Source organism: Chiloscyllium punctatum, chromosome 19 (assembly GCF_047496795.1).
Source record: "Chiloscyllium punctatum isolate Juve2018m chromosome 19, sChiPun1.3, whole genome shotgun sequence".
NCBI lineage: Eukaryota > Metazoa > Chordata > Chondrichthyes > Orectolobiformes > Hemiscylliidae > Chiloscyllium > Chiloscyllium punctatum.
Window position 1 is genome coordinate 42,250,749 of NC_092757.1, and position 251,647 is coordinate 42,502,395.

Consider the following 251,647-nt stretch of genomic DNA (forward strand, 5'->3'; position numbering starts at 1 on the left):
AAGAAATCTTGTTTGAACTGGTGCATGAAAATGTTGGCACATTGGGGTACACATTTGTTCCACATAGCTGTTCCATCTGCCTAGATGAAGAACTGGTTGTCGAAGGTGAATTCCTTGTGGTCAATGATGAAATGGATGAGTTGTAGGATGGTGCCTAGAGATTGGCATTTGTTGGTATTGAGTACTGAGGCTGTTGCAGCAATGCTGTTATCATGGAGGATACTGGTGTAGAGTGCTGAAACGTGCATTGTGATGAGAAATATTACTGGTTCAACTGGTCCTTGGGTGCTAAGATTCTGTAAGAAATCTGTAGTGTCAGGACAGAAGCTGAGGGTTCTCTGTGCAGTGGGTTTCAAGATGCCTTTGACATAGATAGAGAGGTTCTCACACAGAGCCCCTTTGCCTGATGTGATGGGACGTCCAGGTGTGTTGGCTTGTGTATCTTCAGAAGGCAGGAGAAGACCCCAATGTGAGAAGTACGTGGGGTGAGAGTGCGTAGGGAACTCTGAAGGACTGTATCATAGAGTCATAGAGATGTACAGCATGGAAACAGACCTTCGGTCCAATCCGTCCATGCTGACCAGATATCCAAACCCAATCTAGTCCCACCTGCCAGCACCCGGCCCATATCCCTCCAAACCCTTCCTATTCATATACCCATCCAAATGACTCTTAAATGTTGCAATTGTACCAGCCTCCACCACATCGTCTGGCAGCTCATTCCATACACGTACCACTCTCTGAGTGAAAAGGTTGCCCCTTAGGTCTCTTTTATATCTTTCCCCTCTCACCCTAAACCTATGCCCTCTAGTTCTGGACTCCCCAACCCCAGGGAAAAGACATTGCCTATTTATCCTATCCATGCCCCTCATAATTTTGTAAACCTCTATAAGGTCATCCCTCAGCCTCTGACACTCCAGGAAAAACAGCCCCAGCCTGTTTAGCCTCTCCCTATAGCTCAGATCCTCCAACCCTGGCAACATCCCTGTAAATCTTTTCTGAACCCATTCAAGTTTCACATCATCTTTCCGATAGGAAGGAGACCAGAATTGCATGCAATATTCCTACAGTGGCCGAACCAATGTCCTGTACAGCCGCAACATGACCTCCCAACTCCTGTACTCATTACTCTGACCAATAAAGGAAAGCATCCCAAATGCCTTCTTCACTATCCTATCCACCTGCGACTCCACTTTCAAGGAGCTATGAACCTGCACTCCAAGGTCTCTTTGTTCAGCAACACTCCCTAGGACCTTACCATTAAGTGTATAAGTCCTGCTAAGATTTGCTTTCCCAAAATGCAGCACCTCGCATTTATCTCAATTAAACTACATCTGCTACTTCTCAGCCCATTGGCCCATCTGGTCAAGATCCTGTTGTAATCTGAGGTAACTATCTTAGCTGTCCACTACACCTCCAATTTTGGTGTCAACTGCAAACTTACTAACTGTACCTCTTATGCTCGCATCCAAATCATTTATGTAAATGACAAAACGTAGAGGGCCCAGCACCGATCCTTGTGGCACACCACTGGTCACAGGCCTCCAGTCTGAAAAACAACCCTCCACCACCACCTTCTACCTTTGAGCCAGTTCAGTATCCAAATGGCTAGTTCTCCCTGTATTCCATGAGATCTAACCTTGCTAATCAGTCTCCCATGGGGAACCTTGTTGAACGCCTTACTAAAGTCCATATAGATCACATCTACTGCTCTGCCCTCATCAATCTTCTTTGTTATTTCATCAAAAAACCCAATCAAGTCTGTGTGAGACATGATTTCCCACGCACAAAGCCATGTTGACTATCCCGAATCAGTCCTTGCCTTTCCAAATACATGTACATCCTGTCCCTCAGGATTCCCTCCAACAACTTGCCCACCCCCGAGATCAGGCTCACTGGTCTATAGTTCCCTGGCTTGTCCTTACCACCCTTCTTAAACAGTCTGTTGAGATCACAGGTGTGTTCTTTGGTCAGATCAGCAGGTAGTAGTATTCCTGTAGTATTCCTGGTTGTTCATTTGTTGGTACACTTCTTTGCAGTAGTCTGTTCTATTCTGTATGACAATCGCTCCTCCTTTGACTGCTGGTTTGATACAATGTTGATTTTGGTATGGAGAGCATGGACGGCATTGCGTTGTGCTCGGGTGATGTTTTGCACTACTTTTAGAATGCGGCTGATGAATCTAGTATTTCCTGATAGTTTGAGCACAAAGTCATGCCCAGGGCCACAGTCCTTCGCAGGGATCCAACTTGACTCCTTCTTTGGCTGTTGCACCACGGATCTCTCTGTCCACTGTTCCAGTTCATTGGTTGTCTTACTGGGCTTGCTGCTGACATCTCTCACTAGCTCCTGAAGAAGGAGTGAGGCTCCAAAAGCTTGTGTTTTCAAATAAACCTGTTGGACTATAACCCGGTGTTGTGTGACTTTTGACCATCTCTGTCTGGTCCTTATGCTGCACCTTCAATTAATGTAACTGGTGAGATAGTGAAAGATAATGAATTTAAGGTGATGTTAGTGATATTGTCACAAGTGCCTGGAAAACAAAGCGTAATTGGCAATCTACCTATTGGAAAACATTATGAGTTCAATGGAGGAAAGAGTATTGGCTCTTTATTTCATCTCATTTACAACAGTGCTAATTCAGCACAACACTTTCCCTTTCAAAACAGATCACATTGCCGACGTGGCTCAAACAAGTCACATGTTTTTGTTTAAAATCATTACCCAACCATTAATTCACACACAATCTTTGATCTCAGTAATGAGTGGAAACCAGTTATTTAAACCTTGGCCAAGTGAACCACCCTCTGTGTGTGGACCATGGAAGAGAATGGCGAGACTGGTTCGTGGAAAGATCCCACTTTTTTGAATTGGATACTCATTGAATGTCTGGTGTCATTTTCCTTCAGTGCAAAGGAAAACAAAAACTGCTAACTCAGCTGTCTGACAGAAACTCAGAAAGTGCTGGAAATATTCAGCAGCTCAGCCAGGGTCTGAGGAGGAAAAATAAAGGAGTTCAGACACGGCTCTAGAAGCAAGGTCACTGGATATTTTCAAAGCAGAGGTAGTTAGATTTTTATTAGGGAGACAAATCAAAGATTAATGGAGGAAGGTAAATGTGAAAATGAATTTGAAACAAAGACAGATCACTTTGAACATCTTCAATGGTGGGACAGGCTTGAAGGGCCAAAGGGTCTCCATCCACTCCTATTTTGTATGTAATTAATGTTACAAATATTTACTTATATCAGACAAGATAAACCAAATTTATAAATTAAAGCAAAACATTACAGATGCTGGAAATCTGAAATAAAGCAACAAATGCAAGAGAAACTCAATAGGTCTGGCAGCATCTGTGGAGAGAGAACCAGAGTTAATATTTTAAGCATGGTATGACCTCTTCAGAATGTTTATAAATGACCAGGGATGAAGATGGAATAAATGTGCATGAAAGAATAGAACAGATTATAAAATATATAAATACTATACAGGACTTGGGGTGGCACGGTGGCTCAGTGGTTAGCACTGCTGCCTCACAGAACCAGGGTACCAGGTTCAATTCCAGCCTTGGGCGACTGTCTGTGTGGAGTTTGCACATTCTCCCCGTGTCTGCGTGGGTTTCCTTGGGGTGCTCCGGTTTCCTCCCACAGTCCAAAGATGTGCAGGTCCGGTGAATTGGCCATGCTAAATTACCCATAGTGTTAGGGTGCATTAGTCAGGGGGAAATGGGTCTGGGTGGGTTACTCTTCAGAGGGTCGATGTGGACTTGTTGGGCTGAAGGGCCTGTTTCCACACTGTTGGGAATCAATTAAAATAAGACTTGCATGCCAATGGGAGCTAGTTAAATGATATTAACAATGGTTGGTCATATAACAGAAGTGTAATCTTTCACCAAGGCACAGATTGTTCAGTGTGACAGCAATATTCAAACCACGTATGATTTGATTTCTAGATGTTCTATCAATTTCAAAACCTTCCAAATACTAACGTTTTCATAAATAGGAATTTGTACAACACAATTTAAATGTACAAAATGAAATAATTCTTTGTAATTTGAGAATAAATAAATAACTATTGATGTAAAATAAATGATTCAAATTGCAGTAATTTTACCAAGCTCAGCCACAGAATATGAATTCCCTGACTAAAGCTGTTAATCTGGTCTCATTAGGGAGCTCTGGCTGTTAGATAAAAAAAAGGAGTGTCAGGACATTCTGACACTTTCAGAGCTGGCTCTGAGGGAACGGATCCAATGTCAAGGACTTTCCATGTGTAAATAAAGGGCAACTTGGTGATGGAATACTGACCTCTATGGAATTATTTCAATGGCAACAAGACTAAAGCAGGCTCCTGAAGAAATTCACTCGTAACAGTTGACTTTGAATTGGGATAAACAATTCTAGCATTAGCTGTTATTTGGAAAGCTTGACTTGTTTGACCCTGCTGTCAAAGCCTGGACCCTGATGTGGAAAAATACATTATTTTTTTCTAGACAAATGACACTGAAGCAGTTGAAAGGCAACAAATAATTCTCGAGATAGCTTCTGGACCTGCAGGTTTCTTTTATTATTAGGAACCTAACTTTCCCTGATGTACCAGATACTAACCCTTTTAAGAGCTGGCAAATTAAAGTTAAGTGTTCTCTAATTCTGAGACACTATCATTTTTACTTGTCAGGTCAAGAACCAGGGAAGTCTGTATTGGGATTTTTGACAAGATTACAATGACTGGCAGAGACATGTGTCTTTGGTCTAACCCTTAATCAGACACTGAGAAACCATTTGGTATGTGGGATTAATGATGTAACCATGCAAAAGGACATACCAGCTGAAGCCCACCCAGACTTCAAAGACCCAAAATCTGGCTTTATCACTGGAAAATGTGACAAGAGGATCATATGAGTTGCAGGGTATTCTATGGAAGTGGACGTCCTCACCAGTCTGACTGAGCTTGGGGATCAGTACTTGAGTGCAAGCAAAAACAGAAGAACGTGAAGTCAGCTCACAGCAAAACTCCCAAACAAAGTTTTCTGAACACACTTGCAGTTAAGGATGGCAATACCAAACTTTGGACATGGAAAGATCCAGTCCTGGCAAAACTGAACCAGCTGGTGGTGATGAGGAAAATCAAAGGGCTGTCACAACCAGAACTGAAACCCTTTTGGACCTAGAGAGACCAGATCACAGTAAAGAATGGCATATTATTATGGGGAACAACAGTGATTGTCCTGAGCAAAGGACAGTGATTGTCCTGAACTCTGCCAGGAGTATCTACAATGAAAATGTTGGCAATGAAGATATTATGTCTGGTGGCCAGTCTTGAATGCAGACATAGCTGTTTGGTGGGGCACAAGGACAAAAGTAACCACTAGCAGCTTCCCCACATTTATGGGAATGGCTGGGTAAACTCTGGACTTGGCTACATGTTGACTTTGCAAGACCTGATGCCCACTCAAAATGGTTGAGCATGCATAGTGTTCATTCGTTAAACATGGGAATGATGATAGAAAGACAGCGTGCTTATTTTCCAATACACGAACTCCCCAAAGTGTTGGTTACAAATTACAGGCCATTGTTTACGAGCAGGGAATTTGAGTATTTCCTAAAGTTGAATGGGTTTTAACATATAATTACAGCTCCATACCATCCATCAGCCAATGGCCTGGCAAAAAGAACAGTCCAAGCTTTGAAGGCAGGCTTGAAGAAACAGACTACAGTTTCACAATATACCAAACTGTTCCAGCTCCTATTTGACCATCATACAACTACAGGCATAGCTCCAACAGAGTTGCTAATGGAGAGAAGACACCGCACCAGATTAACTCTAATCTTTCCAGACCTGGGGTGAGGGTGAAATAGCCTCAGGAACATCTGTGCTGGATGCCAGACTCTGCCAAGGGAGAGAGAGGGTTTCATACAGGGGAGGAAATTTGGCATAGGAACCACTTAAATGGTTCTGCATGTGTCAGAGGCATGGTTGATATGAGGTCAGGAGCAATGATGTATAATATTTGGATAGAAACGACAGTCCTGAACAAGCACGTGGACCATATGAAAGGCCTAAACTTGCAAACGGTGTAGGAGCAAAATATGCCTAGTTCCTCAGAATAGTCACAAGGGTGTTGGAACCCAAGGATCCTCCCTCTTTGTCAAGCATTAAAGAGATCTCTGAATCTGAGATGGACACAGTGGATCTTGCTGCATCGCCACCTTTGTCACTGGAAGAAGAGTGCAAAGTTCTCCCGAGACATTCCAGCACAAGAAGTGAGCTCCCGTGCATTACTTGTTGCTTCTATCCAACGCAGTGTTAGAGGAACCTGACCTGGTGCGAAAATGCACCAGGAAGAACTTCAAGAAAAAGGATAGGCCTACATCCTGACACTCAGAGGGAGAGGGATGTAGTGATCACAATAACGCCTGTCAGGTGACATCATATAATATAAATTCACTGATTGGAGCTGTTAATCTCACTCAATCAAGGAGCCCTGGCTGACAGACACAAACTGGCAGAGCTTGTTAATGTTTCAATAGCCACATGGGTACTTTCCTGGTAGTGGAAAATACAAAATGAAGTTTTAGCACAATGACATCTTTTTACTGCATGACTACATATTTCAAGAAGATATACTCCAGTCCCATTTAGGTGAAAAAGAAAAACAACCATACACAGGAGCATCTGAGGTTCTGTTCACTCTGTGAGCAGGTTTGGAGCAAGCTGGACTCGTGTTGAGTACTATGTATGTGTAAATAAAGGGTGACTTGGTAACTGAATTCTGGCCCCTGCGGAGTTATTTCACAAGTACATGTCTCTATAATGACATTATTCACTGAGTTTTCTTGATAATGTATTGCTGAGGTTATCATGTTTTTTCTTCATGGATATTTATTGTTGCTCTTGAGCAGGGGGGTGGTGAGCTGCCTTCTTGATCTGCCCCAGTCCACTTGCTGTAGGTTGACCCACAATGCCTTGAGGAAGGGAATTCCAGGATTTTGACCCAGCAACACTGAAGGAATGGCAATATATTTGCAAGTTGGGATGGTGAGTGGTTTGGAGGTTGTGATGTTTCCAGAATGAGCCTGGAAAGGTGAGCTTAATTGATGACTGTGTTTCAGATCTTTGAGACAAAGTCATAATTCATAATTGGCTGTATTCCTATATAACAGGCAACCTGGCGGTTAAGGGGTCTCCAATTGAGCAGAACACAGTAGGTGCATAGTCAGTGTTTCCAAGCTCACAGCTGGTTGTACAAGAGCCCAGTAGATTTGTTTTAAAAGGGTTTGGAACCAGCTATAACTGAGCTCTGTGCATTAGCAGCACATTCCACAGAACAAGAAATGAACCTGTTGATCCTGATTTCACCTGTGCTGTATGAGGAGTCATTTTAGCTACAGCCAGATTCAGCTGGGAATACCAGCAAGAAGAGAACAGGAATGGGAACTTCTTAGCAGCTGGAAACAGCTGTCAGGAACCAAATTTTGTTCATTGGCTGGTCAGGAGGCAATTGAGCTGGGAAGAAGGCTAATTATCACACTGAGAGATAAGTGACTTATCAGGCTCATAGGTGCAGATAATCAAGGAGATGGGAGGAGTGGGTAATGATTGAGAATGGGAGAGGGGATAATTATGTGGATGGGATAAGGGCTAATTATTAGACTGGGATGTGGAGTAATGATTTGAATGTGGTGAGATTAATTGTTGCATTGGGAGGGGTAAATACTGGGTTGGACAAGGAAGATTTTGGGGTGATGGAGGGGGTAAATAGTGGAGAGAGAGGTGGGGCAAAGAAGGGAGCAGTAAGGCCAATGTAGGAAAACAGGAGGTTCAGGAAACACAACACAACACAACATCCTATAGTGGCAGACCAGAGATGGACCAGAGACTGAGGGAAGACTAAGGAGTGATGGACTAGAGACTAATGGGAGACAGAGGAGTGATGGAAAAGAGACTGAGAAGAGATTGAGAGGAGACAGACCAGAAACTGAGGGGAGTCTAAGGAGGGATGGCCAGAGACTGAGGAGAGACTGAGGGAGGTGGACCAGATACTGAGGGGAGACAGAGAGGAGACTGGGAGATGATGGACCAGAAACTAAGGGGAGATGGACCGGAGACTGAGCAAGATTGTCCAGATACTGACAGGAGACAGAAAGATGACTGAAAGGAGACTGAGGGGAGACTGACGAGTGACAGATCAGAGCCTGAGGGCAGATGGATCAGAAACTGAAGGGAGACTGAGGAGAGACAGTCCAAACTTCATCCTGTGGATCTGTACCATCAAGGAAGTTAAGTTCTTACTGTGTGCCTATCACATTCCCAAGCGGAAGTGCATTCTGCATTGCCCTATTTCTGTGAATCTACAGATTGCTATGGCCCGTGTTTTGCTTGCTGTACTGCATCAGCTCTGAAGCTGAATAGTGTCTGCTCTCTGTTCCTGACAATAGAATTCTTTAGATCCTTGAATACTCTCCTTCATAATTTTGCTTTGGGTGTATCTTCTGATGGCCTGATCACAGCTACAACCATGTAGTAATATGAGATGGACACTGTTATGAGTGAGCAGTAAGAGACTTTATAAAACGTTATACATAGAGCTCACAGAGAAAGGACATTAGTCTTGGAGCCTTGGGCCTCACTTCCTTGTGCTCTGACATCATAAGGCATAGCTCCTTTTCCACATGTTCAGGAATTTTATCTGGTGTAAAGGTATAATACCCTTTACCTGACGTAATCCCTCCATCAATTACTGTCAATCTACGCCAGAGAGTGGAGAGTTCTTAGAAACAGACTGGCTGGGGGTGGAGCTGTGTCAAAATGGTCCATGTGTGATGTCATAGGTAATTGCTTGGTGTTTCTCTCTTGGCTCTTGTGACTGGATATTGATTTCTATTAACACAAGTGGTTAATAATTTAGAATTTCAAAACTAAATTTCTTCACTTGCTTGATAATGTTAGGGGGTTCTGGTGGTTGTCTGGCACAAATAGAAATAGGAGAAAGTGAGGACTACAGATGCTGGAGATCAGAGTCAAAAAATATGCTGTTGGAAAAGCACAGCAGGTCAGGCAGCATCCAAGGAGCAGGAGAGTCATAGAGTCACAGAGTCATAGACCCTTCAGTCCAACTTGTCTAAGCCAACCAGATATCCTAACTTAATCTAGTCCCATTTGCCAGCACTTGGCCCATATCCCTCAAAAGGAGAAAGTGAGGACTGCAGATGCTGAAGATCAGATTCAAGAGTATGGTGCTGGAAAAGCACAGCAATTCAGGCAGCATCTGAGGAGCAGGAATGAGACTTGTGGCCTGAGGGGCTGAGAGATAAATGGGAGAGGATGGGGCTGGGTGGGGAAAGTAACTGGGAATGTGACAGGTAGATGAAGTTGGGGGGAAAGGTGATAGGTCGGAGAAGAGGGTAGAATGGATAAATGGGAAGGAAGATGGACAGGTTAAGAGGGCGGTGCCAAGTTGGAGGCTTGGGACTGGGATAAGGTGGGGGGAGGGAAAATGAGGAAACTGGTGAAATCCACATTGATCCTGTGTGGTTGCAGGGTCCTGAGGTGGAAAATGGGGCATTTTTCCTCCAGGTGCGAGTGGTTAGGGTTTGGAAATGAAGGAGGTCCAGGACCTGCATGTCCTTAGTGGAGCGGGAGGGGGAGTTAAAATGTTCAGCCATCAGGCTTTGGGGTTTGTTGGTGCTGGTGTCCCAGAGATGCTCTCTGAAACAATCCGCAAATTGGCATCCTGTCTCCCCAGTGCAGAGGAGACCACATCGAGAGCATTGGACACAGTAGGTGACATGTGTAAAATCTCTGTCAGATGTGGAAGGCTCTTTTGGGGCCTTGAACAGCGGTAAGCAGGGAGATGTGGGTGCAGGTTTTGCACTTCTTGCAGCAGCAGGGAAATGAGCTAGGAGTGGAGAGAGTGTTATTGGGGGTGTGGACCTAACAAGGGAGTTGCGGAGAGAATTGTCTCTCCAGAACGGAGATAGGAGTGGGGAGAGTAATATATCCCCAGTAGTGGGGTCTGTTTCTAGGTGGCATAAGTGGCAGAGGATGATGCGATGTATCCAGAGGTTGGTGAGGTAGAAGGTGAGGGCCAGGGGAGTTCAATTGGATGCAATTGGATGGTTGGGGTTCAAGGACAAAGGTGCGGGAAGTGGAGGAGATGTGCTGGAGGGCATCATCAACCACGTGGGGAGGTAAATTGCGGTCTTTGAAGAAGGAGGCCATCTGGGATATTCTATGGTTAAATTGGTCCTCCTGGGAACAGACGTGGCTGAGGCAGAGGAATTGGGAATAAGGGATGGCGTTTTTACAGGAGGCAGGATGGGAGGAGGTGTAGGAGAAAGTGAGGACTGCAGATGCTGGAGAGCAGAGCTTAAAAATGTGTTGCTGGAAAAGCGCAGCAGGTCAGACAGCATCAAAGGAAAAGATGTTTTGAGCATAAGCCCTTCTTCAGGAAGGAGGAGGGCGTGCCATGCAGGCTAAGATAAAAGGTAGGGAGGAGGGACTAGGGGAAAGGGCGTTGGGAATGCGATAGGTGGAAGGAGGTAAAGGTGAGGGTGATAGGCCGGAGAGGGGGTGGGGCAGAGAGGTCGGGAAGAAGACTGCAGGTCAAGAAGGCGGTGCTGAGTCTGAGGGTTGGGACTGAGATAAGGTGGGGGGAGGGGAAATGAGGAAGCTGGAGATATCTGCATTCATCCCTTGTGGTTGGAGGGTTCCTAGGCGGAAGATGAGGCGCTCTTCCTCCAGGCGTCGTGTTGCCATGGTCTGGCGATGGAGGAGGCCAATGATCTGCATGTCCTTGGTGGAGTGGGAAGGGAAGTTAAAGTGTTCAGCCACGGGGTGGTTGGGTCGGTTGGTGTGGGTGTCCCAGAGATGTTCTCTGAAACGTTCTGCAAGTAGGCGGCCTGTCTCCCCAATGTATAGGAGGCCACATCGGGTACAGAGGATGCAGTAAATGATGTGTGTGGAGGTGCAGGTGAATTTCTGACGGATATTGAAGGATCCCTTGGTGCCTTGGAGGAAAATGAGGGGGGAGGTGTGGGCGCAAGTTTTGCATTTTTTATGGTTGCAAGGGAAGGTGCCAGGAGTGGAGGTTAGGTTGGTGGGGGGTGTGGATCTGACGAGGGAGTCGCGGAGGGAGTGGTCTTTCTGGAACGCTGATAGGGGTGGGGAGGGAAATATATCCTTGGTGGTGGGGTCTGTTTGGAGGTGGCGGAAATGACAAAGGATGATCTGATGTATCTGGAGGTTGGTGGGGTGGTAGGTGAGGATGTATCTGGAGGTTGGTGGGGTGGTAGGGTTCTGTCCTAGTGGCGATTGGAGGGGCAGGGTTCAAGGGTGGAGGAGCGGGAAGTGGACGAGATGTGGTGGAGAGCATCGTCAACCACGTCTGACGGGAAATTGTGGTCTTTGAAGAAGGAGGTCATCTGGGTTGTTCGATATTGGAATTGGTCCTCCTGGGAGCAGATGCGGCAAAGGCGAAGGAATTGGGAATATGGGATGGCGTTTTTATTGGGGGCGGGGTGGGAAGAGGTGTAATCTAGGTAGCTGTGGGAGTCAGTTGGTTTATATTATACATCTGTGTTGAGTCGGTCGTCCGAAATAGAGATGGAGAGGTCTAGGAAGGGGAGGGAGGAGTCTGAGACGGTCCAGGTAAATTTGAGGTCGGGGTGGAAGGTGTTAATAAAGTGGATGAACTGTTCAACCTCCTCGTGGGAGCACAAGGTAACGCTGACACAGTCATTGATGTAGCAGAGGAAAAGGTGGGGAATGGTGCCAGTGTCGCTGTGGAAGATGGACTGTTCCACATACCCACGAAGAGGCAGGCATAGCTGGAGCCCATGCGGGTGCCCATGGCTACCCCTTTGGTCTGGAGGAAGTGGGAGGATTCGAAGGAGAAATTGTTAAGGGTGAGGATCAATTCAGCCCAACCCAGATGAGGGTGTCAGTGGAAGGGTACTGGTTGAGTCGGTGTGAGAGGAAGAAATGGAGGACTCGGGGGCCTTCGTCATGGCAGAAAGATGTGGACAGGAGCTGGATGTCCATGGTGAAGATAAGGTGTTAGGGGCCGAAGAAAGAAAGGTCTTGGAGGAAGTGAAGGGTGTGGGTAAGGCCATGACTCCCTTGTCAAATCCACGCCCACCACCAGCCTGCCCTCTCCTCCCAACACCTTCCCCTACCACCGCAAGAAGTGAAAAACCTGTGCACACACCTCCCCCCCTCCCCTCTGTCCAAGGCCCCAAAGGATCCTTCCACATCCATCAGAAATTTTCCTGTACTTCCACACATGTCACCTACTGTGTCCGATGCTCTCGATGTGGTCTCCTCTGCATTGGGGAGACAGGACTCCAATTTGTGGATTGTTTCAGGGAGCATCTCTGGGTTACCCACACCAACTAACCCCACCATCCTATGACCGAACATTTAAACTCCCCTTCCCACTCCACCACAGACCTGCAGGTCATGGGCCTCTTCCATTACCCTGAGCACTCGACACCTGGAGGAAGAATGCCCCATCTTCCGGCTTGAGACCCTGCAACCACACGGGATCAATGTGGATTTCACCGGTTTCCCCATTTCCTCTCCCTCCCCCCCCACCTATTCCAGTCCCAAGCCTCCAAATCGGCACTGCCCTCTTGACCTGTCCATCTTCCTTCCCACCTGTCGCTCCACCCTCCTCTCCGACCTATCACCTTCCCCCCCCCACCTTCATCTACCTATCACATTCCCAGCTACCTTGCTCCCAGCCCCATCCCCTCCCATTTATCTCTCAGCGCCCCCTCCCCCAGCCCACAAGCCTCATTCCTGATGAAGGGCTTATGCCCGAAATGTTGAATTTCCTGCTCCTCGGTTGCTGCCTGACCTGCTGTGCTTTTCCAGCACCACACTCACGACCCCTACATCCCTCCAAACCCTTCCTACTCATATACCCATCCAGATGCCTTTTAAACGCTGTAGTTGTACCAGCCTCCACAACTTCTTCTGGCAGCTCGTTCCATACACACCCCACCCTCGCGTGAAAAAGTTGCCCATTAGGTCCCCTTTATATCTTTCCCCTCTCACTTTCAACTTCTGCCCTCTGATTCTGGACTCCGCCACCTCAGGGAAAAGGCCTTCTATACTTATCCTATCCATGTCCCTCATGATTTTATAAACCTCTACCAGGTCACCCCTCAGCTTCCGACGGTCCAGGGAAACCAGCCCCAGCCTATTCAGTCTCTCCCTATAGCGCAAATACTCCAACCCTGGCAACATCCTTGTAAATTCTTTTCTGAATAATTTCAGGTTTCACAACATCATTCTGATAGGAAGGAGACCAGAATTGCACGCCGTATTCCAAAAGTGGCCGACCCAATGTCCTGTATAGCTGCAACAGGACCTTCCAACAGCTATAGTCAATGTTCTGACCAATAAAGGAAAGAACAAATATATCCAGGGAAGTTATTTGGGTGAAACTGAGAAAGAAGAAAGGCATGTATTATACATCCCCCAATAGTCAGAGGGAAATTGAGAAACAAATTTGTAAGGAGATCTCAGTTATCTGTAAGAATAATAGGGTGGTTATGGTAGGGGATTTTAACTTTCCAAACATCGACTGGGACTGCCACAGTGTTAAGGGTTTAGATGGAGAGGAATTTATTATGTGTGTACAAGACAATTTTCTGATTCAGTATGTGGATGTACTTACTAGTGAAGACGCAAAACCTGACCTACTCTTGGGAAAAAAGGCAGGGCAGGTGACTGAGGTATCAGTGGGGGAGCACTTTGGGGCCGGCGACATAATTCTATCAGTTTAAAAATAGTGAGGGAAAAGGATAGACCAGGTCTAAATGTTGAAGTTCTAAATTGGAGAAAGGCTAACTTTGACAGTATTAGGCAAGAAACTTTGAAAGCTGATTGGATGCAGATGTTCGCAGGTAAAAGGACGGCAGGCAAGGACTGATTAGGGATAGTCAACATGGCTTTATGCGTGGGAATTTATGTCTCACAGACTTGATTGAATGTTTAAATGAAGCAACAAAGAGGATTGATGAGGGCAGAGCTGAAGATGTGATCTATATGGACTTCAGTAAGGTGTTTGACAAGGTTTCCCATGGGAGACTGATTAGCAAGGTTAGATCTCATGGAATACAGGGGGAACTAGCCATTTGGTTACAGAACTGGCTCAAAGGTAGAAGACAGAGGGTGGTGGTGGAGTGTTGTTTTTCAGACTGGAGGCATGTGAGCAGTAGAGTGCCACAAGGATCGCTGCTGGGTCCAGTACTTTTCGTCATTTATATAAATGATTTGGATGGGAGCATAAGAGGTATAGTTATCAAGTTGCAGATGATGCCAAAATTGGAGGTGTACTGCACAGCAAAGAAGGTTACCTCAGATTACAATGAGATTTTGATCAGATGGGCCAATGGGCTGAGAAGTGGCAGATGGAGTTTAACTTAGATGAATGCAAGTTGCTACATTTGGGAACGCAAATCTTAGCAGGACTTATACACTTAATGGTAAGGTCCTAGGGTGTGTTGCTGAACAAAGAGACCTTGGAGTGCAGGTTCATAGCACCTTAAAAGTGGAGTTGCATGTAGATAGGATAGTGAAGAAGGCGTTTGGTATGCTTTCCTTTATTGGTCAGAGTATTGAGTACAGGAGTTGGGAGGTCATGTTGCAGCTGTACAATACATTGGTTAGGTCACTTTTAGAATATTGCATGCAAATCTGGTCTTCTTCCTATGTTGTGAAACTTGAAAAGGTTCAGAAAAGATTTACAAGGATGTTGCTGGGGTTGGAGGATTTGAGCTACGGTGAGAGGTTGAACAGGCTGGGGCTGTTTTTCCTGGAGTGTCGGAGGTTGAGGGGTGACCTTATAGAAGTTTATAAAATCATGAGGGGCATGGATAGGGTAAATTGACAAAGTCTCTTTCCTGGGGTTGGGGGAGTCCAGAATCAGAGGGCATTTGTTTAGGGTGAGAGGGAAAAGATATAAAAGAGACTTAAGAAGTAACTTTTTCACACAGAGGGTGGTATGTCTATGGAATGAGCTGCCAGAGGAAATGATGGAGGCTAGTGTGATTGCAACAGTTAAAGGGCATCTGGATGGGTATATGAATAGGAAGGGATTGGACGGATGTGGGCTGGGTGCTGGCAGGTGGGACTAGATTAGTTTGGGATATCTGGTCAGCATGGATGATTCGAACTGAAGGGTCTGTTTCTGTGCTGTACATCTCTTTGACTCTATAACTCTATCCAAACCCTTAACTCTGTGGCAGTCCCAGTCTATGTTTGGAAAGTTAAAATCCCCTACGAAAACCACCCTATTATTCCTTCAGATGACTGAAATCTCCTTACACATTAGTTTCTCAATATCCTATAATACAAGGGGGTCTATAATACAAGCCCAATAAGGTGATCATCCCTTTCTTATTTCTCAGTTCCACCCCAATAACTTCCTTGGATGTATTCTCTGGAATATCCTCCCTAAGAACAGCTGTAATGCTATCCCTTATCAAAAATGCCACTCCCCCTCCTCTCTTGCCTCCCTTTCTATCCTTCCTATAGCATTTTTATCCTGGAACATTAAGCTGCCAGTCCTGTCTATCCTTAAGCCACATTTCTGTAATCACTATGATATCCCAGTCCCATGTTCCTAATAATGCCATGAGTTCATCTGCCTTCCCTGTTAGGCCTCTTGCATTGAAGTTAATGCAGTTTAATTTATCAGTCCTACCTTGTTCTCTGCTTTGTCCCTGTCTGCCCTGACTGTTTGACTCGCTCCTTTTCCCAACTATACTAGTCTCAGATTGATCTTTTTCCTCAGTAGATCTCTGGGTTCACCACCACCATCACCCCCCCCCCCCCACACACCTTCCAATCTTAATAGTTTAAATCCTCCTGAGCAGCTCGAGCAAATCTCCCTGTCCTCTTCCAATTCAGATCACTTCTACCCCAGAAAAGATTCCAATGATTCAAAAATATGAACCCCTCTCCCCTGCATCAGCTCCTCATCACGTATTCATCTGCTCCAGCCTCCTATTCCTCCCCTCACTAGCTCGTAACACCAGGAGTAATCCAGATATTACTGCCCTTGAGGACCTCCTTTTCAAATTCCTGCCTAACTTTCTGTATTCATCCTTCAGGTTCTCATCCTTCTCCCTTCTTTTGCTATTGGTTCCAATGTGTACAATGACCTTCTGCTGGTCCCTTTCCCCTTTGAGAACATTCTGCACCCTCTCTGAGACATCCTTGATCCTGGCACCAGGGAGGTATCACACCATTCTCATTTCTTGCTGCCTGATGTTTTGAGCATGAGCCCTTCATCAAATAGGACTGTTCAAGTCTATACCTGAGTAGGAGAAAGGATAAGATCAAAGCAACGGTCCATGTTTGATTTAGTTAGGATACATCTGGGGAGCTATGATTTGACATCTTGCAATATGTAATGGATACTTGACGCCCTGGTGGTCTGAATGTTCATGAGCAGCAAGTACCTCCAGCTGGAGCAATTCTGGAGTTAGAGTGAGGCTGGGGACACCATGGTGCATTCATGAGGCTGTGAGGTTTATGATTGTAAGTTTCAGGATGTGGTCACCATGTAGCTTAAGGAAGTGGAGGGAAAGCAGGAATGGGGGACTGCCATACTATAGAAGGGTTCCAGACAGGTAGTGAGGGGATCCCCCAAATATGTCTCACTCACAAATTTGTTTTTTGGCTTAGAAAATAACAGAGAATGACAGTCTCTCAGAGAAACCACCCAGAGCTAAAGGTGGGTGATGATGGTTCAGCTGCTCTCAGGGAACGGGTGAAGAAGTGTGGATAGCCCGTGCTGTACATTCTACGTTCTATGTTCAATGTACCTATTCAGCGGGGCTGGCAGCATCCATAGAGAGAAAGCAGAGGTTGTGGGTGAGTACTCTGCATCGGTATTCACCGAGAGGAAGGATATGGAGGATGGTGAGACTTGTGTGGAGCATGCTAATATGCGAGGGCATTTTGAGGTCAAGAAAAAACTGGTGTTGGGTCTCTTGAAGAGCATTAAGGTGGATAAGTCTCCAGGTCCTGATAATATCTACCCCAGGTTATGAGAGAGGCAAGAAAGGAGTTGCTGAGGACTTGACTTAGAACTTTGTATTCTCGCTAGCCACTGGAGAGGTCCCAGAAGACTGGCAAGTACGTACTGTTGTTCCTCTGTTCAAGAATGGAATATGTTCTTCCGCTATGCAAGAAGAAAAATAGGGATAATCCATGAAACTATAGATCAGTGAGTCTCTCATCAGTGAATTCTTAGTGTTGGGATTAATACGCATTTGGAAAAGCATGTTCTAATTATGGCAGTCAACATGGCTTTGTATGTGGTAGGTCATGTCTTACTAACTTGATTGAATTTTTTGAGGAGGTGACAAAGATGATCAATGAGGGTAGAACTGTGGATGTTGTCTACTTGGATTTCAGAAAGGCTTTCGATAAGCTCCCTCATGGCAGGCTCATCCAGAAGATTAAGATACATGGAATCCATGGTGACCTGGCAGTGTATATTCAGGATTGACTTGCCCATAAAAAACAGAGGTGAGAGGTGAAAGGGTGCTTTTCTGGCTGGGGTCTGTGAGTAATGGTGTTCTGCAGGGATCCATACTGGACTTGTGCTGTTTGTGATAAATATAAATGCCTTGGATGGAAATAGAGTTAGGTGAATTAGTAAGTTTGCAGATGATGGATTGGTGGAATTGTGGATAGTGTAGAAAGTTATCAAAGAATATGGGGGAATCTAGATCAGTTGCAGATATGGACAGAGAAATGGCAGATGGAGTTTAATCCGGGTAAGCATGAAGTACTGCGCTTTAGGTGATCAGATATTAAGGAAAAGTGTACAGTTAACAGCAGGGCCCTGAACAGCACTGATGTACAGAGGGACCTTGGGGTTCAAGTCCATAGCTCCCTGAAACTGGCCATGCAAGGAGATAGAGGTGGTAAAGAAGGCATATAGTGTGCTTGGTTTTATTAAATACAAGAGTCAGGATGTCATGCTGCAGCTTTATAAGACTTTGATTAGGCCACCCTTAGAGTATTGCATTCAATTCTGGTAGCCATATCACAGGGAAGATGTGAAGGTTTTGGAAAGGATGCAGAAGAGGTTTACCAGGATGCTGCCTGGATTAGAGGGTATGAGCTATAAGGAGGGACTAGAAAAACTCAGATTGTTTTCTCTGGAGCAGTGGAAGCTGAGGGGAGACTTGACAGAAGTCTATAAAATTATGAAATGCATAGATGGTCAGAATTTTTTCCCAGAGTTGAAATGTCTAAACTAGGGGGCATGCATTTCAGGTGAGAGGGGGAAAGTTCAAAGGAAATATGAAGGGCAAGTTTTTTACCCAGAGGGTAGTGGGAGTCTGGAATGTGCTACCTGGGGTGGTGGTGGAGGCAGACACAATCGGGACACTTAAGAGACGTTCAGATAAGCACATGAATATGCAAGGATAGGAGGGATATGGACCAAGGGCAGGCAGGAGGAATTAGTTTAGTGGCGTCATATTCAGCACAACATTGTGGGCTGAAAGGGCCTGTCCTGTGCTGTGTAGTTCTGTCTTCTATGTTCAATGTAACGTTTCGGGTGCAGTGACCCTTCTTCAGAACCTTGCTGAGTTTTTCCAGCAATTTCTGTTTTTGTTAACTCCTACTTTATTATTTTATTTCAAAAGTGCATATTATTCATAAAATCATCTATAAGTGCATGCAAATGTTCTAAATCAGTTCTGTACAGTCTTTACAGAGAAAGAAAACATACAAAATATTGAAATTTTGACATCTCTCAGTGCTTCTCTACAGTTGCACAAAACAAAGTTATTTTCTCTTCATGCAGGCTAATTTTTATGTTCATTTTGAGTCACCAAGCAGGTCTGACAACTGACTGGATTTCTGTTAAACTTCAGTGTGAAGACCTCAGACAGTGATCTTTCACCACTGTGCCGTGGTGGCAGTTGCTGTCAGTTTTTGTGCATCCCTCAGCACTAGTCCTGGACCTTCGATGGTCCTTCAGGTGCAGTCAATGTTTGTCTCTGTACGTGGAATATCAATCAGAAAGACCAACCAGGAGGAGATAATGAGAATCTGACTAACCACCAACTTCTCAGAAAGCCATCTCTGAGGTCATGCTTGTGTTTAACCTTTCCAGTTATTATGATGCGGCGGTGAACACCTCTGTTAATTAAACCAAACACCCAGAAAAGCTCACCTTGCCTCATAGTCTGTTAAACTATGAGTGACAGAGAACTCTGAAATTCCACTATTTAAAGAAAATAACATCAATTTATTTTTTAACTCTAAAAGTGAACATTAAACAATTATTCACAATTCTAAACCCTTCTTTCTCTTAACTGCTTATTACCTGCCTCCAACTCTATAACAATATGCTGTTCCAATAAGACACTTACTAAAATTACATCAACTTAATTTCAAAACCACACAGCTGCTGTCATTTTCTGTAACTTCACTCTTCCAGCTGCTGAATTCCCTGGGTCATCATCTTTCTGTGAGTATTTTTCATATGAAAAGGTAATTCTGATAGAGTGTTTTCTAATTTCTCAGACAGCAGGATATTAGATCTCCAGGCTGATCTGTCTCATTGGCAGTTGCTCTCTCCAAATTTCAAAATGTCTGCATGTTTATACCATCAACATTGGATCATCTGATTGTATTCATTGTTTTGCCAACATTGAACCAAACTTGATTGGGTTTTAGTATTCGGGGTATAATTTAAACTAATTGGTTAAATTTGAATTGTTGTCAAAACAGCAACCAAAGCTCAGGTATATATTTTACAGCCAAATGTTACTTATTTTCAATTTTCCAGTACACTCTGACTGCCATCTAGTCATATTGCACAGGTGCTTGTAAGGTCTCAGTCCAGAACAGCATTCACTCTCTCTTAAAGGTACAGTATATGTCTTCAACTTCATAACACAGTGTTAGCCAGAAAAAAAGACAACCATCTAAATTCTTTCTGCTAAAGTACGATAGGGGTCTGTTCTCTCCCGGTACCTCAAATACATGTAAATACGACTTTGCATAATTAAGAAATGACTTCGGCTTTCTTGTAACTATAGAGAAAGTCAAACAGTCTATATTGTCTCTCCTTATGCCTTTAACAAAATAATTATCTCTCACTTCTCTTTGTTAAATTCCATTTGCCACTTGTCTGCCCATCCTGTCTGCCTACATGCCCTGCTGCAGGTGACTGGCATAATGCCAGCCACTTGTCACATCTCTAAATTTGCTATCATCAGCAAACTTTGAAATGTTGGATAAATTCCAATATACATATCATTTCTGTATATCAGATCCATGATATTCACACTGATCTTTGGGGAACAATACTGTCTAGTAACTTCCAAAGAAAAATAAACATTTACCGTAACTAGCTTGTTTCTGCCCTTAAATGTTTCATTTCATCCAACTGCATACAGACTCAGTTTTCTGTGAGACTTTGTCAAACATTTTCTTAAAATCCCTTTTGACAACATCCCTTCCATCAACCTTCGCTGTTAGCCCATCAAAAAAGTCAATTTATTTAGTCAAAGATGATCTGTCTTTTCCAAATCCAAGCTTCTCTCTTTCATTACCTCAAATTCTCCCATTATTTTCCTGATTATTGATCTTGGTGTTCTAGTTCCTGGATTTTCGGAGACCAGAACTAAAGTACAAGGTATGCATCAGATGCCCATGGATTGCATTGACCCTGTGGGATTTGCCAAGAAAGTTTGGACTTCCAATTGACAGTTCTCTGGATCCCTGAACTCTGAAAAAGTCTCCACTTCTTGAGTTAGATTTGGGGGTTCAGACAGTACCAAGGTACTTACCTGGAAACGTACCCAGGAAATGTCAGATAGAAGAATCCTGGTCTAACTCCTCTGTAGCCGTACAACTGAGTTAACAAAAGTGAGATTATCAATTACCAACTCCGAGAATAAATAATAACACAGCACACCTACACATAGACTAGAAATGAGAAGTAAGTCCAAACACAAATAAAATGTTTGAAAAGAAATAGTTCCTGAGTTATCAGTGACGAGGAGATGGTGGCTGTGCTGTTAATCATGATGATATCGGGTAGTGTTGATGCTGTTGGTTGAACATTGGATTTTGAGATTCTTGACTTATTCGCAGGTTGATTAAGATTCTGTTATCTTAGTTGTTTTCGATGGTAACTGGTTGGCAGCAATCAAGACAAGAGCATATCTACTTCCTTTCTTTACTTGAAACACAAGTGTATTTAGTGGCTGCCCTGAAGTTATGACCTCCATCGCACAATAAACTACTTATTAGTGGCCACAGACACACAATCAGACGAGAAGTGAAGCTTGTTATTTTACACCTTGTTTTTTTTTTGCAAAAAAAATCTTACTTGATAAGATAAATCTTTATATATGTACACATTTACTGAAGCAGTTCAGTTCGCTACATTCTCTGCATATTGAGAACAAACAAACATTTTGGTTTGACTTTCTCTATAGTTACAACGAACCCAAAGGCATTTCTTAATTATCGAAGATACTATTTACATGTACTTGAGGCACTGAGAATGTCCCTTTGTAGTTTGGTAGAAAGACATTAGAGGGTGTTTGTTTTTCTGTTTATGTCTAGAAAGGTTAAATATAAGCATGACCTCAGGAGATGGAGTCAGCCTCTCACTACCTCCTCCTTATTGGTCTTTCTGTTTGACATTCCATGGTGCAGGCATTGAATTTACATTTCCAGGTGTTTTTGGCTATTGCAGTACTCTTTCAAAAGGATAGTGTTGGAATTAATGGACACATTGACATGTGTTGGAATTGATGGGCATGTGCTGAAATTAATGGACACATTTGAAATGATTGGACATGTGTTAGAATGAATGGACACGTATTGGAATGAATGGACACGTGTTGGAATTAATGGACACATGTTGGAATTAATGGACACATGTTGGAATTAATGGACACATTGACATGTGTTGGAATTGATGGATGTGTGTTGAAATTAATGGACACATTTGGAATGAATGGACACGTGTTGGAATTAATAGACATGTGTTGGAATTTATAGACACATGTTGGAATTAATAGATACATGTTGGAATTAATGGACACACATTGGGATTAATGGACACATGTTGGAATTAATGGACATACTTCGGAATTAATAAACAATTGTTGGAATTAACAGACATTAATGGTTCAATTCTGGGGTTCTGATCCCCCCAGGATGTTGCTGGGTATGGAAGGTCTGAGAATATTTAAAAAATGGCTGGAAGGCTGGGACCTTTTTCACTGGAACACAAGAAGTTAAGAGACGACTTTATAGAAGTTTGTAAAATAATGAGAGGTATAGACAGAGTTAATGGTAATTGTCTTTTCCTGAGGATGAGGGATTTCAAGAGTAGTGGACACATTTTAAGGTGAGAAGATAAAAACTTAAAAAGACATGACTGACAATTATTTTTTACATAGAGGGTGGTTCACCTGTGGAATGAACTTCACGAAGTAGTGATGAGTGTGGGTATAATTACAACGTTTAAAAGACATCTGGATAAATACCTGATTGGGAAAGGTTTGGAGGGATATGGACCAGGAGCAGGCAGGTGGGACTAGTGTAGTTTGGGATTATGTTCAGCATGGACTGGTTGGACTGAAGAGTATGTTTCACTGCTATATCACTCTATGGTCATGACAACAAAGCAGCCGCTCAGAGGAAGGCTGATAAATGTGTACTGTGAAGTACGTGTAGAGGTGGGCTTACCAGGAAGCAGATCGTGTCCCTGAGCGTGGGGGAAGCTGGTCCGAGGGTTGTGAGTGTGCTTGTGTGTATCCAGCTCTGATGGAGTTAATAAGTGTGTGTGTGAGAATAACTGGGACTGTGTGTATGAATGAATGCTCAATGGTGCCATCTTCTGTTGTAGACTGAGGAAAGATGTTAAACTCAGCAATGCTTGTGGAGTATGTTGCCAGTATTGAGAGTTTGAGCTATAGGATGGGGCTGAATTGGCTGGGGCCAAGGTAACTCCCCGGAATGGGCCGGCCGATTCACCAGGAGCACTGTGCTATTGGGACTCGTGGAGTCGCCACAATAATTTGGAGAAAGGCCAGTGTTGGCTGCACATTCTCACAATTTGGTGCTGATGGTCACTGAGTGAGCAGAGAGACCGAGCCACGGGAGTGTCTGGGAGAGGGACTGAGCCTCAAGAGTACCTGGGGTTTCACCTTTCCTTCGGTCCCGGGATGACCCCGCTTCTCCTGCTCTGGTGCCTACTGCAGGTGCTGGTCGTGCCCAGGTCTGCCGCCTTCCACTATCCGTTCGCAGGCTCCCCGCTCCAGCTCGGCTCCCCGGAGCAGGCGGCGGGACAACCGGCCAGCGCCGCCAACAGCCGCCGGTAAGTTAGGGGAGGGAGAGAGAGAGAGGCTCATGGTTAGTGGCATTGGTTAGAATGGTTAAACCAGTTAGCGAAACTGGTTAAAATAGTGAAACTGGTCAATGTGGAAATAGTAGATCCGGTTCGAATGGTGAAATTGGTTAGAAGAGGGAAACTGGTCGGTGTGTAAATGGTGAAACTGGTTAGTGAAGCCGGTCCATGTTTAAAGAGTTAAAATAGTGAAACTGGTCAGTGTGTGCATGGTGAATGTGTCGGTGGGTGGAATATGTCCGTGTGGAACCAGTATTTTTTCTCATGAGTAAAATAGGTTAGTGTGGGCTGATGAAACATTTAGCCCAAGAGGACCGGTGCTATAAAACTATTGGTACTGGTTCGTCGAAAGGACTGACTTGCCTGGGACTAGTATATCTGGTTAGTGTGAGGTGAATGGGGCCAAAGCGGAGGAAATAGATTGGGTTGGGATATCTGGTCGGCGTGGACAGGCTGGACCGAAGGGTCTCTTTCTATGCCGTACATCTCTATGACTCTAAATCTCACCTTGAATCTATGGTTTTGGACTCCCCTATCCTGGGAAATAAAACCTTGGCTATTCATTCTTCGTGATCTTATAAACCTCTATAATGTCATTCCTCAGCCTCCTACACTCCAGAGATAGTGGCCCTAGCCTATTCAGCCCCATCCTATAGCTCAAACTCTCAATATTGGCAACATACTCCACAAGCATTGCTGAGTTTAACATCTATCCTCAGTCTACAACAGAAGATGGCGCCATTGAGCAGGGAGATAACGGACTGGATATAAACTGTTTAACATGACTGAAACTTGTCAAGTTATCTGTCCCAGTTATGATATATCCTCTGTTGCTAAGTGACGGAAGGGTGGAAGTAGCAGAAGCTTTGATCATGCTTATGTGAGTGGTACGTGAGGACTGGATGATTGCAATTGTTCCAATCTGTAACTGGTTCAGGAATGAGGAGGGTGAAGAAGGGCTTATGCCCGAAACGTCGATTCTCCTGCTCCTTGGATGCTGCCTGACCTGCTGCGCTTTTCCAGCGACACATTTTCCAGCTCTGATCTCCAGCGTCTGCAGTCCTCACTTTCTCCTTGAGTACAGGGTGCACAGTTTCAAAGCTTGCAAGGAGACACAAAACGATTGGCTAACCAGAGTGTTGCATAAGGACTTCAGGACCCTGGAGCAACTTTGTGATGATGTCATGGAGCTATGCTTCATTGAGTAAAAAAATTTGCATGGGTAGAGTTAGAACACTCTAGCTGGGGAAATCTTGAGCGCGCACAGGCACGCACATGGAGAAGACAGCATTGTGTTCAATGCAAGAATAATGCAACAATAAATCAGAACCTGGTAGATCTTTGGTTACTGGCAGTGTTTGGTTATTAGCAGGTGTTTGTTTTAATGTATTATAAGTATTGTGACTTTGAAATCTCAGCTTGAAACCTTGAAACCCATCACACACATTTGAAATGGTGGGCAGTCAGGAGTCATTGTAGAACTCCCAACCTTGGATCTGATCCAGTAGCTACTGTATTTGTATGGCTAAAGTGAGTACTGCAGATGCTGGAGATTAGAGTCAAGAGTTTGGTGCTGGAAAAGCACAGCAGGTCAGGCAGCAGAGGCTGGGAGCCTTGGGGATGGAGAGCACCTGCTGTGCCTTTCCAGCACCATACTCTTGACTATATTTGTATAGCTGGTCCAGTTGAAATTCTGGTTAACAATAAACCCTAGAAATTGTTGGTGTGTGCTTCAATAATGGAGCATCTGTAAACTGTTGGGTACAGAAATCCAAAGATTCCCAACCCTTTGGTGAAAATTCTCACCTCAGTCCGAAATGTTTGGCTCCCTCTACTGTTGAAGGCATGTAGTAATATAGTTTTCATCTGTGAGTTACCTTTTGTTTCTCAGTTATATCTTTCAAAGATTAATGGATAGATTTCATCAAAGTGTGAAATATAGATAGTGTTTGGACAAAGGAAGAATTGATTAGGCTTTAATGAAACTATGGTTCCGGATGCTGGAACATTTTGAAAGATCCTTTGACGTTAAGGTGAATTGGTATTTTTAAAAAATAATTTTGTGACTTATATAATTTGGAATGCTTTTATTGTCTCAGGCACGGTCATGGAATTTGTCACTATTGTTAAAATATGAGCTAGGTTTCAGAGCAAGTTGTTGAATTATCTTCACATTGGTGTTTATTTTACAAGCAAAAACAGCTTCACTCAATCTACTCTGCAATGCCTTCTAGATGTCAATGATTGTTATAAATAAAATCTGACTTGACCCTCCTGTACATTTTCCTTACTACTTCCACACACAGCCAGTCTTTGTGCTATCCACAAATGTCATTATCATGCCCCCGCCCCGATATTCTTATCTACATCACTCCTATCACAAACCATAATAGATCCAGCACTGATTCCTGTGGTACACAACTACATGTTGGATTCCAGTCACACAACTCCCTGTCTCTCCCTGACATTAAGGCAATTTTGGATCAACATTGCCAAGTTATCCTGGATCCCTGTCTCTAACTGCTCAAAAACCTTTCTGACCAACATCTTTTCAAATTCTGTACCTACATCCTTGTCCTGAGTAAAGTCAGATGTGAAGAATGCCTTTAACACTCTACCAATTTCATCTGGCTTTGCACTAAGATTTCCCCTCCGTCCCTCATGGACCTTGCTCTTCACTGGGAGCTATCCCATCGTTATTAACACTGTTGTAATAATAAGATAATTATATTGAGGGATTTCCCATTAATATACTCATCGGATATCTTGGGATTCTCTCTAATCTTGCCTGCCAGTGTTTTCTCATGCCTCCTCTTTTCTCTCCCAATTGCTTTCTTAAGTACCCCCTTGCACTTCCTGTCCCCCTCCAGGGCTTCCTTTGATTTGTTTACCTTTATTTGCTGAAAGTGGTCAATTTGGGCGTGTACTTACCCCCAGTACCTTTTTGAATGCCTCCCACTGTTCTACTGTAGATTTACCTTCAGGTAGCTCTTCCAAGTCTAATTTGGCTAGATCCTGCCTTATTTTAATAAAATCTGCCTTCTCTCAATTCAATACTCCTTTTATCCTGCAGATCATCTTTCTCCTTTTCCAAAATAAACTTAAAATGTACGGTGTTGTGATCACTAACACTGAAATGCTCCTCATACAACTATCTGGCTTTGATCTGCACAATTAGGTCCAGCACTGCACAGTCCCTTGTTGGACCATCAACATGTTGATATAAAAAAACTCTCCTGAACACATTTCAAGAAATCAGATCCTTCTAACCTTTTACACATTTACTATTCCAGTTAATAATGAAATCCCTCAATATCATTCTTTTATTGCAACAGTGTCAATAACAATGTGATAGCTCATTCATTCTGTCTCCTCAGTTCCTCTGTCTGATTGACTGGGAAAATCTTTTATGGAACCCCCTGAATTTCTCTGCCTGACAACAGCGATAAGCTTTGTTTACTTTCAAAATGTTAGGCGTACCCTTTGTTCGGAATTAAACTGTAGAGCAGATTGCTTGCTTCTACTCAAACCATGTGGGCGGCACGGTGGCACAGTGGTTAGCACTGCTGCCTCACAGCGCCAGAGACCCGGGTTCAATTCCCGCCTCAGGCGACTGACTGTGTGGAGTTTGCACGTTCTCCCTGTGTCTGCGTGGGTTTCCTCCGGGTGCTCCGGTTTCCTCCCACAGTCCAAAAGATGTGCAGGTCAGGTGAATTGGCCATGCTAAATTGCCCGTAGTGTTAGGTAAGGGGTAGATGTAGATGTAGATGTAGGGGAAGGGGTATAGGTGGGTTACGCTTCGGCGGGGCGGTGTGGACTTGTTGGGCCGAAGGGCCTGTTTCCACACTGTAAGTAATCTAATCTAATGTGGATTTATGCCTCCCAACTGAATGAAAAGGGAGAGTGCCAACGTTAACTGAGTGGGAGTGAGGGGGGAGAAACAGCACCAGCTAGTGAGGGCAGGAATAGAAGGATAGAGTAGATGAATACATGGCTGAGGAGCTGGTGTATGGGAGAAGGATTCACATTTTTGGATCATTGGAATCTCTTTTGGGGTAGAAGTGACCTGTACAAGAAGGATGGATTGCACCTAAATTGGAAGGGGACTAATATACTGGCAGGGAAATTTGCTAGATTTAAACTAATAAGGTGGGGAGTGGGACCCAGGGAGATAGTGAGGAAAGAGATCGATCTGAGACTGGTACAGCTGAGAACAGGTGTAAGACAAACAGTCAAGGCAGGCAGGACAAGGTAGGACTAATAAATTAAACTGCATTTATTTCAATGCAAGGGGCCTAACAGGGAAGGCAGATGAACTCAGGGCATGGTTAGGAACATGGGACTGCGATATCATAGCAATCACAGGAACATGGCTCAGGGATGGGCAGGACTGGCAGCTGAATATTCCAGGATACAAATGCTTCAGGAAGGATCGAAAGGGAGGCAAAAGAGGAGGGGGAGTGGCATTTTTGATAAGGGATAGCATTACAGCTGTGCTAAGGGAGGATATTCCTGGAAATACATTGAGGGAAGTTATTTGGGTGGAACTGAGAAATAAGAAAGGGATGATCACCTAATTGGGATTGTGTTATAGACTCCCCAATAGTCAGAGGGAAATTGAGAAACAAACTTGTAAGGAGATCTCAGCTATCTGTAAGAATAATATGGTGGTTATGGTAGGGGATTTTAACTTTCCAAACATAGACTGGGACTGCCATAGTGTTAAGGGTTTAGATGGAGAGAAATTTGTTAAGTGTGTACAAGACAATTTTCTGATTCAGTATGTGGATGTACCTACTAGAGAAGGTGCAAACCTTGACCTACTCTTGGGAAATAAGGCAGGGCAGGTGACTGAGGTGTCAGTGGGGGAGCACTTTGGGGCCAGCGACCATAATTCTATTCATTTTAAAATAGTGAGGGAAAAGGATAGACCAGATCTAAAAGTTGAAGTTCTAAATTGGAGAAAGGCCAATTTTGATGGTATTAGGCAAGAACTTTCGAAAGCTGATTGGGGGCAGATGTTCGCAGGTAAAGGGGCGGCTGGAAAATGGGAAACCTTCAGAAATGAGATAACAAGAATCCAGAGAAAGTATATTCCTGTCAGGGTGAAAGGGGAAGGCTGGTAGGTATAGGGAATGCTGGATGACTAAAGAAATTGAGGGATTGGTTAAGAAAAAGAAGGAAGCATATGACAGGATAGATCGAGTGAATCCTTAGAAGAGTATAAAGGAAGTAGGAGTATACTCAAGAGGGAAATCAGGAGGGCAAAACATGGACATGAAATAGCTTTGGCAAATAGAATTAAGGAGAATCCAAAGGGGTTTTACAAATATATTAAGGACAAAAGGGTAACTAGGGAGAGAATAGGGCCCCTCAAAGATCAGCAAGGCGGCCTTCGTGTGGAGCCACAGAAAATGGGGGAGATACTAAATGAATATTTTGCATCAGCATTTCCGGTGGAAAAGGATATGGAAGATATAGACTGTAGGGAAATAGATGGTGACATCTTGCAAAATGTCCAGATTACAGAGGAGGAAATGCTGGATGTCTTGAAACAGTTAAAGGTGGATAAATCCCCAGGACCTGATCAGGTGTACCTGAGAACTCTGTGGGAAGCTAGAGAAGTGATTGCTGGGCCTCTTGCTGAGATATTTGTATCATCGATAGTCACAGGTGAGATGCCGGAAGACTGGAGGTTGGTTTGCGTGGTGCCACTGTTTAAGAAGGGTGGTAAAGACAAGCCAGGGAACTATAGACCAGTGAGCCTGACCTCAGTGGTGGGCAAGTTGTTGGAGGGAATCCTGAGGGACAGGATGTTCATGTATTTGGAAAGGCAAGGACTGATTTGGAATAGTCAACATGGCTTTGTGCGTGGGAAATCATGTCTCACAAACTTGATTGAGTTTTTTGAAGTAACAAAGAGGATTGATGAGGGCAGAGCAGTAGGTGTGATCTATATGGACTTTAGTAAGGCATTCGACAAGGTTCCCCATGGGAGACTGATTAGCAAGGTTAGATCTCACGGAATACTTGGAGAACTAGAGATTTGGATACAGAACTGGCTCAAAGGTAGAAGACAGAGAGTGGTGGTGGAGGGTTGTTTTTCAGACTGGAGGCCAGTGACCAGTGGAGTGCCATAAGGATCGGTGCTGGGCCCTCTAGTTTTTGTCATTTACATAAATGATTTGGATGTGAGCATAGGAGGTACAGTTAGTAAGTTTGCAGATGACTCCAAAATTGGAGGTGTAGTGGACAGCGAAGAGGGTTACCTCAGATTACAACAGGATCTGGACCAGATGGGCCAATGGGTTGAGAAGTAGCAGATGGAGTTTAATTCAGATAAATGCAAGGTGCTGCATTTTGGGAAAGCAAATCTTAGCAGGACTTATACACTTAATGGTGAGGTCCTAGGGAGTGTTGCTGAACAAAGAGACCTTGGAGTGCAGGTTCATAGCTCCTCGAAAGTGGGGTCGCTGGTAGATAGGATAGTGAAGAAGGTGTTTGGTATGCTTTCCTTTATTGGTCAGAGTATTGAATACAGGAGTTGGTAGGTCATGTTGCGGCTGTACAGGACATTGGTTCGGCAATATTGGAATATTGTGTGCAATTCTTGTCTCCTTCCTATCGGAAAGATGTTGTGAAACTTGAAAGGGTTCAGAAAAGATTTGCCAGGGTTGGATGATCTGAGCTACAGGGAGAGGCTGAACAGGCTGGGGCTGTTTTCCCTGGAGTGCCAGAGGCTGAGGGGTGACCTTATAGAGGTTTTCAAAATTATGAGGGGCATGGATAGGATAAATAGGCAAAGTCCCTGAGGTCGGGGAGTCCAGAACTAGAGGGCATAGGTTTAGGGTGAGAGGGGAAAGATATAAAAGAGACCTAAGGGGCAACTTTTTCACACAGAGGATGGTACATGTATGAAATGAGCTGCCAGAGGATGTGGTGGAGGCTGGTACAATTGCAACATTTAAGAGGCATTTGGATGGGTATATGAATAGGAAGGGTTTGGAGGGATATGGGCCGGGTGCTGGCAGGTGGGACTAGATTGGGTTGGGATATCTGGTCGGCATGAACGGGTTGGACTGAAGGATCTGTTTCCATGCTGTATATCTCTATGACTCTCTCTAAAGCGAGGAAGCATTGATTAATTGAACGATAAGGACAATCAAGTCAATGAAGGTAAGGACAGTAAATGCGTGGAATCGCCATCATATCTCTGGGAGAAGTGGCTATGAGTATGTGTGGAGGAATGGGAGAGTGCGTTGGGTGTGGGTGTGTGGAATTGGGAGAGCTGGTTAGTGTGTAGGTATGGGTTTGTGGGAGCTCATTTAGTGTGTGGGTTTGTGGGAGCTGGCTTGGGGGTGTGTGTGTGGGGGATTGTGGGACCTGGCTTGGGGGTGGGGCTGTGTGTGTGAGGGATTGTGGGAGCTGGCTTGGGGGGGTGGGTGTGTGTGTGGGAGATTGTGGGAACTGGCTTGGGGTGGGTGTGTGTGGGAGATTGTGGGAGCTGGCTTGGGGGAAGTGTGTGTGGGATTGTGGGATCTGTCTTGGGGTGTGTGTGTGTTGGGTGGGGGGGATAGTGGGAGCTGGCTTGGGTGTGTGTGTGGGATTGTGGGAGCTGGCTTGGATGTGTGTGCGCGTGTGGGATTGTGGGAGCTGGCTTGGGGAGTGTGTGTGGGATTGTGGGAGCTGGCTTGGGGGGTGTGTGTGGGATTGTGGGAGCTGGCTTGGGGGGTGTGTGTGGGGGATTGTGGGAGCTGGCTTGGGGGGTGTGTGTGGGATTGTGGGAGCTGGCTTGGGGGTGTGTGTGTGTGGGATTGTGGGAGCTGGCTTGCGGGGTGGGGCTGTGTGTGTGTGGGACTGTGGGAGCTGGCTTGGGGGGTGTGTGTGGGATTGTGGGAACTGGCTTGGGGGGTGTGTGTGGGGGATTGTGGGGGCTGGCTTGGGGGGTGTGTGTGGGATTGTGGGAACTGGCTTGGGGGGTGTGTGTGGGGGATTGTGGGAGCTGGCTTTGGGGGTGTGTGTGTGGGACTGTGGGAGCTGGCTTGCGGGGTGGGGCTGTGTGTGTGGGACTGTGGGAGCTGGCTTGGGGTGGGGGTGTGTGTGTGGGACTGTGGGAGCTAGTTTGGGGGTGGGGGTGTGTGTATGTGGGATTGTGGGAGCTGGCTTGGGGGTGGGTGTGTGGGATTGTGGGGGCTGACTTGGGGTGTGTGTGGGGTGGGGGGGATTGTGGGAGCTGGCTTGGATGTGTGTGTGGGATTGTGGGAGCTGGCTTGGGGGTGGGGGTGTGTGTGTGAGGGATTGTGGGAGCTGGTTTGGGGGTGGGGGTGTGTGCGTGTGGGACTGTGGGAGCTGGCTTGCGGGGTGTGTGTGTGGGATTGTGGGAGCTGGCTTGGGGGTGGGAATGTGTGTATGTGGGATTGTGGGAGCTGGCTTGGGGTGTGTGTGTGTGTGGGGGGGGATTGTGGGAGCTGGCTTGGGGTGTGTGTGTGTGGGGGGGGGATTGTGGGAGCTGGCTTGGGGTGTGTGTGTGTGGGGGGGGGATTGTGGGAGCTGGCTTGGGGTGTGTGTGTGTGTGGGGGGGGGATTGTGGGAGCTGGCTTGGGGTGTGTGTGTGTGTGGGGGGGGGATTGTGGGAGCTGGCTTGGGGTGTGTGTGTGTGTGGGGGGGGATTGTGGGAGCTGGCTTGGGGTGTGTGTGTGTGTGGGGGGGGATTGTGGGAGCTGGCTTGAGTGTGTGTGTGTGTGTGTATGTGGAATTGTGGGAGCTGGCTTGGGGGTGTGTACAAAATACAAAGAAAGAACGAAGAAAATTTGCAGCCCAGGAACATGCCCTTCTGCCCTCCAAGTCTGAGCCGATCTGCTGTCTAAACCTGTCGCCTCTTCTTAAGATCCCTCTGCTCCCCACCCACTCATGCATCTGTCCGGACGCATCTTAAATGAATCTACCGAGCCTGCCTCTACCACCGCTACTGGCAAAGTGTTCCAGGTGCCCACCATCCTCTTTGTAAAGTACTTGCTGCATGTATCCCCCTTAAACTTTTCACCTCTCACTTTGAAAGCGTGACCTCTCGTTATTGACTCCTTCAACCTGGGAAAAAGCTTGTCTCTGTCCACCCTGTCTATACCCTTCATGATTTTGTAAACCTCAATCAGGTTCCCCCTCAATCTCTGTTTTTCTAATGAAAATAAACCTAACCTACTCAACCTCTCTTCATAGCTAGCACCTTCCATACCAGGCAACATCCTCATAAACCTTCTCTGCACCCTCTCCAAAACGTCCAAATTGTTTTGGTAATGTGCGCCCAGAACTGTACACAGTATTCCCAATGTGGCCGAACCAATGTCTTGTACAATTTTAACATGACTTGCCAGCTCTTATCCTCAATACCCTATCCAATGAAGGCAAGCATACAATATGCCTCCTTGACCACTCTATCCACCTGTGCAGCAACCTACAGGGTACAATGGACCTGCACTCCTAGATCTCTCTGCCCATCAACTTTTCCCAAGGCTCTTCCATTCATTGTATAATTCGCTCTAGAATTAGTCTTGCCTAAATGCATCACCCCACATTTGTCTGGATTGAAATCCATCTGCCACTTTTCTGCCCAACTCTCCAGTCTATCTATATCCTCCTGTATCCTTTGACAATCCCCTATGCTTTCTGCTACTCCACCGATCTTCGTGTCATCTGCAAATTTGCTGATCATACCAACAGTGCCCTCTTCTAGACCTGTGGAACACCACTGGTCACCTTTCTCCATTTCGAGATTCTCCCTTTAACTACTACTCTCTGTCTCCTGTTGCTCTTTATGCTAGGTGTTCTTTATGTACCTATCTAGAAGACCCTGCAAACTATGTGACTTCACTTTCTCCATTAGTCTATCATGGGGAACCTTATCAAGCGCCTTACTAAAGTCCATGTATGTGACATCAACAGCCCTTCCTTCATCAACTTGGTCACTTCCTCGAAGAACTCTGTTAAGTTGATAAGGCACGATCTCCCCCACATAAAACCATGTTGCCTATCAGTGATCAGCCCATTCTTTTCTAAACATAAATAGATCCTATCCATCAGTACCCTCTCCAGCAACTTCTCCACCACCAACATCAGGCCCACTGGTCTATAGTTATCCGGAATATCCCTACTACCCTTCTTGTACAGGGGGACAACATGAGCAACCCTCCAGTCCTCTGGCACCTCACCTGTGTTTAAGGATGCCACAAGATATCTGTCAGGGCCTCAGCTATTTCCTCTGTCGCCTCCCTTAGCAACCTGGGATAGATCCCATCTGGTCCTGGGGATTTGTCCGCCTTAATAATCTCTAGCTTACCCAACACATCTTCTCTACTTATGTCAACGTGATCCAGACTAATCAAACTTCTACCTCTAATCTCAAGATTCATCATGTCCCTCTCCTCAGTGAACACTGATGCAAAGTAATCATTCAGAATCTCACCCATTCTCTCAGGTTTGGCACACAGCCTTCCTTCATTATCCTTTAGTGGACCAATCCTTTCTCTAGTTAGCTGCTTGCTTCTTGTATAAGAATAAAATGCTTTGAGATTCTCCTTAATTCTGCTTGCTAAAGCTATTTCATGACCCCTTTTCACCCGCTTTATTCCTCGTTTAAGACTTGTCCGACTCTTCTGATATTCCTCCAGGGCCCGTTCTGTTCTTAGCTGCCTGGACCTTATGGATGCTTCCCTTTTCCTCTTGGTTGGTCGTACAATTTCTCTTGTCATCTATGGTTCACAAATCTTGCCCTTCCTATCCTTTGCCTTCAATGGGACGTGCCTATCCTGCACTATCTTTAACCTATCTTTGAAAGCCTCCACATCTCAAATGTGGACTTCCCTTCAAATAACTGTGTCCAATCCACATTTCCCAGCTCCTGCCTAATTTTGATATAATTGGCCTTGGCCCAGTTTAGCACTCTTCCCTTAGGACCACTTCATTTCTATTCTAAAACTTGCAGAATTGTGGTCGCTGTTCCCAAAGAAATACCCCACCGCAACTTTTACCACCTAGCCCGATTCATTCCCCAGTATGGAGTCCAATATGGTCCCTTCCCAGTTGGACTATTTACATACTGCTCTAGAAAACTCTCCTGGATGCTTCTTACAAATTCTGCCCCATCCAGGCCTCTGACACTAAGTGTATCCCAGTCAATGTTGGGAAAATTAAAATCTCCCATCACCACTACCCTATTGCCTCTACATCTTTCCATGATTTGTTTACCTATTTGTTCTTCTACCTCACGCTCACTCTTGGGAGGCCTGTAATACAGCCCCAACAATGTAACTGCACCCTTCTTATTTCTCAGCTCCACCCATAATGCCTCAATCCCCAAGACCTCCTTAGTGTACTCTTTTAGCACAGCCGTGATATCGTCCCTGACCAGCAATGCAACTCCACCCCCACCCCACCCCCCCACTGCCCTTTACTTCCCTCCTTGTCGTGTTTGAAGCATCTATATCCTGGAACATTTAGTTGCCAGTCATGCCCTTCCTTCAACCAAGTCTCTGTGATTGCAATAACGTCATACTCCTGGGCACCAATCCAAGCCCTAAGTTCATATGCCTTACACACTATGTTCCTTGCATTAAAGTAAATGCATTTCGGGCCACCAGTTCTTTTGCATTCATCTGCTCTCTGCCTACTCTTCCCTTTATTAATGCTATCTTCATGATTCTTACAGTCTCTAGTCTCCATCTTGCTGCCTACTTGTTTTTTCTTCTGGTTCCCAGCCCCCTGTGTGGGATTGAAGGTGCAGGTTTGGTGTGTGTATGTGTGTGGGATTTAAGAGCTGGTGGGGTGTATGTGTGGGATTGGGAGTAGGGGTGGGATTGGGAGAATTGGTGGCTGTGTGTGTGCAGGATAAGGAGAGCTGTGTGGCTGTCTGAGTGTCAGGGGCGTGGGATTGGGAGAGTTTGGTGGGTGTGGGAGTGTGTCGGGCGGGGTTGGAAGAGCTGGATGGGTGTGTCTGTGTATGATGGGGAGAGGTGGTTGGGGTGAGTGCGTGTGTGTGCGTTTGTGAGAGCTGGCTGGGGTGTGTGTCTGTGTGGGGAGAGGGTGATTGCAAGAGCTAGCTGGGTGAGTGTATGTGTGTGAGAGAGAGTGAGGGGGTGGGATTGGGAGTGATGGTTGGGTGTATGTGTGTGTGTGTGGGGGTGTGGAGATTGGGCAAGCTCTGTGTGTGTGTGTCTGTGTGGCATTGGGACAGCTCGTTGGTTTTGTGCTTTTGCATGGGATTGGGAGATCTGGTTGGATGTGTGTGAGTTTGGGATTAAGAGAGCTGCTTGGATGTGCACGTATTTTGTTTGGGATGGGCAGAGCTTGCTGGGTGTGGTGCGTGTGTGTGTGTCTTTCTGTGGGATTGAGTTAGCTGGTGAAGTGTTGGAGAGTGAGATTATTGTCTGAGGGTCTGGGGACAGAAAACAACAACATGGAGGGTGAGTAATTGAGTAGGGAGAGTGACGACAGTAACCGGGGGGAGTAAGCAACTGCCCGTTTTCTACACGGTGCAGTATGCTGTTTCCTTACCATGTTCTATGTGGTGCATTCTGCTCACCCATCTATGTGAAAGGGCTTTAGAGGCCAATGAAGTAGGGAGTCAGGTTTGGTGAAAATATCTTAACTAGGATTGGTTAGACTTTTTGTTATTGGGAGTGGGTTTTGGAACCAAGCTGGAGTTGAGGTACAGGATCAGCTGTAACTGAGGGGCTGAATGGCTGCCTCCTGTTGCCGTGTTTCTCTGTTCCTCCACACCTGGTCTTTCCAAGTGACGTGAAGATGACCACCTTGCTGGCATTTGCTTGACTACTCCATAAAGCATCAACTCAACCCTCGACAGCTTCATTTGTACCAAAGTGAAAAAATGGGGAGATTTCCGAGTGCTATTTGTTGAAATAATGTGCAATGGAGACACCATCCAGGAGAACATTCCTGTGTAAGTGACAGTTTCAGAGCCAAAACTTTCACATGAGATAATGGGGAGAGAGGTCTATAGAGAGAAGGAAAATGTGGGTCACATGTTGAGTTGGGAGTCAGAATATCTTTTATTATATTTCAGGAAATGATATGTGCTGACTGCCTGTTGGAGAGCTTCAACCATGACAATGGCTGGCAATTTAGTAATTTGACTCTTTTAACAATTACATTTATTATTCTGCTAAAAGGAAGCTTGCCAATCTCCACTCAGGAGCACACTTTACCCATGTGTCGATCTTAATCATCATTTCAACGGCATGAACTTTCACAAAAATTCAAGCTGCATTGCTTCTTTATTGCCTGGTCCTCGTTCGATTTCTGCTCTCCCATTTCTGGGGGAACTGTTTCACAGCTCAAAGAGCAGCCTGGCACACTGCCACTGGTCTCCTGCCTGTGTTGTTTTTCAACCTGGTGCCAGGGTGGCTCAGTTTGTGCAGCCAAATATCTTCAGTCTCCCTTGCTTCAGAAGGCACCTGGACAGTCATTAAATTGCCAGCACAATCTGAGGCCATTCTGCCCTGTGCCAGCTACTAGACTGGAGGAGTTATCCAGTCTAGGCTGAAAGACAAGGTGGGAGACGACACAAAACAAATGATGCATTCCAAGAACAGAAAAGATTATGTAATTGACATAATGTAACATTTGAAAAATAAATCCAGAGTGATGGAAACTAAACTAAACTAAATTATCTATATAATATCTAGGAACATAAACAATCCTTTGAAAGAATCCGAGGTAATGATTCCAGGTGACCATAAGATGTCGGAATAGAAGTAGGCCATTCACCTCTTCAAGTTTGCTCACTTTCCTGCCTTACCCTTTAACCCTTGATTCTCTTACTGATGAAATCTCTATCTCAGCCTTGAATGTGCCTAAAAACTCAATCTCGACAGCCCTGTGTGGTAAAGAATTCCACAGATTCACTCCTCTCTGAGGGAAGAAATTCCTCCTCATCTCTGTCTTAAAAAGGTAACCCTTTACTCTGAGAAGATGCTGTCTGGTCCTAGACTCTCCCACAAGGGGAAACAACATCCCAGCATCCACCTTGTCAAGACCCCTAAGAATCCTTTAAGTTTCAGTAAGGTCACCTCTCATTCTTCTAAACGCCCAACCTACTCAACCTATCCTTGAAGCACAGGCAGCATAGTGATCCAGTGGTTAGTACTGCTGCCTCACAGCACCAGGGACCCAGATTCAATTCCGGCCTTGGTTGACTGTGTGGGGTGTGCACGCTCTTCCTGTGTCTGCGTGGGTTTCCTCCAAGTGCTGTGGATTCCTCCCATAGTTCAAAGACCATGGAAAATTGCCCTGTTGTGTCTAGAGCTATGTCACCATAGTAAATCCAGAGTTATGCAAATAGGGTGATGGGATACTCTTCAGAGGGTCAGTGCAGATTCAATGAATCAAATAGCCTCTATCTGTAGGGTTCTGTGATTCTATCAAAAGACAATCCCTCTATTCTTGGCATCAGCCGAGTGACCTTTCCCTGATGTACCTCCAATGCTGATATGTCTTTCCTGAGATAAGTGGCCCAAAACAGTTCAGAATATTCAGGGTGTGGTCTAATTAGTACCTTGTATATTTTTTGCAAGACTTCCTTATTTTTATCCTTCATTCTCTTTGTAGCTTTCTGTAGTCCACCATTTAAATAATGTACAACTCCTCTATTTTTCCTGCCACGATGCATAATCTTACATTTTTCCACATTATATTCCACCTGCCAAGTTTCTGCCTACTCACTTAACCTGTCTCTGTCCCTCTGTAGGCTCTTTATGTCACCTCATTAATTTTTCCACCCATTTTTGTGTCATCTGCAACTATGACAATAGTACATTCACATCCCTCATTAGTCATTAATACATATTGTAAATAATTGTGGCCCCGGCACTAATTCCTGTGGCACTCCACTAGTTACAGGTTACCATCCTGAAAATGCTCCTTTATCACAATATTCTATGTTCTATTTGTTAGCTAATCCTCAAGCTATGCTAACTACCAGACCCAAAACTCTTATTAAGTAGCCTCATGCAGTACCTTGGTAAAAACAATGACTGCAGATGCTGGAAACCAGATTCCGGATTAGTGGTGCTGGAAGAGCACAGCAGTTCAGGCAGCATCCAAGTAGCTTCGAAGCTGAAAACCTTACTGAAAAGTATTTTAGAAATCTGAGTCTATTACACTGACTATCTCCCTTGTATCTATTCTATTTGTTACCTCCTCAGAGAATTCCAAACAATTGGTCAGCCATGAATTTCTCTTCACGAAGCCATGCTGACTCTGCTGGATCATATTATCTATTTCTAAATGCTCTGCTAATACATCCTTTATAATAGACTCTAACATTTTCCCAGTGACAGACGTTAAGCTAACTGGCCTATACTTACTGTTGTCAATTCCCCTCTCTTTGAAAATAGGTGTTACGTTGGCAGTTTCCTATTCCTTTCAGGCTTTTTTCAGAAGCAAAACTTCTTGGAAGATTGCTGCTAGTGCATTTATTATCTCTATTGCTACTTTGTTTATTATGTTAGGATGCAACCTATGACTAATTGACTTTTTGCCCTATTAATTTGCTTGCGTGACAGATATTGGGTTATTTTCCTTTCCTACATCTACTCATTGTTTAGTTCGCATTTTTGAAAATGCTACTTGAGCCTTTACCATGAAACCTGATACAAAGTATTTGTTCAACCACCCTTTGCCATTTTCTGGTTCCCGGTTATTATTTCTTCAGCCTTGTTTTCTAAGGGGCCTATATTCATTCTAGCCTCTCTCTTTTCATATATTTAAATACAGTCTTGCTGTCTGTTTTTATATTAATTTCTAATTTACCTCCAAATTTTATTTTTTCCCCTTTCTTTTTAAATCCTTTTTCTTGGGTTTTTTAAAAAAAACTTTCCCAAACCTTTGACGTTCCACTACAATATGTATTTCTTTCTTTCAATATAATGCAATCTTTAACTTCCCTCATTAACTAAGATTGGCTTTCCCTCATCCTAGAATCCTTATCTTCATTGGGATAAATCTTTGTTGTGAGCAATGAACTATTTTCTAAAATATCTGCTCTTTCCTCATTCCTTTATATTTACCCTTTATTTCAGCACAGTTATAGGTATGTCAGGAATAAAAGGATGACTAGGGTAGGTATCGGTCCAGTCAAGGATAGTAGTGGGAAGTTGTGTGTGGAGGCGGAGGAGATTGGTGAGACACTAAATCAATACTTTTCGTCAGTATTCACTCAGGAACAGGACACTGTTGCTGATGTGAATATTGAGTCACAAGTGATTAGAATGGATGGCCTTGAGGTACGTAGGGAAGAGGTCTGGGGAATACTGGAAAGGATGAAAATAGATAAGTCCCCTGGGCCTGATGACATTTATCCTAGGATCCTCTGGGAAGCTAGGGAGGAGATAGCGGAGCCATTGGCCTTGATTTTTATGTCGTCGTTGTCTACGGGAATAGTGCCAGAAGACTGGAGGATAGCGAATGTGGTCCCCTTGTTCAAGAAGGGGAGCAGGGATAGCCCGAGTAACTATAGGCCAGTGAGTCTCACTTCTGTTTTGGGCAAAGTCTTAGAGAGAATTGTAAGGGATAGGATTTATGAACATCTGGATAGGAATAATGTGATCAAGGATAGTCAGCACGGTTTTGTGAAGGGCAGGTCATGCCTCACAAACCTTATTGAGTTCTTTGAGAAGGTGACCAAGGAAGTGGACGAGGGTAAAGCAATAGATGTGATGTATTTGGATTTTAGCAAGGCGTTCGACAAGGTACCCCATGGCAGGCTAATGCAAAAACTACGGAGGTATGGCATTGAGGGTGCATTAGAGGTTTGGATTAGGAATTGGCTGGCTGGAAGGAGACAGAGGGTTGTAGTTGATGGTATAGGTTCATCTTGGAGTGCAGTTACTAGCGGTATTCCACAAGGATCTGTTTTGGGACCATTGCTGTTTGTCATTTTTATAAATGACCTGGAGGAGGGTCTTGAAGGCTGGGTGAGCAAGTTTGCGGATGACACGAAAGTCGGTGGAGTTGTGGACAGCGAAGAAGGATGTGGCAGGTTAAAGCAGGATATAGATAAGTTGCAGAGCTGGGCAGTAAGGTGGCAAATGGAATTCAATGTAGCTAAGTGTGAAGTCATTCACTTTGGTAGGAGAAACAAGAAGATGGATTACTGGACTAATGGTAGACTACTTGGTAGTGTGGATGAGCAGAGGGATCTTGGTGTCCATGTACACAGATCTTTGAAAGTTGCCACCCAGGTAAATAGTGCTGTGAAGAAGGCATATGGTGTACTGGGCTTTATTGGTAGAGGAATTGAGTTCCGGAGTCCTGAGGTCATGTTGCAGTTGTATAAGACTCTGGTGCAGCCTCATCTGGAGTATTGTGTGCAGTTTTGGTCGCCATACTATAGGAAGGATGTGGAGGCACTGGAACGAGTGCAGAGGAGGTTTACCAGGATGTTGCCTGGTATGGTAGGAAGATCGTATGAGGAAAGGCTGAGGCACTTGGGGCTTTTCTCATTGGAGAAAAGAAGGTTTAGGGGAGATTTGATAGAGGTGTACAAGATGATTAGGGGTTTAGATAGGGTTGACAGTGAGAACCTTTTTCCGCTAATGAAGTCAGCTGTTACTAGGGGACACAGCTTTAAATTAAGGGGTGGTAGGTATAGGACAGATGTTAGGGGTAGATTTTTTACTCAGCGGGTTGTGAGTTCATGGAATGCCCTGCCAGTAGCAGTGGTGGACTCTCCCTCTTTATGGTCATTTAAGCGGGCATTGGACAAGCATATGGAGGTTATTGGGCTAGTGTAGGTTAGGTGGGCTTGGATCGGCGCAACATCGAGGGCCGAAGGGCCTGTACTGCGCTGTATTTTTCTATGTTCTATGTTCTATGTTAAGTTGTGTCTGACCCAGGTTTCTCTATTGCAAGATGAATCCTAAATTCTGCTATGTAATGGTCGCAATTTCCAAGGGGATTTAAAAAAAAATTCTGAAATCATTTATTAAAACTCTCCATTTAATATATGACCAGATCCAAAATAGCTTGTTTTCCAGGTGGATCCACAACATATTATTCGAGAAAACAGTCCCAAACACATACTATGAATTCTTTCTCATTACTGTCTCTGCCAATTTGATTTTCACCATTGATATAAACATTGAAGTCACCCATGGTTAATGGAGTGCCTTTTTGACATGTCCTCATCATCTCCTCATTTATTCCCTGTGCTACAGTGTTTGGTGACCTCTCAACTATTCCCACCAGTTTCTTATTCCATTCGTTATTTCTTACCTCCACCCAGAATCTTTCTTTTGAAAATAATTTCTTGCTATTGAGTATCACGGGTGAGTGTGGCACCAATCAAACAAGCTGTTTTGTCTTGGATGGTGTCAAGCTTTGTGAGTGTTGTTGAAGGTGCCAGACAAATGGGAATATTCCATCATCCTCTTGACTCCTGCCTAGTAGAGGGTTGGTAGTCTTTGAGAAGTCAGGAAGTGAATGACTCTCTGCTGGATTCCTAAACTCTGGCCTGCTCTTTCATTTCAGTTTCTGGTCAATGGTAACTTCCAGCATATTGATAGTGGGAGATTCAGTGACAGTGATGCTGTGGAATGTCAAAGGGTGATGATTAGATTCCATCTTGTTGGAGATGGTCATTGCCTGGCATTTGTGTGGCACCAATGTTACTTGTTACTTGTCAGTGTTGTGTGGCACCATCACCGTGCTAAATAGCACAGAATTTGAACAGACCTAGAAACTCAAGTCTAGCATCCATGAAGTACTGTTGGCCATCAATAGCAGCAGAATTGTACTCCAACACAATCTGCAACCTCATGCCGCAGCATATTCCTCCACTCAAACATTACCATTCAAGCCCAAGGGATCAACCCTAGGTTAGAAGTTCGGCACAACATCGTGGGCCGAAGGGCCTGTTCTGTGCTGTATTGTTCTATGTTCTATGTTCAATGGACAGTTCAGGAGGGCTCCACTACTGCTCCCTCACCACCCGACGCCTGGAGGAAGTCCGCCTCGGAACACTTCAACCCCAGGGCATCAATGTGGACTTCACCAGTTTCCTCATTTCCCCTTCCCCCACCTCACCCCAGCTCCAGCCTTCCAGCTCAGCACCGTCCCCATGACCTGTCCTACCTGCCTATCTTCCTTTCCACCTATCCACTCCACCCTCCCCTCTGACCTATCACCTTCATCCCCACCCCCATTCACCCATTGTACTCTTTGCTACTCCCCCCACCCTCCTCCCTGACCTATCACCTCCATCCCCACCCCCATTCACCCATTGTACTCTTTGCTACTCCCCCCACCCTTACCCTCCTCTCATTTATTTCTCCACCCTGCAGGCACCCTGCCTGTATTCCTGATGAAGGGGTTTTGCCCAAAACGTCAATTTTCCTGTTCCTCAGATGCTGCCTGACCTGCTGCGCTTTTCCAGCACCACTCTAATCTAGATTCTGGTTTCCAGCATCTGCAGTCCTTGTTTTTATCTAGTTCAGGAGGGCGTGCCAGGAACAGCATTAGGCATACCTAAAAATAAGGTGTCAATTTGGTGAAGCTACTAAATAGTCCAACTTGCATTCCCCACAGCATAAGTAGCATGTGATAGACACAGCTAAGCAATCCCACAACCAACAGATCAGATCTAAGCACTGAAGTCTTGTCATATCCAGTTGTGAATGGTGGTGGATAATTAAACAACTACTGGGGGAAGAGGCCCCACAATTATTCCCATCCTCAATGATGGATGGGCCCGACACATTAATGTAAAAGATAGAGCTAATGCACTTGCAGTAATCTTCAGCCAGAGTTGCAGAGTGTATGATCCATCTTGGCCTCTTCCAGTGGACCCCAGCATCACAGATGATTCTCTCCATGTGGTTAAATACTGACAAGTTCCGGCAATGGTACTGAAGACTTGTGCTCCGAAACCTGCCGCTCCCCAGCCAAGCTCTTCACTAGTACCTATCTGACAGTGTGGAAAATTGCCCTATACACTAAAAGCAGAACAAATCCAACCCAACCAATTGCCACCCAAATCAGTCTACTCATCAGTGAAATCCTATCAAGCAGTACCTGCTCAGCAATCATTCTGCTCAATGTAGTTTTTCCAGGGCCACTCAGCTCCTGACTCATTACAGCCCTGTTCAAATATGGACAAGAGTTAAATTCCAGAAGTGAGGTGAGAGTGACAGACTTAAACATCAAGGTCACATTTGACCGAGTGTAGCATCATGGAGCCCTAGTAAAGTTGGAATCAATGGACATTGGGGATAACTCTCAGCCGGTTGGGGTCATACATGGCATGTACTAAGACAGTTGTGATTGTTGGATGTCAGTTATCTCAGCTCCAGAACTTCTCTGCAGGAGTTCCTCAGGGTCATGTCCTAGGCCCAACCATTGCTGCAAATATGTTAGCCTTGTCTTGATGACCCTTTCCATATTTTGCTGATGATTTAAAGTAATTGGCTCAGTTGGATTTCTTCTGTTTGTATACAAAGAACATAGAACATAGAACAATACAGCACAGAACAGGCCCTTCGGACCACGATGTTGTGCCGAACATTTATCCTCGCTTAAGCACCCATCCATGTACCTATCCGATTGCCGCTTAAAGGTCGCCAATGATTCTGACTCTGCCACTCCCACATGCCCCCACCACTCTCTGGGTAAAGAACCTACCCCTGACATCCCCCCCCTATACCTTCCACCCTTCACCTTAAATTTATGTCCCCTTCTAACACTCTGTTGTACCCTGGGAAAAAGTTTCTGACTGTCTACTCTATCTATTCCTCTGATCATCTTATAAACCTCTATCAAGTCACCCCTCATCCTTCGCCGTTCCAATGAGAAAAGGCATAGCACTCTCAACCTATCCTCGTATGACCTATTCTCCATTCCAGGCAACGTCCTGGTAAATCTTCTCTGCATCCTCTCCAAAGCTTCCACATCTTTCCTAAAGTGAGGTGACCAGAACTGCACACAGTACTCCAACTGTGGCCTAACCAAAGTCCTGTACAGCTGCAACATCACTTCACGACTCTTGAATTCAATCCCTCTGCTAATGAATGCTAATACACCATAGGCCTTCTTACAAGCTCTATCCACCTGAGTGGCAACTTTCAAAGATCTATGAACATAGACCCCAAGATCCCTCTGCTCCTCCACCTTACTAAGAACCCTACCGTTAACCCTGTATTCCGCATTCTTATTTGTCCTTCCAAAATGGACAACGTCACACTTGACAGGGTTGAACTCCATCTGCCACTCCTCAGCCCAGCTCTGCATCATATCTAAGTCCCTTTGCAGCCGACAACAGCCCTCCTCACTACCCACAACTCCACCAATCTTCGTATCATCTGCAAATTTACTGACCCACCCTTCGACTCCCTCTTCCAAGTTCTTAATAAAAATTACAAACAGCAGAGGACCCAGAACTGATCCCTGCGGAACTCCACTTGTAACTGGGCACCAGGCTGAATATTTACCATCTACCACCACTCTCTGACTTCGACCGGTTAGCCAGTTTTCTATCCAACTGGCCAAATTTCCCTCTATCCCATGCCTCCTGACTTGCCGCATAAGCCTACCATGGGGAACCTTATCAAATGCCTTACTAAAATCCATTTACACTACATCCACTGCTCTACCCTCATCCACATGCTTGGTCACCTCCTCAAAGAATTCAATAAGACTTGTAAGGCAAGACCTATCCCTCTCAAATCCGTGCTGGCTGTCCCTAATGAAGCAGTGTCTTTCCAGATACTCATAAATCCTATCCTTCAGTACCCTTTCCATTACTTTGCCTACCACTGAAGTAAGACTAACTGGCTTGTAATTCCTGGGGTTATCCCTATTCCCTTTTTTGAACAGGGGCACAACATTCGCCACTCTCCAGTCCCCTGGTACCACTCCCATTGACAGTGAAGACGAAAAGATCATTGCCAACGGTTCTGCAATTTCCTCTCTTGCTTCCCCCATAATCCTAGGATATATCCCGTCAGGCCCGGTGGACTTGTCTATCCTCAAGTTGTTCAAAATGTCTAACACATCTTCCTTCCTAACAAGTATCTCTTCTAGCTTACCTGTCCGTTTCACACTCTCCTCTTCAACAATTCTCCATAACGTTGGCTACATGCCAAGCTTATGCCAAGAGGGGAGGCCATATTGGATTTGATGCTTGGCAACGAACCAGGTCAGGTGTCCGATCTCTCAGTACGAGAGCATTTCGGTGATAGTGATCACAAATCCGTCACCTTTACTGTAGTCATGGAGAGGAGTAGGAGCAGATGGTATTGGAAAGTATTTAATTGGGGAGGGGGAATTACAATGCTATTAGGCAGGAACTGTGGAGCATAAATTGGGAACAGGGACATGCATGACAGAAATGTGGGAGTAGTTTAGGGAAAACTTGCTGTGAGTGCTGAATGGGTTTGTCCCAGTGAGGTAAGGAAGGGATGGTAGGATGAAGAAACCTTGGATTACAAGAGATGTGGAACATCTAGTCAAGAGGAAGAAGCAAGGTTGGGGAAGCAACGATCAGACAGGGCTCTGGAGGGTTACAAGGTAGCCAGGAAGGAACTCGAGAATGGGTTGAAGAGAGCTACAGGGGGCATGAAAAATCTTGGCGGGTAAGATTAAGGAAAGCCCCAAGGCGTTCTACAGTTATGTGAGGAACAAAAGGATAGTCAGTGTGAGGGTAGGGCTGATCAGGGATGGTGGAACGAATTGTGCCTAGAGGCAGAGGAAAAGGGGAGGTCCTTAATGAATACGTTGCTTCAGTATTCACTAGTGAGACGGACCTTGACATTTGTGAGGACAGCGTGAAACAGGCTGATATACTCAAATAGGTTGATGTTAAGAAGGAGGATATGCTGGAAATATTGAAAAACATGAGGCTCAATAAGTCCCCTGGGCCAGACAGGATATACCCAAGGTTTCTACAGGAAGTGAGGGAAGTGATGCCCCTTTGGCAATGATCTTTGTGTCCTCATTGTCCACTGGAGTAGTTCCAGATGATTGGAGGATGGAAAAGGGAATAGGGATAACCCTGGGAATTACAGATCAGTCAGTCTTATGGAGAGGTTTCTGAGAGACAGGATTTATGATTACTTGGAAAAGGATAGCTTGATTCAAGACAGTCATCATGACTTTGTGAGGGGCGGGCCATGCCTCCCAAGCCTTATTGAATTCTTTGAGGATGTGACTTAAACACATTGATGAAGGTAGAGCTGTGCGTGTGGTGCTTGTGGATTTTAGCAAGGCATTTGATAATGTTCCCGATGGTAGGCCCATTCAGAAAGTAAGGAGGCGTGGGATACAGAGAAACCTGGCTGTCTGGATACAGAGTTGGCTGGCCTATAGAACACAGAGGGTGGTGGTAGTCGATGAAAAGTAATCAGCCTGGAGCTTGGTGACCAGTAGTGTTCCGCAGGGATCTGTTCTGGGACCTTTACTCTTTGTGATTTGGCTTTTACCAGCAGGGGGATTGAGTTTTAGAGCCGCAAGATTATGCTGCAGCTCTTATAGAGCCCTGATTAGAACACACTTGGAATATTGTATTCAGTTCTGGTTACATAATTATAAGAAGGTTGTGGAAGCTTTAGAGAGAATGCAGAGGAGATTTACCAGGATGCTGCCTGAACTGGAGGGCATGTCTTATGAAGAAAGATTGAGGGAGCTAGGGCTTTTCTCATTGGAGCGAAGAAGGATGAGGGGGGGACTTGATAGAGGGGCGACGATGAAGAGAGGCATAAATAGAGTGAATGGTCAGAGACTTTTTCCCATGGCAGAAATGTCTATCATGAGGGGGCAATAATTTTAAGGTGATTGGAGGAAGGTTTAGGAGAGACGTTAGAGGTTGGTACTTTACACAAGTGGTGGGTGTGTGGAATGTACTGGTAGTCGTTGGGTAGTAGAGTCAGATACATTAGGGACAGTTAAGCAACTCTTGGATAGGCACACAGATGTGGGTTAGTTTGACCTTACAGTAGGATAAAAGGTTGACACAACATCAAGGACCGAAGGGCCTGTACTGTTCTGTACTGTTCTATGTTCCATGTTCTTATTACAACATTTTCAACATGTCCCTTAAGACAGTTTAGAGGTCACTAAAGAAACTTGATACACAGTTTAGATGGACAGAAGCAGGGGCATACTCCATGTCTGGAGGCCTGATTTTTAGTTGACCTATTGGGAAGAGGTTAGGAACAGTTGACTGAATCTGAGTAGCTAGGAATCAAAAGTGGTGTGTATCATCTAGAAGATACATTGCAGAAATCCACCAGAGTTCTGAGGCAGCTCATTACAAACCCACGACCACTTCCATCGAGAAGGACAAGGACAGCAGATACATGGGAATCACCTGCAAGTTCCCCTCCAAGCCACCTACCGTCCTGACTTGGAAATATATCACCCGTTTCTTCATTGGCTCGGGGTGAAAATCTTGGAACTCTCTCCTTAACAGCATTATGGGTCTACCCACATGGACTGCAGTGGTTTAAGAAGGCAGCTCACTCTTTCAAGGGCAATTAGGGATGGTCAATAAGCATTGATTTAACTAGTCACCCCTAAATCCCATTAATGAAGTTTTTATAAAAATGTTTTGGAGAGCTGAGAGTGTTGGGGAGCATTACTTGTTAAATGAGCAAAAAGCAAAGAATTGTGAATACTTTTTGAAGCTTAATGAGATTTAATGACCCAGTCCCTCATTAATGTTGGGATAGGGGAGATGCTGATCATATTTGCCATTTGGAGTCTTTGATCACATTCTTTTCCCCATCTTTATCACCCTATTAGAACCCTTGCTGATTTTTCATTACTTTAATTTTATTCTTTTACCAGTTTTGGTTTGGATCGGGGAAGTGGCCAGCAACAACAGTGCCCTTCTCATCAATGGGCAATGCTGTGTGATCAAACAGTGAAGGGGAGGGCAGGGATTAGATCAAAATAGAGTTGGGGGTGAAATAATGCACCCTACACACTGCGGTGCCCACCTTTCCCTGCAAATCCCGAGGGTGTTGGTGGACTTTTCCAGGGACATCCAGGTTCTAGTCAGTCACCTGAACTGGTCAGCAAGGGCTTTCCTGATTAGCCCAGGTTAACAAGCCCAAGGTCAACTTGGTTCGAAATTGTATTTTCTGGGACAAGGAATCTGGCTGTTGGTACTACAGCACGATGATTTGAAAGCTCCCTGCCGAACATCCCATGATTTGGAAGCATTGGAAAAGGTACAGAGGAGATTTACCAGGATGTTGCCTGGTCTGGAGTGAAGGTCTAATGAGGAAAGGCTGAGGGACTTGGGTCTGTTCTCATTGGAGAGAAGAAGGCTAAGCAGGGATTTAATAGAAACATACAAGATGATCAGAGGATTAGGTATGTTGGACAGTGAAAGTCGTTTTCCTAGGATGATGATGTTGGAGGTAGGTTCTTTACTCAGAGAGTGGTAAGGGTGTGGAATGTCCTGCCTGCCAATGTAGTTAACTCAGCCACATTAGGGGCATGTAAACAGTCCTTGGATAGACATATGGATGATAATGGGATAGTGTAGGGGGATGGGCTTAGTTTAGTTCAGGTCAGAATAACATCGAGGGCCGAAGGGCCTCTCCTGTGCTATATTGTTCTATGTTCTATGATCAGCTCTTAGAAGTTCAACGAATAGAAAATTAAGTTATTATTTATATATATTTATATATTAAGTTATATCTGAGGGAAATATAAAGGTGATCCTAATCAATAGCTTCAGAACATCAACCGAGAAACTGTCATTTATGCCTGTGGAATGACACATCATGAAAACCACTTCCGTAATCTGGCCAGTTTTGTTATCTTATTTATCCTTTAATTATGTTTGTCTGTCTGCCTTTTGTGTGAATGGCCCTCAAAATAGATTTGAAACATAGACCAATTAGATTAATGTTGCTCTGCTAAAGTTATTGTATTGATAATATCCTGTTACCTTTTTTGTTTCAGATACAAACTGGTGTCTGGAATTGATTCTTTGTAGAGTCTGGGATTGTTTATTCAAAAGTCTGGTTTGGAACCAATGGGGTCAATTTTGAGGATCGTTGAAGGTTTTACGTTTACCGTGTTAAGAATACATAAGTAGAAAGGCTGATTTGGTTCAGCTATGTGTCTCCATATCATAGCACACCCATTAATTCTAGGTGTTAGAACATAAGTTGTCCATGTATCATATGTTGTATTATTGTTCCAATGTTGTAAAGTTTACTGTTTGATCAAAAGCATGGAATCTTGTGGTTTCATTTTACCTTTTTGGTTTACTTTAAAATTCAAGGTTCCTATGTCCGAACCAGATTGTAACATAAATTTGGTGATCTCATCTGGGATTGTACAGCTGATATCATGTCAATTGGCCTGTTGTTTGTTCTTTCCCCTCTCCCTCCAACCTTCTAGAAACATTTGCGGATTTTGAAAAATGGCACCCAATGAATCCACTTTCTCTGTAGCTATCTCTTTTAGAACTCTGGATGTAAATCATCAGGTCTTGGGGCTTTGACTTAAATTTTCCAACTAAGACATTTAATTATGTTAATTTCCTCACACTTATTAGCCACTTGAATTACCCTTGATTTCTGGAATGTAATTTCTGTCTTCTACTGAAATAGCAGGAAGAACATGCTTCAATATTTTCCCTGGCTCTGCATGTCAATGACCAATATTTACTTCAGATACGGTTCTCCTGAACCCTTACTTTTAAAAGCTCAAAAGATTTATTTTATATTTCTGGCTAGTTTACTCTCATTGTATTTATTTCTTGTTTCATCAACTTTTAGATTGTCCTTTGCTGGTTTCTAATCCTCAGGCTTACTTTTGCTGAACTTTGCAACATTATACATCATTCCTTTTAACCTAATACTATCCTTAATTTCTCTCAAAAAACACAGATGGATTTTTCTTGCTGAATTTTATTTTTTTTTATTTAATGTATTTTCGGTGTACATGTTGAATTGTTTCTGTAAATATTTCCCATTGTTATTTTATAGCTATACTGTTTAATCTACTTACCCAGTCAATCTTGTACATCCCTTCACAAATTGATGTAACTGGATCTGTTTTAGTTTAAGATTTTTGTTTGGTCCGGAGAAACTCAGTTTTAAATTTAATATAGAATTCAATGTTATGATGAACATGTTTTACACCCAGAAGTTCTTGGGTTGAGATTATTTAATTCGACCTGCCCCATTGCACAATGTAGATCAGCAATTGATTTATTCCTTATTGACTTCAAAATGTTCTGTCCCAGAAAACTTTCGTAAAAGCATTCCAGAAACTTATCTTCCAGAGGAGCTTTGTCAATTTGATTGGTTATGTCCATGTGAGATTAAATTTCCTCTTAATTTATTGCATTACCTTGGTTACAAACTCTAATCATTTCTTGTGTAATATTCTATCCAGTAGTAAAGATGGGAACCAAAATTACACTCAATAGGGTTTTCTGACCTTTGTTATTCATAATCTTCATCGATTCTGATTCCACTTCCTTATTTACGAAACCAAGGTCCTTTCTCATCATTATCCTCATGTCAACCTTTATTATCAGCGTTACTTCTCCGTTATTATCAGGGTTACTTCTCCTTTTCTGTCTTTTGGATTTGTTGCATATAGTGGAAAATGTATTTCCCAATCTTGGTCCCCTTGTAACCATTATCACAAAATTAAATTAAACCCCGTTAGCTCGATGCAGTGAATTTAGTTATCTGATTATGAACGCTTTGTGGGTGCAGATAAAATTTAATTTTAATTTTTCTTTTAACTATACTTTGCATGGACCTTATTCACTGAGTTAAAAATCACACAACACCAGGTTATAGGAGAAAGTGAGGACTGCAGATGCTGGAGATCAGAGCTGAAAATGTGTTGCTGGAAAAGCGCAGCAGGTCAGGCAGCATCCAAGGAGCAGGAGAATCGACGTTTCGGGCATCAGCCCTTCTTCAGGAATGAGGCTCAAGTAGAAATTTATAAAATGTCACATGGATTAACTGCCTTCAAATTGTGAGCTTTTTGAACAAAATAGAATGATTCTGCAAATACAATTCTGCAAATACAAATTTACTCCATAAACTTATACATGTGTGTACATGTTTGTTTGTGCGTGAGTGTGATGGATTATATGCCTGTGAGAGGATGTGTGCATGTCTAAGAGACAGTGTGTGTATGAGAGAGGGTCTGTGTGAGTGTGTGAGTATGTGTATATGTGTGTGAGAGTGTATTAGATTAGATTACTTACAGTGTGGAAACAGGCCCTTCGGTCCAACAAGTCCACACTGCCCCGCCGAAGCGTAACCCACCCATACCCCTACATCTACATCTACATCTACCCCTTACCTAACACTACAGGCAATTTAGCATGGCCAATTCACCTGACCTGCACATCTTTGGAGTGTGGGAGGAAACCGGAGCACCCGGAGGAAACCCACGCAGACACGGGGAGAACGTGCAAACTCCACACAGTCAGTCGCCTGAGGCGGGAATTGAACCCGGGTCTCAGGCGCTGTGAGGCAGCAGTGCTAACCACTGTGCCACCGTGCCACCCACATAGTGTAGTAGAATCACCTGAAGTGTGACATGAACCCAAGGTCCTGGTTGAGACCATCCTCATGGGTACAGAATGTTGCTATCAGCCTCTACATTGTTGTGAATCCTGGAGCCCGCCTTGGAGGACAGTCACCTGGGTGTCCCTGATCGTTGTGTTCCCCAACTGGGAGGGAACATCCCTGTCTAGCAATTGTCGCGCAGTGTCCATTCACCCTTTGTTGTAGAATCTGCTTGGTCTCGCCAACGTACCAAGCCTAGGGGCATCCTTGCCTCGAGCGTATGAGATAGACAATGTTGACCGAGTCACATGACCGTGTACATGGTGCGTGGTGTCCGCAAGAGTAATGTTAGTATCCATGTTGACATTCTGATGTGTCTTGCAATGGTTGCCATGACAAGGTTGTATGGTGTTGTAGTCGATGTTGTCCTGAAGGCTGGGCAGTTTGCTGTGAAGGATCATCTGTTTAAGGATTGGTAGTTGTTTAAAGGTTAGAAGTGGAGGCGTAGGGAAGGACTTTTGCTATAAATTCTGTGTCCTATGCCCTGCCCCATCAACTACCTGTTGAAGGAGCAGCACTCTGACAGCTTGTACTTACAAATAAACCTGTTGGACTATTACCTGATGTTGTGTGATTTTATACTTTGTCCACCCCAGTCCAAAACGGGAACCTCCATGGCTTATACACTGAAGCAATAGAACAGTTAGATCTCTGTCCCTTCCACTCCCATTGTTACTTATTTTTACAAATGAGAAGAACACCAGAGATAGGCACAGGATAGGCAATTTTGCCTGTCAAAATTATTCCGCCATTTGGTACGATCTCAAACTTCGGCCCATGTTCCCACTTCTCCTCATATCCCTTGTACCCAGATTGGTACATTTCTGTTTTAGCTTGACTTTTCTCTTTAGATTACTATACCCAACTTTACTATAAGAACTTAAGACTATAAGAAATAGGAACAGAAGGAGGCCATTTGGCCCTTGAGCCTGCTCCACCATTGAATAAGGTCATGACAGATCTGACATTAGTCATGTCCACTTTCCTGCCCTTTCCCATACCACGTGATTCCCTGATTGATCAAGAATCTATCTCAGCCTTAAATATATGCAAGGACTCTTTTCCTACAGCTCTCTGCAGCAAGGATTTCTAAAGACTATCTGAGAGGAGAAGCTTCGCCCTATCTCAGTCTTAAATTGGCATCCCTTTATTCTCAGATTATGCCCTCTGGTCCTAAACACCTGTGAAGGGAAACATTCTCTCGGCATTGACCCTTTCAGCAGAGGTATTATTGCTGGACTGCTAATCCAGGGACCCAAGTAATGTTTTGGGGATGGAGGTTCAAACCCCGCCATGGCAGATGGTGGAATTTGCTTTCAATGAATTTCTGGAATTAAGAGTGTAATGATGACCATGAATCCATTTTTGATCCATCTGGTTCACTAACGTTCTTTAGGAACTGCTATCCTTACCTGGTCTGGCCTACATGTGACTCCAGACCCACAGCAATGTGGTTGACTCTTAACTACCATCTGGGCAATGAGGGATGAGCAATAAATGCTAACCTTGCCAGCGTGGCTCCTCATCCCACGAGTGAATAAAAAAAAGCATTCTTTAAGAGTCCAATATGTTTTAGTGGAGATCACCTCTCATTCTTCTATATTGTAATGAATGGAGTCCTCTTTTAGTTTAAAACCTTTTCCACAGTGCCATTTATATGATTTTCCAGGACACTTATCCCAGCCAAGTCTATCCCAGTGAAACAGCTCCTTCTTTCCTGAGAATTGGAGTTGGTGTCCCTTGAATGAAACTACTTCTTTTCACAAGAGTCTTTAAGCCACATGTTTGATTCTTCAGTTTGCTGTATCCTATGCCAATTGGCACACAAATCTGGGAAGAATCCAGGGAATCTTTGAGGTTAAGTTGGGTGCTAATTCCTCAAACTTTCTCAGTAAAACCATGTTTCTAGTTTGATGTATGCCTGTATTTCCTAGGGAGACAGAGACACCTGGACCTCTCCTTCCCAATTCAAGTTTGTCTCCAGCCAGCGGCACGGTGGCACAATGGTTAGCACTGCTGCCTCACGGTGCCAGAGACCCAGGTTCAATTCCAGCCTCAGGCAACTTGTCTGTGTGGAGTTTGCACATTCTCCCTGTGTCTGCGTGGATTTCCTCCGGGTGCTCCAGTTTCCTCCCACAGTCCAAAAATGTGCAGGTTAGGTGAAATGGCTGAGCTAAATTGCCCATAGTGTTAGGTGAAGAATGGGTCTGGGTGGGTTGTTCTTTGGAGGGTGGGTGTGGACTTGTTGGGCAGAAGGGCCTGTTTCCGCACTGTAAATAATCTAAGTCTAAAGGATGGTTATTCAATCCATGCTGGTCTTCTGAAGAGCAATCCAGTCAGTCCCACGTCCTTGCACTCTCCACACAACTCTCCAGGTTTATTTCCCTCAGGTGACCATCCAATTTCCTTTTGAAATCATTAATTGTTTTGCCTTCCAACCACCCCTCCCTGCCCCAATCTCCTCTTCCCTCATACCTCCTACCCCACCTGGATCCTCTCACCTCCCCTGGGTCAGTGTTCCCTGGATCAGCAGTTCCTGGTTTCTGTCTTTTCTGCTGACTCCATAGAATCGTTACAGAAAAGCTGAATAGTTTTCTGGTGAGCTCACTGTTCTGTTTTTCACTAATCCAGAGCGAGAATTTTCAATCTGCTTCATGTTTTTCATACCTTTCAGTCAGACTGGTTCACACCTGATGCTATTCTGAATGCTGAAGTTAACCCTCAGTGAAATAGGGAATTGAATGGACTTGCTGAAGCTTGTGGGAATACAGGGAAAGAAAATACATGTTCCAGACATCCTGTTCCTTTTCAACTCTGGGGAAGACAAGTAACAGATGGAAATCTGCTTACTAGGAGCACAGAATTTTTCTTTGTAAAAAGGGAATCCTGATCAAACTGTGGGATAATCCCAAAAGATAAGAGGTAGCTCGATAGAGAGAGTGTGCTGGTAATTTAGTGCTTCTCTAAGCTGCTGTGAATTTGTCAGAGTGACTGACTGACTGTCTTTCTGGCATTTAGTTTTGTAAACTGAACAGTGGTCACATTTTAAAAATGGGAATCTGACTCCAAAATAATTTCTGGGCTGTTACCCCATACCCCACAACATTCTTTTAAAATGCTAATGTGGCAGTTGCACCAGAGGTGAGCTCAGTGACTGATTCCGTGGCACTGAACCTGTCCAAAGGTAGGGACCGCCTGCCTGATGCCATCACTGGTCTCTATCATGGAAAATAAAGTATTTAACAAACTGAAGGGACTAAAGGCAGACAACTTGCAACAGAGATAGTGGAGGCATTCATTGAAATATTCCAGAATCTACCAGTTTTCCAGCAGATTGCAAAATCCAAGAAACCTCAGTGCTGGGGAAATAGTCAGCAATTCTGAAGGACAGAATTAATCTGCATTCGGGAGAGACAGAGATTAATCAAGCACTGTCAGCATCGTTTTGTTAAGAGAAGGTCACGTCTGACCAATTTGACTGGATTTTTCAAAGATGTGACCAGGTGTAATCAATTTGGACTTCAGCAAGACTTTTGACAAGATTCTACATGGGAGACTGATAGCAAAGTTAGGAGCCCCAAAGAAACTTGACAATGACTGAGTGTCAGAGCAGAGGATGATGTTTGAAGGATGTTTTTATGACTGGAAGCCTGTGTCCAGTGGGATTCCACAGGCGACAGTTTTGGGGCCTTTGCTGTTTGACTTGATCAGTAGTAGGTTGATCAGTAAGTTCATAGATGATACAAAAATTGAAGGGGTGGAAAATAGTGAGGAGGATAGTCTTAGATTACAGGAGTATATGGATGGGCTGGTTAGATGGACTGGTCAGTGGCAAATGGAATTCAATCTGGATAAATGTGAGATGATGTACTTGGGCAGGACAAATAAGGATTGGGAATACATGATGAACAGTGGGATACTGGGGAGCACTGAAGATCAAAGGGACCTTGGTGTACATGTACATTGGTCCCTTGAGCTATCAGGACAGGTGGATAAAGTAGTTAAGGCTTTATTAGTTGTGGCATAGAATTTAAGAGCAGGGAGGTTTAGCATTGATTAGGCCAGAGCGAGAGTATTGTGTACAGTTCTGGAATCGTCATTATCACATTGGAGAAGGTATACAGAGATTAACCAGGATGTTGCTTGGGCTGGAGAGTTTCAGTAATGGAGAGAGATTGGAGCAACTGGGGTTATTTTCCTGAAAGCAGAGGAGCTAGTGGGGGACATGATTGTGCTGCACTTTGGGAGATCAAATGTTAAGGAAATGTATAATGGCAGAACGCTGAAAGCATTAATGTACAGAAGGAGCTTGACGTTCAAGTCCATAGCTCCCTGAAAGTGGTCGCACAAGTGGATAGGATAGTAAAGAAGGCATATGGCGTGCTTACCTTTATTGGCTGGGGAATTGAGTTCAAGTGTCAGGATGTCTTAGAGGAGTCTGAAATGTGCTGCCATAGGGATACTTAAGGCACTTTTAGATAAATACATGATTATGCAAGAAATGGAGGGATATGGACCAAGGGCAGGCAGAAGGGATTCATTTAATTTGGTGTCATGTTTGTCAGCATCATTGGCCAAACAGCCCACTTCCATTCTGTACTCTTCTATGTTCTATAAAATAATGCAGGAGTGTAGATAGGAAGAAACATTCCCTTTGATCGAGGGATCAATAACTAGGGACCATAGATATATGGTAAGGGGCAGGAGGTTTGGAGAAGATGTGAGGAAAAACTATTTCAGTCAAAGGGTGGGGAGAATCTGGAACTCTCTGCCTGTAAGAGTGGTAGAAGCAGAAAGCTTCATAACATTGAAATAGTCTTTAGATATATACTAGTGATGTCAAGGCATACAAATCTATAGGCCAAGTACTGGAAAATGAGATGAGAATGGTTGTTAAACATGAAGGGGATGGACTGAAGGGCCTTTTTCTGTGCTGTAGATCTCTGACTCTGAATTGAAAATCATTACTGTGCTGCCCCTGTTTATAAAGGGAGGGAGACAGAAAGCAGGAAACTGTAGACCAGTTAGTGGGCAGCACGGTGGCACAGTGGTTAGCACTGCTGCCTCACAGCGCCAGAGACCTGGGTTCAATTCCCGCCTCAGGTGACTCTCTGTGTGGAGTTTGCACATTCTCCCCGTGTCTGTGTGGGTTTCCTCCGGGTGCTCTGGTTTCCTCCCACACTCCAAAGATGTGCAGGTCAGGTGAATTGGCCATGCTAAATTGCCTGTAGTGTTAGGTAAGGGATAGATGTAGGGGTATGGGTGGGTTGCGCTTCGGCGGGGCGGTGTGGACTTGTTGGGCCGAAGGGCCTGTTTCCACACTGTAAGTAATCTAATCTAATCTTAATCTGACATCTGTTATTGCAAAAATTGCTAGAATGCAGTTGTTAAGGAAGAAATAACAGGAAATGTAGATATTTCAACAAATCAAATAGGGTCAACATTGTTTTGTGAAAGAGAAATCATGTTTGACAAATTTGTCTGACTTTCTTAATATATCAAATAGAATTGATAAAGGGCAACTGGTCAGAAGTGGTGTATTGGAATTCCAGAAGTCATTCAAGAAGGTGCCTATGAAAGGTTATTGCACAAGATGGAGGACCATGGTACGGGAATAATGTATTAGCATAGATTAAGAATTGGTTAACACATTCACATCCTATGTCTTCTGCTCTTATGTAAATGCCAATCATTACTTGGAAACTATTTTCATAGTGGTCAATGGAGAGTAGAGCTCCTATATCGTCTAGTATACCCACAGGCCATTGGCAGCAGGTAGCCATTGACTCTGTCAAGCTCCTTCAGAATCTGACCTGTTTCAAAAAACTCACCTCTCATTCTTCCAAACTCCAACGAGGAGAGGCCCACTTACTCAGCTTTTCTGCCGAAAACCACCCTCTCACCCTCTCATAGGCTTATACCCCATCATACACATACTTTACCAAGCTTCCACACACATACACACTCTCTCACCTGCACTCACACCCACACGCACACACTCACTCTGTCTCTCCTGTATGCACACACATATAAGTTTATGGGTGAATCTGTATTTGCAGAATTATGTTATTTTGCTCAAAAAATTCATAACCTACAGTCAAGCCATATAAGATTCTGTCGTCCATGTAAAATTCTGTAAATCCCACTTTAGAAATAAAACCAGTCTGATTCAAGATTGGGACACAGACAAACTTTAACCTCACAACTTTGTGCATTGTCTGAACTGAGATGACACATTTTGTTGGAAAACCTGAAGTTATCTCGAGAATGTGACTTAAAAGGAGTTCTAAGATTTACAAATTAATGAATCAAAGCTAGCAAAATCATTCTACAAGATGAAAGACTTAAGCTAATTTTAATACATTTCAGTTGCATGACACCATAACCCTTTTGCTGTAAATTCTGTGCGTTATAGTCCTGTTCCACAACCACCTGATGAAGGAACAGCACTCTGAAAGCTAGTGCTTCCAATTAAACCTGTTGGATTATAATGTGGTGTTGTGTGATTTTTTTAACTTCGTCCACCCCAGTCCAACACCAGCATCTCCACATCATGGGTCTCATGATCCTACACACTCTCCTACACTCTAAAGAAAATGTCCAAGTTTGTCCAACCTCTCTCTATAACCCAGACCATTGAGTCCAGGCAACATCTTCATAAATTTCTTCTGTACTCTTTCCAGTTAATAACATTTTTCCTGTAACAAGGTGACAAAAACTGAACATAATACTCCAAGTGTGGCCTCACCAATGTCCTGTACAACTGCAACATACGTTCCTAACTCAATATACTTAATACTTTATACTCAATACCCTGACTGATGAAGGTCACTGTGCCAAAAACCTTCTTCACTGCCCTGTCTACCTGGGACTCCACTTTCAGAGAACCGTGCACCTGAACTCCAAGATCCCTCTGTTTCTCTACACTCCTTAAGGTCCTACTGTTCACAATGAAACTCCTGCCTTGATTTGACATTCCAAAATGCAAGACCTTTTCAACATTAAACTCCATTTGCCACTTCTGAGCCCACTTCCCCAGTCCTGCTGCAATTTCTGATAACCTTCCTCACCGTCCATGATACCACCTATTTTAGTGTCATCAGCAAACAAATCATTGATACAGATAACAAACAGCAATGGGCCCAGCACTGACTCCTGAGGTACTCCACTAGTTAAAGGCATCCAATCCGACAAGCATCCTTCCCTACCCTCTACTTTCTGCCATCAAGCCAATTGTGTATCCAATTTGCCAGCTTACCCGCTCTAACCTTCCAGAGCAGCCTACCATGTAGAACCTTATCCAAGGCCTTACGGAAATCCATATAGACTACGTCTACCGCCCTGCCCTCGTTAACCTTCCTGGTCACTTCTTCAAAGAACCCAAACAAATTTATGAGGCATGATCTCCCACTCACAAAGCCATGCTGACTACGTCTAATCAAACCCTCTCTTTCCAAATGTATGTATATCTTATCTCGCAGAATCTTCTCATATAATTTACTCACCACAGATGTTAGGCTTCCTGGTCTACAGTTCCCAGGTTTTTCTTTGTAGCCCCTCTTGAATAAGGGCACAACATTCGCTACCCTCCAGTCTTCTGTGACCTCACCTGTGGCTAATGATGATTCAAAAATATTAACCAGGGTCCCCCAAATTTCTTCTCTCGCCTCTTTCAGTGTTCTTGGATAGAAATGGTTAGGACCAGGAGAATTGTCCATCTTCATATATTCTAATACATCCAACACGACCTCTACTATGAGACTGTGCCCAAGATATCACCACCGACTTAACAAGTTCCCAAGTCTTCATATCTTTCTCCATGGTGAACACAGAGGAGAAATATTCATTGAGGCCCTCACCCATCTCCTGTGGCTCCACACCACCACATTCACTTTGGTCCTCGAGGGGCCCTATTCTCTCTCTAGTTATTCTTTTTCTTTTAATATCATTAAAAGTGGATATTTGGATTCACCCTAACCATCTCACCCAAGGCTATCTGATGCCCCCTCCTGATTTCCTTCTTCAGTAAACTCCTATATCTCCCATATACCTCCAGGGATTTCCTTGATCCAGCTGCCTATAGCTGAGCTATGCCTCCTTTTTTCTGGTCAAAGCCTCAATCTCTCTTGTCGTTCAGGGTTCCCTATTTCTGCCAACCTTGTCCTTCACCCTCATAGGAACATACAGAACTTGAACTCTAGCTATCTCAGTTTTAAAGGCCTCCCACTTGCTAGACGTCCCTTTGCCTGCAAACAAACTACTCCAATCAACCCTTGCAAGCTCCTGTCTAATTCCACCAAAATTTGCCTTGTCCCAGTTTAGAACTTGAACCTGTGGACCAGTGTTGTCCCTTTCCATAACTATTTTAAAATTAATAGAACTGTGGTTGCTGGTCCCAAACTGCTCCCCCATTGTCACCTTCATCACCTGTCCTGCCCTATTTCCAACAGTAGGTAGAGTTTTGCCCCTTCCTGAGTAGGACTGTGTATATACTGCTTAAGGAAACTTTCCTGAACGCACTTAACAAATTCCTCCCCAGCTAAACCCTTAATGCTCTGGCAGTCCCAGTGTATGTTAGGAAAATTAATCCCCTACAATGACAACCCTATTACTCCTGCAAGTCTCCCCAATCTCCCTGCATGTTTGTTCCTCTAATTCTCATTAACTATTTGGGGGTCTGTAGTACAATCCCAATAAACATCACCATCCCCTTCTTGTTTCTTAGCTCCACCCAGAAAGCCTCACGGGATGATTCTTCAATTATTTTATCTATGGTTACTGCTGGGATACTCGCCTTAATCAAAAATACCACGCCCCCTCCCTTCTTTTCACCACCTCTGTCCTGACTAAAGCATGTGTACCCTGGCACATTAAACTACCAGTCCTGTCTTTCCCTAAGCCATGTATCTTTAATGGCTATAATATCCCAGTCCCATGTACCTATCCATACTCTGAGTTCATCGGCCTTATCTGTCAGCCCTCTTGCATTGAAATAGATGCAATTTAATCCAACGGGCACTCTTTGCTCTCTGTCATGTTCCAGTCTGACCTGTCTCATCCCTGCAGTTGAGGATTCCACCCCCCTACCAATCTAGTTTAAATCCTATCTTGCAGCCCTAGCAAACCTGGTCCCCCTTCAGTTCAGGTGCAACCTGTCCCTCTTGGACAGGTCACCTCTGCCCCAAAAATGATCCCAATGGTCTAAAAATCTGAATCCCTGCTCCCTGCCCAATTCTTTAACCATGCAATCATCTGCCACATTGTCCTCTACTTACTCTCACTAACACAGAGTAAAACCAGAAAGAGCCAGAGAGACTCGGCAGATCGGGCAGCCTCTGTGGAGAGATGATGTGGAGATGCCGGTGTTGGACTGGGGTGCACAAAGTTAACAATCACACAATACCAGGTTATAGTCCAACAGGTTTGTTTGGATGCACTAGCTTTCGGAGCGCTGCTTCTTCATCAGGTTGCTGTGGAGTGGGATGATAAGACACAGAATTTATAGCAAAAGATCACAACTGAAATTATATATAGAATAAATCTAGATTGCTGGAGAGAGAGAGAGAATGTGTGCATGAGTGCGACGGAGTATAAGCCTGTGAGAGGGTGTGTGCACGGTGTGAGTGTGAGGGGTGTATGTGAATGTGTCTGAAGGAGAACATGTTTACTAGAGAAGGTTTGCACGAATGTGAGAGTATGTAAGATTGGGTGTGTGTAAGAAAGAGAGACTTTATAGTGTAGTGGGATCACCTGTAGGTTTAACCTAAGGTTCCGGTTGAGGCCATTCTCATGGGGACTTTAACTCAGAAAAGATTTACAAGGATGTTGCCAGAATCGGGGGTTTGAGTTATATGGAGTCAGAAGATTACCTCTCAGCATCCGACACTCCAGGGGAAAACAGCCCCAGCCAATTCAGCCTCTCCGTAAAGCTCAAACCCTCCAACCCTGGCAACATCCTTGTAAATCTTTCCTGAGTTCAAGTTTCACAACATCCTTCCTAGAGGAGGGAGATCAGAATTGCACATAATATTCCATAAGTCACAACATGACCTCCCAACTCCTATACTTAATACTCTGAACGATAAAGGAGAGCATACCAAACGCCTTCCTCACTATCCTATCTACCTGCAACTCCACTTTCAAGGAGCTATGAACCTGCACTCCACGGTCTCTTTTTTTCAGCAACACTGCCTAGGACCTTACCATTAAGTGTATAAGTCCTTTCCTTATCTGCCTTTTCAAACTGCAGCACCTTACATTAAACTCCATCCGCCACTTCTCAGCCCATTGGCCCATCTGATCAAGATTCTGTTGTAATCCAAGGTAACCTTCTTCGCTGTCCACTACACCTCCAATTTTGGTGTCATCTGCAAACTTACTAATTATACCTCCAATGTTCACATCCAAATCATTTAAATAAATGATGAGAAGTAGTAGACCTAGCACCGATCCTTGTGATGAGACAGGAGGATGAGCAGAGATTGTAATTTAATAAGAACATGGACTATGGATCAGGATGGGAAAAATCACGAGAAGTAGCACCCCTTATTGTTGAGATGTTTTAGTGACAACAGACAAATTTAAGGATACAGGTGATGGTTGCATTCTTGTGCAAACCCGCATTATAGAAAAATTGCACCTTAGAAACAGTGCTTAAAGGGTTCACAATGTAATCACATTAGAGCCAATATTTTAAAAGTTTGCGCTTTAGAATTGTCCCCAATTTGCCAATTGCACTACAGCAAACTCATATTAACAAAACATAGAACATAGAACAGTACAGCACAGTACAGGCCCTTCGATCCTCTATGTTGTGCTGACCATTTATCCTACTCTAAGATCAAACCAGCCTACGTACCATTAATTTTACTATCATCCATTTGCCTATCCAAGAGTTGCTTAAATGTCCCTAATATCTCTGACTCTACGCCCACTGCTGGCAGTGCATTCCACACACCCAACTCTCTCTGTGTAAAGAACCTTCCTCCAAATACCTTCAAGTTTTGGCCACTCGTGATAGCCATTCCTGCCCTGGGAAAAAGTCTCTGGCTAGCCACTCTATCTATGTCTCTCATCAGCTTGTACACCTCTATACAATCACCTCTCTTTCTTCCTTTAATTCAATGAGAAAACCCTTAGCTCCCTCAATCTTTCTCAATAAGACATGCTCTCCAGTCCATGCAGCTTCCTGGTAAAGCTCCTCTGCAGTATCTGTAGAGCTTCCACAACCTTCCTATAATGAGGCAACCAGAACTGAACACAATATTTCAAGTGCGATTTAACCAGGGCTTTATAGTGCTGCAGCCTAACCTCACAGCTCTTAAAACTCAATCCTCCTGCTAATGAAAACCAACACACCATATGCTTTCTTAACAACCCTATCAACTTGGGTAGCAACTTCGAGGGATCTATGGACAATGGACCCCAAGAACTCTCTGTTCCTCCACACTGCCAAGAATCCTGCCTTTAACCATGTATTCTGCATTCAAATTTGACCTTCCAAAATGAATCACTTCACACTTGTCTAGGTTTAACTCCATCTGCCACTTCTCAGCACTCCTCTGCATTCTGTCAAAGTCTTGTTGCAACCTACTACAGCCCTCCACACTATCCACAACTCCTCCAAACCTATTCACCCATCCTTTGGACTTCCTCATCCAAGTCATTTATAAAAGTCACAAAGAGCAGAGGTTCCAGAACAGATCCCTGTGGAACACACCGGTCACCAAGCTCCAGGCTGAATACTTTCCATCTACTACCACCTTCTGTCTTCTATGGACCAGCCAATTCTGTGCCCAGACAGGCAGGTTTCCCTGTATCCCATGCCTCCTTACTTTCTGAATGAGCCTATCATGGGAACCTTATTAAACGCCTTGCAGAAATTCATGTACACCATGTACACTCTATCTTCATCAAAGTGTTTTGTCACATCCTCAAAGAATTCAATAAGGTTTGTGAGGCATGACCTGCCCCTCTCAAAGCCATGCTCACTATCTCTAATTAAGCTATGTGTTTCCAAATAATCATGAATCAAGTGTCTCAGAATCCTCTCCAGTAATTTGCCCACCACCGATGTAAGATTGACTGATCTGTAATTCCCAGGATTATCACTACTCCCTTTCTTGAACAAGGGAATAACATTTGCCACTCTCCAGTCATCTGGTACTATTCTAGTGGACAGTGAGGATACAAAGATCATTGCTAAAGGCACAGTAATCTCTTCCCTCGCTTCCTGTAGTAACCTTGGTTACATCCCTTCTGGCCTAGGGGACTTATCAATCCTTGTGTTTTACAAAATTTTCAGCACACCCCCCTTCTTAACATCAACTGTTCAAGTAGATCAGCCTGTTTCACACTGTCCTCACAAACAACAAGGTCCCTCTCACTAGTGAATACTGAAGCAACGTATTCATTAAGGACCTCCCCTGTCTCCTCTGACTCCAGGCAGAAGTTCCCTCCATTATCCATGGCACTGGCCATCCTGTTGTTCCTCACTTAAGTGTAGAATGCCTCGGGGTTTTCCTTAATCTTACCCACCAAGACTTTTTCATACTCCCTTCTTGCTCTTCTAAGTCCATACTTGAGATCCCACTTGGCTACCTTATAACCCTCTACAGCCCTGTCTGACCTTGCTTCTTCAACCTTCAGTAAGCTTCCTTCTTCCTCTTAACTGGATGTTCCACATCTCTTATCACCTAAGGTTCCTTCACCTTACCATCCCTTCCTTGCCTCAGAAGGACAAACCCAATCAGCATTTGCAGCAAGTTTTCCCTAAATAATGTCCATATTTCTGTAAAACATTTCCCTGAGAATATCTGTTCCCAATTATGCTCCACAGTTCCTGTCTAATAGCATTGTAATTCTCCCTCCCCCAATTACATACTTTCCCACACAGTCGGTCCTATCCTTCTCCGTGACTATCATAAAGGTCTGGGAGTTGTGATCACTGTCACTGAAATGCTCTCCTACCAAAAGATCTGACACCTGATCTGATTCATTGCCAAGCACCAAATCCAATATGGCTTCCCCTCTATTTGGCCTAGCGGCATATTGAGTCAGGAATCCTTTCTGGACACACCTGACAAAAACTGCTCCATCCAAACTATTTGAACTAAGGAGATTAAGTTGAAGTCACCCATGACACCAACCCTGTTACTTTTGCACCTTTCCAAAATCTGCCTCCTAATCTGCTCCTCTGTGTCTCTGTCGCTATTGGGGAGTCTGTAGAAAACTCCCAACACAGTGACTGCTCCTTTTCTGTTTCTGACTTTCACCCACACTGACTCTGTAGACAAACCCTCTGTGATGACCTCCCTCTTTGCAGCTATGATACTATCCCTGATTAGCAATGCCACTCCCCCAATTCTTTTACCTCCCTTCCTATTCCTTTTGAAACATTTGAATCCTGGAATACCCAACAACCATTCCTGCTCCTGTAATGGCCATAACATCACAGTTCCAAGTACTGATCCATGCTCTTAGTTCATCACCCTTATTATGTTGCGTTAACATAGACATACAGCAACTCATCACACTGACTGCAACTTTGCCCAATCAACTCTCTATCTATCTTCACAGACTCTCTGCACACTGTATCTGCCTGTTTACCAGCTACCCTATCTTCTGATCCATAGCTCTGGGCCTTTTATATATAGGATCTGACACTAAAGAAAGTAAATCAGGAGTGACTTTGGAAAGTGTTAATCACATCCTAGTAAAACAGGTCAGATCAAGAACAGTTGAGAAGCTTGATTGTATAGTTGGAGCTCGTTGTGCACTGAGACGAGACCTGGTAGCAGGTATGAAGCAGTGGATATGAGTACTTTGATATACCTTACCTTACCGAGGAAATTTTGAAAGCAAATGAAATATCTCAGAAAAGAAATTCAGAAAAATGCCTGTTTCCATCCTTGGGTGACCCAGAAAATATGAAGTTCATCATTTTGATGGTGCTGAATGTGTCAATCTTTGGGATGGTTCATTTGGTGCAATAGGGTTTATCATATTCTTGGAGGAAAATAATAGATGTTGGCCTGTAAAGCTAAGAAAGTAAACAGAGTAGTTAAAAGTACTTTAGCCACTGAAACATTGGTTCTAGAAGAAGCTGTAGATACAATGGTGTACTGTATTTATCCATACTCTGAAGGAGATCCTATGCAAAGCACAATCTAAAGAAGGTTTGATATTAAAATTTTATGTGGCTGTCCATTCCACTGGCACAATGTACCTTTGACATCTAGTGATGCTGAGAAAAAGATTAACCTCACTCCCACAAAGGGAACATTAGGAAGTAAAGAGTCTGCTTGCTCCAATAAATTCTCTAAAATGGGTATTAGGTGTCATGAAGATTATAAGAACGTTTAAAAATCCATTTTTGTTCAGGTCACTTTCTGATTAAACATATTGGATTTTATGTTTGAAAGAAAGGGGTATGGGGAAGGTTGATTGTATTACATGGAATGTGAAGGAAAACATTCTGCTCATCTTTCATTGGTGTTGTAGGAGGATTTTTTGTGTCTTCAAAAGTCTTTCTCAGAAGAAGGAAATCTGTTAATAAGACAAGTAATTAAAGAGGTGTTTGGGGTTAATTGACTGAGCAAATATAAAGGAGGTAGCGGTATCTTGGTCATATTACTGGACTGATAATCCAAAGTCTCAGACTAAGGGGAGTGGTAGTGTCTCTACCCCTGGATAAAGAGACCTGAGTTCAAGTCTCCATTTGCTCCAGAGATGTGTAATAACATCTCTGAACAGTAAATTAAAAAAATAGGGTAATAAAAAAAAGGAGCAGCTCACTGTCTTGCCTTTAACAGGCTCTACATTGTCAATTGGCTCAGAATTGGAAACATGACTGATTTAAGGGTGGGGGATAACAGGTGAAAGGCCAGATGTGGGACTTTGGTGGTGGAGAAAGAAAATATTCAGTTGTGTGTGAAAATTCAAAACTAAAGGGATTGCTAGGTGGAAGGAGCTGTAAGAGTGAGTGGTTAATAAACTCTACTGACTCAGAAATGTGACTTGATTCCTGCCTGACTGGCTTGAATTTGTTTTGACCAATCTGAACTATATTCCTTAATGGCCAAATCTCCCTGTGTAAAACTTACAAGTGAATGTTATTCAGTTGCAGAATGTCAGTAACAAAAACAGAAATTGCTGGAAAAGCTCAGCAGGTCTGGCAGCATCTGTGGAGAGAAATCAGATTTAATATTTCCGGTCTGGTGACCCTTCCGCAAAACTGTAGAATGTTAGTTTCTAGTTCAGGCGCAGTAAGCTGGATTGATTATTGATAATCTACCTCGACCAGAAGGCAGGTCTGATCATTACACCCAGGTCAGTTTCTGTCTGCTGGAGTGAGAGAGTTTTAGCCTACAACATCAGGATGTTTTCAGCTCAATGGATTCACAGATCTGGAATGATACAATCTGATATTGTGATCTTTCTTTTTTAGGATAAATGTAAGACAGGATCTGAGGGAGAGACAGCCCATGAGTTACTCTGTAACATTTCTACAAAAATGTTGAATAGAATTTTAATCATTCAATCAGGAAGTGGTATAATGAGTTTGAGAGAATAAACAAATGGAGGAGAGTGTTTATTTGCTGCTGATGACCATCATTAACTGGTGAATATTTATTTTCCTTCAGGAATTGGTGCCTGTACACTGTCTCCAAGATTGTGTCTTGCCAAGTACAGAATGGATCGCAGACCCTGGTGCAGCGTGTTTACCAGAGCTGTCACTGGCCTGCACATTGCTCCAGTTTGGTAAGGTAAGCGACATTGTTTGACCCGAGGGAGAATGTTGCACCCACTGACTGAACGAGGGACCACAAGGATAAAACCTTCTGGAGTTGGAATTTAGGCTTAAATGTGGCTGTAAAGTGAGCTCCATTTATTCATATAAACTCCGTGGTGTCATCAGTGTGTTTGCCCTGTGCCACATTAAACAAGGCAAACAGGAAACGCCAGGCCCTCTTGCCCGAATAAGAAGCTAGCCAGATCTCTGACGTCTTTGATTCCAATTCATGGGCGGCACGGTGGCACAGTGGTTAGCACTGCTGCCTCACAGCGCTGGAGACCCAGGTTCAATTCCGGCGACTGACTGTGTGGAGTTTGCACGTTCTCCCCGTGTCTGCGTGGGTTTCCTCCGGGTGCTCCGGTTTCCTCCCACAGTCCAAAGATGTGCAGGTCAGGTGAATTGGCCATGCTAAATTGCCCGTAGTGTTAGGAAAGGGGTAGATGTAGATGTAGGGGTATGGGTGGGTTACGCTTCGGCGGGGCGGTGTGGATTCGTTGGGCCGAAGGGCCTGTTTCCACACTGTAAGTAATCTAATCTAATCTAAACTCATTAGCAAAAAAGACTGCAGTCTCATTCCCCATGGCCCCCAGGCAAACTCTGACTCTACGTGGATTCACATGCCAGCTCTCCATGACGGGTCTGTGACCCTTAGTTGACTTCTCCGCTAACATGTTCGTCTTAATGATAGAATCCCTGAAGTGTGGAATCATGCCATTGGCCAATCACGTCTGGACCACTCCTCCGAAGAGATCCATCAGACCCACCCCGCTAACCTATCCCTGTAATCTTGCATTTCCCATGGCTAATCAACTGAACCTACACATCCTGAATCCACCTAACCTGCACGTCTTTGGACTGTGGGAGGAAACAAGAGTACCTAGAGTAACCTGACGCAGACATGGGGAGAATGTGCAAACTCCACACAGATATCACCCATGGGTGGAATCGAACCCGGGTCCCTGGTGCTGTAAGGCAGCAGTGTTAACCACTAAACCACTATGCCACCCAGAGCCTCTTTCCTCTCGGCAAACTGGCACTCCGGGTGGAGTTGGGGATGTGAGGGGAGGGGTTAGTATAGTACATTTGGACCATGGTCCACAACTCTTTCAACTTGTTCTCTATCCCAGCCATATCCTCACTTCAGGAGAAACCACAGGAATTTATACTGGCTGTGGAGCTGATGTGGGTTTCTGAAACCAAGAGATGGCTTGGCAAATTCAGTCTGCACCTCCTCATTTTGAAGTCAGAGATGTAGCTGGTAGTTGCAATTTTCGATTATTTGTGTACAGCAGTCTGACCTGTAATATCTGGTGATAAAGTGATCCCCAGGCTCCAGTGGTCACTCTGTAATGGCTGATTGAATGAACCTTCCATGGCTAGACTGATATTAGAACAATGCATGTTCTTTTAGACCCTGTAACTTTATATTAACAGTTCACAACAGTTTCTGCACGTTAAGCCAGCAGATATCCAGAGTTGTTGGTATTTAATTTCCTGAGCTGTTGAAACAATGAAAATACTGCTGTTTGGACTAACTCCTCTGATAATATTGAGCTGAGCTCAGTATCTGGAAGCTCCGCAATTGTGATATTGCAGCCTTCCTCTGAAGAGGAAGCTTGCTGCTCTGTTCCAAAGTTCCAAACAGTGATACAGGATCTTCAAGAATGAACTGGAAATGATGGTTATCCTGTCACTGGATTCAAGGCCTTGACCATCCCTCAGCTGTTTTGAAATCCCTGGAATTTTCTCTGAGCTATCACGCTTAATGTGGGGTTAAACATTTGAGCTCATGATACAGTTAACAGAAGAGGTGAGTGAAGTCCATGCAGCTGAGACATTTGTTCCAGAATTGTCACAAACTAACTGGAAATCACTGATAATCATGACTCACGGGTTGCCCCAAAATCTATAAAAATCCCAATGAGGCCAACAAAATCCTGAAATGATGCCCCTTCACAACATGCACATTCGATTGTGATTAAGATAGACAAATCATTTCAACCAATTTGCTATGAGTAAGAAAATAATATAGATGGGGAAAATCCTGAAAACTGACCAAAAGGTGAAAAGGCCTTTATCTACCACTGCCCTTTTGGTTTTTGTAATGATGCTGTTATCTGTTGGGTGATAGTCACTCTTCAGTTTGAGGGTTGAGCAAGCAAACCTAGGTTTTAGAACATAGAACAATACAGCATAGCAACCAGCCCCTTCAGCCCATCATGTCTGCACAGACCTTGATGATATTCTAAACTAATCCCATGATCCATACCTATACATGGCTCTATCTAAATGTCTCTTAAACATTGCTATCATATCTGCTTCCACCACCTCCCCTGACAGTGGGTCCAAGTTTAAAAAAAACTTATCTCGTACATCTTTTAAATATTTCTCATCTCACCTAAACCTATGTCCCCTGGTATTTGACATGTCCACTCTGGGAAAAATATCTCTGATGATAAACCCTATCCATGCCTCTTACTATTTTACATACTTCTTTTTGGTCACCCCTCAGCCTCTGGTACTCTAATGAGAAAAATCTAAGTATGCCCAACATTTCCTTCTGATTAATACACTCCAATCCAGGCAGCATCCTGGTAAACCTCTGTTGGAGACTCTCCAAAGTTCCATACCCTTCCTTTAGTATGGTACTAGAACTGCAAGCAGTACTTCAAATGTAGCCTCGCTCAAGTTTCATACAGCTGCAACATGACTCCCCAACTTTTATACTCCATTCCCCAACCAAAGAAGGCAAGCGTGCCATAGGCTTTCTTTATCATCTTATCCACTTGTGTTGCCACTTTCAGGGAGCAGTGGTCTTCCAACCCAAGATCCCCCGGAGATCATTGAAATAAAACAGAACTACGGATGCTGGAGATCTGATACAAAAACAGAAATTTCTGGAGAAATTCAGCAGGTCTGGCAGCATCTGTGGGAAGAAAGCAGAGAAAGCAGGACTGGAAGCATTAACTCTGTTTTCTTCCCACAAATGCTGCTGGCCCTGCTGATTTCTCCAGCAATTTCTGCTTTAGTCTCTCTGTACATCAATGCTCCTAAGGGTCCTGCCAATTACTGTATACTGTCTTGAATGGATTCCTTCTTTGTGGGATTTTTAAAGACAGCACAGGCGGCACGGTGGCACAGTGGTTAGCACTGCTGCCTCACAGCGCCAGAGACCCGGGTTCAATTCCCGCCTGTGTGGAGCTTGCACATTCTCCCTGTGTCTGTGTGGATTTCCTCCGGGTGCTCCGGTTTCCTTCCACAGTCCAAAAACATTAGTTAGGTGAACTGGCTGAGCTAAATTGTTAGGTGAAGGGGTAAATTTAGGAGAATGGGGTCTGGGTTGGTTGCGCTTCAGCGGGTCGGTGTGGACTTGTTGGGCCAAAGGGCCTGTTTCCACACCACACTGTAACTAATCTAATCTAATCTAAAAGCATGGTGACTCAGTGGTTAGCACTGCTGCCTCACAGACCCAAGTTCGATTGCCACTCAGGTGACTGTCTGTGTGGAGTTTACACACTCTCTATGTGCCTGTGTGGGTTTCCTCTGGGTTCTCTGGTTTCCTCCCCCAGTCCAAGGATGTGCAGGTTATGTGGATTGGCCATGCTAAATAGCCCGTAGTTTCCAGGGATGGTCAGGTTAGGTAGATTAACCAAGGGAAATGCAGGATTACAGGGATTGGGTCTGGGTGGGATGCTATTCAGAGGGGTGGGGTGGACTCGATGGACTGAATGGCCTGCTCCCACACTGTGAAGATTCTATGATTTTCTGTCTTCTCCCCACAAAGGCGGGTAGAGAGAGGGAGAAAGGATGACGTCTGCAGGTTTTGACTGTTTTCAGTCTGTCCTGATCTGGGCAGCATTTTAACATGCTGTCAATCAGCAAATCACAGTTCTGCTGCCAGGCAGAAGGTCCTTAACTTGAAGACTCTTGGTGTCATTTAGTCTCAGTCTCCCCCTCCTTTTGCTTCTGATAAGCAGCATTGTATTACACAGGTCAAGAATAGACAACACTTCATTTTCAAGTTTCAAAGCCTTCCTATTGCTCAACTAAAACAGTTCAACTTTCAATTCGAGTCACTCTGCCTGACAGAAAAGGTAAACAAAGTCTGGGAGTTAACTGCCATCCTCATTAATTGGTGAAGACCCTCTACCAATATGAATCCATTTATCAACCAATCAGCCAGTATAAAGGTTGTTTTGCCCCTTGAACTGGTATTCTTCCAATTTGTCTTGATGTAGGCTGAAGATAAAATGCACAGAATCCCCTACAGTGGAAGCAGACCATTCAGCCCATCAAGTCTACACTGACCATTCAAAGAGCATCCCACCTAGACCCATCCTTCTACTCTATCTCTGTAATGCTGCATTTCCCATCACTAACCCACCTACTCTGCCCATCCCTGAACACTACGGGCAATTTAGCATGGCCAATCCACCTAACCTGCACATCTTTGGACTGTGGGAGGAGACCAGAGCACCTGGAGGAAACCCACACAGACACAGGGAGAATGTGCAAACTCCCCACAGACAGTCTCATCCAAGGCTGGAATTGAACTAGAGTCCATGGTACCGTGAGGCAGCAGTGCGAACCACTGAGCCACCATGCCGCCAATATGATTCAATATAATGCCACCGATTCAATAATGTGTCTTTATCAACAGCACACAAATCTCCTAATGTTGGCTTTGCACTTGTTTGTAGCAGTATAGAAATGAATTATTTTTTAGATTCTTGGATTTCTGGCAATCCTTCCCAATGAAGAGGCACTGTGAGTGTTGACTGTGGCAAGAAGCTATGTATGGGATGGCTGTTATTGCAGTTACCACATGGTTCTGACTGACCAGCAGACCCTTCCACTATTCTAGTCTGCTAGTGGTGTGCATCAAAGGTTTTACAAATTGACCCTTATCCTGTTGAGCACATTATGAGCAACTCCTTAGCTGTCAAATCCCAGAGGGAAGCATGAAGCCAGAGCTCTGGCTCAGAGTGTAAGGGTATACTCCCCATTTGCCTGGATGAGTGCAGTCCCAACAACACTGAAGAAGCTTGACACCATCCCGGACAAAGCAGCTGCTTGATTGCACTATGTCCACAAGCATCCACTCCCTCCACCACCAGTAGCAGCAGCGTGTACTATCTATAAGGTGCACTGCAGAAATTCACCAAAGTTCCTCAGACAGCACCTTCCAAACCCCAGACCACTTCCATCTAGAAGGACAGGTGCAGCAGATATATGGGAACACCATCACCTTCAAGTTCCCCTCCACGCCACTCACCATCCTGACCTGGAAATATATCAGCATTCCTTCCCTGTTGCTGGGTCAAAATGCTGGAATTCCCTCTTTAATAGCGTTGTGGACAGCAGCGGTTCATAAAGGTAGCTCACCACTACCTTCTCAAAGGCAACAAGGAACATGCAATACAAGCTAGCCAGCCAGCGATGCCCACATCCCACAAAAAATAATTTTAAAAAGAGGCAAGGACACTACGCGGAAAGTCAGGAGGCATGGGATAGAGGGAAATTTGGCCAATTGGATAGAAAACTGGCTAACCGGTCGAAGTCAGAGAGTGGTGGTAGATGGTAAATATTCAGCATGGAGTCCAGTTACAAGTGGAGTTCCGCAGGGATCAGTTCTGGGTCCTCTGCTGTTTGTAATTTTTATTAATGACTTAGATGAGGGAGTCGAAGGGTGGGTCAGTAAATTTGCAGATGATACAAAGATAGGTGGAGTTGTGGACAGTGAGGAGGGCTGTTGTCGGCTGCAGAGGGACTTAGATATGATGCAGAGCTGGGCTGAGGAGTGGCAGATGGAGTTCAACCCTGCCAAGTGTGAAGTTGTCCATTTTGGAAGAACAAATAAGAATGCGGAATACAGGGTTAATGGTAGGGTTCTTGGTCAGGTGGAGGAACAGAGGGATCTTGGGGTCTATGTACATAGATCTTTGAAGGTTGCCACTCAGGTGGATAGAGTTTGTAAGAAGGCCTATGGAGTATTATCGTTCATTAGCAGAGGGATTGAATTCAAGAGTCGTGAGGTGATGTTGCAGCTGTACAGGACTTTGGTTAGGCCACATTTGGAGTACTGTGTGCAGTTCTGGTCGCCTCACTTTAGGAAAGATGTGGAAGCTTTGGAGAGGGTGCAGAGAAGATTTACCAGGATGTTGCCTGGAATGGAGAGTAGGTCATACGAGGATAGGTTGAGAGTTCTCGGCCTTTTCTCGTTGGAACGGCGAAGGATGAGGGGTGACTTGATAGAGGTTTATAAGATGATCAGAGGAATAGATAGAGTAGACAGTCAGAAACTTTTTCCCCGGGTACAACAGAGTGTTACAAGGGGACATAAATTTAAGGTGAAGGGTGGAAGGTATAGGGGAGATGTCAGGGGTGGGTTCTTCACCCAGAGAGTGGTGGGGGCATGGAATGCGCTGCCCGTGGGAGTGGTAGAGTCAGATTCATTGGCGACCTTTAAGCGGCATTTGGATAGGTACATGGATGGGTGCTTAATCTAGGATAGAAGTTCGGCACAACATCGTGGGCCGAAGGGCCTGTTCTGTGCTGTATTGTTCTATGTTCTATGTTCTATGTTCTACCCATCTTACCACAAGATCTGCCCATACTTTAGAGTGGAAGAAAAAGAGTTGTTAAGGGAATAAATGATGAAATTTGAAACAATGTCCTCATAATCTTGATTAGTTTCTTGTGCTAGTTACAGAACTATCATCAGACCCACATACAAGCTGGCTTACAAGAATGTTACTGCTTTGGAATGGAGATGTTGCCCTGGATTCATGGGAGGCAGCTGTCAAGAAGGTGAGTCTGGGAGCTTTCTGATCAATCTCAAAGCGTCAACCCTTATCAGGTGACTGCATAGTAGCTGACAAAAGGGCAGGGTGTGATTGAATGGCTGGTGATTTCTCCATCCCATATTGGGAGTAAATTTCGTACAAAGACTTGGAAATACTTGGTCAGCCACTGAAAGCAGAGACCTGCTGTACCAGAGGGAACCATTACAAGAACTAGCTGTAAGGTTGTTCCGTTATAACATGCATTTTGTCAACAAATTCATTCTAATATGATTAACAAATTGGGGCGCTGTTTCCAAAGTGTGAACTTTAAAAAAATGTGTTGGCTGTAACATGGTTACAGCATCTTTAAGTGCTGTTTTTAAAGCACGATTTTCCTATATCATGGGATTGCACAAGAACGCAACCATTGTGTTATAGAAGAACTCACTGTATTTGAACATGAGTGTACTGGAGCTATATTTCAGGAACATAGGAATAGGAGTCAGCCATTCTGTCCCTCAAGCTTGTTCCACCATTCAATGAGGTCAAGACTGATCTGTGACCTTACTCTATATACCTGTCTTTAGCTCATATCCCTTTGTACCTTTGCTGAAAAAAAATTGTCTATTTCAGATTTAAAACTAATAACTGGTCCAGCATCCTTCGTGGAAGAGAGTTACAAATCTCTACCACCCTTTCTGTGGAGAAGTGCATCCTAACATCTCTCCTGAATGTGCTGGCTCTAATTTTGAAGTGTACAAGATGATTCCAACCAGTATATCCCATTTGCTAGCAGTGTTCCCATTAACTTTCAATTCCCATTAATTTTCCATTCCTGTGTGCATGTGCTGTGGCATCTTTTGGAACCAGAAATCAACAGTGTCAGATTATTGGTTGCTGTCCGTGGAATGTCAGAGTAGCTGTGCATGCAGCTTAGAGGAATATTACTGTAGGTTTCTCAGTCTGAGCTGTTGTCTGCCTATAGAAGGGCCAGGGGTGAGGTTGTTGAATTAATTTCAATACCAAGAAATGTTTTTTCTTGGGTTCGTCAACCAGACTTTAAAAAAGAAGCAGTGACTATGTGACCAGTGCCAGGGATCCAGGTTCAATTCCAGCCTCAGGTGACTGTCTGTGTGGAGTTTGCAGGGTGGCACGATGGCTCAGTGGTTATCACTGCTGCCTCTCAGCGCCAGGGACCCGAGTTTGATTCCACCCTCTGGAGACCATGCAAATTCCACACAGACATTCTCCCTGTGTTTGCGTAGGTTTCCTCCGGGTGCTCTGGTTTCCTCCCACAATCCAAAGATGTGCAGGTTAGGTGAATTGGTCATGCTAAATTGCCCGTAGTGTTCAGAGATGAGGAGATTAGGTGCATTAGTCAGGGGTCGATATAGAGTAATAGGGTAGGGGAGGGTTTGTTGGGGTTACTCTTTGGAGGGTTGGTGTGGATTTGTTGGGCCAAATGGCCTGTTTCTGCAGTGTAGGGATTCTATGATCTATGAAGTTCAGTTTCTATCCTACAGAAGCTAATCTCAGATAGAGCTGCAACAAATTAGATAAGCAGAGATGTTTCAGTTAATGACTCTTTATCAGAAATTGTCTTTCCGAAGTACAAAATGCAGACCTATAATATCAAGAGACACTTGAGAGGCACTTAGTGACAGAGATAGAATTTTTGACTCAAAACTTTAGTGTTCCTATGAGGGACTTGGACTGCGGTCTGGGTCCATTCCTGGTATCACTGTCATACTTTGTGGTATTGGATCCACCCCTGGTATCACTATCTTAGTTTAGGGCACCAGGTCCACATCTGATTACACTATCTAGCTTTGAGGGCACAGGAACCACACCTGGTATCACTGACTCACTTTGGGTGCTGAATCCAAACTGGCTGTTACCATCTCGCAGTGGTGCACTGGATCCACACTTTACAGTGTGATGTAACTGAAATTATACATTGAAAAATTGAATGTCTGTTAAGCCTTTCATTTGTTAGAATACAGTGATAGTTTCACTTCTTTCATATGTAAATCACAAAACCTTTTTTTTAAAGTTGCATTCTCCGATTAGCTGTTAACAATGGTGATAGCTAGACAATATGTTGAAGGTGTTGGCCCCCTGTGTTCTCTGTCTGTGCCATGATGTTTAGATTGATTCTAATCTAAAAAGTGAGATAATGGAGTTTTACATGAATGCATGCAGTTTTTGAGCAAAGTACAATGTAACTCTGCAAGTACAAATTCACCCCACAAAATATATGCGTGCATGTGGGTCTTTGTCTGTGTGTGTGTGTGTGTGTGTGTGTGTCTGTCTGTCTGGGTTGGGGGTTGAGAGTTTGAGAAAGTGTGTGTGTGTGTGTGTGCGTGTAGTGAGTGCAGAGTGTCTTAAGTCTGTGAGGGGATGCATGTGTGAGTGTGGGAGTGTGTGTGTCTATAAGGGTGTGTGTGGGTGTCTGTGTGCACGTCTGTGTGTACCTGTGTCTGTGTGTATGTGAGAATGTGTGTGTGTGTAGGAATATCTGTGTGTGCAATGGTGGTCACCTGTAATGTGACATGAACCCAAGGTCCCGGTTGAGGCCCTCCCTATGGGTACCAAACTTAGCTATCAGCCTCTGCTTGGCCACTTTCCTCTGCTGTCTGTCCCGAAGTCCACCTTGGAGGATGGTCACCCGAAGGTCCAAGGCTGAATGTCCTGGACCACTGAAGTGTTCCCCAACTGGGAGGGAACCCTCCTGTCTGTTGATTGTTGTGCGGTGCCCATTCATCCGTTGTTGTAGCCTTTGCTCGGTTTCCCCAATGTACCATGCCTCCGGGCATCTTTGCCTGCAACGTATAAGATAGACAATGTTGACTGAGTCACATGAGTACCTGCCATGTACAAGGTGGGAGGTGTCCCCACGCATAACAGTGGTATCTATGTCCACAATCTGACACGTCTTGCAGCGTCCACCGTGACAGGGTTGTATGGAGTTGTCCTGAGAGCCGGGCATTTTGCTATGAACAATGATCTGTTTGAGGTTTGGCGGTTGTTTAAAGGCAAGTAGTGGAGGTGTGGGGAAGGTCTTGGTGAGGTGCTCATCCTCATTGATAATGTGTTGCAGGTCAAGAAGAACATGGTGTAATTTTTCAGCTCCTGGGAAGTACTGAACAACAAAGGGTACCCTGTCAGTTGCAGCACGTGTCTGTCTCCTGAGGAGATCATTACGGTTCCTTACTGTGGCACGTCGGAACTGGTGGTCGATGAGTTGAGCATCATACCCTGTTCTTGTGAGGGCATCCTTGAGTACTTCCAGGTGTCCGTCACGTTCCTCCTCATCTGAGCAGATCCAGTGTACGCGTAGGGCTTGTCCATAGGGGATGGCTGTTTTAATATGTTTTGGGTGGAATCTGGAGAAGTGTAGCATTGTGAGGTTGTCTGTGGGTTTGCAGTAGAGTATGGTGCTGAGGTGTCCATCCTTGATGGAGATGCATGTGTCCAAGAATGAGATAGATAGTCGAGAGTAGGCCATGGTGAGTTTGATGGTGGGATGAAACTTGTGGATGTCACTGTGTAGTTTTATCAGTGACTCCTCGCCATGGGACCAGAGGAAGAAAATGTCGTCAATGTACCTGGCACACTTTCTCACACTCATGACCCCCAACCCAGACAGACAGATACACACAGATAGACAAAGACCCACATGCACATGTATATTTTGTGGGGTGAATTTGTACTTGCAGAGTTACATTGTACTTTGCTCAAAAACTGCATGCATTCATGTAGAACTCTGAGCTCAAAAACTGCATGAATTTATGTAAAACTCTGTTATCTCACTTTTTAGATTAGAATCAATCTAAACATCATGGCATAGACAGAGAACACAGGGGCCAACATCTTCAATATATTGTCTAGCTATCACGATTGTTAACAGCTAACCCAAGAATGCAACTTTAAAAAAAAGGTTTTGTGATTTACACATGAAAGAAGTGAAACTATCACTGTATTCTAACAGATGAAAGGCTTAACAGACAATCAATTTTTCAATGTATAATTTCAGTTACATCACACTGTAAATTTTTGCAATAAATTCTGTGTTACGATTGAGCCCTCCACTATCACCTGATGAAGGAGCGTCGCTTCCAATTAAACCTGTTGTACTATAACCTGGTGTTGTGTGATTTTTAACTTTATCTTATTGGCATCTGTGAACTTATTAATCATGCCTTGTACATTTTCATCCAAATCATTGATACAGATGACAAACAGCAACGGGCCCCGCACTGACCCCTGAGGCACTCCACTAGTCACAGGCCTCCAGTCTGACAAGCATCCTTCACTATTACCCTCTGCTTCCTACCATCAAGCCAATTGTGCAACTAATTTGCCTGCTCACCCTGGATTCCACATGATCTAATCTTCCAGAGCAACCTATCAAGTGGGACTTTATCAAAATCCATATACTGGAATCTATTGTCCTGCTCTCATCAAGCCTCCTGATCTCTTCATCAAAGAAACTCTAACAAATTTGTGAGGCATGATCTCCCACTCACAAAGCTATGCTGACTACTCCTAATCAAACCCTATCTTTCCAAATACATGTATATCTTATCCCTCACAATCTTCTCAAGTAACTTCCCCACCACAGATGTGAAGCTCACTGGTCTATAGTTCCCAGGATTTTCTTTGCAGCCCTTTTTCAAAAAGGGCACAGCATTCACTACCATCCAGTCTTCCGGGACCTCACCCGTGGCTAATGATGATGCAAAAAAAATCAGCCAGGGCCCCTGCAATTTCTTCTGTAGCCTCTTGCGGTGTTCTTGGACATATCTGGTCAGGACTAGGAGATTTCTCCACCCTCATGCTTTCTAATATATCCAGCAGAACCTCCACTGTAATATGGACCCCAAGATATCATCACTAACTTCCCCAAGTTCCCAAGTCTTTATGTCTTTCTCCATGGTAAACACACTGGAGAAATATTCATTGAGGACCTCTCCTACTTCCTGTGGTTTTATACATGCATATCCACTTTGGTCCTAGAGGGGTCCTGTTCTCTCTTTAGTGTTCTTTTTCCTTTAATATACTTGAAAAACCTCTTTGGATTCACTGTACTCTACTCAGCCAAGGTTATCTTGTGCTCCCTTTTCCCCCTCCTGATTTCAAAGAACAAAGAACCTTACAGTCCAGGAACAGGCCCTTCGGCCCTCCGAGCCTGCGCTGATCCAGATCCTCTATCTAAACCTATTGCCTATTTTCTAAGGATCTGTATTCCTCTGCTCCCTGTCCATTTATGTATCTGTCCAGATACATCTTAAATGACGCTATTGTGCCCATCTCTACCACCTCCGCTGGCAATGCATTCCAGGCACCCACCACCCTCTGTGTAAAGAACTTGCCAAATATATTTCCCCTAAACTTTTCCCCTTCACCTTGAACTTGTGACCCCCTAGTAATTGAGTCCCACCTGGGAAAATCTTCTTGCTATCCACTCTGTCTATACCTCTCATGATTTTGTAGACCTCAATCAGGTCCCCACTCAACCTCCCTCTTTCTAATGAAAATAATTCTAATCTACTGAACCTCTCTTCGTAACTAGCACCCTTCATACCAGGCAACATCCTGATGAACCTCCTCTGCACCCTCTCCAGAGCATCCACATCCTTTTGGGAATGTGGTGATCAGAACTGTACATAGTATTCCAAATATGGCCGAACTAAAGTCTTATACAACCGTAACATAACCTGCCAGCTCTTGTACTCAATACCCCATCCAATGAAGAAAGCATGCTGTATGCCTTCTTGACCACTCTACTGACCTGCGTTGCCATCTTCAGGGTACAATGGATCTCAACACCCAGGTCTCTCTGTATATCAATTTTCCCCAGAGTTTTTCCATTTACTGTACAGTTCGCTCTTGAATTGGATCTTCCAAAATGCATCACTTCACATTTGCCTGGATTGAACTCCATCTGCCATTTTTCTGCCAACTTTCCAATCTATCTATATTCTGCTGTATTATCTGACAGTCCCCTTTGCTATCTGCTACTCCACCAATCTTAGTGTCATCTGTAAACTTACTAATCAGGCAACCTGTACCTTCCCCCACATCATTTATGTATATCACAAACAACAGTGGTCCCAGCATGGATCCCTATGGAGCACCAAGGTCACAGTTCTCCATTTTGAGAAACTCCCTTCCACTGTCTCTGTCCACTTCCTCTGTCTCCTGTTGCCCAGCCAGTTCTCTATCCATCTAGCTGGTATACCCTGGACCCCATGCGACTTCATTTTCTCCATTAGCCTACCATGGAGAACCTTATCAAGTGCCTTACTGAAGCCCTTCCCTCATCAATTAACTTTGTCACTTCCTCAAATAATTCTATTAAGTCGGTAAGACACTACCTTCCCTGCACAAAACCATGCTGCCTATCACTGATAAGCCAATTTTCTTCCAAATGGGAATAGATACTATCCCTCAGTATCTTCTCCAGCAGCTTCCCTACACCTGACGTCAGGCTCACCGGTCTATAATTACCTGGATTATCCCCGCTACCCTTCTTAAACCAGGGTAACATAAACTTTAGTAAACTCCTGTATTCCCTGTATCCCAGCTGCCTGTACCTGAGCCATGTCTTCTCCTTTTTTGTGGTCAAAGCCTCAATATCTCTAGTCATGCAGGATTCCCCATTCCTGTCAACCTTGCCTTTCACCCGCACAGGTTCATATAGACTTGGGACTCTAGCTATACTCAATAACCTATTTATCTCAGTCTTAAGTATACTCAATGACCTGGCCTCCACAGTCTTCTGTGTCAATGCATTCCCTAGATTCCCCACTCTCTGGCTGAAGAAGGTTCTCCTTACCTCCGTTCTAAAATATCTTCCCTTTACTCTAAGGCTGGGACCCGGGGTCCTTGTTCCTCCTACCAATGGAAACATCTTCCCAACATCCACTCTGCCTAGGCCATTTAGTATTCTGTATGATCAATTAGATACCTCCTTATCCTTCTAAATTCCATCTAATATAAACCGAGAGCTCTCATATTTTAAGCTTTTCATTGTTGTGAACCTCCTCTGCACACGGTCCAGGGTCAGTACATCCTTCCTGAGATATGGTGCCCAAAACTGCACACAATACTCCAAATGTGGCCTGACTAAAGCCTAATAGAGCCTCAGAAATGGATCCCTGCTTTTATATTCAAGTCCTTTCAAAATTAATGCCATCATTGCATTTGATTTCCTAACTACTGACTCAAGCTGTAAGTTTACCTTGACAGAATCCAGGACTTGAACTCTCAAGTCTCCTGGCACATCAGACTTCTGAATTTTCTCCCCATTTAGAAAATAGTCCATGCCTCTCTTCTTCTGACCAAACTGCATGACTTCACACTTTCCCACGTTGTACTCCATCTGCCACTTCTTTGCCCACTCTCCTAACCTGTCCAAATCCTTCTTCAGCCTCCCTGCCTCCTCAATGCTATCTGTCCCTCTACCTATTTTTGTATTTTCTGCAAACCTAGCCAGAATACCCTCAGTTCCTTCATCTAGATTGTTAATGTATAAAGTGAAAGTTGTGTTCCCAACACTGATCCTTGTAGAACACCACTTGTCACTGGCTGCCATCCTGAGAAGGACCCTTTTATCCCCACACTCTGCTTTCAGCCAGACAGCCAAACTTCTATACCTTGCCCCTAATACCATGGGCCCTTATCTTACTCAGTTAGCCCCTGGGAAGCATCTTGTCAGAGGCCTTCTTGAACTCCAGGTAGATAACATCAGTTGGCTCTCCTTGGTCTAACCTGTTTTTCACTTCCTCAAAGAACTCTAGCAGATTTGTCAGGCATGACCTCTCCTTGATGAAACCATGCTGACTTTGCCCTATTTTACTATACACTTCCAAGTAATCAGAAATTCCATCCTTCACAATGGATTCCAGGATCTTACCCAAGACTGAGGTTAGGCTAATTGGTCTGTAAATTTCCATCTTTAGTCTTACTTCTTTTTTAAACAGGAGTGTCACGGTAGTGATTTTCCAGTCCTCTGGGGCCCTCCCTGAATCTAGCGATTCCTGAAAGATCACCACTAATGCCTCCACTATCTCTTCAGCTATCTCCCTTAGAATTCTGGGATATAGTCCACCTTCAGGCCATTCAGTTTTCTTAGCACCTTCTCCTTGGTATTGGCCACCATTCTCAGTTCTTCCCCCTCACTCTCTTGAAGTTTTGGGATATTACTCATGTCTTCCACCATGAAGATTGACATGAAGTAATTATTCAGTTCCTCCGCCATTTCCTTGTGCCCCATGACTATCTCTCCAGCATTATTTTCCAGTGGCCCAACATCCACTTTTTCCTCTCTTTTGCCCTTTATATATCTATAGAAACTCTTGCAATCTTCCTTTATATTACTGGATAGCTTACCCTCATATTTAATCTTCTTCTTCCTTAATTCTTTTTTTTTTGACCTCTGTTGGTCTTTGTAATCTTCCCAATCCACTGCCCTTCACCACATTATATGCTTTCTCTTTTGCTTTAATGCTATCCCTGTCTTCCCTAGTCAGCCGTGGTTGCCTCATCCTCCCTGTACCATGCTTCATTTTCCTTGGGATGAATCTCTGCTGTGTCTCCTGAATTACTCCCAGGAACGTCTGCCATTGCTATTCCACTGTCTTTCCTGCTTGGCTCCTTTCCCAGTCAATTAGAACAGAGAACATCGAACATTACAGCGCGGTCCAGGCCCTTCAGCCCTTGATGTTGCGCCGACCCGAGGAACCGATCTGAAGCCCATCTAACCTACACTAACCTATTCTCGTCCATATGCCTATCCAATGACCATTTAAATGCCCTTAAATTTGACAAGTCTACTACTGTTGCAATTCTTCCCAGCTCCTCCCTTATGCCTTTGTTCAGCGGTAATGTCATTACCTCTGATTCGATCTCCTCCCTCTCAAATTGCAGTGTAAATTCAATCATATTATGATCGCTACTTTCTAAGGGTTCCTTCACCTTAAGCTCCTTTATCAAGTCTGCCTCATTACACACTAAATCCTGTATTACCTGTTCCCTAGTGGGCTCCATAACAAGCTGCTCCGAAAAGTCATCTCATAGATATTCCACAAACTCCTTTTGTTGCAATCCACCCCAACCTGATTTTCCCAGTCTGCCTGCATATTGGAATCCCCCATGATCATTGCAACTTTGCCTTTCTTACACACCTTTTCTATCTCCTGGAGTATCCTGTGCCCCAGCTCCTGACTACTGTTTGGAGGCCGACACATAATTCCAATTCTGTTTTTTCTTTACTTTTGCGGTTCCTCAAATCTACCCACACAGGTTCTACACCGTCTGACCCTACTTTGTTTCTTACTATTGATTTAATTTCATTTCTTACTAGAACAAAGAACATTACAGCACAGGAACAGGCCCTTTCGGCCCTCCAAGCCTGCGCTGATCCAGATCCTCTATCTAAATCTGTCGCCTATTTTCTAAGGACCTGTATCCCTCTGCTCCCTGCCCATTCATGTATCTGTCTAGATACATCTTAACTGATGCTATCTACCACCTCCGCTGCCAACGCGTTCCAGGCACCCACCACCCTCTGCAAAAAGAACTTTCCACGTATATCTCCCCTAAACTTTTCCCCTCTCACTTTGATCTCTTGGCCCCTAGTAATTGAGTCCCCCACTCTGAGAAAAATCTTCTTGCTATCCACCCTGTCTATATCTCTCATGATTTTGTAGGCCTCAATCAGGTCTCCCTTTAACCTCTGTCTTTCCAATGAAAATAATCCTAATCTACTCAATCTCTCCTCATATCTAGCACCCTCGATACCAGGCAACATCCTGGTGAACCTCCTCTGCACCCTCTCCAAAGCATCCACATCCTTCTGGTAATGTGGCGACCAGAACTGTACACAGTATTCCAAATGTGGCTGAACCAAAGTCTTATACAACTGAAACATGACCTGCCAACCGTTGTACTCAATACCCCGTCCAAGGAAGGAAAGCATGCCATATGCATTCTTGATCACTCTACTGACCTGTGTTGCTATCTTCAGGGAACAATGGACCTGAACACCCAGATCTCTCTGTGCATCAAATTTCCCCAGGACTTTTCCATTTACTGTATAGTTCACTCTGGAATTGTATCTTCCAAAATGCATCACCTTGCATTTGTCCGGATTGACTGCATCGGAATGGCAGGCAGTGACCAGTGGGGTACCGCAGGGATCAGTGCTGGGACTGCAGCTTTTTACAATATATATTAATGATATAGAAGTTGGTATTAGTAATAACATTAGCAAATTTGCTGATGATACAAAGCTGTGTGGCAGGGTGAAATGTGAGGAGGATGTTAGGAGATTACAGGGTGACCTGAACAGGTTAGGTGAGTGGTCAAATGCTTGGCAGGTACAGTTTGATGTGGATAAATGTATGGTTATCCACTTTGGTGGCAAGAACAGGAAGGCAGATTATTACCTAAATGGAATCAATTTAGGTAAAGGGCAGTACAAAGAGATCTGGGTGTTCTTGTCCACCAGTCAATGAAGGTAAGCATGCAGGTACAGCAGGTAGTGAAGAAGGCTAATAGCATGCTGGCCTTCATAACAAGAGGGATTGAGTATAAAAGCAAAGAGGTTCTTCTGCACCTGTACAGGACCCTGGTGAGACCACACCTGGAGTATTGTGTGCAATTCTGGTCTCCAAATTTGAGGAAAGACATTCTGGCTATTGAGGGAGTGCAACGTAGGTTCACGAGGTCAATTCCTGGAATGGCGAGACTACCGTTGTTTTTTGTGGGCGGCACGGTGGCACAGTGGTTAGCACCATTGCCTCACAGCGCCAGAGACCCGGGTTCAATTCCCGCCTCAGGCGACTGACTGTGTGTAGTTTGCACATTCTCCCTGTGTCTGCGTGGGTTTCCTCCGGGTGCTCCGGTTTCCTCCCACAACCCAAAAAATGTGCAGGTCAGGTGAATTGGCCATGCTAAATTGCCCGTAGTGTTAGGTGAAGGGGTAAATGTAGGGGAATGGGTCTGGGTGGGTTACGCTTCGGCGGGTCGGTGTGGACTTGTTCGGCCGAAGGGCCTGTTTCCACACTGTAAGTAATCTAATCTACCTTATGCTGAAAAACTGGAGCGACTGAGCTTGTATACCTTTCAGTTTAGAAGACAGAGAGGGGATCTGATTGAGACATATGAGACTATTAAAGAATTGGACACTCTGGAGGCAGGAAACATGTTTCCGCTGATGGTTTAGCGCCGAACCAGAGGACACAGCTTAAAAATATGGGATAGACCATTTAGGACAGAGATGAGGAGAAACTTCTTCACCCAGAGAGTGGTGGATGTGTGGAATGCTCTGCCCCAGAGGGCAGTGGAGGCCCAGTCTCTGGATTCATTTAAGAAAGAGTTGCATAGAGCTCTCAAGGATAGTGGAATCAAGGGTTATGGAGATAAGGCAGGAACAGGATACTGATTAAGGATGATCAGCCATGATCATATTGAATGGTGGTGCAGGCTTGAAGGGCAGAATGGCCTACTCCTGCACCTATTGTCTATTGCCATTTCTCTTCCCAAGTCTCCAATCTATTTTCCTAACATAGGACTGGGACTGCCAGAGCATTAAGGGCTTAATTTGTTAAGGAAAGTTTCCTCATGCAGGATATATGCAATCTGCTGTATTCTCTGATAGTCCCCTTCACTATCTGCTACTCCACCAATCTTAGTGTCATCTGCAAACTTGCCATTGAGGCTACCTACACCTTCCTCCAAATCATTTATGTGTATCTCAAATAACAGTGGTCTCACCACGGATCCCTGTGGGACACATTTGGTCACAGGTCTCCCTTTTGAGAAGCTACCTTTCACTTGAGAAGTTCCCTGTTGCCTAACCAGTTCTTTATCCATCTAGCTAGAACACCCTGGACCCCATGTGACTTCACCTTCTTCATCAGCTTACCATGGGGAACCTTATCAAATGCCTTACTAAAGTTCATGTATATGCCATCTACATCCCTTCCCTCATCAATCAACTTTGTCACCTCTTCAAAGAATTCCAGTAAGGCAGCCCCAACCCTTCTGCCCACAGGCCTATCTTTTCGATAGGATGTATATCCTTGAATATTTAGCTCCCAATCCTGACCTGCTTGCAAACACATCTCCGTGATGCCCACCACATCAAGATACTCCCCCACTGTCATCCCCATCACCTGTCCTGCTGTATTTCTCACGAGTTGGTCAGGTTTTGCCCCTTTAAAAGTTAGACCCTCTTATATCCTGCATGAGGAAACTTTCCTTAACAAATTAAGCCCTTAATGCTCTGGCAGTCCCAGTCCTATGTTGGGAGAATTAAAATCCCCTACTATGACAAGCCTATTGCTCCTGCAAGTCTCCCCAGTCTCCTTGCATATTTGTTCCTCTAATTCCTGTTGACTAGTTGGGGGCCTATAGCACAACAGCCAATAACATCATCACCCCCTACTTACCTCTTGGCTCCATCTGCACACCCTCACTGGATGATTCTTCAGTTAGTTCATCTCTGGTTACTGCTGTGATGCTCCTCTTAATCAAAGATGCAACACTCCCTCCCCGTTTTGCATCACCTCTGTCCCGCCAAGGGCAGCTATACCCTGGCACATTAAACTGTCAGTCCTGTCCATTCTGGGCACAGAATTCACACTGGCTATTACCATCTTTTGGCACTGAAACTACACCAGATATCTTGGCACTGGATCCAAACTGGGTATCACTTGTCCCACTCAGACACTGGAACCACACCTGGTGTCACCGAATGGTCTGCAGGACTGGACCCACACCTAGAATAACTGTTTGGCTTGAGTACTGGATCCATACGGGCGGCACGGTGGCACAGTGGTTAGCACTGCTGCCTCACAGCGCCAGAGACCTGGGTTCAATTCCCGCCTCAGGTGACTGACTGTGTGGAGTTTGCATGTTCTCCCCGTGTCTGCATGGGTTTCCTCCGCGTGCTCCGGTTTCCTCCCACAGTCCAAAGATGTGCAGGTCAGGTGAATTGGCCATGCTAAATTGCCCGTAGTGTTAGGTAAGGGGTAGATGTAGGGGTATGGGTGGGTTACGCTTCGGCGGGGCGGTGTGGACTTGTTGGGCCGAAGGGCCTGTTTCCACACTGTAAGTAATCTAATCTAATACCAGGTATCACCGTTTCCCTCTGGGAACTGGATCCACACCTTCACAATGGTCTCTGCTGAGGTTTCTTTTGCCAGACTCTCACGGCAAATGAATAGTGCCGCCTCATTGAGCTGGCTGGCTTCATTCCACTCCTCCTCCTTCCCAGTGTTACCATCTTCAATGGCATCTCCAACCATGAACATGACCTCTGCAATATTTCCATTGTATTTTGGCTTTGAATTTATGGCCTCAATAATCTGAGAGATTTTTTTAAAGTTCCTCTCACCCACTAATCCATTGGCTGGAGCTTAACTGACTCCAGTTAAGAGGAGTGGTGTTGAGAGGTAGGTTATGCTTGACAATCTTGAAGCCAGTGATCTAGGATCTAGGGCAACACACTGTAGCAATCTTCCTTTTCTTCCATTGGGATGTCTTATCTTCTTTTGTGATCCATATCGCAAAAACGCTGGAGGTTATCCACACAGTTTTGTTAGCCACAAACAGGGCTGATACTGACTTGGCATCCACAAAACAACATGGCTTCTTGGGCTTTCCTGTCACAAACAGCAGCAGATTTTGGGTGCCATCCATGTTGATCGCTTCCTACCATTACACAAATCACCTTTAAAACATTAAAGATTAATCTGGTAAAGGCAGTAAAACAACTCACATTAGAAACATCCCTTGGTGCATATGCATTTAGGACATAGTAAGACCATTTTGTAGAGTTCACTGCTGGCTTGCCCATGATTTTGCTCTGGTGTGGTCATGTGACAAGCCTGTGCTGGTTTAGCTATCTGAAGTTAGTAGTCTGGGATGTCAGCTTATCACCAACATCCTCCTATTGAATTCCCTATTCTGTCAGCAGTAATGACTGACAACTTCACCTTAAGTGCAGTCCTGCGTAATTAGGATTTGCCTCACCGTGATTTCACCATATAATCATTAACTATAATCACTGCTCTGTTATGGTATTGGCTCATTCATCATTATTCATCATCCACGCTGCTGAGGGAATATGTCTAGAATTCAAATTGTTTCTTTCCATGGTATTTTATTCCTGGATATTCATTTCACTAACCCTGCACTGCCAGTTATCTGTTGCCTTTTCTAAGGGAATTGCAGCCCCACGTGGGCCCTATAGTAAACGGTGCTTCAGATAATGCCTGCACCTGGTGAGATTGATCTATAAGTGGAGCTGAGAATGAACAACTTAATGCTTCGAACAACCAAAAGAACTGAGGGTGCTGTAAATCAGAAACAAAAACAAAAATTACTGGAAAAGCTCAGCAGGTGCGGCAGCATCTGTGAAGAGAAATCAGAGTTAATGTTTCAGGTCCGGTGACCTGAACAGGTATTTTATAGTTCTGAGGAAGGGTCACTGGACCCGAAACGTTAACTCTGATTTCTCTTCACAGATGCTGTCAGACCTTCTCAGTTTTTCCAACAACTTTTGTTTTTGTTTTAAACTTAATATTTATATTTAGCAGGTAGGTTGGGAGGAAATTTCAAAATTACTCTTTGCAAGAGTAACAATGAAATCTCTATCAGGATGATTGCACAGCAGGGAGCGAGTTAGAATCCCAATACACGAGCCTGTGTCATAGTGTGCTGAAGGTCCCACTTTAGTACAGCAATAACTTGATTCTCAATGGACGACTCTTAATGGATTACTGTATCCAAAAACAGGGCAATGATTGGTATAGAATATAAAACATAGAACAGAACAGTGCAGCAACAGGCCCTTTAGCCCACCATATCTGTACAGACTGTGTTGCCATTGTAAACTAATCCCATCTGCCTGCACATAGCCAGTGTCCCCATGTTCTCTTCCTGTTTGTGTCTGTCCAAACACCTCTTAATCATCGTTGTCATATCTGCTTCTACCACCTCCCCGGTAATGTGTTCCAGGCACCGACTACCCTCTGTTTAAAAGAAAACTTGCCTCATACATCTCCTTTAAACTTTTCCTCCTCTCAACTTAAACCTATGTCCCCCTATTATTTGATACTTCCCCACGCTGGGGGAAAGACTCCAATTATCCATGCTCTTATAATTTTATATACATAGAATCCTCAGAGACCCCACAGTGTGGAAACAGGCCATTCAGCCCATTGAGTCCACACCAACCCTCTAAAGAACATCCCACTCTGATGCACTCTCCTAACCTATCCCTGTAACCCTTCATTTCTCCTGGCTAATTCATCTAAACTGCACATGTCTGGACTCTATGGGTGATTTAGCATGGCCAATTCACCTAACCTGCACCTGTTTGGACTATGGGAGGAAACCAGAGGACCCAGAGGAAACCCTCACAGACACGAGGAGAATGTGCAACTCCACACAGACACTCATCCAAAGCTGGAATTGAACCTGGCTCTCTGGCGCTGTGAGGCAGCAGTGCTAACCACTGCAGCATGCCACAGCATACTTTGAGCAGGTTATCCTTCAGAACTCCAACATCTAACTAGAGCAGTCCAAGTTTGTCGAACCTCTCCTTCTAGCTAATACACTCCAATCCAGGCAACATCCTGGCCAACCTGATTTGTACCCTTTCCAAAGCCTCCACATCCTTTCAATTGTGAGGTGACCAGAACCTGAGGTATGTAACAGACCGGGAAAAACAAGGACCGCATGTCTGACAGATTCCCCTCCTATTTCTTGAGTACAGACGCCAATAACCCCTAAAACATGTTGTCAGCTTTCCAGTGTGGTTGATGATACCAAGCTCTACCTTGCCATTCCTCGTCAGCCCCTGAACACAATGCAGTGATGTCCCAGCAGCAACAGACTCCATTATGGTGCTGCCCCCAGTTCTGGTGATTGCTTCAGCAGAGTTTTGAATGACCTTGTGTTAATGAGGGATAGAATGAGTGGATCTAGCTTGACACGAGCTGAAATAGTTGAGTCTAGAAGGAACAAAGAGGGTTTACAAAGCACAGGAGTAAAGGCAAAGGGAGACTTGCACAAGTTTACTTTTTGTAGCTGCCATTGTTGACGATGAAAGTTCTGTCAGTGCTTTGGACAGAGGTTTCAGTTTTCGTATTCCCATGCTGTTTATTTGGAGTTGACTCGAACACTGTGAAAGGCAGCCTGTTGTTTTAAATTGCACGTCCAAGTGCCGCTTGCTGGTATGTCACATCTGTTACTAATCCCCCAGATTTGAAGAGAATAAATGCCAACACTTCATTACTGCAGCAAGTCAGCTTGCACTGTCCTTCATGTTTCCTCATGAAAGGTATTTTAGGATGTGATGAATCCTAGGTTTTTATTTTAACAGTATTTTATGAGGTGGCGCACAAGCACCTTCTGGTTGCAGGGTCATCACTGGTGACCACCCTCCTTCCAAAGCAGCCACTCCCAGCCAAATAGACTGAAGGAACAGAGTATGGAGTGAGCTGCATCAACGTCGACTGTACTGACCCCCGCACAACCTCTGGGGCTTTCGAATATAGCCTGAGTGGGTGTCAGATGAACTCAGAGAAATTGTTGAAATGTGGCTTCAGTATGTGGGATTAGGACAGGCTGGTGACATGAGATTGATGCTGTGGTGGGTACCACAAGGCATGAGAGGACTAGAAACTCAACATTGCCCGAATAACATTCCTTGGCTATTACCCAGATGGCATCAGCGCTCAGAGATCCAAAATAATGGCGAGAAAAACTGACAGCTCCCTAAATGACATCAGCTTAAATCACCCTTTATTAGCAGAAAGGAGAGAAATTACAGTACTGTGGTTATAATGATTTTTTCTGTGTTGGCTCTTTGTGGTGGGATAAGGGGACTTTTTAAGGAATGTGATTTTGCTATAAGTAATTAGCAATGGAATGAAGGTTAAAGTTTAAAAGGGAAAGTGCAGCCACAGGTAATTGGATACAGTGTAGAATCTGGGGAAACTGAAGGGCTGTGAATATGATTGATACTGATTGAGATCTTGATTGGCTTCATTACCATGGAGTTCGAGAAATATTCTCGGGTAATTTGTGTTTTATGATTGTATAATTGTTCACAGTTAATTGGTGATATTATTGGTAGATAACCGCCTAAACTTGTAATGTGAACAATCTGGATTTTGAATATTCACTGACCGGTGACTCAAAATCACCTCAATCCCTTGTGTGGGCATTGATTGGGTGCAGGGCGTAGGGGTGAGATTGATTGCTCCTCAGTTTGGAGCACCATTATTTTCCTTCTGTAATCTGTCCCAGGCCCATGATTATGTTTAAGACTGGCCCTCAGAGTATTCACTCTTTCCAGCCATGCATGTTTTTTGTCAGCAGCTTACTCTTTGGATTGCTATGTCTCAGTCAATCACTGTGATTGAAGTTAATGAGTCTGATTATATTTTGTCTATAATGTAACAGATGTGCTGCTGGATTCTATCACAGTCTAACTTTGATCAGTTCCATGCAGTACTGCTTTCTCATTGTCATGCCTCTTTCTGTCTGATATGAATGAGGCCACTGGATTTCAGTTTCCAAAACAATCTCAGCTGTCAAATGTGAACTAAAAATCCAAAGAAACTAAAAGGGGAACTGAATCTCAAACTGCCACCTTGAAGCAGCTCCCCTTGGTGATGGACCTTTATTTGGGAATACGCTTCAGTTGGGTTTGAGTTGTTGATTTTGATGAAGCTGGTCATCAGCTACCTTTCAGATTGTTCACAATTTAGAGGAAGTGCTAAATATTCTTCTCTTTTCCAGTGAAGCTCTGTTTTCCTTGGCATAATTTCCTTGAATTCCAGCATCTCTGATTTTCATTTCTCTATCAATGAAGGCTCTGTTCACCTGCTGGGCTTAAGTTTTGGAATTCCCTCCTTGCATCTCTCTGTGGTTCCACCTTTTATGATACTCTTTTGACTGAGCTTTCGATCACCTGCTTTCTCGATCAATATCCTGTTGTTTAATAACGCTTCTTGGTAATGATGATGACTCAGAGGGGTGTGGAAAGGGTGAATAGCCAAGGCCTTTTTCCCAGAGTAGAGGAGTCCAAAACTAGACAGCATAGGTTGAAGGTGAGAGGGGAAAGATTTACAAAGGCTTTTTCATGCAGAGGGTGGTACGTGTATGGAATGAGCTGCCAGAGGAAGTGGTGGAGGCTGGTACAGTTACAACATTTAAGAGGCACCTGGATGGGTACACGTATAGGAAGGGTTTAGTGGGATATGGGCCAAATGATGGCAAATTGATACCTGGTTGGCATCGACAAGTTGGACCAAAGGGTCTGTTTCCATGCTGTACAACTCTAGGCACTGGACAAATGAAGTTGTTGTTTTTGTTCTGTTGAAAACAGGAGCCAACTTCTTATGGCTTTATCTTTATCTTTCATCCAAGTTAGCTACCTTTGGCCCAAGAAACACTTCAAAGTCTGAATAGATCACGTTCAGGGAGAATTGTGAAACTTCCAGATCATCTGAATTTGTAAAGTCAGAGATGTAATTTTCAAAACAGATGTACAACAAGAATACCTATCAGAAAGAAAAGCTGTGGGGGAGGTATAGTTAATCAGTCTGTAAAGGTTACTGTGTAAGTGCAGTATGCATTATCCATTAGTGTGATGTCATGGGGATTGACCCAACAGTCTTTGCAGTAATGTGGAGTCCTGTAAACAGTAAAGAGATGGAGTCAAACTACATCTTGTTCAGTCGACAGGAGTCTTCTCATTAGACCAGAAGACGGCCACCCTTTTACATGGCGATGTAAACACCGAAAGAACCCACACACTTCAAAGAAGCAATTATTACTATTGTTCAGTGATTAACTTTGTTAATATTTATGGAGTAATGTGAAGGTTTCAGCTGTTGATTTTGATTGCTAATTTAATGCACCAGTGTTTCTCTTCTTGATCTGAAAGTTTAACATATATGGGAATCAATTCCTCTGGTTTGGTGCTTCACTTTCCTGAGTATTCTTCACATCCTAAGATTTGATAGTTTGGTAGAGTTGAATTGCCTTTGATGGGCAGTGTTTTGAATTAGCTCTTCGATTTCATAGTCAAATGGGTGATCTGCTCGTGGGTTTTGAGGAGAAAAGGCTGGGTTTTTTCAGGTTCAGGCAGTGGGCTGTGGATAGGATTGTAGTTCCCAACTGCCTGCCTCTCTTCAACAGTTCCATCTGTGCCCAGGTGCCCATGGAAAAGGAGCAGCAGCCTCAAAGCATTTCAGGAAAGAACATCGAACAGTACAGCACATTACAGGCCCTTCGGCCATTGATGGTGTGTCGACCTTTTATCCTACGCTAAGATCAAACTAACCTACATATCCTTCATTTTACAATCATCCATGTGCCTATCCAAGTGTCGCTTAAACGTTCCTAATGTATCTGACTCTACGCCCACTGCTGGCAGTGCATTCCACACACCCACCACTCTCTGTGTAAAGAACCTACCTCTGACATCTCCCTGAAACCTTCCTCCAATCACCTTCAAATTTTGCCCCCCTGTGATAGCCATTTCTGCCCTGGGAAAAAGTCTCTGGTTTACCAGCCTATCTATGCCTCACGTCATTTTGTACACCTCTATCAAATCACCTCCCATCCTTGTTCACTCCAATGAGTAAAGTCCTAGCTTCCTCAACCTTTGTTCATAAGACATGCCCTCCTGTCCAGGCAGCATCCTGGTAAATCTCCCCTGCACCGTCTCTAAAGCTTCCACATCCTTCCTATACTGAGATGACCAGAACTGAACACAATATTCCAAGAGGGGAAGGTGGGCACCGCGGGAGCTGGAGTGTATTATCTCCTCCACTGATACCATTTTTAATTAATCCTTTCCCTTGTTTTTCCTCTATGTTTTATTTCATATTTCACTGCCCCTGGTGGACAATGCTGTTAACTTGTTAACTGGATAATTTGTGAATTTGGAGGTGGGCTTCTTTACAAACAAAAAAGAGCTTGGTTCTTTCCCAGTGAGGATTGACATCTGCAATGGGGAAGATTCCAGAAGGCAAAGGTGGAAACTGGTGTTTGTTTTAAACTATAGATTCTCTTGTAGGTCTCTGTAAGTCTTTTGCTGCCTAATCTAATGTATTTCTGTTAAACTCTGGTCATCTTATGTGAAAATAAACGCAATCTCTTTAGAATCAGTTCCGGGATGATTCACTCTAATTCATTCTGGGATGAAGGATTTACCTTGAGGGGAAAAACCATGTTGAAAATGTCAGGCTTTATCCACTGGAGTTTAGAATAATGAGAGGTGCCTGACCGGCTTTTCCGAGCTCCATGCTTTATCGACTCTGACTTTCCAGTACCTGCAGTCCTCACTATCTCCAATAATGAGAGGTGACCTTATTGAAACATATAAGATCTTGAGGGGACTGGATTGGATGGATATCAGGAGGATGTTTTTCCTTGTGGAAGCAGATTCAAATCTGAGGGGACATAGAATCATAGAGTCATAGAGATGTATAGAAACAGACCTTTCGGTCCAACTCGTCCATGCCGACCAGATATCCCAAGCCAATATACTTGAACAAAAATTTTAAATTTAAATTGGAAATAAGAGAACTTTCCTTTATTCTCAGAGTGTTGTTTGACTGACATGGGAGTCACAAGTTTCAGGGACAGGCAGGCAAATGAAGTTGAGCCCACCACAATGATCAAAGGCTCAGATCGGCCAACTAGCCTATTGCTTCCATGTCCTATATTCCACTGTTCACAAAACTTGTGTCTGTTCTACAAAAACCACAACAAACCACCCTGCCTTGTTGCTGCTTACATATGGAGGCCTGTGTATCTCCAGTATTAAAGGGAGCCCATTTTGTCGTGTGTCTCTAATCAGGATTTTACACTGTTTCTCTGTCTCCAGCTGCATGGCCCATATGTTAATAATGAGCCACTGTGGCCTCAGCAGGTTTTACAGCCACCATTGAACAGACCAGGCTTTCTGAGCAGCTAATAAACTATTAAAGTTCATATTCACCTGAGAATGTAAATATTGATCTTGCCCAACAAGTAACAATTTTTATTGTTCATTCACATTTACCAATAAACCAAGCAATTAGCCACATCTGAATTTCTCGAGATACTCATGCTTTATGGTTAATGTTTTTGGCAGTGCTGCCTTGAAGTATCCCATGAGGTATCCCTTTGAAGTACAGGTTTTGTCATTACAATGTGTCTGGTTTTGCTGAAAAATTAATGATGTGTGAATGATGCAAGCTGCTCTGAATACCAGAATTGAACGGCATCTTGTAGTGAGAATACGCTGAGTTGCAAAGTGTAAGAAGGTGCTGACTGATTTACTCCACTCCACCATGCATTTTGAGAAAATAACATCTCACCCTCAACTTTTTCGAAAGGTTCAAGGAGTTGCAAATGTAGATTAACTTCTAGTTAAACTGACTATAGAAAGTGACATCTTGTAATTGTCAACATCATTCCATTGGACATGATCCTAAGACACATTCCGTCCTGACTTGACATTGGAGCTCCTTTTCTTCACTGGTGTTGACTCAAATTCTGGAACCTCACTCCCTGAAAGCATTAGGGGTTTCCTTACACTCTAAAGACTGCAATGATCCAAGATGGTATCTCACCACCACCTTCTCAAGGGCAGTTTTAGATGGCCAGTATCTACTGGCCCAGACTGTGATGCCTACAACCTTTGAAAGAAAAACATATTTATGATTCTTCATCAAGCTTTCTCACCTGGAAAAGCAAAACTTTGAATTAAGGACTCTGTCCTGAAGGTCCTGAATAGTTTTAGCAGATGCTAAAAATGTCAACTTTAAGATCAATTTCTCTTACTTTTCTGTCTCTTTATTTCTGTTTCTCAATCCAATCTTTTCCTGTCTTTATTTCACTCTGCCCTTGACTTGAGAATGAATTCATAAACTTGAATTTGTCCATCTTCTCTGTGCTTCTTCTGTTTATCTTGCAAAATCCTTTAATCACATTAACTAAGGAAATACACTGTTTAGCACCAGAGACCATTCATGGCACAAAAGAAGACCCTCAGCCTATTTTAATAATCCTGGACTTCACATGATGGCCTTTTACCTATCTCTATTCACATGCCTTGGAACATTGTAGGAAAAGCAGTTTTAATCAAACATATCATTGTTAGTGTAATTAACGGGATGACCTCCACTTCCTGTTCTGGCCCATTTTGACAAGTCTGTGGAATGCTCTTTGTGAAAAAGCAGTGGGAGCTTACTCATTGATTTTACCTAAAACTGAGTTGGATGGATTTCTGATAGATGAAGGAGACAGGGATTATGGGGCAGAGAGAAAAATGGAGTTGAGATGACAACTAGAAAAGCCATGATCTTATTGAATGGCAGGACAGGCTGCAGGAGCTGAATGGCTTATTCTTGTATCATGTTGATCTCTGGGTGTTGAGAAATAGTGCTGCCACTAATCCTCTCTCCTATGTGGAGTCTGAAGAACTGTTTAATTATCAGTGGTAAAGGATAAACTTGTAGTATGTCAGAGCTAGATAAGGCACTTGTACATAACAAGAGGTCATTTATTGTATGGTACAAGTTACATTGACGAGCGAGGAACCCTTAATGAAGACTATCAGGAGCCAGCGATAAAGCATTTGTCTCCATCAGAACCTTGTGCTAAACTGCTTGATTCTCCACCCAAATACTGGGACAACACCAATTGGATGGCACCCTGAATGCAATTTTATTTTTCAATTTTTCAGATGTCATACCTAATATAGCTTCCTGCTGCTAGGTCCCAGGCTGTCTATTATACATCCTTGTATCCTTGGTACTGTCATAAAATGGGTAGCTCTCAGGACAACTAGCCCATTTTCACCTATTCATAGCTCCCATTATCATATTTCTATCTTCTGCTCATTCCCAGCTTACTATCAACAATCATTTTGCCTGCTTCACCATTTCTCTATCTGTCTGTCTCTCTCTCTGGGCTCCCTCTTCACTGGCTCAGTCACCTATTTTTGGAAATCTAAATGTACTATATCTACTGACTCCCCTCATGTACCCTGTGTGTTACATCCTCAGGGAATTCTGATGAATGTGTCATACATGATTCCCTTTCACAAATTCATGGTGAGTCTGCCTCATTGTAGAGATTTTTTAAGCAACCTGTTCAGAGATGTTATTACATTCCTCTGGAATAGGTAGGACTTGAACCCAGGTCTGCTGCCTCAGAGATAGGGACACTACCATTGCACCACAAGAGCTCTTTTTTCTTCTTTGTAGATATTTTCAAATAAACCTGTTTAGTAGTGTTATTACACAGCTCTGGAGTTGGTGGGACCTGAACTTGGGTCTCTTAGCTCAGAGGTAGGGGTACTACTACTGCACCACTAGAGTCCTCAGATTAGTAGCACATGCTCTACCCATCTGAACTAACCAATCATGGGGCCCTCTGCCACTTTGACAATTAAGTGCAGCACTTTCCATTGATAAATGTTATGTCAACAGTATTTTATTTTCTTCTATCTCTCTACCTTCTTGAAAGGAGGTGTAACATTTGCAATTTTCCAATTTGTTAGGACCCAGCTTAAGATCTAGGAAAAGAAAATATCAAGAGCTTTTGTTAAAGAAGTTCTATCATGGTATTTTGATAAGTTCAAGGTGATCAGGCAGAGTCAACATGAGGTTGTGAGGTTGTGAAAGGGACATCATGTTTAACCAACCACTTAGAGTTTTTTGAGTAACTAACATGCTGTGAATAAACAGGAACTCGTGAAGGTAGTGAACCTGAATTTCCAGAAGTAATTTAACACCGTATGTAAAAGATATTTGTAGTAAATAAAATCTCATGGTGTAGGGGTAATTAATTAGCACAGGTTAATGGTAAATACGGATTAGGCATAAATGGATTATATTCTTGTTAGTTGAAGGTGTGGTGCGCACCAGGGATCTTAAGGTGTTGAATCAGAAAGAGACCAGTCCATGGAATGTTACTGTTTATTGTGACAATAATTGAAGACAGAAGTTGAGAGATTATACCTCAGTTATACAGGGCACTGGTGAGCCCATTTCTGGATGCATGTTACTTATTTAAGCAAGGATGTAAATGCATTGGAGACGCCTTGTCTTATGAGGAAGGACTTGTAATCTGTTCATTAAGAAGTGAAGAGATGACTTAATTGAAACCTATAAGATCCTGATGGAAAGATGTGGAGAGGATGTTTCCCCTTGTGGGAGAATCAAGAACCAGGGTTACTGTTTATAAATAAGAAAGTTAAAAATCATACAATACCAGGTTATAGTCCAACATGTTTATTTGCAAGCACTTACTTTTCAGAGCATTGCTCGTTCATCACGTAACTAGTAAGGCAGGATTCTAAGACACAGAATTTATAGTAAGAGATCATAGTGTCATGCAACTGATACGATATAATGAACAAACCTACCTAACAGCAATTCATGTTTTTTTCATAAGAAAGCATATGTCAGGAAAAGACAGGAGAGATTGAGTGCATCCTTAGAAGAGTATAAAGGCAGTAGGAGTATACTTAAGAATTCATGAGGGAAAAAAGGGAACATGAGATAGCGTTGGCAAATAGAATTAAGGAGAATCCAAAGGATTTTTACAAATACATTAAGGACAAAAGGATAACTAGGGAGACAATAGGGCCCCTCAAAGCTCAGCAAGGCGGCCTTTGTGTGGAGCCACAGGGGATGGGGGAGATACTACATGAGTATTTTGCATCAGTATTTACTGTGGAAAAGGACATGGAAGATATAGAATGTAGGGAAATACATGGTGACATCTTGAAAAAATTCCATATTACAGAGAAAGAAGTGCTGGATGTCTTGAAACGCATAAAAGTGGATAAATCCCCAAGACCTGATCAGGTGTACCTGAGAACTCTGTGGGAAGCTAGGGAAGTGATTGCTGGGCCCCTTGCTGAGATATTTGTATCATCAATAGTCACAGGTGAGGTTCCGGAAGACTGGAGGTTGGCTAACGTGGTGCCACTGTTTAAGAAGGGTGGTAAGAACAAGCCAGGGAACTATAGACCAGTAAGTCTGATGTTGGTGGTGGGCAGGTGGTTGGGGGGAATCCTAAGGGACAGGATGTACATGTATTTGGAAAGGCAAGGACTGATTAGGGATAGTCAACATGGCTTTTTGCATGGTAACTCATGTCTCATGAACTTGATTGAGTTTATTGAAAAAATAACAAAGAGGATTGATGAGGACAGAGCAGTGGACGTGATATATATGGACTTCAGTAAGGTGTTCGACAAAGTTCCCTATGGGAGATTGGTTAGCAAAGTTAGATCTCATGGAATACAGGGAGAACTAGCCATTTGGATACAGGACTGGCTCAAAGGTAAAAGGCAGAGAGTTGTTTTTCAAACTGGAGGCCTGTGACCAGTGGAGTGGTCACAATGATTGGTGCTGAGTCCATGGCTTTTCATCATTTCTATAAATGATTGGATAAGAGGTATAGTTAGTAAGTTTGCAAGTTTGCAGATGACACCAAAACTGGAGGTGTAGTGGACAGCAACAAAGGTTACCTTCAGATGGGTCAATGGGTTAAGTGGCCGATGAAGTTTAGTTCAGACAAATGTGAGATGCAGCATTTTGGGAAAGCAAGTCTTAGCAGGTTTTATGCACTCAATGGTAAGGTCCTAGGGAGTGTTGCTGGAGTGCAGGTTCATAGCTCCTTGAAAGTAGAATCGCAGGTAGATAGGATAGTGAAGAAGGCATTTGGTATGCTTTCCTTTGTTGGTCAGAGCATTGAGTACAGGAGTTGGGAGGTCATGTTGCGGCTGTACAGGACGTTGGTTAGGCCACTTTTAGAATATTGCATGCAATTCTGGTCTCCTTCCTATTGGAAGGATGTTGTGAAACTTGAAAGGGTTCAGAAAAGATTTACAAAGATGTTGCCAAGGTTGAAGGATTTGAGCTATAGGGAGAGGCTGAACAGGCTGGGGCTGGTTTCCCTGGAGCGTCGGAGGCTGAGGGGTGACCTTATAAAGGTTTATAAAATCATGAGGGGCATGGATAGGGTAAATAGACAAAGTCTTTTCCCTGGCATGGGTGAGTCCAGAACTAGAGGGCATAGGTTTAGGGTGACAGAGGAAAGATATAAAAGAGACCTAAGGGGTAACATTTTCATGCCAAGGGTGGTGTGTGTATGGAATGAACTGCCAGAGGAAGTGGTGGAGGCTGGTACAATTACAGTGTTTAAAAGGCATCTGGATGGGTATATGATCAGGAAGGTTTTAGAGAGACATGGGCCAAATGCTGGCAAGTGGGACTAGATTAGGTTAGGATATCTGTTTGGCATGGATGAGTTGGACTGAAGGGTCTGTTTCCATGCTGTATGTCTCTATGACTCTACTAAAAGGGACCTCACAGTTGCCAGAAATCAATCTAAGCTCCAGGGAAGTCCCTGCTGCCTCATATCTCGTGATCCCAAAATCTTATGTTGCAGCTGCAACTTTTAGAAAGCCTTGTCCTGCTGGAGGGAAATTGTTGGCCTTAGATCTTATTCGAGTCCCTGTTACTATTTCTTTGCCTCTAGTGACTGTTTGTTCTTTTTTGCCTTTTCGATTTTCTATTATTCTTGGAATTCTTTTAGTGGCTTCTGCTGTGAAGGTAGATATAAAACATTTGTTCAAATCTCTGGGATGTCCTTCTTTCTTGTTATTAATTCCCCAGTGTTATCCTCTGAGGGACCAACACTAATTTTCTCCACTGTTTTCCTCTTCATGTATTTGTAGAAACTTTTACTTGTCAAATTGACTTATCTGGCATAGTGGATCTTCTCTGTTGTAACTGGTCCCTGGATAAGGTTCCCCAATCTGTTCCAGACAGAATATCCTGAATTGTTAAACTTGCTGATCAGGAAGAATGGACAGATCCCCTTTTACAGCCCACACCCACCTTCATCTGATTGTGACAAGTTTTTTTAAAATAACTTTTCCCTTCCCCCATGGATACCTTTCTACCAAACCCAAATTAATTTACATTTTAAAATTTAACCAGGTTTTCTTGATTTAGCAAAAGAATGAGGTTTTTTTCGGAACTAAACACCAGAAGTAACATGCAACACAGATTGTGAATTAGAAATAAGTTTTAAAAAAAAGCTCCATGAAGTGTAGATAAAAGAACATTGTGGCTGTTATGAAGTATTAGTATCAGTTGAACAGTCAACTTGTGATTTTTGGCTTATTTGCAAGTTGACTGAAATTCTTCTGCCCTGGTTCTTTTTGATGGCGATAACTCGGCAGCTCTTCTCATGAGAGACAATGTTTTTCTCTTTAACTGCAGTGCAAGTAATACACGAGGCTTCAAGTTGCAACCTTTGCAACTCATTAGCTCATAAATTAGAATATCAGATTACTATCTGACACAAATCAACAGTTTGACTTGGTTTTTAACTCCTTCTGTTGTATATTTCTGGAAAGATTAAACACAAATATTTACAGGAGATGCCTTCCTGATGAGAAGGTAGTGGCTAGTCTGCCTAGTTGGTCACTCTGCTCCAGGAAGGATATTATTAAATTGCAGAAGGTTCAGAAAAGATTTACAAGGATTTAGTGGGATTGGAGGGTTTGAGTTAGAGGAAGAGGCTGAGACCTTTTTCACTGGAGCATAGGATGTTGAGGGGTGGGCTTCTAGCAGTTTATAAAGTCATGAGGGGCATGGATAAGGTGAATAACAAAGGTGTTTTCCCTGGTGTGGGGAGTTCAAAACTAGAGGGTGAGAGGAGAAAGATTTGAGAGACCCGAGGGACAATTCTTTCACACACAAGGTGGTTTGTGGAATGAACTGCCAGAGGAAGTGGTAGTGCTGGTACAGTTACAATTTTAAAAAGACATTTAGACAGGTACATGAATAGGAATTAAAGGGATTATACATCAAATGCAGGCAAATTAGACTAGTTTAGTTTGGGAAACTTAGGATAGCTGGGTTGGACTGAGGAGTCTGTTTCCATGCCATATGGCAGCAAGACTCGAATCTTCCTCATTTAAAGTTTCCCTGATTATAAAAGTTTGACATTCCATGTGTCTATAGAGGACTTGACCATGCAGTTACTCAATTTACTTCTCTGGTCATTTTTATTTTTTTGGCTGGAGCAGTCTACTTTTAGGAAAATCACTTGTTGGAATTAAAGGTTAATTTATCCATGAGTAATTTGGGCTCCTGATCAATTATCATTGATAAATATTATTTAATCCTGAAAATGTGTTGCTGGAAAAGCGCAGTAGGTCAGGCAGTATCCAAGGAGCAGGAGAATCGACGTTTCGGGTATGAGCCCTCATGCCCGAAACGTCGATTCTCCTGCTCCTTGGATGCTGCCTGACCTGCTGCGCTTTTCCAGCAACACATTTTCAGCTCTGATCTCCAGCATCTGCAGTCCTCACATTCTCCTCTATTATTTAATCCTGTCTGGTTACACATTACCCAACCTGAAATAGGGTATTCCTTGGTTGGTACTAGATAGTTCTTCAAAAAAAATCCCAATTGCCTTCTATGAATTCATTCTTCAATCTACCTTTGCTGATTTGTTCCATCCAAGATTAAAGTTGCCCATGGTTACTCCAGTGTTTTTCTTTTTGCTGCCCACTTCTTTACTGATGTAAGCTTTGTCCTACAGTGTAGCCACCATTAGGAATACTCTTACCAGGAAATTCTTTCCTTTCCTGTTTCTTAGCTCCACCCAAACTAATTCTACATCTCAATCTTCAAAGACAAGATAATTTCTCCTTATTATATTGATTCCATCCTTCATTAGCAAAAATACACCACGTCCTTTTCCTTTCTATCTGCCCTTTCAAAATATAAAATGCCTTTGAATATTCAGTTCCTCATCTTGATCACCTTGCAACTGTCTCTCTCTATTGGATATTATTTCACATTCAGTGCTTCTCTTTCCTCAGACTGTCGCCAGTGTCCTCTCTCCCAGTCAGAGATTCCGTCTGTTTGCTTTCTCCCAAATGTTGTCACTGGCTGGGATAATTGCGGAAATACCTTCACAAATATTGAAATAGCATTTCATTGCATTTGAAGCAGCTGGTGAGTGGCTGAGCAGGCACAGCACCCAATTTGCACTGCACTCTCGGAGGTAATCTGCTGAGCGTCCAAACACCCCTAGGCAAAGTGAGGACTGCAGATGCTGGTGATCAGAGTCTAGATTAGAGTGGTGCTGGAAAAGCACAGGAAAGCAGGAAAGGTGAAGGGCTTTTGCCCGATACGTCAATTTTCCTGCTCCTCGGATGCTGCCTGATCTGTTGTGCTTTTCCAGCACCACTCTAATCCAAACACCCCCTGTTCATTCACTGCCTGTCCAACCCCCTCTAACACTGACACCCCCCTTCACCGCCTGTCTAATCCCCTTAATACTGACCCTCTCAACCATTGCCTGACCAACCTCCTAACACTAACCCTCCCTCACCCACTGCCTATCCAACCCCCAACACTGACCCTCCCTCCCCCACTTCCTGACCAACCCCATAACACTAACCCTCCCTCACCTATTGCCTATCCAATCCCCTAACACTAATCCTCTCTCACCCACTGACTATCCAACCCCCTAACACTGACCCTCCCTCCCCCACTTCCTAACCAACTCCCTAACACTAACCCTCCCTCACCTACTGTCTGACCAACCCCCTAACATTGACCCTCCCTCACCCACTGCCGATCCAACCCCCTAACACTGAGTCTCTGGGCTGTGTATTTGCAAAGTAATTTGTGAATGAGCTGTTATTTCTCCTGCCCACTCAACATTTACATGACAGCTTTGGCAATACCTGGAGCTATGTGTGGGTCTGGTTTCTAAACGTAAAATGAATTTGATTCCTTCTCCATTGCAACCGGGATGGTGTCCATTCCAGCAATTGCTGCTGATGCTGGATGGGAGCTCAGAGTCGGTTGTAGGATGACAGAAAGTGGAGAATCGTAACACCTGGATTTGCCTCAAAAGTGGGCAAGATTGGCATTTGAGAAGAGAGTCCTCTATCTTGGAGAGGTTCAGTTCTCTCCTAGTACAAGTGCCAATATCAATAGAAGCATTGATGAAAGTGAACACTCTTCAAATAATGGGAATCTTTTTCAAAACTACGAAAATCCTTTGACATTGCTCCTGAGGCCAGAAGATAGTCTCTGTAGATTACCAAGATCTTCAATGGGGTCATTCTAGTCTAACTCTTGTCTGTTTGTGTTCTTTCACAATGGGACTTGGATACAAATAGGGCTCAGGTGCGGGAATAAAGCTCAGACATTGGTTTAGCAAGTGTTTCCCAAGGTGTCATCTTCAGCAAGATTGTAAACCACGCAGAGGCACCTGGATACTTGTTGAACATTTAACTGCCATCTAAAAATTATTGAAGAGACTGCATGAGATTTTGGGACCAGTAGTTCACTCCTGACAGTGGCTGCTCTTTGGGAGGACACACAACATTCATATCAATTTGCATTTTTAGGTAAAGAGATACACACTATTCATAGATTCATCGAGGCATAGAGATGTACAGCACAGAACCAGACCCTTCAGTCCAACACGTCCATGCTGACCAGATATCCCAATCCAATCTAGTCCCACCTGCCAGCACGCAGCCCATATCCCACCAAACCCTTCCTATTCATATACCCATCCACATGCCTTTTAAATGTTGTAATTGTACCAGCCTTCACCACTTCCTCTGGCAGCTCATTCCATACAGGTACCACCCTCTACGTGAAAAAGTTGCCCCTTAGGTCTCTTTTGTATTTTTCTCCTCTCACCCTAAACCTATGCCCTCTAGTTCTGGACTCCCCCACCCCAGAGAAAAGACTTTGTCTATTTATCCTATCCATGCCCCTCATGATTTTATAAACCTCTATAAGGTCACCTCTCAGCCTCTGATGCTCCAGGGAAAACAGCCCCAGCCTATTCAACCTCTCTCTATATCTCAAATCCTCCAACCCCGGCAACATCCTTGTAAATCTTTTCTGAACTCTTTCAAGTTTCACAACATTATTCCGATAGGAAGAAGACTAGAATTGCATGCAATATTCCAACAATGGCCTAACCAATGTCCTGTACAGCCACAACATGACCTCCTATCTCTTGTACTCAGTACTCTGACCAATAAAGGAAAGCATACCAAACACCTTCTTCACTGTCCTATCTACCCACAGCTCTACTTTTCAGGAGCTATGAACCTGCACTCCAAGGTCTCTTTGTTCAGCAACACTCCCTAGGACCTTATCATTAAGTGTATAAGACCTGCTAAGATTTGTTTCTCCAAAATGCAGCACCTCGCATTTATCTAAATTAAACTTCATCTGCCACTCCTCAGCCCATTGGCCCATCTGATCAAGATCCTGTTGTAATCTGAGGTAACCCTCTTCGCTGTCTACTACACCTCCAATTTTGGTGTCATCTGCAAGACCCAACACCGATCCTCGTGGCACTCCACTGGTCACAGGCCTCCAGTCTAAAATAAACCCTCCACCAGCACCCTCTGTCTTCTACCTTTGAACCAGTTCTGTATCCAATTGGCTAGTTCTCCCTGTATTCCACGGCGGCACGGTGGCACAGTGGTTAGCACTGCTGCCTCACAGCACCAGAGACCCGGGTTCAATTCCCGTCTCAGGCGACTCTCTGTGTGGAGTTTGCACATTCTCCCTGTGTCTGCGTGGGTTTCCTCCGGGTGCTCCGGTTTCCTCCCACAATCCAAAAATGTGCAGGTTAGGTGAATTGGCCATGCTAAATTGCCGATAGTGTTAGGTAAAGGGGTAAACGTAGGGGAATGGGTCTGGGTGGGTTGCGCTTCGGCGGGGCGGTGTGGACTTGTTGGGCCGAAGGGCTTGTTTCCACACTGTAAGTAATCTAATCTAATCTTGCTAATCAGTCTCCCATGGAGAACCTTGTCGAATGCCTTACTGAAGTCCATATAGATCACATCTACCGTTCTGCCATCATATATGCTCTTTGTAACCTTTTCAAAATCTTAATCAAGTTTGTGAGACATGATTTCCCATGCAAAAAGCCATGTTCACTATCCCTAATCAGTCCTTGCCTTTCCAAATATGTGTATGTCACCTCCCTCAGGATTCCCTCCAACCTGGCTACCACCAACATCAGTCTCACCAGTCTACCGTTCCCTGGCTTGTCCTTACCACCTAGTTACCCTTCTGTCCTTAATGTGTTTGTAAAAACCCTTTAGGTTTTCCTTAACTCTACTTGTAAAAGCTATCCCTTCTTGCCCTCCTGTTTTCCCTCTTAAGTATACTCCTACTGCCTTTATACTCTTCTAAAGGTTCATTCAATCTATCTTGTCTATATCTGACATTTACTTCCTCCTTTTTCTTAACCAAACCCTCAATTACTCTGATCATCCAGCATTCCCTACACCTACCAGCCTTTCCTTTCACCCTAACAAGAATATACTGTCTCTGGACTCCCCTTAATCTCATTTCTGAAGGCTTCCCATTTTCCAGCCGTCCCTTTACTTGCGAACATCTGCGCCCAATCAGCTTTTGAAAGTTCTTGTCTAATACCATCAAAGTTAGCCTTCCTCCAATTTAGAACTTCAACTGTTAGATCTGGTCTATCCTTTTCCATCACTATTTTAAAACTGATAGAATTATGGTCACTGTCCCCAAAGTGCTCTCCTACTGACACCTCAGTCACCTGCCCTGCCTTATTTCCCAAGAGTTGGTCAAGTTTTTCACCTTTTCAAGAGTTGCATCCACATACTGAGTCAGGAAATTTTCTTGTTCACACTTTCCATGGCCAATGTTGAAACAGCTGTGATGAGGACCTCAGAAACACAGTGGGACACTGTGAACCATCCTGAACTTCTATCCATGCTGTAGAATACCCGATGGGATCTTATTGTTCAAGTTGCCTAATGTATGGCATCCTATCAAATGCCTTCTGAAAATCAAAATACATTACAACAACTGCTTCCTCATTATCAATCCTCCTCAAAGAGTTCCAGTAAATTTGTTAGACATGTTTTCCCCTCCATCACATGATATTATCTCTGCTTGATTATATTATCTGTTTTTGAACGCTGTGCAACCTTTATAACAGACGTAACATTTTCCCAATAAAAAAAAGTTAAATGGCCTATAGGTATCTTTTTTTGACTCCCCATCACTTTTGAATAAAAATGGTAAATTGACAGTTTTCCAATCCTTCTGGTGTTTTCCAGAATCAAACGATTCCTGGAAGATTAGTAGCAGTGTATGGATTATTCTGTGTAGCTACTTCCTTTAAAATTCTAGTATACATCCCATCAGGTAAAAACTGCCCTTTAGCTCTAGACATTTTCTGACTACATTTCTCTAGTGCTAGTTATTGTTTATTTTTCCCCCTTTCACACCTTGAATATTTAGTACTGTTAGATTGCTGTTAGTAATCTTGCATGAAGATTGATGCAAAAGTGTTTGTCCACTACTTGTTCCTCAGCCTTGTTCTAAAAGGGTCTTGTGTTCACTGGTGTCTCTCTTCCTTTTTTTAATTAAAGAAACTCATACTGTCTGTTTGATATCACTTGCTACTTTGTATCATTGTTTATTTTCACCCTCTTTTTTTTATCTTCTTTTGTTGGTTTTTAAAACTTCCCCAACCTTCTGCTTATTAGTTTAATTTGACATCATGTTCAGCGCAGCATCACGGATCAAAGGGTCCGTTCCTGTGTTCTGCTGTTCTATGTTCTCTGGCTCACCGCTATTTTTCGCCACAATATCTATCTTTTCTTTCAACTTGATCTTGTCCTTAATTTCCTTGGTTGACCATGGTCAGTTGATCCCATTCCAAGACTCTTTCTTCCTCATTGGGATACATCTTTTCTGAGAGTCATGAGCTTTTTTAAAAAAAACATTTGACTGTATTCGTCAACTGTCATTGCTGTTAACCTTTCCCAGCTCACTCCAGCTAACTTTGTTTGTGTTCATTTTTAATTATTCTTATTTAACTCAGTACATTTTGTTTCTGACCCAGGTTTCTCACTCTCAATCTGAATTCTACCCTATTATGGTCCATATTCCCTAAGGAATTTTTCATTCTGAGATTATTTATTAAATGTGTCTTACTGTACATTAACAGATCCAAAAATAGTCTGATCCCTGCTTCAATCCATAACATATTGTTCCAGGAGCTATCCTGAAAACATTCAATGAATTCCTCTTCACAGCTCCCTCTGCCACTTTGATTTTCCCAATCTACATGAAAATTGAAGTCACCAATGATTAATGTATTTCCTTTTTCTATACAATCATTATTACTGATCTATTCTCGATTCTACAGAGCTGTTACAAAACCCCTGATAGGGATCCAAAAGACTACTTCTAACAGTGTCTTCTTTCCCTTGTTATTTTTTAACCTCCATCCTTTTAGATTCGATGGCATCCAATCCAAGCTAATTTTTTGCAAATGTGTTAATTCCATCTTGTATTAACAAAGCTGCCCCACCACCCTTCCTCTCCTGCCTGTCCTTTTGAAATATCACGTACCTTTGATCTTATTGTACTCCGTACTGGCTAGAAGATTATATTCATTTTTATTTATTATTAACGCATGGGACACAACTGCCCTTGAACTGAGTGGCTTGCTGACCATTCCAGAGGGCAGATAAGTGGGTCTGGAGTCACATAGAGGCCAGACCCAGGTGAGGACAACAGATTTCCTTTCCTGATTTCCTTTCTACAATTGGCAATGATTTCATGGTCATTAATTCCACAGTTTTTTCTTAATTGAATTCAAATTTCACCATTTGCCATGCTGGGATTCAAACCTGGGTCCCCAGAATACTGGTTGAGTTTCTTGATAAATAGCAATTAAACCACGAGGCCAATACTAAAACTATACAGAATACTCGAGATGTGGTCTCACCAAGGCCCTGTACAGCTATAGTAAAACCTCCCCACATTTGTTTACTACTCCCCTCACAATAAACACCAACATTTCGTTTCCGTTCCTAATTGCATGCTGTAATTAGGACTAAGTTTGTGATTCATCTACTGTCATGCCCAGATCCGTCTCTGCCATTGCATTCTGCAATCTCTCTCCATTTAAGTAAGTCACTGTCTTTTCTATTCTTCCAGCCAAACTGGACTAGTTCATATTTACTTACATTATACTACATCAATTAAAAATTTGCCATTCCCCATTCATGCTTATGTTGTAAGTTTGCTCGTTGGGCTGGTAGGTTTGTTCTCAGACATTTTGTCACCATGTTAGGTAACATCATCAGTGAGCCTCCAATGAAGCGATGTCATTCTGTCCCGCTTGCTATTTATGTGTCTTGGTTTGTTGTGGTAGGTGATATAATTTCTGGTTGTTTTTCTCAAAATGGGGTCCAAATCAATGGGGTAAATGGGGTCCAAATCAATGTGTTTATTGATTGAGTTCCGGTTTGAATGCCAGGTCTCTAGGAATTCCCATGTGTATCTCTGTTTACCCTGTCCTAGGATGGATATGTTACCCCAGTTGAAGTGGTGTCCTTCTTCATCTGTATGGAAGGATACTACTGGTATAATAGCAGTCATGTATATGGTGGCTAGTTGGTGTTCGTGTATCCTGGTGGCTAGTTTTCTGCCTGTCTGTCCATTGCAGTGCATTGTTACAGTCTTTGCAGAGCAGTCATTTACAAGTTGTAAACTTTTAAAATGATATTCATTTTGCTGATTGTTGATATAAGGTCCCCAGGACACACCAAGACACACAAATAGAAAGCGGGATAGAACACTGGGGCTCACTGATGATGTTACCTCGCATGCCGATGAAACATCTGAAAACAATGCAGCTCAGCGAGCAAACCTCCAACCTGAATGTCAATCTGAGCAACAAATCTTCTCAAAATGGCAAACGTGTTTATGTCTCTTTGCTGACTCTATACTGCTCTTGACAACTACTTTCCTATTCATCTTTGTGTCACTAGCAAATTTAGTTACATTGCACTTGATCCCTTCATTCGAGCTCTTTAAGTGGATTGAAAATAGTTGAGGACCCAACACTGATCCCTGTGGAACTCCACTAGTTACAGCCTGTCATCTGAAAAATATCTATTTAACCCTACTCTCTGTTTCCTGTTAACTAACTGTTCATTTATTCATGCTAATATGTTACTGACATTTTCTATTTTCTGCAACAATCTTTTATGTGGTACTACTTCAAATGCCTTTTAGTAATCAAGAACTTTATAGGAAGGATATTATCAAGTCATAGAGAGTTCAGAAGAGATTTACCAAGCTGTTGCTAGGTCTGGAAGGTTTGAGTTATAAGGAAAGGCTGGATAGGCTGGGACTTTTTTCACTGGAGAGTAGGAGGTTGAGGGGTGACCTGAAAGAAGTTTATAAAATAATGAGAGGTAGAGATAGAATTAATGGTAGTTGTCCTTTCCCTAGGCTGAGGGATTTCGAGACTAGGGGGTACATTTTTAAGGTGAGAGGAGAGAGATTTTAAAAAAAAAGAGGGGCAAATTTTTTACCCAGACGATGATTTGTGTGAGGAATGAACTTCCTCAGGAAGTGGTGGATGTGGGTACAATTTCAACTTTTAAAAGATATTTGAGAGGGGAAGGATATAAAAGAGACCTAAGGGGCAACTTTTTCACACATGTACATGGAATGAGTTGCCAGAGGAAGTGGTGGAGGCTGGTACAGTTGCAACATTTAAGAGGCATCTGGATGGGTATATGAATAGGCAGGGTTTGGAGGGATATGGGCTGGGTGCTAGATTGGGTTGGGATATCTGGTCAGCATGGATGGGTTGGACTGAAGGGTCTGTTTTCATGCTGTACATCTCTATGATTCTATGACATTTGGATAAGTACATGGGATAGGAAAGGTTTGGGAGAATATGGGCCAGGAGTAGGTAGGTGGGACTTGTTTAGTTTGGGATTATGTTCGGCATGGACTGGTTGGACCAAAGGCTCTGTTTACGTGCTGTATCACTCTGTGACTCTATCACCTCCATAGGTTTCCCCTCTTACCATTGACTGAAGTTTGTCAAAAGAATACATAGAATCATACATTACAGAAAAGGCCATACGACCCATCAACGAGATAAAAACAATGACTGCAGATGCTGGAAACCAGATTCTGGATTAGTGTTGCTGGAAGAGCACAGCAGTTCAGGCAGCATCCAAGGAGCTTTGAAATCGACATTTCGGGCAAAAGCCCTTCATCAGGAATAAAGGCAGTGAGACTGAAGCGTGGAGAGATAAGCTAGAGGAGGGTGGGGGAGGGGAGAGAGTAGCATAGAGTACAATGGGTGAGTGGGGGAGGGGATGAAGGTGATAGGTCAGGGAGGAGAGGGTGGAGTGGATAGGTGGAAAAGGAGATAGGCAGGTAGGACAAGTACGGACAAGTCATGGGGACAGTGCTGAGCTGGAAGTTTAGAACTAGGGTGAGGTGGAGGAAGGGGAAATGAGGAAGCTGTTGAAGTCCACATTGATGCCCTGGGGTTGAAGTGTTCCGAGGCGGAAGATGAGGCGTTCTTCCTCCAGGCGTCTGGTGGTGAGGGAGCGGCGGTGAAGGAGGCCCAGGACCTCCATGTCCTCGGCAGAGTGGGAGGGGGAGTTGAAATGTTGGGCCACGGGGCGGTGTGGTTGATTGGTGTGGGTGTCCTGGGGATGTTCCCTAAAGCGCTCTGCTAGGAGGCGCCCAGTCTCTCCAATGTAGAGGAGACCGCATCAGGAGCAACGGATACAATAAATGATATTAGTGGATGTGCAGGTAAAACTTTGATGAATGTGGAAGGCTCCTTTAGGGCCTTGGATAGAGGTGAGGGAGGAGGTGTGGGCACAGGTTTTACAGTTCCTGCGGTGGCAGGGGAAAGTGCCAGGATGGGTTGTAGGGGGGTGTGGACCTGACCAGGTAGTCACGGAGGAAACGGTCTTTGCGGAAGGCCTTGCGAAAGGGGTGGGGAGGGAAATATATCCCTGGTGGTGGGGTCTGTTTGGAGGTGGCAGAAATGTCGGTGGATGATTTGGTTTATGCGAAGGTTGGTAGGGTGGAAGGTGAGCACCAGGGGCGTTCTGTCCTTGTTACGGTTGGAGGGGTGGGGTCTGAGGGCGGAGGTGCGGGATGTAGACGAGATGCATTGGAGGGCATCTTTAACCACGTGGGAAGGGAAATTGCAGTCTCTAAAGAAGGAGGCCATCTGGTGTGTTCTGTGGTGGAACTGGTCCTCCTGGGAGCAGATACGGTGGAGGAATTGGGAATACGGGATGGCATTTTTGCAAGAGGTAGGGTGGGAAGAGGTGTAATCCAGGTAGTTGGGGGAGTTGGTGGGTTTGTAAAAAATGTCAGTGTCAAGTCAATGTCATCTCCATTCATTAATGGAGATGGAGAGGTCCGGGAAGGGGAGGGAGGTGTCAGAGATGGTCCAGGTAAATTTAAGGTCAGGGTGGAATGTGTTGGTGAAGTTGATGAATTGCTCAACCTCCTCGCAGGAGCACGAGGTGGTGCCAATGCAATCATCAATGTAGCGGAGGAAGAGGTGGGGAGTGGTGCCGGTATAATTACGGAAGATCAACTGCTCTACGTAGCCAACAAAGAGACAGGCATAGCTGGGGCCCATACGTGTGCCCATGGCTACGCCTTTGGTCGCTCCCTCACCACCAGACGCCTGGAGGAAGAACACCTCATCTTCCGCCTCGGAACACTTCAACCCCAGGGCATCAATGTGGACTTCAACAGTTTCCTCATTTCCCCTTCCCCACCTCACCCTAGTTCTAAACTTCCAGCTCAGCACTGTCCCCATGATTTGTCCGTACTTGTCCTATCTGCCTATCTCCTTGTCCACCTATCCACTCCACCCTCTCCTCCCTGACCTATCACCTTCATCCCCTCCCCCACTCACCCATTGTACTCTATGCTACTTTCTCCCCACCCACACCCTCCTCTAGCTTATCTCTCCATGCTTCAGGCTCACTGCCTTTATTCCTGATGAAGGGCTTTTGCCCGAAACATCGATTTCGAAGCTCCTTGGATGCTGCCTGAACTGCTGTACTCTTGCAGCACCACTAATCCAGAATGCAGCCCATCAAGTCTGGATCACCAAAAACACCATTAATGCTAGTCCCACTTTCCTACACGTGGCCCCTAACCCTGAATGTCAGGACCCTTCAAATGCTCATCCAAGTACTTTTTAAAGGTTGTGAGCACCCTCCTCAACTACTCTCCCAGGCAACATATTGTGGACCCCCATCACCCTCTCGGTGACAGTGTTTTCCTCAACTTCCCATTAAACCTCCTGTCTGTCACCTTAAAATTATGACCCCTTGTTATTAACCCTTCGATTAAAGGAAACAGATGCTTTCTATCCACCCAGTCCATGTCCCTTATAATCTTATTCACCTCTACCAAGTCCCCCCTCAACCTTCTCTGCTCCAAAGAAAACAACCTGAGCTTATTCAGGATCCCTTCATTACTGAATAGCTCCATCTCAGACAACCCGGTGGGGAATCTCCTCTGCACCCCCTCCAGTACAATCATATCCTTCCTATAGTGTGGGGACCAGAACTGCACACAGTACTCCAGCTGGAGTCTAACCAAAGTCTGTGTAGCTGAAACATAACCTCCCTGCTCTTATAATCTATGTCGTGACTGATAAAGGCAAACGTCCTTTATGCCTTCTTAACTACTTGACTAATCTGTCCTGTCAACTTCAGGGACTTGTGGAAAAACATGCCAAGCTCCTGCTGTTCTTCCTCTGTTATAGTGAACTCATTGAATATTGAGTAGGGTAAAGAACAGGTGACTGAATCAACACTGCAGAGTTTACCAAATTATCAAGATAGTCTTCCACCAGGTATCCCAGCAACTGAGTTGGAGACAGTGCTTAACAGAGGTGTACTATACCTCCTGCAGAGTCAGGAGCAGAACCTGCAACAAGACTGAGAAGACAGCGTGAAGAGAGACTGCAGCAATTACAGATCAGAGGGACAGGCACATCGAATGCTAGAGAAACTCGGCAGCTCTGTGGAGAGAGAAACAAAGTTCACGCTTTGAGTCCGGTATAACTCTTCTTGAGAACAATAGGAGATTATAGAGGAATGTAAATGTTCTAGTGCATGGATGATAGAAAATTAGTCTGGAAGTCAAATGGGATGTTATGATTTGGAGGTGCCAGTGTTGGACTGGGATGTACATAGTTAAAAATTTCACAACACCAGGTTATAGTCCAACAGGTTTATTTGGAAGCACTAGCTTTCGGAGCACTGTTCCTTCATCAAGTGATTGTGGAGAATAAGATTGTAAGACACAGAATTTATAGCAAAAGTTTTCATTGTGATGTAACTGAAATTATATATTGAAAAAGACCTGGATTGTTTGTTAAGTCTCTCATCTTTTAGAATGAGCATGTTGGTTTCAGTTCTTTCATATGTAAATCGCAGAACGTTTTTAAAACTTACATTCTCAAGTGAACTTTAACAATTAGTGTCATGTCGGTCCAGATATTGCACTTAATGTTGGCATTGATTGCAAAGGGATTGGAATCAAAAAAATAGGAAGTGTTGCTACAACTGTACAGGAACTTGGTTAGTCCATAACTGGAATATTGTGTGCAGTTTTGATTCCCTTAGTTAAGAAAGGACATAATTGCATTAAAAGTAGTTCATGTGACTGATTCCTGGGATGAAGGGATTGTCCTATCAGGAAACATTGAGCAGGTTGGACCGTTCCCCATTGGAGTTTGGAAAAGTGTGAGCTGGTCTTATTGAAATGTGTATGTTTCTCAGGGAAACTGACAGGTTAGCTGCTGAGTAGCTATTTCCCAAGATTGGGGGAGGGTGACTATTATTAATGCCTGAGATTCTCTTCTCCAGAGAGCACTGGAGGCTTGGTCATTGGACATGCAGGAGGCTGAGTTTAGCAGACTTTTGATTTCTGAGAAATCAAGGGATACAAGGGAGAGGGGTGCTGGCAGAGAAGTGGAGTTAAGGCCAATTTTAGATAATCCTTGATCTTATTAAATGGCCAGAAGTCATACATTACCAATAGGTTTATTTGAAATCACAAGCTTTTGGAGCACTTCTTTGTCAGGTAAAGCTTGTGATTTCAAATAACCCTATTGGACTGTAACCTGGTGTCATGTGACTTCTGGCCTTGTCTACCTCAGTCTAACACTGGCCCTCCACATCATTACTAAATAGCGGAATGGAGTAGCCCAGCTTCTTGTGTCCCTGTGTGTGGAAGGCTCTCTATTAGCAGCCAGCCCATGTGTTGTATGAGAGTCAGGGTAAAAGACGTGCTGACAATCATGATTGAACTTCTCAGGAGGTATTTTCTAACCACCCTGTTCAGGGATGTTATTACACAGCTTAGGAGTGGTTGGGTCTTAAACTCTGAGGTAGCAGCACTATTTTCATTTTTGATTTGATTTATTATTGTCACATGGACTGAGATACAATGAAAAGTATTGTATTGCCTGCTAACCAGACAAATCATACCTTACATGAGTACATTGGGGTGATCGAACAGAATGCAGAATATAATGTTACAGCTACAGAGGAGGTGCAGAGAAAGGTCAACTCTAATATCGGAGAGGTCCAATAACAGGTCCTAGCATAAATCTGATAACAGCAGGAAGGAAGCTGTTCATGAATCTGTTGGTACATGTTTTCAAACTTTTATATCTTCTGTCTGATGGAAGAGTGTTAAAGAGAGTACAAGTGGGTTGGAATGGGTCTTTGTTTACGTTGGCTGATTTCCTGAGGCAGTGGGAAGTGTAGTCAGTTTCAATGGAAGGAAGGCTGGGTTTTGTGATGGACTGGCCTACGTTCACAACTCTCTGTACTTTATTGCGACCTTGGACAGAGCAGTTACCATACCAAGCTGTGATGCTTCCAGATAGAGTGCTCTCTATGGTCCATCCCTAAACATCAGTAAGAGCCATTGTGTAGACACCAAATTTCCTTCTGAGAAACTTGGTGTGCTTTCTTGACTGTAGCATCGATGTGGATGGACAAGGACAGATTATTGGTGATATTTACTCTAAGAAACTTGAACCTCTTGACCACCTCCAACTCAGCATCCATGATACAGACTGGGGCATATCTTCCACTCAGCTTCCTTAAGACAATGACCAGCTCCTTTGTTTTGCTGACATTGAAGAAGAGATTGTTGACTTTACACTGTGCCATTAATTGTAAGAACCCTTGCATCTCCATAAAATCAGCAGCGCTGCGTGGGATACCAACTGGGGCAAAGGCCAGACAAGTAGGAGGAGTACATGTGGAGTTTGGGGATGGGTTGTAACAGGGGATGAGTGAGGATGGTTGGGAGAGATTGGTATATGAGTGGGTGGCAGCTGTGGCAGGAGCTCGATGTACGGTGGGAAAGTGTTCTGGATGGGATGGTGAGAGTGGTTTTGGGATGGTGATTTGGAGTGGGGTGTGTGATCGGTGTGAGAAACCTGGCCTGATGGGATGTTCAGGAAGAACCAATTAATGAACTGGCTGGTTTCTCTTCTTTTTTTTAGCTGATATCAAGTAAGACTTTGTAACATTGTCATCTTCTCTTTAGTTCTCCAATTGAGAATGAAGAATCAAGTTGCTTTGTAGAGGAGGAGACTAAAAGAGACAGAGCTTTCTCATTCATTTATGTCCTGTTTCTGGCTCAAAGCTGCAACCTGGCAGCATTCTGTGGGTTTTCACTGGAGCTTCATGAGGAGTCCATGACTAACCATGACTTCAGGTGCCACTATCTGCTTGTAACTCCCTACAACACACTGAGGCCCACCTGAAACCAACCCAACCGTCTTTAGAACACGTCTATCTTTCTGAACATTTGTTTTGACAGCTTGTACTAACTGAACTATAACACAAAACAGACGTTGAATCGTTTCAGAATTCCAACCCGACTGTTCACATCATTGTGTTTGAAATGGATCTCATGCTTAAACACAATGCAATGTTAGCTGGAAGGCAAACTGTGCACTATGTTAGGGGATTACTGTCAAGTGTGGGATTGAATTTCCCTTGTAGAACCTTTAGGAAGGTTTCAGTGGGCTCTTTCTGAAGATGTTGTATTCAGCTGTATTTTTCATCTTTCACTTTATTTTTCTTTGTATTCTGGTAATCTGATTCTCAGTGTATCATGTTCAGCAGCTGAGAGAGTGGGTTGTTTCAGACAGTGAACTCCATCATGACTGTGATCCCCCTCAAGGATTTGGCACAAAATGAGATTTGAGTAAAACCGATTGGATCTCTCTCTCTTCCTCAACCATCCCCCACAAAGATGCAGTCACTCTTGTTTTTATAGAGTAATTCACCCAGAAGCCAGGCCAAGAGCTCATGGAAATCTCCATGACAGTAATTTAACTGATGAACAGTATCCTGTGTCCCCACTGAGGTGAAGTCAACATTTGTTGATAAATTTATTCCTGACTAGATCTACCATCTATGCAGTGAAATTCCTATAGTTGACAGCTTACAATTTCAGTTCATAGAACGTAGAACATAGAACAATACAGCGCAGTACAGGCCCTTCGGCCCTCAATGTTGCGCCGATCCAAGCCCACCTAACCTACACTAGCCCACTATCCTCCATATGCCTATCCAATGCCCGTTTAAATGCCCATGAAGAGGGAGAGTCCACCACTGCTACTGGCAGGGCATTCCATGAACTCACGACTCGCTGAGTAAAGAATCTACCCCTAACATCTGTCCTATACCTACCACCCCTTAATTTAAAGCTATGCCCCCTCGTAATAGCTGACTCCATACGTGGAGAAAGGTTCTCATAGTCAACCCTATCTAAACCCCTAATCATCTTGTACACCTCTATCAAGTCACCCCTAAACCTTCTTTTCTCCAATGAAAATAGCCCCAAGTGCCTCAGCCTTTCCTCATACGATCTTCCTACCATACCAGGCAACATCCTGGTAAACCTCTTCTGCACCCGTTCCAGTTCCTCCACATCCTTCCTATAGTATGGCGACCAAAACTGCACACAATACTCCAGATGTGGCCGCACCAGAGTCTTATACAACTGCAACATGACCTCAGGACTCCAGAACTCAATTCCTCTACCAATAAAAGCCAGTACGCCATATGCCTTCTTCACCACACTATTTACCTGGGTGGCAACTTTCAGAGATCTGTGTACATAGACACCAAGATCCCTCTGCTCTTCCACACTACCAAGTATCCGACCATTAGCCCAGTACCCCATCTTTTTGTTACTCATACCAAAGTGAATCACCTCACACTTACCCACATTGAACTCCATTTGCCACCTTTCTGCCCAGCTCTGCAGCTTCTCTATATCCCGCTGTAACCTGGCACATCCTTCCTCACTGTCAACAACTCCATTGATTTTCATATCATCCTCAAACTTGCTCACCCAACCTTCTAACCCTTCCTCCAGGTCATTTATAAAAATGACAAACAGCAATGGTCCCAAAGCAGATCCTTGCGGAACACCGCTAGTGACGGCACTCCAAGATGAACCTTTACCATCATCTACTACCCTCTGTCTTCTTCCAGCCAGCCAATTCCTCATCCAAACCTCCAATTCAGATACTCTGAACAGATTTTCACTCTGAATCTCTTTTGATTTGCTGGAGGGAACCTGGTCCTAGACAGGGGTTTCTCAAATTATCCCTGAGCTGAGTGATGGGAGTGAAGGTATGATGACTTTTTAAAATTTATTCATAAGATATGGGTGTCGCTGGCTGGGCCAGCATTTATTACCTGTCCCTAGTTGCCTGGGAGAAGGTGGTGATGAGTTGCCTTCTTGAACGGCTGCAGTCCATGTGCTGTAGAGTCAGAGAGTCATAGAGATGTACAGCATGGAAACAGACCCTTCGGTTCAACCTGTCCACATCGATCAGATATCCCAACCCAATCTAGTCCCACCTGCCAGCACCCACCACTCCCACATTCATTCTACACAGCTCTCAGAACACTGCTTCTTCACTGACTGTATATAGCCCTCACTCTACTCCCTACATACTCGGCATGCAACCCCCACCCCACTCCTGTACAGAGCCCTCATTCCACTCCTCAACACAGCCCTAACTCTACTCCCCTACACGCTGTGCACAAAACTCACAACAGTGAAGGAGAATGTGTGCTGTATACAGTCAATATAAGTGAGTTTTGAGGCCCCATTCTATTCCTCTGTACTCACTGTACACGCGCCCACTCTCCCATAATCATTCTACACAGCCCTCATCTCAGTCCCCTCCATTCACTGCATACAGCTCTCAGAGCACTCCCCTACAGTGAGTCTACACAGTCTCCAGCTCACTCACTCCACACCCCGATGTAGCCCACACACCACTGCCTCAGAGTCAGGATGCATGGCCCTAGCCCCATTCTCCCAAGCTCAGTTTATGCCGCCCTTATACCTCACCCCAACACTCCCTTGACAAAGCACTCATTAAAGTCTCCATAGACTGTCTACACAGCCCTTGCCCAACATTCCAAAGCTCCCTCTACACATGCCTCACTCCACTCTCATACACAGAGAGGACATAACCCCTCATCAAATGTTATGTATTTATTCAAGAAGGGCTGCAAAGAAAAACCTGTGAACTATAGACCAGCATGCTTAGCATCTGTAGTGGGTAAGTTAGATTAGATTCCCTCCAGTGTGGAAACAGGCCATTTAGCCCAACAAGTTATTTGAGAAGATTCTGAGGGATAAGATATAAATGCATTTGGAAGGTAGGGTTTGATTAGGAACAGTCAGCATGGCTGTTTGCACGGAAGATCATGCCTCACAAATTTATTAGAGTTCTTTGATGAAGTGACCAAGAAGGTTGTTGAGGGCAGGGTGGTAGATGTAATCTATATGGATTTCAGTAATGCCTTTGATAAGGTTCTGCATTGTAGGCTGGTCTGGAAGGTTAGGTCACATGTAATCCAGGGTGAGCTGGCAAATTGGACACACAATTGGCTTGATGGCTGGAAGCAGAGGGTCATAGTGGAAGGATACTTGTCAGACTGGAGCCTGTGACTGCGCTGGGTCCATTGCTGTTTGTTATCTATATCACTGATTTGGATGAGAATGTACAAGGCATGACCAGTTAGTTCACAGATGATATTAAAATGGCAGATATTGTGGACAATGAGGAATGTTGTCAGAAATTGCAGCAGGACCTTGAACAGCTGGGGAACTGAGCCGAGAAATGGCAAATGGCGTTTAATATAGATAAGTGTGAGGTCTTGCATTTTGGAAAGTCAAATCAAGGGAGGAGTTTCATGGTGAATGAGTGTAGTTGAACAGAGGGACCTTGGAACTCAAGTGCATGTTTCTCTGAAAATGGAGTCACGGGTAGAGACGGTAGTGAAGAAGGCTTTTGGCACACTGGGAGAAAGTGACGACTGCAGATGCTGGAGATCAGAGTCGAGAGTGCTGGAAAAGTACAGCAGGTCAGGCAGCATCCGAGGAGCAGGAGAATCAATGTTTCCGGCAAGGCATTGAATATAAAAGTTGGAAAATTATGTTGGGAAGTTGGGCAGTTGTACAGGATGTTGGTTAGACCGTACTTGGAGTTCTGGTCACCTTGCTATAGGAAGGATGTTATTAAAGTGGAAAGAGTGAAGAAATTTACAAAGGTGTTGCCAGGACTCAAGGTTCTGAGTTATAGGGAGAGATTACACAAGCTTAGACATTTTTCTTTCGAGGATAGGTGACTGAGCGGGGGACCTATAGAGGTGTATAAGATCGTGAGAGGCATGGATAGGGCGAATGCACTCAGCGTTGGGGATTTGAGGACTAGAGGGCATCAGTTTAAGGTTGGGGGAAAGAATAAAAGGAAACATGAGAGGCAACCTTTTTACACAGAGGATGGTACACATATGGAATGAGCTGCCAGCAGAAGTGTTTTAAGCGGGTACATTAACAACATTTAAAAGGTATTTGGAAAAATACATTGATAGAGAAGGTTGAGAAGGATATGGGCCAAGTGCAGGGAAATGGGGTTAGTGTGGATGGACATTTTGGTCGGCACGGACCAGTTTGGGCCAAAGGGCCTGTCTCTGTGCTGTAGGACTCTATGACTATGACTCTCCACTCCCATACACTAACTTGACACAGCCCTTATCCCACTCCCAAAACTCACTCGACATGATCCTTACTCCATTCACCTAGACTCACTCTACACAGTTCTGAACCTGCTCCCATACACTCACTCTAAACAGGCCTCGCCCAATCTCCTACCTTCATTCGAAACAGTCCTTGTCTCACTCCCCTTATACTCACTGAATACAGCACTCAATTCATTCCCCTACACAGTCCTCACTCCGCTGTTCATATACTCATTGTTCACAGCCCTCGGCTCACTCCCCTACTTTCACTCTGCATAGCTCTTGCTCACTCCCCTACTCTCACTCTGCACAGCCCTCACTCACTCCCCTATACCCACTCTGCACTCATTTCCCTACGCTGACTCTGCGCAGCCCTCACTCACTCCCCTACACTCACTCTGCGCAGCCCTCACTCACTCCCCTACACTCACTCTGCGCAGCCCTCACTCACTCCCCTACACTCACTCTGCGCAGCCCTCACTCACTCCCCTACACTCACTCTGCTCTGCCCTCACTCACTCCCCTACACTCACGCTGCACAGCCCTCACTCACTCCCCTACACTCACTCTGCACAGCCCTCACTCACTCCCCTACACTCACTCTGCTCTGCCCTCACTCACTCCCCTACACTCACTCTGCTCTGCCCTCACTCACTCCCCTACACTCACTCTGCTCTGCCCTCACTCACTCCCCGACACTCACTCTGCTCTGCCCTCACTCACTCCCCTATACCCACTCTGCTCTGCCCTCACTTACTCCCCGACACTCACTCTGCTCTGCCCTCACTCACTCCCCTATACCCACTCTGCACTCATTTCCCTACGCTGACTCTGCGCAGCCCTCACTCACTCCCCTACACTCACGCTGCTCTGCCCTCACTCCCTGCCCTGCATGCACATTACATCGCCCTCACTCACTCCATGAAAGTCACACAGCCCTGACATCAGTCTCTGAAACTAATTCTGTTCATCCCTCACTCCAGTCCCCTCCACTCACTCGACTGCTTTCACCTCATTCCCATACACTCACTCAAAGAACAAAGAACAAAGAAAATTTACAGCCCAGGAACAGGCCCTTCGGCCCTCCAAGCATGAGCCAATCCAAATCTACTGAGTAAACCTGTCAACCAATTCCTAAGCATCTGTATCCCTCTGCCCTCCACCTATCATGCATCTGGCCAAATGCACCTTACCATGCCTGCCTCTACCACCTCTGCTGGCAATGCGTTCCAGACACCCACCACCCTCTGTGTGAAGTACTTGCCGCGTTTTTCCTCCTTAAACTTTCCACCTCTCACCTTGAAAATGTGACTTCTCATTATTGAATTCTTCACCCTGGGAAAAAGCTTAGCTCAGTCTACCATGTCTGTACCATTACCGGCATCTCCAAATCATGTGTACCCTTCATGATTTTGTAAATCTCAATCAGCTCCACCTTAATCTCGTTTTTTTCTAATGGAAATAAACCTAACCTACTCAACCTCTCTTCATAGCTAGCACCTTCCACACCAGGCAACATCCTCGTAAATCTTCTCAGCACCCTCTCTAAAGCGTCCACATCCTTTTGGTAATGTGGTGACCAGAACTGTACACAGTATTCTAAATGCGGCCGAACCAATGTTGTTTACAATTGTAACATGACTTGCTAGCTCTTATACTCAATACCCCGTCCGATGAAGGCAAGCATACCATATGCCTTCTTGACCACTCTATCCACCTGTGCAGCAACCTTCAGGGTGCAATGGACCTGCACTCCCAGATCCCTCTGCTCATCAACCTTTCCCAAGACTTTTCCAGTCGCTGTATAATTCGCTCTAGAATTAAACTTCCCAAAATGCATCACCTCACATTTGCCTGGATTGAATTCCATCTGCCACTTCTTTGCCCAACTCTCCAGTCTATCTATATTCTCCTGTATTCTTGGACAGTCCCTTATGCTTTCTGCTACTCCACCAATCTTTGTGTCATCTGCAAACTTGCTGATCATTCCAGATCATTTATGTATATCACAAACAACAGTGGCCCCAGCATGGACCCCTGTGGAACACCACTGGTCACCTTTTTCCATTCGAAGAAACTCCCTTCAACTACTACTCTCTGTCTCCCTGGGCTCAACCAGTTCTTTAAGCACCTAGCTAGAACACCCTGCACACCATGTGACTTCACTTTCTCTATTAGTTTACCATGGGGAACCTTATCAAACGCCTTATTAAAGTCCATGTATATGACATCTACAGCCCTTCCTTCATCTAACAACTTGGTCACTTCCTTAAAGAACACTATTAAGATGGTAAGGCACGATCTACCCTGCCAAACCATGTTGCCTATTACTGATAAGCCCATTCTTTTCTAAATATAAATAGACCCTATCCCTCAGTACCTTCTCCAGCAACTTTCCCACCACTGACGTCAGGCTCACTGGTCTGTAGTTACCCGGCATATCCCTACGACCGTTCTTGTACAGGGGGACAACATGAGCAACCCTCCAGTACCTTACCTGTGTTTAAGCTATCTGTCAGGCCCCGGCTATTTCCTCTCTTGCCTCCCTCAGCAACCTGGGATAGATCCCATCTGTTCCTGTGGATTTGTCCGCCTTAATAACCTTTAGCCTACCCAACACATCTTCCCTACTTATGTCAACATGATCCAGAGTAAGCAAACTTCTATCTTTAATCTCAACATTCATCATATTCCTCTCCTCAGTGAACACTGATACAAAGTAATCATTCAGAATCTCACCCATTCTCTCAGATTCGACACACAGCCTTCCTTCATTGTCCTTTAATGGACCAATCCTTTCTCCAGTTACCTGCTTACTTCTTAAATAAGAATAAAAGGCTTTGGGATCCTCCTTAATTCTGCTCGCTAAAGTTATTTCATGACCCATTTTAGCCCGCTTGATTCCTTGTTTAAGATTGGCCCTACTCTTCCAATATTCCTCCAGGGCCCATTCTATTCTTAGCTGCCTGGACCTTATGTAAATTTCCCTTTCCCAGTGGAGTGCAGTGGAGTCCACTCAGTCGTCACTGCACTCCACTGCATCCCTTCTGCACAGAACTGACTCGAGTCCCTTACACTCATTGTACACAACCCTCACCCTACTCCCCGATCCTCATTTCACACAAACCTCACAATAGTCACCCTACGCTTACTCAACACAGTCCTCACCATGCTCCCTCTCACTGTTTGTCTGTTTTTTAAAAAATTTCACTGGTGTAACTTGACAAGTTACTCCAAAGAATATTAACTATCTAATGCATTGGTATGAATATGTGTCTACAGGATTACATTGTTTTTTACTGTCTGCTTCATTTAAGGTAAATTGGTGGAATAAATATTTGATAGACCTGTCCTGAATTCTGACCCACAGAACTCTCGACTCAGTTGTTAACATTCAAAAAGCTAATCAGGGTATCTCAGGTGGACTTACTAGTTGGAAGTGCAAGATCTTCAGTATGGACATTGATAAGAACAGCAAAGTGTCTGCGGACTGTTGGTCACTAAATCTCAGGGAAGTGTTAGGAATGTGGGCTCCATAACTGGTTATATTACAAAGTGTAAAAATGTGTTGCTGGAAAACTGCAGCAGGTCAGGCAGCATCAAAGGAACAGGAGAATCGATGTTTAAGGCATAAGCCCTTCTTCAGGAATGAGGAAGGTGTGCCAAGCAGGCTAAGATAAAAGGTAGGGAGGAGGGACTTGGGGGAGGGGTGTTGGGAATGCGATAGGTGGAAGGAGGTTAAGGTGAGGGTGATAGGCCGGAGAGGGGGTGGGGACGGAGAGGTCGGGAAGAAGATTGCAGGTCAAGAAGGCGGTGCTGAGTCTGAGGGTTGGAACTGAGAAAAGGTGGGGGGAGGGGAAATGAGGAAGCTGGAGAAATCTGCATTCATCCCTTGTGGTTGGAGGGTTCCTAGGCGGAAGATGAGGCGCTCTTCCTCCAGGCGTCGTGTTGCCATGGCCTGGCGATGGAGGAGGCCAAGGACCTGCATGTCCTTGGTGGAGTGGGAGGGGGAGTTGAAGTGTTCAGCCACGGGGCGGTTGGGTTGGTTGGTCCGGGTGTCCCAGAGGTGTTCCCTGAAACGTTCCGCAAGTAGGCGGCCTGTCTCCCCAATATAGAGGAAGTCACATGGGGTGCAGCAGATGCAGTAAATGATGTGTGTGGAGGTGCAGGTGAATTTCTGATGGATATGGAAGGATCAATTGGGGCCTTGGAGGGAAGTGAGAGGGGAAGTGTTGGTGCAAGTTTTGCATTTTTTGTGGTTGCAGGGGAAGGTACCGGGAGTGGAGGTTGGGTTGGTGGGGGGTGTGGATCTGACGAGGGGGTCGCGGAGGGAGTGGTCTTTCCGGAATGCTGATAGGGGTAGGGAGGGAAATATATCCTTGGTGGTGGGGTCTGTTTGGAGGTGGCAGAAATGACAAAGGATGATCCGATGTATCTGGAGGTTGGTGAGGTGGTAGGTGAGGACCAGTGGGGTTCTGTCCTGGTGGCAATTGGAGGGGTGGGGCTCAAGGACGGATGAGCGGGAAGTGGAGGAGATGCAGTGGAGAGCATCGTCAACCACGTCTGAGGGGAAATTGCGGTCTTTGAAGAAGGAGGCATTGGAATTGGTCCTCCTGGGAGCAGATGCGGCGAAGGCGAATGAATTGGGAATATGGGATGGCGTTTTTACAGGGGGCAGGGTGGGAAGAGGTGTAATCTAGGTAGCTGTGGGAGTCTGTCGGTTTATAGTAAACATCCGTGTTGAGTCGGTCGCCCGAGATAGAAATGGAGAGGTCTAGGAAGGGGAAGGAGGAGTCTGAGATAGTCCAGGTAAATTTGAGGTCGGGGTGGAAGGTGTTAGTAAAGTGGATGAACTGTTCAACCTCCTCGTGGGAGCACGAGGTAATACCAATACAATCATTGATGTAGTGGAGGAAAAGGTGGAGGATGGTGCCAGTGTAGCTGTGGAAGATGGAGTGTTCCACATATCCTATGAAGAGGCCGGCATAGCTGGGGCCCATGCGGGTGCCCATGGCTACTCCTTTGGTTTGGAGGAAGTGGGAGGATTGGAAGGAGAAGTTGTTCAGAGTGAGGACCAGTTCAGTCAGTCGAAGGAGGGTGTCAGTGGAAGGGTACTGGTTGGGTCGGCGGGAAAGGAAGCAGCGGAGGACTTTGAGTCCTTCGTGATGGGGGATGGAGGTGTACAGGGACTGGATGTCCATGGTGAAGATAAGGCGTTGGGGGCCGGGGAAGCGAAAATCATGGAGGAGGTGGAGGGCGTTGGTGGTGTCCCGAATGTGGGTGGGGAGTTCTTGGACTAAGGGGGACAGGACCGTGTCAAGGTATGAAGAGATGAGTTCGGTGGGGCAGGAGCAGGCTGAGACAATGGGTCGGCCGGGGCAGTCAGGTTTGTGGATTTGGGCAGGAGGTAGAAACGGGCGGTGCAGGTTGTGGGACTATGAGGTTGGATGCGGTGGATGGGAGATCCCCTGAGGTGATGAGGTTATGGATGGTCTGGGAGATGATGGTTTGGTGGTGGGAGGTGGGGTCATGGTCAAGGGGGCAGTAGGAGGAGGTGTCCCTCCCCTCTCCTATCAGCGTTCCTGAAAGACCACTCCCTCTGAGACTCCCTCGTCAGATCCACACCCACCACCAACCCAACCTCCACTCCCAGCACCTTCCCCTGCAATCGCAAGAAATGCAAAAATTGCGCCAACACGTCCCCCCCTCACTTCCCTCAAGGCCCCAAGGGATCCTTCCATATCTGTCAGAAATTCACCTGCACCACCACACACATCATTTACTGCATCCGCTGCACCCCATGTGACCTCCTCTATATTGGGGAGACAGGCCGCCTACTTGCGGAACGTTTCAGAGAACACCTCTGGGACACCTACACCAACCGACCCAACCACCCCGTGGCTGAACACTTCAACTCCCCCTCCCACTCCGCCAAGGACATGCAGGTCCTTGGCCTCCTCCATCGCCAGACCATGGCAACATGACACCTGGAGGAAGAGCACTTCATCTTCCACCTAGGAACCCTCCAGCCACAGGGGATGAATGCAGATTTCTTCAGCTTCCTCATTTCCCCTCCCCCCACCTTATCTCAGTCCCAACCCTCAGACTCAGCACCACCTTCTTGACCTGCAATCTTCTTCCCGACCTCTCCGTCCCCACTCCCTCTCCGGCCTATCACCCTCACCTTTACCTCCTTCCACCTATCGCATTCCCAACACCCCTCCCCCAAGTCTCTCCTCCTACCTTTTATCTTAGCCTGCTTGGCACACCCTCCTCATTCCTGAAGAAGGGCTTATGCCCGAAACGTCGACTCCCTGCTCCTTTGATGCTGCCTGACCTGCTGCGCTTTTCCAGCAACACATTTTTAAGCTCTGATCTCCAGCATCTGCAGTCCTCACTTTCTCCTATATTACAAAGTGTTCAATTTCATGGTAGAATAAGGGTGGTTGGGTCATTTAATTGAGATGTCTGTCTCAGATTGTGTATGGTTAATGTTATTTTGAATTTGTTACACTAAGAGTCTTAAAATTCAGAATCTTGCTATGTGATTCTTTCACTCACTGGAAATTATGCTGTATAGAGATCATATATGACAACCAATTACTGCTCTGAATAGAGACCCTGGTTTATAATGAATGAATAAACTGAATTCTATTTCTATTTCTTTGATCTGAGTATCCAAGATTTTGAGAGTCACAATTCAAACTTCAATCCAATGTTATTCATTGTCAGATGGTTGCTGTTGTTGGAAAGCTGCTCCAAGCCAGTCTCCTTGTCTGATTGTAATAGTTTAGAGGGTTGGTCTGCGGATGTGTGACTGAAGTCACATATAAACCTGACGTCTCCTTCCCGTAAGGACAATAGAGCACCCAAGCTGGGTTTTTGTGACAATCCATCAGCTTCAGGGACTCCTTTTCTGTTCTCACATTTTAATGTTTTTCACTGAACTCCATTGTTTTCTGCTCGAATGGGATTTCACTGACACTTTCTCAAGGTTAGTGCTCCTGTAATAACTGTATTACTGAACCCTTTAAATCCAAAGAAATTAGAAAGGAAATTCTATGTTGAAGGAATTTCTGTGCCTTAAGCTTTGGCAGCAATCTGGTTGCCTGCTAACTGCCCTCTGGGCAATTAGGGATGGGCAATAAATACTGGCCTCGCCAGCAATGCCCTCATCCCGTGAATGAATAAAATAAAAAGTCAGGAGTGTGATTGCACCCTCTTACCTGGATGGATGCAACTCCATCAACACTCAAGAAACTTGTCACTATCCAGGACAAAGCAACCCACTGGATTGGCACCACATACACAGGTATCCACTCCCCCCAGCAACTTTCAGTAATAGCAGTTTGTACCATCCACAAGATGCTCTGTTGAAATTCGCCAAAGGTCCTTTGACAGCACCTTCCAAACCCACAACCATTTCCATCTGGAAGGACAAGGGCAGCAGATACATGGCCACCCGCAAATTTTCCTCCAAGCCACTCACCATCCTGACTTGGAAATATGTTATTGTTCCTTCACTGTCGCTCTGGCATTTCCTCCCTGAGGCATTGCGGTTCACCTACAGCAAGTGGACTGTAGTGGTTCAAGAAAGCAGCTCACCACCGCCTTCTCAAGGGTTAATTAGGGACAGATAATAAATACTGGGCCCAGGCAGTGACACCCACATTCCACAAGTAATTAAAAGTATAAATAAATGATTCTGCTGAATCCACTGAAATGAATTAATCTAACATTTAAGGTCAGACAGTCTGTGATCAGAAAACAAACTTGAGTTTTCACCTGTTTCCCAGTATTTTGAAGAGTACTGATGTAATATTTGTAACTGATATAATCCTATTATGCTAAGACTACAGTTATTTTAATTACAAAATTGGTTCTTGTCACAACTGGTCCTGTGAGTACAGATGTACACACCATCACCCAGCCCCACCTTACAGTTGGATCTCCCATCAGTTTGTCATGTTTCCTGTGCCCGAAAATCCCTGCTTTCCGATAAATATAAATTGCAAGTTAATTTTTAAACCGAAAATCCCCTTTGATCCCTCTTCCTTGTTAGCTTCGGAATCATTTCCAAATTGCATATCATCAGTTAATTGCTCACCATTTCCTCCTTTTAATTAGAGGGAAATCGTTTGCTGTTCTTTTGACTTTTTGATCTAATCAAGAAAATTACTGATGTTTACCCCTGCAAAGGTCCGACCAGATGCTTTGCATCCATTCCAATTCACTGCCTGTGACTTGTCTACGTACACAAAAACCAAAAATTCCAACACCAGTAACTGCAGGCCCCCAATATCCAGGACAGAGCGAAGGTGAGCTCAATTTGAGCATCAGATGAGTTTATGGAAAACCGTGCCTTTCTTCATTTTTGCAGGCTCAGGGGAGGTGCAGGCATTATAAAGAAGCAGAAACCATTTCTGAGGATAGTTCACCAGTAAAGTCAAAATTCTGCATTCTAATTAGACTGAGGCTCCCAGGGTCCTGTCCATAAACTTCCTTCTCTATAAACTATTGATTGAAAACACACTGGAACATTGCAGCTTGGAAGCAGGATCTCGATGAAAGGTTACAAGATGAGTGTTTTGATGGTAATGTGTTTCAGTGGCACTTTATTGTTTAACCTTCTGATCCAAAGTCAAGTACAGCTGACTCTGTTTAACTCTTTCTTGAACATCCTCCCTTGGTCCACTGTAACGTAGTCCCATTACAGTGGCAGATTCATTTCTGCCTCTCTGCTTAGACAGTCACAGAGTGCATCACCATAGTCCATTCTAAGGCTGAGATTGTTTTTAATTAGCGATGCATTGGACAATTGTTGCTCCCCTTCTCTAGATCCCCTTCTGCAAATCTTAAGTGTCTGTGCCTTGGCACCTTTGTACCTGAGATGTGGCAACTGTAAACCTTTTACTGTATTCATTTGACTGCGTGACAATAAAGCTAATTCAATTCAATTCTCTGGTTTTCCTTCTAACCTTTTACCACAAAATTCTATTGTTGAAAATCTTAAGTTTCATATCAATCCTGACACTGTCAGATCCCCAATCTGCCTTCTACGTTTATCTTGTTTGTTCCTCTGGGAGGGGGGAAATATAGCAGGCAGGGTGAATTAATTTTGCAGGAAGTGAAATTTTGAACCTGTCAGTAGTCTGTTTGTAGTGAGTTCTAGCCTTTTGCTGACCTATGGTAGCTGTGGTGTAAGGTGCGTGATTTAGGTGATTAGATTAAGTTCCATACAGTGTGGAAACAGGCCCTTCGGTCCAACTAGTCCACACCGACCCTCCGAAGAGTAACTCACCCAGACCCATTCCCCTGAATGATGCACATACCTCTATGGGCAATTTAGCATGACCAATTTACCTAACCCACACATCTTTGGACTGTGGGAGGAAACCAGAGCACCTTATAACTGATTTGTTTTAAAAATTTGATTTTGAATAAGAATGTAGAGATTGGTATGTGTATGAATGTATTTAACAGTTAAATTGTTAGTATTTCCGGAGAGATGATCTTTTGAAATCAGTATGAGAGAGAGGGAGTCCCTGGGGTGATAATAGGAATTTGTTTGCAGTGAGCAAGCTTGATGAGCAGACAGAGTAAATATGGAGGAGAATTAGCCTGCCTTCTGATTAGAAGGATCAGGATTTTTTTTGTTTAGGGCAATAACCTATAGCTTGGAAACCATTTGTTTCTGAGTTTGCAGAGGTGTAATTTAAATAAGGGAAACAGTTTCTACTGAAGAAAGGAGTACTTTAGAACTGTTGGGAAATAAGTTACTTTAATGTAAGGATTTAAACTTAAAAGTTCCAGAGCAGAAACGTTTGATTAAAAACCTGAAGGTGTTATTTGAAGTTGAGAAAATCTAAGCTCAGTTATGTGACTATTCAAAGACAAAGGTACCAAATTTTCAAGACAAGCAATTACAAGAAACAGTTAAGTTAAACTAATAGATATGATAAAGAAGCGAACTCGCTCTGAAGTTTGAGAACTGTAAAGTAATAATGAAGAGATAACTGAGATTGTATAGTTACTGTGTTTAAAAATCATTCAAATTGTGTAACCTTTAAAAGTTTGGTTTATTTGATTTTATTATTTTTGTTGCAACAAGCTTCTGTTTAATTGTTAAAATGAATCTGCTGTATTGCATGTTTGTGATTCAGTGAAAGACCACCTTGTTAACTAAATGAAACAAAATGTGACCTATTTGGCCAGATTCCAGCTTGGGATCTGACTCACCTGCAGGTTTATTGGGATTTGCATTCCCTGGATTTGAGAGTACCAGGCATGAGATTGATCTGGATATAAAACAGCAGCATTGTGGTGAGATTCATTGCATAGACTTTGATGATATCTTTGAATGTTGCTTAGAGTTTTGGGAAATGCAAGAGGTAACGGTAGACTATTTGATATTTTTGACTAATGCTTAAACTGAAAGAGTTAGCAGGTAAATTGAAGTCAGACCTCATAAAGATTAGATTCTTCAAGTGATTATCCATCATTTTGAAATAAAAGGAGTGAAATGTGAAAGTGCAGTGTCACAGCTGAAATGAACTAAATTACAGGAAATGGCAAGAGCAAGAAGAAAAGCAGGACAATGGAAATTGAGAAAAAGTAAAACTTACTGAAAGGAAACTTATTCCACTCAAGTGTTATATGTGACTCCAACTCTCCACCCACATATGAAATATTAATGCTCTATGAAATATTAAAGATGGAAAGAGAGGAGAAAAAGCAGAAAATAATGGAAAGAGACATAAAGTTAATACAATTTGAACAGAAATGGACGAAAAAGAACAACATAGAAAGAGGAAAAATAAAAACAGATGGAAATGGAATTATTAAAATTCAAATTTCCAAAAGTCAGGAACATACACAACATGAATTAGCCAAAGAAAAACTTAGAGTAAAAAAGAAAGGAGGAGGCATTATCTGTGAAAAAAGTTTGAATCTTTATGTTAAAGTATTTTGACAGGTACAGCTATGTCTGTGTGCACTTTGTCAGAAGAGTTTAATATTCAATGTTCCTGAACACATGCCTGAAGCTTCTCAGTTGAAATTTGGGACTACAAGAAAAGCTGTGGAAATTACAAGGGATAACGAAATGCTGTGGACTGAGTGATTTAGGTCACACACGCTAGAGAAAAGAATTGAAAATGTAAAGGAGATTATGATCACAGAAGAATTCAGAAATGACATTCCAGCAAACTTAAAATTTTATTTCTATGAGCATTAAGTATTCAAGATCAGAGAAGCAGTAGTTCTGGCAGATGCTCCTGACATCTCACACAGACAATTGCATTAGGGACAAGATCATTTAAGGAAATTTGACGTATAGAAAATCTGTAGACGGAAAAGGTACAAGATTTAGAGAACTGATAGAAGGACATCAACTTGTTAAAGGAGAAAGTTTAGAATCAGTAAGTGATATAAAGAAATTAATATACTTTCATTGGAAGAAGCCTAGACATATCAAAGCCACTTTCTGGAAGTTAAATGGGAGACTGATTGCTGTAGTAGGAATGTCTTAGGAATCTTCAGAAGAGGGGGTATGAGGAAAGGATATTGATCTTAAACATGTACTGGGAGCATAAATAGAAAATATTTCCTTAGAACATACTAAGAAGGGAGAATGGCTCAGGACAGGAATGAAAATTCTTGTTGAATATTGTCAAAAAGAATCAGAATGCTGAAAATTGAGCATTTCATCTTACAGTAGAAAATATTTCCTTACACTTCGAATCAAGGAAGTAAACCAAGTATGATATGTTGGCCTGTGATACTGTTTATCCATTTCTCTCTCCACCCACAAGGCTCCCAGCCTCATTCCTGATGAAGGGCTTTGGCCTGAAACATCAATTTTCCTGCTCCTTGGATGCTGCCTGACCTGCTGTGCTTTTCCAGCACTACTCTAATCTTGATGATATCATTTGTCTTCCAGAGGCTTGAAGGAGGAGGAAACATTATTTGGAGTACTCATAGAGGTTACAATCTAGATTCAATACACAGAGTTATATTAGCACTGTCTTAGTAAATGGATAAAGTTAAAAATCACACAACATCAGGTTTAATTGTAGTGGACGTGGTGGAACAAATTTTATTTTTGGCAATGACCTGGCAGGTTCAGAGAGCATTGGCCTCACTGAAGGTAGTGGAACAACCAGTAAAAGAAACTGAAATGTTACAGGGACAATGTGGTGGGTTGTTTTCTGACAGTGTTGCAACTAGATCTCAAGTCCATAGAACTGTTCAGAAAGAAAAGAAATCCATGGAACAGGGAGATGAGAAGTTCTGGATACAACTTTTGAAACTTTAGCACAAATGAAATATGGTGAAAGGAATGAGGCTGAGAGATTTAGTCCATCTCCTTTAACAGAAATGCAACAAACAAATTTGGCGCTGAAGGAATTACACCAAAAATAGCCTACTCCAGGTTTTTTAAAAGTTAATCCCTGTATGTTATTACTTGAAAAATGAAGTCTCAATGGAGAGATGGAGGCAACCTTAAATACCATTCAATGAGGAGCGGGCAGTGTTCCATCAGATGGTCATTCCATCGCAGTATTCCAATTCAATTTTACATGTGGTCACAAAATTCCAATCTCAGGTCACTTAGGGCATTAGGAAAACACTGGCTAAAATATTAATACATTTTTGTTGGTAAGGATTACATAAAGTTGTAGACAAATTTTGCCATGTGTCAGGAAACAGGGAAACCCCAACTCTCAATTAAACCTGTGCCTTGAATTTCAGTATCAGCTTTGAAAGAACTGTTTAGCAGGGTCTTAATGGGGCATAGGACCCTTTCCTAAAACTAAGAGTGGGGAAAAATATCTTTTAACAGCTATGGATGTTTGAATGAGTTGTCCCAAATCTATGTCTTCAGGTAAAATTATTGCCAAAGGGCTAGTGAAAATGTTAACTCAACTTATTTAATAATATATGGATTACAAAAAAAATTACATTCAGATCGAGGTTGAAATTTTGTGTAAATATTTACAGAAATGTTGGCTAATTAGCACAATTTACTTCTTCTGTGTATCACCAATGGTATAAAGTTGCATTGGAAAGATAACACCAAACTTTACCAATAATACTCTAACAATTGGGATAAAGGAATTCCTTTATTTTTATTGGTCATTAGGGATGCTCCTATTGATTCCATAATATTCAGGCATTTTAAACTAAAATGTGCTCGAGATAAGGAGAGCACTTAAATTGGTTAAACAAAAATTGATAAACCAAAGCTCAGAGACTATGTTTCTAGATTATGTTTTGAATTTCAAAGAGAAATTGGCTAAAACTTATTGAAGGGTGCTTACCAAATAATGAAAACTGGAGAAGATAAAAGGCCAATGCCCAAAATTCTGTTGCATGTCAATAATGCATATTATGACATATTATGAGAGGGTTTATGGTCAGGAGAAAAGTGTACTTACAATATTTAAATAAATAAGGAGTGAAATTGATATATCAGAACACTCTGGCAATGTAACAGAAATTGAAACCCTCCAGCAATCTGATTGGATGAGACAGAGGTGCTTGACAGGATAGATAGCATTATTGAGGTGACTTACACATTTATAAAATTACAAATTACAAATTATAAATCAATTTGTGGGAATAAGTAAGGAAAATTGTGGGTGGGACAGCGCAGTGGCACAGTGATTAGCACTGTTGCCTCACAGTGCCAAGGTTCTGGGTTCAATTCTAGCCTTAAGTGACTGTCTGTGTGGAGATCGCATGTTCTTCCTGTGTCTGTGTGAGTTTCCACTGGGTGCTCCGGTATCTTTCCACAATCCAAAGATGTGCAAGTTAGGTGGATTGGTCATAGTGCCCATAGTGTCCATAGCGTCCAGGGGTGTGTAGGCTGGGTGGATTAGCCATGGGAAATTCAGGGTTACAGGGATAGGCTGGGAGGGTGGGATGCTTTTCGGAGGGTCAGTGTGGACTTGATGGGCTGAATGGCTTGCTTCCACACGGTAGGGTTTCAATGAAAAACTATTTTTGCTGTATATGAAGCTAATGTTGTGTCTACGTTCTCCATGAATCAACATCCTTTCTGATTAGTTCAAGTGAGCCTAGAGATGAAGTTCATGACAGGCAAAGACATTGTTGAATCCTTGAGTCATGGTAAATAGAATGCATCTAGCATGATGTTGTCAAAAATTGGATGGATCCCAAAGATTGTCACAAAGTCATCACAGTAATTTCAGTTCTAAAGAATAGTCTCTCCACAGATGCTGCAAGTGGCACGGTGGCATAGTGGTTAACACTGCTGCCTTACAGCACCAGAGACCTGGGTTCAATTCTCACCTCAGACTGTGGAGTTTGCACATTCTCCCTGTGTCTGCGTGGGTTTCCTCTGGGTGCTCTGGTTTCCTCCCACATTCTAAAAATGTGCAGATTAGGTGAATTGGCCATGCTAAATTGCCCATAGTGTTAGGTGAAGGGGTAAATGTAAGGGAATGGATCTGGGTGGGTTGCGTGTCAGTGTGGACTTGTTGGGCCGAAGGGCCTGTTCCACACTGTCAGTAATCTAATCTAAAAGATGCTTTAAATTTTTCCAGTATTCTTTGTGTTTATTTCAGATTTCCAACATTACATTATTTCACTTTAGTTAATAACAAAAATGATTTGTATCCTATTCTGAGACTGGTGGACTGCATGATTTATCACAGTAACAGGCTTACTAAAAGGCTACTGGCTAGTTCCATTGGCAGAAAGACCAAAGAAAGATCAGCTTTTGTAAGACCAGATGGACTTTTTCCATGAAATATTGTGTCGTGATGTTCCAACCAGGGGATCAGTGAAGGGATTGAAAGATTTTGTAACTGTGTGGCCTACATTGACACTTTGGTTGTTTTTAGCCAAGTATAGAAAGGACATTTACACCATTTGACGGAACTGTTTGATCAGTTTCTAAATGTCAATTTGATCTCAAGTCTGGCTAAGAGTGAATTTGGCTAAACTGGTCCTCACCCTTTACAATTTCTCCTTCGAATCCTCCCACTTCCTCCAGACCGAAGGGGTAGCCATGGGCACCCGTATGGGCCCCAGCTATGCCTGTCTCTTTGTTGGCTATGTAGAACAGTTGATCTTCCGTAATTACACCGGCACCACTCCCCACCTCTTCCTCCACTACATTGATGACTGCATTGGCGCCACCTCGTGCTCCCGCGAGGAGGTTGAGCAATTCATCAACTTCACCAACACATTCCACCCTGACCTTAAATTTACCTGGACCATCTCTGACACCTCCCTCCCCTTCCTGGACCTCTCCATCTCCATTAGTGACGACCGACTTGACACTGGCATTTTTTACAAACCCACCGACTCCCACAGCTACCTGGATTACACCTCTTCCCACCCTACCTCCTGCAAAAATGCCATCCCGTATTCCCAATTCCTCCGCCGGATCTGCTCCCAGGAGGACCAGTTCCACCACAGAACACACCAGATGGCCTCCTTCTTTAGAGACCGCAATTTCCCTTCCCACGTGGTTAAAGATGCCCTCCAACGCATCTCGTCCACATTCGGCACCTTCGCCCTCAGACCCCACCCCTCCAACCGTAACAAGGACAGAACGCCCTGGTGCTCACCTTCCACCCTACCAACCTTCGCATAAACCAAATCAGCCGCCGACATTTCTGCCACCTCCAAACGGACCCCACCACCAGGGATATATTTCCCTCCCCAGCCCTTTCCGCCTTCCGCAAAGACCGTTCCCTCCGTGTCTACCTGGTCAGGTCCATGCCCCCCAACAACCCACCCTCCCATCCTGGCACCTTCCCCTGCTACTGCAGGAATTGCAAAACCCATGCCCACACCTCCTCCCTCACCTCCATCCAAGGCCCTAAAGGAGCCTTCCACATCCATCAAAGTTTTACCTGCACATCCACCAATGTCATTTATTGTATCCGTTGCTCCCGATGCGGTCTCCTCTACATTGGGGAGACTGGACGCCTCCTAGCAAAGCGCTTTAGGGAACATCTCCGGGACACCCGCACCAATCAACCACAGTGTCCTGTGGCCCAACATTTCAACTCCCCCTCCCACTCTGCCGAGGACATGGGCCTCCTTCACCGCCGCTCCCTCACCACCCGACACCTGGAGGAAGAACGCCTCATCTTCCGCATCGGAACACTTCAACCCCAGGGCATCAATGTGGACTTCACCAGTTTCCTCATTTCCCCTCCCCCCATCTCACCCCAGCTCCAAACTTCCAGTTTAGCATTGTCCCCATGACTTGTCCTACCTGCCTATCTTCCTTTCCACCTATCCACTCCACCCTCCTCTCTGACCTATCACCTTCATCCCCACCCCCATTCACCCATTGTATTCTTTGCTACCTTCCCCCACCCTCCTCCCCGACTTATCACCTTCATCCCAACCCCTACAATCATTATTGTACGCTATGCTACTTTTTCCCCACCCCTACCCTCCTCTCATTTATCTCTTCACCCTTCAGGCACTCTGCCTGTATTCCTGAAGAAGGGCTTTTCCCAAAACATCGATTTTCTTGCTCCTTGGATGCTGTCTGAACTGCTGTGCTTTTCCAGCACCACTCTAATCCATAATAAGAGTGAATTTACCAAAGCAGGACTGACTTGTTTGGGCCACACTATGGGACAAGGCCATGATAAACATTTGGATGAAAATGGAATTGTGTAGGATAAATGGGCTTCAGTTTGGGTCCACAGGTTGGCACAACATTGAAGGGCTGAAAGGCATGTACTGCACTGTAATGTTCTATGTTTAGCACCCTGAGAAGGGAAAGTAAGCTCTGTGCTGGATTTTCCCACTCCTCGGAACAAATGTGAAATTTTCTGTTATTTTGACATGAGTACATTTTGTCATATGTTTGTTCTGGACTGTACCAAAGTCATTGCATTTTTAACAGATTTAGTGAAGAAAGGCAGAAAATTGAAATGTATCTGTAAGCATGAAAGCTGCATCAGTTTTAGTTTCACTGAACTACACAAAGCCATTCAAGCTGCCTCATGTCGTGACATCAGCGTGGAGGCTGTTTCACTGTAAAATGAAGGGATGGGCAAGAACTGGTTTGTCAGTTACGTATCAAAGGAAAGAAGTATCTGTGTGTGTTTCAGAGAATGTCAGAGAGCATGAGAGTGCATCAGAAAGAGAAGGAGAGTGCATCAGGAAGAATGAGTGTGTATCAGAGTGTTTGTGTGTGTCAGAGAGTGTGTGTGTGTATCAGTGTGTGTGTGTCAGAGAGTGTGTGTGTGTATCAGTGTGTGTGTGTGTGTCAGAGAGTGTGCGTGTTTTTTGTGTGTGTGTATCAGTGTGTGTGTGTGTGTGTCAGAGAGTGTTTGTTTGTGTGTGTGTGGGTGTGTCAGAGTGCATGTGCATCTTTCAGAAGGTGCACGCAATTTAGTTTATACTCGTTTCAGCATGTGCTCATTTCAGCACGTCTGTCTGTGTATATCTTGTGTATGGTAGCTAATAAACTCATTCTTTTATAACTCAAGAAAACCTGGTTAATTAATTAGACCTGACTATGTCTGAAACATAAATACATTTGGATTGAAGACGATATCCATGAGGAAAGGGATTCCTTTTAAGTTTACCTTGTTGTGACCAATCAAGAGAAGAGAAATGTTGCATTAATAGAGGGGTGGGCTCAAACATCCCTCCCCACCTGGGAGCATAAACATTTCGGGTATCCTGGCTGGAACCGTAGCCAACTAGGGATCCTTGCCTGGGCACTAATCATAAATAAATTCTAACTTGATGCCCAGAATGATAGAATGTCTATAGTGTGGAAGCAGGCCATTCAAGTCCTCACTGACCCTCCAAACAGCATGCCACCCAATCCCTTTAATCCTGCATTGCCCACACATTCAGGGACACTATGGGCAACTTAGCATGGTTAGAGGAGCCATTGCCTCCTCTGCTCTCTGATTGACTCCCATCTTCTGTGAGGAGTGTATGTGCCCCAGTAAATCCCACTTGTTTTTCCCATGTAGCCAGCAGCTGGCTTGGACATGCCCTCGCTCTCAGCAGTTCAAACACACAGTCTTGTTGGATTCATTATTCATCTTCATACCCTTTCTGTCCTGAGGAGGGTTCCTAATGTTTCTTTCTGTCCCACTTGGGCTCAGTTTGGCTTCTAACCTGCACATCTTTGGACAGTGGGAGGAAACCGGAGCACCCGACAGAAATTTATGAAGATACAGGGAGAACATGCAAACTCCACAAACTACCCAAGGGTAGTATAAAACTGAGGTCCCTGGCACTGTGAGGCAGCAGTGCTAACCATTGAGCCACCGTGCAAACCGATGGCACTACTGACCTAAGCAGAGCATTACTGATGGATAGAATATTACTCACGGATGAAGGAAAAAAGTTAGGGTGAGAAAAGCAAATTGTTCCTTTGAAATCAATTTTTAAAATTGCATAAAAACTTTCTCGAGTCTGCACTACGAAAGTGCTGAAAAGTCCAAGAGGAGGTTACTTATGGTGATTTAAATGTTCTGCCCCTCAAACAGATTTAGCGCAGTACCTGGAATTCGAATTTTGCCTGAGAGCCAGAAAATGCAAAGTTTGAAAAAGATAGACCAACAGATTCCAGGTGGAAATTGTGGAAAATGAAATGGATAGAGTCCCAATGTTTAAAACTGGAGCAACACAAGTTATTATTTTAAGCAAATGAAGGAGAAAGAGCGAGAGGAAAGAACAAAGAGAGAAGAGAGAGCATCAGGATTGAGAGAAGAAAAGGGAGCTTCAACCTAAACCAGCTCAGTCTGAGAGACTGGAATCCTGTTCTGTCCCTCGGAAACACCACTGAAGCAAAGGTTGAAGCCTTTATCTCTTTCAAGCTGTTCTGTGGAGGTTAGACTCGGGTGAACAAAGTCAGAAGTCACACAACACCAGGTCAGTGTCCAACAGGTTTATTTGGAATCACAAGCTTCTGGAGTGTTGCTCCTTCACCGGGGGAACTGTTGGTGTGGCAGGTGCTTATCACTGCAGAGTAAGCTTTCAGGAACAGCTTACAAAGTTTCCTCCCTCTTGCCAGGGAAAGTGCTACAGACCATAAAGAAGCAAAAAGGACTACATTATGTGTGTACCAGTGTTCTTAATGCCAAAGAAATACCATCAGAAATTGCATCTTCTCAGGAACCCAAGACAAAAGCCTCTTCAGAAAATCTCCATGATATATTTCTTCAAGGAATTTAAAGCTTCCATATCTATCCCCATGGGAAAATACCTAGATGTTCAGAGGCTAAAAGGGACCAGACAGACAGCCACCCTACTATGATTATGACCACATTCCAAAAGCCCATTAAGGAAACGATCCTTCCCTACCACCTCCTACCACCGGATAGAGAGAGTGACAGAAAATTGAGCCCAAGTGGGACAGAGAGAAATTTAGGAACCCTCCTCAGGGCAGAAGAGTTTGTACGAAGATGAATAATGAGTCCAAGAAGACCATGTGTTTGAACTGCTGAGAGCGAGGGCATGTCCACGCCAACTGCTAGTTACATGGGAAAAACAAGTGGGATTTACTGGGGCGCATATACCCCTCTGAGGATGGGAGTCAATCAGAGAGCAGAGGAGGCAATGGCTTGGACAGTAGCTGTAAATCATTGTAAAGACACTCCTGACAGTGTGGATGTGGTTAAACAAATCCCTGAGAGATAGCGTGATTTTATATCAAAAGGAAGAGTGACCATATTTCTCTGAGGTGAGACAAGCAAGCCTAAAATGATACAGAGGGATATTAGGAACCAGTCAGGTGCTGCTGGGAAAGAGATGACCTTGCCACCAGCAAGTGCCAGGGTAAAGAGAACTGAGAAGGGAGCATGCCCATCTCCCGACACGAGGAGCATATAGAGTTAGGACCAGTGACTGTGGGAGTCATCCCCAGTTTACCTGGCACAGCCCAACCTTGTGTCATTCCATCGTCCTTGGCTCAGTCAGTGGACGCTGATGTGGTAACCCAAATAGAAGGCTCTTTGCTTCATTATCTGAATCTTTTGCTGGAGTCTAGCAGATCCTAAGAGTGTGATTAAAGACCCTTTCTTAGCAGCAGCCTAATGAGCTGAACCACCAGGTTCAATGGAGCAGAAAAAAACCTGTGTAGGATTCCTGTGTTGGAACCATTTATCAACATCTTAATGGACTGTGTGGAACTCCTGGTGAGAAATTACTAATTACACCTGCAAGCTCCCCTCCAAGCCACTCACTATCCTGACTTGGAAGCTTATCATCATTTTATCACTGTCACTGGGTCAAAATCCTGGAATTCCCTCCCTAAGGGCATTGTGGGTCTACCTACAGCCAGTGAGGACAGGAATAGGAGGATAGAGCAGATGAATGCATGGCTAAGGAACTGGTGTATGGGAGAAGGATTCACATTTTTGGATCATTGGAATCTCTTTTGAGGCAGACGTGACCTGTACAAGAAGGATGGATTAGACCTGAATTGGAAGGGGACTAATATACTGGCAGGGAGATTTTCTAGAGCTGCTCGGGCGGATTCAAACTAGTAAGGGGGGGCGCGGGGTGGGACCCAGGGAGATAGTGAGGAAAGAGATCAATCTGAGACTGGTACAGTTGAAAACAGAAGCGAGTCAAACAGTCAGGGCAGGCAGGGACAAGGTAAGACTAATAAATTAAACTGCATTTATTTCACTGCAAGGGGCCTAACAGGGAAAGCAGATGAACTCAGGGCATGGTTAGGAACTTGGGATTGGGATACCATAGCAATTACAGAAACATGGATCAGGGATGGACAGGACTGGCAGCTTAATGTTGCAGGAAACAAATGCTACAGGAAGGATAGAAAGGGAGGCAAGAGAGGAGGGGGAGTGGCATTTTTGATAAGAGATAGCATTACAGCTGTGCTGAGGGAGGATATTCCTGGAAATAACATCGAGGGAAGTTATTTCGGTGGCACTGAGAAATACGAAACAAATGATCACCTTATTGGGATTGTATTATAGACCCCCTAATAGTCAGAGGGAAATTGAGAAACAAACTTGTAAGGAGATCTCAGCTATCTGTAAGAATAATAGGGTGGTTATGGTAGGGGATTTTAACTTTCCAAACATAGACTGGGACTGCCATAGTGTTAAGGGTTTAGGATGGGGAAGAATTTGTTAAGTGTGTACAAGAAAATTTCTGGATTCAGTATGTGGATGTACCTACTAGAGAAGGTGCAAAACTTGACCTACTCTTGGGAAATAAGGCAGGGCAGGTGACTGAGGTGTCAGTGGGGGAGCACTTTGGGACCAGCGACCATAATTCTATTAGATTTAAAATAGTGGTGGAAAAGGATAGACCAGATCAAAAAATTGAAGTTCTAAATTAGAGGAAGGCTAATTTTGATGGCATTCGGCAGGAACTTTCAAAAGCTGACTGGGGGCAGATGTTTGCAGGTAAAGAGACGGCTGGAAAATGTGAAGCCTTCAGAAATGAGATAATGAGAATCCAGAGAAAGTATATTCCTGTCAGGGTGAAAGGGAAAGCTGGTAAGTATAGGGAATGCGGGATGACTAAAGAAATTGAGGGTTTGGATAAGAAAAAGAAGGAAGCTTATGTCAGGTATAGACAGGATAGATCGAGTGAATCCTTAGACGAGTATAAAGGCAGTAAGAGTATACTTAAGAGGGAAATTAGGATGACTAAAAGAGGACATGAGATAGCTTTGGCAATTAGAATTAAGGAGAATCCAAAAGGTTTTTACAAATACATTAAGGAGAAAAGGGTAACTAGGGAGAGAATAGGGTCCCTCAAAGATCAGCAAGGCGGCCTTTGTGTGGAGCCACAGGGGATGGGGGAGATACTAAATGAGTATTTTGCACCAGTAATACTGTGGAAAAGGATATGGAAGATATAGAATGCAGGGAAATAGATGGTGACGTTTTGCAAAATGTCCATATTATAGAGGAGGAAGTGCTGGATGTCTTGAAATGCATAAAGGTGGATAAGTCCCCAGGACCTGATCAGGTGTAACCGAGAACTCTGTAGGAAGCTAGAGAAGTGATTGCTCGGCCTCTTGCTGAGATATTTGTATCATCGATAGTCGCAGGTGAGATGCCGGAAATCTGGAGGTTGGCAAACGTGGTGCCACTGTTTAAGAAGGGTGGCAAGGACAAGCCAAGGAAGTAAAGACCTGTGAGCCTGACATTGGTGGTGGGCAAGTTGTTGAGGGACAGGATGTACATGTATTTGGAAAGGCAAGGACTGATTAGGGATATCAGCATGGCTTTGTGCGTGGGAAATTATGTCTCACAAACTTGATTGAGATTTTTGAAGATGTAACACAGAGGATTGATGAGGGCAGCGTGGTAGATGTATTCTATATGGACTTCAGTAAGACGTTCGACAAGGTTCCCCATGTGAGACTGGTTAGCAAGGTTAGATCTCATGGAATACAGGGAGAACTAGCCATTTGAATACAGAACTGGGTCAAAGATAGAAGACAGAGCATGGTGGAGGAGGTTGTTTTTCAGACTGGAGGCCTGCGACCAGTGGAGTGCCACAAGTGTAGATGGTATCAACAGATGGAAGGTTGGATTTTGTGGTGGATTGGGCTGCATTTGCAACTCTGTAATTTCTTGCCGTCTTCAACAGACCAGTTGCCATACCAAGCTATAATGCATCCAGATCGAATGCTTTCATTGGCACATCCCAAAAAATTGCTATGAGTCATTGTGGGCATGCCAAATTTCCTTTGTCTCCTGAGGAAGAGGAGGCATTGGTGTGCAACCTTAGCTGTCGCATCAACATGGGTGGATGAGGACAGATTGTTGGGGATCATCACTCCTTGGAACTTGACCCTCTCCAACATCTCCACCTAAGCCCCATTGATGTAGGTAGGTGTGTGCCCTGCTCTTTGCTTCATGATGAAATTAATGATCAGATCTTTAGTTTTGTTGATGTTGAGGGAGAGATTGTTACTGAAACACCACATTATCAAGCACTCTGACTCTTTTTCTGTATTCTGACTTGCCATTGTTTGATATCCGGCCTCCAATAATGGTGTCATCAGTGAACTTGCAGATGTTCACAGTGAGTTTAGACAGGGTTTAGGTGTGGGTTGCTCATGGTGAGTGTAGGGGGAGTTTGGTGAGGGTTGTGCACGGTGATTGTAGGGGGAGTTTACGTGTCGGCTGTTCACGGTGAGTATCGGGTGACTTTAGGTGAGGGTTGTTCACGGTGAGTGTAGGGAGAGTTTAGGTGAGGGTTGTTCACGGTGAGTGTAGGGAGAGTTTAGGTGAGGGTTGTTCACGGTGAGTGTAGGGAGAGTTTAGGTGAGGGTTGTTCACGGTGAGTATCGGGTGACTTTAGGTGAGGGTTGTTCACGGTGAGTGTAGGGGGAGTTTCGGTGAGGGTTGTTCACGGTGAGTGTAGGGGGAGTTTAGGTGAGGGTTGTTCACGGTGAGTGTAGGGAGAGTTTAGGTGAGGGTTGTTCACGGTGAGTGTAGGGAGAGTTTAGGTGAGGGTTGTTCACGGTGAGTATCGGGTGACTTTAGGTGAGGGTTGTTCACGGTGAGTGTAGGGGGAGTTTCGGTGAGGGTTGTTCACGGTGAGTGTAGGGGGAGTTTAGGTGAGGGCTGTTCACGGTGAGTGTAGGGGGAGTTTAGGTGAGGGTTGTTCACGGTGAGTGTAGGGGGAGTTTAGGTGAGGGTTGTTCACGGTGAGTGTAGGGGGAGTTTAGGTGAGGGTTGTTCACGGTGAGTGTAGGGGGAGTTTAGGTGAGGGTTGTTCACGGTGAGTGTAGGGGGAGTTTAGGTGAGGGTTGTTCACGGTGAGTGTAGGGGGAGTTTAGGTGAGGGTTGTTCACGGTGAGTGTAGGGGGAGTTTCGGTGAGGGTTGTTCACGGTGAGTGTAGGGGGAGTTTAGGTGAAGGTTGTTCACGGTGAGTGTAGGGGGAGTTTAGGTGAGGGTTGTTCACGGTGAGTGTAGTGGATGTTTAGGTGAGGGTTGTTCACGGTGAGTGTAGGGGGAGTTTAGGTGAGGGTTGTTCACGGTGAGTGTAGGGGGAGTTTAGGTGAGGGTTGTTCACGGTGAGTGTAGGGGGAGTTTAGGTGAGGGTTGTTCACGGTGAGTGTAGGGGGAGTTTAGGTGAGGGTTGTTCACGGTGAGTGTAGGGGGAGTTTCGGTGAGGGTTGTTCACGGTGAGTGTAGGGGGAGTTTAGGTGAGGGTTGTTCACGGTGAGTGTAGGGGGAGTTTCGGTGAGGGTTGTTCACGGTGAGTGTAGGGGGAGTTTAGGTGAAGGTTGTTCACGGTGAGTGTAGGGGGAGTTTAGGTGAGGGTTGTTCACGGTGAGTGTAGGGGGAGTTTAGGTGAGGGTTGTTCACGGTGAGTGTAGTGGATGTTTAGGTGAGGGTTGTTCACGGTGAGTGTAGGGGGAGTTTCGGTGAGGGTAGTGCACAGTGAGTGTAGAGAGGGTTTAGGTGAGGGTTGTTCACGGTGAGTGTAGGGGGAGTTTAGGTGAGGGTTGTTCACGGTGAGTGTAGGGGGAGTTTAGGTGAGGGTTGTTCACGGTGAGTGTAGGGGGAGTTTAGGTGAGGGTTGTTCACGGTGAGTGTAGGGGAGTTTAGGTGAGGGTTGTTCACGGTGAGTGTAGGGGGAGTTTAGGTGAGGGTTGTTCACGGTGAGTGTAGGGGAGTTTAGGTGAGGGTTGTACACGGTGAGTGTAGTGGGAGTTTAGGTGAGGGTTGTTCACGGTGAGTGTAGGGGAGTTTAGGTGAGGGTTGTACACGGTGAGTGTAGGGGGAGTTTAGGTGAGGGTTGTTCACGGTGAGTGTAGGGGGAGTTTAGGTGAATGTTGTTCACGGTGAGTGTAGGGGGAGTTTAGGTGAGGGTTGTTCACGGTGAGTGTAGGGGGAGTTTAGGTGAATGTTGTTCACGGTGAGTGTAGGGGGAGTTTAGGTGAGGGTTGTTCACGGTGAGTGTAGGGGGAGTTTAGGTGAGGGTTGTTCACGGTGAGTGTAGGGGGTGTTTAGGTGAATGTTGTTCACGGTGAGTGTAGGGGGAGTTTAGGTGAGGGTTGTTCACGGTGAGTGTAGGGGGAGTTTAGGTGAGGGTTGTTCACGGTGAGTGTAGGGGGAGTTTAGGTGAGGGTTGTTCACGGTGAGTGTAGGGGGAGTTTAGGTGAGGGTTGTACACGGTGAGTGTAGAGAGGGTTTAGGTGAGGGTTGTTCACGGTGAGTGTAGGGGGAGTTTAGGTGAGGGTTGTTCACGGTGAGTGTAGGGGGAGTTTAGGTGAGGGTTGTTCACGGTGAGTGTAGGGGGAGTTTAGGTGAGGGTTGTTCACGGTGAGTGTAGGGGGAGTTTAGGTGAGGGTTGTTCACGGTGAGTGTAGGGGGAGTTTAGGTGAGGGTTGTTCACGGTGAGTGTAGTGGATGTTTAGGTGAGGGTTGTTCACGGTGAGTGTAGGGAGTGTTTAGGTGAGGGTTGTACACGGTGAGTGTAGGGGGAGTTTAGGTGAGGGTTGTACACGGTGAGTGTAGTGGATGTTTAGGTGAGGGTTGTTCACGGTGAGTGTAGGGGGTGTTTAGGTGAGGGTTGTTCACGGTGAGTGTAGTGGATGTTTAGGTGAGGGTTGTTCACGGTGAGTGTAGGGGGAGTTTAGGTGAGGGTTGTTCACGGTGAGTGTAGGGGGAGTTTAGGTGAGGGTTGTTCACGGTGAGTGTAGTGGGAGTTTAGGTGAGGGTTGTACACGGTGAGTGTAGTGGATGTTTAGGTGAGGGTTGTTCACGGTGAGTGTAGGGGGAGTTTAGGTGAGGGTTGTACACGGTGAGTGTAGGGGGAGTTTAGGTGAGGGTTGTTCACGGTGAGTGTAGGGGGAGTTTAGGTGAGGGTTGTACACGGTGAGTGTAGGGGGTGTTTAGGTGAGGGTTGTTCACGGTGAGTGTAGGGGGAGTTTAGGTGAGGGTTGTACACGGTGAGTGTAGGGGGAGTTTAGGTGAGGGTTGTTCACGGTGAGTGTAGTGGATGTTTAGGTGAGGGTTGTTCACGGTGAGTGTAGTGGATGTTTAGGTGAGGGTTGTTCACGGTGAGTGTAGGGGGAGTTTAGGTGAGGGTTGTTCACGGTGAGTGTAGGGGGAGTTTAGGTGAGGGTTGTTCACGGTGAGTGTAGGGGGAGTTTAGGTGAGGGTTGTTCACGGTGAGTGTAGGGGGAGTTTAGGTGAGGGTTGTTCACGGTGAGTGTAGGGGGAGTTTAGGTGAGGGTTGTTCACGGTGAGTGTAGGGGGAGTTTAGGTGAGGGTTGTTCACGGTGAGTGTAGGGGGAGTTTAGGTGAGGGTTGTTCACGGTGAGTGTAGGGGGAGTTTAGGTGAGGGTTGTTCACGGTGAGTGTAGGGGGAGTTTAGGTGAGGGTTGTGCACAGTGAGTGTAGAGAGGGTTTAGGTCAGTAACATGATGCTGTAGATCAGTAACATGATGCTGTAGGTCAGTAACGCGATGATGTAGGCCAGTAATGCAATGCTGTAGGTCAGTAATGCAATGCTGTAGGTCAGTAACATGATGCTGTAGGTCAGTAACGCGATGATGTAGGCCAGTAATGCAATGCTGTAGGTCAGTAATGCAATGCTGTAGGTCAGTAATGCAATGCTGTAGGTCAGTAACATGATGCTGTAGGTCAGTAACATGATGCTGTAGGTCAGTAACATGATGCTGTAGGTCAGTAACATGATGCTGTAGGTCAGTAATGCAATGATGTGGGTCAGTAATGCAATGCTGTAGGTCAGTAACATGATGCTGTAGGTCAGTAACATGATGCTGTAGGTCAGTAATGCAATGATGTGGGTCAGTAATGCAATGCTGTAGGTCAGTAACGCAATGCTGTAGGTCAGTAACGTGAGGATGTAGGTCAGTAAAGTGATGCTGTAGGTTAATAACGCGATGCTGTAGGTCAGGACCGCGATGCTGTAGGTCAGTAAAGTGAGGATGTAGGTCAGTAACATGATGGTGTAGGTCAGTAATGCGATGCTGTGGGTCAGTAATGTGATGCTGTAGGTCAGTAACATGATGCTGTAGGTCAATAACACAACGCTGTAGGTCAATAACACAATGCTGTAGGTCGGTAACATCATGCTGTATCAGTAATGCGATGCTGTAGGTCAGTAATGCAATGCTGTCAGTCAGTAACGCGATGCTGTAGGTCAGTAATGCGATGCTGTAGGTCAGTAACGCGATGCTGTAGGTCAGTAAAACGATAGTGTAAGTCAGTAACGCGATGCTGTAGGTAAGTGACATGATGCTGTAGGTCAGTACCACGATACTGTAGGTCAGTAACGTGATGATGTAGACCAGTAACGCGATGCTGTAGGTCAATAACACAATGCTGTAGGTCAGTAACATGATGCTGTATCAGTAATGTGATGCTGTAGGTCAGTTACGAGATGCTATTGGTCAGTAATGTGATGCTGTAGGTCAGTAAAATGATGCAGTTGGCAGTAACATGATTCTGTAGGTCAGTAATGCGATGATGTCGGGCAGTAACGCGATGCTGCAGGTCAGTAATGTGACGCTGTAGGTCAGCAATGTGGTGCTGTACATCAGTAATGCAATGCTATAGGTCAGTAACACGATGCTGCTGGTCTGTAACATGATGCTGATCTAGGTCAGTAACGTGATGCCGTAGGTCAGTCATGTATGCCGTGGGTCAATAATGTGATGCTGTAGGTCAGTAATGTGATGCTGTAGGTCAGTAACGCGATGCTCTAGGTCAGTAACACGATGCTATAGGTCACTAACATGATGCTGTAGGTCAGCACTGCGATGCTGTAGGTCAGCACTGCGATGCTGTAGGTCAGTACTGCGATGCTGTAGGTCAGTAACGTGATGCTGTAGGTCAGTAACGCGATGCTGTAGGTCAGTAATGTGATGCTGTAGGTCAATAACATGATGCTATAGGTCAGTAATGTGATGCTGTATGTCTGTAACATGATGCTGTAGGTCAGTAATGCGATGCTGTAGATCAGTAATGTGATGCTCTAGGTCAGTAACGCGATGCTCTAGGTCAGTAACGCGATGCTGTAGGGCAGTAACGTGATGTTATTGGTCAGTAATGTGATGCTGTAGGTCAGTAAAATGATGCAGTTCGCAGTAACATGGTGCTGTAGGTCAGTAATGTGATGCTGTAGGTCAGTTACAAGATGTTATTGGTCAGTAATGTGATGCTGTAGGTCAGTAAAATGATGCAGTTCGCAGTAACATGGTGCTGTAGGTCAGTAATGCAGTAACGTCAGGCAGTAACGCGATGCTGTAGGTCAGTAATGTGATGCTGTAGGTTAATAACATGATGCTACAGGTCAGGAATGTGATGCTGTATGTCTGTAACATGATGCTGTAGGTCAGTAATGCGATGCTGTAGATCAGTAACATGATGCTGTAGATCAGTAATGTGATGCTGTAGATCAGTAACATGATGATATAGATCAGTAATGTGATGCTGTAGGTCAGGAAAATGGTAGTGTAGGTCAGTAATGCGATGGTGTAGGTCAGTAATGCGATGCTGTAGGTCAGTAACATGATGCTGTAGATCAGTAATGTGATGCTATATGTCAGTAACATGATGATATAGATCAGTAATGTGATGCTGTAGGTCAGGAAAATGGTAGTGTAGGTCAGTAATGCGATGGTGTAGGTCAGTAATGCGATGCTGTAGGTCAGTAACGTGATGCTGTAGATCAGTAACGCGATGCTGTAGGTCTGTAGGTCAGTAACACGATGCTGTAGGTCAGTAACGTGATGCCGTAGGTCAGTCACATATGCCGTGGGTCAATGATGCTGTAGATTAGTACTGCAATGCTGTAGGTCAGTAACGTGATGTTGTCGGTCAGTAATGAGATGGTGTAGGTCAGGAAAGCGATGGTGTAGGTCAGGAATGTGATGCAGTAGGTCAGTAAAGTGATGCTGTAGGTCAGTAACGTGATGCTATAGGTCAGTACCGTGATGATGTAGATCAGTAATGTGATGCTGTAGGTCAGGAACATGATGCTGTAGGTCAGTAACATCATGCTGTATCAGTAATGCAATGCTGTTGGTCTGTAACATCATGTTGGAGGTCAGTAATGCGATGCTGTCAGTCAGTAACTCGATGCTGTAGCTCAGTAACGTGATGATGTAGATCAGTAACGCGATGCTGTAGGTCTATAATGCGATGCTGTAGGTCAATAACACGATGCTATAGGTCAGTAACACAATGTTGTAGGTCAATAACACGATGCAGTAGATCAGTAATGTGATGCTGTTGGTCAGTAACATGATGCTGTAGGTCAGTAACGCGATGCTATAGGTCAATAACACAATGCTGTAGGTCACTAACATCATGCTGTAGGTCAGTAACACGATGCTGTCAGTCAGCAACGCGATGCTGTAGATCAGTAATGTGATGCTGTAGGTCATTTACGAGATGCTATTGGTCAGTAATGTGATGCTGTAGGTCAGTAAAATGATGCAGTTGGCAGTAACATGATGCTGTAGGTCAGTAACGCGATGATGTCGGGCAGTAACGCGATGCTGCATGTCAGTAATGCGACACTGTAGGTCAGCAATATGGTGCTATACATCAGTAATGCGATGCTGTAGGTCAGTAACACGATGCTGTAGGGCAGTAACACAATGCTGTAGGTCAGTAACGCAATGCTGTAGATCAGTAATGTGATGCTGTAGGTCAGTAACATGATGCTGTAGATCAGTAATGTGATGCTGTAGGTCAGTTACGAGATGCTGTTGGTCAGTAATGTGACGCTGTAGGTCAGTAACACGATGCTATAGGTCAGTTACGAGATGCTATTGGTCAGTAATTTGATGCTGTAGGTCAGTAAAATAATGCAGTTGGCAGTAACATGATGCTGTAGGTCAGTAACGCAATACTGCAGGTCAGTAATGCGTTGCTGTAGGTCAGCAAAGTGGTGCTGTGCATCAGTAATGCGATGCTATAGGTCAGTAATGTCCTGCTGTAGGTCAGTAAAGTGATGCTGTAGTTCAGTAACGCGATGCTGTAGATCAGTAATGCGATGCTGTACGTTAGTAACATGATGCTGTAGGTCAGTAACACGATGCTGTAGGTCAGCAACATGATACTGTAGGACAAAAACGCGATGCTGTAAGGGCAAAAGAGCGATGCTGTAGGTCAGTAATGCGATGCTGTAGGTCAGTAATGCGATGCTGTAGGTCAGTTACGAGATGCTATTGGTCAGTAATTTGATGCTGTAGGTCAGTAAAATTATGCAGTTGGCAGTAACATGATGCTGTAGGTCAGCAATGTGGTGCTGTACATCAGTAATGCGATGCTGTAGGTCAGTAATGTCCTGCTGTAGGTCAGTAACGTGATGCTGTAGGTCAGTAACGCGAAGCTGTAGATCAGTAATGTGATGCTGTAGGTTAGTAACATCATGCTGTAGATCAGTAATGCGATGCTGTCAGTCAGTTAAGCGATGCTGTAGGTCAGTAATGTCCTGCTGCAGGTCAGTAAAGTGATGCTGTAGGTCAGTAATGTGATGCTGTAGGTCAGTTACAAGATGCTATTGGTCAGTAATGTGATGCTGTAGGCCAGTAAAATGATGCAATTGGCAGTAACATGATGCTGTAGGTCAGTAATGCAGTAACGTCGGGCAGTAACGCGATGCTGTAGGTCAGTAATGCGACGCCGTGAGTCAGTAACGTGATGCTGTATCAGAATGCGATGCTGTAGGTTAGTAACATCATGCTGTAGATCAGTAATGCGATGCTGTCAGTCAGTACTGATCTACAGTATCGCGTTACTGACCTACAGCATCGCGTTACTGACAGCATCGCGTTACAGACCTACAGCATCAGTAGGTCAGTAATGCGATGTTATCAGTCAGTAACATGATGCTGTAGATCAGTAATGTGATGCTGTAGGTCAGTTACAAGATGTTATTGGTCAGTAATGTGATGCTGTAGGTCAGTAAAATGATGCAGTTGGCAGTAACATGATGCTGTAGGTCAGTAATGCAGTAACGTTGGGCAGTAACGCGATGCTGAAGGTCAGTAACGCGATGCTGTAGATCAGTAATGTGATGCTGCATGTCAGTAACATGATACTGTAGGTCAGTAATGCGATGCTGTAGGTCAGTAATGTGATGTTGTATGTCAGTAACATGATGCTCTCGGTCAGTAACACGATGCTATAGGTCAGTAATGTGATGCTGTAGGTCAGTAACACGATACTATATGTCAACAACACGATGCTCTAGATCAGTAATGTGATGCTGTAGGTCAGTCACGTATGCCCTGGGTCAATAATGTGATGCTGTAGTCAGTATTGCGATGCTGTAGGTCAGTAACGTGACGTTGTAGGTCAGTAACGTAATGCTGTAGGTCAGTACTGCGATGCTTTAGGTCAGTAACGCAATGCTGTAGGTCAGTATCGCGATGCTCTAGGTCAGTAACATGATGCTGTAAGTCAGTAACATGATGCTGTAGGGCAAAAACGCGATGCTGTAGGGCAATAGAGTGATGCTGTAGGTCAGTAATGCGATGCTGTAGGTCAGTAATGCGATGCTGTAGGTCAGTAACTCGATGCTGTAGATCAGTAATGCAATGCTGTAGGTCAGTAACACGATGCTGTAGGTCAGTAACACGATGCTGTAGGTCAGTAACGCGATGCTGTAGATCAGTAACACAATTCTGTAGGTCAGTAACGCGATGCTGTAGGTCAGTAACGCGATGCTGTAGGTCAGTAACATGATACTGTAGGTCAGTAACGCGATGCTGTAGATCAGTAACACAATTCTGTAGGTCAGTAACGCGATGCTGTAGGTCAGTAACATGATGCTGTAGGTCAGTAACATGATGCAGTAGGTCAGTAACCTGATGCTGTAGGTCAGTAACGTGATGCTATAGGTCAATAATGCAATGATGTAGGTCAGTAACGTGATGCTGCAGGTCAGTAACGTGATGCTGCAGGTCAGTAACGTGATGCTGCAGGTCAGTAATGCGATGCTGTAGGTCAATAATGCGATCTGTAGGTCAGTAACCCGATGCTGTAGGTCAGTAAGGCTATGCTGTAGGTCAGTAACACGATGCTGTAAGTCAGTAACATGATGCTGTCGGTCAGTAATGCGATGCTGTAGGTCAGTAACACGATGCTGTAGGTCAGTAACGTGATGCTGTAGGTCAGTAAAGTGATGCTGTAGGTCAGTCACGTGATGCTGTAGGTCAGTAACGTGATGCTGTAGGTCAGTAACACAATGCTGTAGATCAGTAATGTGATGCTGTAGGTCAGTTACAAGATGCTGTTGGTCAGCAATGCGACACTGTAGGTCAGTAAAATGATGCTGTTGGCAGTAACATGGGCGGCAGGATGGCACAGTGGTTAGCACTGTTGTCTCACAGCGCCAGAGACCCGGGTTCAATTCCCGCCTCAGTCGACTCTCTGTGTGGAGTTTGCACACTCCCCCCGTGTCTTCGTGGGTTTCCTCCGGGTGCTCCAGTTTCCTCCCACAGTCCAAAGATTTGCAGGTCAGGTGAATTGGCCAGGCTAAATTGTCCTTAGTGTTAGGTGAAGGGGTAAATATGGGTGGGTTGCGCATCCGCGGGTCGGTGTGGACTTGTTGGGCTGAAGGGCCTGTTTCCACACTGTAAGTAATCTAATCTAATCTATCAAAAAACATGATTCTGTAGGTCAGGAACACGATGGTGTACGGCAGTAACGCGATGCTGCAGATCAGTACTACGACGCTGTAGGGCAGTAATGCAATTCTCTAGATCATTAATGCGATGCTATAGGTCAGCAATGTGATGCTGTAGGTCAGTAACACAATGCTGTAGGTCAGTAATGTAATGCTGTAGGTCGGTAATGCGATGCTGTAAGTCAGTAATATGATGCTGTAGGTCAGTAACGCGGTGCTGTAGGTCAGTAACGCGATGCCGTAGGTCAGTAACGCGATGGTGCAGGTCAGTAACACGATGCTGTAGGTCAGTAACATGATACTGTAGGTCAGTAACATGATGCTGCAGGTATGTAACACGATGCTGTAGGTCAGTAACGTGATGCCGCAGGTCAGTCATGTGATGCCGTAGGTCAATAATGCGATGCTGTAGTCAGTATTGCGATGCTGTAGGTCAGTAACACAATGTTGTGGGTCAGTAAAGTGATGCTCTTCGTCAGTAATGCAAAGCTATAGGTCAGTAATGCGAAGATGTAGGTCAGTAACATCATGCTGTAGATCAGTAACGCGATGCTGTAGGTCAGTAACGCGATGCTGTAGGTCAGTAACTCGATGCTGTAGGTCAGTAACACGATGCTGTAGGTCAGTAATGCGATGCTGTAGGTCAGTAATGCGATGCAATAGGTCAGTAACACGATGCTGTAGGTCAGTAACGCGATGCTGTAGGTCAGTAACTCGATGCTGTAGGTCAGTAACACGATGCTGTAGGTCAGTAATGCGAAGATGTAGGTCAGTAACACGATGCTGTAGGTCAGTAATGTGATGCTGTAGGTCAGTAACGCGATGCTGTAGGTCAGTAACGCGATGCTGTAGGTCAGTAACATGATGCTATAGGTCAGTAATGCGATGCTGTAGGTCAGTAACGTGATGCTGTAGCTCAGTAACGCGATGCTGTAGGTCAGTAATGTGATGCTGTAGGTCAGTAACGCGATGCTGTAGGTCAGTAACGCGATGCTGTAGGTCAGTAACACAATTCTGTAGGTCAGTAATGCGATGCTGTAGGTCAGTAATGCGATGCTGTAGGTCAGTAATGCGATGCAATAGGTCAGTAACGCGATGCTGTAGGTCAGTAAAGTGATGCTGTAAGTCAGTCACGTGATGCTGTAAGTCAGTAACATGATGCTGTCGGACAGTAATGCGATGCTGTAGGTCAGTAACACGATGCTGTAGGTCAGTAACGTGATGCTGTAGGTCAGTAACATGATGCTGTAGGTCAGTAACGTGATGCTGTAGGTCAGTCACGTGATGCTGTAGGTCAGTAACTTGATGCTATAGGTCAGTAATGCGATGCCGTAGGTCAATAATGCGATGCAGTAGGTCAGTAACGTGACGCTGTAGGTCAGTAATGTGATGCTGTAGGTCAGTAATGTGACGCTGTAGGTCAGTAAGGCTATGCTGTAGGTCAGTAACGTGATGCTGTAGGTCAGTAATGTGACGCTGTAGGTCAGTAAGGCTATGCTGTAAGTCAGTAACGTGATGCTGTAGGTCAGTCATGCAAATCTGTGTCAGTCATGTGGTGCTGTAGGTCAGTAATGTACTGCTGTATGTTGATAATATCATAGAATCCCTACAGTGTGGAAACAGGCTCTTCTGCCCAACAAGCCCACACCAACCCTCCCAAGAGTAACCCACCCAGAACCACACTGTAAGTAATCTAATCTAATCTAATCTAATGTGGATTAGTCATTACTCCACATTTACCGTGTGAAATGCACCGAACCGACACATCCCTGTACATTATGGGCAATGTAGTATGGCCAATTCACCTAATCTTCACATCCTTGGACTGTGGGAGGAAGCCGGAGTGCTCGGAGGAAACCCATGCAGACATGAGGAGAATGTGCAAACTCCACGCATGCAGTCACCCGAAGCTGGAATCAAATTTGGGTCCCTAGCGCTGTGTTACAGTGCTAACCACTGTAACACAAACCTGTATGCTAGTAATGTGACTGTTGGTCACTTATGTGGTGCTGCAGGTCAGAAATAAAATCCTGTTGGTCAATGTTGCAATGTTGTAGCTCAGGAGTGCCATGTTTTTGGTCAGATATGTTGGGTTGTAACTCAGTAATCTGGTAGTGTCTGTTAATAATGCAAATTGGTGCATCTCTAATGTGGCACTATTAGTTAGTAATGCTGTACCATGGGTCAGTAAAGTTCATTGCAATCTATTGTGTGATGGTGTAGTTTGGTAACCCAATAATGTAGGTTAGTAATGCAGTGCTGTCGGTCAGTAATTCAGTGATGCATGTCAGTAATGTGCTGTTGCCCTTATATTGTTCATTCATTTTTGCCACCCTAGCACACCAGGAGCCATTTATTAGTTTCTCCTCACGTTTCTCCTGTACTGCGTGAACCCACATGCCCAGTTCAAGCCCCGAATCTGGGACTTGATAGATCTTCCCCATCCGTTCAGGAGGAGATCCTGCATGCACAAGTCTTGCTTGGTGTTGACCATGTCTCTCCTCTCAATGGCTGGAGCATTTCAAAGCTGCCTCACTTGTTTCTTTCAAATCAACAAAATCTTAAGGGTTCAGTTCCTTCCTGGGAAGCAAGTTTTCATTATTCATTTACAGGATGTGGGTATTGTCGGCAAGACTTGTAATTTTTATCTACCTTCATTTTCTCAACATTAAGGAGAGTTGACTGGAATGACATGTAGAGCTTTAGCTTCATCAACATGGAAGACACCCTTTGGCCTATCTAGTCGGTGCTAACCTATCTTCGCTAATCTCACTTCAACATCAGGTTAGGTCAGGATGGCAAATTTCCTTTCGTGAAGGACTTTGAGATGGGTCTTCACCACAATCCAATTGTTTCATGGTCGTCATTATGAATACCAGATTTTTTATTCAAGTTTTATTTGACCAAACAAATTTAAATTTCACAGCCACTGTAGTGGGGTTTGGACCCACTTGGTGGAGCCACCTGCTCAAATTCTTTGTTACTGGTCAGTAAATAAAGGCTAAAGAATTAAATCTGTAGAGCTGTAGTTTTAATTTACAGAGAAAATGTAATGAATTTCTTATTAAGTGCAACATCGTCCCCCTCCACACACTAAAACATACCATCACACAGGTTTCAACACTTGTTTATGTGTTGATAACTTGAAACAAATTTTAAATGCTATTTTCCATGAGATGGTGCAAGAAACAGTTTCTCATCATCAGCTTCCGGTTTTAGAAGGGGTACCGTTACATTTGGATTGCAGGAAAGGAAGTCAATTACAGGAAATTAGCTTAAAAAAAACAGAAAAATCGACATTTCCTTGAAACAATTCGAAGCTGAATAATTTTCCTGACACAAGTTTAGTTTAAATCTCAGAGCTAGTCCAAGGCTACACTTGACTGGTTTTATTTCCCCCCCATTTTTTGGCTTTTTTTCACATGGAATTCTGTAAACAATCTCAAGACCCTTCAGTTCTATAGAAAGATCTTTTAAAAAAAAATCACATTGCCCTGGAGAACTAGTTCCTGAAAAAGTTACTTACCCAGAGAACTAGCCTTTTATTTACCTTAATCCTGTCAGCAGTCTGTGGTTTACTGACATGTCAGCAAATAGCTGCCGCAGGGTGTCTGCTAAACAGATACCCTGCTCTGGAGTCCGTCTATAAAAGGGGAATGTTGTAACTGCTGGGAGTCATGAAATCCAGTTGACAATCTTGCCTTTAGTTTTGGCCAGGCTTTGCCAGTTCAAGGAAGAAAGAGTGGACTTGCAATTATTCCAGCATCTTTCACAACCTTAGGAAGTCTCAGAACATTTTACAGCCAAGAGTCTTTTAGAAGTGTTGCCATTGTTTCCTATAACAGTTACTGCATCGACTGTGACATACTTTTGAAGGTCCTCAGGCCGAGTGGCTTTTGAATAACAGCAGGTCCTTTCTTTTGAGACTGGATAAAATTAAACCAGAACAACCACGTTTAAAGTGTAAAGGTTGACTTTAGACAAGTGACAATGACTAGATGATGGTATAGTGATAATATTACATAACTACTAATCCAGTGACCCAGTTAACATTCTGGACTGTGGGTTCAAATCCCACCACAGCAGTTGCAGGAATCTATATTCAATTTATAAATCAAATCACATTACAGCACCATATTACTGTCCTGCAGCATCACATAATTCAACTGCAATATGCCTTACTTGCACAGCATTACTGATTGACAGTATCACATTACAGACCTGCAAATTCACATTATTAACCTACAACACCATATTACTTGTGATGTGTAGGTGTTGATGTTGAACTGTGGTGGACAATGTCAGAAGTCACACGACACCAGGTTTATTTGAAATCATGAGCTTTTGGAGCGTTTCCCTTCACCTGATGAAGGGGTTACACTCTGAAAGTTTGTGATTGCTATCTGTTGGATTACAACCTGGTGTCTTGTGACTTCTGACTTTGTCCACCACATTACTGACCTACAATACTGCATTGCTGACCTACAGGTTTGAATTATTGACCTATGGCGCTGCATTACACGCCTTTGGGATATTATTTCTGGCCTACAGCACCATGTTACTGACCTATAGGTTTGTGTTAATGACATACAGCATCACATTATTGACCAACTGCAGCACTTTATTGAGCTATAGCACCACATAACTGACCTACAGCAATGTATTACTGGGATTACAGCATCATATTCCTGACCCATGCCATCACATAATTGATCTGCAATGACCCTTACTGACCTCTGGCTCTTCATTACTGACTGACAGTATCACATTACAGAGATACAGGTTTACATTATTAACATACACTACTATATTAGATTAGATTAGATTACTTACAGCGTGGAAACAGGCCCTTCGGCCCAACAAGTCCACACCGACCCATTCCCCTACATTTACTTTGCACCTAACACTATGGGCAATTTAGCATAGCCAATTCACCTAACCTGCACATTTTTGGACAGTGGGAGGAAACCGGAGCACCCGGAGGAAACCCACGCAGACACTGGGAGAATGTGCAAACTCCACACAGTCAGTCGCCTGAGGCGGGAATTGAACCCAGGTCTCTGGCGCTGTGAGGCAGCAGTGCTAACCACTGTGCCACCGTGCCGATTACTGCCCTACAACATGACATCAATGACAAAAAAAGGATTTCCTGATATGCACATTCACATTATTGACCTAGAGCACCATGTTACTGATCTACAGCATCAAATTACTGACCTAAAGCATCACATTATTCACCTACAGCATCACGCAATTGACCGACAGCATCGTGTTACCTTCTTACAGCATCACTTTACTGGCCTACAGCATCTCGTTACTGACCTTCAGCACACTGTTACTGATGTACAGAACCACCTTAGTCTCTCTTGCTGTTTGCTTCAGATACATATCTTTTGCAGTTTGACTCTCATGGAGCCTTTTCTTTCTCCCTCTGCTGGAGGTGGTTTTCTAATAAAAACTATTCACTTTCTTTTACACCAGTTGCCTTTAGCCTAACACTGGATATTAATACTGATCTCTACAGAGCATAATTATAGCAGTTCCCAACCAGAAACAATTAATTTTGTCACTAATGCACTGATGGCTAAAGGTATAAATGTACCTGAGTGAAAACTCCCCATATTCATTTTTAAGTTACATTGGAGTATCTGGATGAGTATATTAATACAAAGGGTTTAAGGGAATATGGACCAAATGCTGGCAAATGGGAGGTGGTCAGTTTGGGAAGTATGGTTGGTGCGGATGAGTTGTATTGGAAGGTCTGTTTCCATTCTGTATGATTCTATGATTCTTAGGAAGGGTACTTAGAAAAGCTTTAAGTTGGATTTTTTTAAAACAACACTATAATGATATATACACAGTAAGAAGTTAAAAATCACACGATACCAGGTTATAGTCCAACAGGTTTAATTGGAAGCACTAGCTTTTGGAGCACTGTTCCTTTATCAGGTCGGCGCTTCGAAAACTAGTGTGCTTCCAAACAAACCTGTTGGACTATAACCTGGTGTTGTGTGATTTTTATCTTTGTACACCCCAGTCCAATACTGGCATCTCCAAGTTATGACTACACAGTAAGACATTTTATCAGTAAGCTTATGTACTGTACATTTTAATAACTTGAGCATTAATTACATAAACATACTGAGGAAGTGATATCTAACACCTTGTTCAATGCACAAGTAAGGATAGCATTAACAATTACAGGCCAGTCAGTTTAATTTCAGCAATGAGGAACCTTTTGCAAATGATAATTCAAAACAAAATTACCAGTAATTTGAAGAAGTGTGGATTAATAAAAGGTGTGGGCATCACTGGTTGGCTAACATTTATTGCCTGTCCCTACTTGCCCTTGAGAACGTGATGGTGAGCTGCTGTCTTGAACTGCTGTAGTCCATGTACTTTAGATTGATTAGATTGTATTTTTAGGGAGGGATTTTCAGGAGTTTGATGCCAGCAACAGTGAACAGCACTATATTTCCTATCATGTGGCGACCAAAACTGAACACAATATTTCAAGTATGGTCTAACCAGGACTCTGTAGAGCTGCAGTGTAACCCCATGGCTCTTAACTTCAACCCCCCTGCAAATGAAAGCCAACACACCATAGGCCTTCTTAACAACCCTATCAACTTGGGTAGCAACTTTGACGGACCAATAAACATGGACCTCAAGATCCCTCAGTTCCTCCACGCTACCAAGAATCCTGCCTTTAACCCTGTAATCTAAATTCAAATTTGACCTTCCAGAATTCACACTTTTCCCGGTTGAACTCCATCTGCCACTTCTTAGCCCATCTCTGCATCTTGTCAATGTCCGGTTGCAACCTACAACAGCCCTCCACACTATCCACAACTCCACCAACTTTCATGTCATCCACAAACTTACTAACCCACCCATCCATTTACACATCCTCGTCACTTATGGAAATCACAAAGAGCAGAGGTTCCAGAACAGATCCCTGCAGAACACCACTGGTCACCGAGCTCCAGGCTGAATACTTTCCATCTGCTACCACCTTCTGTCTTCTGTGGGCCAGCCAATTTTGTATCCAGACAGCTAAATGTCTCTATATCCCGTACCTCCTTACTTTCTGAATGAGTCTACCATGGGGAACCTTAACAAACGCCTTACTAAGATCCACACACACCACATGCACTGCTCTACTCTTGATTAGATTAGATTCCCTACAGTTTGGAAACAGGCTGTTTGGCCCAACAAATCCACACCGACCCTCCAAACAGTAACCCACCCAGACCCATTCCCCTACCCTATACTTACTCCTGACTAATGCACCTAACACAATGGGCAATTCAGCATGGCCAATTCACCTGACCTATACATCTTTGGATTGTGGGAGGAAATCGAAGCACCCGGAGGAAACCCACACAGACACGGGGAGAATGTGCAAACTCCACACAGACAGTCACCCGAGGTGGAAATCGAACCTGGGTCCCTGGCGCTGTGAGGCAGCAGTGCTAACCACTGACCCACCATGCCCGCCCTAAAAGCCACTATGCCTACCTTCATCAATTTGTTTTGTCACATCCTCAAATAATTCAATAAAGCTTGTGAGGCATGACCTGCCCCTCACAAAGCCATGCTGACTATCTCTAATCAAACTTTAGTTTTCCATGTAATCATAAATCCAGTCTCTCAGAGTCTTCTCCAATAATTTGCACAACACAGACATAAAATTGACTGATCTGTAATTCCCAGGATTATCCAATTTCTCTTTCTTTGCCACCGTCCGATCATCTGGTACTACTCCAGTGGACAATGAGGACACAAAGATCATTGCCAAAGGTGTAGCAATCTCTTCCCTTGCTTCCTGTAATAACCCTGGGTATATTCCATCTATCCTTACATTTTTCAAATTTTTCAGCACATCCTCCTTCTTAATGGCAACCAGTTCGAGCAGATCAGCCTGTTTCACGCTGTCCTCACAAACGACAAGGTCCCTCTCACTAGTGAATACTGAAGCAACGTATTCATTAAGGACCTCCCCTACCTCTTCTGACTCCAGACACAAGTTCCGTCCATTATCCCTGATCCACCCTACCCTTACTCTGGTCATGCTCTTGTTCCTCACATAAGTGTAGAATGCCTTAAGGTTTTCCTTGATCCTAACTGCTCAAATATTTTCATGCTCCCTTCTAGCTCTCCTAAGTCTATTCTTCAGTTCTTTCCTGGCTACCTTGTAGCCCTCTAGAGCCCTGTCTGATCCTTGCTTCCTCAACCTTAAGGAAGCTTCCTTCTTCCTCTTGACTAGATGTTCCACATCCCTTGTCACCCCAGGTTCTTTCAACAGGCCATCCCTTGTTGCCTCAGTGGGACAAACCTATCCAGCACTCTCAGCAAGTGATCCCTAATCAACCTCCACATTTCTGTCATGCATTTTCCTGAGAGCATCTGTTCCCAATTTAGATGCCCCAGTTCCTGCCTAATAGCATTGTTATTCCCCCTTTCCCAATTAAATACTTTCCCATACCACCCTCTCCTATCCCTCTCCATGACCATGGTAAAGGTCAGAGAGTTGTGATCACTATCACCGAAATGCTCTCCCACTGAGAGCTCTGACACTCTGCCTGATTTGTTGCCAAGCACTACATCCAATATGGCTTTCCCTCTAGTTGGCCTATCTACATATTGAGACAGGAACCATTTCTGGACATGATAAAAATTGCTCCATCCAAACTATTTGAACTAAGGAGGTTCCATTCAATATCAGGGAAGTTAAAGTCACCCATGACACCAATCCTGTTACTTTTGCACCTTTTCAAAATCTGCCTCACAATCTGCTCCTCCATGTCTCTGTTGCTTCTGGAGAGTCTGTAGAAAACTTCCAACACAGTGACTGCTCATTTCCTGTTTCTGACTTCCACCCATACTGACTCTGTTCACCATCCCTCCGCGATGACCTCCCTTTCTGCAGTAGCATTGCTATCCCTGATTATCAATATCACTCCACCACCACTTTTACCTCCCTCCATATAAAACGTTTGAATCCTGGAATATTCAACAACCATCCCTACCCCTGTGATATCCAAGCCTCCTTAATGGCCACAACATCACAGATCCAAGTACTGATCCATGCTCTAAGTTCATCACCCTTATTCCTGATAGTCGCATTTAAATAGACAGATTTCAGCCCATCACACTGACTGCAACTTTGCCCTAACAACTGTCTATCTCTCCTCACAGACTCTCTGCAAATTGTATCTGGCTGTTCAGTAGCTACTCCCTCCATAGATCCGTAACTCCGGTTCCCAAGCCCCCCCCCGCCCCTGCTAAACTGGTTTAAACTCTCCCAAGGATCTGTAGCAAACTTCCCACCCAGTATTAAATTAGATTAGATTACTTACAGTGTGGAAACAGGCCCTTTAGCCCAACAAGTCTGCACCGACCCGCCGAAGCGCAACCTACCCAGACCTATTCCCCTACATTTACCCCTGCACCTAACACTACGGGCAATTTAGTATGGCCAATTCACCTGACCTGCACATTTTTGGACTGTGGGAGGAGCACCCGGAGGAAACCCAGGCAGACACGGGGAGAATGTGCAAACTCCACACAGTCAGTCACCTGAGTCGGGAATTGAACCCAGGTCTCTGGCGCTGTGAGGCAGCAGTGCTAACCAATGTGCCACCGTGCCACCCACAGTATATTGGTGCCCCTCCAGTTCAAGTGCAACCCATCCTTCTTGTACAGGTCCTATCGTTCCCAGAGGGTATCCCAATGATCCGCGTATCTGAACCCTCCCTTCTACACTAGCCCTGCAGCCCAAGTGTTCATCTGCCCTCGCTCTCTGATCCGAGCCTCACTAGTCCGTGGCACTGGTAGCAATCCTCAGATTAATACTGCTCGTCCTGCATATTAGCTTCAACCTAACTCTCTGTATTCACTTTTCAGGTCCTCATGTCCTAGCTATGTCATTGGTACCGATGTGTAAGACGACTTCTAGCTGCTCGCTCTCCCTCTTAAGAATCCTGTGGACTGATCCGAGACATCCCTGACCCTGGCACCTGGGAGGCAACATACCATCAGGGAGTCTCATTCGTGACCACAGAATCTCCTGGCTGTTCCTCTAACCATTGAATTTTCTACCACTTATCACTCTCCTATTCTCCCCACTTCCCTTCTGAGCCACAGAGCCAGGCTCAGTGCCAGAGACCTGGATGCTGAGGCTTTCCCCTGGTAGGGGAGTGCACATAATTAATTCCGAAGCACTTTACGATGTCCCGAAAAATACTTAAACCATACAGTTCCATGAATGTAAAACTTAACATATAAGGAAGATTTGAGGACTTTGGGTCTATATACGATGGAATTTAGAAGGATGAGGGAGAAGCTTATTGAAACAGACAGAATACTGAATGGCCTGGACAGAGTAGATATTGGGAAGATGTTTCCTTTGGTCAGAGAGACTAGGGCCCGAGGGCACATCCTTAGAATAAAGGGAAGATCTTTTAGAACAGAAATAAGGATAAACTTCTTCAGCCTGAGAGTGGAGGCTATGGAGGCTAGGTTATTGAGTGTATGTAAGACAGAGATAGGTTTTTGAGTATCAAAAGGATCAAGGATTATAGGGACAAATAGGAGAATGGGGTTGAGAAATCTATCAGCCATGATTGAATGGTGGAGCAGACTAGATGGGCTGAATGGACTAATTTCTGCTCCTATGTCTTATGGTCTAAATGTAAGTTCCTCCTCCACCTCTTTTCTCTCCCGGACAGCTGACAGTTAAGATTGAGATTCTCTGCGCTCCATCTTCCTTTTACATCCTCAATTACACGATTCCTCCAGCACTTTCTCAATAGTTGTAGAGTCTGTGGTTTATTAGATTAGATTAGATTACTTACAGTGTGGAAACAGGCCCTTCGGCCCAACGAGTCCACACCGCCCCGCCGAAGCGTAACCCACCCATACCCCTACATCTACCCCTTACCTAACACTACGGGCAATTTAGCATAGCCAATTCACCTGGCCTGCACATCTTTGGACTGTGGGAGGAAACCGGAGCACCCGGAGGAAACCCACGCAGACACGGGGAGAACATGCAAACTCCACACAGTCAGTCGCCTGAGGCGGGAATTGAACCCGCGTCTCCAGCGCTGTGAGGCAGCAGTGCTAACCACTGTGCCACCGTTTAGTCACTTCTGGTTCAATTGTATTTAAGGCCATTCGTGTTTAGCTAATTTGATTAAGTTTTTTGAGGAAGTAACAGAGAAGTTACATGGTACATGGACTTCGAAAACATGTTTGATAAACTGTCACATAATAGGTCTTTCCAGAACCGTGTCCAATTGTGCACTTCAGAAGAAGGGAGCAGAAATGATTTAGGAGAATTGTTTCCGAGTGAGGGACATGAGTTACAATGACAGTTTGGAGAAATATAGACTGTTATCCTTGGAGAAGTAAATGTTGAGAAGATATGATTGAAGTGTTCAGAACCCTGAGGACAGAGAGAATAGGGAAGAACCAATTCCATTGGCAGACTGGTCTGAAACCTGAGGACTTTGATATCAGGTTATAGGCAAAAGTATCAAGTGTAACATGAGGAAAAATAATTTTTCATAGCGTGTGGTTCAGATCTGCAATGCACTGCCTAAAGCAGTGGTGGAAGTAGGTTCAGTCATTACTTTTAGAAGAGAATTAGATAAATACTTAAAACTAATGTGGGTAGCAATGGGAAAAGGATGATGGGTGTGAGATTTGCTGGACTTGTTCTATCGGAGAGGCAACCTGGGCTCTGTGCCTAACCATTCATTAGTTATTTCCAGTGATCCTGAATATATCATCCCTACTCTCCTTTTGTAGATTAAGAAATAGAGTTTGTCATTGAAAGATGTTATAGTTAAACCTCTCTCCATACCTGGATTCATTAACTGATAGAAGCCTCATTTACTTGGCAAACACTATATAATTCTTGTTGTGGGTCTGACAGGCTCAAAACACCATTCTAATAACCTACAATCTGCAGAAGTTAAAGAGGAGCCATATTTTAAACTGTGCTATAACTGGCATTCCTGCAGCTATGTATCCCTCTGCAATGTACTCCAACAGGCTCTCATCTGGAACATGTCAAATCTCAATTATTTTATTGATGTTCCTCTTAGCTGTAGTTCCATGTCAAAGGTGCAAATCCAAATCATGAATCTAGCCTTATTTGGTGACTAACCTGGTAGCCATCTGAGACAAACCACAAGAATAGGTACTTTGAAAAATGATAAAGGCACATTGGTATTTGAGGCATTGTTAGATTGTGGCATTCTATCTGATCTGTATGACACTAATTTGAATGTCTCAGACTCTAAGAACAAAAAACACATCCCAATACTTAATGTTCCTGCTGTATGTTGTAGACAATGAACAGCAGTTGTATACATTAGAGATCACTGGAGAATTCAAGCACTCGAAGGCAGGATCTTTCAATGCACGAAGTCAGTTTAATTTATAAAAATGTCTTATTGGTTTGGATAACCCAGAGATCCGTGTACTTAGGCATTTTCAAACTATGCTCCAAGGTCTTTGAATTGAATTGATAGCTGATTTCATTTCGACCCCAATTGGGGATTGGAAAATGTGGAACTATTTTTCAGCATTGTTTCAATAAGCAGTGAACTCCTGATAGCCATGAGACAGCTCAGGGAGCAAAAGGAATTGTAACAGTAGAAAAAAAACTTCAAGAACAGGTGGGACCATGAAATTGTCAAAATGATTCCAGATGGTCAGGTGATGTCAGATACGTCAGACTGACTCTTCACCTCAGTTTATACATAATGTTGCAGCCAGTTACAGTCAATGCTGGAAATGGTGTTCAGTGACTCTAAAGCACATTGAAGTTCAATGCTGTCATCAACAGAAGCTGCTATTAAATATGCAGAATCTGGCATTACTGGGTAAATCCTTGAATCCTCAAGAAATTAAAGAAGGAAACATGTACTTGTTATGTTTGTATTTTTCAGAACCTCATAAATACTGGAAGGTATATTGAATTCAGCAATGTACAATTGTAGATCTGACACAGGCAAACATGTAAACCAGAGTAAACATTATCCAATATCCATGGTGTGACAAAAGAGGTTGGTGGTTGGAAGAGCCCTTTGTGAGGGGCAGTTAATGGCGTTTTCAAAGTTACAGACCTGCTGTAATTTTTGTTGAGAGGTTTGGGAGGTGTTTGGATGTGGACGATGAGAGGGTTGTGGCTGAGCTAATGAACAAGGGTAATCTAACATTTATACTTTATTCTGAGATTCCAAAGATAGTCAGCAAAGTTTCTCCATTGAAACTCATAAGGAGACTTCCAGACCCTTGAATTATTGACAAATTGCCCACATCAATTGAAAACTTTCTTGGCAGCAGAAAATGTAGTGAAAAATAGGAAAGGTTCATTCTGGGAAAGAAATCAGGCAGTGGATCTCCTCAGGGATCTGTTCTGAAGCCTTGCAATTTACAAGATTAGTGAATGATATGGGGCAGCTTGGAGAAATGACAGTGAAATGTTTTTATGCATAACTAGATTCATGAAAATATGTCGGTAAATGTATATCATGTTAAAGGGCCCTATTGTGTGGTAGCTGAATGGAATTTTAGACAAGATGATCTTGATTTTTTTTCTTAAGCTAACATTATAAAGAATTTGGATTCCTGACTTCTGGAAGTGCCAAAGAGTCTCAGACCCAATGAATGAGCTCTAAGCTCACCCCGAATCATTAAGCTCCAGTGTCAGGAGAGGGGAGCTGGCTCCCCTTCAATATCCGCTTGCCCCCTCGGCTGGTCATAACAAGGTTCATTTGAAAACGATCCCTGTCCTTGTGGATGATTTTCTCCCAGGCACAAATAAATTAGTAGGGGCCAATCTAACCAGGCTTTCTTGAGTTAACCAAAGGAGTTAGGCATAGTTCTTGGGGATAAAGGAATTAGAGAGTCTGGGGAGAAAGCAGGAACAGAATGAGCTAGAATTTCAGCCATGGTCGTATTGAATGATGGAGCAAGTGCTAAGGGCCAAATGGCCTACTCTTGCTTCTGTGCTCTTTGTTCCTAAAAGCCTTGATACAGTTTCTGGTTTTTTTTGTACATGTGGAGATGTGCAAAGTGTAAACTTTAAAACATACTTGTTTTACTTTCAGCATGTATGAACTGCACCAAATTTGCTGAACTACAGGAGAGATTAAATACTCTGGAGAATAAGGTAAATAAACTTATTTGAATGCAGAAAAATGTTTTACTTGTTTCCTGACTTACGTCAAAATATAATCAATCCATCTGGAATGTGGAGTAATTTCTCATTCAATACATGTTAAATGTTCAGATGTTCGATCATTCGAGAACAGAATTATGTATGTTTTCATGGCTTTGCAGTAAGGTCAAGGCTAGGAATGGACTTGCTTAGATCTAAATGGACATTCATGTGGAGGGAAGGGTAATCACGATTGACCAGTGGGCAGAGTCTGAAGGGGAATTGAGTGGGGTTTGGGATAGCAAAGATGTTGGTGCACATCTGAGAAAAAGGAAGGGCTGTAAGAGAGGCAGGTGGAGCAATAGATACTTCTGAGTACAAGGCAGTGATGGGCCTTTTCTCATAGTCAGGGCGATAGAAGCATGGAGATAACTGTCGGATGCAAACCTGGCAGTGGCAGAACAGGGACATAAGGGAGAAATGACAGATTGCAGAGGATACTCAAGAAGGAGGTTGCACGGTGGCTCAGTGGTAAGCACTACTACTTCACAGCGCCAGGAACTCCAGTTCGATTCCAGCCTCTGGTGACTGTCTGTCTGGAGTTTTCACATTCTCCTTGTGTTTCTGTGGGTTTCCTTTTGGTGCTCTGGTTTCCTCCCACAGTCCAAAGATATGCAGGTTAGATGAATTAGTCATGCTAAATTGTCCATAGTGTTCGGAGATGTGTCGGTTAGGGGTAGTCAGGGGGAAATATAGGGTAGGGGAATTGGTCTGGGTGGGTTACTCTTTGGATGGTCGGTGTGGAACTGTTGGGTCGAAGGGCCTGTTTCTACACTGTAGGGATTCTCGGAGGAAAAGAAAGGTCAGATGGGAGTTTGGGAAATGACTCATGAGAAATGCACAGGTAAAATTCATACGAATCCTGGCTATTATTATGAAATCAGGGAGTTTAATAATCCTCCATTAGACACCACATTCTACCTCATTGGCAAGTAGGGTATGCCTCCAATGGCTGCACTTGCTCACGCAGAGGATTTTCCATTTAGAAGCACTTGTCATCCGATCATTTCATGCATGTTCACAGGGGAGGTGCAGACATGGTGGTAATCACACTGGTAATGCCGAGCCCCTAGGTAATGTTCTGAGATGGTGAAATTTGAATTCAATGAACATCACAATTTTTGCTGGCACCTGAACCTTCCTGTTTGATTGAGGGAATGTGGAGACGATGATGTGTGATGCTGAATTTCCCAAGCATTAATAAAATTTTTACTTGTTTTTACTTGTGCATTGTTGCATCTCTTCATGTCTGGAAATCAGTAATAACTGAAGTGTGTTTTACAATCTCACTGTAGACATTGATGTTAGCTCATCTAACTCCTAGTCAGAATTGCTATCGACAGTGATGAGATGTCTAGTTCCTGTCTGGGGAAAAGCTTGATTCCCAGCTTAATCCATGCTCTACCTGGGATGTGATGCGTCATCAATGTTGTGATTCATAGAGTCATAGATCTCTGTAATGAGGTCTGCCAGTTGGACTTCATAGGGTATTAATTCCCTGATTGGGCTGTTAATAGAACATAGAACATACAACAATACAGCATAAAAACAGGGCCTTCAGCCTACAATATTGTGGCAGACATGAATCCAAATTAAACTAATACCTTCTACCCACCCTAGGTCCGTGCCCCTCCATTCATGGCTTATTTATGTGGTTATCCAAAAGCCCCTTAAATGCCCCTATTAAATCTGTCCCTACTGATGCCCCTGGCAGCGCGTTCCAGACTCCTCCTTTTCTTTGTGTAATAAAAGTGCCCTTCACATCTCCTTTGAGCTTTCCCCCCTCACCCTAAATGCATGCATCCTAGTATTACACATTTCAACTCTTGAAAAAAGATTCTATCAACTCTAACCATGCATCTCATAATTTTATAGATTTCTATAAGCCTCCATTGCTCAGAGGAAAAGATCCTAGTTTGTCCGGCCTCTGCTTCTCACTCATACACTCTAATCCAGGCAGCATCTTGGTGAACCTCTTTTGCACCCTGTCCAAAACCTGCACATCCTTCCTGTAGTGTGGTGACCAGAATTGAATGGCCTAATTTATAAAGCTGCAACATCACTTCCTGACTCTTGTATTCAATTCCTGACCAATGAAGGCAAGCACACTATCTGCCTTCTTTACTACCCTATCCACTTGTGTGGCCACTTTCAGGGAGTTATGGATCTAGGGCCCCAAGATCCCTCTGTACATCAATGCTATTAAGGATCCTGCTATTAATTGTATACTTTGATTTAACATTTGATCGCCTAAAGTGCAGCACCTTGAACTCACCTGGAATAAACTCCATCTGCCATGCCTCCACCCATATCTGCAACTGATCTATATCCTGCTGTATCCTTTGACAAACTTCTACACTGTCCAAAATTCCCGCGATCTTTGTGTCATCTGCAAAATTACTAACTCACCCATCCAAGTTTTCATCCATGCCATTTATATAAATCACAAACAGCAGAGGTTTCAGCACAGATCCCTGCGTAACACTGCTAATCATGGACCTGCAGCCAGAAAAACCCTCCCATCACTACCCTCTCTCTTCTATGGGCAAGCCAATTCTGAATCCAAATGGCCAAGTCACAGTGGATCCCATGCATTTTAACCTGGTCCAATCACAGAGCGCTGGCTGACCCAAGATAAGAACAGGAATGTTATATTGGGTGTGATCGTTTGCACTCCCTTTTTGATTTTCTTAAAAACCTTCTCCTCTGCTTTTGGTTGCACTTCAGTCCCACGCTCCTGATCTTCGGGCACCCGGTACGGAGGAGGGAGGGCAGGTCCGAGGACCTCCTCGTGGGTCTGCTCCTGGGCCTGGCCAAACTGTCCATCAACAGGTCCAGGCAGCGGGCCGTGGAGGGGGTCGTTAGGGCCGACTGCCTGCCCCTCTTCCGGGATTACGTTAGAGCCCGGGTGTCCTTGGAGAAGGAGCACGCGGTGTCCACCAACACCCTGGAGTTGTTCAGGGAGAGGTGGGTGCCGCAGGGAGTGGAGTGCATTATTTCCCCCTCCAACTCTATTTTGATTTAGTCCCTACCCTCCCCTCCACTGTTTTGATCACACAGCATTGCCCTTTGATGTGAAGGGCACTGCTTGTCACTGGCCACTCGGGGGTTAGAAAAAAAAAGAAAAAAAAAGAAAAAAAAAGAACAGGAATGTCAGACAGTCTGTCACTCTGAGCTAGTAGCAAGGGAGCCAGATCAATGTTAAAAACTCTCCACACGTAAATAAAAGGTGACTTAGTGACATGGTACCAGCCTCTGTGGAGTTATTTCAGTGGCAGCTAAGGAAAAGCATGCTCCTCAAGAAATTCACTCGCAACAGTCGACTTTGAGTGTGGTTAAGCATTTCTGGCATCATGCCATTATTTGAGAAGTTTGACTCATTTGATTCTGCCGTCAAAGACTGGGCCCAGTTTGAGGAAAGAATGTGTCTTCTTTTTTCTGGACAAATGACATTGGGGTGAATAAAAAGCAACAAGTAATTCTCCTGACAGGTTGTGGACCCACAGCTTTTTCAGTTATGAAGAGCTTAACTTTCCCTGAGGCACAAGATACTAAAACCTTTGAAGAGTTGACGGATTTAATTAAGGAATATTGCAACCTTAAGCCACCTCTAATTCTGAGATGCCTATCAGCTTTACTTAGCAATTGGAGAACGAGGAGAATCTAGTTCAGGACTTTTAACTACATAAAGATGATTGACAGAGCGATGTGACTTTGGTTTAAGCCTCAATGAGATGCTGAGCCGCTGTCTGGTATGTGGGATTAATGATGTAGCCATGCAAAAGCACCTTCTAGCCAAAGCCCAACTGGACTTCCAACAGACACTACAACTGGCTTTGTCATTGGAAAATGCAGCAAATAGAACATATAAGTTGCAGGGTAAATCCAATGGAAGTGGACACCTTCGCCAGGCTGACTGAGCTTGGGGAACACTACTTGGGTGAAGGTAATTCCATAGCCTCACTCACGACATATCAGCCCACAGCAAAACCCCAAAACAAGGCCGAGCCTCAGCCAAATGGTTAAGGTTCACTTCATGATCCAGGCCAGCAAACCATTATAGTTGCTGCTGGTTTACGACCATGAGACAGCAAAGGAGTCTCACTAGGCCAGAATTGAGTAAGGGAACTCATATACCGGTATCCAGGAGAGTGCATATTCTGGAAAGTCCACCTACATATGGTCTGCAAGTGTTAAATTGCTTAGCAACATCCAAATTAGAACCAATCAAAATAAGCATCTGTTTAAACAGTCATCCAGTTTTAATGGCGTTTGATACCAGTTCAGCCATTTCGGTGATCGCAGAACTGGTCTTTAACAAAATTCACTCTGAACTCTCACCCTTAAATTTGCACAAGACTTTGGCCAGACTGAGAACCTATACTGGGGAACCTTTACAGATTAAGGGTACGACTTTGGTATCGGTCTCTTATGAGAAGCAACTGTTTCAGTTACCAGTGATGATAGTAAAAGGGTTGGACCCAAGCTTGGAGTAAAATTGGTTTAGAAAGATTCACTGAGGTTTGCTCAACGTATTTCGATTAGAAAATGGCTGCTTGAGTGAAGACCTCATGAAATGCCCAGAAGCTTTTCAGGAAGGTCTAGGAACTATGAAAGGAGACAAGATGAGGAAGCTTGTTGACGAGGAAGCAGTTCCACAATTCTGCAAGGCCCGCCCAGTGCAATTTGCATTATGGACAAAAACAGAAGCAGAAATCAGATGGCTGGAAAGTGAAGGAATCATCAAACCAGTCCATTTTGTGAATGGGCAACACCAGTCATACCAATTATTAAGTCCGACTGATCGGTTCAGCTTTGTGGGAATTTTAAACAAACTATAAACCTCTTTTCACAGCTTGATAAATAACCAATTCCTCACTTGGAGGACTTGCATGCAAACTGGCAGAAGGGCTGTTCTTCACGAAGCTGGACATGGACCATGCGTACTTGCAATTATGGTTAGATGAGGATTCCCGATAGAATGCTACAAATAATACCTGTGAGAGTTTGTACCAATATTTGAGACTGCCATTTGGGGCATTGTTAGCCTGTGCCACTTCTCAATGGATGAAGGAGAACATTTTACAAGGTCTACCCCAAGTACCCTGCATACATTCTATTTTGCTAAAAAAATTCCACTTTAGAAATAGAACCAGTCTGACTCAAGATTGGGACACAGACAGATTTTAACCTCACACCTTTAATGCATTGTCTGAGCTGAGATGGCACCTTTTGTTATAAAACCTGAAGTTATCTTGAGAATGTCACTTAAAAGAATTGCTGGGATTTACATATTAAAGAACCACAACTAGCAAACCCATTCATGAAAGACATCATCTAGCTTTGTTCAATATGTCATTTCAGCTGCATGACACTATAATCTTTTGCTAAAAATCTGTGCCTTATGATCCTGCTTCTCAACCACCTGATGAAGGGCCAGCACTTCGAAAGCTAGTGCCTCCAAATAAACCTGTTGTACTATAACCTGGTGTTGTCTGATTTGTAACCTTATTCCAGGTCACCATTTATTGGGAAGACCAATAGGAACACTTAGAGAACTTGATGTTTCTCCCAGGCAGGCCTATGTCTTAGAAGGGAAGAATGTGTGTTCCAGGCACCCCAAGTGCTGTACTTGGGTGACAAAATTGTCAAGGCTGGGTTACACCCGTTGGAAAATAAAGTGATGGCGGTCGAAGGTGCCCTGGCTCCCACATCTGTACCGGAGCTGGGGTCTTTTCTTGGGCTGGTGAATTATTACAGGAAGTTCATACATAAGCTGGCGTCCATCCTGGCACCTTAGCATCAACTCTTAAAAAAGTGTAAGCCTTGGAGGTGGTTGCGTATCAAGCCGTAGCCTTCAGGAAAGTGAAAAACAGCTCTCATCCGCTAAAGTGTTGGCATGCTAAGATCCCAAGCGAGATCTGGTGCTGACATGAGATGCCTCCTTGTATGGCATTGGAGTAGCATTAGCTCATAGATGGCCCAATGGAGAGGAACGTATGCACCCAGGACATTCGCGAATGCAGAATGTAAATACACCCAGATAGAGAAGGTAGGTTTGGCAGTCATATTTGGAGTCAGGAAGTTGCCACCAAAACCTCTATGATGTATGCTTATCGGACCACACACCCTGTTAGATCTACCTAAGGAGGATGAGGCAGTGCTGTCCCTAGCTTCAGACTGAATTCACTGGTAGGCTCTCATACCAAGCACGTATAATTACAAGTTGGACCACCGTCCAGGAAGCCAAATGGCAAATTGGATGCATTGAGCTGCCTCCCACTGGCAGATACACCACCAGTGGTACTGCCACTGGAAGAGTCCATAATGGTTTTAAACTTTCTGGACATACTTCCAGCTACGGCTAACAATATTAGACTTCGGATGCAGAAAGATCCAGTCTTGGCAAAACTGAAACAGCTTGTGGTGGGGGAAACCAAAGGGCTGGCACCAGAATTGAAACCATTTTGGACCCAGAGAGACTAGATCACCAGTAGAGGAAGGCATATTACTGTGGGAGCAAAGCAAAGCTCATCACCAGATACTGGCAGAACTCCACCAGAGTCATCCAGGGGTTTCCAAAATGAAGACGTTGGCAAGAAGTTTTGTCTGGTGGCCAGGACTGGATGCTGACATAGCCGCATTGGTGGGGCAGTGCACAGTGTGGCAATAAGCTCAAACATTACCACCAGCATCTCACCCACATTCATGGGAATGGCTGGACAAACCCTGGACTTGGTCACATGTCAGCTATGTAGATCCTTTCATGGGCTCGATGTTCTTAGTCATTGTGTACACAGCACTCAAAGTGGATTGAGTTCATTTGTCAAACACAGGAATGGTATTTGGTATAAAGGGAAAAATGGATGTGTGTGCCTCTTTTGCAATATATGAATACAGTACATATATACATACAGTATATATGCACTACACTAACAGATGCTCTCCTTCATCACATTGCCCATGTTTGGCCAATAGAACACTTCTCTTGCCTTCCTCAGACTTGACTTATTTCCTCAATGTCCTGCATGGACATGCCTTTTCACCTCCTTTAGGATAATGACCATATCCTTTGTATAAGATGGCACTATGGATTATCCTTCATCTCTACAATCTCAATGTTCCCTTATAGCAGCCAATGCTTTCAGACCTGCCTGACACCACAAATTCCTGTAGCATCTTGTTATGTAGTTGGCTTGATTTGAGCAAGGTATTTGTTGTTAAGGTTCCCTATCTTTGCTGACTTGATGACTTCCAGAGCATGTGGGGATGTTGCTTCTCATTGAATCTGAAAGGTTTCATATTCTGTCTTAGTATCCTCAACATTTCTTCATAGGTAGTGCTACTCTTGACAGCACGTCTGCTCTGTTCATTGGCTTCCGCAGCTTGGAGATCAAGAATATGAATTAATGTTTTTAGTAGCAGCTTTGCAGCAAATGGAAATAGATTGAGGAAGATTCTTTGAAACTCGTGATTTCTCATGGGCCTTGAAATGTTTGTCACATATCCAATTCAGAGTGTTCCCCCTCGTTCCAGTGACAATAAAGCCTCTTGTGTTGTTTTGCTCATATCCCATTCCCATTGCTTTCTGAGTCTGGTGGGGGGTTGTATAATAAAAAGTGAATGTGTCTACTGTGAAGACCATCAAAGAGTAATTGCAGGGGTCCCATGCTTGGCGGTCCATCCATTGAAACAATTGTCTCCGTGGAGGGCTCCTGCTGGAGGTGGTCAGCATGTTTTCTTTTACTTTTGCAATCTTCTCACTGGTTTAGACCGTGTACAATACTGGGCTCATTTTTTAAAGAATAACTCCCGGGACTCCTGGAGAGCCATCACTAAAGTTCCTTACATGGACCATATCTCCCCCTCATAACTTTTGAGATCTAGGTAAAACTTTGAAACCACTGTGTTCCTTGGAGTCAGAGCCCTTTCTTATGGCTTGCACCTTCTCTTCATCAGGGTATGATCTGTCCTTGTCGATTCTGTACCTGAAGTATATCACCTACTTTACGTGGAACATCCATTTTTTCCCTTTATATCAAATACCAGCATTAGAAAAATGCTATAGGTCTTCCTCCAAACTCTCCACATGTTCCTTTGCAGTAGCTCCTGAGACTAAAATGTCATCCAGATAAACCCCCCAGTCTGCGCAGCCCTTGGAGGATGTTCTCGAAAACCCCTTTCAAAGATGGCGCAAGCCGAAGAGATACCCCAAGTGCAAGTGAGTGTACTCATACAGTTGTTTGAGAAGATTTACAGTTTATAGCTTCTTGGATGACCCTTAAGCTCCAGCTGGAGGTAGGCAAGGATCGTATTCAATTTAGAAAATATGTGCCCCCCCCCCCCACCCCCCCCCCAGCCAGCTGTGCATACAAGTCCTCTCCGTCTGTCAAAATGGGAAGCTCTGTTGACTGTCACAGAGACAGACCAAATTGTCAAGTCTTATAGCAGGGACTCCGGCCTATCACCCTCACCTTATCACCCTCACCTTAACCTCCTTCCACCTATCACATTTCCAACACCCCTCCTCCCTACCATTTATCTTAGCCCGCTTAGCACACTTTCCTCATCCCTGAGGAAGGGCTCATGCCAGAAACGTTGATTCTCCTGCTCCTCGATGCTGCCTGACCTGCTGCGCTTTTCCAGCAACACATTTTCAGCTTATAAAAGGGACGACTGGTGTGGCCTATTCAGCAAATTGTACTGGGCATATGATGCCCAGTTCCTCTAGATGTTTCAATGTTCATAGGGAGCAGCCAAGCCTTCGTGTATTTAGGTCGGCCTCTAGGTCTATCGAGATCTTGGTCCTGGTATCTTTTATCTTCCCAAGGATACTGTGGGATACCTCCCAATGACTTCATACAGATTGCCAGTATCCATTTTAAAAGGTTTTGGGCTCCGCAAATTAACTTTTGAAAGTTCCTGTCTAGTACCATCAAAACTGGCCTTGCCCCAGTTTGGACTTTAACTTGCAGATCAGACCTATCCTTTTCCATAACTATTTTAAAATTAATTGAATTATGATCACTGGTCTCAAAGTGCTCCCTTGCTACCACCTCAGTCACTTGCCCTGCCTTATTTCCCAAGAGGAGATTGAGTTTTGCCTGTTCCCTATTGATTGAGAAGGTTTTCCTGAATACACTTAACAAACTCTTTGCTATCCAAGTCCTTAAATGTATGGCAGGCCTAGTCTATGTCTGGAAAGTTAAAATCCTCTACTATTCTAATCCTTTAACTCTTACAGCTATCTGCAATCTCCCTGCATATTTGCTCCGCCATTTCCTGCTGGCTAATCCGGAGCCTATAGTACAATCCCATCAGAGTGATCAGCCTCTTCTTATTTCTCAGTTCCACCACCCATATGGCTTCACTGGTCGATTATCCTCTCTAAGTACTGCCGTGATGTTTTCCCTAATTAAAACTGCCAGAATCACCCCCCCTCTCTTGCTTCCCCTTCTATCCTACCTATAGCATCTGGATCCCAGAATATTCAGCTGCTAGTGCTGACCCTCCCTCAGCTGTGTTTCTGTAATAATGATATGCCAGACCCATATCTCCATGCATGCCCTGCACGCATCTTGCATTATCTGTCAGGCCTCTTGCATTGAACTAAATGCAGTTTAACTCCACCAGTTTTCCCACATTCTTTGCCAGCCTTGTCTACCTCAATTGGTCTCTTTAACATCTGGATCAGCCTCAACCTTCACTTTTGTCTCACTTCTGTTTAAGGTCCCATAGTCTGGCCAGACTCATTTAAACTCTCTCAAGTAGATCTTGTAAATCTCCCTACCCGAGATATTGGTCCCCGTCCAGTTCAAGTGCAACTTCTCCCTCTTGCACAGGTCACCTCTTCTCCAGAGGAGATCCCAATGATCCAAATGTCTGAATACCTGCCCCTTGCATCATCTGTCCTATCTTCCTATTCCTCTTCTCACTAACATGTGACAGTGGGAGTAATCTAGAAAGCTTTTAACCTCCTCCCTAACTCCCTATACTCACTCTGCAGGCCTCATTCCTTTTCCCATCTATGGCATTGGCACCAAGGTATGCAATGACCTCTGGCTGTTCATGCTCCCTTTTCAGAATTTGCTGCAATCGCTTGGAGACATCCTTGACCCTGGCACCAGGGAGGCAACACATTATCCTGAAGTCTCACTCACAGCTGCAGAAACGCACATCTGTGCCCCTGACCAGAGAATCCCCGATCACAATTGCTCACTTGGACTTTACCATACCCTGCTTTACAGGAAAGCCAGTTGTAGGGCCAAAGGCGTGGCTGTTATTTTCCCCTGAGAGGCTATCCCCCACCAACTTTATCCAAAATGGTTTCTTTGTTTGAGAAGTGATAGCCACAGGAGGCTCCTGCAATACCTGCCTACCTCTCCTGACAGTCATCCATCGACCTGACTGAACCGGCAGTGTAGTCGCCTCCCTGGAGTTACTGTCTATCACACTCTCTGGCTCCTGTATGCTCCTCAGTGTGTCCAGCTGCTGCTCCAACTGAACCAGGTGGTCTGAGAGGAGCCGCAGGTGGACACATTTCTTGTAGATTTGGTCACCGGGGACACTCAACTGTTCCACAACCTCCTGCATCCGACAGGAAGAGCATTCAACTCTACTGTCTGTCATCTCTACCCCTTTAACAACTAGCAGAGTTTGGAAAAGGGGTTAAAAAAGGTTTTCCTTTTTGCTGCTCATCCTCCTCAACAAAACCAGGTTAATTCCACAATCAAAACAATCTCTTAACATTTCCCAAAATGCTGACTCATAATCTGTGTACCACCAATTTCCACAACTTTGTCAAGAATTCAGAATTCCCAGGAAGTCTATTTGCCATGCTGTAGTGCTGCAACATAGCAGATGGTTTGGGCTCAGAGTGATCCGCTACGATTTCTATCAGTCAGTCAAAAGATTTTGACTTCTGGGTCGCCGCATCGGTTAAACCCTTTATGATGCTGAATGTTGGGCCCCCACAAGCAGTCAGGAGAATGATGTTTTGCGAGTGATTCCCTTCTATCCTGTGTGCCTGAAAAAGGGTCTCATTTTTTCACCATACTGGGACCAGTCCTCCACAGCCACATCATAACGTTCCAGTTTCCCAAACAGCAGCATTTTCCATATTTTCTGATCACGGTCTGGGAGGTGAGTCAGAAAGCTTTAAGCGGATGAATACTTGCAGGGTAGTCTTCTGTGGAAAGATTGGATTGGTCAGGCTTTCGCTCATTTTACAATTGGTTCAAATGCACTTTTGCTTTTAACAGGAAGTTGTTATTGAGATGGATTTGACTTTAAAGAAACAGTCTTTAGATAATAAATAATAACTTCAGCAGTGCTATTATTCCAGATGTTTGAGCTGCATCTTACAGATACTGTTGGAGTGCCATCTGCAGCCAATGAGACATCAGATACCGCTATGCCTTGGGAGAACCATATGATCATACAGAGGGGACCGCCAGGTCCAAGAGGTTAGTGCCACCATCATCACACTATCATCTTGGGCATGATTCATCACTTGGTTTTGGGGGGGAAAGGTAAAATATTGATGCTGACATGAGAATTCAGGGGAAAGATACAGGTGCTGATGTGAGAATGGGAGGACTGCACTTGGAGTCCATTATGGTTAGAAGGAAGTAACCTGATCAGGGTTAGGGTTAGATGTTGACCACACCCTACTTGAAGAAAAGGGTTGTCCTGTTGTAGAGTTTGTTTCTTTTGGCAGTTACCTTAAATCTATGAACAGAGAGAGAAATTGCTGAAGAAGCTCAGCAGGTCTGGTAGCATCTGTGTGGACAGAAAGCAGAGTTAATATTTCAATCCTTCTTCAGAATGCAGGTACACTCCAAACGTTAACCGTGTTTCTCTCTCTACAAATGCTGACAAGGCAGCTGAGTTTTCCTAGCAATTTCTGTTTTGCTTTCCAGCATCCTGAGTTCTTTACCTTTTTTTAAATTTAACTTTAAATCTATGTCCTTGGTTCTCCCACCAATGTGAACAGCTTGTCTCTGTGCCATGATTTTGAAAACATCTATCAAATTTTCTTTCAATCTTCCTTTTCTTCAAAGGAGAACAGTCCCAACTCCTCCCTAACTGAAACTATGTTAGTGCAGCTGAGAAAACTGTGTTTGAAAAAAATGGAATTCTTGGCTTTATTACTAAAGGACCAGAATACAACAACACATAAGCCAATACTAAACCTTTAACTGTACCTTGGCCTCAGCTGGAGAATTGTGTAAGAGACAAGGCATCATGCTTTATGAAACATGGCAAAGTGATGGATAAGAAGTGGAGAAGATTTACTGGAATGATACAAGGGATTAGCAAGCTCAGTTAGATGGAGAGCTGCTCTTCGTGTTGGAACAAAGATGTTAAGAGGAAGTTTCAAAGTTTTTTGAATCACCTTAAAATCGAGTTAAGAATAAACAGTTTTCAGTGACAGAGGGTCAGCAATCATAAAAGAATAATTTAAGGAAGATGAATCAGAGATGAGTGATTGTGAACTAGAATCGGGGGTGAGTGATTGTGAACTGGAATCGGGGGTGAGGGACTATAAACTGGAATCGGGGGTGAGTGATTGTGAACTGGAATCGGGGGTGAATGACTGTGAACTGGAATCGGGGTGAGGGACTATAAACTGGAATCGGGGTGAGTGACTGTGAACTGGAATCAGGGTGAGGGACTATAAACTGGAATCGGGGGTGAGTGACTGTGAACTGGAATCGGGGGGTGAGTGACTGTGAACTGGAATTGGGGTGAGTGACTGTGAACTGGAATCGGGGTGACTCACTGTGAACAGGAATCGGGGGTTAGTGCCTGTGAACTGGAATTGGGGTGAGTGACTGTGAACTGGAATCGGGCGGGTGAGTGACTGTGAACTGGAATCGGGGTGAGTGACTGTGAACTGGAATCGGGGTGAGTGACTGTGAACTGGAATCGGGCGGGTGAGTGACTGTGAACTGGAATCGGGGTGAGTGACTGTGAACTGGAATCGGGGTGAGTGACTGTGAACTGGAATTGTGGGGTTGAGTGACTGTGAACTGGAATCGGGGGGTTGAGTGACTGTGAACTGGAATCGGGGGTGAGTGACTGTGAACTGGAATTGAGGGTGAGCGACTGTGAACTGGAATCGGGGTGTGTGACTGTAAACTGGGAATCAGGGGTGAGTGACTGTGAACTGGAATCGGGGGTTAGTGACTGTGAACTGGAATCAGAGTGAGTGACTGTGATTGGAATCAGGGGTGAGTTTCTGTGAACTGGAATCGGGGGTGAGTTTCTGTGAACTGGAATCAGAGGGGTGAGTGACTGTGAAGTGGAATCGGGGGTGAGTGACTGTGAACTGGAATCGGGGGTGAGTTTCTCTGAACTGGAATCGGGGGTGAGTGACTGTGAACTGGAATCGTGGGTGAGTGACTGTGAAGTGGAATCGGGGGGTGAGTGACTGTGAACTGGAATCGTGGGTGAGTGACTGTGAAGTGGAATCGGGGGTGAGTGACTGTGAACTGGAATCGGGGGTGAGTTTCTCTGAACTGGAATCGGGGGTGAGTGACTGTGAACTGGAATCGTGGGTGAGTGACTGTGAACTGGAATCGGGGGTGAGTTTCTGTGAACTGGAATCGGGGGTGAGTGACTGTGAACTGGAATCGGGGGTGAGTGACTGTGAACTGGAATTGTGGGGTTGAGTGACTGTGAACTGGAATCGGTGGTGAGCGATTGTGAACTAGAATCGGGGTGTGTGACTGTAAACTGGGAATCAGGGGTTAGTGATTGTGAACTGGAATCGGGGGTTAGTGACTGTGAACTGGAATCGGGGTGACTCACTGTGAACAGGAATTGGGGGTTAGTGACTGTGAACTGGAATCAGAGTGAGTGACTGTGATTGGAATCAGGGATGAGTTTCTGTGAACTGGAATCAGAGGGGTGAGTGACTGTGAAGTGGAATCGGGGGTGAGTGACTGTGAACTGGAATCGGGGGTGAGTTTCTATGAACTGGAATCGGGAGTTAGTGATTGTGAACTGGAATCCGGGGTGAGTGACTGTGAACTGGAACCAGGGGCGAGTGACTGTGAACTGGAATCGGGAGTTAGTGATTGTGAACTGGAATCCGGGGTGAGTGACTGTGAACTGGAACCAGGGGCGAGTGACTGTGAACTGGAATCGGGAGTTAGTGATTGTGAACTGGAATCCGGGGTGAGTGACTGTGAATTGGAACCAGGGGTGAGCGACTGTGAACTAGAATTGGAGGTGAGTGACTGTGAACTGGAATCAGGGGTGAGTGATTGTGAAGTGGAATCGGGAGTTAGTGATTGTGAACTGGAATCCGGGGTGAGTGACTGTGAAGTGGAATCGCGGGTGAGTGACTGTGAACTGGAATCGGTAGTTAGTGATTGTGAACTGGAATCCGGCGTGAGTGACTGTGAACCGGAACCAGGGGCGAGTGACTGTGAACTGGCATCGGGAGCGAGCGACTGTGAACTGGAATTGAGGGTGAGCGACTGTGAACTGGAATCGGGGTGTGTGACTGTAAACTGGGAATCAGGGGTGAGTGACTGTGAAGTGGAATCGGGGGTTAGTGACTGTGAACTGGAATCGGGGTGACTCACTGTGAACAGGAATCGGGGGTTAGTGCCTGTGAACTGGAATTGGGGTGAGTGACTGTGAACTGGAATCGGGCGGGTGAGTAACTGTGAACTGGAATCGGGGGGTTGAGTGACTGTGAACTGGAATTGAGGGTGAGCGACTGAACTGGAATTGGGGTGAGTGACTGTAAACTGGGAATCAGGGGTGAGTGACTGTGAACTGGAATCGGGAGCGAGCGACTGTGAACTGGAATCGGGGTGTGTGACTGTAAACTGGGAATCAGGGGTGAGTGACTGTGAACTGGAATCGGGAGCGAGCGACTGTGAACTGGAATCGGGGTGTGTGACTGTAAACTGGGAATCAGGGGTGAGTGACTGTGAACTGGAATGGGGGGTTAGTGACTGTGAACTAGAATCGGGGTGTGTGACTGTAAACTGGGAATCAGGGGTGAGTGACTGTGAACTGGAATGGGGGGTTAGTGACTGTGAACTGGAATCGGGGTGACTCACTGTGAACAGGAATCGGGGGTTAGTGACTGTGAACTGGAATCAGAGTGAGTGACTGTGATTGGAATCAGGGGTGAGTTTCTGTGAACTGGAATCAGAGGGGTGAGTGACTGTGAACTGGAATCGGGGGTGAGTGACTGTGAACTGGAATCGGGGGGTGAGTGACTGTGAAGTGGAATCGGGGGTGAGTGACTGTGAACTGGAATCGGGGGTGAGTTTCTGTGAACTGGAATCGGGAGTTAGTGATTGTGAACTGGAATCCGGGGTGAGTGACTGTGAACTGGAACCAGGGGCGAGTGACTGTGAACTGGAATCGGGGGTGAGTTTCTGTGAACTGGAATCGGGGTGTGAGTGACTGTGAACTGGAATCGTGGGTGAGTGACTGTGAACTGGAATCGGGAGTTAGTGATTGTGAACTGGAATCCGGGGTGAGTGACTGTGAACTGGAACCAGGGGTGAGCGACTGTGAACTAGAATTGGAGGTGAGTGACTGTGAACTGGCATCGGGGCGAGCGACTGTGAACTGGAATCAGGGGGGTGAGTGACTGTGAAGTGGAATCGCGGGTGAGTGACTGTGAAGTGGAATCGGGAGTTAGTGATTGTGAACTGGAATCCGGGGTGAGTGACTGTGAACTGGAATCGGGGGTGAGCGACTGTGAACTGGAATCGGGGGTGAGCGACTGTGAACTGGAATCGGGGGTGAGCGACTGTGAACTGGAATCGGGAGTTAGTGATTGTGAACTGGAATCGGGGGTGAGCGACTGTGAACTAGAATTGGAGGTGAGCGACTGTGAACTGGAATCGGGGGGTGAGTGACTGTGAACTGGAATTGGGGGGTTGAGTGACTGTGAACTGGAATCAGGGGGTGAGTGACTGTGAACTGGAATTGGAGGTGAGTGACTGTGAACTGGCATCGGGACGAGTGACTGTGAACTGGAATCGGGGGTGAGTGACTGTGAACTGGAATCAGGGGGGTGAGTGACTGTGAACTGGAATTGGGGTGAGTGACTGTGAACTGGAATCGGGGCGAGCGACTGTGAACTGGAATCGGGGGGTTGAGTGACTGTGAACTGGAATCGGGCCGAGCGACTGTGAACTGGAATCGGGGGGTTGAGTGACTGTGAACTGGAATTGGAGGTGAGTGACTGTGAACTGGCATCGGGACGAGTGACTGTGAACTGGAATCGGGGGTGAGTGACTGTGAACTGGAATCAGGGGGGTGAGTGACTGTGAACTGGAATCGGGGCGAGCGACTGTGAACTGGAATCGGGGCGAGCGACTGTGAACTGGAATCGGGGCGAGCGACTGTGAACTGGAATCGGGGGGTTGAGTGACTGTGAACTGGAATCGGGCCGAGCGACTGTGAACTGGAATCGGGGGGTTGAGTGACTGTGAACTGGAATCGGGAGTTAGTGATTGTGAACTGGAATCTGGGGTGAGTGACTGTGAACTAGAATCGGAGGTGAGTGACTGTGAACTGGCATCGGGGCGACCGACTGTGAACTGGAATTGGGGGTGAGTGACTATGAACTGGAATCCAGGATGAGTGATTGTGAACTGAATTCGGGGTGAGTGACTGTGAATTGGAATTTGGGTGAGCGATTGTGAACTGGAATGGATTCAGGGGGGTGATTGATTGTGAACTGGAATCGGGGGTGAGTGACTGTGAATTGTAGTGGTGTTGTCTGTTGCATGACATATTAAACAAAAGCCATGTCTGCCCTTTCAGGTGGATCTGACAGCAGGATGGTGGCATTCGTGATTAGCACTGCTGCCTCACAGCGCCAGGGACCTGGGTTTGATTCGATTGCTCAGATCCCTGGCACTGCATGGAGTTTGCACAAATCTCCCTGTGTCGGGAAGGTGTTTCCTCTCCCAGTCCAAAGATGTGCAATCCATGGGAAATGGGTGGATCCGATTGGGATACCTTTTGGAGAGTTAGTGTGGTCTGGATGACCTGAATGGTTCACTTCCAGACTGTAGGGAAGTTTTGATTTGGATCTCTATGGCGCTGTTTTAACGAAGAGTAGAAAGGATTGCATTTGATTTCTTGGCAATTATTTCTATTACTATTTCCCTTCTGGTGCCTGGACTCCATGTTTGATTCTACCTGGGGAGTCTGTCTGTGTGCAGCCTGCACGTTCTCCCTCTGTCTGCATGGGTTTCCTCCGGGGCTCCGGTTTCCTCCCACAATCCAAAGATGTGCAGGTTATGGTGGATTGACCATGCAAGATTGCCCTGTAGTGTCCAGGGATGTGCATGCCAGATGGGTTAACCATGGGAAATGTGGGGTTATGGGGATCAGGTGGGATATTGTTCAGAGGGCTGGTGCAGAATTGATGGGCCAAATGGCTCCTTTCTGCACAGTAGGGATTCTCTAATACCTGAATGAACATCATGAAAACAGGTGATCAGTTCCTTACCGCAGTATTATTTGTGGAATCTTGCTCTGTATGAATTAACTGTCACATTTTCTGCATTACAACAGTGACTGCTCCTCAAGAAGAAGTTAATTTGCTGTGGAATGCCAAGTCTCTCCTCTGAGCCTTTTTCAAAGAGGTGTTGGATGCCTCTATATAGCACCTGTCACTCAGGGTATTGATCTGTCTGTTGACCTCTGCAGCATGGTTAGGGCTGGCCACATGTTCTGTGATTCCAGACTGTGGTGGCAAGCTACTGCCTGTAAATGCAGTGAAAGTGATATGGGGTTACCCTTTCTGCTAATTTAAACCAGGCACACAGAAAAGCTCACCTCACCTCGTCATCTGTAAAATTACGAGTGACAAAGAACTACCATAAATTCCACTATTTAAAGAAAAAAATTTTACAATTTATTCATTAACTCCCAAAGAAAAGAACATTAAAGCAACTATCTACACTGTAATCCTCCTTTGTCTGAATAACTTACCTACCTCCCACCGATCCAATAAAACGTCTAACTAAGATTTACAAAAAGTCAAATTTAAAAATCAGCCAGCTGTGTCGATTCTTCTCTGTATCTTTCAGTCTTCTTTTCTTCGGTCTTCTGCTTCACAGATTTCATATGAACAGGTACCTTTCAGAGAGGATCTCTGTGGGCAGCCTGTTGGTGCTATTTGACACTCTGGCTAACTGTTCAAAATGCCTGATTTTTATACCCCAAAACATCGGATCGTCTCATTGGTTTGATGTTGTCAAAACAGTAAATTTCAAATTTGATTGGGTTTTTGTATCTTGGGGCATAATTTAAATTGATTAGCCAAATTCAAATTTGTTGTGTAACATATCAACCCAGCTTAGCTCTTTGTTCACAGCCAAATGTTACATTTTAAAAGTTTTCAGCACACTCTGTGCTTCTCTATGTCTCACATTGGCTTAATCCATACCTCACCCCCGTCTTCTGTACTCTTTCCAGTTTAATAACATCCTTCCTGTAGCAAGATGACCAAAACTGAACACAATACTCCTGAAGATCAAGACCCTCCCGGGAGGGGCCTCTCTGTTCTGCAATCAGTCAAATAAACACGAGCAGCTCAGTCTGATTTCAGCAAGATTTAACAATCTTTTATGACATTGGACATAGGTTATTCAGAATGCAGGGGTTAAGCACTTCTGTGTACTCTGGAAAAGTGGCACACAATCTTAAAACACAAACAACTTTTATAGGTCTCTTAACAAACAGAGGTGAAAATGTGTTGCTGGAAAAGCGCAGCAGATCAGGCAGCATCCAAGGAGCAGGAGAATCGACGTTTCGGGCATGAGCCCTTCTTCAGGAAGCCCTTCTTCCTGAAGAAGGGCTCATGCCCGAAACGTCAATTCTCCTGCTCCTTGGATGCTGCCTGACCTGCTGCGCTTTTCCAGCGACACATTTTCAGCTCTGATCTCCAGCATTTGCAGTCCTCACTTTCTCCTCTTAGCAAACAGAACAGCCTTAATTGCAAAATTAATCCAATAAAATGAAATGATATGACAAATAGACATAAAATTAAACCAATGATATTTCCTAGGAACTGACTTGTTTTGCACTTTTTTATCTCGGGGACACCTGGTTTCCAAGGTCAATTTAGGATACTTTAATAATGTCATATCTTACTTTGATAATTCATATTATGAACAGGACATTGTTTGCTAATCTCTTTCAATTAGTTCAGGAATGTAGTTTTCAGCAGAGTTAGATGCCATTGCTCCTAGAAGCCATTTTGTTGAGTTATTTTATGTTACTTGCATTAAGAAGCTATTTTGTGGTTAGAAAAAGCACGCACTAGATGGTTGCTCCTGACAAATCCAGATTTTAGATCCTCATTCCAACTGCGGCCTCATCAATGACTTGTACAACTGCAACATAACTTCCCAGTTTCTATACTCAATGCCCTGACTGATTAAGACTGTGTGCCAAAAGCATTCTTCACCACCCTTCTACCTGTGACTCCACTTTCAGAAAATTGTGAACTTGAACTCCAAAATCCCTCTGTTCCACTACATTCCTTAAGCCCAACCATTCACCAGATCAGGAGCAATCCATCTTATTGAACTCTCTGATATCTTTGTTCAACAGGAGCACCTGGACAAAAAGGAGAGCCAGGAGAGCGAGGACCACCTGGTGAGCATTCTGACATGGGTCCCATTGTTAGGCATTCCCAATAATGGGAGCTTGAATCTCATCCTTTGATTTATTTGGCTGAAGTCACCCCCATTCCGCTACACTCTTACTAGAAACCTGACAGGACAATTGGAGTGGCCTGTTTGATCCAGAAACAAGAATGGAACAAACTGGACATATTGAGACTGTACTGCCACTACTACCAAGGCTAGCCCCACTTTCCCACACTAGGAGCATAGCCTTAAATGTTATAACATTTCAAGGTTTCAGCCTAGTACTTTCTAAATGTTGTGAGGTTGCCCACCTCAATTACCTTCCCAGGATGTGGATTACAGATCCCCTCCACCTCTGGGTGAAAACCTTTTTCCTCAAATCCTTTCTAAAACTCCTGACTTTAACTTGAAAATTATGGCCTCATGTTATTGGCCATTTGCCTAAGGGAGCAGTTCTTGCCCCTCTCAATCTTATACAGATGTTATCTTTATCTGAAATGCTGGGACCAGCTGGTTTTCGGAATTTAGACTTTTATAATTTCAGAATAAGTGACAGTTTGATGGTGAAATTTTTTTTAAAACTTACAGGAGGAGCAGACTCAGTGAGTAAAACAGGCCTTGATGCGGAATTGAGGCCTGCCAGTGCTGGGCCATGCCCCCACGTGTTGCATCTGAGTGATACACATTGAGTGGGGGTCGACTTGGGTTAACTGTTTGCATGCCAAACAACCTTGTTAATGAGAAAAAAACTTTACAAAAAAACCTTTTGACTTTGGAGCTTTTCAGATTTTGGGATTTCAGATAAAGGGTTGTCTACCTGTTACTCTATTAGAGCCCACCTCATCCTATTTGCTCCAAAGAAAACAACCCAAGTCTATCTAGAGTCTCTTCATACCTGTAATGCTCTATCCCAGGCTATTATCCTGGTGAATCCCCTCTGATCCCCCTCCAGTGCAGTCATATCCTTCCTCATGTGGTAACCAAAACTGCACACAGTACTGTAGTTGTGGGTTAACTAAGTTTTGTACAGCTCCAGCTTGATTTCCCTGCTCTTATAATCTATCTCATGAATGATAAAAGCAAGCATTCCATGTACCTTCTTAACTACCCAATTAACCTGTCCTGCCACCTTCAGGGATCTGTAGACAAGTATCCCAAAATCCCTCTGTTCCTCTGAGCTTCCCAGTGTCTTGCCATTCACTGAATGTCCTTCTCTTGTTATTTCCTCCAAAGTGCATCACCTCACACTTATCAATGTTAATTTCCATCTGCATCCATTTTCACAGTGCAAGACACCAGTGCCATATCAGAACATCAAGAGAGTCATTTTGGTGGGGGGGGGGGGGGGGGGGGGGGGGAGCGCAGAAGTGAAAGTTGTGACCATCACTGTAGAGGAAGTGCTACAGATGCTGAAAGATCTGGAGACAGATATATCACCTGGACCAGATGGACTACACTCCAGAATTATAAAGTCATAGAGAAGGACAGCATGGAAACAGACCCTTCGGTCCAACTCATCTGTGCCGACCAAATATCCTAACTGAATCTAGTCCCATTTGCCAGCACTTGGCCCATATTCCTCTAAACCCTTCCTATTCATATACCCGTCCAGATGCCTTTTAAATGCTGCAATTGTACCAGCCTCCACCACTTCCTCTGGCAGCTCATTCCATGCACGTACCACCCTCTGTGTGAAAACATTGCCCCTTAGGTCTCTTTTATATCTTTCCCCTCTCACCCTAAACCTATGCCCTCTAGTTCTGGACTGGCCGACCCCAGGGAAAAGACTTTGCCTATTTACCCTATCCATGCGCCTCATGTCTTTATAAACCTCTAGAAGGTCACCCCTCAGCCTCCGATGCTCCAGGGAAGACAGCCCCAGCCTATTCAGCCTCTCCCTATGTCTCAAATTCTCCAACCCTGGCATCATCCTTGTAAATCTTTTCTGAACCCTTTCAAGTTTCACAACATCATTCCAATAGGAAGGAGACCAGAATTGCACACAATATTCCAACAGTGGCCTAACCAATGTCCTGTACAGCCGCAACATGACCTCCCAACTCCTGTACTCAATACTCTGACCAATAAAGGAAAGCATACCAAATGCCTTCTTCACTATACTATCTATTTGCGAGTCCACTTTCAAGGAGTTACGAACCTGCACTCCAAGGCCTCTTTGTTCAGCAACACTCCCTAGGACCTTACCATTAAGTGTATAAGTCCTGCTCTAATTTACATAGAACTTTACATAAAACATTCCAACATGGTATAGGCCCTTCGAACCTCGATGTTCTAACAACGTGTGAAACCAATCTGAAGCCCATCTATCCTACACTATTCCATTTCCATTCATATGTATGTCTATCACTTAAATGCCCTTAACGTCAGTGCTTCTACTACTGTTGCAGGTAGGCAGTTCCACACCCCTACAACTCTCTAAATAAAGAAACTATCTCCGACATCTGTCCTAGATCTATCACCCCTCAATTTAAAGCGCTGCCCCCTCGTGCTAGCCATCACCATCCAAGGATAAAGGCTCTCACTGTCCACCCTTTCTAACCCTCTAATTATCTTATTTGTCTCAATTAAGTCAGCTCTCAACCTTCTTCTCTGTAATGAAAATAGCCTCAAATCCTTCAGCTTTTCCTCGTATGACCTTCCCTCCATATCACGCAACATCCTAGTAAATCTCCTCTGAACCCTTTCCAAAGCTTCCCACACCCTTCCTGTAATGCAGTGACCAGAACTATAAGAAATATTCCAAGTGTGGCCCTCACCAAGGCTTTGTACAGCTGCAACATGACCTCGTGGCTCTGAAACTCAGTCCCTCTACTAATAAAAACTAACACAACAAATGCCTTCTTAGCAAACCTATCAATCTAGATTGCAACTTTCAGGGATCTATGTAAATGGAGTTTGAGATCTCTCTGTTCACTGACACTGCCAAGAATTTTACCATTAGCCCAGTACTCTGTATTCCTGTTGCTCCTTCCAAAGTGAATCACCTCACACTTTTCCACATTAAACTCCATTTGCCACCTCTTAGCCCAGCTCTGCAGCTTATCTATATCTCTCTGTAACCCATAACATGCCTGATATCAGACTAATGAACCTTCTCTGGACTGCCTCCAATGCCAGTATATAGTTCCTTAGATAAGGGAATCAAAACTATTTACAGTATTCCAGCTAGGGTCTGACTAAGCTATGTATAGTTTTAGCAAGTTTTCCATGTTTTTACCCTCCATTCCCTTTAAAATAAAGACCAACATTCCATTTCCCTCCCTGTTACTCACTAAATATGGATTCTTGCTTTTTGTGGTTTATGGAGAACTCCCAAATCCCTCAGTCCTGTAGCTTTCTGCAGTCTTTCCCCATTTAAAAAGTATGCAGGTCATCTATTCTTCTTGTCAAAGTGCATAGCCTCACGTTTCCCCATATTATATTCTATTTGCCAAGCTTTTGCCCATTCACTTAACCTGTCTAAATCCTTCTGCAGGTTTAAGGTCCCTGCCTTCTGTGTTGCCATGTCTTCAGTCCAGGGACCAGTGGCCATGGTGACGGAGTGCAGGAGCGCGTGTCTCTCCAGCTGACCCTGATGCTGCTGGACCTGGATCTCCATGGCAGCACCAAGGAGGCAGCTGGATGGTCACATGACTCATCGCATTGCTGCAGCCTCTGGGCAGTGAAAGCCATACCTCCCACACTCCTGTTCCTGTCAGCTGCTCCTGTCCCTCCCTTTCCATGTGGACAAAGTCTGATTGCTGATCCCACAGAGTCTTCTCCTGCCTCGTGCTCAGCAAGTGCCTGTTCTTCAGTAGTTCTCCAAGTGCTAACTGCCTGGGCCATTTCTTCCTTCGCCTACTGCAGGGCCGTCACAGTGAGGAGGTCATCAGATTGTGAACCTGCATTTCCTATACCTACAGTTCCTACTGACCAAAGAAATAAGAACATAAGTCAGCCATTTGGCTCCTTGAGCCAGTTCATTGCACATTATCAGGACTAAAATGACCAGCCTCCAGTGGCTGTTGAACAAGCTGCTGTAGGAGAAGGTCCTGGTGAAATGAGTTCATTTTTCATGGTACCCCTGCCCTCTGCTCCAGTGAATCTACATGAAGATTAAAGCCATCTTTGCTGCATTCAAAATCTTTGCTTACATGCCCCATTTATTTTCTCCTACAGTGAGACACAGGTGACCATAACCTGTAAGTTAACTTTCCTTGGTTTGTGTCAAAAACATCATCTGCTTCTGACTGCCAGGATTGTGTTACTGAAACCATCTAAAATCATCTGCTCTTCTTTTTTTAAATCAAAAGTGAACAACCTTCCACTTGCCCGCATCATACTCTATCAGTCTCCTTGTTGCCCACTTACTTACCCCATTTGCAGCCTGTGTGTCCACCTCACAACTTCTCACCTAATAGTAATCTTAGATCCATTACAGACAACCCCTTTCTCAAAGTTATTAATATACATTTTCATTGGTGGAGACTCCAACTCTCTACTAATAACAGCCTCCAACCCCAAAATAACTTGCTCATTCTTCCTTTCCATTTTCTGGATTTAATCAAAGAATAAAGAACAATACAGTACAGGGACAGGCCCTTTGACTTTCTGAGCCTGCACCAACACGTTTTGCCCTTCCACACTAAAATTGTCTTTGCTTACAGGATCCATACCCCTCTGTTCTCTTCCTAGTCATGTATTCGTCAATGTGCTTCATGAATGCTACTACATGTCTGCTTCCACCACCTCCTATGGCAGCGCATTCCAGGTACTCACCAAGTCTTTGTGTGAAAAACTTGCCTCCCACATCTCTTGTAAACTCCCTCCCTGCACCTACAACCTGTGTCCCCTGGTAATTGAGCCCTCCACCCTGGGAAAAAGCCTCATACTTTCCACTGTATCCATGCCATTCACAATCTTTTAAACTTCTGTCAGGTTGCCTCTCAACCTCCTGAGTTCAGTGAAAACAAACCCAGTCTATCCAACATTTCTTCATAGCTAAAATGTCCCATTGCAGGCAATATCCTGATAAACCTTTTCTGTACCCTTGCCAAAACATCCACATCCTTCTGGTAGTGTGGTGACCAGAACTGTACACAATTTCCTTCTCTGTGACTATATATTACTATTAACCTAAGGGCCTCTATCTTATGCAAAACTTTTTGTGTGGCACCTTTTGAATATCTTTGGCTAGCTAAATATACCAGATCTATTGGTCTGACCCATTATTGATGCTGCTAGTTACTTCCTTAAACACTACTCTGAGTGGAGAATTATTGGTGTAGTGATCATGTCACTTGGGTATGAATCTAGCAGCCCAGTTTATACTTTGAGGACATGGGTTCAAATCCCACTATGGCAGCTGCTGGAATTTAAATTCATCTCATTAATTCATTTCAAAGAATCCAGAATTGAAAACCGGATTTCCGTGCTGGTGACCGTGAAACTATCAGCGAATGTCATAAAAACCCAGCTGATTCATTCCTGTCTTTTCAAGGAATGAAGCTACTATCCTAACCTGGTTTGGCCTACGTGTGACTCCAGACCCATAGCCATGTGACTGACTCTTTACTGCCCTCTGAAATGGCAGAGTGAGCCATGCAGTTTAAGGGTGATTAGGGACAGACAACAAATGCCAGTGAGGCCCAGATCCCATACGTGAAAGAATACGATTCCTTTTTGTAAATCCCTGTTGATCAGGTGGCCAAGTGTCATTGTGTCCTTAATAATGAATTCTGACATTGTTGGAAAAGTTGGAGAGAGGGGATTGAAGTGATCCACTTGGACCATCCTGATCAGGTAGAGTAGAAGTTGAATGAGACAATGAGTGTTGTTCAATTCCATAATGTTCAGTGTTGCTCAGTGAAACGTTGTTTGTGGTATTTCTGTTTCAGGTTCCCAGGGACCACCTGGCCTTCCTGGGCCTGTTGGTCCCCCTGGGAAGATGGGAGAAGTGGGTGAGGCGGGGACACCTGGACGAACAGGTATGTACATTTTGCAAGCACAGATCTTTGGCACAAACTCATACAAACAGACAGCCAGCACGGGTGGTCCTCAGTCAACAGCTCTGAAATGACCATTGATGAAACACAGCCTACTTCAGTTCCACTCACTTTTCTGTGCTTTGTTCTAGTTCACTAGGATGTGGATATTAGTTTCTCTGTACTAACTGGTTCCAGGAATGGGTGGTGTTTTCATAGCAAGGCCAGTCAAGATAGAGCAGGTGTGGATTAGTTGAGCTAAACATTGGAGTTTCAGATGGGTTTCCATGTCTGCTCTTGATCTTTAAAACAGTGCTTTATGTGTCTTAGGCTGCATAGGTTTCCAGTGAGTGGCAATCTAATCCTGGGAACGATCCTAGGGCCAGAGAGTCTATGATTAGAGGGTATCATCTCAGGGATCACCCCATTTAAGACAGAGTTGAGGAGAAATTTATTCTCTCAGTGGGGAGTAAATCTGTAGAATTGTTTACCACAGAGAGCTGTCAAGGCTCACGTCATGAACCAGACCAAACCTGCTCAAAATATATTAAGAAGATAGCCTAGACCTTTTAAAGTCAAGTGCTGTGTTCCAGATAACTAATCCAGGCTTGAAATAAATCACACTTTATTCATGTGCTATAGTTAAAATACAGACAAAAAAAGAAAAGAAGCTCAACTGTAACTCTATCAAAATACTTAACAAGATTATGTATATATATAAAATTAACCACCACTGATTAACTGTTCCAAGATATTAATATCCCACAAACACACCCTTGCCAAAGGCAAATTCAGTAAAATAGATGTCTCAAATGCAATGTTTCTCTCGTCCAAAAGGAAAGAACACCAAGTCAAAATTCTAAGAGAGAGAAAGAACTCAAATCTTTTGCTGTAGCAGAGAGCGATGTATAGCAGCTTCCAAACACCAACAGCTACTGAAAGTTAAACCAAGATCCTGGTTCTGTGGGAGCTTGACCTTACCACTTCATGCTTCTTCTATTGTTCCAAATTTTAAGAAAAAACAAAGCTAGCTATGTTGCTAGACTTGGAACAGACAGCTTGGCTCCCAGTTTACAACACTTACTTTCAAAAGAAACATGACAGAACAAATCCTTCTTGAACGTATTTCTCGTAACGTTGGATCAGTAAGTATATTTAAGGCTGAGATAGACAGCTTTTTATTTATTCTTAATGACTCTTCTTTGGAGAGTGATTGACTCAAATGCATGGAATTATTGCCAAGACAGAAGCCCTAGCCTTTGGGCCACATGGCATAACAAGTACAAGAGGGAGAGAACTAATTGAGGCCCTAGAGGAGTATAGGAAGTCAAGGAGAGACCTCAGGAAAGCAGTGAGGAGAGCAAAGAGGGGTATGGGAGAACATTGGAAGGCAAGATTAGAGAGAGTGCGGAGATGTTGCACAAGTATATCAAAGGAAAGAGAATAACAAGGTGAAGGCTAGGACCCCTTACTTTAGTTGCGGGTAAAATGTTGTAAAGGTTGTACTAGATAGGATTTATGATAATCTAGAAAAGAATAAGTTGATTAGGGATTGTCAACATGGTTTTGTGATGGGTAGGTCGTGCCTCACAAACCTTATTGAGTTCTTGAGAAGGTGACCAAACAAGTGGATGAGAGTAAAGTGGTTGATGTGTTGTATATGGATTTCAGTCAGGCGTTTGATAAGGTTCCTTATGGTAGGCTATTGCACAAAATACGGAGGCATGGGATTGAGGATGATTTAGCAATTTGGATCAGAAATTGGCTCGCTGAGAAAAGACAGGTTGTGGTGGTTAATGGGAAATGTTCATCCTGGAGCTCAGTTACTAGTGGTGTACCTCAAGGATCTGTTTTGGGGCCACTGCTGTTTGTCATTTTTATGAATGACCTGGATGACGGCGTAGAAGGATGGATTAGTAAATTTGAGGATGACACTAACTGCAGGTTAATCTGCAGAGCTGAGCTGAGAGGTGGCAAATGGAGTTTAATGTGGAAAGGTGTGAGTTGATTCACTTTGGAAGGAGTAACAGGAATACAGAGTACTGGGCTAATGGTAAGATTCTTGATAGGGTAGATGAACAGAGACATATCGGTGTCCACATATGTAGATCCCTGAAAGTTGCCACTCAGGTTGATAGGGTTGTTAAGAAGGCATACGGTGTGATAGTTTTTATTAGCAGAGGGACTAAGTTTCAGAACCATGAGGTCATGTTGCAGCTGTACAAAACTCTGGTGCGGCCGCACTTGGAGTATTTCATACAGCTCTGATCAACGCATTATGGGAAGAATATGGAAGCTTTGGAAAGGGTTCAGAGCAGATTTACTGGGATGTTGCCTGGTATGGAGGGAAGGTCTTACGAGGAAAGGCTGAGGGACTTGAAGCTGTTATCGTTAGAGAGAAGAAGGTTGAGAGGTGACTTAATAGAGACATACAAGATAATCTGAGGGTTATATAGGGTGGACAGTGAGAGCCTTTATCCTCAGATGGTGATGGCGTGCATGAGAGGACATTGCTTTAAATTGAGGGGTGATGGATATAGAACAAATGTCAGAGGTAGTTTCTTTACTCAGAGAGTAGTAGGGGCATGGAACGCACTGCCTGCAAGAGTGGTAGACTCTCCAACTTTAAGGGCATTTAAATGGTCATTGGATAAACATATGGATGAAAAAGGAATAGTGTAGGTTAGATGGGCTTCAGATCAGTTTCACAGGTTGGTGCAACATCGAGGGTCAAAGGGCTGTAATGTTCTAGAACAATCTTTATGAAGTCCTTGGATGAGCACTTGGAGTGTCATAAGATTCAAAGCGATGTGTCTAATGTGAGAAAGTGGGACAAGTGTCGGAGGTAGTGTATTTCTTACTGTACAGACTCAATGGGCCGAAGGGCCTCTTCTGTACTGTGTGATTCTGTGAAGCTCAGCTTTTTCAAGAGTACCATCCCATATCCACTGCTGTAAAATTGCTGCCTCCACCCTCTCTCAACTCACCCAGTGCTGAAACCCTCATTCAGGTCTTGGTCACAGCTATTCTAACACTTTCTTTGTTGCTCCAGTCTGCCATCAGACATAAGCCAGTATTATAACATGCAGCATGTTCTGGTCACCTCCCCCAACACCCCCCCCATACCCCCCCCCACACACACACACACACACACTCACACTCATACACACGCGCGCACTCACTCATACATACACACGCTCACACAGACACACACACACACCCGACATATACCACACTCATGCTCACACACACACTCTTACAGTCACACACACACACATACACACACACACACGCACACACGCATACTCACACACAGGCGCACACTCACACACACACACCCGACACACCACACACAGAGACTTACTCTCACACACATGCTCACACACAGACACACACTCTCACACCACACACACACACTCTCATGTGCTCTCACACACATTCACACGCAGACACATTCTCTCTCTCACGCACACACACACCCAACACACATACACTCACACACACATGCTCATACACACAGACACACACTCACACCACACAGACACACACACACGCTCACACACTCTCACACACATACACACACTCTCATGCACACACACCCGACACACACACTCTCTCACACACCCCAACACACACCACACACACACTCATGCAAACTGTCTCTCACACACACCCCAACACACACATTCATACACACACTCACTCACACTCACACTCATGCACACTCACACTCTCTCTGCACCGACACTGACTCTCTGTCAGGTGGCAGGTGATATTTCCATCCTGTTTTAAGTCCTGCATGTGCCTTCCCTCTCCCTCTAGCTCCTTAGTTTTCTCCATACCTATGAACCAATAAGATGTCTTTGCTCAGGAAGATTTCCTTACCCTGCTGGTTACACCTTTGAAATAGATTTGTTAGCCATGATTTCCATTCCATAATACTGTGTTAGCCCTGCCTAGCTTGATTGTGTCTCCAGTAAAGGATTCAAACAATTTCCCTACTTAGCTGACTTACTTTTCTCTCTCAGTCTGTCCCAAAACAATGAGGTTACATTTGCAACATTTCAATCCGTGAAGAAGATTCTGGAATTTAAGATTTAAAGAAATGCATGCATCACTTGTTACCCTTTTAAAAGCCTGAATTGTAGGGCTTCAGATTAAGGGAGTTTGCTAATTTTCAGTCCTATTTATTTTTGTTTGTCATTGATATTCACTTCGACCCTTGTTCCTCACAATGTCCATTATGGTTTATGTGAGCACAGGTATAATGTATTTGTTCAATGGTTCAGCGTTATATTGCCCTCTACATTTTCTCCTGTCGCTATCTCTGAGGGACCCCACATGTAGTTTCATTCAAGTCTTCCTTCTTGAGAAAGTTTTGGGAACTCTGGTGTCCTGTTTACTAATGTTGTACTGAACTGAGCCTGACTCTGAGAATACTGACCAAGTTGCAGGAGATTATATAAGGACAAATCACCTAACAGATTTACAGGCATCTAAAGCCTCAAAATCTGAGCCACAGGTGTTGTGATTTTATGGTCCATATTCAGTAATATTTCAATTATTATTATTTCTTTCTGTGGCATAGCTCAGAGTAAATTGAGGCAATTTGTTTTATATGGTGATCTCCAAAGATAACATTCCATTGCTTGTTGGAACCACATGATGTGTCTTTCTTGCCCCAGTTTCTGGTTCACTTGGACATTTTTTGATCTTGGCGAAATGCCGGGATCGATGAGAGATCTGGCAAAAACCAGTAACAAAGAAGTGGCTTTCTTTGGGCTTGTTAAATGTGGTTCGGATGGTTTAACAGAAGAGATTTGGTGATGTGCCTCGAGAATTTTAAATTATTAGTTTGCTTTCATTTTTTCCAAGTAGTTTTTCTTTAAACTGTGACTTAACCTGGCATGAAATGGATCAATTGTGAAATTTTTATATCAATTGGGCAGGAATGAAGGATGGGGAGTGAAGAAATAGCCTGTGCTATCTCTGTGCCAGTGTACACTGTGTTCAAGTCCCACCCTAAGTCTTGTTGGCTTTGAAAGTAACTCAGTGGGAATCTGTGCTAGTGTACAGTTCAGATGAATGCTGAGGACTGGCAGCAGTTAAGGGTGTGTAACTGCTCACCAAATCCAAGACATAAGAGATGAATGGTGAGCAACCAGTATTGCAGTAAACCCTTGGTAAAAGCTGTTGCAGAAGCAGAATGGTGAATGTTTACAGTTCTTGCCTGAAATACAGTCCAGGTTGAGTCTGAGACACAAGATGTCAATACAGGATGGAAGATATTTGCACTAATCTCACTGGATGTTGGATGGAAGACTGTAAGTCTATTAATGGATCTATATTGTAGAACCTGACATGATACTGAGTCTCTGTTACATGGGTTTCTACATAATATGAAAATAGTTCCAGATTGATATTTCTGCTCAGTATTCTCCCTGCCTTACTATGTTAGATCCCACTGACACAGCTTCCCATTTCTGTCTCCTCGATATCTTTATCTGGCTTCCACTTCATTGAAACTGAACCTCAGCAACTCTTTTCCACGTTCTTCCCACTCTCTAGGTAAAGACATTTCACCTGAGTTCTCAATTTGATTTGAGTGACTGTTTTATATTGATGACTGATACTACCGGCTTCCCAGATAAGAGGAAACATTTTAGCTATAATGAAAACAGAATGCTGGATAAACTCAACAGGTCTGGCAGCATCTGTGGTGAGAGAAACAGATAAGGTTGCTAGTCTGCTATAATACTTCTTCAGAACATTAGTTTCAAGAGTCACTGGACTCAAAATGTTAATTATGTTTCTCTCTCCACAGAGACTATAAGAGTTGTTGACTTTCTCCAGCATTTTCTATTCTTATTTCAGATTTCCAGCATCTGCAGTATTTTGCTTTTATAATATTTCTTCTATGTCTGCCGTAGCAAACCTCTTCATAGTTTTAAAGACTTTGAAAGCCACTTCACAGATTTTGTTGATGAGAAAGTGTAGTCTTTAATCTTTCCCAGCATTTTGATGCTGGGCTACCATACATCTACAATATGACTTGGTGCAAGAGTGTAAAGTCCTTCCCTTAATCTCCTAGCATTTATGCCACACAATCAGGCAATGGTCTGCAATAGTGGGCAATGCAGGAATCCGAGCCAGCAGCGAGACGGAGAACGTGTTGATCTCTGCTTCACTTTCTGTTGCAGTTCAAGCCTCTTTTAAATTTGTTTTACTTTTCAGGTGCGATGGGACCTCGAGGACCCCCAGGTCCAAGGGGATTCCCAGGAGAGACGGGACTGCCCGGCCCACCAGGTATCCCAAGCTTCACTCGTGATGTCCAACACAGCTTGGGTTATCCAGAAAGAGAGCCCAGTAGGTCCTATGCCAGTTCTTGCTCTTTCAGTAGAGAGGTATTATGTAAAACCTGGACCCTAATGTAGAGAGCAGGGCACACAGTGCACACAGAAGTCCCCAAACAAGGTACAGGAAGTCTTTGGTTAGAGAATGAGCAAACAGGACACCATAGCAATTGAAATGGAAGTGACACCATTCAGTTTCTCAAACATTTCTCAAAAGCCGAGCTGTTGAAGAAAATCTCAAGGCACACCTCGAGCATTGACTAGTTTATTATGCAACACACCAACTGTCCTAACGGTGGCTCAGTAGAACTCCAAAGTACAGCAAAAGCTACAGGATTATATAGAAATCAGACTCAGAGCTGACTGTTAATTACAAAGGAGGTCCGAGGAGGTACCGAATCAGAGGCGAGCTCTCAGGGGTCAGCCCTAATCAATGCTATACATTCCACATGCAGACAGTTGTCACCTGACATGCTGTTTACAAAGATCTGTAACAGATGGAAAGCAGATGTCCTTAACAATAAGAACAACACATGAGCAATACATTGTAAAGAGAGAGAAGCTAATTGACAAGAGGAGGTGTCTTTGAGCAATTAAGCTACACACAGCAATATATCATAGTGGGAGAGCAGCGAGCACACAGGTTAAAATGCCTTTGAACTGATAAGCTACACACAAGTGTTACAGCATAGTGAGAGGTATGAGAGGGGGCTGTGAGACAGCCACAGCTAACGTGCTGAGTAAATAGTTTTCCTGGGGTGAGGGGCACTTAAGCAAAATGGTTCCTTAACCAGGAGGGAAACCATAGCCAAGAAAATGGCTTCCATATCAGCATTGTATATACTCAATGACCTGGCCTTCTATGCTCACTGGATACAGAGATCCAAACAATTGTCATCCTTTGAGACAAGAATTCCTTTTCATTTTGGTTTTTAAGTAGGAGAACTCTTATTTTGAAACAGTTTTCCAACTTCTGGACACTCCCATGAGGGGAAACGTCCTCTCAGAATCTACCCTATCAAACCACTTAGAAATATTTATTTCAATAAGATTGTCTCTGGTTCTTCTAAGCTGGATAGCGAGGACAGACCCAACCCACTCAACCTTACCTCATAAGACAATCACATCAATCAGCAGAGTGAATATTTTCTGAATTGCCTCTAATGTAACCATATTTATTCAAGAAAGCAAATAGAAATAATCCAGATGACTATAGGCCAATGAGTCTCATATCAGTGATTAGGAAACTATTGGGAAGAATTCTTAGGGATAGGATTTATGTGTGTTTGGAAAAGCATGACCTAATTAGGGACAGTCAGCACGTCTTTGTGCAGGGCAGGTTATGTCTTACTAACTTGATTGAATTTTTTGAGCAAGTGACAAAAGTAATCAGTGAGGATAGAGAAGTGGATGTTGTCTACAGGGATTTTAGTAAAACTTACAACAAAATCCCACATGGAGGCTCATCCAGAAGATTAAGATGCATGGGATCCATGGTGACTTGGCAGCATGGATTCAGAGTTGGCTTGCCCATAGTAGTGTTGTCGTCACATATCCATGGTGGGACCTCTGCTGTTTGAGAGATATATATAACTGACATGGATGAAAATATAGGTGGGTGAGTTAATAAGTTTGCAGACAATACAAAGATCATTAGAGTTGTAGGTAGTGCAGAAGGTTATCAAATGATACAGTGGGATATAGCTCAGTTACAGATAAAGGCAGATAATGGCAGATGGAGTTTAATCCAGGTAAGTGTGAGTTGCTGCACTTTTGGAGAGTAAATGTTAAGGAAAACTATGCAGTTAACAGCAAGATCTTGAACAGCATTGATGTACAGATGGATCTTGGGGTTCAGGTCCATAGCTCCCTGAAAGTGGCCATGCAAGTAGATAGGGTGCTAAAGGAGGTGTATAGAATGCTCGCCTTCATTGGTTGGGGAATTGATACAAGAGTCAGGATGTCATGTTGCAGCTTTATAAGACCTTGGTTAGGCTACACTTAAGGGTATTGCATTCAGTTCTGGTCACCACATTACAGGAAGGATGTGGAGGCTTTGGAGAGGGTGCAGAAGAGGTTTATCAAGATGCTGCCTGGAATTAGAGGGCTATAAGGATTAGAGAGCTATAAGGAGTGACTAGAAAAACTTGTGTTGTTTTCTCTGGAGCTGCTCAGGCTGAGGGGAGACTTGATCGAAGTCTATACAATTATAAGATGCATAGATAGGGTTGACGATCAGAATCATCCTTCGCCAGTTGGAATGTTGGGGGCATTAGTGAGAGGAGAAAAGTTCAAAGGAGATGTGAGGGGCAAGTTTTTTTTTACACAGTAAGTGGTAGGATTCTGGAACACACTGCCAGAGGTAGTGATAGAATCAGTTACAATAGGGATGTTTAAGGGGCTTTTGAATAAGCAAGGAGTGGAGGGAGGCAGACCAAAGGCAGAGAGAAGTGCCTGTTCCTGTGCTCTACTGGTCTATGTTCTATAAGCCTACCTAAGGAAACCAAAACAGTACAGAGTACTCCAGATGCAGTTCCGCCAATGCCCTGTATAATTATAGAGACACTTCCCCACTTTTATCCTTTATTCCACTTGCAATAAATAGCACCATTCCACTTGCATTCCTGATTAATTGCTCCATCTGCATGTTAACTTTTTATGATGTGTGAAAAAAGGCACTCAGATCCTTCTGAAAGACAGCATTCTGCATTATTTCTGTTTCCATAATATTCTGTTTTCCATTCTTCCTGCTCTTTATCACAGATTATTCTCCATCTGACAACTTTTAACTCTGTTAACTTATTTATAATGCTCTATCTTTTTGTATTCTCTTCACAATCTTTTTGTATCCTCTTCACAATTTGTAATTCTACATATCTTTGTATCATTAGCAACTCTGGCTATAATTCAGGGTTCCTGCATCCAAGTCAATAAGATAGATAGTAAATAATGTTCCCTTTGGCATTTCACTAGGTACAGTTGTAAACCTGAAAATGACTGCTTATTCTAAACCTGAAAATGACTACTTATTGGGTTGTGTAGGTGAAAATGGCTACTTATTCACAGGTCAGTATGTTTAGGGGGTACGCAGATCAATGAGTTTAGGGGGTACGCAGGTCAGTGTGTTTAGGGGGTACACAGGTCAATGTGTTTAGGGGGTACGCAGGTCAATGAGTTTAGGGGGTGCGCAGGTCAATGAGTTTAGGGGGTGCGCAGGTCAATGAGTTTAGGGGGTGCGCAGGTCAATGTGTTTAGGGGGTGCGCAGGTCAATGAGTTTAGGGGGTAAGCAGGTCAATGTGTTTAGGGGGTGCGCAGGTCAATGTGTTTAGGGGGTGCGCAGGTCAATGTGTTTAGGGGGTGCGCAGGTCAATGTGTTTAGGGGGTACTTATTCTGACTTTGTTCACTGTTCATTAGCCTATCTTCTACTCATGCTAAAATATCACCTCTGAACCCATGAGTTTCTATTTTATGTAGTTATCTTCATTGTAGAGCCTTACTGAATGTCTTTTGGAATCCAAATATACTACATCTGCCGGTTTCCCATTATTCACCCTATTTCTGATATCTTTAACAAAGGATGCTAATAAATTTGTCAAACACTGTTTTTATTTCACAAACTCTTTGTTAACTCTGTTTGATTGTATTATGGCGTTCAATGACATTACCATCACTGAATCCCCCACAGTCAACATCCTGCGGGTTATTATCGAGCAGAAAGTCATCTGGACTCACCACATAAACACAGTGGTTATCAGGACAAGTCAGAGGCTAGGAATACTGTGGCAAAAAACTCACTTCCTGACTCCCAAAGCCTGTCCACCAACTACAAGGCACAAGTCAGAATACTCCCCACTCGCCTGGATGAGTGCAGCCCCAACCCAAGCCTTAAGAGTCTTGACACCATCCAGGACAAAGAAACCCACTTGATTGGCACCACATCCACAAGCATTGACTCCCTCAACCACCAATGTTTAGTAGGTCAGTGTGTTTCGAGGGTACGCAGGTCAGTGTGTTTAGGGGGTACACAGGTCAATGTGTTTAGGGGGTACACAGGTCAGTATGTTTAGGGGGTTCGCAGGTCAGTGTGTTTAGGGGGTTCGCAGGTCAGTGTGTTTAAGGGGTACACAGGTCAATGTGTTTAAGGGGGTACACAGTCAGTGTGTTTACGGGGTACACAGGTCAATGAGTTTAGGGGGTACGCATGTCAGTGTGTTTACGGGGTACACAGGTCAGTGTGTTTAGGGGTTACGCAGGTCAATGTGTTTGGGGGGTATGCAGCTCAATGTGGGGGTTCACAGGTCAGTGTGTTTCGGGGGTACACAGGTCAATGAGTTTAGGGGGTTCGTAGGTCAATGAGGTTAAGGGGTTCGCAGGTCAGTGTGTTTAGAGGGTACACAGATCAGTGTGTTTAGGGGGTACACAACTCAGTGTGTTTAGGGGATATGCAGGTCAGTATGTTTAGGGGGTACGGAGGTCAATGAATTTAGGGGTTATGCAGGTCAGTGTGTTTGGGGGATACACAGGTCAATGTGTTTGGGGGTTTGCAGGTCAGTGTGTTTAGGGAGTTCGCAGGTCAATGAATTTAGGGGTTACGCAGGTCAGTGTGTTTGGGAGGATGCCAGTCAGTGTGTTCAGGGGGTTCGCAGGTCAGTGTGTTTCGGAGGTACGCAGGTCAGTGTGTTTAGGGGGTACGCAGGTCAATGAGTTTAGAGGGTACGCAGGTCAATGAGTTTAGAGGGTACGCAGGTCAATGTGTTTGGAGGGTATGCAGCTCAATGTGGGGGTTCGCAGGTCAGTGTGTTTAGGGGGTACACAGGTCAATGAGTTTGGGGGTTCATAGGTCAATGAGGTTAAGTGGTTTGCAGGTCAGTGTGTTTAGGGGATATGCAGGTCAGTATGTTTAGGGGGTACGCAGGTCAATGTGTTTAGGGGACATGCAGGTCAGTATATTTAGGGGGTACGCAGGTCAATGTGTTTAGGGGACATGCAGGTCAGTATATTTAGGGGGTACGCAGGTCAATGTGTTTGGGGGTTACACAGGTCAGTGTGTTTGGGAGTATGCCGGCCAGTGTGTTTAGAGGGTACGCAGGTCAGTGTGTTCAGGGGGTACGCAGGTCAATGTGTTTAGGGGGTACGAGGGTCAATGCGATGAGGGGGTTCACAGGTCAATGTGTTTAGGGGGTACGAGGGTCAATGCGATGAGGGGGTTCACAGGTCAGGAGGTTCAGGGGGTACGCAGGTCAGTATTTTTAGGGGAACGCTGGTCAATGTGTGGGGGTTCGCAGGTCAGTGTGTTTAGGGGATTCACAGGTCACTATGTTTAGGGGGTTCACAGGTCAGTCTGTTTAGGGGGTTTGCAGGTCAGTATTATTAGGGGGTTTGCAGGTCAGAGTGTTCAGGGGTAAGCCAGTCAGTGTGTTTAGGGGTTCGCAGGTCAATGAGTTTAGGGGGTTCACAGGTCAGTGTGTTTAGGGGTATGCAGGTCAATGAGTTTAGGGGGTTCACAGGTCAGTGTGTTTAGGGGTATGCAGGTCAATGAGTTTGGGGGTTCACAGGTCAATGTGTTTAGGGGGTTTGCAGGTCAGTATGTTTAGGGGGTTCGCAGGTCAGTGTGTTTAGGGGGTATGAGGATCAGTGTGTTTAGGGGGTACGCAGGTCAATTCGTTTAGGGGGTACGCAGTTCAGTGTGTTTAGGGGGTAAGCAGGTCAATGTGTTTAGGGGGTTCGTAGGTCAGTGTGTTTAGGGGGTTCGTAGGTCAGTGTGTTTAGGGGGTTTGCACGTCAGTATGTGTAGGAGGTTCGCAGGTCAATGAAGTTAGGGGATTCGCAGGTCAGTACGATTAGGGGGTTCGCAGGTCGCTATGTTTAGGGGTTACGCAGGTCAGTGTGTTCAGGCGGTATGCAGGTCAGTGCATTCAGGGGGTACGCAGGTCAGTGTGTTTAGGGGTTTGCAGGTCAGTGTGTTTAGTGGGTATGAGGATCAGTGTGTTTAGGGGGTATGAGGATCAGTGTGTTTAGGGGGTATGCAGGTCAGTGTGTTTAGAGGGTATGTAGATCAGTGTGTTTAGGGGGTATGCAAGTCACTGTGTTTTGGCTTATACACATCAGTGTGTTTGGAGGTTCGCAGGTCAATGTATTTAGGGGGTACGCAAGTCAGTGTGTTTAGGGGTATGCAGGTCAATGAGTTTGGGGGTTCACAGGTCAGTGTGTTTAGGGGGTTTGCAGGTCAGTATGTTTAGGGGGTTTGCAGGTCAGTGTGTTTAGGGGGTTCACAGGTCAGTGTGTTTAGGGGGTACGAGGGTCAATGAGATGAGGGGGTTCGCAGGTCAGTATGTTTAGGTGGTTTGCAGGTCAGTGTGTTTAGGGGTATGTAGGTCAATGTGTTTGGGGGATACACAGGTCAATGTGTTTGGGGATTCGCAGGTCAGTGTGTTTAGGGGGTTTGCATGTCAGTGTGTTTAGGGGATTCACAGGTCAGTGTGTTTAGGGGATTCACAGGTCAGTGTGTTTAGGGGGTTCGCGGGTCAGTATGTCAAGGGGGTTCACAGGTCAGTGTGTTTAGGGGGTTCGCAGGTCAGTGTGTTTAGGGGCGGTTGCAGGTCACTGTGTTTTGGGCTATGCAGGTGAGTGTGTTTAGGGTCTACGCAAGTCAGTGTGTTCAGGGGGTATGCATGTCAGTGTGTTCAGGGGGTACGCATGTCAGTGTGTTTAGAGGGTACGCAGATCAGTGTGTCTAGGGGGTACGAAAGTCAGTGTGTTTAAGGGGTATGAGGATCGGTGTGTTTAGGGCATATGCAGGTCAGTGTGTTAAGGGGGTACGCAAGTCCGTGTCTTTAGGGGAAGGGTTGCAGTCACTGTGTTTTGGCTTATACACATCAGTGTGTTAAGGGGGTGCGCAGGTCACTGTGTTTAGGAGATACGTGGGTCAGTGTGTTTTGGGTTATGCAGGTCAGTGTGTTTAGGGGGTAGGCAGGTCAGTGTGTTTAGCGGGTATGCAGGTCAGTGTGTTTAGTGGTACACAGACCAGTACGTTTAGGGGGTATGCAGGTAAGTATGTTTAGGGGGTACGCAGACCTGTATGTTTAGGGGGTATGCAGGTCAGTGTGTTCAGTGGGTATGCAGGTCAGTGTGTTTAGGGGCTATGCAGGTCAGTGTGTTCAGGGGGTATGCAGGTCAGTGTGTTTTGGGGTATGCAGGTCAGTGTATTTTGGGGGTATGCACGTCAGTGTGTTCAGGGGGTACACAGGTCAGTGTGTTCCGGGGGAATGCAGGTCAGTGTGTTCAGGTGGTACGCAGGTAGTGTGTTCAGGCGGTAGACAGGTCAGTGTGTTCAGGTGGTACACAGGTAGTGTGTTCAGGCGGTAGACAGGTCAGTGTGTTCAGGGGATATGCAGGTCAGTGTGTTCAGGGGATATGCAGGTTAGTGTCTTTAGGGTTTACAGGTCAGTGTTTTTCAGGGTATACAAGTCCGTGTGTTTAAGGGGTATGCAGGTCAGTGTGTTTAGGGGATAGGCAGGTCAGTATGTTTACGGGGTACGCAGGCCAGTGTGTTCAGGTGGTATGCAGGTCAGTGTGTTTAGGGGGCACACAGGTCAGTGTGTTTAGGGTGTACACAGGTCAATGAGTTTACAGAGTTCACAGGTCAGTGTGTTTATGGGGTTTTGCAGGCAGTATGTTTAGGAGGTTCACAGGTCAATGTGGGGGATACACAGGTCAGTGTGTTTGGGGTTTCACAGGTCAGTGTGTTTAGGGGGTACGCAAGTCAATGTGTTTGGAGGTACGCAGGTCAGTGTGTTCAGGGGGTACGCAGGTCAATGTGTTTGAGGGTTCACAGGTCAGTGTGTTCAGGGTGTACGTCGGTCAATGTGTTTGGGGTGTACGCTGGTCAATGTGTTTGGGGATTCGCAGGTCAGTGTGTTTAGGGGGTTCGCAGGTCAATGATTTTTGGGGTTCGCGGGTCAGTATGTTTAGGGGTTCACAGGTCAGTGTGTTTAGGGGGTACACAGGTCAGTGTGTTTAGGGGATTCACAGGTCAGTATGTCTAGGGGGTTCACAGGTCAGTGTGTTTAGGGGGTTCACAGGTCAGTGTGTTTAGGGGCGGTTGCAGGACACTGTGTTTTGGGCTATGCAGGTGAGTGTGTTTAGGGTCTACGCAAGTCAGTGTGTTCAGGGGGTATGCAGGTCAGTGTGTTCAGGGGGTACCCAGGTCAGTGTGTTTAGAGGGTACGTAGATCAGTGTGTTTAGGGGATACGCACGTCAGTGTGTTTAGGAGAATGAGGATCGGTGTGTTTACGGGGTATGCAGTTCAGTGTGTTCAGGGGGTATGCAGTTCAGTGTGTTCAGGGGGTATGCAGGTCAGTGTGTTCAGGGGGTATGCAGTTCAGTGTGTTCAGGGGGTATGCAGGTCAGTGTGTTCAGGGGGTATGCAGTTCAGTGTGTTCAGGGGGTATGCAGGTCAGTGTGTTCAGGGGGTATGCAGTTCAGTGTGTTCAGGGGGTATGCAGGTCAGTGTGTTTACGGGGTACGCAGTTCAGTGTGTTCAGGGGGTATGCAGGTCAGTGTGTTTACGGGGTACGCAGGTCAATGTGTTCAGGGGGTACGCAGGTCAGTGTGTTCAAGGGGTTTGCAGGTCAGTGTGTTCAGTGGGTACGCAGGCCAGTGTGTTTAGGGGTTATGCAGGTCACTGTGTTTTGGGGTATGCAGGTTGGCGTGTTTAGGCGTATATAGGTCAGTGTGTTTAGGGTGTATGCTGGTCAGTGTGTTTAGGGGGCTATGGAGGTCAGTTTATTTCGGCCGTACACTAGTCAGTGTGTTTCGGGGGTACACAGGTCAGTGTGTTTAGGGGATATGCAGATGTGTGTTTAGGGGGTATGCAGGTCAGTGTGTTTAGGGGGTATGCAGGTCGGTGCGTTTAGGGTGTATGCAGGTTGGTGCATTTGCAGTACATAGGTCAGTTGTGGAGTATCTACAGCAGAGGGCAGTTATTTTGGGAGTCCCATTGTGTGGAGGGAAATATCTTTGAGGGGAATGGGGATCTCTTGAAGTGGTAGGGGCTCCAAAAGTGTGTGGGGAGCCTCTAAAGGGGATGTTGGCTGCCATCTACTGTCACTATTAGTGATGAGATATGGCAGGATTCTAGGTGAAATGTTGCTGCCCATTCGCCCCGATGCTGTTGGGTATCAAGAGCGTCAAAAAGTGTGGTACTTAAAAATCACAGTAGGTCAGGCAGCATGCAAGGAGCAGGAAAATCATTAGTTCTTCAACAGGAATTTGGAGGGGGAAGGGAGCTGAGAGATAAATGAGGGGTGAATGGTTGCTGGGGGCGGGGGGAGGTAGTTGGGGTAGTGATGGGTGGATGCCGGTGGGGATAATTGTGACAGGTCAGTGGAGAAGGTGGAGCAGATAGGTGGGAAGGAAGATGGACAGTTCAAATGGGTGGTGCCGAGTTGGATGAGGTGGAGGGAGGAGAGATCTGGAAATTGGTGAAGTCGATGTTGATGCCATGTGCTTGTAAGGTCCTGAGGTGGGTGAGGAGGTATTTTTCCTCCGGTTGGTGGGTAGCATTGATTTGGCGGTGGAGGAGGCCAAGGATTTGCATGTTCTTGGGGGAGTTGAAGTGGTTGGCCACAGGACAGTGGGGTTGTTTGGTATGTGTGGACCAGAGGTGTTCTCTGAAACATTCCACAGTGACACTGGGGTGACCATCAACATCAAGGAAGACAGACAATCAGAATATAATGATTACAATTCAAAACAATGACATTTCACCCAGTTACTCGTGTTAATTATCTTTTCTCTCCAACTCCAGCCGAGATGCCAGTTTTTCCCACTGGGACTGAACATTTATTGAGAGGCCTTCCTGGTTTCCCAGGGAAACCAGGCCCAGCTGGAACACCAGGTAATGGTTACTCTCATCTTTACAAATATTTCCAGGAGGTTTTCTTTGTTAAACAGCTGGGTGGTTGATGAATATGTGGATCAGACAACTCAGGTTGATCACCCACAGTGGGAATACAGCGGCTCATTGAAAGCAAGTGATGTTAATATTCCAGAGGTGGTGAAGTCGAAGGGAGGAGCTGTTCTGGGTTCACATCCTCACACCTCGTGTGTCTAGCCTCAGACATAACATCATCAGAAGACTCAAGCTCTCATTAATCCAGGCTGTCCACAGAGTAGATTGGAGAGGAGTCATTCAAGGCCCACCATAGCAACCAGCTTCAACATATCTCTGTTTGAATCTCAGAGCAGTAACCTCATGGTTTCCCCAGCTAGAGACAGTATATGGTTTTGAGAGATGGTGAGACTAGAGATGGGAATGCAAGATGGAAGAATAACCAGAGAATTAAGTTTTAGAACCATTTTTTTATTGCAAACTGAGGAGCCAGGCATAAAAAAGGAGCTCCTTGCATTTATGTGGCAACTTTTCCTATCTTTAGGGCATTGAAGTATGATTTTACAGCCAATATTGCAACTCTTGAAGCACAGTCATTGTTTTACAGCAGGAATAACATCAGTTTATGCCCACCCAGCAAGAAACAGCAGCGTGGTAATGAGTAGATAATCTGGGGATTTTGTGTTGTTGGGTGAGGCATAAATATTATTCAACATACAACAAGTATCTTCCCTGCTCTTCTACAAAGAGTGGGGAACATTTGGAGACTTCTCCTGAAAGCATCAGTAGATGTTTGGTCAGTTGTGAATTTAAACCTACTGTTAATAAATTTTTGTCCCCCCCCAACCCCCCGCGACAGGTATTAAGGTTCATGGCATTAGGTCATGTAATGATATAACTGGCACAAGCAGATAAATGGCTTCCTGTATCAGTGTACTTGAGGGAGATGGAAGATAAATGGCTTCCTGTATCAGTGTACTTGAGGGAGATGGAAGATAAATGGCTTCCTGTACCAGTGTACTTGAGGGAGATGGAAGATAAATGGCTTCCTGTACCAGTGTACTTGAGGGAGATGGAAGATAAATGGCTTCCTGTACCAGTGTACTTGAGGGAGATGGAAGATAAATGGCTTCCTGTACCAGTGTACTTGAGGGAGATGGAAGATAAATGGCTTCCTGTACCAGTGTACTTGAGGGAGATGGAAGATAAATGGCTTCCTGTATCAGTGTACTTGAGGGAGATGGAAGATAAATGGCTTCCTGTACCAGTGTACTTGAGGGAGATGGAAGATAAATGGCTTCCTGTACCAGTGTACTTGAGGGAGATGGAAGATAAATGGCTTCCTGTACCAGTGTACTTGAGGGAGATGGAAGATAAATGGCTTCCTGTACCAGTGTACTTGAGGGAGATGGAAGATAAATGGCTTCCTGTACCAGTGTACTTGAGGGAGATGGAAGATAAATGGCTTCCTGTACCAGTGTACTTGAGGGAGATGGAAGATAAATGGCTTCCTGTACCAGTGTACTTGAGGGAGATGGAAGATAAATGGCTTCCTGTACCAGTGTACTTGAGGGAGATGGAAGATAAATGGCTTCCTGTACCAGTGTACTTGAGGGAGATGGAAGATAAATGGCTTCCTGTACCAGTGTACTTGAGGGAGATGGAAGATAAATGGCTTCCTGTACCAGTGTACTTGAGGGAGATGGAAGTAATGTTGATGAGTGGGATTACAAAATAAGATTGCTGTTATTGAACTGAGCAATAGAACAGGAATGAGGGGCTGAATGATCTATTTCTGTTCCAATGTTCCTGGAAGAGACAGTGCTCCCAGTTCAAGATGAGCTTAATCAGAGGAAATGATGTTGAGTGTTCAGAAACAAGAGCTGCATTTGATACAACAATAGAGATTACACTTCAAACATATTTCCTTGCTGCATAATTGGGCGGCACGGTGGCACAGTGGTTAGCACTGCTCCCTCACAGCGCCAGAGACCCAGGTTCAATTCCTGCCTCAGGCGACTGACTGTGTGGAGTTTGCACATTCTCCCCGTGTCTGCATGGGTTTCCTCCGGGTGCTCCGGTTTCCTCCCACAGTCCAAAAATGTGCAGGTTAGGTGAATTGGCCAAGCTAAATTGCCTGTAGTGTTAGGTGAAGGGGTAAATATAGGGGGATGGGTGTGGGTGGGTTGCGCTTTGGCTGGTCGGTGTGGACCTTTTGGGCCAAAGGGCCTGTTTCCACACTGTAAGAAAGCTAATCTAATCAAAATTCTTGGCCTATCCTGATTTAGGAAAGGTGCTATGTGAATGGAAATATTTCATTCATTCTTTATATTGTTATTGGGCAGAGGCTGTAATTCCTTCCCTACACTGACAGTATGTAGGCTTGGGCCAATGAAGGACAAATAGCATTAGCACCACACAAGTGTCAGACAATATCGTCTCCAACAAGACACAATCTAATAATTGCCCCTTGATATTCAATGATGTTACCATCACTAAATCTTCCCTTGTCAATGTGCTAAGAGTCACTGTTGACCAGAAACTCAACTAGACTCATCAGATATATACCTGTGGCTACAAGATCAGGCCAGAGGCTAGGAATACTGTGGTGAGTAACACGTTTTACCATTTTCAATGAGATAATGACTGATACGTGGCCTCACTCCATCTTCTTTAATCCTTCAATCAAAAATTGATCTAGCTTAGATTTGAAATTAACGACTGATCCAGCATCCACTTGTGGATGAGATGAGAATTCCAAATATCTACCACTCTTTGTAACGGGAAATACTTCCTAACGTCTTTACCGAATGGTCTGGCCCTGATACTCAGATGATGCCCAGACTATAAGTTGGAAATATATCACTGTTCCTCCACTGTCCCTGGTATTCCCTCCCTAAGAGCATTGTTGTTTCACTTCGAGAATGGGAACTGCAGCAGTTCCAGAAGGCAGCTCACCACTACCTTCTCAAAAACAACTAGGGGCCGGCAATAAATGCTGGCCCAGCCAGAAATGCCCACATCCCATGAATAAATAAAATTTTCTCTCACCAACTCATAGGTTCTGAAAGACTTATTATTCTCGTTATGATTAGATTGGGCTGAAATATCCATTTTAATATCTCACCTTTTAATGCCTGAATGGAATTTTTAGCTGTGACTTTAAATCAGCCATATCCCTCAAAATATTCCAAGCTCCAAAATTCCTTTAAGAGTTGCTATGGCAATGCTAACAGCAGGTTTGAGACTGACCCTGGGCATTCAGTCTTCCTCGATCTGGTACACATTAACCTTACAGTTCCCTGTCCTTACCTGGTGCACTGCCAACGTGTAAATTACACTAGCCCTGAATGAGTTCATTCCTGATGAAGGGCTAATGCCTGAAACGTCAATGCTCCTGCTCCTCGGATGCTGCCTGACCTGCTGTGCTTTTCCAGCACCACACTCTCGCCTCTGATCTCCAGCATCTGCAGTCCTCACTTTCTTCTGGCCTGTAACTGACCAAACATGGACTACAATTCCAGTTTCATTAGACTCCATGGAATGGTCATTAACTGCAAACTTCCATCAAGACAATATTCATGGATAAAGTTGCAACAGAAATGCTCAGCTGAACGTAGGTTTGAAAGGTGGGATTAACCAAAAATCAACAAAAAAAGCAAACTTAGTTCTGAGTGAGTAATGTGTAATTATAATTATTTTCTAATTGTTGTTCACTCTATTTCTCTAAATCAATGATGGAAACTCTGTGTTTTGTTGTTGTTTGTTTATCTAGGACTTCCTGGACCTCCTGGAGCTTCCGGACCTAAAGTGAGTAATTTCCCAACACATTGCTCATCCAGTACATTAACTCTCGTAGAAACAACGCTCCTGTCGCAGACACATTGCAGAGTAACATCCCATCAATTCATGGTTTCAGGTCTACCCTGTGATGGTTCATTGAAAATTCTCCATTCAGTTAACAGTTGCTACACCCAGCTTGCTCCCTCAATTATCAGCTTTCCCTTACACTCCCCTCCCATGAGTAACAATGTGGAGCGCAGGCTGGACTGTCAACAGACAAATCTTCTCATGAACACGGCAAAATAGTTTGGATTGCTCAATTAATGAATCGCTGACAGGGACACAATGGGCCAAATGGACACCTGTATGTTGTAAACACCTCTAACTCTCCTCCCTTGGTGCAGTCCCTACCACTAGATTTGGTCTCGCACAGGGACAGCCACAGGTCAGCTGAGAAGGGTGGGGCATGTGGTTGACGATAGGTAGAAGAATCACAGAACAGCTACAGTGTAGAAGAAGACCACTCAGCCCATCATGCCTGCACCCATTCTAGGTGGCTGGAAGAATGCTGGCTTCCATTTCTTCCTCGACCCACAGCAGATAAGTACTGACTGCAAATGCAACTTTGGAAAGATTCAAGTAACCCTGCAATAATTCAGTGACGAGGATCTGATGTTATGAACCTAACAACCTTTCTATAAGACCAGGGAGTTGATTGAAATATTTATCCAAGTCAGTTACCAAAATATCTCTCGATGCAGGCCATCCAGGTGGGCAGAGTGGCAATGCCCATTTCTTTGAAGGGGTGAGCTCAGTGCCCACTATCAGTTTCAAGTCAGCTGGTGATGATTCCGACTCAGAATTTGTCAGGAATCAGGTTTCAATCTGTGCTGCAAATGATTGGGCAGGGAGTTCAGCTTATTCTGAGCGGTTGCTATAATCTTCCACATATCACTATACAGAAGAGATATTAGCTGTGGTTCAGTTAGGAGCACTCTCACCTCTGAGTTAGGGCATTCAGAGTTCAGGCCCTCCACTGTGACAGGAGCACAAAGTTCTCAACTGGCTTCCAGAGCAATACCCAGAGGGTATCTAAGGGCCTTTTGCAGACGTATTGACCAATTAGCAAGTCAGCAGTTTTGAGGGTTACAATCTAAGGACTGGACAGTACGGAAGAAGCTATTGCTCCTTGAGAGCTTCCATTATAAGAGTACTTACTGATCATTCAACATAAACAATAACATCATTTGTGTTTCTTTTTGTTAAATTCTAGGGCAATCAAGGCACGCCTGGTCCAAAAGGGGATTCAGGTGACAGAGTAAGTGCAAGCTTCTGATTTGCTGCTGGTTGGTTTTGTTGTAGTACGTGGAAAGCCCTCTTTGGGCAGGGATCAATTCACTTGCTATATCCACTACAGAATATGATGAAGGGCAGGAGAGAAGGATTCAGCTCTTTGCTACAGATTATTGGTATCCACTATAGATGGTGAAAACTTTCCCAACAATGAATACTTTCTACTGATAAAGAAAAGAGAGAATTTCATTTATATAGTGCCCTTCATAACCACTGGATATCACCAAATGACCAACAGCTAATTAAGTACTTTTGAAGTATTTGCTTGTTTTAGTAAAAATAAGTAGATACAAATGACCACATTTAGTTCTTTACGTAAGGTTATCTGGAAGGAGAAGGGGATTGGAGGAGCTGATGGCCTTGTTTGTATTATTCCTGGACTGTTAATCCAGTTAAATTTCTGGGGACCCAAGTTCAAATCCTTTAATGCCGAATGGTGAAATTTAAATTCAATAAAAATCTGAAATTAAGAGTCTGATGAGGACCATGGAGCCATTCTCAATTGTCCTAAAAACTCATCTGGTTCACTGATGTCAATTAGGGAAGGAAACTGCTATCCTTACCTCAGCAGGACTACATGTAACTCTAGACCCACTGCAATGTGGTTGATTCTTAACTGTCCTCTGGGCAATTAGGGATGACAATAAACACTGGCCTAGACAGTGATGCTCTCACCCTATGAATGAATAAATAAAATGTAACCGTATGATGTGTGTGATCAGTATTCCAATCAATATTCCCTAACTTGTAAAGCTCTAAGCATTATATAGTCTGCATGACACTATATAGTCTGAATAAAGCCATGTGGTGGATTGTAATTTTTGAGATAATTGCAGACCATGTAGCAACTTGTGGTCAGGCACTGTGAAATTCTTTAACGAAGTGAACCCTAGCAATTCTTTAAAGCTTGGTTAGGTAGGGAAGTAACATTTGCCTTTTTAACTCTTCATGATGGTTGGATTTCTCTGCATGGATTCCTTCATAACCCAATATGGTAATGTGTTCTTATTGTTTCTGGTTCTCACCTTTCTCCATTATGCCTCCTGGTTTTTCTCTCCTTTTAGAGTTAGAATCTGGCTGGTATAGTTGTAAAAAAGCCAAGAGGATTCCTTATAATGTGCTTAGACTTGCATGGATCATTTGCCGATCTAAGAATGAGAAATGAGGCCGAGCCATGCTGGAAAGTATACAGAGAGGAGGCTCTAGGCAATAGCAATCTCAACATATTAAGGGAAGGTGATAGCCTAGTGGTGGGAAGGTGATGTCCTAGTGGTATTATCATGAGACTATTAATTCAGAGTCCTAGATAGTGTTCTGAGGGGTCAGATTCAAATCCAGCCACGGCAGATAGGGAATTTGAATTCAATGAAACAAAATCTAGAATTAAGAATCTACTGATGACTATCAAATCACTGTGGATTGATGGAAAAACCCATATGTTTCACTAATGTCCTTGAGGAAAGGAAATCTGCCATCCTCACACGGTCTGGTTGACATGTGACTCCAGACCCACAACAATGTGGTTGACTCTCAGTTGTCCTCTGAAATAGCCTAGCAAGCCACTCAGTTGTACCAATAATGGCACAATCTTAAATAAATGAAACCAGATGGATCACCTGGCATCGACCTAGACACCGGAAAAGACAACGGCAGAAACAACCCTGTTGACCCTGCAAAGTCCTCTTCATTAATATCTGGGGGCTAGTGCCAAAATTGGGACAGCTATCTCATGGACTAGTCAAGCAACAACCTGACATTGTCTGTAAGGTATGATTTTGTGAATATGACTATGTCCCAGATACCACCATCACCCACCTCTGCTGAGTCTGTCCTGTTGATGGGACAGCATGGAGGTGATACACAGTCAGAAGGGAGATTCCCTGGGAGTGCTCAACATTGACTCAGGATCCCAAGAAGTCTCAAGGCTTCAGATTAAATACAGGCAAGGAAATGTGCTGATTATCACATATCATCCTTGGCTGATGAATTGGTATTCCTCCATGTTGAACAACACTCAGAGGAAGCACTGAGGATGGAAATAAGTGCATAAAAGACATTCTGGGATGGTGATTTCAATATTCCCCACCAACAGTGACTCAGCAGCAGTATGACTGATCGAGCTGGTTGGGTCCTAAAGGACATAGCTGCCATATTGAGTCTGCAGCATGTGCTGAGGGAACCAACAAGAGGGAAAAACATACTTGACCTCATCCTTACCAATCTGCTGCCTCAAAGGCAATAGACAATAGACAATAGGTGCAGGAGTAGGCCATTCTGCCCTTCGAGCTTGCACCACCATTCATTATGATCATGGCTGATCATCCTCAATCAGTATCCTGTTCCTGCCTTATCTCCATAACCCTTGATTCCACTATCCTTGAGAGCTCTATCCAACTCTTTCTTAAATGAATCCAGAGACTGAGCCTCCACTGCCCTCTGGGGCAGAGCATTCCACACAGCCACCACTCTCTGGGTGAAGAAGTTTCTCCTCATCTCTGTCCTAAATGGCCTACCCCTTATTTTTAAGCTGTGTCCTCTGGTTCAGGACTCACCCATCAGCGGAAACATGTTTCCTGCCTACAGAGTGTCCAATCCTTTAAAAATCTTATACGTCTCAATCAGATCCCCTCTCAGTCTTCTAAACTCAAGGGTATACAAGCCCAGTTGCTCCAATCTTTCAACATAAGATAGTCCCGCCATTCCAAGAATTGACCTCGTGAACCTATGCTGCACTCCCTCAATAGCCAGAATGTCTTTCCTCAAACTTGGAGACCAGAACTGCATACAATATTCCAAGTGTGGTCTTACCAGGGCCCTGTACAGCTGCAGAAGAACCTCTTTGCTTCTATACTCAATCCCTCTTGTTATGAAGGCCAGCATGCTATTAGCTTTCTTCACTACCTGCTGTACCTGCATGCTTACCTTCATTGACTGGTGTACAAGAACACCTCTTTGTACTGCCCCTTTACCTAACTTGACTCCATTTAGGTAGTAATCCGCCTTCCTGTTCTTGCCACCAAAGTGGATAACCATACATTTATCCACATTAAACTGCATCTGCCATGCATCTGTCCACTCACCTAACCTGTCCAGGTCACCCTGTAATCTCCTAACATCCTCCTCACATTTCACCCTGCCACCCAGCTTTGTATCATCAGCAAATTTGCTAATGTTACTATTAATACCATCTTCTATATCATTAATATATATTGTAAAAAGCTGCGGTCCCAGCACTGATCCCTGCGGTACCCCACTGGTCACCGTCTGCTATTCCAAAATGGAGCCGTTTATCACTACTCTTTGTTTCCTATCAGCCAACCAATTTTCAATCCAAGTCAGTACTTTGCCCCCAATACCATGCGCCCTAATTTTGCTCACTAACCTCCTATGTGTGACTTTATCAAAGGCTTTCTGAAAGTCCAGATACACTACATCCACTGGATCTCCCTTGTCCATCTTCAGAGTTACATCCTTAAAAAATTCCAGAAGATCAGTCAAGCATGATTTCCCCTTCATAAATCCATGCTGACTCTGACCTATCCTGTTACTGCTATCCAGATGTGTCGTAATTTCATCCTTTATAATTGACTCCAGCATCTTTCCCACCAAAGGCATTTGACTATGACAGTATTGGTAAGAGTGACCACTTCACAGTTCTTGTGGAGACGAAGTCCCACCTTCACATTGAGAATAACCTCTGTCCGGTTGTGTGGCACTGTCACCATGCTACTGCAAAGCCTACGGGCCCTGACAACATTGCAATAATAGTCCTGAAGACTTATGCTCCAGAACTTGCTGCTCCCCTAGCCACACTGTTCCAATATAGTTACAACACTGGCATCTGCCCGACAATATGGAAAATTGCCCAAGAATGTCCTGTGCGTAAAACACAGGACAAATCCAACTCGTCCAGTTACCGCCCCATCATTCTACTATCAATCATCAGTAAAGTGATCGAAGATGTCATCAAGTATTATCAAGCAGCACTTGTTCAGCAACAACCTGCTCAGTGATACCCAGTTTGGCTTTCGCCAGGGCCACTCAGATCCTGACCTCATTACAGCCTTGGTTCAAACTTGGACAAAACAGCTGAATTCTAGATGTGAGGGTGACAGCAACAGCCCTTGACATCAAGGCTGCATTCCACTGAGTGTGGCATCAAGGAGCCCAAGCAAAACTGAAATCAATGGGTATCAGAGTAAACTCTCTGATGGTTGGAGTCATATCTGACACATAGGAAGGTGGTCATGATTGTTGGAGGTCAGTCATCTCAGCTCCAGAACATCTCTGCAGGAATTCCTCAGGATGCTGTCCTAGACCCAATCATCTTCAGCTGCTTCATCAATGATCTTCCCTCCATCATTAGGTCTGAAGTTTGCTGATGACTGCATAATGTTCAGCATCATTCATAACTCCTCAGGAACTGAAGCAGTCTGTGCCAAATACAAGAAGTTCTGGACAATATCCAGGCTTGGGCTGACTGGTGGCAAGTAACATTCGCACTATTCAAATGCTAGTCTATAACCATCACCAATAAGAGACAGTCTAACTACTACCCCTTGACATTTAGTGGTGTGACCATCACTTAACCCCCACTATCATTCCCACGGGAGTTATCATTGATCAGAAGCTCAACTGGACTCACCACACAAGCACAGTTGCCACAAGAACAGGTCAGAGGCTGGGAATGCTGCGGCAAGTAACTCACCTCCTGACTTCCGAAAGCCTGTCCACCACCTACAAGGCCCAAGTCAGGAGTATGTTGGAATACTCCTCATTTGCCTGGATAAGCGTAGCCCCAACAGCACTCAAGCAGCTGGACACCATCAAGGACAAAGCAGCCCACTTGATTGGCACTACATCCACTCCCTCCACCACCGACGCTCATTAGATTACATTACATTACAGTGTGGAAACAGCCCCTTCAGCCCAACAAGTCCACACCGACCCGCCGAAGCGCAACCCACCCATACCCCTACATTTACCCCTTACCTAACACTATGGGCAATTTAGCATAGCCAATTCACCTGACCTGCACATGTTTGGACTGTGGGAGGAAACCGGAGCACCCGGAGGAAACCCACGCAGACACAGGGAGAATGTGCAAACTCCACACAGTCAGTCGCCTGAGGCGGGAATTGAACCCGGGTCTCTGGCGCTGTGAGGCAGTAGTGCTAACCACCGTGCCACACTGCCGTTCAGCAGCAGCAGCAGCAGCAGTGTGTACTATCTACAGAATGCACTGCATAAATTCATCAAATGCTCATGCAGCATCTTCCAAACCCAAAAACACTTCTATCTAGCAGGACGAGGGCAGCAGATCCTCTCCAAGCTACTCACCATCCTGACTTGGAAATGCATTGGTGTTCCTTCGCTGTTGCTGGGTCAAAATCTTGGAATTCCCTCCCTAACGACATTGTGGGTCAACCCACAGCAGGTGGACGGCAGCGGTTCAAGAAAGTAGCTCACTGCCACCTTCTCAAGGGGCAACTCGGGACGGGCAATAAATGCCCAGCCAGCAATGCCCACATCCCACAAAATGAAAAAGTGAAAAAAGTTTCAAGATGAAGATTGAGAAAAGTTTAAGTAATGCAAAGTTCAAACCAATAGCAAAAGGAGGGAAAGAATGGAAGATAAACTAAAAAAGAATGATAGACAAACAGAAGAGTGGTGCTGATACTTTATTTGGTTAAAGTTTTGCACAAATTAATCAAACAATGCCAAACTAATCAACAGTAAAATACTGTGAATTTATAAAGAAATAAGGGTAAAATTGAACTTCAATAAGTGGCTGAATAATGGAGGAGAAACATTGGAGAACAATACCATGGTAAACCATATCAGAGCCTGCAGAGAGGAGGAGGAGGGGTAAAGCACCAGGCTGCCAGCTACCAATGTGTCATTAGTGACTCTAAATGATGCTCTATCAGTCAGTGTTCATAAGGGTAAAATTGAACTTCAATAAAGATGTAAACATTAGAAACAAGGGAAAGGATGACACTAGATGTCAAATATCAAATCAACAATCAGGAATGCAAAGTGAAACAATGAAATTAAACTGTCAAGGAAAGTAAAAATAAACAGTGCAGTATTCCACAACTCAGAAAGAACAGTACATGGACCAGGATGGGAATAGGGCCATGAGGTACTCACAACGAGTGACAATGAAGAGGCAGAAATATTGAGTAGTTTGTTAAAATTTCCAGAGAATCTGCTAACTTTTAAAAAGCATTTTCAGTGGTCTGTAGAAGAAATCACGCAACAGGATTTTACATTTTCAAATTACTTTCTCTCAGTATTTACCAGAGAGAATAACCAATATAAAGGGTGATTAAGGAAGAAATAAAAAGAATGGAGACAATTGATAAACCAATGAAACTTGGAGGATAAAGCCCCTGATCTGATGGATGACATATACCTACGTTAAAATATTAGAGAACATATAGCATAGTCACCGATGCATACACATGATGGCCAAGTGGTATTGTTGCTTGATTAGTAACACAGAATTGGGAACCATTCTGGGGAAATCCTGCCAAAGTAGATGGTGGAATTTTCATTCAATTGATCTACAGTGAACACCTAACTGCAAAAATTAATTGCACCAAACTACAATAATTTATCTCACCAAACTATAATAAATAATTATGCCAAGTTATAAAGGCCCATTTACTCTTGCTTTCTATCCTCTAATTCCTTCTCCTCTTTGAAGCATGAAACTTTATTCTCTTCTCCATATTCTACCACATTGTAGTTTGTCAGAATACTTTCACATTAGGTATTAATGAGTAGGTAATTATTGAACAAATCCTGCTTACTTTACAATTTTCAGAGGCCTCGGGAAAGGCCTGAGTTGCTGAGTTCTCCTACTGCCCTCTAAGAGCAGTTTTGCTTCATTAATATATTATCTTGTTCTATCTACAGGGCCAACCAGGCTTGCGTGGTGAGAGTGGCTACAGAGGTTTACCAGTAAGTTCATCTCCAGTTAGAGTCAGTAACCAATACAATCAGAGTCTGGTACATTATTTCCCCAGTTGGAATCGGCAAAAAGCAGTGTGTAGAGATGAAGAAGAGCATTGAGTTGAAGATAGGTCCTTGGGAAACTCATTCCTAATGAAGGGCTTTTGCCCAAAATGTCAATTTTCCTGCTCCTCAGATGTTGCCTGACCTACTGTGCTTTTCCAGCACCACACTCTCAGCTGTAATCTCCAGAATCTGCAGTCCTCACTTTCATCTTGGGGAACTCTGCAAGTGCCAGTTCCTGACTGTGAAAAGAGGCCATTACTGGAGGTACTTGGTCTACAGTGAGTGAGTGGAACCGAATGGGTGCAGTTCCCAGTGGCTGAATAATGGAGGAGAAACATTAGAGAAAGATACCATGGTAAACCATATCAGAGCCTGCAGAGAGGAGGAGGAGGGGTAAAGCACCAGGCTGCCAGCTACCAATGTGTCATTAGTGACTCTAAATGATGCTCTATCAGTCAGTGTTCATACCACAGCATCAGCCCAGGACTGGCACTGCACTGACGTAAGTTCCTGATAGGGGTCTGTCTGCATTAACACTTGTTGCGCCCAAAAATTGATCCCATCAGCTCAAACCATGGAAGAGACTGAAATGTGAGGTTTAATCAAATGCACATGTCACAAATTCACATTTCTGTGTCTACTGCATGATTGTGTGTGTGTTTGTGTGTGGGTGGGGGGATGCTGACGGTGGAGGTGTATGTCAGGCAGATGCTAAATGGTCCTGCAGATATGTCTTACCATTAATGCAGAAAGTTCTGTAGGTCTGGCTTTTACAAATGCCTTTCGCACACGCACATTGCTTCAAGTCCTCTGTGCCAATCAGTTTAATTGACCTGAATCTATCTGGGACACTGTAAAGCTGTGGGACATAATAAATTGTATGTCAGCACCAAGAGGATCTGATGCTAGTACTTCCCACCTGTTAATAGTCTTGGACATTGAAACTTTCGAATGCTTTCACCCTGATGTAATGATTCTCATCTTTTATATAAATGATTATGTATCACTCAGAAATTCTTTTGAGAATTTCAATGAAACAGGATTCCAGTAGCTTCTTTGAGGTGAGACAATCCCAGACTCAGAGCCAATTGCAGTGTCAGAGATAGCTTCTCCCATTCACTGCCACAGAAGATAGGTACTATCCACAGCAGTCAGTTTCCTGCACTGCCAGTCCATTGTTGGTCACCTCCCTGCCAACCACTCCTTCAGAAAAATCTGCTGTCCTTCCTCCAATACCCATCTACCCATACCAAGACTTGGACACATCCAAACTGCCCACTACGTAGGAGTCTTCCCACAAGCTAGCAATATCCACCAACCTTAGATTAGTTGAGCCAGCTATAAACATTCAGTCCCACTCTTGTGGAATAAATAATTTTACAAACTTAACAAATAGCAGCAAAGTAGACCCTTCAATCCATCAAGCCTGATCCACCATTTAATATGATTATAGGCATCACCTCCATTTCCCCATATCTCTCAGTTCCTTGAGAGGTTAAAAATCTGTTGATCCCAATCTTGAATATCCCAGTCTGGAGCATCCACAATTCCCTGAGACAGAGAATTCCCAAGATGCACAGCACTTTGGAGAAATTTCTCCTCCACACAATCCAATATGATTAGATTAGATTCCCTACAGTGCGGAAACAGGCCCCTTGGCCCAACCCACCGACCCTCCGAAGAGTAATCCACCCAGATCCATTTCCCTCTGACTAATGCACCTAACACTACGGGCAATTTAGCATGGCCGATTCACCTAACCTGCACATCTTTGGACTGTGAGAGGAAACAAGAGCACCCGGAGGAAACCCAACCAGACACGGGGAGAATGTGCAAACTCCACACAGACAGTCGCCCGAGGCTGGAATTGAACCTGGGACCTGGAGCTGTGAGGCAGCAGTGCTAACCACTGAGACACTGTGCCACCCCAAATATGAATGGCCCCTTATCCTGAGACTGTGACCCTCCATTCCACCCACTCCCCACCCCGCCCACCACCCACCCCCCCACCGCCCCCACCTCAACCACCCCCATCCCCACCCAAATCATGTTTTGGATTTCCTAGCCAATGGGAATGTATCCTGTCAATGCCTATGCTGTCAAGACCCATGAGAGTCCTGTATATTTTGATTTGATTTGTTATTGTCACATGTACCTAGGTACAATGAAAAGTTTTGTTTTGCATGCAGTGCAGGCAGCCCATTCCATATAAAGTGAATTAAGGTAACAGAACGTAGTGAATGGGCGCACAGAGAGTGAGATCAATACTAAATTTAAAATTTGAGAGGTCCATTTATAATAGCAAGGAAGAAGCTGTCCTTCAATCTATTTGTATGTGTATGCAAACATTCATACCTTCTGCCCGACGGAAGAAGATGGAAGACAGTATAACCAAGGTGGGCGGGGTCTTTGATGATGTTGGTTGCTTTCCCGAGGCAGTGGGAAGTATAGGTGGAGTCAATAAATGCAAGGCTGGTTTTCGTGGTAGACCGGGCTATGTTCATGACTCTCTGGAGTTTTTTGCAGTCTTGGGAAGAGCAGTTGCCATTCCACACTGTGGTGTCTCCAGATGGGATGCCTTCTATGGTGCATCTATAAGGATTGGTAAGAGTCCTTATGGACATGTCAAATGTCCCTAGCCTCCTAAGCAAGTAAAGATATTGTTGTACATTTTTGTAGCTTGTTTGTTTCAATAAGATCAGCTGATTCTTTAAAATCGCAGAAAATATTGGCCCAATTTATTTATTTATCCTCTTATCACAGGTCCTCTCATCCCTGGGACCAGTTTAGGGATCATTGGTTCTGGTGTTGGCAGGGTATGATTTGAAATAAGAATCTAGCCTACCAATAAGGTCACAGCTTCTCACCCCCTTCTTCTCATCCAGGTGAAACTTTCCAATCAGATTGTCTAGCTGAAAGGATGTTATGCAGAGAAAGCAAAATTCAGAGATTTCTTTTCGACATTCTGGTCAACAGAAGGAGAGGTTACTGTGTGGAAAAACATGGAAGGGACGTGCAGAGGGAAATTTGGAATATTTGGACAAACTCTTCACTGATTGGAGCCACACCTAGAACATAGGAAGATAGGTTGTAGTTGTTGGAGGTCAGTCATCTTAGCTCTAGGACATCTCTACAGGATTTGGAGATGCCGGTGTTGGACTGGGGTGTACAAAGTTAAAAATCACACAACACCAGGTTATAGTCCAACAGGTTTAATTGGAAGCACACTAGCTTTCGGAGCGTCGCTCCTTCATCAGATGGTTGTGGAGGACACAATTGTAAGGCACAGAATTTATAGCAAAAATTTACAGTGTGATGTAACTGAAATTATACATTGAAAAATACCTTGATTGCCTGTTGGGATACCATGATAGTTTCACTTCTTTCATGTGTAAATCATAAAACTTTTTTTTAAAAGTTGCATTCTCAGGTTAACTGTAACAATTGGTGTTAACTAGACAATATGTTGAATCTCGTCAGGAGTTCCTCAAGGTGGTATCCAAGGCCCAACCATCTTCAGCTGCTTCATCAATTACCTTCCCTCCTTCATAAGGTCAGATCGAGGATGTTCACTGATGCCTGCATAATGTTCAGCACTATTTGTGATTTCTCAGACATCAAGGAGTCCATGTTCAAATGTAACAGGATTTGGACTATATCGAGGCTTGAGCTGACAAGTGAGAAATAACGTTTGTATCACACAAATGCCGGGCAATGAACTTCTTCAACAAGAAAGAATTCAATGATATTACCATCACTGACTTCCCACTATCAGCATCCTAGGAGTTACTGTTAACTGAAGACTCATCTGGACTAGCCATATCAACACAATGGCTACTTCCTCCCCTGCAGCTGCTGTCATCACAACCACTTCCGACCCCATTGACCCCACTCACCTGGATACTACTGACACCTGCCCACCCCCCCACCCCCGCCCCCGGCATGGATCCCACTGTCACCACCTCCAGCCACTAACCCCCCTCCCGCGACGCCCGGGGTGAGCATCACTTCTGTAAATGATGTCACCCTCCCACTCGGTCTCCCCACTACCATTGCCCACTCAGTCTCTGCCCCCCCTCCCAGCTCCAGCCCCACACCAGGTCCTAGCTCCCAGCCCTGCTGAATTTTCACTATCCCCCCAGACCACCCCCTCGCTGAGAACGAACAATCAGTCCTCAGCAAAGGCCTTATCTTCATCGTCCTCCATTCATGGATCAACAAATTCAACATGCGTTGCGACGTCGAACACTTCGTCCGCCACCTCCACCTCTGTCTCCAACCTTACTTTTTCAATCAGGACTCCCACCCACCTTCCGAAGACCCCTTCACCCACTTGCAACACACCCCATCCATGTGGACACCCCATGCCGGTCTGTTACCCGCCCTCAACCTCTTTATTTCCAACTGCTACTGGGACATTGACCGCCTCAATCTGTCCGCAACCCCCCCCTTCCCCACTCCAACCTCTCACCCTCACAACGCGCAATCCTCCACTCCAGCCCCAACCTCACCATCAAAGAAGACTGGGGATGGGGATGGGGGGGGGGGGGGGGGGGGGGGGGGGGGAGGTTGCGGTGGCGCAGTGGTAGTTTGACACACTGACCTCAACACCGCTGAAGCCAGACACCAACTTGGAAACACCTCCTCCCACTGCCCCCTTGACCATGACCTCACATCCCATCACCAAACCATCATCTCCCAGACCATACACAACCTCATCACCTCAGGGGATTTCCCACCCACAGCTTCTGACCTCATAGTTCAGGAACCCCGCACCACCCAGTTCTACCTCCTACACAAGATCCACAAACCTGACTACCCCGGCTGACCTATTGTCTCAGCCTGCTCCTGCTTCACCAAACTCATCTCCACATACCTCGATACTGTCCTATGCCCCCTGGTCCAGGAACTCCCCACATACATTCAAGAAAGGACACATGCCCTCCACCTCTTTCAAGAATTCTGTTTCCCTTGCCCCCAACGCCTCATCTTCACCATGGACATCCAGCCCCTATACACCTCCATCCGCCGTGACCAGGGCCTCCAAGCCCTCCGTTTCTTCCTCTCCCGACGTCCCCACCAGTACCCTTCCATTGACACACTCATTCATTTGGCTGAACTGGTCCTCACCCTCAACAATTTCTTCTTCAAATCCTCCCATTTCCTCAGCCCCAGCTGGGCCCCAGCTATGCCTATCTCTTTGTCGGCTACGTAGTACAGTCCATCTTCCATAGTTACTCTGGCACCCCTCCCCACCTCTTCCTCCACTACACTGGTGACTGCATCAGCACCACCTCATGCTCCTACCAGGAGGGTTGAACAGTTTATCAACTTCATCAACACATTCCATCCCGACCTTAAATTCACCTGAACCGTTTCAGACACCTCCCTCTCTTCCTGGACCTGTCCATCTTCATCAGCGGTGACCGACTCAACACTGACATTTTCTACAAACTCACCGACTCCCACAGCTACCTGGATTACACCTCCTCCCACCCTGCCTCCTGTAAAAATGCTATCCCGTATTCCCAATTCCTCTGCCTCCACCCACATCTACTCCCAGGAGAACCAGTTCAACCACAGAACACACCAGATGACCTGCTTCTTGATAGACTGCAATTTCCCCTCTCACGTGGTTGATGATGTCCTCCAGCACACCTCATCCACTTCCTGCACCTCTGCCCTCCAATCCCACACTTCCACCCGTAACAAGGACAGAGCCCCCTGGGCCTCACCAACCTCCATATACATTGCATCATCTGCCAGCATTTCCGCCACCTCCAAATGGACCCCACTACCAGGGATATAATTCCCTCCCCACACCTTTCTGCTTTCCGTAAAGACTGTCCCCTCCACAACTACTTTTTCAAGTCCATGCCCCCCAACCAGTCCACCTTCCCCTCCTGGCACCTTGCCCCGCCACCACAGAAATTGCAAAACCTGCACCCAAACTTCCCCCTCAAGCCCCCACCTCCATCCAAGGCCCCAAAGGAACCTTCCACATCCATCAAAGTTTCACCTGCACTTCCACAAATATCATTTACAGTATGCTCCTCTACATTGGGAAGACACGACGCCCACTCACAGAGCACTTCAGAGAACATCTCTGGGACACCCGCACTAACCAACCCCATCACCCCATGGCTGAACACTTCGACTCCCCCTCCCAATCCGCCAAGAACATACAGGTCCTGGGCCTCATCCACTGCCACTCCCTCACCACCAGATACCTGGAGGAAGAATGCCTCATCTTCCGCCTGAGGACCCTCCAATCCCAGGGCATCAATGTGGACTTCCCCTCATTCCCCCTCCCCCCACCTTACCCCAGTTCCAATCTTCCAGCTAAGCACTATCCTCATGACCTATCCCACCTGTCCATCTTCCTTCCCACCTATCTACTCAACCCTCCCCTCCGACCTATCACCTTTACCCCAACCTCTATCCACCTGGTTGCACTCTCAGCTACCTTCCCCCTAGCCCCATCCCCCCTCCCATTTATCTCTCCATCCCCGAGGCTCCCAGCCTCACTTCTGATGAAGGGCTCTGGCCCGAAACGTCAATTCTTCTGTTTCTCGGATGCTGCCTGATCTGCTGTGCTTTTCCAGCAACACACACTCGACAATAAATGGATAATGCCCTCTTTCTAACAATGAATTTTAAAATTTAAGGGCAACCACATACAAACCACTTTTCAGACAATTTAATGAATCAGGAGAAAGCAGAAGGGGGTTTCCTGTAAAAGCCCCTTTGTATGTGTGAACAAAGCTGTGGCTATACCTGTTCCTGTGATTTAACTACTGTTGGCTGATTCATACTTCTTTCCTTATTAGGGTGAACCAGGGCAGAAAGGAGAATGCTGTAACAAAGACTCAGAGGTGAGGATTTTCATTCATTTTGATTCTTATTTGCTATTCACTCACGGGATGGACTTTGTGCCTGTTTATTGCCCATCCTTCATGGCCCAAAGGGCTGTTCAGAGTTTAACCACATCGCTGTAGGCCTGGGATCACATGTTGGCCAGACCAGGTAAGGATGGCAGATATCCTTCCCTGAAGAATATTAGTGAATTAGATAGGTTTTCCAGCAATTGAATTGTCACCTTTTAATTCCAGATTTTTATTGAATTTATGAATTGAATCTGTCGTAATGGGATTCAAACACAGGTCTCCAGAACGTTAATCTAAGGTTCTGAATTATTAGTCCAGTGACATTATCACTACACCACTATCTCTCCCAACTAGAGAAAAGATTGGAACTCTGTTAAACTACCCTAAGCCATACCAGTAGAATGAACTGACCGTGTTGCTGTGCGAGGTTTCCAATCAGTGTCCCATTAATAGTGACGATACTATGAACATCTATGCGTCATGTAGAATCCCTAGAGTGTGGACGCAGGTCATTCGGCCCATCAAGTCCACACCGAGCCTCTGAAGAGCATCCCCCCAGACCCACCTTGCTACCCTGTTCCTGTAACCCTTCATTTCCCATGATCCTAGCCTACACATCCCTGGATACTATGGGATATTTAGCATGGCCAATTCACCCGACCTGCATATCTTTGGATTGTGGGAGGAAACTGGAGCTCCCGGGGGAAACCCACGCAGACATGGGGGGAATGAGCCAACTCCACACAGGCAGTTGCCCAAGAGTCCCTGATGCTATGAGGCAGCAGTGGTCTCATACACCATCTGACTGGGATCACTTGAAGCATGATGCTCTATTGAAAACGTGCTGCATTGTTGTAACGTCTCAGCACAATATTATCCTAGATGTTAAGGGCAGAATCATATAGGGCGCAGTGCAATGTGGAGTATGATGGGATTTATAACAGAATCCAATAAGTCTGCCAAAGCTAATTTTGACGATAGGGGCATCTTGCTGCAGGTTTTGCAGAGTGGTATGGCAAGTATGAGACATAAAGGGGAGAGAAACATTGAAAACTGTATTATCACAAGTGAGGGTACATTAAAAACTAAGATCATGATGTTAAATTATCCCAGCCATAAACAACACTGATGTATTAACATCAATACCTTGTTAAACAATATTAAAAGATCTATAAAAAAAAGAGCGGCACAATGGCTCAGTGGTTAGCACTGCTGCCTCACAGTGTCAGGGATCCAGGTTCGATCCCCGCCTCGGGCGACTGTCTGCATGGAGTTTGCACATTCTCCCCGTGTCTGCATGGGTTTGCTTCGGGTGCTTCAGTTTCCTCCCACAATCCAAAAGATGTGCAGGCCAGGTGAATTGGCAATGCTAAACTGCCCATAGTGTTAGGTGCATTGGTCAGGGGTAAATATAGAGTAGGGGAATTGGTCTGAATGGGTTACTCTTCAGAGGGTCAGTGTGGGCTTGATGGGCTGAAGGGCCTGTTTCCATACTGTAGGGAATCTAATCTAATCAAAGTTTCTCACTGGACAGCAGCAAGTCCCCATTCAGAAAGGATTATTGTTGTTAAACACCAATTGATGATCCAATTCACCTCTGGGCACCATCTGCATGGGCCTGTCATCTATGGGCATTGACATCTGCCAACCCCTCACTGCTGTCATGGAATCTCTCCCAAGCCACGTGGTTACTAGCAACATGACCACTGTTGCCAAGTGACTGGCACCTGCTAGTGGACGAACAATTTGTGTCAGCAAATTCAGCTAGAATACAAAAGGATAAAAATGCAAAATACATATGAAAGTAATTCTAATCGATGTACTCGGCTGAGGTGTAGACAAAAGTAGGATGCACACTGATAAAAAGCTCCTGAGACAATAAGTGCTGCATGCTCATCCACAAAAACCAACATTACTGTTGGTGTGACAAAACTGACAACTTTCAGAAAATTGGACCCACAGTCTATTCATACTTCCCTTCCCTCACTACGTCCTTTTTTTGCACAGGGAGAAGCAGTTGAGCAGCTTCGGGAGGCTTTGAAGATAATAGCTGAACGAGTTTTGATTTTGGAACACATGATCAAAATCCATGGTGAGTAAGCTGAAAGATAAATAGTCAAAGGATCAATGTCCCAATCACACTGGATCCACTTAGATCCATTGAAGGAGAATCAGTGACATGGCTTGTCTACAGACTTCAATTTGTTATTACATACGGTAAAGAGAAAATGATTAACTCAATATTGAACTAAATTGAAATTGGCCACATTTCCAGCAGGTGAAACACCACTTTTATTTTTATATCAAACCACTTTTTTTTAAAAAAAAGGTCATGACAAAGATATATCCTAGTGAGAAGATAATTTCAATGAAGAGGATAAACCAACCTCAGTTAACTGGGAAGTCTAGGGATAGTATTGGATTGAAACGGAAAACATACAGCATGGTGAAGATTAGTGGCAAACCAGATTGGGAAAGAAACCACACATTAGGCAACTTTAATGAGATAAGAGCCCATGGTGTTGGGATAGTATATTAGAAGGGACAGAGGATTGTCTAAATAATAGAAGATGAAGGAGGGATAAGGAGGGACATTTTTAGGGTAGCAACTTGTAACTAGTTGAGTGGCAGAGAGGTCAGTGCTGGGGTCACAATTATTTACAACTTGTATTTATGACTTGGGTGTGATAAAGGAATGTACTATTGCCAAGTTTGCAGATGACACAAAAATAGGTAGGAAGGCAAGTAGTGAGGATGCAAAGAGTCTACAGAGGCATATGAATGAGCTTAAATGAATAAGCAAAAACTTGGCAGATGGAATATAATGCAGGAAAATGTGAGTGTATGCACTTTGGCAGGAAGGTTAAAGGAGCTGAATAATATATAAGTTGGAAAAAAACTGTAGAAACATGCAACACCAAGGGATTTGGAAATCTCGTCCATGAATCACAAAAGCTAGCATCCAAGCTCAGTGGGTAATCGGGAAGACAAATAGAAAGTTGGTCTGCATTTCAAATGAAATGAATTATAAAAATAGGGAGGTCTTCCTAAAACTTTACATGGCAATAGTCAGACCATACCTGGGGTGCAGTGAACAGTTTTGGTCCCCTTATCTAAGGAAAGATACACTGACCTTGGAGCCAGTCCAGAGATGTTTCACTGATCCTGGGTTTGGGGGGTAGGAGAGGTTAAATAGGTTGGACTTGTACTCAAGTTTAGAAGAATGAGAGGAAACCCAATATTCGAAGCTGAGATAGACTGATTTTTAATCAGTAAGGGAATCAAGGTTTACGGGCAAAAGACAGGAAGGTGGAGTTGAGGATTATCAGATCAGCCACAATCTCATTGAATGTCCTGGACTCGATGGGCTGAATGGTCTACTTCTGCTCCTCCATCTTATGGTACTATTGTTGTGTGGAACTGATCAGCTTTGTCTTAACTCAATGCCATTTTTCCAGATGGTTCCGCAACACTGGAGTCTGGGTCAGGTTTTGAAACATTACCTCCAAATGTAAAGATCAAGAGGGAAGGACAGCTACATCGTACACTCTCTGCACTGCTGGCTGACAAAGGACGTAAACACAAATAGAGGCAGCCATCATCTGAACGGGAGGCCTGGCAAACACAGGTTGAAGAAACCACCGCAAATGTTTATTAAAGGTGCAGCATGGGTTGGCCTAGATTGGCTTGATACCTCTTCCCCCCATAGTGCCCCTTCTCCCACACTCCCACATTGGGTTTGACACTCCGCCAGTGACCCAAAGGGACAGCCCCTCCCATCCCAGTTGACCCAGTTTGACATAAAAAGTGTGGTGCTGGAAAAGCCCACCAGGTCAGGCAGCATCCAAGGAATTCCTGATGAAGGGCTTAAGCCCAAAATATCAACTCTCCTGCTCCTCAGATGCTGCCTAACCTGCTGTGCTTTTCCAGCGCCACACCTTTCAATCTGACTCTCCAGCATCTGTAGTCCTCACCTTCTCTCGCCCAATTTGACACCCAACTCTCCCCAGTCCTCCAGGGGCCTGGTTTGACACATTTAAGGAAGGCAATGGCCTAGGGGCATTATCATTGCACTGATAATCCAGAGACCCAGGTCATGTTCGGGGGACCCCAGGTTTGAATCCTGCCATGGCAGATGGTGGCTTTCAATTCAGTAAAAAAATTAAGTGTCCAATCCATTGTTGACTGTTGGAAAAACCCATCTGGTTCACTAATGTCCTTTCAGGATGGAAATCTGATAGACATGTGACTCCAGAGCACATCAATGTGGTTGACTTTTAACTGGCCTAGCCAATGACACCCTCACCTTGTGATTGAAGAAATCATGTCCCTGCTCAATGACCCAGTTTGACACCGCTCCCCCCATCCCCACCCATGACCCTGTTATTCATGGAATAATGAAAGTTAAGACAGAGCAGATGCCAGAAACAAAAACAGGGAATGCTTTCAATTCTTAGTAGCTGACCTATAGAGGGTGCAGGGAATATACATTTCATCAAACATTTCAGTCTTAATCATGGCTGTGCATTTAAAACATCTGCCAACAGATTGTATTCTCTGATTTGCCATTTTAGCCTAACTGCTCTATCAAATTCCAAACACCAGCTATCAAACAAAAAGTTTTCCAGAATCACAAATCTGTAAATAGTCTGGTTTCAGGAAGAGGTAAGAGTTGTAAGATGGCAGCAATGTTCTGTCGGTAAACAATACTGTAAGCTGGTAATCTTCAATGTAACATCTCCTGTATTGAAGGCATGTACCAATCGTATTTTAACTTTCTTTGCTTTGTAATTAAACATATTTAGATGATGAGGCTTGACTGGTGGAGATCAGAAATACTCTGACCACGTGTTTTCAATTACCTTCACATTTCACTTAAATACCAAAATAAAGCCTCAAATATCTTCCAAGAGAATTCTCATTCCCTGTCCGGCTGGTGAAAGCACTCACTATATAATCACAACATTGTGGAAGCAGGCCATTCAGCACATCAAGTCCACACCGACCCTCTGAGCAGCATCTCACCGACTGTCACCCATTTCCCATGGCTAATGCACCGAGCCTGCATATTCATGGATACAATGTAGCATGGCCAATCCATTTCACCTGCACATGTTTGGACTGTGGGAGAAAACCAGAGTACCTGGAGGAAACCCATGCAGACACGGGTGAATGTGCAAACTCCACACAGACCTGAGTTCAACCTGGGTCCCTGGCACTGAGGCAGCAGTGCTAACCACTGAGCCACTGTGCCACCTACATAGTCTGATGTGTAGGTTTGAGGTTTAGATATAGCATGAGGTTGACTGAATCAAAGATTGCTTTCTAGAGATTATAACTCTTCAGAAATCACTGGCAGATTATGTATGCGATGTGAGTAATATTCTCACAACCATCAACCTCTCAGGTGCCTGTTTAACCAATAATGGCAGAGAGCAGTCCACAGGTAGTTGAAGTCAAATGATCAGACTTAAATTCAAATTATTAAATAGATGTCACACGCAATATGTGCTTGCAACATTTTGGGCAAAGTTTCCAATTTTCCAAATCCATTAAAAGTGGGTTTGTGTTTCCTCATGTCATGATAATACCCACATCTCTGGTAACCTGAATTCCTGAACTTTCAATACAAACTCTGACCCCAGATGTAACTAAACGGAACTGTGTCCTGCGAATAACTTAGAATCAGCAAATTCCATGTGAGTGTTTGAGAGCTGCAGTTCCCTGGACAGAAATGTTGATTTAACATGATTGTCATTGAGATGGTTGTACTGCAGAAAACACCTCATTAACTGTGTCAATGGCTGCAGTGAAGTGCAGCATAAGGAGGAGCCATTTTCTCACATTCCAAGTCACAAATAAGTGTCTCTGCAGATAAGGGAGTATGTGGACAGCTTACCTCGAGTGTATTTGTCCCAACCTTGCTTTACCTTTCTCATCCTCTTTTTCTGCACTATACTGGGCACTATACTCACCCATGCTATGGCCATTTTAAAAATGAGATATGTACCAAGTATATTATATAAAGAATTCCAAACTAAAATCAGTTCAAAACAGAAGTTGGAAGCTGGCACATATGTGTGCTGAATGGCCTCCTCCTTACTGTAACTTTTAGGAGTTGTTTGAAAGCTTAAGGCTAGTCTGATAAATACTGAATAGGTATCATCCCAAAAAGTGCCCTCGTGAGAATCTGTGGAAATTGCTAATGTGATCTGAAGCAGCGTATGCAGTAGATGAATGCATTATAACTCTCGTCTGTTCTCAGCTGGGATCTCCAGCATCCACATCACGGCCTGAATGAAACCTTGTATGTGGTAGACAGTTAACAACTATCCAAAGGAAGCTTCTTTGGACACACCAAGGTTTGTTCTGTCAGTGATGGCGACCAGGAAATGTTACTAATTATCCTCAAACTTAGGATAAAATTGTGACTAATAATTCCTCGTCGATGGAGAATTTGAGGTTCCAGTCTTGTCCAGAATGGGCCAACATAATAAGAATGCTGCACCTTTAAACTGATTTTTCTATTGAAATCAGAACAGCCAGATATTTGGAAGGATGTTTTGTGATCATTTGGAATATTGTTGGTTTGCTGTAAGTAATATTGTTTGTCTTTTCTTAATGAAAACAGGTGTTATATCACAATCACAATATACAACTTCATAAATACTGTAACAGCAGGGGAGTACTTTATAAATTTAATATATATGTGACGTTTTAGATGTAGGTTTTGCAATAGACTCTTGCATTTTAACTTTCTATAAAAGTAGCTCAGATTTATTAGGTGTAATTTAAAATCAATCAAACATGCTCTGGCCCTCCTGGACCATCAGGCTGTTCTCTTTTAGAGGGAGAGAGACAACTGGTGATTGTTTAACCTGAGGGTCACCATACCTCAGGCAAGGGGAGAGGTTGAGAAGGAGAGTCCTTCATGGTAACCTCAGGAATTGAACCCATGTTACTGGCATCACTTACCAGAGCCCAGCCAACTTAGCTAACCAACATCTTGGAGGTGCCAATCCAACATGTGTCTGATCTTGCAACTTCAATATCACCTGCAAATCTGTGTTGGCAAACACAGAAACTATCTGCAGGCTGTAAAGGTGGCACATGGAGTTAAGTTTAGCCATTGTCTCATCACCAAACACTCCATCGTTAAGTTAGTGCATTTAGTGGGATGCCAGAATGAGACAAAGAATGTGATCTAGTGGTATTTCACTCTGTTTTATCTCACCTGAAATTGCTTGGTGCTGATGGTGGTGGCTAAATGCATAAAGATCCATTTCCCAACAAAGTGTATTCCATTGGCTTCTCCAAAATCTAATGAAAAATAGACGGTGACTCTTAGAGGTGTCATCTATTGGATGTATTGGCTTTTACCCACTGGATATATAATCCCACTGCTTCTGTTGACCAGTTTCCAGTGGATTTCTTTTTTATCTTTACCCCTGCTTGTATGTGTTGCTTGATAACTGTCTTTTTTACAATGTATTTTAAACTCATCAATTCATAAGAACAAAAGCAGCATTCAATATGCATGTTTGGTTTGCTGTCCATTCTTTGTAATTGTGTGTCATTAATTGTATTTATATACATGGTAACACTTTTGTGCTGTATATCTGATTGGTGAATTTAGGAGGAACATGCCAGCTATTGGGGCTTGCAATAAAAGACAGAACCTGCATACATTGCACAGAGGTTGGTTAATGTGGTGACATTCAGCAATGTACCGACAGCCTATTTATAATCTATGCTTCCAATTAAAGAATTTCTAACCAGGCTGGTGCTAGTGTTAACGTTAGGTGGGTTAATGGTGTCTTTGAATTAATTGATCACTTTCTCATTTGCTATTTATGGGATCTTCTTGTATGAACTGGCTGTAGGTTACACTGCTGTGTTTTCAGGATGATGTTGAAATGTTTGCTATGCCCTACTCTCCCTCTCTCAAGGCATGTGGCAATTCGTTTTTTCAACCTAACCTAGAGTTGCTTCATGGACAGGAATGTACTATATGTTAGATTGCAACATGCTCGGTTTGGGTTCTGCCAGGACCACTCAGCTCCTGACATCAGTCATGGACAAAGGTGGGAATGAAGGTACATTTAACTTATGATCGCTTTTCCCTTCTTAAGCCCAAGACAGCAAGGTGTTGTTTGATTTACTCCTTTCCCTTTTCATTCCTGTCCCATACTGAGGTAGGCTGAAGGCTGTTTCCCAAATCCTGATTTTTGGATCCAGTAGTTAAAATAAATCCATTAAGATGAAATCAGAGATGGGATTTATTTAGAATACATTCAGAACATGGGAGCTGCTTCATTCTATACACAAACACTCTAAATTCAGGAAGTCAGGACAAGGGAGGAGATCAGATAGAAGTTGCAAGCTTTGGTAAATCTAGAGATATTTAAAATTTAGCTAACATGAGTAGTAACTTCCTGGAAGTCCAGTAAGTTTGCCTTGTGAGTTGGGCCCAATAATGTTCCTACTTTGCAGCTAGCATCTTGGAGACAGAGATGGCGAAGTCTGATCCAGGCTATCAACTCAGGCTGGAGACCTACTCATCCTCTAATTCCAGAATTGTGTATTTGAGCAATTCAGCAAGCTGTGATTTCAGTCATGTGACAGGGTCAGGCATTTCAGATGCTGGAATCAGAACGGGAAATGTGGGTGGGTCAGACCTTCGCGTGGATGGAGTCAGATGAGGAGAAAGTTTCAAATAACACAAAGAACTGCCGATTCTGAAGACCTGAAACAAAAACAGAGAAACTCAGCAAATCTGGCAGCATCTGTTCCAAAACACCACTGAAGGCAATCTTCAGGGTATGTATTCTGGATCAGACTGTTCAAACATGTTTGGAGACATTTGCAATGTGTGGCCTTGAACCTGAGTCCTCTGGCCCGGACCCAGGGACAAGACCAATGTTACACAAGCCCTCATTCCTCAAGGTGGTGTTCTTTGCTCAACCATCTTTATCTGGTTCATCGTAGAATCCCTACAGTGTTGAAGCAAGTCATCTGGCCCGTTGAGTCCACACTGACTCTCCGAAGAACATCCCATCCAAACCCACCCCACCTACCCTATGCCTATAACCCTGCATTCCTTCACCTAGCCTGCTCATCCCTTGACCCTATGGACAATTTAACATGGCCAATCCATCTAACCTGCACATCTTTGGACTGTGGGAAGAAACCAGGGCACCCAGAGAAAACCCACATAGATATGGGGAGAATGGGCAAACTCCACCACAGTCACCCAAGGGTGGAATTGAACATGGGTCCCTGGCATTGTGAGGCAGCTGGGTTTTGGAGGGGTGAGGGTGTCAGTGCTAGGAAGGACCCTTCCTCCTGCATTACCAGCAGTACCCTCTTTTCACAGTACACTCCGATCCATGGGCAATATGGCACAACTGGCATCATCCCAACTGCTTGTGACCCACTTTTCAGCTCTCCTAGAAATATTTACAAAACCCAAAACTCAAGATATCAATGGCTAGGAACTTGGTAAGTGCCTCTGGTGTACAGTCAGTCAGTAACATATCTGTTCTCCAGCCTTTTTCATCAATCCCCTTCTGGGAAAGAGAATGAACTCTGAGAGAGTTTGTCTGTTACTGACTTACTGCCCACTGTGTGGAGCTCTGCTTCAGCAGTTTGTATGAACAAACTGTCTCAGGAGCTCAGCATGCTGTGTACTCCCTCTCTCCCGCACTGTCTCTCACTGTCTCTGGATACTCTTTGAGTCCAACTCTCTAAATAGCAGGGTACTCACAAACCACCACCTTCTCAACAGCAATTAGGATGGACAAGAACCGGTGGTCCCTTCATGTTGTAAGTGAATATTAACAAGGTAGAAGTCAGGATTGTGCTAGAATTGGTGCCACTTGCCTGAGTGAATGCACCAGAGCACCCAGAATTCAAGACCATCTTCTACAAAGCTTTCCGATTCTCAGCAAATCATCATCCACCGGCTACTTCGATATCACTCTCAGTTTCACTTCCATCCTCGTCTCCTTCTCCTTTCTATGATACAATACGATTCATGTCAATCCTCATGATGTAACTGATCACATGACCCTGATGTCAGTGACAGTGAAGACACCAATCTAGAATGAGCATGTGCAGAGTGAGGTCTTAGGATGGTTTCAACTCCAAGACAAAACAGCCCACATGATTGGCAACCCCTAATACCTTCAACATTCACTTCTTAAGACCATAAGAAATAAAGAACAAAGAGGCATACAGCACAGAAACAGGCCCTTCGGCCCTCCAAACCTATGCCGATCATCATGCCCTACTTAAACTAACAAACAACATTCTGCTCTTATTTGGTCCGTATCCCTGTATTCCCTCCCTATTCATGTAACCATCCAGATGCCTCTTAAATGTTGTCAATGTGCCTGCTTCCACCACCTCTTCTGATGGTGCAGTCCAGGCTCTTGCCAATCTCAACGTGAGAAACTTCCCTCACAAATCTCCCTTAAACTCCCCCTTCACCTTGAACCTGTGTCGCCTTGTAATTGAAACTCGAACCCTGGGAAAAAGCCTCTGACTATCCACCCTGTCTATGCCTCTCATAATTGTGTAGTCCTCTATCAGGTCTTTCCAGTGAAAACAATCTCAGTGTTTTTAACCTTTCCTCATAGCCTATGCTCTCAAGACCAGGCAACATCCTGATGTACCTTCTCTGCAGTCTCTCCAAAGCTTCCATGTCTATGGTGACCAAAACTGCACACGATACCCCAAATGCAGTCTAACAAGGGTTTTATATAGCTGCAACATAGATTACCAACTCTTATCCTCCATGTCCTGGCTGAAGGAGGTAAGCATACCACATGCCTTCTTAATCACCTAGGCCACCTGTGTTGCCACTTTTAGGAAACTGTGGACCTGCACATTCAGATCCTTCTATATGTTAATGTCACTAAGGGTTCTGCCAATTACAGTATAACTCACACCTAAATTTGATCCTCCAAAATGCATCACCTTGCATTTGTTTAGATTAAACTCCACTTGACATTTCTGTGCCCAAATTGCCAATCCTGTTGTATCCTTTCACAATCATCAGCACTGTCAACAACACCAATCTTCGTGTCATCTGCAAATTTACTGATCAGATCACCCACATTTTCCTCCAGATCATTTATAGATACTACAAACCACAGAGGGCCTTAGATTGATCCCTGTGGAACACCATTAGTTACCAGTTATCATTCTGAAAGACACCTTCCCACGGCTACCTCATGTCTTCTATGGCCATGCCAGTTTTGTATTTATCTAGCCAGCCCACCCCAACCCCCTTGTGATTTTAGTTTTTTGTACCAATCTGCCATGTGGGACTTTATCAAATGCCTTACTAAAGTCCATATAAATGTCATCCACAGCACTACCTCTTCAAAAAATTCAATTACGTTGGCGAGACATGACCTTCCCTGTACAAAACCCTGCTGCCTGCCACTAATGAGTCTATAGAACATAGAACATGACAGCATGGTACAGGCCCTTTGGCCCTCGATGTTGCGCCGACCTGCGAAACCAATCTGAAATCCATCTAACCTACATTATTCCATTCCCGTCCATATATCTATCCAATGACCATTTAAATGCCCTTAATATTGGTGAGTCTACTACTATTGCAGGTAGTGTATTCCACACCCCTACTGCTCTCTGAGTAAAGAAACTCCCTCTGACATTTGTCCTGTATCTGTCACCCCTCAATTTAAAGCTATTTCCCCTTGTACTAGCCACCACCATCCAAGGAAAAATGCTCTCACTGTCCACTCTATCTAACACTCTGATTATCTTACATGTCTCAATTCAGTCACTTCACGACCTTTTCTCTAATGAAAACAGCCAGTCCCTCAGCCTTTCCTTGTAAGACTCTCCCTCTATACCAAGCAACATCCTAGTAAATCTCTTCTGAAATCTTTACAAAGCTTCCGTATCCTTCCTATTATGTGGTGACCAGAGCTGTACGCAATACTCCAAGTGTGGCAGCACCAGAGTTTTGTACAGCTGCAGCATGACCACATGGTTCTGAAATTCAATCCCTCTACCAATAAAAGCTAGCACACTGTATGCCTTCTTAACAACCTTATCAACATGGGTGGCAACTTTCAGGGATCTATGCACATGGACACTGAAATCTCTCTGCTCATCTACACTACCAAGAATCTTACCATTAGCCCAGTACTCTGCATTCCTGTTACTCCTTCCAAAATGAATCACCTCACACTTTTCTGTATTAAACCCCATTTGCCACCTCTCAGCCCAGCTCTGCAGCTTATCTATGTCCCCCTGTAACCTACAACATTCTTCATCACTATCCACAACTCCACTGACCTTAGTGTCACCCACAAATTTACTAACCCATCCTTCTATGCCCCCATCCAGGTCATTTATAAAAATGACAAACAGCACTGGCTCCAAAACAGACCCCTCCAAAACAGATACTAGTAACTGAACTCCAGGATAAATATTTCCCATCAACCTCTGTCTTCTTTCAGTGAGCTAATTTCTGATCCAAACAGTTAAATCACCCTCAATCCCATGCCTCTGTATTTTGTGCAATAGCCTTCCGTGAGGAACCTTATCAAACACTTTACTGAAATCCATATCAACCAATTTACCCTCATCCTTTTGGTCACCTTCTCAAGAGCTCAATAAGGTTTGTGAGGCACGGCCTACCCTTCACAAAACTGTGTTGACTAAATGTTCTCCCTAATGTGCATATATCTTGTCCCTCTAAAAACTTCCCCACCACAGAAGTCAGACTCACCGGTCTTTAATTTCCTGGATTATCCCTGCTTTCTTTCTTAAACAACAGAACAACATTGGCTAATTTCCAGTCCTCTGGAACTTCACCTGTGCTCAAAGAAGATGTGAAGATATCTGCTAATGCCCCAATTACTTCTTCCATTGCTGCCCGCTGTAACCTGGGGATAGATCCGGTCTGGCCCTGCGGACGTCTACCTTAATGCAAATTAGGACACCCAAAACTTCCTCCTTCAATATATTGACATTCTCTAGAGTATTTACAGAATCATTCCTGATCTCAATATCAGACATGTCCTTTTCCTTGGCGAATACTGACACAAAGTATTCATGAAGAATCTCTCTCACTTCCTGTGGCTCCTTGTATACTCTCCCTTCTTTATCCTTGGGTGGGCCTGCTCTTTCCCTTGCTACCCACTTTCTTCTATTATGTGCAGAAAATAACATTGACCCTATTTGCTAAAGGCATTTCCTGACCCCTTTTAGACTTCCTAATTCTGTGTTTTACTTCCTTCCTAATTTCTCTATATTCCTCAAGGGATTTGCCAGTTTCTGAATCCTGCCATTCCTATCCTTCAGTTTTGCAAGGGCATGAATGTCCTGCACGTTAATCAGCTAGTCTTTAAAATCCTCACACGTCAGATGTAGATTTGCCTTTAAATAACTCCTCGCAATCAACATTCCCTAGTTCCTGTCTAATTTAAGTGTAATTGGCTCTTGCCCAATTAATCACCCTGACACGAGCGTAGGAGCAAAAATTAGGCCATTCAGCCCATTGAGTCTGCTCCACCATTCAATCATGGCTGATAAGTTTCTCAACCCCATTTTCCCACTTTCTCCCAGTAACCCTTATACTCTTGACAATCAAGAACCTGTCCATCTCTGTCTTAGATATACTCAATGACCTGGAGTCCACAGCCTTCTGGAGCAATGAATTCTATAGATTCACTACTCTCTGGCTGAAGAAGTTTCTCATTATCTCCATGCTAAAGGGTCTTCCTTTTACTCTCAGGCTGAGCCCTTGGGTCCTTGTCTCTCCTGCAATGGAAATATCTTCCCAATGTCCACTCTGTCCAGGCCATTCAGTATTCTATAAATTTTAATTGGATGCCCCCTGATCTTTCTAAACTCCATTGAGTATAGATCCAAAGTCTTTAAACGTTCCTCATATGTTAAGCCTTTTATTCCTGGGGTCAATCTTTTGGACCCACTCCAGTGCCTATACATTCTTCCCAAGGTATGGGGCCCAAAATTGTTCATAATACTCTAAGTGTGGTCTGACCAGAGCCTTATTATAAAGCCTCAGAAGTACATTCCTGCTTTTATATTCTAGTCCTCTCAAAATAAATGCCAACATTGTATTTGCCTTCCTAACTACCGACTCAACCTGCAAGTTTACCTTAAGGGAATCCTGGACTAGGACTCCCAAATCCGTTTTCACTTCAGATTTCTGAATTTTCACCCCATTTAGAAAATAATCTCTGCCTCTATTCTTCCTACCAAAATGCATGACCTCTCACAGATGTATTCCACCTGCCACCTCTTTGCCCGCATTCCTACCCTGTCAAAATCCTTCTGCAACCTCCCTCCCTCCTCAATACCACCTGTCCCTCCATCTACTTTTGTAGCATCTACAAACTTAGCCAGGATGCCCTCAGTTCCTTTAACTAGATAATTAATATATAAAATGAAAACTTGACTCTTGCGGAAAACCACTCGTCAATGGCTGCCGTTATGAGAAGGACCATTTTATCCCCACTCTCTGCTTTCTGCCAGATAGCCATGCTAGTACCTTGCCTCTAACACCATGGGCCCTTATCTTACTTAGCAGCCTCCTGTATGGCACCTTAACAAAGGCCTTCTGGAGGTCCAGATAAATCAATTGTCTCTCCTTGGCCTAACCTGCTCATTACATCCTCAAAGAATTCTAGCAGATTTGTCAGGCATGACCTCCCCTTGATGAAACCATGCTGACTTTCCCCTATTTTACCATGCAATTTCAAGTATTCAGAAATCTCATCCTTCACAATAGATTCCAAAATCTTATCAACGATTGAGGTCAGGCTAATCATCCTCTAATTCCCCATCTTTTGCCTTACTCTCTTCTTAAACAGGAGGGTTACGTTAATGATTTTCCAGTCCTCCGGGACCCTCCCTGACTCCAGCGATTCCTGAAAGATCACACTAACACCTCCATTATCTCTTCATCTATCTCCTTCAGAAGTCTGGGGTCTGCTCCATCTGGTCCTGGTGATTTATTCACCTTCAGACCTTGCAGTTTTCCTAGCACCTTCTCCTTGGTGATGGCCACCATACTCACCTCTGCGCCACCATCTCCCCACCCCCACCCCACGACCCCCGACTCTCTTGAATTTTTGGGATGTTACTCATGTCTTCCATTGTGAAGACTGATGCAAAGTATTTATTTAGTTCCTCGGCCATTTCTTTGTTCCACATTGCTAATTCTCCAGCATCATTTTCTGGTGGACCAATGTCCGTTTTTGCCTCTATTTTGCCCTTTATACATCTAAAGAAACTCTTGCAATCTGCTTTTATATTAATGGTTAGTCTACCCTCATATTCAATCTTCTCCCTCCTTATTTTTTCTCGTTGATCTCTCTTGCTCTTTGTAGGCGATCCTTCGCCACATTGTATGCTTTCTATTTTGCTGTTACACTGTCCCTGCCTTCCCTTGTCAGCCATTGGTGCCTCATTCTCCATTTAATATGCTTCTTTTTCCAAGGATGAACTTTTGCTGTGTCTCCTGAATTACTCTTAGAAACTCATGTCATTGCTGTTCCACGGTCTTTTCTGCTGGGCTCTTCTTCCAGTTAATACTGGTCAGCTCCTCCCTTATGCCTCTGCAGTTGCCTTTATTCAAATATAATACCATTACATCTGATTCCACCTTCTCCGTCTCAAATTGCAGAGTAAACTCTATCATATAATGATCACTGCCTCCCAAGGGTTCCTTCACCTTAAGCTCCCTTATCAACTCTGCCCATTGCACAACACTAAATCCAGAATTTAGTGTTCCCTCGTAGGCTTCACCACACTCTGCTCCAAAAAGTGACCTTGTAGAAATTGCTTTTCTTGTCATCCACTACCAACCTGACTTTCCCAGTCCACCTGCATGTTGAAGGTCTCCGTGATCACTGTAACTCTGTTTTTCTATCATGCTTTTTCTATATTCTAGTGTATCTTGTGCCCTAAATCCTGACTACTATACATAACTCCCATTATTTGTTGATGTCCGGGAGTATGACATTATTGCAATCACAGAGACTTTGTTGAAGTAAGGGCATGACTGGCAATTAAAGGATCCAGGATATAGATGCTTCAGACAGGACAGGGAGGGAAGTAAAACAGGGGGTTGGAGTTGCATTGTTGGTCAGGAATGATATCACGACTGTGCTGAAGGAGGAAACTATGGAGGGCTTGCGTAGTGAGGCATTGTTGGTGGAGCTGAGAAATAAGAAGGGTGCAGTTACATTGTTGGGGCTGTATTACAGGCCTCCCAAGAGTGAGTGTGAGGTAGAAGAACAAATAGGTAAACAGATTATGGAAAGATGTAGAGGCAATAGGGTAGTGGTGATGGGAGATTTTAATTTTCCCAACATTGACTGGGATACACTTAGTGTCAGAGGCCTGGATGGGGCAGAATTTGTAAGAAGCATCTAGGAGAGATTTCGAGAGCAGTATGTAAATAGTCCAACTGGGAAGGGACCATATTGGACCTGGTGTTGGGGAGTGAGCCAGGCCAGGTGGTAGAAGTTGCGGTGGGGGATTTCTTTGGGAACAGCGACCACAATTCTGTAAGTTTTAGAATACTCGTAGACAAAGATGAGAGTAGTCCTAAGGGAAGAGTGCTAAACTGGGCCAAGGTCAATTGTATCAAAATTAGGCAGGAGCTGGGAAATGTGGATTGGACACAGCTATTTGAAGGGACGTCCACATTTGAGATGTGGGAGACTTTCATAGATAGGTTAAAGATAATGCAGGATAGGCATGTCCCATTGAAAGCAAAGGATAGGAAGGGCAAGATTCTTGAACCATGGATGACAGGAGAAATTGTACGACCAGCCAAGAGGGAAAGGGAAGCATCCATATGGTCCAGGTAGCTGAGGGCGGAATGGGCCCTGGAGGAATATCGGAAGAGTAGGACCAGTCTTAAAAGAGGAATCAAGCGGGCTAAAAGGGATCATGAAATAGCTTTAGCCAGCAGAATTAAGAAGAATCTCAAAGCATTTTATTCTTATATAAGAAGCAAGAGGGTAACTAGAGAAAGGATTGGTCCACTAAAGGATAATGAAGGAAGGCTGTGTGTCAAACCTGAGAGAATGGGTGAGATTCTGAATGATTACTTTGCATCAGTGTTCACTGAGGAGAGGAACATGATGAATCTTGAGATTAGAGGTAGAAGTTTGATTAGTCTGGATCACGTTGGCATAAGTAGGGAAGATGTTTGGGTAAGCTAGAGATTATTAAGATGGACAAATCCCCAGGACTGGATGGGATCTATCCCGAGTTGCTGAGGGAGGCAAGAGAGGAAATAGCTGAGGCCCTGACAGATATCTTGTGGCATCCTTAAACACAGGTGAAGTGCCAGAGGACTGGAGGGTTGCTCATGTTGTCCCCCTGTACAAGAAGGGTAGTAGGGATATTCAGGGAAACTACAGACCAGTGGGCCTGATGTTGGTGGTGGGAAAGTTGCTGGAGAAGGTACTGAGGGATAGGATTTATTTATATTTAGAAAAGAATGTCAGTGATGGGCAACATGGTTTTGTGTGGGGGAGATTGTGCCTTATCATCTTAATAGAGTTTTTCAAGGAAGTGACCAAGTTGATAGATGAAGAAGGAAGGGCTATTGATGTCATATACATGGACTTTAGTAAGGCGTTTGATAAGGTTCCCCATGGTAAACTAATAGAGCAAGTAAAGTCACATGGCATGCAGGGTGTTCCAGCTAGGTGGATAAAGAACTGGTTGAGCAACAGGAGACAGAGAGTAGTAATTGAAGGGAGTTTCTCGAAATGGAGAAAGGTGACCAGTGGTGTTCCACAGGGATCAGTGCTGGGGCCTCTGTGATTTGTGATATACATAAACGATCTAGAAGAGGGCACTGTTGGTATGATCAGCAAGTTTGCAGATGACACCAAGATTGGTGGAGTAGCAGAAAGCATAAGGGACTGTCAGAGAATACAGGTGGATATAGGTAAATTGGAGAGTTGGTCAGAGTTGGCAGATGGAGTTCAATCCAGACAAATGTGAGGTGATGCATTTATGCAAGTCTAATTCTAGAGTGAATTATACAATGAACGGAAGAGCCTTGGGAAATGTTGATGAGCAAAGAGATCTGGGAGTGCAGGTCCATTGTACCCTGAAGGTTGCTGCACAGGTGGATAGAGTGGTCAAGGAGGCATACAGTATGCTTGCCATCATCGGACAGGGTATTGAGTATAAGAGCTGGCAAGTCATGTTAAAATTGTACAAGACATTGGTTCGGCTGCATTTAGAATACTGTGTACAGTTCTGGGTGCCACATTACCAAAAGGATTTGGACGTTTTGGAGAGGGTACAGAGAAGGTTTACGAGGATGTTGCTTGGTCTGGAAAGTGCTAGCTATGAAGTGAGGTTGAGTAGGTTAGGATTGTTTTCATTAGAAAAAAGGAGATTGAGGGTGGACTTGATTGAGGTTTACAAAATCATGAAGGGTATAGACAGGGTGGATATTTTTTCCCAGGGTGAAGGATTCAATAACCAGAGATCATGCTTTCAAGGTGAGAGGTGAAAAGTTTAAGGGGAATACATGTTGCAAGTACTTCACAGAGAGGGTGGTGGGCGTTTGGAATGTGTTGCCAGCAGAGGTGGTAGAGGCAGGCTCGGTAGATTCACTTAAGATGCGTCTGGACAGATACATGAGTAGGTGGGGAGCAGAGGGATACAGATGCTTAGGAATTTAGCGACAGATTTAGACATTAGATTTGGATTGGCTCAGGCTTGGAGGGCCGAAGGTCCTGTTCCTGGGCTGTAAATTTTCTTTGTTCTTTGTTCTTTGTACCTGCACTGAAGTATGAATCATCTGGCAACAGCCCCTGTAGGAAGAGCATCCAGCAGAGGGTGACTGAGAGGGAGAGGCATCACTTTAGCACATGCATTACAGCCTGGAACCAGTCACCTGCACTGAAGAGCAGATTAGCGTTAGCCTGGTATCAAGGAATGCTTAAGGTCCAAACACTCCATCACTATAGTGTTTCCCTCCTTCCCTCCTCCTCTAACCAAAGAAGAAACAAGGGGGGATTAAAAGACATGCTGTTGGAAAATTTGTTGGTAGCAGGATAAGTATCGAGGCTCATTTGGAGATGCCGGTGTTAGACTAGGCTGTACAAAGTTAAAAATCACACAACACCAGATTATAGTCCAACAGGTTTAATTGAAAGCACTAGCTTTCGGAGCGCTGCTTCTTCATCAGGTGGTTGTGGAATACACAATTGTAAGGCACAAAATTTACAGCAAAAGTTTTGAGATATAACTGAAATTATACATTGAAAAATACCTTGATTGTTTGTTAAGTCTCTCATTAGAATGACCATGTAAATTTCACTTCTTTCAAATGTAAATCACACAACCTTTTTTAAAAGTTACATTCTCAGATTAACTTTAACAATTGGTGTCAACCCAGATAATGTGTTGAAGGTGTTAGCCCCCTGTGTGCTGTTGTCTGTGCATGTTTAGACTGATTCTAATCTAAAAATTGAGTTAATGGAATCTTACTCATGCAGTTTTTGAGCAAAGTACAATGTAACCCTGCAAGTACAAATTCACCTCACAAACGTATGTGTGTGTGTAAATTTGGCTTCCTGGATACAGAATTGGCTAGCCGAAAGAAGACAGCCAGTGATAGTGGGTGGAAAGTATTCTGCCTGGAGGTTGGTGACCCTGTGGAGAATCTTCAACTGTAAAGCATGGGTCCTATTGCAAATTGATATCTTCCTTGCATTCTCCCAAATATCCTCCCATGCCTCTGAAGAAACTTCAACACCCAACTCTCTTTCCCACATCTTGCAGAGTTGATCAGACTCATCTGAGGTGGCACCCCCCAATTGGTGATATAGAGTACTGACAGAGAGTGTAGTCTTAGCCCTTAGTACCCCTCTTTCTATGTCAGATTTGTAGGGATCAGTCAAAAGTGTGGTCTTTTTTTGAATAAAATCCCTAACTTGAAAACTTGTATTCCATACTAACTGATCCAAGGACATCATTACATCTCCCTCAAATAAATCACCCATGCAAGATATACCCCTAGCTGCTCAATGTTTAAATCCTGAATCTATCATACCTGGTTGAAAACTCGGCATATCCACCAAAGGTGTAAACAAAGATGTTTTGCCAATATTACCTTCCCTCTGCCGAATTGCCCTCCATGTTTTAACAATATTGATGACCATTGGGTTATGGCAATAACTGTCCTCATCTTGTCCAAAAACAGCAAACTGGTAAGGGGGCATCTTGCCTGGGAGACTTCGATATCTAGCCATATTGAAAGAGAGTCCCCACAAACCCAATCACTTATGTAGGTCAAAAGCCAGCTTAATTAGTAATTTTTAGTTACCAATCTCTCCCCCAATCTGTGAGGCAACTGCAGTTTGGCTAATTTAATGAGGGGCCGTTTACGGTGCCAGATAAAGGAGCTGAACCAACTGTTCAGTCTCCTGAGTGTTTGTTTATTGAAATTCAGGGGGAGCACCCGTATAGGGTATAGCAAACAAGGGAGAATATTCATCTTAATAAGCACTCTCCGACCCAACCATGAGACTGGAAGTGCCCTCCCATCTTTGGAGATCTTGTTTAATTTTTTAAAAATAATTAAGTAAAATTGGCTTTGAACAGCCAATCCAGAACTGGAGTAATGAATATGCCCAAATACACAAAACCCCCTGTGACCACCTAAATGGGAATCTATAGTCACTCTCAAGGACCAATTCTTCCGTAAGACCACCCATAGGCATAGCCTCTGATTTAAGCAAAATTAATCTTTTACCCTGAAAAAGCACCAAACGCGTGAATGCATTGTATCAGGCAAGGCACTGAAACTGCTGGATTTGTCAAGAAAATTAGAACATCATCTGCATACAGCGAGATCTTATGTAATTTTGACCCCACTTCTGGAGCTGATATATTGGGATCCCCATGAATGGCCTCCACCAACGGTTCAATCACCAACGTAAAAAGTAATGGTCAAAGGGGACAGCCCTGCCGGCTGCCCCTAGAAATATTAAAATTGCTTGATCGTACCCCGTTGGTAATGACCGCAGTGAGAGATACACTGTAGAGAACCTTTACCCATCTTATAAAAACTTCGCCCAGACCAAACCGGTCTAGAGTATAGAAAAGGTACAGTCACTCAACTCGGTCAAATGCCTTCTCTGCATCTAAAGAAATCGCCAATCCCTGTATTAACTGCTGTTGACATGTTTGAATTATGTTAAGCAGCCTCCGAATGTTACTGAAGGATCTGCGACCCTTTATGAAGCCTCTTTAATAATAGAAGGTAACACAGTCTCCAGCCTTAATGCAAGAGCCTTAGAGAGGATCTTAAAGTCCACATTTAAGAGTGAGATGGGCCCGTATGAATCACAGACTTCCGGATCCTTTCCTTTTTAACAGATAAGTGGCCTCTCTCAGAGATGGTGGGAGACAAACATGACTGTATGAATCATTAAGCATATTCAGCATCGGGCCTGGTAGTATACTTATAAATTCCTTATAGAATTCACTGGGAAGTCCATCAGGACAGGGCGCCATTCCACTCTAAAGCTGCCTCACAGCTTCCTGCACTTCTTGCTCTGAGAATGGAGCATTGAGAAAGGACTGTTGTTCGGGAGTCACACCCGGGAGCTTCAGATCTCTAAAAAAGGATTCCATTTTGGCCTGCCTCTCCTCACAATTCTCAGACTGATATAACTTAGAGTAGAATCTCTGGAACACCACATTAATCTTTTTAGAGTCACATGTTAGGTTCCCAGACCCTTCCCTAATCACTATAATAGTTTGTGGGGCACTTCTCTTTCTGGCAAGGTATGCTAAGTATTTGCCTGGCTTGTCACCATGCTCATATAACCTTTGCTTTGCAAAAGCCAGCTCCTTCTTTGCCGTCTGCGTGAGCACAGAATTTAGTGTAGACCGCAGTGCCATAATCCTCTGTAGTTTGACGAACGAGGGTCTGTCAAAATAGGCTTTCTCGGCTGCCTTCAACCGTGCTTCAAGGAGACATTGCTGCTCACCCGTCTGCTGCTTCCTACTTGTGGAATATGAAATAACTAACCCTCAGGCATAAGCTTTGGCAGTTTCCCAGAGGACAGATGAGCTATCAACTGAGCCTATGTTGATGTCT

The 251,647-nt window shown here is 44.3% G+C and overlaps 1 protein-coding gene across 4 annotated transcripts; it reads left to right on the plus strand.

The window, feature by feature from the left end:
• Positions 1-22,946: 22,946 nt before the first annotated feature.
• On the plus strand, positions 22,947-237,265 carry LOC140491290 (collagen alpha-1(XXVI) chain-like). Of its 4 annotated transcripts, none has more exons than XM_072589269.1 (15): positions 22,947-23,386; positions 67,683-67,805; positions 74,541-74,644; positions 168,443-168,504; positions 179,897-180,017; positions 188,167-188,211; positions 194,102-194,191; positions 200,423-200,494; positions 210,353-210,442; positions 214,212-214,246; positions 215,493-215,537; positions 222,497-222,541; positions 229,429-229,473; positions 231,493-231,577; positions 232,944-237,265. In XM_072589269.1, exons 1-15 carry the CDS (start codon positions 23,235-23,237, stop codon positions 233,072-233,074), a joined length of 1,245 nt encoding a protein of 414 aa, XP_072445370.1. In that variant the 5' UTR covers positions 22,947-23,234; the 3' UTR covers positions 233,075-237,265. The 4 variants fall into 4 exon arrangements, with proteins under 4 accessions (XP_072445370.1, XP_072445371.1, XP_072445368.1 ...); XM_072589267.1 differs by having other exon boundaries at positions 22,949-23,386; positions 200,423-200,554; XM_072589268.1 differs by having other exon boundaries at positions 22,950-23,386; positions 74,547-74,644; positions 200,423-200,554.
• The last annotated feature ends 14,382 nt before the right edge of the window (positions 237,266-251,647 follow it).

Coding starts and splice junctions, on each gene's coding strand:
- LOC140491290 (XM_072589267.1), top strand. CDS start 23,235: ATGACCCCGCTTCTCCTGCTCTGGTGCCTACTGCAGGTGCTGGTCGTG. Junction 67,806..74,540: donor CATTGCTCCAGTTTGGTAAG/GTAAGCGACATT, acceptor TTCTTGTGCTAG/TTACAGAACTATCATCAGAC. Junction 222,542..229,428: donor GTGGCTACAGAGGTTTACCA/GTAAGTTCATCT, acceptor TTTCCTTATTAG/GGTGAACCAGGGCAGAAAGG.